This window comes from Molothrus aeneus, chromosome Z (assembly GCF_037042795.1).
Source record: "Molothrus aeneus isolate 106 chromosome Z, BPBGC_Maene_1.0, whole genome shotgun sequence".
Lineage (NCBI taxonomy): Eukaryota > Metazoa > Chordata > Aves > Passeriformes > Icteridae > Molothrus > Molothrus aeneus.
This window is the reverse complement of record NC_089680.1, coordinates 29,072,486-29,311,241: the sequence shown is the minus strand read 5'-3', so window position 1 is coordinate 29,311,241 and position 238,756 is coordinate 29,072,486. Positions and strand designations below refer to the sequence as shown.

The following is a 238,756-nucleotide window of genomic DNA, read 5'->3' as shown; positions in this document are numbered from 1 at the left end:
CAGTTGAGGAGAAAGGTCAAAATATTGTCATCTATCAAACCCACAATTCAACATCACTGTTTACAAGATACTTATCCTTTACAGACTAACTAACAGAAATCTCAGGTAAATAAAACCCCTTACAAGTGTACAATATACTAGATAAAAGTAATGAAGTGGTTCTTTGAACTGAAATAACACTCAGGATAATATGAATACTGACAGACGCTTCACTCCCATTTTACAAGTTGAGCACCTCGCAATCAGATGGCCAGTCTTGCCCACAGTTTGCATTTCATGTTGTCCCTTCTGCAAATGGAACATGGCTTGTATATTTCTTTCAAGAGCTGAACTACGTGAAACAAATTTTCTATCTTACAATATACATTTTGCAATAAAGTGACTGTTACACAGCATATTTAGAAGTTCCTTTGTGTTGCATCTTATCTCTTATCTATTGAGGTATCTTATACCTCAATAGAATGCAGCTGGAAAGAAAATTTCAGTGGGAAGAACATTTTCTTGTAGAAGCATCATTTAGCAAAAATACATTTATTTGGGCAGAGAATGAATTGGTCTGTCTTTAGGATAAATTGTGCCTATTGCAGGGATTACAAGCCAGAAGTTACTTCCCAGCTTCCGTTTTTCATTCAGTGTACGTGAAAAATGTTAGTGGGAAGGTCAGTGACAGTAGTTCCCTCCTTTCTTCCTCTGGTCTGTAGCTGTAGAGCAGAAACATGCCTGATTCCTGAATTCAGCATCTGCACAATTCAAGACTAGGGAGTTTTTTTTCCCAAACTAGGTAAATCCAGGACTAAACTGCTGAGGCTGTCAAAGCAAATAAGAGCTGTACCATCCTAGACATTTAGCTGGGAGTTCACCAGAGCTCACTCACCCCTTGCAAGTACTGCTAGCAAGCACCAGCTTTAAGGAGCACGGTGCTGAATTTGGCACAAGAATCCTCTAGCTCAGTGCCAGCATCTCTCTGTTGACACGTCAGCCATGCCCTGTCCTGTGGCAGCACATGAGTGGCAAAGTCTGTGCACAGCCCCAGGTGTCAGCCCACACTTGCACATCTGGCAGATGTAAGGAGTCCATGCCGGGTATGAGAGGGCCAGCAGTAATGCCCAGAAGTATAAATGTCAGTGCATTTTGAAAACATTTTTGAACAGTCAAGGTAGCTGTGTTTGGTCAGCACAACGAACCCTGCATGGGCAGCCCTAACACTGGATTTCCTGGATTGCAGAACAGTATCTATACAGGGAGCACACCTTTCATGCTACATGAAAGAAACCACAACATCAGGAAGTGATGGACTGAACTGGCATGACCATGAGTAGGAGTAGCCACATTTGTGCTGGGTACAGAGAAAAGCGGTGTTGTCACTTAAAATTGGCAGATGTGGGTTATTTAACCTCTTCTGGGAAGCTGAATGCTTTCTTGTTATGTTTCCCACCAGTTGTGAAGGCTTGGGAAAGTGAAAGCAAGCATTTAAACTCTTTTTTGTTGTCTCTCTTTTTGTCTGTTGGAAGTATCATTGTCTCAAGTACTTCAGAAAGGGCAATTAAAGCTTAGCAGAGAGCCTGACACTGAGCCAGCTGGGACTCTTCTAGGTGTTTCAATCTCTCAAAGCAATGCTTCTTATGAAAATGAAGCACACAATAATGGTGTTTTACTGGGGTTTACTGCACTACACTGCTGATGTCTTCTGATAGAGAGGAACACGTACAAGGAGTGCTCACAGGGTGTTGCCATTAGAAAAAGTCCCTTTTGATTACACGAATAAAGACAATACACTCTCACAGTAGAACTCAGTTTGTGTTTTGGAAAGCTACAGTAAATTCTAGCATTCATTGAGCACTTCACATAGTGACTATGTTCTGTCACTCTTTATGTTCTTACAGAGGGATTAGTTTAAATTTCTCATTTTCATTCAAAACCAGACTGTTTTGCAACTGTTCAAGAATTAAAAAACTAACCTTGAATCACTCAATATTGGTCAGTAAAAGATCCTGAAAACATCAAACAAAGTGTTTAGCTGACGAAACCAAGCAAACTGAACCCATGAAGATGCTCAATAATAACTTTTATAAGAATAATTTAGAAAGCGTTGAAAGTTGTAACATTTTGTTCTTCCCGTCCTAAGCAATTTGATGCTTTGCACCCTTCAAAACAAAATTTTCTCTTTAGAAAAAAAATACAAAGTTGAATTTTACTTTTTTTTAAGTTTCTCTTCATTATTTTAGAAGATACCTAAATCATTAGACACCCTTTTTGCTATCTTCTTTTAGAACTATGTCTTGTTACAGGAATAAGGGTTTTCACTATCAGCCTCTATTCATGGAATATTTCTAAACATGCAGCTACTGGTAGGATGCAAATTACAAAAGTAAATGAAATAACCAAAGGGACAAGGTGTTTCAGCTGGATGGCAAGAGGACTAAGTCTTGTGCATTTAATAAACATGTGTAAAACAACTGGAAGGGAAGATTTCCTAGCACACATTTCTAACTTTCCCAAATGTGAACATCTGTGCAAATTTCTTTTCCCCAAGAAGAGCTCACTGGAAATAAACAAACAAACAAAAGCAAGCTTACCACTACAACATCTAGAATTTGAAAGTGCCAGAAAGCCATCTTAAAACCTTAAGAACCTCAAACAAGCATTTCTGGACTTAACAGATAGTGAAGAAAGGAAGTATGCACAAAACCCTATCCTTTCCTTTATTTGCAGTTGGCTTTTCAAGAGATAAACAGTCCCTTCTCAGGTATCAAAAAAAAGATTGCAAGTGCTCCAAAGTGTGTTCCTTTTTGACTTAAGACATAAAATCCTGGGCTCAAATCCAAACCCTCGAGGAGACATTTTTCCCAGATGAAGAAAGGGAAGGGGAAGGGAGAAGGGGAAGGGGCTGTAAGCAAGAGCAACTTTAGAAAAACTACATTGATAGCACTTGCCTCAGAGGCTGGAGATTTGTTAGCAGCCTGGAAGAACGGCATCTTCACTGTACTTCATACTGCCAGCTTTTAACATTGGGAAAACAATATTAAATCAACACTGTCTAAAATATTTCAAATAAGGTGGTTAATGTAAGAGGCTTCAATCATTGATTAAATTAGGAAGAGCAAAACTCTTGTAATCTGTGGCAGATTAAAGAGCATATGGGATGTGTAAAAAGGATTGCTCAGCTCAGGTTGTAGGGAAGCCCAGTTGCCCCCAAGGCCTGCTGCAGCCTAGGACAAAGGCTGCAGCTGAGTGAAAAAAATACATCAATTAATAAGCAATCAGAAAGGAAAGATCAAAACACCAACACTGCTAGGAACAAAGGGAGCAGTACTTTAAATGGGCAGGGTAAATTGCTGAATGCATCTCACTTTCTAGACCATGTGGGGCACTCAGCACCAAAGTGAGGACTGTTATGCAGTAATGGCAGCTGTCAGGCAAAAAGAAATCGTAAAATATTTAAATGAATAAAATAGAGAAAAATCTATTTTTTCCTAGTAAAAACATTCTTTTTTTTTTTTGTTGGGGCTTCTGTGGATTTGGTGAGCTGTGTTTCTTTGGTTATTAATTTCATGGGTTTTGTTTCATTTTGTCTTAATTTTTTTTTTAATGCTGGCTTCCTGGATTTTGCTAGTTTACACAAAGATCTGGGAAACTGCAAAAGCAACAAACAAAAGGCACACTGCTTTCACATCCCTCCTTTGAAGGAGGCAGAACAAACTTAGGAGCTTAGGATTGCTGCTTTCAGGAGAGAATTCAGGCTGTTTAGGAGGAGTGACACAGCCCTGCACATCTCCTGCAGTAATGGGTGTCAGGAGTGACCATTGGTTGCACATCCTATGCACAAAAGGGGTGCTATGGATGGAAATTACATAGCTTGGAAATAATATCAGACAGGCATAGTTTGAGGAAACAGAGGGCATTGCAGCATGCCCTGTTATTTCCACTGGTTTTGGTTCACTGGTAATTTTCTGTATTGCTAATTGGTGGAGGAGGCACCCAGATGTACCCCCCCAGTGGCTTTGCAGCTCTGGGATCTGGCTCACAAGGCAGGCACCACCACCAGGGCACTGGCCCTGCAGCACCAGCTGCTGTGAGAGCACTCAGTGTTTCCATGGTGAAGAAAATCTTCCTAGAAAGGCTACCTGAGCCTTCCTACAGGGCTGATCATTCCCACCGCCTGGTAAGGAAAAGCATATAATGTAAAGTACTTGTGGTCGCAAAACTGGAGCTTGTTTAATCCTCCTTAACTTCAGCAGCTCTCTTTCAGACAGTTCCCATCCCTGCTCTCCCTGACACTGCTGTAACTCACCGCCTGCCCAAGATCCCTTTGCCTGACTCCCGTGAACCTGTGTGTGGCTTGAGTTGGACACTTCAGCAGAGAAGGGAATGCCCACAAAAGTGGTCGAGTGGCTCACAGCTCCACAGGCACACCTGCAGAAGCACCATGCAGCAGAGTTAGGACACAAAAAACTGGGGCTCTTCATGTGTTTCAGTGTGGTCTGAGACAGAGAGAGGATACCTGTGTCCCCACAACAACTGCCAGGCCCCAGGTGAAGCATCTGGCCACCAAAATAAAGCAACGGCTTAGTTTAATGGATTAATCTGTACTTACTGTCTGTACCAGCTAGTGTTGGCAGTAGGTACATCTGAGGGCTGAAGGCTTACACTGTTAGTCATGAGTTCATTGAAACACAAACACAGTATCTTTACACCAGGCACGTTGTACTCCTGCTGGTGCAAAAGCCAGTGTTGGATGCTTCAGGATGAAAAATCTTTGTGAGTTATGAGAGAGGATCTACACCCACAACCAGTGTTATAAAGCACAGATTAATCAGCATGGCAAGCATTTGAAGAACAAATAAACTGTAGCCAGCCTCTGCAAAGCAGCTTCACGCTGATGTCATCCAAACAGGAGCAAAAGGCCTGTTGTCTTCTTCAGCCTGATGTCTAGTCAAGATGAGACCTTTAGTGTTGAGAGTCATCATTAAATGACCATCAGATGGGCCCTTACTTGTTAAATCAGTCAGCAGGTGAGAAGAACAGAATATGGGTCCACCACCTTTCACAACAAAATGCCCAAGTACATCAAGTTTTTTCTTGTTTTTTTACATTAAGGCCCTTAATAACCTAGTCATATTTCTTTAAAAAAAGATACCGTGCCTCTAATTTAAAATACTCTCATGAACTTGTAACTAGAATGAAGGTTGAAAAACACTGTAGGACAGTTGTCTAATGAATTTGATGAAAGCAAATAATCATTTGTACAAAGTAAACAAATTTGTCTATGCAGGAGAGAATAGGACCTATCTATATCCTACCTATCTCCACAATGAAGGAGAAACTCCTCCAATGAACAACGCATGATGGAAACAAATGCTGGGGTCATTAGCTTCCTCATTCTGCTATTCCTTGGCATAAATTTAGGATTGCATCCAATGAGTCTAACTTTGGGAGTTGATTTTATCAATTTCTTGTTCCAGCAAGAAATTGCTAATGTTTTTTCTGTCCTGAGTTTTCCCTGTAGATGTTGTTTTGCCTATTACTATGGGTCTCAAGTTTGCTTCTGGGGTGCCGTAAAATTTTTTCTCCCTGCCCTGGCATGTAAGACAAGCATCCTGTGCTCTCACGAGCTGTCATGCAGATATGCTCATCTTCCCTAGCACAGGCGTCCAAAGAGACCTTTGGTGATAATTTCAGGTTTCAGCATGATTTTCCAATGTAGTTCAAAACCCCAGCTGCTGTATGCACATATCCCATTAAGGAAATTATTCTATTAATCTCTCAGGTGAATCATGACAGGCATCAAGTCCAAGTAAGGCCTTTTGCAGAGATTGAGCTTGGTTGTACAACTTCATTATACTGATGATAGAACTACATTAAACTGCAGTGGCCTCCTCATCCTGCTCAAAAATAAAGGTCTGGGAGCTCTGGGGAATCAAGCATTCTTTAAAATATTTCAGGGACATAAGTTTGGTGGCAACTTTTTCGTCAGTCATATTAGAATTGCTCAAACCTTGGGGAGCATATTTTGACACTGCTTCTCCAGGCAAGTGCTACATTTCATCTAGTAAATGATTTCTGGAGTTGCATTCTTGTGCATTCATGCACAAATCAAGAACACTGTTCTGCCTTAAATATCCATAGGCCTAATGGTGAAATCCAGGACAATGTGTGGCAAACAGCAACATTTACCCTCCAGCACTGAAAACTGATGATGGAAAATCAGGTGCCCTGCTGCATTCTTTCATCTCACTCTGGACTCAGGAAAGCATATGGTATTTTTTCCCTGCTGCCACTGGTGTGAGCCATGAACCAGGGTGGAAAAAGTACCCCGCCTTCTTTTGTGTTTGTGTAACATCCTTCCTTTGCAGATGGGGCTCTGCAGAAATCAGCCATGCATTGTGAATTGCCTGTGGTGTCCTGTGCTGAGAAAAGAGACACACTGTGCATCTACTGAAACTGCTGCATCCCTAAAAGTAAGTCAGGACAGCAGATGCACAAGAGAGAAAAAGCTGGGCTTTTACAGATTTGCAGTGGAGAGGATTACTCTGCCTCTCAGCTGCCATGCCCACTGTGCGGGGTCATTCACACCAGTGAAACACGTCACCCCTGCTCTCACTGTGGTGTGCAGAATACTCACAACAGCAAACGTTCAGTATTTTTAAAATAGTGTTTTATTTAATTCCTTAGGCTGATATCCAGATTTGGCATTGGCAGCTGCTTGGCAATAATCAGCACTTCACAGTGTCCTTGAGAGGCAGAGGTGCCTTTGATGGGCGATACTCAGCAGCACAGCCCTGCCCTGCTTAGCCCCTCTCTGTTCAACAGACAAAGGCAAGGAGCCAGGGGTGGGAGGGTCACTCTGTTCTGGTCAGTCTTAGGTGGGTGCCTGAACACCACTTCCCATGTGCCAAATCTTCCTTTTGGATAAAAAAGAAATGTGTGTTTTTTTCAGGTAAGTGGTATTTCTAGAATGGACAAAATAAGGCACAGGAAAATATTACCACTTCCTATGGAAAGAACATTTCAACTTTTTGTTTTGTTTGGCAAAATTAGAATTATTCTTCTCATAAAATTTTCATAGGATTGTTTTTTTTTTTTAATACATCAGGACTGTTTCCACTACCCCTACAAATCGGGTGACGTTTGCTGTGGCTTAAGGGGCTTCCCCGAACCTGTGAGCCTTGTGGAACTGCCAGCATCCTATTTTCTGAGGTTAGAGAAATGTGGGAGAAGAGAAAATATGCAATTTATGAGTTAGGGTGCTGGGGAGCTGCTTGCTGTGGAGCCACAGATCTACATTGCAGTTTGACGAAGACCTAAGGCAACTCATCTAAGATAACTATGGCCTCTCATGCTTCTCTACAGTGGCAGCAAAGTAAAAAATACAGCAAAGCCAAATACAGCAGCAGAGGAAATGTCTGATGTCCCTCCTTTCCACACTTTTACAAAAGTGTGCCATAGACGGGAACATGGTTAATGCAACCTGCCTCTAAATTTAGCCCGCAGATCACCTGTACTCAGGTGCACTGGCAGCACAGAGGATGCTGAGGTGACTGACCCAGTGGCTCCTGAGTAAGCTGTGAGGGATGTCCAACAAAAAACAGGTTTCAGGCATGGGAAGTGTTAAAATGCAGAAGGATGTGGCCTGAAAATCCATGAGAGCTCACTCTGCCTGAGCGTCTGCTCAACCCACTGCAGAAGGGCAGGATGATTTCTCTGAAACCTCCTTGTTTTCAACACATGCTCTATGCATGCAGAGGGTTTATCTGTATTGTGAGCAATCTGAAACGTCTGTCAAAGCATACAACAATATTTATTGGACCACATCATGGAAAAATACAATGTGTTATCTCTCTTCAAAGTATTGCTTTTACTTACTTCCAGACATGCCCCTTATGATTTCCTTCTCAGACATGGGCATCTAGCTTTTTGAAGGAAATAGGTGGGTTTAGGATTTTTTGGGGTGGTAGGGACTTTCTCTCTAAATATTTAATAGTCCAGACTTCCTACCTGTCAGAGCAGATTACAAATAAAAAACACCCAAAAAGAGCTAGAAAAGCCCTGCAAAAGCACGTATTCCCAGCCCAGTGTCTCTTGCTGGTGCTTAGGCTGAGCGAGGCAAACACGCACTCCCACAGCCCCAGGTGGGAGCTGCACAGGCATCTCTGAGGTGACAAAGCCAGTGCCAGTGCCCAGCTGAGAAGGAGGAACCTCCTCCTCATGGCTCACACCTGTGAAAGAGTAGCAACGCATTAACATCTTCATCCCCCTTTCTCCTGGAGGCTTTGGCTGGATTAATTAGACAGAGACAAGTTTCTCTCTTTGGTGCTCGACAGGGTGGGGCCTCTGTGCTCTCTCCAAGCCTTCCCTATATGCATGTGCAGGGCAGATGGAGCAGACTGGAGGTGCTTACTGGCTCCCCTCACTTCGAGTTCGCCTGTACACCCCTCTGCCCCATTTGGCAGATCCCCGGGGCTCCCAGTAAGTGCACTCTGCATCTACTCTGCAGGGCCAGACAAGCTCCAAGGAGCTGAAGGGTGAACCAAGACCTTTTAATTGCATCATCAAAGGAAAAAGCCCCATCCACTGCATGACCTTGCTGAAAGAATTCTGTCATTCTTACGTAAGTAATGCAACAATTGACTTCTTTATTTAATTTCACTTATTTTAACTGTCAAGAGCTGGCAGCTCTTGAAAGAAAGGATTAAGTGGGAGAAGTGAAAGAGTACTATCTGCTTGCTCTGTACACTGCCGTAGTCTGAGTGCTTTCATTCTGTTTGCACAGTTTCTGGTACAACATGGTCCTGACCCATCTAATCAGATGAATAAACTGATGGTAAGGAGCTGTTTGCTAGTCTGAATATACTTTCTTTTTGGTTGCTAATATAAAAAATGGTAAGTGGTGCTCACTGTTATCTCGATTACTTCTTTCATCAGTAACCCCTTTTTTTTAGAGTTGGTAATTCAGCCATTAAAAAATAGCCTCTGGATGGGAAGTTAGCAGTCAGGATTAATAACTATTAGCATCTTAAAGAGCTGCAGGGCCTGTTTGCAAATTTGGACTGACACTATATCCAAAAATATGTGGGTTTGAATTAAAATGTGCAAAAATATTTTTTTTTTTTAAATAAAAGCTCTGTGGTTTACGTCAATGTCATAGCAGCTTTACTTAGAAAAATACTAGATGTGATTTAATCTCTAAAATGTTTTAATGGCTTCAGAGATTTCAGAAGAAATACTGGAAATTATTTAGATGGAAATATCACTGAGCCTATTAGCTTTTTATAGAATGAGAAAACCGTAGCATTTTTGCCTAGCATTACTTCATTGTGGTCCATAGGGAAAAAAAAAAAAACCAAAACAACAAACCAGAGATTTTCAAATTTCCTTAATATCCTCCTTCATCTATTCTGGAATCAATATTCATTGAGAGAAACTTTGGTGGTCTCCATTCACGAACTTCAGGTATCATGTAAAAGAAAAAAAAATCGGGAATATGCAGGGCTTTGGGAGAATTAACCAGGGAAAGGCAGAAGAAAAGCAGAGAAATTACACAGAAAGAAGGACATTAAAAGGGATCAGAAGATGCTAGTATTTGATAGCACACTGCATGTAAAACTAGAAAAAGCAAGGAGTGTTGCACCAAAGCTGTGCCCTTTTGCTCTGTAAAGTAACTCACAATAATCACCTTGCAGGATCCTATATTCAGAGCTGGAAAAGAAAGGCATTGTTTTCTGTACACTCCTGACTTAGCTGAGTCTCCTGCATCTTGCTTACTCCTGGCCTGTGGATTCTGATTTTTATTTGGGAGCGACTGTCCCGTGAAGCCCTTCCTGGCATCATCACAAAGCTTCTGAATAATTTGCTCCTGGAGACACTGGAGCCCTGGGGCAATGGAGATAGCTCTTGAGATAAGAGTGGGAGGAACCCATCAATCCCTTCCGAATATTCAAACCCTTAAGCGAAAAAAATTCAAGGCACACAAAAACCGGGACTACTGTATCCTTTCGTAGCTGAAAAGGCTTTAGAGATGGCCTGTTCTGACCAGTAAAAATCAAGGCACGAGTCTAAAAACTTTGTTTCTAAGCTGAGGTCCACAAAACAATGCAGAGGGAGCTGATGCCCATTATGCTCTTTGAAAGCCCTGCCGAGGACCCCATCCAACCCAGTGCAGCCGGAGGGCACATTCTGCCGAGGCTCCAACACGAGGAGAGCCTCCACTGGGGAATCCCAAATCCCTCGGCACTGGACTGTGTACTAGCCTGGGACAGGTATCGGATCTGACCCCATGTATTGGACCTGCTGGGGCCAACACTCCTTTTCTGAACCAGTCTCTCCAACCTGCACACATGGCGTACCCCACTTGGGTTAGACCCCGGCAGATCTTCCCAAGGATGCTGAATTTCCAGGCGCAGCCCCGACGGTAACCTACTCTCCCTGACGAGGAGCTCCCGCACCCCAGCGAGCCGCCGAGCTAGGCTCTCAAGCGGGGGCAAAAAAACTCCCGTCTGCTGCCGCTGCCACCGGCCCTCGCACTCAGCGCACCGCCGGGGCTCCCCCGCCACGCCGTCCACCCAGCGAGGCCGCCCCGAGGCTCCCGGTGCCGCGGCGGGGCAGGAGGGCCGGGTGAAGGTGCAGGAGGGCAGGCGGGCCGGGTGGGGATGCAGGGGGGCCGTGTGGGGGTGCAGGGGTGCAGGCGGGCCGTGTGGGGGTGCAGGGGTGCAGGGGGGCCGTGTGAGGGTGCAGGAGGGCCCTGTGGGGGTGCAGGGGGGCCATGTGGGGGTGCAGGGGGGCCATGTGGGGGTGCAGGGGGGCAGCAGCCCTGCCCGGCGCCGGAGGGTGGCCGGAGGCGCCGCTCTGGTTTTGGGCAGCGCGCAGCCGCAGTGCGGCCGCCGCCGGGTACAAAGCGGGGCCGGAGCGCTCCGTGGACTCGCAGCGCGGCGGGAGGGAAGGAGGGAGGCGGGGACAGAGGCAGGAGCTGAAGTTTTGCGGGGTCACCGGAGCGCACCCCAACCTCCTCGCCGGGACGCGGAGCCCAGAGGTGAGCGGCGGGGGACGCGATTGGGATGGGCTGGACGCGGGCGCTCGGGCGAGGGGCAAGCGGCAAGCGTAGCGGCGGCGAAGCTGCTGCTGCTGTCGCTCTCGTCGAGAGGAGCAGCGCAGCTCTCCCTGGCCCCGGGGGAGCGCCTGGGTCTGTCGGGAGCGGGGAGCGGACGGTCAGCCACGGCGCTGCCCCCCTGGTAGGAAGACGGCGGTCCCGGCGGACCGGTCTGTGAGTGTGTCGCGAAGAGTTGTTGATCTCCCTCCCCGTTTTGATTAAAAATGCTGGATTATACCAAACGAGGCGCGGACGCGCGTATTCCGTGCATCGCCGCATCCCGCCCGCTCTCGAAGCCGCGACCCTGCCCGGCTCCCCCGGCCCCGAGGGAGGCGCTGCCAGGTGCGGTGGGAAGTACCTGGGCACGGGAGAGGAGGGGTGCAATGGGTCACACGTGAGAGCGGTGTTCACCGGTGCTTTGTTTAAATGGACCGTCACTAACTTGTGAGCCGGCACTTCAAAAGAGTAGAGATGTTTTGGGGGGTAGGGGGATGGGAAAAGGGGAAGGTCTTGAGCTTTGATGCTCAGTACATGAAAGTGCCTTAACTTTGGCTGCTCTTCACGAATCTCACGAATGCTCTTCACGAAAAAAGAAAAAACCCAACTCACAAACTCTTATAGACATCTTGAAGTGTTTGAAAACAGTCTTACTTTTTCTGAAACAACGCTGTGGGACCCAATAGCTTGATACACATTTACGTGTAAAAACTGATCCAGATGTAATTACAAGCCTCAGTAATGACAGTGGCTTTTTTGTGACTGCTTTGTTCCCGAGTTACACATAAGACCAAGCTGAGTTTAACTTTTTTGTACCTATGTTAAGGTCAGGTGTAATGTGCTTTTGTTAAATCAAAGCTTTCAAACATTTAAGTAGCAGCTGAGCCCGTCTGACATACCAGTAGCATAGTTGACTGCCTTGTATCTTGGCAAGCCATGAAAGATACCATGACAATTTGCTGATTAAATATATCGGTTGTATCTTACCCTTTTATTTCACCCCTTCTGTCAGAGTGACTAGGTCTTATTAAACGTTGTGTGGGTGTCTGTTGAGAAAGAAGGACAATATCAGAAAAGTGAGAGGAGGCTGATCGGGGTTAATGTGTGAATTTTAGAAAGGCCAAACTAATTTAAAAAGTGTTCATGATGTGCAGAGAAAGCCCTGACATTTTTGTTCAGGTGGTGTGTCAAGTCCTTAGAAGTGCTGCTTTGGTCTTCAAGTCTGTTTTCCAAAGGGAGTGGGTGCCAGTAGGGCAAAGTGGTACTGCCAGACAGGAGTAGGGCTGAGTCCAATCCGTGCTGCAAGCAGTACTTTTGAAGTCTTGTTTCTCTTCTGCCTGGGAACATTTGCCATATATTAGTGATTAGATGAAATAGGATTCTACCCCGAAACTTCTTCCTCAAGAGGAGATGAAATATTGTCATATGACAGGATAGCCTGTGTCCTCCTCTCTTGGGTCTGAGTGAGAGAGGTTGCAGCTCTGGTGTGGGGCAGTGGGGTGGGAAACTTGTTGCATTCCACACAGGGGAATGGGGAGGTCACACCAGTGCCAGGGGCAGTGGCACAACTCCATGTTGTGGCAGAGTATGGGCTTAAGGATAGGTGGATACAGGCTCTTGTGTGCCTCAAAATCTGTAGCTTTGCTGTCCATGTGTTTAATGGAATTTGGTGTTACATTTGACTCTGTTTCATTTGTCTGACATCACAGTGTGGTTTGTCCCTTTGTATTGCTAGCAATCTAACTAGAAGGAAATTCATATTGTGAAGTGTATTTTGGTGACAACTTCTGTAGCACTCCAGCCCATACAGGAGTCCCTAGTGTCTTAATTTTTAAATTTGTGCACACCTGCTTTCTTTTAAGATTGGGCTTTACTTCAAAATTGCACTGGAGAAAGCCTTGATTGAAAACTGAATGTGAACTGGTTTTAGGTGTCTTTATAAATACCACCTCCTTGGGAGAACCTGCTATGGAGATATTTCTTGTAGCACAAATGACTTCACTTTGAGATGAGTTGATCCAGTAGCTCCCCCTCAGTATCTGTTTGCCTTCTCTCACTCTAGCAGTTTTCTTAGGTTTGTAAGCTTCTGGTACAGCTTGTCTCAATTTCTGCAGTGCACTGCATGTCTAAATAATAGATGGTGAAAGTGAAATGAAAACGTCCAAATGAAGAGTCAGTTTTGCAAATGATGCAGAGCTCCTGAAGAGCTGTCGGGAATGGGCATCTGATCATGCTTTTAGTTGCTAAAACATTAGGTGTTAACTGAGGAGAGTTGCAGATTTTCTTGTGGTGTCAGCACCTGTTGAAGTGGTAGGTCATGGAGATGAAGGGCTTTTTCCCTAGTCATTTAGCTAATGGAATTGTCTAATGGGCCAAAGGAGATGTTTCAGGCATCACTGCCTGTACTGTTTATCCATCCAAAAATTCTCATCTGCGCTTTAGAAAGGGAAGAAACATAATACTTGGAAAGTGGCTTGAAAGCTTGTGTGTATGTGCACAAGTATGAATTTTATCTAAAATTTTTGTGAGTTGTGTCAAGATGACGTGTTAAGCTGATGACTAGGTTTTCATGTTGTGATGATGAGGAGTTCATGTGGAATTGCAACAAGAAGTAGCAATGAACTACTTCCAAAAAATTATGATTCCACCTAAGTTCTTAAAGATGCAGTAAATGTAGTTTACAGATGACTTGAAATGCCAGCTGTAACTTTTTATGGAATTTATTTGAGAAGTCTTTTGTTTAAATATAAAAATATCTAAAAATAATGTATGTTTATAAAACTTGTATATTTCACAAGCCTTTATGAAATAACAATATTTATGAATATTATTTAATAAGTTCATCTTGACTAGAGATTGAGATTTATGGTGAGGTTTATAATGTGTTTGAGTCTAGTGGGAAATGATTCATTTTAAGTATCTTAATAGTATCTGCTTGCATGGTTGAATAATTGGCAGTGCTGTAAAAAGGCATTTAGGCATCTCAAGGGAAACTACTTAGGGCTGTCAATTCTGACACTCCACAGTTGTCTCTTGCTCCCGTTATAGAGGCTATATATTGAGGGGAAATAACATGTAAATTATATGACTGTTCCCAGCTATCAAAAGACTGGTACCTGAAGAGAAATAAATACATGTCAGGAATTAACAACTGGCATAATTGATATTTTTTTCAGTTTATATGTTTTCCTGGCAGTGTTGTATTGTGAATTATACTTGTAAGGTCTATCTAGTGTGTTCTCTAATTCTGAATTCTGCCCACATATTTTATTTTGGGAAACTGTATCTGCAGTCATGACAGTAGTGTTGAGACTTGTGGTTAAATCTGAATAGTGATTCAGGCCATGTTTATATTTGTACTTTGCCAAAGGTTCCCTGGCAAACTCCAGAAAGCAGAAAGATGTATGTGGTGATAGTCACTTTTTCACCATTAATGGTGTAGTTGTCCATGATGAAGAAGAAAGGAAATAACTTGTAGTGTGCTGTAGTGAACATGGGAAATGCTTTCTGAGCTTTGATAGTAATGAAAAAAAATCTGTCATTCAGGAGGGGTGGCAAGAGCATCTGATCTCTCTTTTAGGCTGCTGCAGACTCTGGGCTCTTAACCCTGTATTAAGCCCAATGACTAGTCTGGCTAAAGCATAACTTAGGAGGTGACATCCTGTTGGACTTAAAGCACTCCCACAGGTTTCCCTTGTCACTTAATGCCAATTTTTTGTGTTTTTCTGAGCTCAAAAATGTGTTTCTGATTTCTAATTAGAGCTGTACTGAGGAAGGATAGCTGGCAATTAAACATGAGTCATGAATGCATGTTTTCAATGTCCCTTTAATTCTTTGGAGATGTGAGTAGACTGAAGACAGAGGAGTCGGACAAGATCAGTTGGAACTTAATTGTGGATAAGCGTTGTCAAACTGAGTCTGGTCTTTTCAAAAGCCCAGCTACTGTTCACATACTCTTCTGATGTATGGGCTTCCTGTTGCACGCAGGAGCCAAAAGTAGACCCAGATACCTGCCCTGCTGTGTTGGAGGTTGTAACTACCTTTCCCTAAAACAAGCCATCTCCAGAAAATGTTCTGGTGAAGGGGATGGTGGGAGGATGTTGAGCATTGGGGGTGTCCCAGCCTGCTTTGGGGCTCAGGGATAGTGCTGTGTCCCATCCCTCACGCAGAGAGAGATGTCTGTGCCATCCTGGAGCAGTGGGATGTTGCTGTGTCTCACACAGAAATCAAGACTAACAAGTGTCAGTGAGAGAACTCTCCTACATGCATAATACATCTGTTTTTCCATCTTCTCTGCAGCTGTGTATGCCATGAGCTACAGCAGCTTTTTGTGGTTTTGGGGGGTGGTTGGTGTCCAGGAGGGCAGTGGGGACACCTCAGTGGATTTCTGGGACAAATGTTTGTGCCGCCACACTTAGGGGATGGATTGGTGGTCTGTGCTGGCCTGGTGTTGTATTAGGTTGCTAGTGCTCTGAAGTTCCTGACTGTAGATGCCCTAAGCTGCTGATTGTGGAAATCTAGAAGGATTTACTGTTGCGTTCTTCCTTATCTAGATGTACCCTTTCCTCATGCCAAGGACCTTGCTTTTTCTTACTGGTCTGCCATCTTCTGGGCCCAACAAGTTCAGCGCATTTACATGAAACAGTAGTGCCCTGGCAGGAGCCGATTACACTGCTGCTGAGGGTTCCAAGAAGATGCAAACAGTCAAAATATTGGTTATTGAACAAGGCACTAGCCTTAGTAAGGCTGCTTTGGGTTGAGAGGTTCTGTACCAGAGGTTTTTATCCAGTGTGAGGTACCCATACATCTAAGACTGATGAGGCCTAATCAATCCTGTATGTCTTGTATGAGTCTGTAAATAGTTAACATTGACTTTTAAACTCTTAGTCCCTGGACTTTTTTTCCTACTTTTTTTACTTTTACGTTTCAGGTAGTATTCCCAAGTTAGCTTCCATACAGGGCTGTTACCCACACAAGTGTCAGTCCTTCTCTTGGTCTCTCTTTGTGGCTGCTGTGCACTGACAATGAGTTCTGTAGCATGTGAGCACACATTTCAGCCTCCTAATTGTATGGCTTGATCAACACTTCTTGACATAAGGACAAACACTGATTTAGCTTTTATGCACTATCTATTATTTTACATAATTCACCAGCCCCTTCCAAATAATGTAGTTTGGTCTGTTAAAGATTGAACTGTCTTTTTGAAGCCTCTTTCACAATTTGTAAGTATTTCTGATCCCTTCCCAATTTTGTAGTGTCATTATTAAGGGGGAGGATGCTGCCCAGATTGACTCAGATGATTTTGCACCACGAATTGCCGAGTGGTGCCAGAAATGTTTCTGTTTTATTCAGCGCCTGTGCCAGTCTCCACACCTCCTGGCTCTTTCCTGTTGACTCTGCCTGTGCCACAGGGACTTTACAGGGGCTGCAGCCAGGCAGAAAACCTGTGCCTGGCTGAAAGCAGTGAGCTCTTCTCTCACACTTTTGCTGCTACCTTCTTTCTGTTGGTGCTAATATTAATGTGGCTGTGGGACAAAACCGATTGGAACACTGATCTGGCTGGAAACAGATGTGCTGGAATACCTCCCCCTCCCCTTGCCCCCGGCTACTTGATGTGTGCAGAGTGTCCCACGGGCTGTGGCAACATAGCATGAGAGGGTGGGAAGCCTCAGCGGTAGTACAGGGATGCATCAGAAATTAACAGGCATGAAATCATGGTGCTGTGATTGCCTCCCGAGCCTGTGAGTTGGAAACCCATGTGATGTGGATTTGGTCTATTAGAACCTTTTTGGTAGATGAGGATCAGGAGCACTGATCGTCAAAGCCCTGCTTTGTGGGTGGGACTGGGAGAGCTCCTCGCCTTGCACTTTCTACTCATCAGCTACCAGCCTGCAACCTGTTAGTCTCAAAGACTAACATGTTGAGTTTAGTTTAAAACTAAACTAATTATCTATTTAAAACTAAACTAATTATCTCCCCCGAGCTATTCTGATCCCTTTATATTTTTTTAATTTTTTTTTTAACCTCAACTGTTTTCCCAGTTAACAGCTGGAAGTCTTCCCTGAAGTGAGACCATGTCAGAGGTTGAATGTGTTTGTTTAGGTGCATAAACATGGCGTGCGTGGTGGGGCTTCCATCAGAGTGTTTTCATTCACTTCATGGGCGGTTAAATGAGAAAAGGATGGTGCTCATTCTTGAGCTGTTTTGGAACAGCTGTGTCAAAAAGCCCCCAGGGACCTCGGACAATAGTGAAATCTCTGTGAATGATGCTCTTTTCATCACAGCATATGCAGAAGATCTCTGAGGGTTATACTAAATTAATCTAGTTTGGATAGGGAAAGAAAGATACATACATGAGTGTTTTATGTGGGTATTCAGTACTTCTCCAGACGGAATTTGAGAAGAAGTGTAGTGACTGGGGAAAGTAATGTTTAGGTTTAGACTAGAGAATCTTTCTCTTTATTTACGTAGACACTTTTGAGTGTTTTAAAATTAGAATATGAAAAGTAACAAAGGACAGTCAAGATACTGATCGTGAGACAAAAGCAGGGGCACTTGACTGATGCCTAGTTATTAAATGAAGCAATATTGCAGAATTTTTCTCCCAATTTCCAGACTTCCAACAGAAGAGAAAGCAGAATGAAAGAGTTGGTAGGTCTTCTCAGTTTTGCAGCTTGGCAAACGCAATTTAAGGTTGTTGGTATTTTCTGACCAGTGCTTTGTAATTAACCCACCTGTCAGTAGACAGGTTGTTTCAATTCATCAGTGTTCCTTTGCAGTGTTAGTAGACTGATACATTAACATATATTCTACTTCCCGCTGCAGTTCAGTTTTTGGAGGGCTGCACTAGAGCAGAGCTTTGCTTTTTTTTTTTTCCCGAGGTGTACCTACCTCAATAGGCGCAGCAAAATACCTGCTAAGAGATGTTTCCTTTAGCTGGCTGTTTCTTCAGAGTAGAAACTGGTGTTTCTATCAGGGGTGAACCCCACTGTGGGGGGGTTTGTTTGTTTGTTTTGTTTTTAAGGAGAGTCCTTTACTGGGTAATGACTCATGCTGGAATCTGACTTTTCACTCCGATTAGCCACAGATACACCCAGAGGTACCTGCCGTTCTGCAATAGATAACTTTAATGTGCATTGTTTACATTTCAGATACCAAACCAGGGTGAAAATCAGGCTGTTCATTCATTGAGACCTGTCATGTAGCTGAGTGTGAGTGCACGTCCCTTCAGGCTCCATTAGCGTGAGTTAACTTTGTAATTGGGTTTCTGGGGCAAACAGGGACAGGAAGCAGAAGTAATTTGGCAGGCCAGGCTTAGCTTTTTTGTTCTGTGTGTTGTAAGTGCAGAAGAGAGCAGAAGTAAAAGAGTGGTGCAGAATGGCTGGAGAAATCCTAACAAAGCAGAGGACAGTTGTCAAAACTTGATCTGGATGTTGTGGAATATCATGGAACTTAACCAAGGTGGGACTTTACAGCTATATTGAAGCAGAATTTCTATAGCCTCCTGTGACTTTTTAGAGTCCTTCTCTTGCTGTATTCTTCAGCAGTAGCACTTTGCCTTGTAGAGTCTAGCAACAGAAAATTGCTTGCAACAGAAAATTCAGGCTTGCTGAATGAAAAGCAGTTGCCTCTACTCAGTTTTGAAGCTGCTTCACAATGGACTTAATAGAAATGTAAGTTTTGAAGTTGCTCTAAACTCTGCTCATAATACCTAGTTTTGCACAAATAAATCAAAAAAGAGAGTGGGGGGGGAATCCAAACCGAACTGTGAAATGCTAGATTTCCTGAATAGGGGAGACAGGTTTTGGTGTTTTTTCTTCCATTTTTTAAGGCATTGAAAGTCATTTGGCTCTTTTCAGGTGTTCAGTTTGGATTTACAGGAACGTGATTAGAATTAAGCTGCCTTGTGGTATTTTTTTTTAAAACCACACTTCACATTTTTCAATTAATAACTTCACTTTTGAAACAATAGTCTTTTTCCCAGACTAATCTTAAGACTCAGCAAATGCAATATAAGAAGAGATTTTTTTAGCTTAAGTTCCATTCCTTCCTGATATGTGGGGCTGAACTTGTTCTTAAACTTTCAAGTTGCTGCTTTCTTGTTTTTTCTTCCTGCTGATAAGCTCTTGAAGGGTTTTCTTTCCTCAGATGAATGATAGTCTTACTCTGGCATCACTGACCATTTTCTCAACTTAGATTTTACCAGCAGCCTTCTCAGGCAGCTTTCTGTCCATGACAAGTCAGTAACATTCGAAGAATCACCTGCAAGACCAAGGTGAAATCTCTCTGAAACAAAGAGGTGCTTGAAATTACGTAGGCATGGTCAGCTGCAGTGTATGTATCTTGTCAGCATCGTTTAAGTGGGCTGACAAACTTGATGAATGCTTCTTACTTTGTTCTTGTAGTGTTATGGGCTGCTTTATGCATGGGGGTTTTTTGAGTTAACAAGGGTTCTGATGTGTGTAGTGGAAGTTGCCACGATCCTGATTCCATCTGTGATTTAGCACTGAGTCTTAGTCTCCTTAGTGTTTTTCTTGCAGTTTTTCATCCCATAAGTACTGCTGCTTGTGCCCACTGCCGTGTTTTTAAGCAATGTAGCAGGATCACACACACGAAAATACTAGTGGCTGCCGGGAGCCTTCTTACTGAGGAAATTTAAGGAAAACAAACCCCTCTTTGTATCTGTGCACACATCATGACTGTCACGAGTTATGTGGTAGGCGTGCTAAGGAGATGCAGTCGGTGCTCACTCCAGAGACCCAGCGCTGGGAGGTGCACGTCCTGGGAGGCTGCTGCTCCAGCCAGATAGGCAGTGCTCAGTCACCTAGTGGCTGGACCGGGATGTGGGGATCAAGAAAATGTGGTCAAAATAAAATGGAGTTCTTCAAGAATCTTATAAATAAACAACTGACAGAATATTGTTCACATTGTAAGGGGTTGTTGGTTTTGGTTGAAGCAGACTTGAGAGGGTTTCAGGGCTGTTACCTATAGCAATTCCATCTTTTGTTGGCCTGGGGCAGAGAAGGTTTGTGCATTTACAGCTGAATATTAAATCTCTGGCTCAGGAAGTGTTAGGTGCATGGATTTATTAGTCTTAATGCTGGTATATTTTTCATGCCCACAACTAGCCAAAAAACCAGGATGGCCTGCAGTTTGTTTTAAGGGGTAGAGATTAATGACAGTTTTATTGCAAAGCTACATTTGTAGTTTTGTTTCACAAGCACAGGGTGACTGGGACAGGAAGGGACCTTTGTTGGTTCACAGCCTGCAGTTGAGCCTTTTGACCCTTCCACAGACCGCCCCTCCCTTAAAAGGAGCCCTACAGCTCCTCAGCAACCCCAGCTGCCTCTTGGTCTTCATGTGCTGTTCCCCTGGTAGCCCCTCCCATCCCTCTCTCCCGGGCAGCGAAGCCCCCTGGCCCCCAGTCCGCATTGCTCACATTCCCGAGCTCTGCCGTGCACGAAGTGGGATGAGGGAGGTGGCTAAGCTGGTCCTCTGCTCTGGCTTGAAAACCACTGTTGTGAAAGCAGCCTGCCTGCTCCTGTCCTCCCTTTATATCCATCAGAGCCCCCCTGCCCACATAGCTCACATTCCTGAGCCGAATTTCATTTGGGATGGTGTTTTGCTTTGGATGCTGTTCCTGCTTGGTAAAACAAGTTTCCTTGTAGCTAGATCTTCATGGAAGAGCAGCAGTTTATGTCCCCTTGTTTAACACGCTTGGTGGCTATTCTGGATGGTACACCAAGGTCTCTTTGGTGACTGCAAGTGAGTGACATGGCAGATGCAGCAGTGAGGAGCCAGAGGTTTGGCTGTGCACGGGCTGAAGGAGAATGCTGGGCTCCTGGAGGAGACACCACTGGAGCTGGTGTCTGTGACTCTTGTGTAGGGAGGAAGTTTCATTGTAATGTTAATTAAAAGACTTTTCCTCCCCACCTCTTCCTCCAAGCGACTTGCTAATTTGCATCACAAAAGTGAGCCAGGGTTGTCTCCTGACTTTGTTTCAGAAAATAACAATTGTCTTAACTCTGAGTGAAAATGACACGATTTATGGGCTGTTTTATGCATGCTGATGCATTCAAGTATAACTGTTAATTGAACTGCCTAATATTCTTTTACCACAATGTCCAGTTACAGCTAGTCTTTCATCAGTGCTGAGAGAGTCTCATTGCAAGGAGGAGGACTGTCTGGCCTGGGATACTGGTGTTGCCCTGTGGAAGAACCAGCTGGGTATGTAAGGCACTTTCCTGCACATCCTGTCTTCAGAAACAGTGAGCTGTTTGCCATGTTTTACTACTGCTAAGCCAGAGATTCTTTGAGAAATAGAAAATAGTTATAATGTATTTGTACACAGCTAGGAGCACTAACAATTTTCTGTCAGCCAACAGCCGTTTGTACCTATATTAAAGCTTAGTCAAACTGACTTTGTTGGAGCTGGAGCATCTCATCACTTTGATTTCAGTGCAGAAGTTGTCAAGCCACAAGGCTGCCCTGACATTCCTGTATAAAGTTGCTGTAAATATGTGTGTGACCAGTGTAGATGTACCACAGGTCAGAAGCAGTAGTTACTCCATATGTGCTTTTTCTCTTTCCTTTCTATTAATCTCTGGACCTTTGTCTAAAACCTAGAGTATTACAGAGACTGCAGGAGGGGCCGGAGTAAGGCATGGGGTATGTATTCTGTATTGCTCCAAGATTCATGTCTGTGCTGTGTTGCAAAATTGTCCTGTTTATTGCTCTTGCTCTGAATGGAAACACCTTTTGTGGCTGGCTAAACTTTGGAAAAGCATTTGGCCCAAGGAGGAACATTTTCCTTTCTTTGTCAAATAAAATCTTCCCTTGGACCAATGCTTGAATAGTTAGGTTGAGCTGTGTTAGGCCTGTCAAAATCCAGCTATTTTTTTTGCCAAAACTGAGGTAAGCTCCAGATAGAACTTAACATGTGCTCTTTCTCAATGAATTACTCACATAAAAGTACTTGCTAAACCATGTCTAGACTGCAAAGACCTGGATTTGGCTGAATCTAATTAATGCAATGGTGGCTTTCAGGTACAGATTTAACTGAAGTATGTTATCCTGGCTTTTGCTAGAAGGAGGCTGACCATGGCTGAAGTGGTTTTGACTTGAATATGGAGGTAAATTCAAGTCAGATACCTTTGAACTGGTACTTCTGCCCACCTGCTTAGCCTGCCACAAAGAGAACATCATGTGCCTAGAGTAGGATAGCCATGGTGATAAGGGTTTCAGCACAGTCTTCTCAGAAAAATTGAAATCAACTTCCTGCTGGTTTTGGAAAATTAGGTGAATAATTCTGAGAGTTACCAGAAAGTTTCTGACTGCATTGCAGAGATATGAAGAGTCTTAAAATACCCTGCTAGAAATACTGGGTTTGATACTGGAGGTTAAACATGTTAGATGCACAACACTAACTAGTCCGTGCTGGCCAGCCACTCTCATGTCTAAGCTTGTGAGTTCATTGCCCATCTGTGCCCATTGCCTCATCTTAACTCAGGTTGATTACCAGCTGCTTATTGATTAAGAGGGATTAGGGGAGTCCTGGATGTCTAACACAGCTGGTTTCTCCCATCTCTGAGTAAGTCACTGAGTGGAAGTTGTGGTATTGCCTGTGGATCCCTCCCTGGAGCTGTTCAGGGTAGGTTTTACTGGAGTACAAAGAAGCATAATGTAACTCCTGGCTTCTGATAGTTCTACCTCATGGCCTTGAATGTTTGCCCAGACATGTCTGTGAAGCATCTTGGCTGTTCTCATGCTTTTGCTATTCCTCTGTCTCAGCTCTCCGGACTCCTTTTATTTCCTGTAGCTTTTCTATCTAGTGTGCACTTTGTTCAGTGCCCATCAAGTCATGCCTGTTCCTCCTCTTTCACCCTGCCCCTGAATGCTTGCTCTGTTCAAAGTCTCTAAGACAATACAGAAAGTGGGGGGGGGGGGGTCACCATGAAGATAATGTAAGAAATAAAAAGGAGAAGTGAAAGAGCTGTCTCTGACAGAATTCAGGCTCTGCTGTCTAATCTGACAAGTATAACTTTTTCTTGAGAAACTGTCCTTTGCTTCACATTTTCAGCCTGTCACCAAATTTCTGCTAGTTTTGAACTTTGTCTCGTGAGGCTGTTGCAGGAGCAGGAGTAATGAGCCAGCAGTGCAATTCCTTTTCTTGTCCTTAGAAGTGGAGGGGGAAAAAAAAAGATTCAGTTGCCTCTCACTGTAGCAGTGGGTGACTGCATGACTTTTTAGGCTGTTGCAGTCTTACAAAATGTTCTACTTTGGAAATGAAAAAAAGAAGATATACTGGACTATTCTTAGTACCAAGTTCAAGGCTCAGCATTGCAAAGAAAGTTTGTGTAGCTAATTAAAGGTATAGTATACATACTTCTTCTTGGCAGTGTGCAGAGAGAACTTTTTCTGGTAAGGAATGTTGGCATGGCCTTGCCTTGTCCCCGAGTGTCTGAGAACTTGCATTTTTGTCATCTTCTCAGCAGAACACAACCTGGGATAAACCTGGGATAGTGGCTAGGGGTCACAGCACAAATGTGCCATGCTCGCTGTAGTGAGCTCTCCTGTTTGCAGCTGGGTAGTGGAGGCTGTGGATTAGCCACCTCACTGCCTTCTCCTCTGGCCATGGGCTGTGACCCATGCTCTTTTAAGCTCTTCCTGCTTGCTGCAGGAATCTGGTGTTTTCTTAGCTGTGAACACTCTTCTAGGCTGATTTATGTATGATTTTTTTAAACAGATCTCTTGATTTCCTTTCACTGTTAATATGCTAATTCACAGCTGGTTGTAAGAGGACTGAATACATTCTGGGTCAAGAATAGCCCCAGTCCGTGTTGGCAATATTCCTATGTATGAATTACGTTTTGCTGCTGTGAAAAGAAGGCTGTTGTGCTGTATGATTGATTTGCAATTCATCTTGCGTGGCCCACTCGGGACTCAAGTTGGATGGTGCTGATGGATGAGGTGATTAGTGCTGATGTTGAAGATGGAGTTACAGGCAAAGAGGTTCCTGGCTTCATGGCTTCTTACCACGAAAAAAGGGGCAGTATTTGTCTTGCTATACTGATATGCTGAGCTTCTCTCTGATGTCTAGGAAGGATCCATTAGATCCATCCATTTCCTTGATCCCTTCTTGAAAACTTCATTTTACATCATGACTTCTAATTTTTTTTTTCTTCAGAACGAAGGAAGACCCTCCTTACTTTTGTCTTGCTGTCTATTCAAATGACAGAAATTGCATCAAAGCCTGGATGGGTTTTTTGTAGATGAGTTTGTATTCCCTAAGGCTCTGGCTTTTATCAGCCTTTGTTCATGATGGAAGTTGCAGGTCATTGAGATATTTTAACTCCTGACCTAATAGCATGTGAGTGTTTGCTGTTGCCCAGTTTGCTCAATTCCCTGTTTGGTCAGCAGCTGGGGAGCTGCTGGGAGCCTGGCTGGCCTTGGCTCCAGGTCACTCACAGAGCTGGCGTCTGCCGGCGAGCTGAGCCGGAGCTGCTCAGTTAAAATGCTGTCAGTGCGCTCAGCCCACTGAGCAGGCAGGGCTGGAGGGCACACTCTGTCCCCTTTGGGGGAGAAGGGTGATGTGAGTGCCCAGCTCACGCTGTGGAAGCCGAGCCGGCTGAGCCTGCCGTGGAAGCTGCTGCTGCAGAGCACTGCGGTCCCCTACCTGTTTCCTTGTGTTTGCTGAAGGGTAATTGTCAACAGCCGTTTCCCACTTTCTTTGTAGGTCTTTCTTTGGTGTTTCTCTTAACCCAGATTTTTCGTTCAGCTTGCCAGTTACTTATAACTCCTAATTCCGGTTTAATGACTTTTTTGTGTCTGGGGATTGTACTTTATTTGCATCACAACAGAGCCCTATGAAAGGCTTGCAGTAATGTCAGCTCTGGATCTGGTGTTAGGCAGTTCAAAGTGCAAGGCATGAGTTTTATCAAGTTGGTCCCTTTGTGCTTCGAAATTTGAAGATACTGATCTTGTTGGAAGTAGACAGGTGGCAGGTCGAGCAGCACATCTGAGAGTTGACTGCCGAGAAAACTTGTTTAAATGAGAGAATAGAAAAGTAACCAGCCTGTCACAAGGAGAGATTTCAGGAGTTCAGTTGTATGACATCACCAGTAAAACTAAGTTAATAAACACCAACATACTAAGAGCATCTAAAGAGTTAATCAGTCTCTTATTTTGTGTATTATGGCCTATTGATTTAATGAGACCATAGACTCAATTTCTCAAAGCCTGGTAACAAAATACATCAGTTAAAATGAGGCTGAAGTTTGGATGAAATTATTTAGTTTTGTGGACTGTTTCTTTCAACACCTTGGATTAATAATGTTTGGGTTTTGTTTGTTTTTTTTTTTTTTTTTAATTAAGAGTTCATCATACCAGAACTATGTAGCAAAATATGCTTCTAATCTGCAACCCCCCAAGCTGCGTTTCTGTTTAATTGTCAAATGTTCTATTTGCCAGTAGAAGCATGGGAAAATATTAATAACTGAGAGACTATCTGATGAACAATGTTGAAAGAAGTCTGCGAGCATCAGGACTCTTTTTATGGTTAGGAGTACAACAGTCCAGCTTCATTTTAGTAGGAAAAAAGGAGATACTACTAAACCTCAGCTCTGCCCTCACTTTTCCCAGCTGCAGCTCAGATCTTTGTTAAGCTCATTTTTTGTTTTTGTCTCATTCAGCTCAGTCGAATGGGTCATTGCATTTGGAAATTTTTCCATTTCTAAACATCCTCTGGAGAGCAAAGCAAAAAAAGCCAAAACAGAAAACTCCTCTAACACACAACACCCCCAGCTGTAGTACATCCAACAAGTTTTGCAATACTTCAGTACTGCCAGAGTGTCCTGCAGTTGCTTGCTTTCCTTTTGATGAGTTTTAATGGATCCCTGTTCTGTTAGCTTGCTTCAGAAAGGCAGCAAGAAAAGGAATTGCCTTTCCAGAAGGAACTTCTCGCATGCTGTGAATGCAAATAGACCGTTTGTTCCCCTCCCACCACCTAAATCTTTCCTCCCAGGCTTTGTGGGATTTAGTGCCAGCTCACAACACAAGTGTGACAGCTGGTTAGTGTCCAAAGTCCTTTTTGTTGTTTCAGCTTTAATCAGGAAATGATTTGTCAGAGGATCAAAGCACTCTTGGGTGAATTAACTTTTTTTTGCCAAACTGTAGCTTTGATGCATATGTAAATATTGTCTGATAATTATTGGGACAGAGTGATCTTTGCACAGGAGTGATTTTTGGCTCTAACCCGAATAAAACTGGGGTTGACACTGCTAATTTTACAGAGCAGCCTGCATGGACTGTTAGAGATCACATTTGGAAATAGATCAGATGTGCCAGTAAGTTGCATGCAGGTGGCAGAAGGTCTCTTAGCTCATCTCCTGATACAATTCTGAATGCAGCGAACAAACTTCCAGTGTTGACAGTGAACTCCTCCCTTTGCCTCCTCTTCTGCCTTTGTTTCTGAAAGCCAGTTGCATGTCACTTGGCACTATGTTGGCCTTTGGAGGCTTTGTGACACTATGGACATATGACTTCTCCTGTGCACTGCTCTAAGGGCTTCTGGGAATTGCAGGGTTTACAGGTGCTCATTGTGCCACGCAAAAATGCAGTGAAGTAAGAACCGCTGGGAGGGCTTGACAGTGTTCTCAGCTTGTGTGTCTGTGTTTGCAAATATTTTATTGGCAATGCCATGCTGTGAGAGTAGAGTGAGAGAAGGGGTGAGATCCTGTGCCTGGGATTCCTTTGTTCCCTAGAACACAGGTAGGGTGCTGTTGTTGGGACAGGTGTGTGCACGTGTCTGTGCAGGTGCCAGTGCTGGTGGGAGAAGGATGAGCTGCAGGCACAGATGGAGGTGGTCTTCAGCTAGGGAATGTGTTCTGTAAGGAAATAAAGCTGAGTAAAGTTGTGTTGATGCCTGAGGAGAAGGTGGGAGGGGGGAGGTCAGGGTGCAAGGCAGTGAGGTAGTGGCTGGGTAACATCACTCTTCAGAAGCTTTTACAAGAAAGTTTCTTGAGGGTGAGGGGTGGTGATTCCTTTTGTCCATGAGAGCACACAGCTCTAGATGACTATTCAAGATAACAGTCCCATTATGAAGGATGGACGCACTCTCTTCAATATTTGGGAACCAATTGGTTTTTTTTCCTATAAAAATTGTATTTGGGTGAAACATACCCAAAAAGCAAGTTACACATTCTTTTCCTGCTCTCTGATTTGAAGTACCACATTTCTCAGTCACCCGAAAGTAATTTCCCACCTCGAATGTGGGGAACACATACCCTTTCTGGGCAGGAAGGCCAGGCCCTGCTCTCCAGAAACAAATGGATGATGCATTGCATGGTGTCTGAGCTGCCAGTATCTCTCAGGCACCTGACACCTCTCCTTGATTCCATATGGAAGGAAAGGAAGGCACAGAAATCTGGTGTGGCAAACCCTGTTCTGCTGCCTGCAGTGCCTTTGGGGATGTGAATGGCTTGTGCTGCAGCACTGTGTAGCATGAAGAAGGAGGGTTTGTGCTCTGGAGAAGGGAGAAGAAAATTGGTGGTACGTGGTGACTCTGGGCTATTGAGTTCGTGTCTGTCTGGTACACCTGAGGGCGAAATGGAAAGAAATGCATGGTGTCAGGATGCCTGATGGATGTGAGAAGTGCTGGATCGAAGCACACAGAAAAGACATAAGGTGAGATGTTAATCAGTAACAAGCTGAGTCATCTTGCAACAGCTTGCAATGCCAAGTAGAGATGTACACAGCATGAAAGGAAGGAATGTGCACAAGTGTGTTTATTCCAAGTACAGAAGGACTCGCCCTCATTCTTACACTCAAAGCCGGGGCATTTTATTGCTTTTGAGAAGAAGTAACAGTATGTAATAGGAAATGTGTCCCTATGCCTTTTGTTCTCTGTAATGTTCTTCAGATGGAATAGCCTTGGTGTGAAATTGCCTGGTAATCAACCAGAGGGCAGCTGCTCATCCAGCCTATGTTCTGGACATCAGTGTTCTTGATCCAGCCTGCTGCATCTTCAGGGTCTTTTAAATGACCTCTTCCTGATTTCTTGTCCAAAGAAGGGCTTCAAGCCAGTCAGTTTGTCAGAAAAGAGTTTGAAGAGAGGGACTCATTTACCTAGAGTGATGTATCTTCTGGAGAAGGTCTCTCCCTTAAAAGGAAAGAACAAATAGTATTCCTGTTGTTTGCCCAGAACAAAGTCTGTTTTGTTTCAAGGAAGTACCTGGTCCTTGACATTTTCATTTTCTTATTGTTGGCTCTGAATTGCTCACCTGAGACTGAGCTGCAGGTGTCTTCGGGCTCAAATGAAGTAGAGCATTCTTGCTTCTCAAATTTCAATGAAATTTGTGTGCTGTAAGACCAGAAACTGTAATCTTTTTTTTTTTTTCCAAGGAAAAATAGGTGGCTGAAATTGCTGTGTGGGTGGGTATAAAGCAAAGGGTGAGGACAAAGGGATAAAAAATTTGTGTGAGAAAGCACAGCTGGCTAGGCTGCACATCTCCAGTGCATTGAGCTCTGTGTATCTAGAGGGTGATAACACAAAATAAAAAGATTGTTTCCATTGCCTATGTTTGTCCAATTGGCCTGTTGCCCAGTTGTACTCATGCAGTTGTGAAGACGTGGTCTGGGTGCTCCTGCTTCACTCTGGGTAAAGCAAAGATGAAGAGAAGTAGTGCTGGGAGCTACTGATGTGACTGGAAAAGGGCAATGAGATTAGAGGTGCTTTGGGTGTGGCACAAATTTATAGCTTGTCCTTCCTCATTAAAAAAATAAACCAAAAATAATAATTTAAGAAACTCCATGATTTTTGTCCTAGCTAAAATCAGGGACATCTCAGTCATAAACAGAATGAAGAGGAGAAAGATACGGTGGATGAATGAAACATATGTTCAGGCAGGTGGATGTTTTACTTACATTTTTAATGGTTGTGGTGTCCCTTTGCTACTCTAAAATGCTGCAGCTGAGTGCAGATGTTTTAGAGAATACTTGACTTCTGGATGTATCTGCCTAATCACAGCCCAGAGTTTTGACTTTTGCTATTGGTACTTTTGTTATTTGTGTTGTGCTGGTACTAACAGAGCAGTCTTTGCAGAATGCTTGTGATCCATAGTGTGAAAAGTGTGCTTAACTCTTTTTGTGGAATGTTTTTCCATTGTTTCTTCTGTGTGGCTCATGTCTTGTTTTAGTGCTATATCCAAGCAGCATTTTTTTTAGCCTTTGATCCAAGATAACTGACACTTAACAGAGTCTGGCTTCCTTGGTTTAAAAGTATATTAGCTACCCATGTCTTAAACTGGCATGTCACTTGCAACTGCATTCTGGTCCTGCCCTTACAGCAAGGCATCTCTACCCTGTTACAACTTGTTCAGAAATAGTTTATTTCAGGGAAACTTGTTCAGCTAAGAGATATGAGATCTCCTCTCATTATATGTTTGAAAGCATCTATGCCTTTGGCATGCTGACCTCCCACCAAACTCACTGTGCACGGTAAGTTGGTGCCCTGAAAATTAGTCAGGCAACAGCAATGGTGCTTTACTTTCACTCTTTCCCACTGCTGATAGAGAAAAATCTAGAGATGACTGTGTCTTTTTAATGTCATTTTTCAAAACAAATGAAGCCAGTTCTTAAAATGCTATCAAGTGCTCATTCGTAGGTAAGCACGCACTCTGCAGCTAGAAGCTTTGCAATGCCTGGGTGAGGAGGAATTAATTAGCAACCTTCTTGCTAGGTGGTGTCCTCTTTCACTGTTCTCAGATTGCAGAGGGTAAGAATGAGAAAAAAGCCTACCTGATTATCTCTTTTCTTGATTTCATGTTGGCCCACCCCAGACAGTTTATGCCAAGCATTCTGGGTAGAGTTCAGTTAAAGTTTCCACCAGACAGGGCCTTTGCAGAGCTGAGTGTTGCCATTCCCACCGTACACACTCTGCCTGTCCGTGCTGTCCTTTGACTGCTGCAGTCCTTGTCAGTCACTGCTGGGAGGTGTTGGGGACAAAGGGCATGACTGCTGCAGTATGAAGGGTGAGAATCAGCATTGTCACTGCAGGCTGCAGCTTTGCCTGTACCCATGAGGTTTCACCAGGGCTAAAAAACCCAACACTTTCTCCAAACCCTCGCTCTCTGTGTAGAACTTCACTGTTACAGCCAGAAGTCGCCTTTCCCTTGGCTTCGTTTTGTTCACTAAACATTGCTCTAAGAAAGCAAGTCTTTAATTACTGTTTTGATAAGCATGGATATTTGTTGAGAATAAAACATGAAAGTAAATATGTCAGCCTTTTTGCACCTACACAGTAAAAGTGAAATTCTGCAACTACCTTTAGAAAAACAACTTTTCCCTTACACTTGTGGTAGAAGCTGTTTTGTGGCAGTGTGTCTTTGAGTGTATCTACATGTCCCCCCTTTACCTCCCTGAAACTTGTTGGTACTATCGTTGCAAGAGGTTTTTTGTTTATAGTATGGCTGTATTGGCACTGTAGCCGGGTACAGGCTGCTACTCTTGACCCCTGGTGTTTCTGTGAAGGTCACAATGGAGGAGCTGGAATTCCTGCCTTAATTACATTGCAGCAGAATATCCATGCTGGTTTTCCCAAAAGATTAACAGAATGATGCTGCACTGCTTTGAAATGTGATCTCAGAGCATCTAGCTCTCAGGACAGCTTCTTTCATGTTTAACACATGCATGGATTTTGTGTATTTTTAAATGACTAATTACTACTCCGTGGAGTAAAATGTGAATGGTAGTTGATCACACTGGTTGTTTGCTATTGCTTTTGTCTGTCTCACCAGAAGCGTTCAGTGCTCTCCTGTAAAGTAGCAGGGAAGAGTGAGACTTTGTTTCCCTGCTAATATTTTGAGGTAGCTAAACTGCAGCTATTATGCAGATGCTGTAATGTACGGTAAAGTACAGCTCTACAAATTTTAAGAATAAATACACAAAAAATACACAAACAATTGTCCAGTGGTTAGGCTTGATAGGCTGCAGAGATGCCTGCAGAACTGCAGCAAAACTGAAGGCACAGGTGTTGCTGTTCTAGGAAAGCTTGCTAGAGAGAACTCTGTGCCTTTCCCTCCTTATATATAGCTTGGCTCCCAGAGCACGTAGATTCTTTGCTTCAATCCAGCTATGCTGTGAAATGTGGTATCAAAGTATCTGCTCTATTGTGAGCAATTGGTTTATTGATCATTGGCCCTGGCATGGTCAACAAAGCAGGGACATTTTGTAGGTGCCCCTGCTTCATGCAGTGTCTGTGGTTTTCTCTGTGCTTGTGGTCTGGGATCATGCCAGAGTACCTCAGGATGATTTGTATTTGTCTTAACTTCTGTATGCTGAGAGCACTTCCAAACTGGACTGCGCCTCCAGGGAAAATACGAGCATATCTGTTTTCACTGATGTTTCCCCTCAAAGCAGCTTAGTCTTCAATCATTCTGGAAATAGTCTCTCTTTTAATAATGAGAAAAGGCTCTTTCCCTCTTTCTCTCAGAACTTAGGTATTGAGAAGGAAGACTGGAACACTTGTTTATGCGCCTGAATTACCCCTCCTTCCTTTTACCCCAAATCCTCATGTGCCTACAGACAGACTATACATGGCAACATTTTTTTGGATGGAAGCCCACAATAATACTGGGTTTTTTTTCTGTCACTGCTGATGAAAGTGTCACTGCTGATGAAGGCACTTGCTGCAGGGCAGAGCAGGGAGATGTTAATGTTTCTAGTGCGTACTCCAGATGTTTATGCAATGTGTCTAAGCTTGCTGTGGAATACAAAATATTTGTGAAAGGCCCCCAGGTCTATCCATGGATAAGCTATTGGTCCAGGTTTTCTGAACAAAGCAGGAGAGAGAGCTTAACTGACAAGCTCTAATTAGCTCTGTTCTCTAGCAGCTCTTTCCCAGGAGAATGACTTAGGGAAGGTTATCAAATGACTTTGAAACTGGAAAACTGTAATGTTGACTTTTCCCTTTATTTGTGTTTACTGGAATAGCAAATACTGAAACAGACTGGAGAAATTCCTTCTCTTAAACAGTGGCAATTAAATGATTGCAACCAACATTTGATGCAAACTCAGATCTTTGTTCTGTTTCCTCTCTTTACCACAAGCCACTTTTGTTTGATTCAAAGCATTTTTATTGCATACCTCAGACCTTTTGAATAGATATTTTAGGTAATGCTTAAGATGGTCACTTTGTCATCTTTTAATTATTTTGTAGTTTATGTGGAGGAGGGAGAGAATCTTCAAAATAAATCTGTCCACATTTTTCATTGGTGTGTAAGAAAGTACACAGGTGTTACACTTTACATAAACCATTGTTTACAAAAGCATATTTAAAACTTACCCAAAAAATCTCCAGCATGTTCTGGTTATATGGTCAAAACAACTTAACACTGACCAGTTTTCATTATCTTGAGATTTCAAATACATGTGGAAAATACTGTCCTGAAATTTTACTTTCTATTGCTGTGGTTGCTGTGGCAACTTGTATTCCCTGATATGCATGGTTATTTTGCATAAAGGGAAAACACATTGTTGATAGTACAAAATCTGACTTAAAATATCTAGAGGTGCTTCACTGTGTGCATTGCTATGATTTCCAGTGTTTTGGAAGTATAAAATGATGAACAAGAGCAGGATGATGAACAAGATGCAGGGAGCTGGACTGCTTGAAAGACAAAACAGAAGAATGCTTCCAGAATTATTCATGTATAATTGCTGGAACAGTGTTCCAGATGCATGCATTGTCCCTAATGCCTGGGGAATTAGCTGAAATGAACACCTTGTATTCCACGTGTATTTGTGCTAAGTGCCAGGAGTTAAATGGGCTGAATCAAGAACACTGGAAGTTCCATTGTAGGCAAGGAGTTAGTCAGGTCAGTTGCCCAGAGCAGCGACATGTAGATGTTGGTATCAAAATAGGTTCTGGGGCAATTGGGTTCAGAATAGTTATAGGTATTGCTGCATCTCACTTGGTCAGAAGTGCAGCTAGATCTTGATTTTGAGGAGTATGAGAACTTAGCTAGAGAAGACTGCTATTTGACATGTGTGTGCAGTTCTTCTGTCTTGTGAACAGTATTTTCTCCCTCTTCAAAAAAATTGCATTTTGTGTTGCTAGCCTTAAAAAGTACTGAAAACCCTTAAAGTACTGAAAATGTTGTACATTTCACAGCTCCAGCTGTGACTATTAGTTTGTAGTATTTAATTTTTCTTGGCGGTGGCTCTGCCACCCAAAACTTGAAAGGTTTATCCTTGAAGGGAAGACAAGACTATATAGAGGGGACACTCTGTATGCTTGGTGTGAAGGGGGAACTGCCATCAGCATAGGCAGCCATGATGCAAGAAGTGGATGCCTCTGGAGTCAGGAACAAGCATGGTCTCTTTTCTTCATGCTCCATCTGCCTGTTTACCTTCCAGTGGGTTTTTATCCCACCCAGCCCTATGGATTGGTTCTGCCAAAGGTCCTTGGGTTTGCTGAGGAGCAGGCAGGCAATACACAGGTGTGTGAGGCATCACCCTGCAGTGATGGATGGACGATGAATGATGGGATGTGGTTGGTGCTACAGCAGGCATCCTTAGAAGTGCCACATGAATGGATGCAATGGGTTTGTGGGGTTGAAGGAAAACAAAATTACAGTATTATCAGTGGTGGGGTAGAAAGCTCAAAATTCATGGTTTAGCCTGCTGAAGTCTTGGTTTGGATTTGGCAGCACTGACGTTTTATCTTGGTAACATAAGCACAGTTAAGTCCAGAGAAAATTTCTCTGGCCCTAAGAAATTTTGTTCTCCTGAGACCTCATGAAAAATGTTTATAATTGATGGTTGGGATATGATCTAAACCCAGAGTGTCAGTGTGACTTTTCCATTCATATTGGTTTACGGATGAAAGAATGTGTGGCGAATACCCAGAGTAATTATGCATGTTTCTAATGTTTCAGCTTGAATAATACCGCCCACCTTCCCAGAGAGGTCAAGTTACTGTTTCAGGCATTGCAGTTAAATAATGTACCGTGTGCCAGAGAGAAACGGTGGACTAACAGCTCTGTAAGTTTTAATACAGTTTTTTTTTTTTTGCTCTTTCAGGAAATAGTGAAATCAGATCAGGTTTGTGTCACTGGGTAGGTTTTGGATTTACAATCTAATGGACTATTTAAAATATTTCTAAATGGGAGAGTACTTGTGGCTTGAAGTGGTGATTTGTTTTTGAACAGCAGTACTTAATGTCGAAGGAGTATTAAAGTATGTGTGTACGCATGTGTGTGCCTGGTCGGTGTCTCTCTATGGTGCACTAATTGTTTGCAAACTGCTGCAGCAACACAGACAGTCCCACACAAGTAAAATTCTGCCCAGCAGAAACGGTGGTGGGATGACAATTAAATTGCTGGTGATTTTTCATCTGGGGTGACCCAGAATACCTGCAAGTACGCCGAGATGTTAAAATAGCATTGCAAAGCTTGTGCTGACTTTTTCATCTGCATTTCCATTCTGTGCTCTGCCTCCCCTGCCTTTTGCTGGCTGCCCTTGCAAATGGGAGCATACAGCTTTTCAGACAGAATTGGTTGAGGTTCACATTGCTTAGTGACCTTCATGTTTCATGCACTGTGTGGGTAGATGGAACTTTTGCATGTAGTGACATTTTTAGTAGTTTGAGAAACATACAGTGACAATCACACTGTGCATACACATGTTTTCCACAATCTACTTTGAAAGATTGTTGTTAGACTACAACCTTAATGTCTGTGAGCTGGAGAATGAAAATCTAGCATTTAAGGTTTTGGAGAGGGGCAGTGGTGTTCTGTATGTGGAGAGAGAGAGTGTATTAATATTATAAGGAGAGACTCACTGCTTATTTTTTGGCGGAAGGGACAGGAATATTAGTGGATAAGAGGCTGGACATGACCCAGCCATGGGCACTCCCAGCCCAGAGAGCCACACGTGTCCTGGGCTGCATCCAGAGCAGGGTGGGCAGCAGGGCCAGGGAGGGGATTCTGCCCCTCTGCCCTGCCCTGCTGAGACCCCACCTGCAGGGCTGCATCAGCTCTGGGCTCCCAGCACAGGAAGGACATGGAATTGTTGGAGTGAGTCCAGAGGAGGGACACTAAGGTGCTTAGAGGGATGGAGCACCTGTCCTATGAGGAAAAGCTGAAAGAATTGGGATTGTTCAGCCTGGAAAAGAGAAGGCTTTGGGGTGATGTAATTGCTGCCTTTCAGTATCTGAAGGGAGCCTGCAAGAAAGATGGAGGGTGTTTTTTTTTACAAAAGCATGTAGCAACAGGATGGGGCTAATGAATTAAAACTGAAAGAAGGTAGGTTTGCATTAGATATTAGGAAAAAATTCTTTATTGTGGGATGGGGTAAGACACGGGAACAGATTGCCCAGAAAAGTTGTGGATGTCCCATCCCTGGAAATGTTCAAGGCCAGGCTGATTAGAGCTTGGAGCAAGCTGGTCTAGTGAAAGGTGTCCCTGTCCATGACAGGGGGATTGGAACTAGATATCTTTAATGTCCCTTCCAAGCCAAACCATTTTATAATTCCAAAAATACTGCCATTTGTGTATGCTGCCTTTAGTAGAGTTCCTGATCAATGCCATTGCTGAATATGCAAGCCATGGTAAGTTTCAGAAAAGAAGAACATCCTGACCACCGCTACCTGTGTCCTACTTCTCCTCCCCTTGTCTTCCTTATGTTAGGACAAGCTGCTTTGTTTCCTAGGGACACTGACAAATGTCTTACCTTGACTGGGTTTGAAGTATAATTGGGGAAAGCTGTTCTGTTGAGAGCTGGTGGTAGAACTCTGGGGAATAATCTGTCCTTTTCCTTGGAGGCCATATACTTGGTTATTTAATTTTCCTGGTTATTGAATACTTGGAAGTGCTTTTTTTGTCTGCCATCTCTCATGTAAAATGTCTGGTTTACTCTTTTGTCTGGAACACAGTGCTCTTGAAGGCATAGGAACATACAATAGTTATTCTGGATTAGTTTGCTTCACAGGAGGTAAATTCAGAATGATCTTAGTTTTAGCTGTTCTTCAAGCAATTGATTCAGAACATCTGATGAGACAGCTGTCATATCTGCTTTTTTTTCTTTTCTGTACAAGGGAAGCAGTATTGCCATGACAATGGCCCTGAGTGATACATGACTTCTGAGGACCCTTTTTGTTGAAGTCTGCTGCAGTGAGGAGTGTGCCACCCAATAGCACTGTGCAGCCTGGGATTCATAAATTCATTGTGTTTTCCGAGTTTTAGGCTGAAAATATGATGGAGCCTTTTTTTCTCATCTTGGTTCAGTGTCATAACTTCCACAGAGCTATTACCAGGAGTGTGTGGAGAGTGTTGAGGATCATTACCAAACAGTGCTGGATTTTGAACAGTAGTCCACCACAGCCCTTCCAAAATTCCCATCCTTTAGGAATATAAACTTTAGAATATCACTGGGAAGATGGTCATAAGATCCACTTAAAAATCCTGAAATGCAGCTAGGCAACATGCACATGGAAAGCCTAGGCTGCAAAGAAGTGACCTGGTCCAGGGTTTGACTTGGTGCCAGAGGAAGATGTGAGCTCTGTTGTTGATTTTCATTCTGACTCAAAGTCTCAGGATGTTGCCTGTCCCTAATTAAGGGGAGCTTCAGCCTTTAGGCCTAGATATGGAGATGGATATATGAGGGACAGGAATTCCCTAAGATGCAGGTTCTTGGCACGCCTCTAGCTAGCATGACCAGCCTATTGTTAGCTATTGCTGTGTTGCACCCAGGAAGATGTGTAGAGATGACTGACCTTTGGGGAATGTTTTCATATTCTGTGAGGATGGGGAAATAGTACAAAGAAGAGTTTTTACAGATATTTGCTTTTCTCACTTGAAATCTAGCAACTAAACATTTTTGGGAGTCATAAAGGTTATTAGTGTTTCAGATCTGCTGCTTCTGGAGATAATATCTATCAATTCTATATCTTTAACTGAATTTTAAAGGGTAAGATATCTAGTGAAATATCTTCTGCCTTTTAAAAGTTTCCAGGCCGCTTTCCCTTCCTCCATCTCCTTGTCCAGCTGAGAAGGGATCAGAGGAGTAAGCAAGTGACTCTCCTCAGGAGCATCATGTGTCTCACCTGGAACAAGGCAAGCAAGATAGTGTTTTATGATCCCTTTCAGTTTCATTCGCCACCTTTGCAGTTCCTTTTCATTGCAAGACAAAAGAAATACCTTCATGCCCTTTCCTAATATCTGCTTGCCTTCAAGAAGCAAGCACAGATTCATCATGTCTGTTGTTGCTTATCAGCAGTAATTTATGATATGGTGATGTAAAGAAGCAAAGGATACAACTGGGTAAGAGATGCAGTACAGGATATAATTGGTGTATGAAGGAAAGTTAAAAAGAGAATATAGGTAGCTGAGGGTCTTTCCAGTTTTCCTTCTTTCTTGAATCACTTTTTTAGGTAACTTCGCATCAGTGCTTCTGTTGTGACACCCTCTTCTCCCTCCATTCCTTGCCTAATGTCAAGTATCCCATCTAAACTGGCCTTGTTAAACACATCCTGCTTTGCAGCCATAGAAAATTCACTATGTTTTTAATCTGGACTAATTTTGGTAGCTTAGTTTTGCAGTCAGAGAACAAAGAATTATGTCTGCAGGCACATGGGCATGTGTGGGAAAAAAAAATCCTCACAAACAAAACTTGGGTGTGTTAATGACTTTATCTCCTCAGTCACTGGGTGTGAATCCCTATATAAGTGAAGTCCAAGAGTAGCAGTCTCCCTGCAGATGGGAGAAAGGAAAGTCCTGGGTGAATTCTAGCACTGTCAGTGAGGCTACATCTGTGGCAGCAGCCTTGGCTGCTGTTTGTTTTGCTTCTTTGCCCATTTCTGGTTAAGACTCAGATCTCTGAGTCTTAACCAGAGTCTTGCCAGATCAAGCTCTCCATTGCAGTGGTTGTCGTGTCATGGTATTGTTTGTTCTGCTAAGCAAAGGGCTCCTCTCAGAAAGCCCAGCGTGAGCTCAACAGTTTCTGTAGGGAAGGTTCTGGAGGAGGGAGTGGGACATGTATCTGACCTCTGAGTGTCCATGGAATGCTGAGTTAACTTCACCTGATGTGGCAGCTAAAGCTATTAAGATTCAGCACACGTTTGTATGGCTTGCTGGGTTTTGTCACCATCTTGACTAGCCGTTGTTGTTTGGAGACTGAGGTGTTCACCTATATTGCCACTTTTACTGTCTACCATTCACAATCAGCCTGTGCGTAAAAAAAAATATTTTGAAGGAGAGAGCCTTTTTTTAGGCAATGTCAAACTCAGATGTACACTGTATGTTTTGACTACATTTGTGAATATTTTTTAAATGGTTTGGGTAGCAAATACATCTTTTATGGCACCTTTCTATTTTTTCATGAGCTGAAGTATTTGTAAGTGTGAAAACTGCTACTTTAACACCTATTTATCAAATGCAATTTAATTACTCATAAGTGAATTGTTATGGTTTTTGTAGTGTTTTATTCACCTGTGCTGTATTGGGCAGAATTATTTGAGTATTTGTCCTCTCTGCTAGGAGCATGAAAAGCTCAAGGACTCTTGATACTGTTTAATCGATGTGATTTCTCCCTGTCTCAAGGCAGTGCACTCTGTTAGACGGTTGTCCCTATGCTTTTGCTACAAGAAACAGCTTACGTGCTGAAGCCAGTCACCAACTTCTGAACACTATGGTACAAACCCCAGGTAAAGCTGTCTCCTAGAGCTGTGACCTCTGTGCAGAGCTGACAGACATGTGAGAAGCCAGCCTTGCCTGCCAGCTTCTAGGTGAGCTGGTGTATACCATTTACCTGCAACGTGAGCCATCTCACTTAAGTAAATCCTGAACTCATGGGACTGTGTTCTGCAGAAGGTCTGTGTCTGTTGAGAGAAACCATAAGAACAGGATTGTTTCGAAAATTATTCATTTTAAAATAAATATTTGTGGGGAGAAGAAAGAGGGGACAGGACTGGATAGGGGCTCTTCAGTATCTGAAATTATCTGTTGTGCATGGCAGTACTTCTCTGACTATGGTTTGTTTGTGCCACATGGAATGACCCTTCTGTGTCTTTCATTCTTTATTGTGGACAGGAAGGAGGCTGTGTTCTGCTGCAGGTTGTATTGTGTATCAGGTGTTCCCCTTCCCTATTACTCTTTGGTTGTTCAAAAACCAGTTCCTATTGGGACAGGTGCTTTAAGCTACTGCTGGGTACATTATTCGTTATTGAACGTGTTTTAACAATTCAAAAGAAGATCAAAGTCCATTTGAAGTACGTGAAGAGCATGTCTCGGTACCAAGAGGTGGCATCAGGTACAGTAGATAAAGTGTTCTGGCTTTAGCCCAGGACTTGTTTTATCTCCAGAAAGTTGAAGACAAAGTCACTTTGGCAACAATTTAACTTCTACCCTGCTAACAAGCACACTATTACCTGCTACTTGGAGCTTACGAAATGGAGAACATTTGCACTAGTGCTAGAGGGTTTCTCCTTGGTCCGTTTTAAACGTGTCTGTTAAAATGGCGTGAATGCCACAGCTGATTGATTGTCGGACAGTCACCATTATCATTACACATAGCTCCTCTGAGATGCTAACCTGAACCTTTTCTTCTGGAGCCCGGGATACTGTCTGTAGGTATACCCTCTCACATTCCTCCTCCTAGCAGCCGAGGATGCTCAGTAATTGCTTGTCGATTATTTTACTGTTTTTCAAGAATTGGTGTAGTGTACAGCTCAGTATTGTGTGCTGAAGGTGGTAGATTTTAATGAAACACACAGCTTCTGAGAGGAAACACCCCTCTATGGAGGGCTCATCTTTGGTGTAAGACTCTTTCGTGTGAAAGAGACTGCTCGGGGTGGGAGGCGGGTGTCCAAATGGCAATACATCAACATTGTGAGATTCCCAAGGCAGAGCAGTCATGTTACTGTGGTGCCCTGCCCGGATTAATTAGTGTCTCTGAAACGGTAATTAGCATGGTGCTTTGTGCCACCCAGACACAGCCTTAGTTATTTCCTTTAGTAATTATGAGAACTTATGTCAGTGAAATGTACCAAGGCTGAATAGTGCTTTTGACTACTTAAAGGCTTTCCTGTCCCAAAGTGTAGAACATGTTCACCAGGAAATAGTGCCTTCACCACTGAAAATGTTGCATTCAAATTTATTTTTAAAAAATGTCTCCTTCACACCAAGAATGTAACTGCCCCTCTGGTGCTACATAGGACATCTCTAGCTGACTTAGCAGTGCTTGTTGGACACATCATCTGAGGCATATCTCAATAAGCAATCTAGGCATGTCCTTGCAATTGAGGGGGCTGGTGTTTTCTCAGGCCAGCATAAATTCCTCTTTAGATAAGTGAATCAGGCTGCTGTCTGCTGGAGGGAAGTGTGTGTGTTGGAGGAGCGTGTGGGTGGAGGTGTTCAACAGTGCTAGGATGGAAAAGGAGAGAAGATGGAATGCGTGTGTTACCCATCTGGTGACTTGTCAGGCTAGTGAAGTACGCTGTGAGACGTGGAACTTTTGTTAAAAATTGACACCATGTCTTAGGGACCTTAAGGAATATCTGTTGCATAGCAAGTTTAACTTATATCTAAAATGTTATGAAGGTTGAAACTTTATGTAAAAATTACAACTTTATCAGCAAATGGACTCCTGTTGTATATTCAATATGCCCACTTAACTGTTTGACCATGTTTGTTTTCATTTCTGCTTTTCTTTCCTTGTGCTTAATACTCAGTTATGCTAGTCACTGAGTAAATTTGCTGGCTGGAAATAAAATGAGATTGCCATGTGTGAGGCAGTTTAGAAGAACAATTACTTTTTTATGTGAGATACTACATCTATTTTGTACAGATTAAAATTTTGCTTAGTGTTACATATATTATTTTAAATACTCATTGTAACAGAATGTTTTCTGATGTTTGGTGTTTTTATTAATACCTGTTAGGTGTGGTTTGTTCTTCCCTTAAGGGAAAAAATGTACCCATTTTTTCAGTGTACTGTTTTTCGTTTTGGTCATGCTTGGATGTGTAGGAGTCAGATGATTGTGTACACATGCATGCTGTGATTTGTTTGGGGTAAAAAGTAAAACAGAAGCATTCTTTCCATCTGGTGTGGAAAACAGTCAGGTACATGATAAGTCTCAGCTCCCGAAGGATTTCTGACTTTCAATCATACTTCTTTGACAAAAAGGAAAAATTCCCCCAACATTGCTACTAGTTCATCTTGGGGCTCAAGCCCTGTCCTGGTTCTAGCCTTTGGAGTTGAACAGTTTCTGTGTTTTTAGACTGATGTGGAACAGGTGTGGGCATAAACTCTCTTCAGCTAAATTACACAGAGTGTCTGGTAAGGAGTTTATGCTAGCTGTGGGACAATGAGCGGAATGTGACATCTGTTGGAAAAAATAACTCATGAGAAACACCTGGCTGATCTTGACTCCATGGTATAGGGACATATGGCAGCAGGGGTTTGAAAGACAGGGTTTTGTGTCCTTGAACAGGTGTATGACTGGGTATGACTGTATATAGGTGTATGACTGGGTATAACTATAACTTTGCAGACTGAACATTTAGGAAGTGCTGTACTGCTTTATAGAGAAGTGTAGTGGAGGAGGTTATAGAGAAGAGCAGTGATTGTGGTACTTCCTATAATCTGTGAATATAGAGCTCCAAGGATATTATTTGTTTCCTATAATCTCAAATTTCTGTATGCAATTGAAGTCTTTATTATTATGTAAATGGAGATGTTTGTAATCAGCTTAGAATATACCTCCATGATAAGAAAGGCATTTTTAAGGTATCATGAATAGGTAACTTGCTGTATAAAACATTCGTATGTGGTATTCACATTCACAGAGGGAGACAAAATTCTTTCTCCCAGGATTTTTCCTGGGGAAGGCAGTGAGAAGCTCAGAGAAGAAGAGAAAACAAATCTCTACTTGGTGTTCCTGTTGTTTGGCACATGTGGAACGTGTTATGGAGATTGTTTACCAAAAGTGATTTGGTTATTGGACACTGGTGAAGGTTTTGTTTCCTTGGCCAGTTGGGTCAAAGCTGTGTCCTGACTGTCTCCAGATTTTTCTTTAGTATCTTTTTTAGTATAGTATTCTTTAGTATAGTATCTTTTTAGTCTATAGTTTAGTATATTATTAGTGTAATATAGTATACGTTAATAAAGCATTTGCTCAGCCTTCTGAAGTCATTGGAGTCAATGCACATTATTCCCTGGCTGGGGGATCATCTGTTTCTACTATACTCATATTTTACACATATAACTAAAATTAAAAGTCAATGTATTGAGAAAGTGTTAGAAACAGGAGGGGGGAAGAAATTGCTTGGGACTTTTGGATTTCTGTGTTTTTAACAAATGTAGGTGTCCAACTTATTTTCCCCCCCCACTTCTCTGAAAGACGTGGACCCTTGTAGTTTCCCTTCAAATGCTACTTTTTATTGAAGTTTATGAAGATAATTAACCCTTACAAGGCTTTTTTAAGGATTTGTAAACAGTGTAGGATTAGAACAATATATTTGTCTTTATGGCACATTGGCCTATGACGTGCTTTCAATGCTAGATTTTTTTATTAGTTTATAATAAAAACTCTATGATTTGCATGCACTCCATTAAGCCCCCATCTCTATAGCTTTACAAACTGGGACAGAGGTCACTTATGTTCATACCAATGCTTTAGGGAAGTACTTAACAACTTGGATGATAAGAAGTGTCTTTTACCTGAAAATAATCTTTAAAGTTCTCTAGAGTAACCATGCTATAGATAAGTTTTTCTGCTGGCCCATCACTCTGTAGCTGTCAGATATCAAAGTGGCGTCCTTGTGCAACTGTTACACATCAGCACCACATCAGGGTGCAGCTGTTGGACTGTACTCGTGAGTGGCCCTGAGGCAGGATATCTCAGTGCAAGGAGCCCTGTCCTGTCTCTGTGTGTGCCTGTGTGTGTGTGCCTCTAGTTTTGGGAAATTTGCTCATTTGGAGGATTAAACACACCAAATAGGTTGGAGCTGAAAAACAAGTATCTAAACCTTAGTGGTGGAATATCTCTGCTGAATTATTGCGGAGGAAGAGAGCTGCCTTATGTGCTGTAGTGGTGCAGGCATTAACTCTGCTGCAGCTTCACTCAGTATGGGTTGAGTGCTTGCAAGGTGAGAATTCTGCAAAAAGCCTATCCAGGGGAATGAACCAAGTCCATCTGTAAAATGTTTCTCCTTTTCCTGTAGTTTATATAGTACCTCCATGTGTCTTCCACATACGTCAAGATCCTTGCTTATAATGTGCTAATACTTAGCTCACATAGGCTTCTGATGCATTTCCCAGTTCAAACAAATCCAGGTTATAAACATTTACTGCTCTGTTTCTGTAACTGGTGTAGCTGGTGTATCCTGATATGCCTGGAACTTAGTTTCTGTGCATTCACATGGACTGTTGTTTGAACAAAGATTTAAATTGGGAAGGCAGGGCAGGGTGACACAGCTATTGCAATATGCATGCTTTCCCACCATGGTGCTGTAGCCAAAATATGCTTGAGCACTTTACCTTGGAAACAAAAAATAACTTAGCCTTTCATTTTTGTGGTAATTTCTTCATTCTTCAGCAGCATGGCTCTACTAGGCATCAGCAGTTTGAAGCACAAGATATATTGCAGAACATATGGACTAATTGGTGCTTTTAATTTCTCTTCTTGTAGGATAACTCTCAGGTTCCTGAATGTGCTGTCAAATGCTGACACATTGAATTAGCTGAATCTACTGCATTATTTCTGATGTTTAAAAAGGCCTAAAGGAAAGTAGAGACTGGCACTTCTGTTACAGTCTTTTAAGGTAAGATGTTATTTCTTTTGCCAGGGCAGAGGGAAGAAGACAGATTCCACAGGCTGTCCTAGTCCCACCTCTTGGTCTCTAATCAACCTATTGTGGTTTTGTCCAATACAGCCACTTGCTCGCTCACTCACTTGCTCACTCTGATGGGGGAGAGAATCAGAAGAGTAAAAGTGAAAAACTTGTGCACTGAGATAAAGACAGTTTAATATGGAAAGCAAAATCCATGCACAGAAGCAAAGCAAAACAAGGAATTAATTCACCACTTCCCATGAGCAGGCAGGTGTTCAGCCATCCCAGGAAAGCCAGGCCCCTTCACGCATGAAGATGATTTGGGAAGACAAATGTGATCACTACAAATGTTCCCTCTTCCTTCTTCCCTCTTCATATGCTGAGTGCGATGCCACATGGTCTAGAATATCACTTTGGTCAGCTGGGGTTATCTGTCCTGGCTGTGTTCCCTCCCAGTTCCTTGTGCACCCCCAGCCTCCTTTGCTGGTGATGTGGTATGAGGACCAAAAAAGGCCTTGTCACTATGCATGAACTCAGCAATAACTAAAATGTCCATGTGTTATCAATCCTGTTACCAGCACAAATCTAAAGCATAGCTTTTTATCAGCTATTGTGAGGAAAATGAACTCCACCTTAGACAAAGTCAGCACAGAGGTACACGAATCTGAGGTCTTGTATTGGACCCAGCTATCATTATTTGTTGATTATAAGCAAATTCACTGGCTTCAGTAAAAGACAAAATCCATGCAATTTCAAGAAACATCCATGAAGAAACAATTTATTTTCTTTTCCTATATCACTAATTCTATGCAAGTGCTATGCAAGCACTCTTAAGTGCTTGTATATCTTTCCATTCACATGCCTTAGTTCTTCTATCTATGTATTAGAATTATTTAGTAGTAGTGGTCTTCAGTCCCTATAGAATGCCATGCTGAGATCAAGTCACCACCAGGAAAAATAAGGCTATGAAGCTAAACATGACTGTAGCCAGAAAAGTGACCATTCTGCTTTGACTAGGACTGCTTCTGTGATCTGCCACTATGTTTCCTGTGCATCTTTGGGATTCGTGGTTGCATTATCAGCTGCACTGTAGGGCTGCTGTATTTTGTCAGCAGCACAGCAGACCAGCCACAGAGCAGACTGACAGAGTCAGTCAGTACCAGGGTTATGCTGTGCCCAGTGAGCAGTGTGGCCTCTTACCACTGCAGAGTTGTTACGATGACCAGCAGGACAGGGCTATATAGATTTTTTTTTCTCTTTTCTGTGCAAAGATCATGTTAAGAGCAACACCAAAGGGGTGGCCTGAATGAAATCTCTAAGAAAGGAAACCCAGATAAGTAAAGGCTGTGTAAAGGCTCTTTGCTGCTGACTGCTGAATTGCCTCAGGTTTGACAGCTGCTGTTTGAAGTGGCAATTGAATCCTGTTTTTATTTACACTTAGAGTGTCACTGCCTGCCCACCTTATTGCATGCACTACAATATGCTGAAGAGTTGGATGAGAGGTAAGACACACCTAAAACTGAACTTCTCTTTTGAAGAGGAAGGATTTAGTCTCTTGACAGTTGTGACTACCTGGGATGGCTAATTGCTTTTCTTCTGCTGCTTTTGCAGCTTTAATCAGAGTGTAAACAAACAGTGGAGACAGCTTGTTTGGCTTTTGAGTGTGGAGAGCTTGTCTCACTTTTGACTGCGGAGTAAATGTGGTGCTTACATGTGTGGACTTGAATTCCTGCCAGCTTATGGGGCGGGTAAAGGGCTCCTGAATCTAGTGATTCCAAAGACATGAGGACACCAGCTGATTTTCCTCAAATTTTGAAACTGAGTAAGTGTGGAAAAGCAGATCTCCTGCCATTTTTCATTACTCTGTGAACTTCCCATTTAGATGTGGAGGTGCGTGTGTAGCTGGAAACACCCGGACTCCGCTGACTCTCTGGCTCTGCTATGTAAAAGCACTTCAGGAGGCAGAGGGTTCTGCAGTAGACAAGCTGCCATGATTGGGAAGCCTGTGTACACTTCCTCTGCAGGTCTCATACCAGCACATTTTGGATTGGCCCTGGGCTCTTGCTCATGGGGCAGTGTCTGTTCCTCCTGGGAGGATGCTGTTCTTCACTTGGGTGTTCCTGGGCTCTTGCTCTTCTGGAGATTATTCTTTTACTGGAAAAACATTAGCATTTGTGGATTTTATCTTTGCTGGTGGCAAAAAAGTGTTTTGATACAGCAGGAGAAGCTTAGAACAGGCAAAATAAGGAAACTTTACTGTTGCTGTGACTAGGCTGGTTGCAGTTCCTGTGTGGCTGTGTGCTGCAGCCGTGTCCTGGCTGCAGGAAGTGGACACCCTCAGCCAAGCATGGGCTTCTAAATTAAGAAAATGTGTACATATATGCCCAGAGGAGCTCTCAGGTTGCCTTTTTCAGACCCCCAGCCCTACCAGTGCACTGCAGCAGGTGCCAGTAATGTAGTGCAGTTACAGCTTTTGTGTCCAGTGGGGTGCAATGGGTGGCCCTGCAAGGTACAGGGTGTGAATTGAGAGGAGGGTGCTGTAGGGAAACACATGCAGAGAGAGAGGAAGAGATTGCAGAAAGGCTGGAAAATCCAGATCAGACTTGTAGGGGCTCTCAGGGAGCTGACAATAGGGATGATTGCTGACTGCCTCGGAAAGCACAGGAGCACCAGGTACAGTCACTGAGAAGTGGACTCTTCTCAGTGACTTGTCACAAAGCTGTGCGTATGGAGAGGAGGAAGATGAAGATATTCCTTTTCAGGCACTTTGAGTTTAGGTCCCCCCCAAGTTACATACATACATACATTTATATGTATCTTTGCTTGTCCCTACACAGAGTGGCATGGTGAGCTGTCCTGCTGCATCAGTAGCTCTGGGCACGCACAGAGGGCAGGGGAGCACAGGCATTACTGGCAGTAGCCATCAGCACAGAGATGTGCTACCAATTAAATGTTAGTACACAAGGTAGGGTTCGTAATTTAGCAAGTCTTGGGAAAAGTGGGCTTAATTTGTTTCCTCAAAGCAGAGTGTTAGAAAACTGGGTGTGGCATGATGGCATGTAACACAACATTTCATTGTGCTCAAGGCATTTTGCATTTGTACAGATACTGATACCTTGAAATACTAATGTGAACACCTCAGTGATTTTTGTCTGTGTGTTACAAAGCCAGCATCTCGCTGGTGTGATACATTCCATGGAGAGGGCCCAAAAGCATTTTGTCTATTTCTGAACTTCACTGAATATGATCCCTGTGCAGATGATTAAAGCACTGCACTTCTAATTGGATCACAGACTTTGGCAATGTGAGATGAGCAACAGACTTATTAAAATTAATTTCCATTTATAAAACCATGGTTGCTTCATTGGGATTGCCTTGGGTTTCTCAAAGCTGTGTCCTGTAGCCTTAATTAAGCTTTGATTTTAGTAAAAAGAAAGGATTTACTGCAATATCATGACACTTAAAGCATTTTCACTTTTCACAGAAGAAACTCAGCCTATTTAAGAGGGAAAATATTTGGAACAGCAACCAACCTTATGAACAAAGTCTTGCACTTCTGACAGATGAAAATACAGACTGGTTGAAATAAAAATGCTCAACAATCACCTTGCTTAGCTGATCCTTAAACTGTAGCTTTTTTACACTTCTGGTTATCTTCTGTTTATGTTATCTTAGTCTTTTTATCTGGCCTTTCTGAGTTTTCTGTGCTTGTTGGACCAGTTAAATTGGAGTTTTGCACACTGATTAGTTGGCTTCAGAGGTCCCTGATATACTTGCATGTACAAGGAAGATCTGATTTTTGAGAAAATGTGTATTGTAAGTGCAGTTAAGCTTTGCTCAAATCCAAATACCACTGAAAAGAGTTGATTTTCTTCTCTCAACACCTGCACAATTAAATGCAGTCACTTTTTTTATTTGACCAGGTATTTCCACTTGACTAATGTAAAACAGTTGTAGCTTAAGCTCTGGCTGTTTCATCCTTCCTCCCCTTATTTGTGGTTGTGCTTAAATATGCCACAAGGCCATCAAGCTGCCCAGCCATGCTGTGTTACAGCTTCCACCTTCCCATATTGTACAGAGGGATTTTTCCGAGTCTTCTTGTCATGCCACTTGCCAGAGACCTGGAGGTTCCCACCTAGAGTAGTGCTCTGAGTATGAAAAGGTTGTCCCCGTGTCACCTCGTGCTTGCCAGTTTCTAGAGGGAAGCCAGCTGTGCAGCCTGACTGTAAAAGAAACAGCAGTAGAAGTCTGCAGTGTGACCCAAGCCCACCTCCTGGTGGTGCTGCCATCCGTCTTGTGGCTGGTTGCACCTGACTCCATGTCTGCACCCAAGCTGAGGAGGCTCAGGTGGAGGCCCCCCCGGCGCACTGGTCACTGCCAGAGCAGAGTCCAGGTGAAACTGGGATGTGCAGATCGTGTCTGCATCCGACACTGCTGGTGGCCAGCACATGTGCTCCAAGTTGCTTGATGCTTTCTTGCATTTCAGGCATTCGGGTGCTGGGACCACTGGTTGGAAGTGATGCTACTGACCAAGAGCAGCCAACTTGTGCCATACTATATTTTTGTGAATTTGGTCTGTGGAAGGGACCCTACTCTTCAATTTTATGGCCACAATAAATGCTGAGCTATTTAAGTACAGTAACTAATTCTTTATATTGATGAAAGGCTTGTGTCCTTTTCTGATTTATGAGACTTGTGAAGGATTAAAAAAATAAGTCATTTAATCTTTGGAACAACCTAACATTAAAAAAAAATCCCACCAAAACATCTTTGAGTTTTAGTTCTTTTGCTGTCAGAACCTGACACCAATTCAGCAACTCTCAGGGTTTTCTGAGAATGACAATCAGTTGCTAGTATAGAAAGTAAATTCTCTTGTTTCATGTTTTAATCTTAATAAGTTTTGAGCTGTTACCTATATATTTTTATTTACCCTTTTGCTGTTTCTCTACATGTGAAGAGGTACAAGAGTAACTCATCTTTCTTTCTGCTAAAGGTTCTTCTATTTTTTCAAGGGAGATGCTTTGTCCACTAGGAACTGTGTCTCAGCATGCTAATAAAACTCACTTTATGCCTTTAAAATGCTTATTCAAAGTGGCCTGGCTGGCTCACAGTAGCTGTGTGGGTGGACTGTCCTTGAATTTTGTCAACTTAATTTAGTGCTGCACAATACCCAGTGATGGAAAACAGCTATAAATTGTCTGTGCACAGCCATGCATTATTGATAAAGGGTAGAATAAGCTCTACAATTTCTTTATTTGATGTTGTTAGTGCAACAACTGGCTGATTTGTTAAGACTTTCCCCCCTCTTATTGGCAGTAAAATATCTCTTCATTTTGAACTCTGAGTTTTTCTGAATTTTGATTTGTTTGGGGTTGAAAACTTGCTTTGTCTCCAGTGTTACTAAATGTAATGGAAATATTTTCACAGAATAGAAACAAACTTAAGTTCAAGGGGAGCTAAGCAAACTGTAAGTTTGACTCCATGCTGAAGACAGGACTCTCCTAATTATCTCAAATATGTAGAAATAGAAAATGGATCATAAAGTCTCACAGTACATTTAGAAGAAAAAACGCTTTACTATACTTCATTTGGCACATGCTTAGAGAAAATGCTTTACAGTGAGCTCAGTGTGCTTTGTAATTTCAGTGTTCCTTCAAAGTTTATGAAAAAATCTCAAGCCTTAAATCTGTCATGCCTTTTCTCCAGTTGACACTTACGATGAGTAGAGACTCTACTGAATATAATTTGCATATAAAACTGTGCTGTAAACTAAACAGTTCTTTCCCTGTAGTTGAACAAAGGTACAATGAACTGCTGAAAACTGGAAATTAATAAATATGTAAGTAAAAAAAAAAAAAAAAAACAACTCGCCAGCAAAACTATGAGGCACTTAGTCTTTCCAACAGATGTCCAGCATTGAAACTTCTTTTTAAGCTATAATTTTTGGAAGAGTAGCTTCCCAGAGATTGTTATTGTACTACAGCCAAGGGAATTTACAATTTGTGCCAAGGAAACATTGTATTAGAATTATGGAATTTTATTTCCCTCTTTTATGTTTGTAGATAGATATCCTTTGGTAGAAGCATTCCAGACCCCTACAGATTTTTTCTTTTTTTTTTCTTTTTTTTTCTTTTTTTTTCTTTTTTTTTCTCTTTTTTTCTTTTTTTTTTCTTTATAAAAGTGTCAGGGTAAGGAATTTACACGTTATACTGATGTTATAATGGTTTCTTTTATTCTATGGGGAATTGGTGTGTATTAGTTTAACTTTCCATATATTTGCAGTGTTTTAAGGTTAGAAGTCATTAAGTAATGAAGTAATTAAATTTGGTGTCATTGCAGTCAGAAGGCAGGAAAAACCATTGGTAAAAGGACTAACATGACTGACGGAGGCTTGCTAGAGATTTACATTGAGAATGAGTCATTCTTCAAAACTTTTTCATTTTCTGATGGAAATTGTGGAGTAAATCAAATACAGTGGCTATGAGTGATTAAAATGCAAAACTTATGAATTTTTACTGACTTTGTAAATCTGATTACTGCTAATATAAAATAATTTATCTTAAAGCAGTCTTGAGGCTGTGATTTTTTTAAATGAAAGCTTCAACTCTTGAAGAAGGTTATTTTGATATTCAACATCATTAATTATGTGGCTTGCATAGAAAGCTGTCATGGAAGAGACATGGGAGATTTTTTTCCATAGGTCATCTGGTAGAGCTGTGGTAATTCACTTGATAAATCAAAGTGGCAAATCTTACTATAGTTTCAATACTTACACAATTTAGATGTTACACAGTCATCTAAAAATTTCTGTGCTGGTTGAAGAGGATACCTCTGGTTTGATCCTACAGAAAATACAAACAGTGGACATTGACTTGCCTGTGATTTTGACTTTGGAGCAACTGTGCAGCTGTATTTTTTTAGAGAAGGGCAGGCTTCAGCCATGTTACTACAATTCTGTTCATACACTTTGAGAGTGTGAGTGTGTGTGTAATTTCTTCTGGAAACAAGTATACTTTGGTAGTGAAATGCAGTTTTGAAAATCCTTTGTTCCTGTTGTTTGTTTAAAAGAGCATATTTCACTGGCATTGTTAGAAGCCACTGTAATGAAAAACTGTAAGATAAGGAAATACTCCAGAGTACAATAGGATTGGATTCTCCTCCATATCTGCACACTCTCTCCAGGCAGTGCATGGATGGTGTTGTTCAGACCTCTTCATTTGCCCCCTTGGAAGTCAATCAGTAGTCTGACAAAATAAAAGTGCTTTAATGCAATTTGACATTTATTTTCTTCATACTACTAACAAAATATGCCTTGGTCCAGTCAGGTTGAGTGACTTTTGGAAAGTTACCTAGATTAGAAATATACTGTGCAAGTGACCTGAGTGTTGCTTGCCACCATCCAAAATCCTTGACCCTTGGGAGGACCATTGTGGAGGAGGGTGGGATGGATGAGGCTGTAAGAAATCAACTTCACATGACTGATCTCTGCAGACCATGCTAAAAATACAGGGACAGATGATGGAGGAATGGTCTGATGCAAAAGGACCTGAAAGTAGTATAAATATAAAAAGGTCAGTTTTTCTAAGGGAAACCAGAGACTTTTCCTAGCAGTCAGTAGCAACGAAAAGGTGGTAGGGGAAGAGTGAGGCCAGTGACTTGTGAAGAAAAGTTTTCTGAAAAACTCCTGTTACTTTTAATGTGGTATTTCCCATTCCTTTTCAAATGCATTGGAAGAAGATTTTTTTTTTTTTCTTTCCAGTATAGGAATTAACAGGGGTGGGGTGGGATCCTTCACCCTAAAATATTTTTTTTTAAAAGCATAGGGTAGGAGAGTAAAACAAGTTGCTGAATCTCTCCCCACCCAGGAGTAACACCAAATTTTGTCTCTGACAAGTTGCATTATGCCCTACTATAGGGGAAAGAAAACTGCTTTCCTCTCTCTTGGTACAAAAAAATGTATTAAGCTTGTTTTGGGTGGATAAACTTCAGAGGGCTCTTCCAGGTTTGATTAGTGTACAAAACCTGTGTTGGTTCTGACATGGGTACATTGTGCTTCCATTTACCTCAACCAGCCAGGCTGCAGTACACACTTGTTCTGTGAATCACAGAACAGTCATCATTGTGGACAAAATCTCTTTTCTCCTTTTTGTTGTTACACTAATTTTCCTCCATTAATTTGAAAGAGATGGGGAGTACACTGAATTACCCTGATTCTGTCAAGTTACTGTGTCAACAGTGCAGTTATCTTCTCTGAGAGGCTCTGCACTGGCAGAAACTGATTCTTACTGAATTTGCCGTGAACTTTCAGCTGTAAAAGTAATTAATTCTCTGCAAAATATGTTTTAAGTAGAGCTATGTCCTTGCCTAATGTCTGTAACGCTGATAATTAATAACATTTTGTCCTTCTAGAACACTCTATTAATGATCTTTCCACAGTGAACTTGATGAGACCCTCTTTGCAAAATGCAGAGCACTTTTTAACCCTTCTTGTCCCAACAACCATTTTGGCTGGTAATGTTCATGCAATTTCCATTGAATGGGGTGGTCAAGGCATGTTACTCCTCTACTATGTGTACAGAACACAGAGCTGTAGGTTGCTCTTGTGTTTTCCTCCTGTTCCCCTTTTCCTCCTCCCTTTTGTGCTGCTCTTAATAAGCTGCTAGGGGATGGCAGCACAGATTTTCCCAATATACATCAAAACAAACACACCTAAGCTGGATGCAGTAAAAGCAAAACATTGTTAGATACGGTAGAAGAATTGCTAGGTAGGGGAAAACTGAGTTATGTTGTTTGGGAAAATGATTGCACCCCTGGCTAATTACAAAATAATTGAATGAGTGGTTATGTGTTGCCTCACTGCAAGCTTTAAGTATCTGAAACATGATCTGTTTTTTTTTAGTGCTGAAATTTGCTATGAAATAGAAAATTGAGTAAATAAAGTTTGGATCCAGCATGATCCTCAGCTGTTCTTCAAGGTTCCTCACCCTTCCTCCTTCTGGTTTAACCTGGGATATTCTTGTGCACCTGGAAAACTGAGCTATAAAAGCAGTTTTGTTTCTGTTGTTTTATTTATTTTGTGCTAGAAAAATTGCATTCCTGTAAGCTTTCTGTATGCTGCCTATAGCAAAGGCAGTGCTGGCATGTGAGGTTTCAAAATACAGAATAGGCTGAAGAACTCAATTTTAAAGGTACACCATGAATGACTGAGCTTAATGTGTCTTATACCCAAGGAATTTTCCCCCTAACGGTTTTGAGGTACATACCACTTTAAGGATCCTGTGGTTTACTTTGAAGTGAAATCACAAGCGATTTCAGGTTTTATTCCAGCTTTTTCTGTTTTCTTTGCCTTGGTCTTGAATGTTTTGGTATCTTGTGTTCCCTTTCTTCCACAGCAGCCTCTTTAGAGGTGCAACAGCAACTATAAATTATCTTCCATGATAAAGAAGGGTGCAAAGTAAAGATCCAACATTATTGCTTCTTGAAGATCAAAATGAAGTTTCAGATGCTAACAATGTGATCAACACGCAAGACAAATCTGGGCACAGGCACTTAGGAGTTATTTCAGCTGAATGTATTTGGCAGTCCCTGGGCTGTAAAAGGAAAGCTTGTCCTTGAGATTTTTAAAAGACCAATAGTTACAATGCTGACATATTCATTAAAATCTTTAAAGTTTATTCCCTGATAAGTAAACATGTAATGTTGCATTGTTGATTTTTTTGTGAACCAATTTTTAAACTTCAGAATAACTTAAAAAGGGTTGGTGAAAAATACGTTTTCCATTCCATTGCTGGAATGTGTCCATGATTCCCAAAGGGTAAAAGAGTTCCTGTGCCAAATTCAACTGAGTAGCAAGAGATCTTATTTGAAGTCTGTCCTCAGTGAAGAATGGATTAGGGCTTGTTCTGGCCAAATTAGGAAAGAGGGAAGTATTTGTTGCCAGGTTACCCCTCACTTGTGAGAAATGCTACTATCCTAAACTTGTCTCTCTGTCATATCACTTCAGGTTGATGGCTCCCTTCATTTTGCTTCAAATCCTTGCTCCATCTGCTTAAAAAATAATAATAAAAAACGGCATTTCAGATAGATTCACAGTGTTTTAAAGAGAGACCGAGAATCTGGGTGACTGCCTTTCAAAGTCAGTAATTGATGGCATTTCAATTCAGGGAGGAGTTTGGCTTGGTTAATGTAACTTTACAGCAGAAGTATGCATCTCATTATTTTATGTGTCTGTATTTATTTAACTTTTGGCTGCGTGTTTTACCTGTAACATTCCTTTTAGTCGTGACTGGGAGCAGAATTAGCAGGTAATCACAGGTTTAAATGCCCAACAGTGTGCCTTTGTTGAGGATGGTTAGCTGGGCTTCTCTTTTAATTGAAAATAGAAGCAGGAATCAGTAATGTATTTAAAATGGAAATCTCCTTTTGTACAACACAAAATTTTTCTTTACATTAAAAAAAAGGGTGGCTACTAGGGCATTATGTCCTTTGCTAGGTATCTGAAACAATTTACGATATATCAGTGGTCAATGAGTAATTGTTCAAACTGTATTGGAAATAGGTTTTCTTGTAGGCACTTAGTGTCTTGGGTTACAAGATGTGGCCAGGAGTATGTATTCTATTGCCATCTCTTAGAGGTAGGGCAGCTCTTAGAGTTATCTTCTGTTAATTGGGCCACATGTTAACTGCCCCACCTGGTTTTTTCTTTATCTGTTCCACAACCAATCCTACCTCTGGGAATTGTCTTTTGTTAATGGGCCATTGAGTGTCACTGCATGACTGATAAAATTTCATCACCCCATTGGGAGATGCTCTGCCCAGAGGGAAGAGCCAAGCATTCCTACCTGGATATAATCTGAGATTTGGAATGCTACAGCCAGCTTTTTCCCTCTGGATTCCCAGAGGTGCAGCCTTCTTTTTCACTGGATTCCTAGAGGAAGACCAGGTCCATCTACACCACCACGGGACCTTCAGAGGAAAACTACACCCTTCTACAGGATCACTGCTCCAACAGAACCGCACCTGTCTCTGCAGGAGGACTGCAGCCACCACTGAATGGGAGTGCTACCAGCACTCTGACCAAAAGGGTATCAGGTCATCTTCTGACCCTGTCAGTAGGGGTTTTTTTGTACTATTGCATTGTATTTTAGTTTTCCTAGTTAAGAACTGTTATTCCTATTCCCATATCTTTGCCTGAGAGACACTTAATTTTAAAACTATAATAATTCAGGGGGGGAGAGGGAGGTTCATTTTCCATTTTAAAGACGCTCCTGCCTTCCTAAGCAGACACCTGTCTTTTTTCAAACTAAGACACCTAGGGAAAAAACAGATCAGAAGATCATGGAATTTTGAAGGCAAAGGTGCCTTATAAACACAGGAGAACTTAGGGATGTACACTGGCAGTGAACCAGTCTGAAGGAGTTGAGAGAGAAGATGATTCACTCTGTAGCTATGACCATCTCTTCTGTGTCAGGTTTGCTGCTCAGGAGAGTCATTTACTTCAGTTCATGCTAGCTTAGCATTAGCTGTGGTGCTAACCTGCCTTTACAGTGTTTTTTCCAACAAGTGTTTTTGATGTAAGTTATGTAAAGATTTCTGCACGTGCTTTAGAGATGAGCCATTGTTTTGTTTTGGTTTTCTTTTTTTTCAATTTCAAGATTCCTAATGCATTGAGCAACACAAGATCTAATCCTGGATTTTGAAAGCAATTATTTCAGCTGTAAAGAGCTTCAGAGTTTGACTTTCATGCTTCCTCTTGTGTAGGTAATTAAGAGTTGCTTAACACAGTACTACAAAATCTTCTGTTCTTGGGTAGGGCACTTCTGTAAAGCCTCTCTGAGAGTGATGGGCAGAGCGCATTTAAGTCAGATATGAGCTGACCACAGCAGTTGTTAGCCAGAGAACTCTACCCTGAGCCTTGCTCTCCAAATGCATATGCCCTTTTACAGAAGAAATTAATAATGCAGAAGCACATAATGGGACAATGTGAGAGTCTGGAAGAAGGGGATAGGAAGGATGTGTAGGAGATAATAGGACTTAAGAGAGGGCAAGAAGCCCAAATACAGTTTCACTTGTGAAGTCTTTAGACACAGTGTAAAGCTTGTAATGGAGTGTGAATCATAGTGGGAAACCTGAGGATGTTTACATTACCTGATATAAAAGACTGAACACACAAAATATCTCAGAGCTAGTCTGTAAGGAGGCCAAGAAGAAAGAGATGGAGGATGTGAAATTTAACATTCTTCATAATCCAAATCAACAGATTATGACCTATTTCATGTGTGCAGAAAATCACGCTATGAAAAGCCAGTGTCCAAAAAGGAGACAGAGGAGTCCTTCAACTTCATTCAAATAAAGGGGGAGAGTCCTCTGGGGCACACACGCCTGTCGGGATTTCTCTCTCAGGGTTTCAGAGGGCGCAGCCTCCTTTTATCCCAAACTCCGGGCTGCACGTTTCCCTCTTCATTTCCCCACTGGCTGAGGTACTAGGAAGGTACAGCCTTCCCAAACCACCAACCCCATGTGCTCCCTTGAACCTGTCTTTTTACCCCGAAGTTGAGAAGTTCAGGCTATCTGGGTCCTGGAGTAGGCTTCGTTTGCGCCCGTTTGTCTGTTACCCTGAAGTTCATGAGCCAAACTGTCTAGGTTCTGTAACAAACTTGCAGCTTGAGTAGAGGCATTAAGACCCATTTCAAAGATATTACCACCCATTGCTTCTGAAGACCCTCACCCATCAAATTGTTTGTAAAGATGTTAGCACACATCTTTCCTATCACACGTTTATCTCCCATTCTACTTTATCTTTTCTTTAATGGTGAAAAACCAAAGTCGGAAGTACTTCCCAGAGGTACAGTATAATTCTGTGTCTCAGAAATTACTTCTAGCCTTCCTCCAATTTCTGATAAAGATTTATTTAATGGGGTTTTTTCCTGTCTTTTACTGTGTGGAACAATTTTAAGACAAACCTGGAGAAATAGATTGATATTCTACTGATGTAGATGGAGTACATTGTAATTTTGGGGTTTTTTTAAGAAAAAGTGAAGTATATCAGAACAGAGGTGATGCTGCTCATGTTTTGTATGAATTTTTAGCAGTGACTAAGACTCCTCCTCAATCAGGGAATAACTGTCTCTCCTCAGGACAGGGAAGAATAGAAAAAAAGAAAAAAAAGTGCTTAAAATTATGAAAGCTGTTCTGTTTGTCACTAGTTTGTAAATCCCAAATATAAGTTGTGAGAGTTTCTGTTTAGTAATGATGTGGTTGAAATTAGTTGATAGTTGGAAACTATATGTGTTGATTCCAGTTAATCTGTACAACCTACAGCTGTTTTTGTTTGTAAACCTCAATAAATACTGTGGTGGCACTGGAGGAATGAATAACTGGAAAAGCAAAACAAGCTTCAGTAAGAGCACAAGAACTTTTAAGAAGATTTTATATGTTGTTTTGCAGCAGACAGGTCCTCCATCATGAGAGAAAAGAAAAGGGAAAGTAAAATAATTTTTTAGTGTTCCGTAATCTTTTTCTTCTGTTTTCACTGTACATTCTAAAATGTCTTCCTCATTTTTTTTCTTCTCTGTGTTTTAGAACAGCATTCTGATTCAATAACTGTATTTTATCCTTAGCATGGCTGCAGCACATGTTTTGCCAGTGTTCCCATTGAGAAGCAGTGGCATGAAGTGGATTAAGTAAGTCAAGGGAACTGACTTAAGGGAACTGTCACTTAAAGAGCTGTAATAATATTCTCTCCCTCTTAGTACACTGTACCATAAAACATGCACAGGAGAGGAAGAGATGCAGATGTTAGGCAATCTTCTGGCATTAAGCATTTAGTAGATTTTTCCCAAAATTGGTAATGTGTGGAGTTGTCTCTCCCCATTGTCATGCTGAGGTTTATTGAGCTTCCTCAGCACTGTGTGCTGCAGAGACAGGGCAGCACTGATCTTGGTTGTGCACTGCTCACAACCAAGCAGAACAGCCTTGGTTGTGAGCTTCTCATTGAGTAGGGGAGTGAGTGACCTCAGGAGGCAGTACCTCAGCAGATGGTCAATGCTCACAGTTCCTGCAAGGCTGGCTGTGTTCTTCGGATTATCAATGAGCTCTAGCAGTTGTATATCCTACCCTACTGACAGCCTCATAGTTACTGAGATTATGATATGTACACCTTTCTTTAGCACTGGGCTTAAAAACCAGAGTGGCCTTGCTTCCCCCTGCAAATATTTAGCATACGTTTTAGACTAATATTTTTGGACTGAGTAGGTATCACTCTTATTGAGTGCAGGAAGTACATGTTTGTGTTGTACTGTGGTTTTGGAAGGCACAGATTGGGCTGGACAGATGCCACAGGAAAACAGGAATACTAGGACAATATTTTTGTTTAGTGAAAATGGAAAAATAAAGTATGTGGGTGAATTCTGCATAATGAAGACTGTCCTCCAGCAGGTTCTTTAGCTGAAGAGATTTCTTAGTTTGAGTCAAGGTAGGACAGTTCTGCTGTGGAAAGACAGGGAGAGCGAGATAAATGCACAGTTTAGAAAGTGAGCAATGCTAATTCAGCATGCTGTTCAGAAAACTAACCTGACAAAAGAAAGGTTTCTACTGTGTTAGTGAAATGAATCAATTGAGTAAGACTTGGAGGGAGAACCTGGGTAATGAATAGGACAGAACATCATGACAATGCTAATTTACCTTAATTGTTTTCTGTTTTGATGTCCACTGTTAGGTTTTTTTTCCTTCACACAGAGGAATTCAGGAGTGCTGGGTTTCAGTGTGCAATTGCAAAAGTCCATTTGATTTTTAAGCAATGAAGAGTGAAATGCAAAATTACTCAGTGTCATTTCAGGAGACAGTAGCTGTTAATGCTTTGGTCAATAAAAATAATCTCTTAGAGAAAAATAATCCCTTAGAGAAATGACTTTCAGGCATGTCATAGATCATGGGTACAGTCTCTTGTTCATTTACTGTAACCAATAAAAGCTGTTATTCATCAGACTATGGATAATCTTGGGCACCTGTGATCTTGGGTCTTCCTGTGTGTTCAGGAAAACTTAGAATACCTGCACAGGCTTTTCAGGCATCCCTATATGAGATACTGATAGGCATGAATATATTCATATCCTGATTGCTTTCCCTCTTCTTTTGGGAAGGAAGAATTTTTTTTTCTTGAGTATAACACACTGCATATAAAAACGTGCATGTTTAGGAAGAAAATCAACTTCTTTGCAGGAAACTATTGGTGTGCTTTCATCTCTTAATCTGTGTGTGTCTGTTTTTCAAAATGATACATTGTTGTGGAATTCAGGAGATTTTGAGGTGTCACAGTTTCCAAAGTCATTAACCAAGTAACAGCTCTGTAGAAGCAGAGTGCTATCCTATGTGTTCTCTATAAAGATGATTTCCCCTGGAATTGCACTTGGGGCAGATGTGGCAGGCAATGTCCATTAGGTGGCTCTCGGTTATGGAAAATACATTTTCAACTACGTGCAGGCTAATTTTGAAAGGCATTAGCTGTGTTTGTGTCCTGTCAGGCAATTAGAACAAATCAAGAGGCCATAAATTCAGACCTTCTCAAAAGCTGGTACATTTTGGTATCCTGAATAGCTCTGCAAATGCTGTCCTGTCTTTGCTTACTTCTGTTGTTGTAAAATGTTCTCTGTTGCAGGCTCCACAAGTGAGATAAGATGGAGGTAGCATTATTGTCTGTTACAAGGCATTGCAAAATGATTATGCTGTTTCATTACAAAAAAATGTTCTTTTCAGTAGAAACTGAAAAGGTAACAAAAGCTCTTTATGACTCCCTCCCAAGTGGGGCAAGGCTGCTGCAAAATTCTTCAGCAAAGTTCTGCTGCAAAACTAATTGTTTGTTCTTTAAACTAAAATCTGATATAAAAATAAGGGAGCAGATGATACTCACACCTTTGAATATGTAGACAGGCTGGAATAACCACTGAGAGGACTAATCTGTCCCATTTCATTCTTTGGGCAATTGATCCTGGAAAATAAGAATTGCAATTAAAAAAATGTTGGAATTACCACAGGGACAGTTACATGGTTTATGCCTGATGGCTAGACTGATCTTTAGATGCTGTCCTCCATGCAGAGGGAACACTGCTGAAACTGCCTGTCACAGCATTGTGGGTAATGCCACAGGTGCTGCTCTGAAGGTTTGTGAGAGAAGGCAAGTAAGATAATGGCTGTATTTGTATTTGTCCTCTGCTTACTGAGGCTGCAGCAATACAGCCCAGCCACAGACTTTATTTCTTCATCTTCCAGACCCTTCCACAGTTTGGATATCTGTGCAAGCCCAGGGAGAAGCCTTGGAAGCACTGACTTGCCTTGACCCTGAACGGCAAGCAGGGGAAACAGATGTATTGGGGGAACAGTGGAGGGAGGTAGAACACAAATCTCCTGTTGGTTCTTTGCTGTCATCTTAAAGAGTAGGCACAAAGCAGAGGAGGTGGCAGATCTGACTGTTCATATGTTTCCTTAGCTTGTAGAAAGGTGCCCAGGGGGCCACCAGATTCAGGCAGAGTGGCAGGGCTGGAAAGACTTCTCCTTTCCACAGCCAGTGAGGTGAGCTGAGGTGAGTGCAGCACTCTGGAGTTACAGACTGCTGCTGGCTGTCTGTCTGCAAGGGGATGCATTGCTGCCTCCTCTGCTCTCTGCCCTGTCTTGGCAGCTGAGGTGCTGCTTTTCCTAGCACCTGACATGCCAGTGCACAGGCCTCACTTTTTGAAGGAAAGGTTGCAGAGGAAATGGGGCCCTTTTTTCTTTTTGGTCCACTTGTATCAAATAGCTTTCTGAAGGAAAGTAGGGCTGCTGGCTTGGGTTTCTGTAAGGGAGGAGATAAGATTTTAAAAACCTGAGATACCAAGAATCACATATCAGTGGCAAAGTACAGACAAGCTACAAGGAATAATGTTATTTATTGTGGAGTTTGGTGCCTTACCAAGAGATAGTATGGAGATAAATTTAACTGGTGTTTTTATTTCAGCCAACATACACAGTTTCTATCAGATTTGGTATGTACAATGTGTACATACCAAATGTGTCTCCCCCATGGGTCTTCTGGGACAGTACACACACTAGGGAGCACTGTCAAAATGGTTTAATTTCTGTAAGACTGCTTAGGTATTCTTTCTTTATTTGATGCTCTACACAGGATATATGGAAGTATAGTAGAGTTTACTGTACAACTTGAGTCATTGCAGGTTAGTAATCAACAACTGTTCCACTGTTGGAATGTTCTTTTGTTAAGAGAATTTTGTGTTAATCCCAACAGTGCAGTACTTCATGCTTGAAAGCATTTTCATAAATCTCCATTACAAGACTGTCACCAGATGCATGTAACCTAGGAAGGAAACCAAAGACTTTAGGCACACATGGATCATGGGAAAATTAGTCTAAACTGTCTAACCTGGAAAGACAGTTTGGCAGCTCTAATGTGCTTGGGTGATTGAAACTCCTTGTTTCTTCTGTGCTTTCTACAGGCTCTGTCCTTAATAAAGAAAATTATTTTGGCAGAGCTGTTGTAGGTTTTAGATGACAGCAACAACAGATATGAGAAAAACCTCCATGTTGGTTTGCTGTTTTTTTTTATTTTATTAGGTTTTTGCATATGTATTTGCATGTCCAAATTTTGAGTAATGAGAAGGTTAAAAGTTGCATTTAAGCACTGTCTCCATGTGTGTATATTGGCTTCTTGATGAATTCTGTCAGTCTTTCTATTGTTTCCTGGATTTATGCATAAAAGCACAACTTGCTTCCAAAATAATCACAAGTTTTGAAACTTGGCTTTAAGGTTTCCAAATCATGGTTCACTTCACAATGAAAGCATTAAAGGGAGTGATATATAGTGAGACAATTCCCAGGGGATTCTAAGTGATCCATATCAATGCTGCCAAAAATGTTCTTGCTAGGGGGAAGAGGGGAGTGGGTGGACCTTTGCATTATTTATGGGCTACTGAGACTTACAGCCTTGAACTGGAAGGAAATCAGAGGTATGCTGTAGTATTTGCCCTCAGTCTGGGGGCACTGAGCAGCCTGGATCCCATCCCAGGAGTTAGACAAAGCCCTCCCTGGCACATCTGTGCATCAGCAGAGCTGGCACCATCGTGGCACTTCAGTGCCTCTCCTAATTCCTGGTGCCTTCTGTGCTTTGAGCAAAGGCATGTCCCCAGTGAGTGTGGCAGCTGTTCACTGGTGGGCATTTGGAATCCTGTGTCATCCTAGAGTCCCCTTCTGCGCTTGCCTGCACAACAGGTCTGCAGGCCTGACAAGAGTTTTTGTCACTGTGCAGTACTTGCTGTGTCTCTCTGAATGCAGCAGCTCCTGCTCTCTCCATAGGCCTGCTGGCCTCCTTTGGCTGCAGTGGGGCGTTGCTTATGCTGTTACACTCAGCAGCAGTTGTCTCTACGTGATGTTACCCACATGCTTCCTTCTGTCTCTTTAAGGTTTTCCACAACTCACAGCTGTGTCTGTTCTGTAGGATGTTTGTGTCCTAGGTCAGTCTTTCCAAAATGTGCTGAATGAGTCTTCAGATCTCCTAGAAAGATACTGTACATGAGTTGATCTATTAGCTGTCAGATGCCTTGCAAGACTGACAGTTTTGACCAATGTGAAAATAGGATTGTTCTTAATCTAGTCTGCAATGGATTGCTTAAAAAAAAAAGTGTTAATACTGACTGCAGAGTGTTAATATTATACAAATCATTCTGCATTGGCTTCAATATCATATGCAAGAGTGTTAGTCTAAGTGTTTGGATGACTCGTTAATCAGTCTCCTGCTAGCCTCCTTGTCTCCTAGTACAGAAACCACAAGGGGTCAGCTGGGCAGAAAGGTGAGCAGAGATGGAATTCATAGGTCTGTACAGTAAGTGCAATTAACTGAAACCCAGAGATTCATCCACGGTATTTGTGGTGAGGACACAACTGATGCCTGAGTGAGAACCATGCACTCTGTGCCTACAAGTCTGCTGCCCCTCTGCCTGCAGATGGTAGGTGATGCAGTTTGGGAGTCATGCATGTTCATGGTAAACCTGTGTGAACAGTTTTAAAAAGAATACATTAAAGACTTTGCTTTTTAGGTGTTAGTATATTCTGGGCAGAAAACTGTCCAGAGGCTTGGCTTTCCTTAAGGGCTCTGCCCTTCCCTTGCTGAAAATCCTGGTGCTATACAGTAGGTAACTCAGCAGAGTAGAAGTTGCTGCATGAAATAATCATCAAGATACAAAACTTAGAGTGAAGAAAAGCCAAGAATGAACAAAGAAACCTTCAGAAGTTCCCAGGAGCCTATGTAACAATTGTGAGGAGGGTGAGCAGCCTCAGCAGTTTGGCAGCAGGCACCTCTGTTTTTCTCAAGAGCCAGGCTGCTTTAGGACTCAGCTATCAGGTAATATCAGTGTAAATCTGCATGAGTATGCCCTGAAGGATGTTCTCAGTCTCTGTTCAACAGGATGGCCTCCTTTGCGAACACTGTTTTTCATAACATAGTGTGTATATAAATAAATCATTATAATTAGAAAGCTGTGCAGATTTTCCTCTCCATCTCAGAAAAACAAATTTTCAGCACAGCTTGCTGTGGGAGTGAAAAGATCCTTTATTTCCTAGTCTGTGATAACCTGTAGATTTGCCAGGTTTCTCTCAAATGTTTAGTTTAGGTTAGGCATTCCTTAGCAAAATGCCCTATTGGTAGACGTACAGCACCCCCACAAACAAGGTCTGTCTGTGGACACTTGCACAACCTGATGGAGAGCTAGTAAAATATTTCCATGCCTTTGAAATTTAGTTCACAATTATGGATAAGTTTTGGCATGTGTCTGGAGATGGGATGCAGAGCTTTTGCCTTCTTTGAAATGTTGTTCCAAATTGTTTAAAAATGCTAAGTGTTGATTCAAAAACCAAAAAAAAAAACCAAAAAAAAAAACCAAAAAAACCCCAAAAAAACCTCACAAAAAAAAAAACCCAAAAAAACCCACCAAAACCAAAAAAACACAACAACGACAACAACAAAAACCAACAAAAAAACCCCACGAAACCAGAAAGCCAGCTGTCTGGAAAGCAGCTTTCAGAGAAGTGCAGGTATGCTACATTTTCCTTGGACTCATTCTAGAGTTGTACAGTTTAGGATGGATTTGTCCATAAAAGAATGGGGTTGAATAGTTCAAAATTACACAGTCACTTCAAACCACTTCTGTTAAGGCTGCCACCAGTGGAAGTGGTGCTTTCCCTCTGTCACTTTATTCTGTTTTGTTTATACAGGTCTGTCTCTCCTGGATCAGGTCAAGGTCCACAAGGTTCAGTCTGTTCCCTGACAGTGACCAGAGAAAAGTGCCCAGGGAATATAACATAAGAACAGGGTAGGCGCACAGTACATTGTTAGAATATACCACTAATCGCTAGCAATTTGTAGTCCAGCATTGTCTTAAGCCACAAGAAAGGTATTTGTTTCAATAGCCTCTGGTGGACAAATACATTATATTTTTCTTCCAGCTGGGGTTTTTAAGTATGGGTGACTTTTAGCATTGTCAATAATATCCTGTGGCAAGGAGTTTCATTAACTACTTGGGTTTTGTGAATAAACCTCATTTTTAGTTTTTCTTTTTATCCTGCCTGACATCCTCTAGTTTTTGCAAACTTGAGAAACATTTTCTTCCTGTAAATCCGTTCATAGTTTTTAAACCACATATTTAATGTCTTTTTAATTATGGAATTTTTATTTTCCCTCACATCAGTAAAAGTTCATAGAATATCCTGACTTGGGGGGTACCCACAAGGATCATGAAGTCCAACTCCTGGCCATGCACAGGACACCCCAATAATCACACCATGTGAGCAGTGGCCTGATAATGTTGTCCAAAGGCCTTTTGGACTCTGTCAGGCTTGGAGCTGTGACCAGTTCCCTAGGGAGCCTGTTCCAGTGCCTAACCACCATCTGTGTGATAATCCATCTTTTCCTAACACCCAACCTAAACCTCCCCTGACACAACTTCAGCCCATTCCCTCGGGTCTTGTCACTGTCACCACAGAGAAGAGATCAGTGTCTGTCCCTCCTCTTCCCCTCATGACAAAGTTGTAGACTGCAATGAGGTCTTCCCTCAGTCTCCTCTTCTCCAGGGTGAACAGACTGGGTGACCTTAGCCCCTCCTCATAAGGGGTCCCCTCAAGGCTCTTCACCATCCTCATGGCCTTCCTTTGGACACTCTCCGGTAGCTTTATATCTCTTTTATTGTGGCACCCAGAACTGCCCCCAGCACCTGAGGTGAGGCTGCCCCAGAGCACAGCAGGACAATCCCCTCCCTTGCCTGGTTTTCCATGTTGTCCCTGTTGACCCCAGGACACTGCTGACCATTGTTCAACTTGCCACAGACCAGGACTGAATGCTTCCAAGGGGCTGCTTTCCCAGCCTTTTGTGTCCTGGTCTGTCAGTACATCCAGGCTTGCCCTGTCCCAGGTGCTAGGTGTGGCACTTGTCCTTATAATAAACTTCATGTCACTGGTGATTGCCCAGTCCTGCAGTTTGCTTAGGTCTCTCTGCTAGGCCTCTCTGCCTTCAACAGCTCTTTCCAATTGTCAGCAAACTTGCTTAATATCCCTTTAGTTGTGTACCCAAGTAATTTATGAAGAGGTTGAAGAGCACTGCCCTAAGGAGGAGCCCTGTGGAACTGTACTAGTCACAGGTCACCAGCCTGATGCCTCCTCATTCACTGTAGCCCTTTGTGGTTGGCCACTAAGCCAGCTGTTCACCCACTGCATGACATATCCAGAAGGATTCTGTAAGAGACAGTATCAAAAACTTTATTGAATTCCAAATATCACTCATCTTCCCTTGATCAGCTATGTGGATGACCCTGTCATAAAATAAAATTAAGTTTATGACAAAAAGGATTTTTCCCTTATGAACATGTTTTGGCTGTGACTAATGACTGCATTGTCCTTCAGGTGTTTTTCAATATCTCACTGAGTAATCTCCAAAATTTTGTCAGTCACTGAAATGAGACTCTGCAGGCCTGTAGTTTCCAGGCTCATCCTTCTTGCCCTTCTTGGAAACTGGGAGAATGTTACCAGCTTCCAGTCAATTGGGACATTTCCAGATTCCCAAAACCATTCAAAAATCTTTGAGAGAGGCCTTGTAGTTGACATCAGGCAGCTCTTTAAACTCTCAGAATCCCATTAGGCCCCATCAATTTACAGTGGTTCAGCTGGAGCAGCAGATCCTGCAGAAGTTCATGTCTCTGTGATCATATTCATACTATAACAGGCCAATGTTACTTCTGCACTACCTTTTGTTATTAATGGATTTAAAAAACCTTTTTATTATCCCCCACAGTTCTGGCCAGCTTCAACTCCACTTGAGCTTTGGCCACACAAGTTTTCTCCCTACAGTGGCAAGCAGCATCTTTGTATCTCAGATCATAATTTTAAAAAAATACTGAGATGTAAATTAGAGAATACTTAAAATGTAGTGTAGGGGGAGTATATTGGCAACATATATTATTTCTCCTTCCTGCCCAATCTTGTTTAGATGGCTCAGCAATAGGAAAAATACTTGGCTTTCCTTGCTGCTGTCAAAGGCTTCTTGCTAAACTGTAAAAATATGATTGTGTAGATATATTTCTTTTGTCTTCCATTTTGAAGTATTTTGAGTATTTCTAGCACTGAGTAAGGAGGAGGGGGGCAGGAATCAAGGAGATCCTGTTCTGCTTGTGCATACAATAGCAGAGATTAGGGATTTTACATATTTAACAAAGAATCATCTTTTTTCCATAGCATTTGCTAGTCATTGTTTTAGTGTGAGAGAGAAAGAAATTCTCTGACAGTGAAATTCTTCTCCTTCCTTGCAGCTCAGGTGTGATTTCTTAATTGCCATATCATCAGCAGCATCACCACTCATCAGCTCTCCCTGCAGATGGTGATACCTGAGTTGTCAATCTGGTGAGCTGGCCAAGGAGTTGCCAAATCCTCCTCCCTCCCAAACCAAAAGACTGTTTCCCTTCCCACCAGCTTTATGACTGATCAATTTTTTCAGTAGGATTTCTTTGCAGGATAAAGTGTCACTGAGTAGTCTGCTGGGTGCTAGGTGACCTGAGTACTGTCCCTCCAGGTTGTGACCTGGTGGCCACTGATAGGCTGTGCTTAGGCTGGACCCAGGTACAGAGATGCAGGTAAAGTCTCCTAAATTCATTGTACCAGCGCACCACTGTGACTTTGAGAGAGACTGTAGCAGGTAACCACCACGGCCTCTGCAGCTGGCACAGCTAGTGGTGACTGCCTTCAGGACAGCTACTGCTGTCATCTTAGTTACCATTGGGTCATTAAGATATTTTTTGCTAAGTTCACAAAGGTGAGGGTTGATTATTTAAAATTATTTTTGGATGAAGGCTCAACTGTAGGTAATGGGTCTATGCAGTTTTAGACAAAGCTTTTCTGTTGCTGAAGGACAGCAGAAGGGTAGATAGAAGTGACTGGTGCCTTGTCCACACACAGCAAGTTGTGGTCTTTTGGTCACAAAGGTGACAGGATTTACCGGGCAGCTGTCTGTGCCATGGGCTAGATTACTTTTCTCTGCAGTGCAGTCCATGTCTCTGGGAGCAGACTCTGTCCTATTACCAAGAAAAACATCCTTGTAATTCCTCTTGGAAGTAAAGTTCCAGACTGAGGCATGTCTACTGGCTACTGATCTTACCTCTCTGAGCTGTTCAGCCGTGCAAGTGAAGGCAACTGCTTTCCATGGTATACAAATGTTTACGTGCTCCATGGGATCCTCTCCAGTGATTTTTAAGGGACAACAGAGAAACCCTCTAATATCTGATAAAAGTACAGTCTCCTTCAGACTGCAACAGTAAGTTAGCAAAGAATTTGTTCTTTTAAGAAGTTTTAGACTCCACAACTGTGTCATTTTTGTAAACTGGTGGAACTTAATTCTTTGTAACAAAATTGAAATAACTTTCCATTGTTTTCTGGGATGCTGTTGAGAGAGTGAGCATCACTGGGTCACTGGTCTCAACGTCTCCAGTCCCAAGGTGGAAAGTAATCTCATGCAGGAGGCTTGCTCTAAGGAGAGCCATTCTTTCAAAGCAAGAAAAGCACTCTGATCTCACAGCGTTACTAAGCAATGTAACTGTGTTATTGTTCTGCTTGAGAGCCATGCATAGGGAGGCTTATTTAGACACCAGATCTTCTGGTGTCATTTTTTATGACTAATTCAGTGCATAGTAAAATCACAAGTGAGCAGGCTGCTGATCTAAGGACTTTTTTCACTATTACACCTAGGTTTTTTTCTGATGCCATACAGAGAAGGGCATTAATTTGTGCACAAACATTCCTGCTTTTCATATAGAAAAACTCAGAATACTAACAGCTAGATGCATTCAGGATCCTGCAAAGGCATCACTTCACCCCAAGTGAAATGCAAGCATCATAGATTATAAGTGTCACATAAGTTGGGCACATCATCCAGGAGGCAAGTTTCATCATTTTCCTCATCAGCTTTATGAGTTGGTGGAGGAAGCCAGCAGGCTCCTGCAGTGGATAACTACCCCAGTTCTTGGGAGGAGCTCCATCTCTTCCCCTCCTGGACAGAAGATGGCCCTCACTCTTAATATTAAAGGGGGACCTAAACGTTAGAGACACGAAAACTCCTTGGTTAGGAATCAACGTATACTATTAACAGTATGTATCTAGACATATGCTAGATGCTAGACAGTGATGCCTGAAGCAGCCAGACTCTGTGTCTAGTTGGCAATATGATTTCCTTGCTCATCTTGCTGACCAGAAAGGTGGCTAAGTAGCCAGTGTGGCCCCCTCAGCACGCCATGATGACCGGCTGTGGTAGGGTGTACAGCACCGAGTGACCAGGGCCACGTCCCACGTCCCTGCCTTGCCCCCAGCAGGTAGGTGGGCAGAGGCTGACACAAGGTGCTGCTCCCTGCCTTACCCTGCTCGTTCCTGTCCCTCTGTGCCCTCAGCAGCAGTGGCTCACAAGCCTTTGCAGGAAGCAGAGAGCTGTAACCCTTGTCCTGTGCAGTTTGCTTTTGACAGCTGTGACAGCCAGCAGAGCTTTGGCTTCAGAGGTAGCGTAATGATTAGTGTAACACGCAAATAATAATTTTGTTGTAACATCTGCCATTCTCTCAGGGTGAGGCTGTGTGTTTTACCCGTGGGCTGACAGTTGCTAGATGGATTTTGTTAGGTTCCCAGACACACCCTGGTGTGTCTGTATAATTGATGTACTTATTAAAATGGGAACAGAAAAACCTCTTCTGTTCCCAATACCAGATTTAATAATAAACTCTCATTTCAGTCTGTGAACAAGTCTTTTTTTACAATGCTGATCTCACACCTTTAGCTATTCTGGTCTGCAGTTACAAAAGTAGAAGATAATTTTTGTTGGCCATTGAAAATACAGAAGTGTTTTCCAATTTTTTTTCTCTTTTTGCTGCTTTGTATGGCAGAAAAATGCTGAAAATATGCTCCCTTAAAACTTGCAGTTTCACCTTTTTTTTAAAAAAACACTCCAACAACCTAGCTTCTTGCACTAGATGGCAGTGTGGATGGTTCAATGGGAAACTTGTTTTATTTAGAAAAATCATAAGATTGATGATAGAAAGTATTCAACAAAAAAAAAAATCATTTTCTAGTGATGGCAAAATTGCTTTTCATTGTCCATCACACATTTGTGCTGGGGAAAAATGTGTATTCCAGGTCTGAAAAGCTTGTGTAGGAGGTGCCAATTTTCAGAGTTGCAAATTATTGCATTATTTTCCGTTTCATTTCTCCTCTTACATCTCAGAAGAGCTGAGGTCCTACTGAGCTGAGTGTTCATCTACACACTTCTAAAGATGCATTGCTGCTGTCCCTCAGACACAAACCTGGGGGGGTATTCTGCTGAATGAAGAGTGACAATTACTAAATATTGAGAAGTACGCTAAAATGATTGGGTGTAATTACGGATTGTTGGTCAAGGGTTAGCAGTGGATGAATAGGTGTACCAAGTTGCACATATCTTGAAGAAACTTTGTCAAATTATCAAAATCAAGCAATAATTAAGAAAAATACAGCATCCTTCTATACATGTGAAATACTAAACACAGTAGATAAACTTAGTTAAATAAGGATGTGTGTCCCATACCTGAGTGCCAATTGAGAGTAAAATCCTGGTGAATACCAGCAATTTTCTATTGAAATTCAGCAATGCTGCTTTTCACTGAAAGAAACTGAAGAGCAGACCTGAACTGAGACAAGGTATCTGAAGTTCTTCTTTGGCTAGATGGTCATGAACCTGTTGGATGCTGGAAAAAATATTGGTCCCTATTCTGAGCCATTTATGCCAAGGCATAGGTCTTTGAGTTGGTGGGGGTTGTGGTCTCACATTTTCCCTTTAGCAAGACCTGTTTGCCAGAAGACAGAAGGGGTTTCACCTGGAAAGAAAGTCTAGATAATCATTGGCAAATCCACTTGCATTTATTTTGAATTAGGTAAAAAAGTTGCTATCTGGTTCAACTTAGCCCTTAGGTATAATTAGAAAAAGTACCATGCAGGCACCTCTGCAAAAACTTGTCTTAGATGTATAAAAGTGTATTTTCACCAAGTGTTTTGTGGCATATCCTTTTGCTTTCATACATAATGCAAATAAGAAATTAAAATTAGTGATTTGAGACCAGTTATCAGAAAGTTTTTAAGGTAAAGCTAATTATATTGTATGGTGAGAGAACTATGAAACTTTTATTTGCAAATAGGTATCCAATACCCAGATGCTCTTACACTGAAGTGACAGCATCTTCCCATGGCTTGTGCAATCTATGGGAGATAAAAGTATAAAAGGTAAAATAATAATAATAATTGAAAAACCCCAGACAATCAACAGTAGGAATAAATCTTGGCTTGCACACATGCAGTGTTATATGTGTCTATATAACAAAACCTTTCCAATAAAAATGCATGTTGCTTTTTTAAAAATATTGAGAAGACAGCAAGCCTGTTTGGGAAGAGTAAAATTATTTAATTGATGTTCTTAATGTATTAAATATAAAATACATTTTTTGGTTTAAATATGTTTAAATATTTTAAATATATTTAAATATGTTTAAATATTTTATATTTAAATTTTATATTTTACATTTCTATTTAATAAAAAAGATGTTTAGTGGCTAATGTTAACTAGAAATAAAATGGTCAGAATGCTGAACTTAACAAGCTTAATTTTTGTATTTGCAGGATCCGTATTCTTTTCTTGTCTTGTTCAGATGTCTGCTAGTTAACACATTGCATTATTCCTTAATATGAATAGAACTCAGTGTTTGTATAAGTTGTATGCTATTGGAATAAGTAATTATTCTCTATTGTCCATTGCTCTTTGTCTGTTATATATTAAGCTTCTTAATACAAAGTTTCTTAGGCAGAAATTGCTCTGTGGTAGAGGCAATTGGATACTCAGATGCAGATTACATTTCATTCAAGCAGAGAGAACAAATTGAGTGAGATTTACTTGCCCTCTCTAAATGATTGTAAGGGGCACTGCTGAGGATTGGTCTGCATTTCAGTGCCTTGAATGAAAATTTGCAGAATGCTGGTACTCTGTCACAGCTGTGTCCTCCTAGACAGTGATTTAAAATGTATCAGTGGGGAGACGTGGCAGGCAAAGAAGGAGCCCAGATGTTGTAAAGGAATTTCTTCTGCAATTGTTCTGCTTTGCCTGAGTAGCAAAGGCACAATTACTACCTGGACATGGAACTCTTATCTTGCTGCTCCAGGGAATCTTTGTGGTTGAAAAAGGGCCCTCTTCTAAGTACAAGATAACTAAAAACATAGACAAAGATTAGGCTCTTGCTGAAGAAGCACGTCTCATCTAAGCAGAGCTGGTGACTGCAGCCTCAGCTAACCTTTCTGATGGTTCTGCAGGCTGCTGGGCAGAGACTTGGTACTAGTCTGTGTTTCTGCTGGTACCAGCTTGATTTCTCACCCCTGCCTTAGCTCCCCTCTTAAACATGGCTCTGCCACAATTCACAGACATGTTGAAAGTTGCCTTCATTCTACTAATAATATTGGACTTCCAGCCATTTAAATAATGTCACTTTTTGCTTAACTGTTAAACTAATTAATGTTGTGGTTTAAACAAGGGCACAGTTCATTCAGCTGTCATCATGAGAAGATACTGTGTTATTTATTTTAAATGTCTAAGATTTGCTTAAATACAGAATAAACCAATCTCCAGCCTTATCTTGTTTTGGAATAGACAAAGAGGTGAGTACCACAACGTATTGTGAGGTCAGATTAGTATACATATATCTAAGTGTCCAGCTGTCCTTCTGAAATGAACGAGCAGTGACAAGTTTCAGAGCAAAAGTTAGGAAAGATATTCTGGGTAAGAGAATGCAGCTGGTTTGGTACCTGAACTGCACAACCTGTCCAAGTTAAAAAAAAATAAATATGGAGAAAAGATGCTTCAATTTTCATCTCATGGGAACCATCTGCTTTCTCAATCTGTCTTGTATTTAAAAAGGATAACAAAACTAGTGTGTATTACTTTTTCTCCTGTCCTTTTTTTTAAGCAAAAATAAATAAATAAAAATATACATACTTTCTGTTTTGTTTCTCTTTCAAGATCTCCTCTACCAGGAGGAGTTATCGGCACTGTAGGCAGTATGAGGGAATATTTCTGGATGACCATTTCCCCAAACATACTTATTAAGAATTACTGCTTTTTATTTCACACTGTGTTACTAAACAAACAAATAAATAGAAAACTCCACCCCTCCTTCCATCTGGGAGTTACAAATGACCTTAAAAGTGAGCTAGCAGTGCCAGTGAAAAGACTGTGGTCTACCAAAGATAAGTGGAAATGTAGACATGCTATAATATAGAAGTTACAGAAAATTGAGTAATAACTGGTTTTTATTATACTGTAACCACTGGGCCGAATGTGCTTCAAGTCAAGAATATTTCTGTGAGTAAGAGACGAGGAATTTATTGACAGGAACAATTGTTAAATGCCTGTGCATTCACTAGGGGTAAAAGGAAGCTTGATTTGTGCAGCTGCATCATGCTGATAGGACATCTCTTGCAGAAGTGAAGCCTCTGTAGGAAAAGATTGGGTTATTGCAAAGAAAACTCTGCCCAGTACTCTCAGCACAGTTTTTTAGAAAATTATCTTGATTACATACTGGTTTAATTAGTTTGAACTGAGAGGAACATATAGTTTCCTGAAGAAGTAAACATAATGCTGGGAAATTAGATTTGTAGTCCTTTTATCTGTGGATCATTCACCATTTGTCAGTAAATAAGATTGATATTACTGCCAGGTTTTACACTGGCCTTTGCCAGTTCTGCACTCTGTGGTTTAAGTTGTGCTGAAAAACTTTTATTTTCCAGGTAGAGCAAAATAATAGATGTACCTTCTTATTTTATGTACTGAGTCTTGGACTACTTTATGGAAAATGGTCACACCTTGCAAAATGCTACAGGTATCTGCAGCTGAAAGGGTGGGTCATTGCTTTGAATGCTTTGGCCAGAGAGGTTCACCAAGCTTAGGAAGAGAGTAGCAAAATATAGAGTTTACAACTTTGACTTCTCTATCTGGGAGAAATTTTGTCTGAAATTCTGGTTTCACTTAATGAAGTTCAATCATTCCATCAATTTTTTGGAAATTAAACCATTTTCAGAGTGGGTTACGCCCCAAGAAGCAGACCCATATGTATGAGGTCAGCCACAGTGCTCTTGTGTATTTACTGAAACAGCTGCTTATCAGTTGGCATGGGTCACTGCTTTCACATTTTTACCACTGATGCCTGGGAAAGTTGGGTGTTTGTGCATCCTGTGCTTGCCTATTTGTTAATATTCCCTGTGACATTATGCAGAATAGGGGGGAATAATAATACCTTGTGCTTGCAGTTAGTTTTCAGTTTATCAGCTCCCCATATCCCCTGGAATAAAGTTAAAGGAAATGTCTGGGCTGGAGGGCAGGATGGGGCAGCCCAGGCTTTTGTTTGGGGCATATGCACACTGCTTTTCGCAGGTCCCAGCGCTACAGGCTGGTCTGGGAAATAACTTGCTCAATTACTAAATTGGCAGTGCCAATGAAAAGACTGTGGTCTACTGTGGGTGTTTTTGCTGCTGTTTTCACTCCCTGAATGGCCCTGTGGCGAGATCAACCATCTTGCAGGAGCAAAGGCAGGCGCTGCAAATCAGTAGCAGCACAGACCAGAAGCTGTGTAGGAGCAGCCACCATTGCCTGTGAAACTTATTCCCTACATCTTGGGAGGCTTACAGATCTTGGTATGTGGGTCAAAATTCGGAGTCTTTTAGGAGTGTTAAAGTGTAGCAGGCTCACCTACCACGTTACTAGGTGCTTTAGTGGATTCCTGCCTTTTGCAAATCAAACGAGGTCCTTGCTATTCCATTAAATCTTGTTGTCAGCTGACTAGTCTCCATATTCACATAGAAGATGTTCCTGGTAAAAACAGCATGCCTCTTAGCTTGCACCATATTTCCCTATCCTGTTTTTCTTTGACTTGTGTTGGTCAGGAATATTAGGTAGTCTGCTTCAGTGCCTGTGCTATGGGGGCCGGAGCTACAGTTCTGCCAAGAGCAGCAGTTTTTCCCTCTTTACACTTCTGTAGAGACTCAGAAATTTTCTGGCAAAAGTTTGTTAAAACTAGCACTAGGATGCCACAGGTCATTGTGATGCATTTTGATTTTGTAATATACATAAGTAACAGTCATTTAATCAACAGATCAGGCAAGACCAAGAACAGGACTGATTAGGACATAAAGAATAGACAATAAATAAATAAAATTAATAATAATCTCATCTGGGATTAGAGGTTGGTGTGAGAGAGTTGGCAGGAAATAATTAAAACACATTCACTGGGAGATTTGTTTATCTTTTATTCCTGTTACTTATTCCTCCTACTTTTCTCTAATGCAAATTTCCGCCCATGCTGTAACTGGTGCAAAACACAGCTGGCCCTGAGGGATAGTAAGAAGCATGATGTTTATTTCCCCCCACTACTCCCTTTAGTTGTTGCTCTGTAGAGGTATGTGCTGCTATGCCCACTGATGATATTGGCATATTTGGGAATTAACTGTGTAGGTTCCAGGTGATTGGGAGCAGAAACCACATGCCTTGATACCAAAGCTGAAAATTAAAAAAAGGTAATTGCTTTATAGTGTCCCACAAACAGGTTTTAAGTGTTGTGGTTTGAATGTTAGAAGTGAATTTTTACTGTCATTAGTCACTGTTTGGATGCTGAAGGGGGAGATATGGTTAGCTTTTTAATGAAGCCATTTTCTGGAACCATGAAACTTTGTTTAAAAACAAAAAAGCAAATTTGTTGTTTGAAAATGTGATCACCATTGGGGTACACTGGAATAACTTCTGTTCTTATTAAAGCCATCTTTTGTTCTGAAATAATCTGTTTTGGTATTCTGAAACCTGACTCTGGGGTGCTATTTTTCTTTGGGGTCAGGTTTTTCCGAGTTGTTTTATACACAGAACAGAGCTGTGCAGCTGCCACTCGGTGATACCATGCAGGATTGCAGTTGCATTGCAGAGAGTGTGTCCCATTTTTGGAGAGAGGATGGGATTCAGTAGCCCAACTGGATTTTGCTAAGATGAGCTCTATTCAGTATCAGCAGTTGGAATTGGCAAGATCAGTGCTTGTCAGTGCTGCAGAGAAAAGAGCTCAAGTATCTGTCGTGCTCATCATGAGTGATAATGCTTCTGAGCACAGTGGCTCGTCAAACATGCTTTCCTACAGTACTTTGCTCTGCCTGATGGATGAAACTAATAATGTTTCTGAAGGACTGTCCAAGTATCTTCGAGCTGCTTGTTGTCTCTGATTTTACTCTGTCCTCCCTTCAGGAAGGGGCAAATGGAGTAACTTCAAATTTCTAACTACAAAACTCAGTCTGCAATAGTTATTTTTCCAGAACTAATGCCTTTAAAGATGTTCGCAGGTAGAAATTAATTACTTCTTTAGACAGCAGTTGTCTCCTTCATGAGTCAACTGTATCTTGCAGTATTTATCAACACTTTTTAATAAGAGGACATTTATATTTACAGATAATATTCATATGCATAGAGTAGCAGTGATTCCTAAGGGTTTTTTTTTAAAGTGTGTTATCATCATTGTTGCTTTGAATGCTATTTTGTTATTGCAGCAACATAAATACACACTAATCTCATGGGAGGGGCTGACTGGTGTCTTCACAGGTCTAGAGACTGTAGGGAGTGATTTCTGCTGTTCTGTCCCACCTTGCCTCAAAAACCTGTGCGCTGCTGAGAATGAACAAAATGTTCTCTACACACTTGCATTCCTTCTGCCACTGTTCACTGCTGCCAAGTCAATAAAACAAAAGTGGAATTCTTTAAAACTGTCCTTTTTTTCTTCTTTTTTTAAAACCTTTAATACTTCTTTGTTTCTGAGCAAAGAGCTGCTGATGCCAAACATTATACCTGCTCAGGTTTTGCCTTCCACATTGCCTTCCTAATTGGCACTTTTGGCAATGTTTGTTTCTGCAGTTTTTTTTTTTGAGCATAGCAGCTGCCTGTAAAATCTTTCAGGAGGGGAGGAGATGGAGTGGTGTGCACACACAGAGCTGTGTTTATTTCCGTATGAGCTAAAAACTGCCCACTCCAAAATGCACAGCCATAAAGGGAGTACCACCAGAGCAGCAGTAGGTCACCTTATGGATGGAATCAGGGTTTTATGTGCCTCTCCTGCAACAAGGCCAGCTGCCTCGGGCTCTCAGCAGAGAGGTAAACACCATGAAGAGCACTGCATTTGTGGATGTCACTGAGCTGATGATGGTGGGAGGCACCTTGAAAACCTTGATTCATCTCTATAGCTCTTGTGTGAGAGGCAAAAATCTCATTAGTTTTGGACCAAGAAATCTTGCTGTTAAACAGTGATGCTAAGAAATTTGTTTCAACTTTTTTTTTATGCTACTCCTTTCCCTGCAACTGGGAGCAGACTAGATCACAGAGAGGGATGTTCACATATATGGCAGCTCTGGTAGTCTGTGCTGTAATCTGATTATCAGCAGTTCTCCAAGGAAACTTTGAAAGTCCTTTTCTGCTTCTGCAAGTCCTGCAATGAGCTCCCTAAGGAAAATGAAGTATCATTACTGCTGAAAATCTGCAGTCTACTTTTTGTGCTGCAGTGTCTGCCGCTAAGTTAACCCTTCCTATTTCTATCACACTTTTCCAAGAATGTATTCTGGTATCTGAGTTATAAAACAATAAAATAATCTTGATTTTGCTATGTTACTTCACAATATGTTAAGTTTCCATGTATTTATTTACAACAACAACAACCAAAAAAAGGCACCCACCACAAATTTTGGCAGCAATATTTAGCTACCTAGTTATTATTCTAGAGCAACTGTTGATGTGTGATTTATGCACCAAAAAACAAACACCACAATTTTCTTAAAATCAGCTGAGAGTTTGTTCTAGTTAAGCAGAGAGATACATGCAAAGGTTTGAAGTCTTACACTGCTGCTATAAGACTTCAGTTAAGGATAAAATTTGCAGCCATCCCCTTCTTTATTCTCTCTTAAGCTGCAAGCATGGTTCACAGTGTAGAAGTTGGTGTGACTTGACACATCAATTTGTGAGGTGCGTGTTGCCCAGTAAATTATGATCAAGTTTTAGACATGTCCATGTTTAACATTTGCTTTCCTAATTTTGGTGGGAATTGAGACAATGTAAATCGAGTAAGTTTCCATAGGAGTTTTGTTGTTTAAGTGCCATTTAGCTTTCTTAAAACTGGCCCCTAAAGAACATGCCTTACTTGACAGCTGCTGATGAAAATAGTGCTTGTCTATGTGCCCTCAAAGGCTCATGTGCCTGAGCTATCATATGATTAATATAGCTACATTTATAAGGAAACTAACATTGGTTTTCACCCTTTAAGAACTTCATTTTGATGTGTGACCTAGCTAGTATTTTCCTTCTTTCAAATTTTCATAGCAATTATTTTTCAGTGTGATGGCAGCAGGTAAGAAGCATGCCAATGTCCTCAGATAACTCAAAATCATTTTCATTTGGGTTTGTGTTTCTTCCCCCAGTTATGAATGTGCTATAAAATAACTAATATATAGCAAAAATAAAGCATTTGACTTGTAATACTCCATTGCATACATAAATATAGTCTGCTTCTTAAATCATATTTTTGAAATAATAATTCACATAGTGTTTATTTCACTTCTTAATGTTTGTCCTCTGCAAGCTTAGCATCATTTGCCTGTTTCTTCTCTTTTCACTTTACATTTTTCTGGTGAAGCAGATAATACTGTGTTGGAAATATTGTCTGGTTTACAAGCAAGTATTTTGTACTGCCAGTTCTGTTGTGGTGGGGGAAAACTCAAGCAGTTTTTGTGCCTGTACTTATGTAAAATCGGATCACCTTCTCAACAAGGTGTTTCCCCAGCTTAAATGATTGCAGAGAGCTTCCCACCTTGATGGCAGCTTTCCTCCCTGAAAGAGGAAATGCTTTTATGAATAGGGAAATACAGAGTATTTCTAAATACTGTGCAATGTAATATCTTAAATCTATTATTTACCCCATTGCTTAATAGCAAAGGAAAATGCCCTTTGTGTAAGCATGTATATACAAGACATGTGATGGCATTTAGATGTAGTGAATGGAAAATTAACTGTTTATCTAAGGAGAATTTTGCCTGCTTACATGTTTTCAGCTTTTGAAACTTCATTGCAGGCTAACATCAGCACACAGCCTTCATTCTGTACATTTTCTTGGCAACATTTTGATTCTGGATGTACATTATTAGAAACAAGGGGCAAAACATGGATTAATAATTAGCAAAACATATGTCCACAGTCGTTCAGTTGTAATCTCTCTGCTTGCTTTTGCTATTGTTTTGAGGAGAGGGGGGAAGAAGGGTTATTCAGTACAGCTGAGAAGAGTAAAAAGTAAATGCTAGTATTTCCTCATATGGTGACTGAATAGCTTTAGAAATTTAAGAAATTAAAACAAAGAGGAGGACTTGCAAAGGTCTTTAATTGTCTAGTGTGGTGCTGCTTTTTAATGGTTTTGGTTGTATATTGTCTTCCCTTGCAGTAAAAATATACAGAAGTGTAACAATTCCTATTGCTTAGGTAATGGACTGTTGCTCCAAGGAATAGGAGCAGATAAAATTATGTGCTCCAAGGAATGGGAGCAGATAAAATTAGCCCCAAATGAGGTACATAGATCCTTGGTGACAAAACAGTAAAAATAAGCAGCTCCTCCAAATAAGTAAGGTGGGGAAAAGGAACTTCAGCATATCTTAAGAAAAAAGCTAGGGGGGAGAACATCTGTTTTAAGAGTCCTCTTCTATAAGAACTTTCCTCAAGATTTTAAATCAGTAAAAGATTAGTTGTATTGCGGAAAAGGGTTATTTTTAGACTTTGTAAGGAAATTAGAGTGGCTGCAGAAGGGACCCTTAAGTTCTACTCAGACTGAAAAAAACAGAACCTAGATCTTAAAAAAAATTTCCTTTTTATCTGACTGGGACTGCCCTTGTTCAAATTCAGCTGCTGTCTTCTGGAATGAGGGAGAAGGGGGACAAGTATAAATAACTTGTGTTTTTTCTGTTCTGTAGTTCTTGCAAGAAGATAGATGGATGTGCTTTTAAGCTCTGTATTGATTTGTTCGCTGTGGCTGTGTTTTTATCAGAAATTTGTGGGTACTGGGGCTGAGGAGAGCTCAAAGTATGGCCTACCTTTCTGGGGAAGCACCATGTGGATGGGGATAACCTGAACAAGAAAAGTACCTCTCTGCTAGGACCTGTGTGGTATGGTTTCAGGAGGGCATTGATAACTGTGCAGCAGCTTATTCTGTTCTCAAGATAATAATACAAGTGAATATGAAAGCCATTCTTTTGTTATTAATAACATCTCAATTAGTTTTAGTTTTATGTACACCACATAGTTTCCTGCTTAGGACTTTCTGTGGAGAAACACATGAATCACACTGAAGATGCATTGTTTCAGTGACAGTCCTGCTGTGTTGCTTTTCAGAGGCTTAAGTTCTTGCGTTGCTTTTTTACCAGAATTTGGTTTGTTGTGCAAGATGCACTGCCATCTGTCTGTTTGCTCATATGGTGACTGATAAAAACATACCTTATTTTGCTATTTCTTTATTAACGTTCTGCTATCTAACAAAATATAAACTAAAAACACTAAAGGTAACGTATTTATAGATCCCCATAGAAAGGTATCGTTTTTACAGATTATGGTGGACTCCACTGTCCACTGTCTTGGGTTTATTAAGTGGGTGAGTGTTTCAGATCCATACGCCATTTGGGGAATTACAGATTTGATTCTAACTTGGCACATGATGTAAGATATAGATGGCCGCTTGTTATTGTTTCAGTTCATGTCAGCGCTGAGATAGTTTTGGCTGACAGACAATGTGAATGAAGGCTGAGTTTATTTGGATGTGACTGGCAGAAATGAGAGTCAGCACTGCCAGCCTCGATGCTGCACATGGCAGTCATACCACACGTGTCCCAGCAGCGTGTCAGCCCCTCTGCTCCCTGGCACCCCGTGGCACAGCAGTGGTGTGCCTCATGCCACTTGCCAGATGCAGGGCTGTCTATTAGAATTTTCAGGGGAGAGACATAATTCACTGAGTCCTGGCTTCCTAAGGTGAAAAGTTCTTGTGCAGTAAGTTGATCATCACACTTTTGTCTGCACTGGACTCTCTTGCCACTGTACATCTGTTTGAAAAAGATGGGGAGCATGAGTATGAGAGGATGCTGTGAATAATTAATGCAAGTGTTAGTTCATTCTCTGACTGAGAAGGAGGAAGACAGGTTATGTGAACTCTATGCTGATTTCAATTACTTGGATTAAATTACAGAGTCCCAGAGCATTAGGAACAAGTTGTTTTAATGTTGATTTGACTAGGCTGCAGAGAGGAACATCCCCTGTGAGGACAAGTGCATTGCCCCAACTTGTGATCCCCTCCTTTGGGTGGGTAAATTCTCTGCAGGTGTCCACATGTAGCAAAATGTTTTTGGCTGCATGCAGTGCAGAGGCTGAGTGACACTTGCCTGACAAGCTGACCTGTCTTTCTCTATGTGCTGTTGAGCAGCAAGAGTATGGAGATACCCAGCTACACTGGCTCTATCATGCTCTGTTGCAGCTGCTGCCAAATGGTCTCCAGCTGGTTCCCGCCAGCTCCAAATGACAGCGTTAGCATGGTTTGGTGACTCTGCATGCTCAGCAATGAGAGCCCATATGGCATGTGGTGGGTTGATTGGCAGGTCTTTGCTGCTGAGATATCTTGCCTCCCTCCTGCCAAGAGTGCAGGCTTGCAGTCCATAGGCCGTGGTGTGGACATATCGTGGCTTTGGAGGCAGGACCAGAGAAACCTCCTCACCCCTGGAATGAATGTTGAATGCCTCACAAGAGGTGGTTTGTGCCTTAGCGAGGAGATAAAAATAATTGTGCACATGTGCTGGCTGCTTCTGAGGGATGCTGTGTGATGGAGTGGGAAGGGACAGCACCCTGGAGCATGTCTGGAGTGTGCTCCCTGGCCATGCTGAAGCTGGGGGGTTGTGGTCTCTATAGAAAAGTGGTGGTAACTAGGGTCCCCTTGTATTGCTGAAGGGCCACTTCAGTCAGGTTGAAGAGAAATGGGCCCATGGTAGTATTGAGGTTGTAAATACAGTCTAGCACTTGGGGACAGATGTTGGCAGTGTGGGCTGTAGACAGAGTCTAATGGAGAGTGACACCTTAAGTCCTCTCTTGTGAACTGTAGTAGATGAAAAGCAAGAGCCTGGTCCTTGCAATATTGTCTCCTTGCCCCTAAAATTTTCCACTTTCATTGTGGAAAAAGCCTATAATTTCTCTGTTCATGTAAGGTTGATACCACAGTCCACAGTACCTATACTAGTAGTTAAAAAAAGGAAGAGATAGCAGAATTTGGGCATTATTGTGGGGGAAAAGCAGCATTTAGGGCTATTTGGAGACAAAGCTGATCTGCTGGAGCTTTCTCAGGTAAAGATACACCTTCAGCTGAAGTCAGAGCTACATGAGCAAATGCTGCTAGACAAAAGTATTTATCCTTGAACTTACCAACTGTTCCATATCGTTGCCCTTTTGTCATATCAGATTTATGGTTGGTCTGATTATGTATAGCATCTCAGACCTAAAATCAGAGGAAGAGACAGACTGATATTTGACTGTCTGCCTCTAAATATGTTTCTTGCTTGTGCCGTTATATATGCAATCTCACTGAAGACTAAGTACTTGGGTACTTTATAGAAGAGTTAGACTTGTCTATTTATGAAATTTTATGCCTTAAAATCCTCGCAGTTTGTCTTAGATGCAAAGTCTAAACAAGATCACAGTCCATTTCATAAACCGTTTGTAAACATCCTTGGTTGGTTTGTTCATTTCAGCCTTCAAGTTTATCTACCTGTAAATTCTCTTTGAATAAGAGAATTAATTTTAAATTATTTGGATCTGCATATGTGCTGTTCAACTCTTAATCTTTAAATATAGAGTGGAAAGGATGCTGTGTTTTGTCCTGCCCCATTGAGTGAACAGATGTAATGGACAGTTCGTACACATGCTGTGGAGAGGAAGGTAGAACCGCTTCTCGTCCCAGGCAGAGCAGTTCCAGGGTTGTCAGCTCTGGGAGGCCACAGGTGTACCGGTGCTGGGATGCATGTGTCATCCCCGGGATGCATTCTTTTTTCTGCCAACTTTTTGGAAGCCTTTTCATTTGTTATTCATGTTGGATTTCAGTTTTTGTTAGAGCAGATGAAAATGCTGCTCAGCACATGTTTCATTTCCCTCCTGGAGACTGAACTACTTCAAGCCATGGAAGTTTCATCCCTCCTGCTTTTCCACAAGAAAAATATGGATAGCACAGTTGCATCCTTTGGGCTCCCTGTCACAGCTCCCTGTCACAGCATAACCCATAGCAATACCATAATGGTTTGAATTAATGCACTTTTATGTGACTCATTATTCACTGGCATAAAGTGAAGGGAGTGTCCTCCACATCACCCATTAGGAATTTCAGGTATAAAAAAAAAGCTGTTTTTTCTACCATGGATTGCCTTTCTTTTTCTAGTTGATTTTTTTTCTCTCTAACATAAACAGAAATGAGTTTCTGAGTTGCTGCACCATGCAGTCTTCTGAAGGTGTTTTTTTTTTTCTTCTGTAATGTAATGTGATGACAACAATGTTGTCAGGAATGACTTCCAAAAGAGATGGGTGGTCTGAAAATGCTTGCAGGGTGTGGGGGGCCTTGCAGCACTGTGTGATGGGTGTCATCCAGACATACCTGTCTGTGATTAGGCTCACTCATGAGTGAAGATCATGCTCTTGCACATCAGACAAGGACCACCAAGTCATCAGACTGTAGCCTAGTTCTGTATGGATAGGATGTCCTCCTTATTACAAGTGACAAAAGCATCCCAACTATGGTTCAGGTTCACAGAATCCATACAAAGATTTCCTTTTACTAACGAGTGGTGATCCTGTCAGTAAGAACATAGGGCTGCCGAAAGAGCTGCCACTTCTGGCTGGCAGTGAGTCTGCTGGACTTCTGACCACAGGTATGGTTACCAAAAGTCCACTAGGCTGACCTGATGTCTTTTGGGATGCTCTGGAGGGCTGTGTCCAACCTCTGGCCTGTGCTAGAGAAAGCTGCTTGTGCTTGCAGGTAAGTTCTGTTTTGTCTTAACTGCTTGATAAGAATTACTAGAGCTGAGGTTTGCCTTCCCACAAATTACCTAGATGTTAGAGCCAAGCTTGGTTACACTGAAAAATATTGAATGTACCTTACCCCATTTTCTACGATTGCTCTTGCAAACAACTTTTGTGTAAGATGCTGTTCATGACCAGGATCTTCCACATGTTGAGTAAACATGAAAGGGTTAAAAAGGGGCAAAGTAAAATGAGCTGGGGACTGTATTGCCTATGAGCTGGGAGAGAAGACTGTAGTTCATAAAATCACAAAGGGTGTGGTTTGAAGCTGAAAAAGCTAAATCTGAAAAAATCTGCACTGATTTTGACTAAGACCTGCAATACAAGAATTTGGTGACAATAAAATATATGAAACATTAGTATAAAATAAGAAAAAAATGTTGTGGTGGGTATTTACAGTCTGGGACTTCTGTCTCACAAGGCAGCAGAAGCAGGTGGCATCAGCAGGGTCAGAAAGAGGCTAGTTAAATCCAGGCAATTTATGTGAATATTAAAATTACATGGTAAGGATGTACCTTTAAATATTCCCAATCCAATAATTGTTGATGCTGGGAGAATACAGAAGCATGGTTCAATCAGAAGACACTTGAACACTCCTTAAATAATATCTGCTGTTGCTACTATTCAAAACAAGACAGTCTGGATGGATCATTTGTCTGACCCTACAGAATGCTGGTTATGTTTGTTTCTGCTGGGTACTATTCTGAAATCCTTTTGTGTTGGTTTTTTTTTTAGTTTTTATAGAGATGGGGTATCTCTATTCTATAACCTTCTTAAATTAACACACCTTTTCTCAGTGTTTACATACAGATGTACAAAACTATATAAACTTTCTATCAAGTTTTGAAAATTCTTTACAAATCCATTTCCTACTCTTTTGCTGTTTCTTTTTCCCAGCAAGTCACTGATTGGCTTGTGTAGAACAGCTTCTCTTCTGGATCAGATTTCTCTTCTGGATCCTTCAGACACAACTGGGATAACTCCATGTGGAAAGAAAACTGAAACCCAGCAGCTGATGGTAGACCATTTCTGCTATTGCTAGCAAATGTGACAAAGCAGTACTTGCAGAAATTCAGAAAATTTGTGGGATATTTCGAATAGCCAGAAGGACCCAGTATCTTTGAAATATTTTCCCATATATCCATTTTCTGAGGCATTTTCTCTGCTGAAAGCTACCCAGTGAAGCCCCATTCCTGTGCAGTGGGTAGGTGGCTCGGGATAGTGAAGCAGAAGCTTTATAGAAGCTCAGCTCAGGAGATGAGAAGACCATTTTCAAGTATGTAGAAGAAAACCGCTCAGACTCCTACATTACTGAAGGCTGTACATTTATTCTGTGCTTGCAGCAATAACAAGGAGGGCAGACAAGCTTAATGCAAGTCTGCTTAAGGCAGGGGCTGGGGGAGAAGACAATTGAGGGAATCCCCGTGAAACTCACTTACGTTTTTTCCAACGCAGCTTGACAACTGGAGCCTGGCATGGCATTAGCTCAGACTCTGGGGTTCAAAAGCAAGAAAGCTTAGAGTTGGGTCTGATATTTTGTTGTTGTTTTTGTCAGAAGGGAAGCATTAGCCCTGGGTAGGAGCACTCTGACTGTTCTTTTCTTCAGCTTGCTGACTCAGGTCCCAGAATTTCTGAGCCATCACTCTCTCCTTAACAGAGCTTAGTTCAGCTTTTGCCTGGAGCCCTGCTGTAAAGAAAGACCTTTTTTCAGACCACTGCCATAAGTGGAGGGAGTGATGAAGGCAGGCAGGTAAATTCATGCTGACCGTAGCCATATCTTTTTAATTAACTTGCTTGTTGAAAGGATTTACAAGGCTTCTTTTGCTCTCATCATACTGCAGATTCTGCAGAAAAAAAAACCAAACCAAACCAAAAAAACCCCCAACCGCATAGTGAGAGGTGACTTCTTTTGATTGACTGCTTAAATATTCTCCAAAATGAATTACCTGTCATACTGCATATAGTAAGAATAGTTTCTGTCTTGTGATGGAGAGACTGAACCACAACTGACTGCTGCCTGAGAGATGCTGCAGGAAACACTGGTCCCAGGGATTTTTAGTTCTGCATTTTAAGGTGGCCTAGCTACTGATTTATTTTGTTCAGTTAGTGAGACTTGAACAGCAACTTGCATAATTTTCCTTGTGATTTAGATGCAACATTATAAAGACATTGGCTCTAGAAAGTTTATGAATGGCTGAATTGTTACGTGATTAAATAATTAAGTGAAATTTAAAATCATTCACAGTTTACCTTTATCTCAATGTTGATCACTCTGTGTCTCACTTGAAAAAAAATCCTTATATGCCTGCATTCTTACTTGGTTTTTGCTTTTAATTCTAAAGTAGTATATATATTAAAAATATATATTTCTCCCTTAAAAATGTTGCCTTTCAGTTTATTGGCCACTCATTTTGATAAACATAAAGATAAGAAAAACACAACCAAGGTAGGAGTAAGATTGAAAAGAAAGTATCAGTGAGATACAGTCATTATCCCAGGATAGATACCAACCACAGCAACTCCCCACATACTTTCTCTTTTGCTGTTGTTGGCTTCAGACCTTGCTTCATTTAAATTGCACCTGGCATACTTAGTACATGTAGGTTGCAGACATTCCTGTTTGCTGTAGAAAAGCACAAGTTTGAAAAGTGCATGCCACTCTGGCTGAGCAGGAGAGATTCTCAGTGCCAATTTCTTCTTGCAGCTAGAGAAATTACCATCTATGTTTTCAGATAGGTTTTGCATATATCTTGTCTCTTGTTTGCAAATTATATCAATGTCTTGCAGAATGAAACTGGGCAAGTTCTACTGCCAGGACGACCCACATGTGAGAGGGAAGTCTCAGGCAGAAGTCTCGTTGTGCTGATCTACAGCAGGAATGGAGCAGTACCAGTTCTTCTTGAGTATTGCATCTCATGGGTCGACTTGCACTGTCAAACCATTCTACCCTAGACCTATTTAATCACCACTTTGCACTTGCTGGATAGGATTGCAGAGCTGGTTTTTCTCCTGGAACCATTCCCTGACTACATCCATCTGAACAATTGGGAGCCCATACCTTTGGATCCTTCATAGTTCTGACCTACAGTGCTCCCACTTTTAATCCAGGTCTTAAACAACAGAATTGTATTGTCTGAACCACATTCACCCTGTGAGTGGTTCAAAATATGGTGCTGATCTGGACCTTCTTTGGAGTGGTTGATGTGACTGTTTGCTCTTAAGAGTCTGAGTGTGCCATGAGAAAAAAGTTACATATGCATCTATTTAGCCTAAAGCCTCCTTGCCTGGGAAGCCAGAATCTATTTCCTTGAATCCCACAAACCAGTGTGCACCCATCACCCTTTCCACATGTGACCTCAGCCCTGGACAGGAGGACTTTCAGGACTGCTTCTCTGGGTTAAGAGCTGAGTTATATTTCTCTTCTAATTACAGTGTTGCCGACATGCTGTTCTACAGCTGCTCTTAGACCAAATCTCAGCTGTTCTCTATCTTGAGTGTCTCCTGCAAACATCAGACTGAAGTGTGAGTCTGGATTTTCTGCAAGGTCTGTGCCTCTAGAGGCCCCTGCATTTCTGTAGTTCTGCTGTGTGGATGCCAGAACTGATCTATCCATACTCAGATACTTGTGGTGCTGAAACACCAGAATAGGTGTCAGTGACCTAGCAAGATGCAGCACAAAAAAGGAGCAAGGTTCTTTTCCCTTGTGACTCGGACAGGATTAGGACATAGGCTTTATGTTCTGCCTAAAAAATTGCCATTCTGGAAAAACCTGTAAAAGCTGGGGTGTCGCGAATGTTTGTAGAAACTGAGGATCATGTGTGTTTAAGGTTTCTGCTATTGAACCTCAGGGCAGAAGAGAGTTTGAATATCTAATGCAAAACACTTTTAACAACTGCTTCATTGAGCAATAACTCTTCATACAGCTAGTCTCTGCTTGTTTTGCATTTGCCCTAGGATCTGTAAATCACAATATTCACAGGCAAGCACGGGTTGAGCATGTAAAAACACATAGGCAAAGAGTTGAAGACTTGGGAATGGAATATACAAGCTCCTCTACTAATTTTCTTGTGTAAGATGTCTCTGCTGGAGAATATGCTTTGCTGTAGAAGAGACTAAGTTTTCCTCCTCTCTGGGATTTTGCTGTGCCTCGCCCACATGAGAGACTTGTGTCCAAATACAGCTTCTGGGGTGTGTGCAGCTGGGGAATCACATGTGGCACCATTCTAAAAATGATCCATGTATGTGCTGGTGCAATTTCAGGAATTCAGTTCCCGATGTATGGCTCAAAGCACATTTTAGCAAAATTCCCTTCTTCCATGAGTTTGCTGAGCTAGATTAGATTTTTTTCTGTAGTTGAAGAGCTGTTTAATAGACAGAATTTCAAGTCCTGCTACATGTAATATAAAACAAACAAACAAAAAACAAAACAAAAAAATCTAAACCACCCTACTGTACCAAAAAATATAGGAATCAATTATTTTACTTAGCTAACAAATTATTAGATCCTATGTTTTCCTTTTTTTTTCTCATTTTCTTCTATCTGTTGGACTGAATTTGCTTCCTGAATTATTTTATTAATTGTCACTAAAGCTCAGAAGCAGCGAGTGAGTTTGCTCGAGGTACTTGAGCCTACATAGCTTTGAAATTGGCAGAAGCATACTCACAAGGCCGTTTGTACCAGGTCAATTTCATCTCTTCAAGCCACAACAAAATGAAGATCTCAGACCCTGTTTAGATTTTCAGCCCTATTTTTATTAACTTTGTCTCAATTCTCACCTGAATTACATTTGTTTCTTGCTATTGGGAAGCTCTCCTCATTGTGCCTGAGAATAGTGACTGTAACAGATTTTACTTTTAAACCCATGATGAGGCACGCCACAGTCGGGCCTCATTTTTGTGGTTGATCCATTCATACTTGGGACTTCAGTGCACCTAAAAGAGATGTCTCCCCCCACAGGATCCCCTCCCACCCATCTGTCTGTACCCATCCCTGGGTGCATGGTCTGCTCTCAGGTCTCCCCTTGAAAGCAGGGAAGGGTACCTCTTGTTACAGTGCTACTGAGACAGCACAGAGCTATGCTGAACAATTTAGAAGTGGGTAAATAAATTCAGTTTCCTTTACCCTTGGTTGCAGTGATAGAGATTGATACCCTGCTAAGTGCAGCCTGCCCTGAGACAGTGGCTGTCCTGAGCTTCAGGACACATCCTGAACTTCACATGGAGGCTGACAATAATTTTTCAGTAAGCATTCACTGGGACTCAGTAAAAATTGCCTGTCTTCAGCTTAAAGGATAACTTTATATCCTTCAGCAAGCAGTGATGGGAGTGATGCTTTAAAATCTGTTTGAAAGAAAGTAGTTAATATTTTCCTAAAAGCTCACAGGTTTAAAACTTCTGCCCCAGCTGCAAACTCTGCCAGCAACATGTTTTTCTTTTTGTTTTGGTTTGGTTTTTTGTCATGCTTCATTGTTTCAGAAATTTTATAATTATCATTAGGCCAGGAATCTTGTGATGGGCCTCTATGCATCATGGCCTTTGTTGGATTTCTGCCTTATATTGCTGTTCATAGCCTTTCACTTATATCTTTATAGCAGCTTCAGTCTCTGCCCTCCACTGAACAAGAGATGGCAAATGTCAGTGTATAAGGCAGAGCTAGGGGAGGAATGAAGCTCTTCCTGCATGCTTGGAAAATTGATATCAGGACTGTACTAAAAATGAAGGTATTTGTGTTCTTGAAGGAAAAAGCAAAGTGGTATTAGCTTGTATGATGGAGCTCTGTCATAGAAGACAGCCAGTCTTCTCTATCAGTCAGTGTATCTCTGACTCAAATTCACATGGTGCCTGCGCTCATTAATTTCTTGATTTTCTTTTTCTTTGCTAATCTGCTTAGCTTTTAAATACTTTCCTGCACATACTATCAGAGCAAAATCAAATATAATTGGAAAAATGTGACTAGTTTCTTGAGGAGTTGTCAGCCCAAGTCAGATGGGGGTCAGCAAAGCAGTGTGTTCTTCATATGCCTAAGCTCCACCTATCTGAGTCAACAAAATAAAATGCTGTTTGGACTGCAGAAAACTCAAAGCAGACTCAGGAAGAGGCATCTCTGCAGCCCCAGATGAGTCAGATCTTCTGTCCTGAAGTAAGATCTGTGATCAGGCTGCCCCCTGCACTGAAGGTGGGCAGGGAAGAAGGAACAAGAGCCCTACTGCAGAGCCAACAATTCTGGCTTTGCCGAGTCAGCCAGCAAACCACAGAACTGCTGTTGGTTTGGCCTCTGCCTCTCATTTGGCTTCATTCTTGGCAGCCACCCACTCAAGAGGACAGTGCTCTTTTTCTGTACCTGCAGCATGAGCTTCAGGCAAATGCTTATTGGTTCAATCTGCCATGTGTGGATTGGAAGAAAACATAGCACCCAGAGAACCCATTGCTGCTGGAATTTGCAGTGGAGAGGTCTTGTAGCCAGCTGAGCACCATTCCTGACAGTGTCCGTGCCACCTCTGGTCCCCCCACCCTGCTGGCTTCCATACAGTAGCTGTTGGTGTCTAGGTTTGTCAGGCAGAGATGCCTGCTCTGGCTGCATCTCAGGGTTCTACCCTCACCTCCCAAGGGGGACATCTGAACTCAGAAATTGCTCACTGGTACAGTGCTTCTGTAGGTGCTCTTCACCTAAAAAATTCTCTAACCCTGCCTTCACAAGATGTTGGGTAATATAAAATTTTATACACATGCCTGCAAATGAGGAATCTGCGGTGGTACAGGGGAGTTTAGAGACCATCTGCAAAAAAGCTGAGGGCAGGCCAGAAAATCAAAGGCCAATTTTAGATTCAGCTAATTACATCCTCACTGATGACAGATCCGGAGGTTGTCAGAGAGCCACAGTTCAGCTTCAGTCACTTGGACACCCTTGGGGTTTGTGATAAATAAGATGCTGATTTAAGATGAGCATGCTAGTGCTGGGTTGAAGTTTGCATTGAAGAGAGACTTTACTACTGCTTAATGTACCCAACTTCTTAAAACTACCTGTTTTTAACTGCTTTTTACTTGTTTGTTCCAGGTTGCATGTCTGGTTGGACTTGATGCATGGCATTTGCATGACACTAAACAGCCCAGCTGTGGATGTGTCACTGAGCAAACATGGCCTACCCAGCAAATACTAACGGCAGTGCTACAGGTAACCAAACGGGAACGCTTCCCCCTTTGGATTATTAATTAAAAGAATTCTTACATTGTGCGAGCAGGAAAAGGAAGTAATGGCAGTTTAAATACTGAAAAACAGTTTCCTGGTGGATCACAGCCCATCTGTTCGGCCCCCATCCCCCACCTCAATAATCTTTTAAATATTTATAGTGTGCAAAGTAGTTTGGGAAGACTTAAGGGCTGGCACTCAGTCATTCAGCATGCAGTGTCCTCTGCTCTCAAGGACCTACAGGGGCTTACTCTAGGCTCTGGGAGGTCTAAGGCTTTGCTGCAGAATCATGTGGCTGTTACACTGAGTCTGTAATAATTTGTGAGATTAATCAACTCTTAATGCATCAAATCCCCAGCCCTTCCTGGTCACCCTTACTGATCAGTCTAATTTTTGTTGCTTGCTTCTTTGCAAAGCATAAAAACATTTCTCAAGCAATACCCTGAAGAGGTGTTCACTTTTTTGTTATTGTTAAGAACTTCCTGAACTGTCTGTTTTGGTTGTGTGATACTCTGTGATATGGATTGCTTGGCATGTTCAAAGGTTGCTGAGGAGGGCTGGCATGTAAGGAGGGGGCAGAAATTGCAGAACAACTGATAACAACACAGCAGCAGTGTTCCTCCTGCAGTTATGTCAATATTTTCCTCTTCTGATCACTGCACAAACATAGTTTTAGCCCACTAAAGCTGAGGCTGTTACAGTAGGATTACACAGAAAATGCCAAGTACATGGCAGGAGCTTGTGAGTTGCTCACTGTGCTCACCATACAATTATTCTAATTAGAGCATGGGATTAAAACATTTTGTGAGCAGGATGTTAGAAATATGGAGTGTCACTATGTGCAGTTTATGCAAAACAAGAAGTGTTTTTTAAAAGCTAGTGAAAGTTGATTTAAGTCTTTGGAATTACTATTATCTGTTGATGATTTAAGTTTAAATTTACCAATGTTGTTAAATCTTGAGACTGCTGAAATAAGGTATTTCTGTTCCCTTCCCCCACCCCCTTTTTATATAATTGGAAGTATATTCTTTAAGATAGAAACCATATCCTTTTGTAACCTTTAGTAATCCTTTTGAGAAGGTGGACTGCAAAACCTCTGGTGTCTGACTTAACTGTAGCTATTTGCTGCCTAAACCTCCCATGTAACTTGACTTTTGTTTGTAATATGCCTTTAACTTAAGTCATGCAGAAAAATTTCCTCTGCTTACAAGGAAAGAAAAATTGTGCATGGAGTGTTACTGATTGCTTTACTAATCTTTTTTCTCCCTGCAGTAGAATTGTCTATTGAAAAAGTTGGTGGGCTGATGCGTAAGTCTAAAAGAAGCTAAATGCTTGTACTGTTACTGCAAGATGAAGTTTTAGTTTCAGGATTGTTATGCAAACAAGGTTTCTTGCAGGATAAAGCTGTTTGTTCCCTTATTCATAGAAAGACGCTGTAATAAATTACGAGTATTTAATTCAGAACTAAATTGGACAACATTTTGCAGATACTGTCAGGACTTGTTGGCTTTGCAAACCCTTGAGGCCGGTGTTCTAACATGCAGCTATGTACGCCCATGTCTCCAAATCCTCAGCAGTTCACAATAGACAAAATATTGGGTGGCAAATACCTGTGATTTGTTGTGCTGCTGTGCTGCCTGGGAGAGAATGCCTTTGGATGAGCAGGAACTGATCTGGGCGTTGGAGGTACTGAAGCAAATTTCTTAATTGCATGGAGCTCTACGAGTGGAAAGACAAACTTCAGGGGTGGTGTTTTCTGCGCCCTCTGAATCAATCAGCAGCAGGAAAAAGAACTAGAAAGACTTGTTAGGGACTACTAAGCCGCATTTATGTTACTTGAATATTTTGGCAAGTCTGACCACATGTTCAGCTTCATTCAAGTATGAAGTGACTAAGAAGCAAGCAGTGGTTTGCTTTGGTTAACTCGAGAATGTGAGTACTTGCACTATCAAATAATTATGCCTATGTGCCATTTCGGTAATTTTTTTTCAGTGTACAAGCCTATATGGACTACTGCTGCTGCAGATGAAATCTGTAGAGGAATGCTTGAATTTGGAACTTGTTTCCAGGAAAAGATCTAGCTACTTTGCATTTGTATAGAGATTTTTTTTAAAGAGATATTTATGGGAAGTAGATTTGCTGTAAATATTTTAGTGAGTGTGTATAGGAGATAAACTACAAAGCAAGGGATGACTTTATCATGAAAGCACCTATCATAAATTTCTTCGTCTCTTGCCTATCTCAGTAAAGACATTAACCATAAATGTGGTGAATAAATGACAGAGACTGTGATTTATGCTTCAGTACTGTTTGTCAATAGTTTTGTTTGCTGCTGACTTCAAAATTTTATCACTCTGTTCACAGTTTCATTGCACAGAGCTCTTGTAGTGAGCTGTATTTCTTTGGGTTGCAAGCTTATTTGTTCTTATTTATCTAATTTGGAAGTTTTTGTGACTTCTTACTGATTTTGGACTAGGCTGTCAAAGCTGTGCTGTCTGCTCAGAAAAGAGCTGAATAAATTGGTGCTTGCAGAAAAATTTGCTGTATTTTATGAGATGCTGGATAGTGTTTAGTTATATGTTCTGGATAACTGTTTAGAGTTTTCCCTGGTGGCATGCGAGCTCACTGCTCAGTCCAGTATACTCACCAGGGTTAAGGAGTGTAGTGCAAGTCCAGAGCATGCTGTGCAGTCATCCAAGAAGCTGCCTTGGGAGCTGGGAAATACCCTATTGGTAGTCTGCAGTTGGTACACGATACAAATTAATTTCTCTTTGCATAGTACAAGAAAAAAATAAATGAGGTGATTGTTTCTCTAAATAGTATTAGTGTCTCCATTAACTGCTGGGTGAAACTTCCAGTAATTGTTAGCTTCTGTTCTTGCTAGGACTGATGCATAATTCATCTATTTAATGAGGCTCTGCTAACATTTCTCTAGTGATATCTGTAGAAACGTCTCCCAGTCAGCGACAAAAAGCACAATGCACGAGCAGAAAACTTACAGGGCAGTTTGGAAATAGCTCTGGATGGATTTTCACTCCTTTCACTAACAACCTGTTTGTGAAAACATGCTTTTCAAAACACATTTTCTGAAAGGCACCACTAACAACCTGTTTGTGAAAACATGCTTTTCAAAACACATTTTCTGAAAGGCACTGCATGGAATAAACTTCCAGTCTAATTCTATTTATTCTGATGTGGAAAACAAGGAAGCAGCAAAACAAACATAGGATTTAGATTTAGAAAAGATAAAGGATTAAAAACTGGTTTTGTCATTAACCATAATAAAAAACATGTTTTCTAAGGACCTCATTCTCTATATCCAGAGACTGGAGAATTGTTAATTTTTTCTTAACAGACATAAAAAAGCAGTTTTTATGCTTTTTTATGCAATTTCCAGTTTTCTTGAGTAGGATGGGCTGCAGGGGTCAGTATAGCAAGGCTGTTGCACAGACCCTTTCTTTACTTTTGCTGTAAAGCAAATGCATATTATTTTCTGTATGCAGGGTCGGAGTTTCCCTTTTCTCTTTCCTCCCTTTTGTCTCTGCCTTCTCCTCAGTCTAGTGTATGGATTTATGTTTCCATGCCTTCCCACTCCATTTTTAACTTGCTTCTCTACATACAGAAGCACAGCATCCTGCAAACACATTCATTTGAACTGTTGACCTGCATGTTTAACTCTGCTCCATGCTTTAGATTCCTGCACAATTCTTAAAGCAGTAGCCCCTGAACACCATTTTCACTGTTAGTGCACCTGTAAAGCAAGAAACTGCTGCTGTGATAGCCAGTCTGCAGTTGACAAGTGTCTTTGCTTCCAGTGTACTCTTTTCACTCGCAGCTGATCTGGGCATCCACCTCCATTCCTTGCAGCAAGCCAGGGCTAGGGCTATGGGACCACAGGTGCTTTGATGAGAGATACAAATCATATCTGGACCACTGTTTCCTCTGCAGCAGCCTGGCATCCTCTAGTTATTTCATATGTGCACAGTTACACTGGAGCACCCTGTGGGCTTTTGGTCAGATTTTCTTTGTATCTGAGCTGTTTTCTTAACTCCTACATAAAGTTATAACTATACACCAGTTAGTCAGAGAATGAGGCCATTACGAAAAGCTGCTGCCTGAATTAATTTTGTTTGAGATACTAATGTCAGCATGACTCAAAGACCAAATGTTTAATAAATGTGTTTTCCATCTGCTGGTATATAAATGCTTGAGCAACTGTTGAAAAGTATTATGAAAACCCCAGTTAACTTATTAACCCTTTTAATTGAAGCCAGTAAATAGAACATTTACTTAGAGCAAATGTTTTAATCATACACATCCTCTGCATTGATTTGTAACAACTCTTACCAAAGATGTTTAGACATACTTTTCTTTCAGTTACTGTATTATTTGATTTACAGTCTCTCCTTTGATTCCATTTTCTTCATTCATTTTAGGTAATATGCACAGAATTTTGCATTATTTCTAGCCTCATGATGTAAATAAGTCTAAGCAGAAAGCGTGCACCAGAACATTACCACTGTTACTAACTTATGCAGAATATCCACCATTCTTCATTACAGACCATCCATCTGGGAACTTACAGATCTAAATGAGTTTGCAGTTAAAAGTGTTTGATTGCCAGGTAGTAGTCCATCTGCTGGAGCCTTTCCTCCTGAGTACTGCAGGTGCCTGCCCTGGGAGCCAGCTGCCAGCCACTCTCACTGCTTCCTGCATGGTGGCTGTCACTGTGGCATGGCTGCAGTGCTACTGCCACACCAAGCTCTGCACTCAGCAGCCTCTGAGTTTACTTTGTTTAGCAGATGCAAGGGACCAGGATTCAGGACAGTTGGTCTTTTTACCTAATCAGTCATGCAAAGACAATTTGTTTGAGTCAGGACTGTATGATGACAGACTATTTAAACCTATTACTCCCCCTACCATGCTCCCTGCTTCAAGCCTATTTCCAATAATTTTCAGAATTAATGGAGATGGGTGTATGCCCAAGTGCGTGTTTTAGTAGCTGGTGAAAAGCTCTTGCCATCAGGAGAGCCTGCTCCATTGGCCTGCAGTCTTGAGCTTTTGGGATGGGCAGACAGCTGTCACTGGGATCCAGCAGGAGCCTCACCCACAAGTGATCCTGTGAGTCACTCCGGTGGTGCCCAGTATTTAAAAACAAGCTAGGGTGGGACCCTGAAATCTGTGGGGAGAAGGGTGAGTGCGCCTCCAGTGATTTCACATAATCTCTATGACAAATCATATCAAAATTTTCATCAGTGTGCTGTAGTACATTCACTGATGCCAGATTTGCCTTAAGGACAGATGGCTGGAGCTGAAGCACGTGATCGCACAGTGAATGCATCTTTTTACTTGAATTAATAATTGCATCTGCAACTACTAGTTGATGACTGTAATCCAAAGATCCATTTGCCTCTGCAGCAGAAAGCTTAAAAATTCACTGACTTGCATTTGCTCAACTTAAAGGCCTTTATGAGACTGCAGAGGGCCAGTGACCACACATCTTCTTTTACTCAGGAGTTGTTGCCCAAAGAACGTGCTACAGGTCTGATTTTGGATTCTGGTGGAAAGGTAGGCATCAGGAAGAAGTTAGAAAGAATACCTTAAATACAGTGTCATTGGAAGTTGGGGACATAGGAGTCTGCTCTGGATAGCCCAGTCCTTAGAAATGGAGATTGCATGTGGTGGGAAAGAGATGGCCCAACAAAACAATGATAAGCAGATGATGATGCTCTGCAGGAGGACAAAGTGGCCTTGAGAAAAAGAAGAGGTTTAATTGATCTGTCTTTTTGTCAGAGATTACTGCAGTTGTGTCTTGTTCTGGATTACTTTCTGGAGCTGCCCAGATTCTTACACCTCACCTAGGGCAAAGGACTGTGTTCATTCTCTCTGATGAAAGCTTGCTCATGGAGCAATGCAGGCTTTCCTTCTCTGGGATGTTGTGATACACTTGTGTGGGCAGCACCTGGACGTTCTCCTGTGGCCTGCTGCTGCTCCCTGTGGAAATACATATCCTTTACACCCTGGGAGGGAGCTAAGGGTGCTCATCTTGTATTTTAAGGTTTTCTAGGGACTCAACAGGCACATATTGCTGTTTGTGGTACCATGCAGCCTTACTGAACAGGAGATTAACAGTGATAAGACCCCCAAGTTCTCGTGGTGGAAGTCACTGCTTTGCACTGTCTGGTGGCAGCTGGGGTGAGGGTAAGGAGCAAGTACCAGAAACAGGACAGGCACCTGTCACAGGAAAAACACCAAGAATAAACATTTTCCAGACCTGAAAAATTATTCTCTCTTCATTGTCTGTCTTTCCCCACTTACAAGACACACAACTCAGTAAATTTTCCCAAAAACTATTCTACAGTATTCCTCACTTACCAGATTATTCTGCATTTAAAAAGCATTTAATGAATAATGCATATGAATCTCCTCCCTGTGGGAAGGAAAGATACTTTATTCACTTTAAAAGTATATGGTCCCTCAGGAAAATTACTTGGATGAAAATAGCCTGATGACAGTTGCTTGTCCTTCTGTTTGTAAACACGTGAGTGCCTACATTTAGACATGTTCCTTACAAAAGGGTTACTACTGGAGCAGAAGTCCTTGAGAAGCTTCTTATAGTGGCCACCTCTCTCCTTCCTCTCTTTTGAGCCACTTGTAAGGCTTTGTATTAGAGATGACAGAAGGGCAGCCCTTCCTGTATCATGTTTCCACAGCACTTTTAGGGGCTGAGAGGGAGCACTTGGACTTCCCACGTTGGCATTGCTGCTATATCTCCATTTCCTTCCTCTGGTAACATGACTCCCCTTGGTAGCAGAGTACTATTTCTGCCAGGATGTCCCAGTGTAACCAGCTCTGAGCTTTGGGACAGCAGCATGCTTGTGTCTATCCTCCTCTTTTTATTTCTGTCATTCCCTCCTCTGATTTCATCCAGAAATTACACTTACCACATTGGCAGAAAGCAGTGGTTAACCTCTGCTGTGGGATATAGGTTGGGGTGTCTGGGGAGAATTCGCAGATCAACCAGGTCTAAAAAGGGCTCTTTTGCTCCCTATCTCTCTAAAACTCTTTAGAGCATATTCTCAGTCTCTTATTTGTTCTTTTTTATATAATTTGGAAGTTTTTTGTGACTTCTTACTGATTTTGGACTAGGCTGTCAAAGCTCTGCTGTCTGCTCAGAAAAGAACTGAAAACTTTCTTCTTCTGACTCTTCACACAGACTTTGACAAAACTAAATGCTCAGACACTTGGAGAGGTAGGTGAGTGTGCAATCTAGTCATACTCGTTCATGTTTTCTGTCTGTCCTTCCCTACCTTTTGCAAAACCTTCTGACCTGTAGAAGTAGGTAATGTGACCCTTACCCCTTTTCACAGTCCATCCATTTATTTTGCCCAGTGTCTTCTCCCTAGTTATCTTGCACTGTAATTAATGTTTTATAGAACTGTTTCCTCTTTTTTAAATTAACATATTCTTGTATTTTTTTCTTTATAACATTATGTTGATTTCCTTCAACATATAAGGGCCTGTCTGTGATAGTTTTGCCCTTCTGTATTTGTTTGAAAGCTGCGGGGAGGCAGGGGGGGAAGACAGGGGACACAGACTTTTTAATATCTGAGTTCGAAGGTTTGGTCAGATTAGGATGAGGATCAAATTACCTGATAATTGGGAGCAGACTGTATGCCCTATGTAAACCAGACATCCCTTGTCTGGAGCAGTCTCTTACTGCTGAGGGGCATGTTTGGTTGTCCTAGCCCCTTCCCTACCCTTGCTTCACACAACCTTTCTGCCTGGAGCATTGTCATATGGTTTGCAGATCAAGTAATAGAAAGGAAACACTTGTGCAACTCTGCTGCTGTTACTGGAATTTCAGGTCTAATACTAGTAAATAGGTCAATTTTTAACACTTCACATGTACACTTCGTAAATCTAAAATGTGCAGCTTTCAAAAAAAAACCAGTACAGTGCAAGAAAATAAAGGGAAGCGCATGGCCATGGTTGAAAAAAGTGGACTAATATTTGCATATGATACAAGCATAAAGGTAAGATCAGGGCAGTCAGGTTTCAAGGACTTACAAATGTCACCAGGGTTTTTTTACTTCAGTAAGCCCATGGCTAAGTCCTTTCTCCCCCTTTCCTCTTCTCCCCTCCCTCCATCAGATTCTTTAATTTTAGATATCTTTTTCCATATCTTAAGATATAAAGTTAAAAAAAGTATTCATTCTCTGCTCTTCTGCTCCTGTTGTCTGTTTTTTGTATGTGGAGACAGATGGCTGTTAAATAGCATGTAAGATTGTCAGGACCTGAGTGTGCTTACATGGCTGTGCACCCACTGCATCACCCTTTAGACTTTCACCATTCTCCCTCGTCATCATTAGTTACAGCCCTGTTCCCTTCCTCTCTCTCAGACACTCTGTCTGCCAGGATGCTTGTCCTTCCCTTTTTGCTCCCTAACACTCAGTGCCTTTTTCCAGTGCTTGGTTTCTCCCCAGCTCTCCCCAGGGATGCAAAGGGACTTCTCCAAGTCTGTACCCTGAAGAGTGTAGACTGATACCCAACCTTCCTCTGCTTCTTCACAACCCATTTTCAGTGCTCTGGAAAATGCAATGTTGACAATTTTGAGAAAATTACTTACCTGTCCCTTTACAGAGAGAAGTTGTAAGACTACAACTCTGCAAACATAAATGTGGCTCAGCCACCCCATTTCAGCCCACAGAACAAGTCACCACCACAGCAGCAGGAGAGACATCTCTCTGTGAAAATGTATGTAGTATCTCTTCATCCAGTCCAGCTTTACTGTCCATCATCAGTTCTGCTACTGTGTGATGTCCTGGTAAACTGACCTGATCTCCTTCTCTGACAAGTTACTTGCTTAGTGGATGAGGGAAAGGTTGTGGATGTTTCTGCCAGGACTAAGTAAGGCTTTGACACTGTTTCCCACAGCATTCTCCTGGAGAAATAGGCTGCTCATGGCTCAGTGGCTTTACCCACTGCTCACTGGGTAAAAAACCATCTGGATGGCCAGGCCTCAAGCTGGAGGATGCTGATGGATGGAGTTACATCCAGCTGGTGGCCGGTCGCCAGTGGTGTTCCCCAGGGCTCAGTACTGGAGCCAGTTCTGTTTGAGGGTTTTATAGATGATCTGGATGAGGGCATATCAAGGGCACTTTCATGCAGTTTAGAGACAACACCAACTCCAGCAGAAGTGTTGATCTGCTGGAGGGCAGGAAGGCTCTGCAGAGGGATCTGGGCAGGCTGGACCATGGGCCAAGGCCAGTGGTGTGAGGTTCAACAAGGCCCAGTGCTGGGTCCTGCCCTTGGGTCACAGCAAGCCCAGGCGGTGCCACAGGCTGGGGCAGAGTGGCTGCAAAGCTGCCACAGGAAAAGGCCCTGGGGGTGCTGGTGACAGCAGCTGAACATGAGCCAGCAGTGCCCAGGTGGCCAAGAAGGCCAATGGCATCCTGGCCTGTGCCAGCAATGGTGTGGCCAGCAGGAGCAGGGCAGGGATTGTCCCCCTGTACTCAGCACTGGTGAGGCCACACCTCAAATCCTGTGCTCAGTTCTGGGCCACTCACTCCAAGAGGGACATTGAGGTGCTGGAGGGAGACCGGAGAAGGGCAGTGGAGTTGGGGAAGGGTCTGGAACACAAGTTGAGCAGCTAAGGGAGCTGGGGCTGTTTAGCCTGAAGGAAAGGAGGCTCAGGAGGACTGTATCACTCTCTACAACTGCCAGAAAGGAGTGTGTAGCCAGGTGGGGGTCAGCCTCTTCTCCTATGGAACAAGTGACTGATGTGAGGCAAAGGCCTCAAGTTGTGCCGGGGAAGGTTGGATAGAAATTCTTCACCAAAATAGTTGCCAAGTTTGGAACAGGCTTCTCAGGGAAGTGGTGGAAACGCAATCTCTGAAGGTGTTTAAAAGATGTGTATGTGCAGTGCTTGGGAACGGACATGTTCTAGTAGTGAACCTGAAAGTGTTGAGTTAATAGTTGATGATCATAAAGGTCTTTTCCAACCTAAAAATTTCTGTGATTTTATGATTCTAAGAAAAAAAAAATCACCAGATATGAAGGCTTGAATTGTCTACTTGCTCCCACAACAAAACTTCTTACCATAAGCTTTTTCAGGCAATCAGATTGGCATTACTTACCTGAGGATACACAAAATACCAAGTAGTTGAAGTTCGTTCTGTGTGATTCCAAACTAGATGTACACTTAACAGTAATATGGGGAGCATTTATCAGTTGCACCTGAAAACATATATTTGACACTGTGACTTAAAACCCATCCTGGACCACCCCAGCTTGGGAAGTCTCGGAGTTGCAGGTTTCTGTACACCAAGGGAAGAAGTATGTTTGCTTGCTTCTTATGACCTTCCAGAGGCATCTGCTAGAGAGGAGATAGCTGGGCAGATCAGTTTCATGTCTGACCTCAATGGCTAGCAGGTTTTAAATCATTCTCTGGAAACCAGCTGCCAAATTCTGGAAGGCTGTAAAGAAAAAAAACAGAATAGCACGTGCCCATTCTCTCACAAATTAAAATCTAGAAGAACCCCATATCCAATCTGCGTCAAAATGCAGCAGCTGTTTTTGGGGATAGGAACATAAACCTGACAGTAGTGGGTATGGCCAAGCTCTGTTCTCCCCTGAACTGGATCTCTGTAATCAGGCAGATTATTTCATTCTTTCCAAGCAGAGCCACACCATTGCAGAGGAAATGGTCTGTTGGAGGCATGTGTTTTAAAGAGCTGTGTTTCGTCCATCGCCTTTCACAGATCCATTGTGCTCTCTCTGCCTTTTGTTTTCAAAAGGGGTGTGAAATAACCTGCTTTTTAGATAAGAATTTATCAGCTGGATGGCTGCCCATGCACCAAACCTTACATTCCCTCTGCTTCAGACCAAGTCAGGTTTTTTGGTCGCTGGGGAGCTGTGCTCTGACCTCAGTTTTGTTTCTACTGCAAACAGTAGCTGAATGAGTTTATTTGACATTTTAATGGTCTCAAAGGCCAAGAAAATAAATACGTATATGCTCTTTGCCTTTAGGTTTAACTGGTGCCTCCATATTTGAATTGCTGGACAAGGGCTGATGTGCTGATACACGCTTTGGGTTATTGTATGGACTCATGAGGTCTTTTTCAGCCCGCTGAGTAACAGTTTTGAGGACAGTCCACTCAAGGTGCATGACTTGATGAAGTGCCTGTTCAAATGTCAAGCCCTCAAAACCGCAGAGTAATGATAAACAGATGGAGCATGTGTAGACAGCTGCTAAAATCTGTTCTTCTCTAAACAGGATATCATGCTGTCTTTTTTTAGAAAAATGAAACCATTTAATGCTAAGATTTTTTTTTTCTCTGAGCAGAATCCTAACTGGATTCTGGCCATTCTCTTCTCTTCGCCTCCCTATTCCAAGTGTCACGTTTGTTTTCACAACAGAAAACTACATGGCTATTTTAATGATCTCCCCTGCTGATGGAGCTAGAGATGCCCACCACTAACACACAATCCTGCTTTGCACTGCTTATTCTCACCTGGCTGGTTGAAAAATAGGACTTAAAAAGCAGCAAGCACAAAGTGGTGGCTGCAGGCCAGGCAGTGTTTAAAGGGCTGAATTTTTCCTTTTTTTCCTGAATTGAAAACATAGGTTGAGTGTCAGCTGCCCTAGAGTTTTTCTGTCTTCTGGCAGAAGCTTCAAACCATGGTTAGGAACTGTTCCCAAATAATATTTTGTGGAGAGCTGCTTTTCTTCATGCATGGGGTTGTTAGAGCACAGACCAAACCCAGTTAATTTAAAATTCAATACCTTTGTGGTCCATAGATGAAACAAGTTGTGTTCTTCAGACTTATTTTGTGAGCTCATGGTTTATACGGGATACATCAATGACTTGTAATTCAAGGAAATAATTTTAAATTACCTAGAGGGCAGAACCTACTTTAGAGTCCAAAAGCTGATGCCTGGAAGTATTGTATATTACTTAGCTTCATATTAAATACCACTGAAACTATCAAGACATTCAGGAAACACTTTTACTGGAAGTCTGCAATTTTAGCTGAAGGTATTGCAGAGGACTTGGACCTTGCTCCTGCCAATTCAGCACAAGATCCTGCTTCTGTTTGAAGCATAGCTCTTCCAGTCTGCAATGAACTTGGAAATTGTTTTGAGAATTCATGTTCCCCCTCCCTTTTTATTTTTAACTGTTCTTGAGAATCTGCATGGAAAACATGAAAATAAAGTTATTTTCCTTTAGTCCTGTGAAATATTAGGACCTTTGCCCTTGTTAAATGAGTCTGTCACCTTTTAAGAGCAACTGTTGTAAGCAGAGGTGAAGAGAGATGGAGCTGAGGGCTTTGAGGCTCTTTTTATGATCCTGAGAAGTGGGTCTTCTTGCATCTAGAATTCCAGTTATCCTTACTTGAGTTAATACCTGGTGTTACGTGGAAACAAGAAAATTGAATATGGAAAAATGGTGCATTGTTTTCAAAGTGCTACTACTAACATGAAGGATATCTTGCATATTTTGGATGTGTTTTAGAAAAAAAAAGAAAACATATACTAAAAGTTTTATTTTTATCCCTCAAATTATAACCTGCATATGAGAAGCATAAATAAAACAGGATTGAATGTAACACAGACAAAATTGCAAGCAGTGGTGGTTACAACAAGGGTAATTGTTCTGCCCAAATTATATCAATGAACCTTTCTGTGCTCTCAGTCCACATGTAGGAGTGAGAAATGAGAGGTGGGTGGGGGTGAAAGGCTTGGGGAGGAAGGGAGAGCACAGGGTGGAAGAGAAGTGACCTGAAATGAAAATTCCCTTTTGGGAATTACATCTGTCTTCTTCAGGAAAAAAAACCACCAAAACAAAAACAAACAACACCAACCCCTGCCTACCACCCCCCGCGCCCCCCCCCCCCCGAAAAAAAAACCACACCAAAACAAAAAAAAAAAAGCCCAGAAACCCAACATCATTTTAGTGTGTCACTTGGTAGAGTTCCATTTGTCCTGCTACCAATTTCAAGTATTTTAACCCGTGGGGAACCAGAGGCATTGCGCGTGAAGTGCACTGCATGTGAAGTGCTGTGAAGGAAACCGCTGACGCTGGGCTGGGCTGGCTGCCGGGCTGGGACTGTCTCAGGAAATTCCAAATGAGTATAAATAAATGCTCTGTAGCAACCACTGGGCTCCCTGCCTGCTGATGTGTCAGGACTATGCAGTCCCTTTAAGGCAAAGGAAAGTGTGCTTCAGCCTTAATTTGCTGAAAAATGGAACACGTTAACATCCAGAGGTTTGCTTCTCATGGATTGGTGAGTGAGAATGGGCCTGGGTGAGGGGCTGGCTCTGCTAAAACCAGCCCTTGATATTCTGACAGGATATTAAGTTGGGACGGGTAGAGGGGTTTTTTCATGTTTTTAGTGGTGCTGGGTTGGTCGGGTTGTGTCACAAGTGCTGCCATCTGAAGGGAGTTTGCACTTGGGGTTTCAGGCACCTCTGGTAGCCTCTGTGTTTTCGTCCCTATATACGCAGTAGTTAGTTTCCTTCAAAAAGCTCAAGTTTTCTCATGGAAGATCAGCGTTGTGAAAGCTCTAGAGAAGGGAGTGGGACTGTGCACCTATTTGCTGCAAAGCATCACTTCAAAAGCAGAAAGGTAGCTGTTGCCCTCAAAGCTGGTAATTTTGAGTATTTTTCATAGACTTTCAATTATAAAGCACTGGTTTTAGTTATTTTTAAACTGTTTTCAGAAAATCAGTTTGTTGTTCTGAGCTAGTTTAAATGCAGAGGAAAAGCTTCCAATTTTTTTTGGCAAATGCAAATCGCTTAGGCTTTTGAAGCTGGGAAAGCAATACACATCTCATAGAAGGAATCAGTACTAGATTAATATAAAGAAGGGGAGGAGGGAACAATTTCCAGTGTTCGAAATATCATACTGATTATGCAGCATAAACCGTATTTCTTATGGAGGCAAGCATGTGACAAAATAATGTCCTTCCAGGACTCATAAAAACAAATATTTGTTGAACCATTCTTGCAGAAGACAATTCTTCCATTTTTTCCACTCTGTGCACAGCTGTAAGACAAAACTGAAACTGTAAATCAGTTTTAATACTCCACAGCAGGTTTATATCCCAGGAGTCCAGGTTCTTTTCTGGTGGTTATTCCTGTTACAATAGCCCTATGTATCTGTTCTCCACTTCTCACCTCTTCAGAGATTTATAAGCACAGAAGGGTAATGGCATTATAAATCTAAATATTTTGGTTTTGTGATTCAGTTGTTCTTGGATAGAAAGGGAATGCAGCCTTCTTTGCTTGTGCTTCAGCAGGTAACACTGATGCACTTTTGTGTCAAAAGACGTTTTCAGGCAAACACCCTGCTTACATCCATGACTTCTTTGGGGAGATTATTTGGATAAATAAGAAAGGAAGAAAAAAAATTGGGCGCTTTTGCTTTACCAGCCTTTTACCTCAGTATTGTGAAGCCCAACCTACTATGTGGATTCAAGTCCTGGACTTCGTAACTACATTTTTCCTTTGTCACTTTTACTGTGATACTGAAGCAACAGGGGATGGATGATGTACTGTTGGAAGAGTGGGGCAGGTGTGCCACATTTTCAAGGGCTGGCAAGGGAGGTGGGGGAGCTGTGGGGTTTCTCCTGTGTCACAGAGGACAGCAAGGTGCTTCACCAACACTGGGAGTCAACCTCGTGTTCATCACTTGCTTTCAGTAAGATAAGGTGTTTCTTTCTCAGTTACATTGCTTGACATTAATGGGGCATTGGTGGAGGACGATGTGGGAAGCACATCAGTGAAATGCAACTAAGGCTGTTGCTGACTTGCCTGACAGTGGACCTGCTGGTCATGCTCAAAGCCACAGCTCACCCCACAGGTGGAGCTGCAACAGCAATTAGCCAAAGTAGCCACTGTTTCCAGTTGTTTCTGTCCAGAGGTGGCAGTGCATTGGTAACAGGAGCAGTCACCACCACGGTTTCTGCTCTGCTCTTCCTTGCTGCTGATGGGGCATTTAGCAGACAAAGCTGATGACTGTGTCCTTTCCCACCCATGCCCTGCTTCCTGCCACTCACTGCCCTTGGGACCTCTGAGTCAGAAACTGGGATGGAGGCAAAACAGGCAAGCCTCTTAGTTTTTGTGGTTAATGGCCTTGAGGTAGTGCACACACAAGATGTTCCAAGACAAAACTGACAGATATTGAATTATTCCAAGTATATTAAAAAGTAGATTTATTATCAGCCTCAAATAAAGGAGTTGTCAATAATATAAAGCAGATCTTGTGAATTTCAATAGGGGGCGTTTTGCAGTCACTCTTAAGATTATTGTGCTTTTTACTTCCCCAGGAACATATTTCTCTTAAAAAAATATTATCTCTTTATTCAGGATTAATTAATTTGCACAACTTTCTTATAGTATGTATTTTCTAGTTTAAAATAACTTTTGTTTGAGCTGCAAGTTTTCAGTTCACAGATTCTAGAAGTAAAAGTTTTAGACATTAAAAGATCTAGAGAGGGTTAAGAGGTGTGTTTTTGGAAGGTGGTTTTTACTTTCAGCTCACAGAAATAACTTTTAGCTGTGGGTATATGATGTTCAGATATAAATTCTGTAGGTAAGTCTGTTTGTACCATGTGAAAGAAAACACTTAACAGTGTGAAAATGGGTAATGTGACCTTGAAATACCCTGTTCTAACACCAAAAGGGCTATTCACTAGATATAAACTCCTTTGATTAGCTGGCTGGTAAGCATTCTGAGCATTTTCTATGTGACACCAAAATGCTCTGTCGTAGCTGGCAAACATCTACCAAAGAGAAGAATAAAAGCTAGAGTCTCTTCTTAACCTCTTCAAGGTTAAGAAATTGTTCTGTGGTTGAGGAACTGAGCCCTGAGGAGGAGGTGACAGTGGGACATCCAGACTAGTGCATCCATCTGATCACCAGTACCAAAGCAAGAGCTGGCCAGTCAGCCTCACTTCAGTGCCAGGTGAGATCATGGAGGAGATCCTCCTGAAAATTATGTACATGAAAAATAAGGAGGCGTTTGCTGACAGCCAACATGGCTTCACTGAGGGCACACCATGCCCAACAAATGTGGGGGCCTTCCGTGGTGGGGTGACAGTGGATGGTGGGATGAGGAAAGATCGAAGATCCAATATTATCTACCTGGATTTATGCAAAGTATTTGACACTGTCTCACCTCTCTAAACCAGAGACACATGGATTTGATAGATGTATAAAGAATAGACTGGATGCCTGCACTCAAAGAGTTGGACTCAACAACTGAATGTCCAAATGAAGATCAGTGACACCCCCCACCCCAAGGTCAGTAATGGGACTGGCACTGTTTAATGTCTTTATTGGTGACATGATCAGTGGCAGCACCCTCAGCACATTTGCCAGGGATACCAGGTCACATGGTGTGGTCAACACTCCAGGGAGCAGGGATGCCATCCAGAAGGGTTGAGAGGTGGGCCTGTGTCCTCAAGTACAGCAAGGCCAAGTGTAAGGTTCTGGATCAGGGCAATCCTGAGCACAAATAGAGGCTAAGCAGAGAATGGACTGAGAGCAGCCTCAGGGAGAAGGACTTGGAGATGTTGTTTGACAAGAAGCTTTAAATAAGCCAGCAATGTGTATTTGCAGCCCAGAAAGCCAACTGCATCTTGGGCTGCATCCACAGAAGTGTGACCAACAGGTCAAGGGAGGCCATTCTCCACCCTTTCTCCACTCTTGTGAGACCCCACCTGGAATACTGTGTCCAGGTCTGGATCCCCCAGCATAAGAGGCATGTGGACCTGTTGGAATGAGTTCAGAGGAGGGTCATTAAGATGATCAGAGGACTGGATCATCTCTCCTGTGAAGACAGGCTGAGAGAGTGTGAGTTGTTCAGCCTGGAGAAGTGAAGCCTCCAGGGAGACCTTCCAGCAACATTCTGAGCACATACAGGGGGGCCTGCGAGAAAGCTGGAGAGGCACTTTCTATGAGGGCATGTAGTGATGCTTTTAATGTTATTTGTTTGTGGCTGTGATTGTTTATTCTCCTGTTGCTGTAATCATCCTAAAGAGCAGATAAATTCCTTAAATTCCTTCTTTTACCAAAGTTGCCCATGGTAAATGGGCCATCCTAGCCCAGTGCCCTGGTGTTTGTTCCCAGAGCAAGCAAAACACAGCAGCCATCTGAACCATCGCTTTTCAACTGATGCTGCTTATGTTCATTGACTTAAGGTACTACATCTCTGTACCTTAAGAATTGACTGTACTCTTAATTGACTTAATTCACATTTCTGCAGCTTGACCACTGCAAATACCTGAGCTGGAGCATGTACATTGTGAAATAAAACCCATATAAATACTATACAGCTTCACCCCTTCTCTGTTATTATCAGGGAAGTTGCTATCCCCCATTTTCCGATTATAACCCCCACCCTAAGCACTGAGTATTTAGATGTCAGATTTAAAAGTCAGCTCTCCAGCTGGGGTATTGGCACATAAATTTTGAAAAGTAATCTAAAAACTTAAGTGTTTTCCCAGTTTTCTGCTTCTCATTTTTTTTCAAATTAAATTTGCAGCATATGTTTTACACCAGAGATTTATTTGTTTGGTAAAATATGCAGTAAATGCTCCTCTGTAACAGGAGAATCCTCCATCCCTCTAAGTGTGGGTTTGGTAGCAGGGCCTGTTCTGGTTGGGGAGCTCTGGTTTGGACTGTAGTACCCCATACCCAACAGTATCAGGTGCATCAGGAGTTATATCACATGTGCTTAGAGCATGACTGTAGCTGAGTATGAGCAAAACAGCCTACCTTCCTTACAAGGCAGTATTTATTGGTTGGTTTCCATGGCAGAAAAAGAGATGAAGGCGTTATCAGCCACATCCACAGTACAGTGTAGCATTCTGGGCAGTTGTGCAGTTCTGCAGTGTTCTTGTACAAGCAGAGCTGGGCCATCCCAGCACCACAGCCTTGTGCTGCAGGAAGGGTGGCTGAGGCCAGCACCCAGCCCCAGGGTACGATCATGAGCAGCTTGCTGGCTTGTTGTGCCTGCTGGGGCAGTGTGTACTCCACACCTGTGGTGTGCTTCACATTGCCACTTTGTGCTTTAACTGCAAAGAGAAAATCAAACACTTGACGCTCCTGCTGTGTCTGGAAAAGTACAGAAATTATTTGCTGTTTCTGTAAGTTTTTCTCTCTAGGTTCTTGGAATTAAAAAAAAAATCTTTGAGGTCAACTGGTTAGTTTTTGGACTTTTCCACACCAGCACTTTTGAAAACAACAGAACCTAGATTGAACAGTTGGGGAGCAAGTAGTTTCATGGCATCTCCTGTATATTGCTAGCCAAGAGAAAACGGACAAAATGAGTGTGAAAGTCAAGGTCTATTTTCCAAGAGATTTTATTGTGGTTTTGTTTAACTTATATTCAAATGCGAACACTTGAAAAGGAGAATGAAAGAAAAATGGTCAAATATTCAGTTTTGCTTTTAAAAAAAAAAAAGTGCTTGGCCTCTTAAGTTTTGGATCTTTTTGGAAGGTGAGATTGATGTTTATATATATAGTAAAGTGAAGAAAAAAAAAAGAATGAAAGTAGTATTTTGGAGGTGGGGGAGAAGGGGAAAATTCACCAGTTTATTCTCTGTTGTAGTAAGGAATCAAAAAGTCAGAACTTTTCTTTTTTAATTCCTTTTCCTGGCCCAGATAAACTTTCAAATTGAAGTTGAGCATATAAAAATACTGATTGACTCCATTTATGCCAACTATTGCTTCTGCATTTTTTTCCTTTGCAACATTCTTTATGGATTGTCTTAAGCCATAACTCTGGAAGGACTCTGTTGCTCATAACAATATTTCAATGAAAAATACTACTTTAGTAGTAGTCAAATCCATGATAAAAATGCATTAGAGCAGATATCATAACCAGATGGGGATAGCGGGCTCAACATATGATATTTTTCAAGGCACCTCAGACTTTCAGTTGGAAATAACATCTTCTGTTTGCTCTTCTTGGACCCTCCAAGTCAGCTCTACAATAAAGGTTTTCTAGCATGCAGAACCAAAACTCAATATGTGCCCACATTTCCCTTGCTTTTGTCTTCCTGAGAAGTCCTGTGGCACAGAAACTAAATATTCTATTCTTTTTCCAGTTCTCCTGGTCTGAAAGCTGCCATGATTAATGTGGACTCAGGTAGAGCTGACTCAATATTTTAATATACTGATGTTCTTGTGTAGTGCATTGGATAGGATATAATTTAATAGAAGTTGGCAAGAACGGAATGTTTGGACAGAGTCAGTCCCAGTGGTACAGAAAGTGAGGAGTACATTTTTTAAATGCTACTTGTGTCCTGCCCATGGTTATCCTGTAGCAGGGAGAGAGAAATGAAGTCTATGTGTACTTCTGGAGAAATGCATTAATAATGACAGTACCACAATGAGGTCTCTATGTGCTTCACAGAGTGTTCTGCTTCACTGGTACTGGCTTTAAAACATGATGTGTTTGTGTCTCATTGCATTTGGACTTGATGATCTTAAAGATCTTTTCCAACCTTCCTTTTCTACAAAAAGAAGAGTGTCTGCAGCATTTGTACAGACAAAAGTGCATGTGTTTGTGCATCTGCACCTGTGATTAACACTTGCCTGATACACTACAGAGGCTAGGGAATAGTTCTAACTTCACCAGTGTCCATGATCAGCTGGCCAAGGATGAGACAAGGAGCTTAACAAGAGTGTTTGTGTACTGTGTAGTGTTTGCTGCAATATTTCTATGTGTGTGGGCATAGGATCTTTGGTTCACTTGAGGTCTTTGGGCATGAAGGGACACTGAGGTTAATCTGGGGTACCTGCTGACGTAGTGTTTGGTACTCACCCACCACAGCTAGGAAGTGAATGTATCCATGGTTCATCCACAACCTAAGGGCTGAAAAGGCTGCACCCTTACTAGGTGTTTATTAATTTCATTTTTATTAGATTTTTTTCCCCTTTTGGAACCAACAAAACCATTTTTATTGCTTCAAAACAGCCATCCATTTTGTTTTGTTTCATGTTTAGCAGGCACGCCCATTTTGACTTTTCTCTGAGACAACAAAATGCACAAAGGCTTGGCACAGCTCCTGCAAGCTGCATCGGTGTTGTGTTGGTGGTGGTAGTGGATTGCATGCCTGATCCCCTTTTGTCTTAACATTCCAATAAGTTCTCCAGGGGTCAGCTGACAATACTGGGGTCGCATGGGTGGAATGATCACTGTGCTGTTTTAAGGAGAAGCAGCAGGCTCTCAGCTCCAGGCACGTCTTGTGCTTATACCACAAACAAACTCAGTACTAGCAGTGCTGCCAGCTCAAGCTGAGGACCAGAGAGATTTCACTGTGAGACACTGAGCTGTCTGCAAATGTTGTAGAGAAGTTTATTGAGGGATTCAGTGTCAGAGTGGTTGTTTCTCTCTTACTGTATTTTTTATAGGTTTCTGTTTAGCAGTCTTAATTCCATGAAGAACAAAATACATAAGAGATCCCAGTTTGATTCCCATGACTGAACATGAGATTTGCATGTCTTTTTAGAGGATTTATGAATATTTTTTCCAAAGATGCGTTAATTCTTAAGTCCTAGGCCCTTCACAGAGGAAGAGTCTGCTCTTCCTTCCCCCATCCAACACTTACACATTGTGCCCAAGGACAGTTTAGAGAAATTGTTTGACTTCACTGGTGTAGTGATGGGAAAATCAGAGATGTTGCTAGGTAGGAGGACAAGGACCAAGACAAGCAAAGGAAAGGAACTGGGGAAAATGGGACAACAAGTAAAATTGATGGAGCTTGAATTTACATGGGCTGGGTAAAGTGACTAGAACCAAACCTGAGATGAGGGGTGAGAGTATAACCAGATTTTGGTCTGTAATTGGTGGTGCAAGCAAATGGATGTAAGAAATACAGGGAGAAAATGGTTGAGAAATATAAAGTATGAGGAGAAGGCAAAAAGAATCCAGAAGAGTACAGGGAATGAGTGTCAAGGAGAGAGTGGGCACAAACCTAGGGTGCAGGCAGGACCGACCTAGGGTGTGGAGGTGTTGGGGTGTGGAGAGTTTGTCTGCAGGGAACGGAGCCAGCATGAGAATCTGGGAACAGAGTACTGACTTCAGTGAGGAAGAGGAGTAATTTAGAGAATATGCTCTCATTCTCTCCATGGCAGTTGCAGTCCTGGAGATTGTTCCCCTGCCTGACATTGGGACATTGAGACAGTCCTACTGGACAGCACTGAGCTGTGTGTCCTCATGTGTCTGAAGTGGTTTTGTATGCATGTATTTTTGCTTCCAGTGGTATTTAGATGGCTATTTTGGGTGTATCTGTAAGTAAATACCACACCACACTGACACTCTGGTCTTTCAGCAGAAACATGTGGTCGGGGGGGGGTTGTTTGTGTCTGTCGAACCCTCTGTCTACACTGCAGAACAGAGGTACTAAGGTGACCTGGCCAGCCCCAGTGCTGTGTCTCTGACATGTGCGTGCCTGTGTCTGTGCCTCCATGCTATTCTCTTCCCGAACCGTGGATGGTAGGCTCTTCTGAGCAGCGTCCTCCTCTATAGCTCGGGACGTGCTGTGGTAGCCAAAAGCATGCCAGGAAAGCAGTTACACTGTTTGCAGGCAAAGCTTTTCGTAAGTATGCCAAGGAGACTGGAAAAACAGGAGCTTCCCCCCCGCCGAAAACCTTTTCAGTACAACATTAAGTCACTTCCTGTAGTTGCAGTAAGTCTAGAGCTTCTTTTTTCCCCTCCTCTCTGCCCCCTGCCTCCTCCTTCCCTGAGGCTTGTATTCCTTTAGGAAGACGCGGCTCCCGAGCCTCTCCTTTGGGAAGCGGGAGGGAGCAGAGGGGGCAGCGCGGCGGGCGGAGCGCAGCGCAGCGCAGCGCGGGGGAGGAGGACGGCGCTTCCTTATGGGGTGATTGAAGCAGGAGCAAGCCGGAGGGAGGCAGGGCTCCGGCGTGTGACACATGAAGCTGGGACAGCCATACGTGGCTGGAAAATTTGCAGTGTGGGGGCAGAGACATGTGGCTAAGTCAGGTAACCGGAAAGCTGGCTTTTATTATTCCTCCAGCGCATAATTTGCAATAGTTGTTTTTCCGTTGTTTTTTGGTTTGTTGTTTTGTTGTTTTTTTTTTTTCTCTGTATTTGTATGTTTCCTCCTGCCAAGTATGAGGCCAGGAGGAGCAGGTTGTAAGGCAGTGCTGTATATATATACGCAGCCTGAGAAAACCCAGCCGATGTATTGAACTTTTTATTTAGATTGCTTCAGGAACAGGTGAGTCCTGCGGCTGGAGGGCAGGCGGGTGCACCTCTTGTATGACGCTTGTCCCTGAGCAGGGGGGTCGGGACTCTGCTGGAGGGGGATCTTGCTGCCTGTCGTGGTGGTGGAGCTTCACGGAGTTTAAAATTAAAGAGGCAGAGGTGCTGGTGGAAGTAATACGAGCTGAGGTGAGAGCAAATTGGTGGTGCTGCTGTTGCAGCAGCACTTCCCAGAGCCATGAAACAGCGCTGCAGAGCTGTGTAAAGTCCAGTGGCATCAGTTGCATAAGGAGCAGGGTCAGAGTTCCCATTGCCTGCTTGAATGCACCCTCTAGAGAAGTTGGTCTGCGGATGATTCATGTGGTACATTGTAATCCTGTGGTCTTTACATGATAACATGTGGGAAAGCTTGGTGGGGCATAGGAGGACTGGAAGGATTTGAGCAAGGACTGGAAGGATTTGAGATACTTGCTGTGCCCCTTCATTAGCAGACACTATCTCTGTGTATGCATGTGTTCACATTTATGTGGGTATGCACTTCTCAGCATTTGAAAACCCACTGATTAACTTTTAAAAAGTTAATCAGGATTTAGTGTTAAGGGTCAGTCAGCGGAAAGTTGGTCTGTTCGCTGAGCTGCAGCAGCAGTTTCTGCCTCAGGCGTGCAGTAAGCACCCGTCCTTCTATGCTTGTGTGTGAGTACATAGTTTACTAAATGCTGATTCTGTTTCTTCTTTTCCAGAAAAAGAGGAAGTTAATATAAATGGAGAAGATGAAAAAGAACGTAAAGACCCTTACTTTGTGGAAACACCTTATGGCTACCAGCTAGACTTGGATTTTCTGAAGTACGTGGATGATATACAAAAGGGGAATACCATTAAGAAGCTAAATATAAGAAAGAGGAGGAAAGCTGTACCAGCCTCGGTGGGTGCCAAGAATTCTGGTGGCCAGTGCGGTGGCTGGACCTCCACAGAGTCTCTCTCTTCATCGAACAGTGATGAGAACAAGCAGTCTTTGGCAACGAGGTGTCAAGTAACCTTGCCTATCCCTGCCAAACCCTCAGTTTCCTTTGAAGTATCTCCTACCTACTTAACTGTCCCAGAGAATAAACAGCTTCCTCCTCCCTCCCCCCAGCCTCCTCGGCACAACCTCCTTGTAACAAAAACCCTTATGGAAACACGGAGGCGACTGGAGCAGGAGAGGATGATGCAGGTCACGCCTGGAGATGTCCGCAGGCCTCGACTTTCCAGCTTTGGAGGCATGGGCTCCACAAGCTCCCTCCCCTCTTTTGTGGGATCCAGTGGGTACAGTCATGTGTCTCAGCATCTGCAGAATGGGTATCAGGGGAATGGCGACTACGGTGCCTGTTTCAGCTCCTCACTGGGCAGTTCCATACGTCACAGCCCCATGAGCTCGGGAATATGCACACCGGTCACCAACGTGAGCCCGGTGCATCTGCAGCACATCAGGGAGCAAATGGCAGTTGCCCTCAAGCGTCTCAAGGAGCTCGAGGAGCAAGTCAAGACTATTCCTGTGCTGCAGGTCAAAATTTCAGTGTTGCAGGAGGAGAAGAGGCACATGATGGCTGAACTGAAAAACCACAGGAAAGCCACTCAGAATGACACATACGGTTTCAGAAAGCGATCCTATAGTGCAGGAAATGCAGAGCAGTGGGAACACATGTCTCAGGTGAGAAGAGGTGGAGAACTGTATATAGATTGTGAGGAAGAGATGGAGAGTGTGGAGCAGAGCTCTCAGAGGATAGAGGAGTTCAGACAGCTGACTGCTGAAATGCAAGCCCTGGAGAAAAAAATCCAAGATAGCAGCTATGAAAGTCCAGCAAACCTTCGGGTGAACAGAGAAAGTCTGATAAAAGAAGCCCGATCTGTTGCTGTGGGTGCTGATGAGAACATGAACGATGTTGTTATATACAACAGATCTGCAAGGCAACACAAAGAAATAGCTGTGGGAACAGAAAAAGAAGTGAAGGAATGTGGAGTTGGAGTGACAGAGGCCATGCTTGGATTGTCTACAGAGGTTGAGAAGGAGATAGAGCTTCAGCAGCAGACCATCGAAGCCCTTAAGGAGAAGATATATAGATTAGAGGTGCAGTTAAAGGAAACCACCCATGACAGGGAAATGACCAAATTAAAACAGGAGTTGCAGGCAGCTGGGTCTAGAAAGAAGGTGGATAAAGCCATGATGGCTCAGCCTTATGTTGTCAGTAGGATGGTGGAGGCTGTCGTACAAACGAGAGACCAAATGGTGGGAGACCACGTGGACGTTGCTGATTCGTCAGTGGGAAACCATCTGCAGACGAGCAGCATCGGCACCTCCTGCAGACCTGCCATGCGGAGCACGGCTGCGGGCCCCGAGCTCCTGATGAGCCGATGGCTGGTGAGGGAGAGGGCAGACGTGCAAGATCAGGGTACAGGGAGGTCCATGGAGCTGCATGACAAGTCCGTGGGCACAGAGACAAGCATCTGTGAGACAGGTATCAACACGGAGGAGCCATCAGAGGTGCCGAGCCCTTGCCAGATGGCACAGGTGGTTGGAGCAGTAAGGTCTGTGGGCTGCGGGGACTGCTCGGTGAACGTGGTGGTTTGTGTGCCCAAGGAACACGTGTCCCGTGAAACAGCCACAGAGGCTGTACCCAGGGCAGAGGCAACGGTGATGGCTGTGCCTTCCACAGCTAGCCAGCAAACCAGCACTGCTTTGGAGATGGTGAGCCAGTGCACCAGCACGGAGGTGGCCTGCCTGGCAGACTGTGGGACTAACACCACTCTGAGCAGCTGTGATAAGCAGACCGGCACGGACAGCGTGGAGCTGCGGAGTGTGGCAGTAGGGGATGGCCGGGTGAAGGACATACACGCGTCTGCTAAGATGCGTTCAGTTGGAGTGGGCACCATGCTCTCCAGCCACCCTGGCTTTGAAAAGCCTTCTGCAATAAAAACCAAAGACTGTGGCACTGGGCAGATAAGTGTTTATGAGAACTATCTGGTTGGTCTGAAAATGAGGAGCATTGCCTGTGGACCCCCGCCGTTGCCGGTTGTCCCAGCTGGCACCAGGAGCATAGGTGTTGGGGGAGAGTCTGTGTGTGACCCAGTCAGTGGTCAGTCAGAGAGCCCTCTGCCTCCATCTGAGCTGAGGACAGGCTTGGATCACTACATTGAACGTGTGCAGAAGCTGCTGCAGGAACAGCAGATGCTGCTTGCTGAAAATTACAGCGAATTGGCAGAAGCCTTTGGGGAGCCCCACTCCCAGATTGGATCTCTCAATTCACAACTCATCAGCACCCTCACCTCCATCAACTCTGTCATGAAATACGCCAGTACAGAGGAGCTGCGTAGCCTGGACCTTCAGAAGCAGTGCATGGAGAGGAGCACTCCATCAGGTAAGCCCAGCATCGTGGCACACATCTGGTTCATTGTTCGGCTCTTTCCCAGGGCTGCAGATCAGTTGCCTGCTAGGCTCTCAGTCTGGAAGTCACTGTGTAGCCCTCCCCAAAGAAGCGCAGAGCATAGCACTGTTGTAGAATGCCCATTGGGTATTCCATCCAACCCATCGCTGGCAGCTGAAAAAGCAGAGTTTTATCTCTCCCAGTCTAGCAGGCTCTGAAGGTCCTGTTGATGATGGTGCCATGGCTCTGACCATGCAAGAGAGGTGTCAAAAATTTTGAAAGGTTTAACCACTGTGCGACATGCTGACTTCATGTTATAATTTCAGGAGTTTTGAGGTTAATGCCCATGGGTTTGGAATTTTAAATTTGGCATGCATATTTTTAAAAACAACTGTCAGATTTTTCAGAGCCAAAAGTCACTTAGAGTGTTGGTATCAAACTGACTTATTTCCACAGACATCTGCCTGGATTTTGTAGTATTTCTTCCAAAGGCACATTGCCTTTGTTCCTTGTGCTGCTCAGACAGAGAGCTGTGGGGTGCTTTCCCTATTCCAGCAGGGCTGTTTGCTTTATAATAGGCAACTCCAGAGCACTTCACAGAAACCACATCTTGAACTTTCTCTGTTCCAGTAACTGTTTGTTGTAATCCCTAGTTACAGCCTCGTGTCTGAAAGGCATAACTACTGCTGGAGGTTTTGGTGACACTCAGGAAAGGCAAGAATTTTAATTTAAACACTCCTTGCTTTTTATTTATTAATTTTAAAAAAATAGGCAATTATTTTGAGGGATTTTTTTTAATTCCCTGGGGTAGAGTTGAGTACTTTCAATTTTTTTTTAATGTGTCTGATAGTCTAGTTTAAAACTTAGCCATTTTTTAAATATCAGTGAATCCAACCACGTTACTATTAAGTTTATAAATGGTGGCATCCTGGAAACCAATATGTAATGCCTGGTGATGACTGTTAGATACCTTCTTCTTGCTTCTGCCATACAGTGACTGAAACAAGAGGTTAAGAAGGTGGCAAAGACTGGCTCAAATGCATGTCCTGTAGATGCTGAATGTACTGTTTAATGTCAGCATAATGTTATTGGCTAATCCAAATAGTTACATAAAGGTCTTGCAGCTTGCTTACTGTCTTAAAACTTATCTATTTTTGTTAAAACGCAGCTTGGTAAATCTGTTTTTTTAGCACATCTGTTGATGTGCTAAATAGAGCCATCCATGTAATAAGCTGAGTTTAAAAACCTCAAAGGTTTAGGTTCTCATAGTGAAGGAATAAGCAACATTTATGTAGTGGTAAGGAAAACAGATGATATTCTGTCTGCATACATGCAATATGATACTGTATAAGCAATATTATTATCTTTCTGGTATATTCCAGTCTTCTTAGAAGTAATGATATAATAATAATAATAATAATAATAATAATAATAATAATAATAATAATAATAATAATAATAATAGTGGTATCTAGCAGACATCAGAAATGTCTGTAAAACAGCAAACCAGAGTTATCACTAGCTGTAAATCCTTAATTCCTTTCCCAGCTTTTACTGCACAGTATCAAATGTGTGGTCAAGAGGTTTGAAAGCATTTAGACACAGGTGGAACAACAGATCATATTTACTAAAAATGTTAATACGTGGATTCAGATTTCACATTCCTGATAAAATTATTTTGGAATAATTTTATTTTAACTTGTAATGCCATTATCTTTAGCTGTGGATGATGAGTGTAAAATTTCTTTATTTTTAGTCCCCGGTGAGGGATGCCTGGACAGCATACATAAATCAAGCTATGGTCTATAACGGTTTAGACCCATGGAGAATTGGAGTGGAAAAGAGGTCTTAAGCCTGAAATGTTACCCTATCTCTTTCTATTAATTCTGAAAATACTGCCTTTAATACATTTGTATGTTGGTCCTGCTGCCCTTCCTATGGTATTACAGATAATGTGTTACATGTAGAGAGATTATTTGCTGAATGAAGCACTAAATTGACTAATTCTGTAATCATGGGAACTAATAGAGCCTTTCTTTTTCCATGCATCAGTATTTCATGACAGCTTGTGAGCTTTTAATAAGTCTTTTTCCTCACATTTAGATCTCTTGGATGTAGCTTTTCAGGTGTGTGTGTGAACTCAGCCAGTTCCCTTTTCTCTGGGCCTGGCATCTCAGACTGATTTCTGTAAAGCTTGTATAAACACAAAAAGCCTTCAGAGCACTGAGTCTCTATTCAACTTCAGTTCAAATAAGCAACTGAGTTGAAGCTATTTAGAGAAGCGTGACTGCACACACCTCGTTTTTTTTAGAAAAATAGGCTGAAGTGTCAGTTTCCAATTAGCATCAGTAGTGTCATATTTAATGTTTTATTCAAAGAGCATCTTAGGAAGTATCTCTTAGAGACCAGTTTCTTTTAGGGCAAAAATACCTGAGCTAGCTTTGAGGCATGTGCCAGCTGTGGTTTATCTCTTTGTGGGAATCAGTTAGGCTAGCTAGCTCTGGACCCTGGTGAAACCAGCAAGGACAAAAGCAAAACTCAAGATGTGCTCTCTCTTCTCCCGAACACCATTACCTCTCCTGGGCTCCCTCTTTTCCCCTCCTGGACTCTCCTGGACTCTCTTTCCTCTCCTGGAGTTGTTCCACATTAAAGCTGTGGGACTTTGGTCTGGAGAAGAAAGAGCGCCTCTCATCTTCTGCTTTTGTCCTTGTTGGTTTCGCCACATGATTTGGGTACCAGTTTGCCATACTGATGGATCAGTGCTCTGTGCTGCTTCTGAGGTAGCACATCAGTCGAGTTCTCAGCTTTACAGATTTATCTCCCTGTTATTGCTGGGGAGACAGGGTGTGCTGCAGGGGCCTCTGCCGTCTCACCTTCCCAGACACAGTTTGTGGCAGGTGATGGAGACACAGGCAGGAAAGCTGGAGCCTGCTGAGCAGGACACAGGCTGGCAGTTTTCATCTCTATAAACTTTAGACCACTGAGATGGTCTCTGAGCCAAGTCTATTAGCAATTGGTATTTTGCTTGTTGCAAAATAATCACCTTCCCTTCTGTAACTTGGCAACTCCTATTAACATTTACATATGTACTGTCTTTCAGCAGCCCTAGTGACCTTAGGGAATTCAAACCTGCTGGCCAGATGAGCACATTCCCACTCTGCAAAGTCATGTTAGCTGGCCTTGGCAGCCTGTGTGTCCACCTTATCCATATGGATGTGATACAAACACATCCTAGATGTCACAAACCTAGATGCTAACTGATCCATATTCTTAGACTAGACAGCACATAGGGAGGCAAGTGGATTAATCTCCCTAAAGGGAGGCAAGTGGATTAATCTCCTCTGTTTGTTGCACTAGATTTTTAAAGAATTTTCAGGATGTTGTATTTGAATGCTCATATGATGTGTTTTGCGAGATACCAGCCAGAAGCCTAATGTCACTTGTACAGGTTCTAATTACATGGACTTTTCACAAGTCTTTTACAAGTCTAGGTGGCTGTCTTTCACTGGCAGGGAGTTTTCAAGAATGGTATTTAAAAACAACTGATCTGCCATTGCCTTGAAAAATTAGCTGAGCACACTTGACCTGAAAATGCATTGCTATTTTGCCTCACTGGTCTTCAGATATCAGTTTTATTGTCACATTTTTGAACAATCCTGACTGAGTGTCCCAGTAGAAGCATTACACTACTTAGTCATCTTGAGGAAGGAGGCAGCTTCTTGAGTTAAAACTTCAAGGAGTGAAAGAAAATAGGAAGCATGTGGTGTCAGAATGTCTAGAGGGTTTGGAAATCTTGACGTGCCATCTGGTGGAAAATCTTCCAAGGTTTTCAGCTTTTAAGTTTTAACCAGAGCTGGGGAAGCAGGCTGAGGGACAGTGGAAAGACCAAAAGAATGATGGTGATGTGAGAAGGTCCTGGTTCCCCAAAATTGGACTAATGAGGCAGTGTGAACATGGTTGTCTTCTTCTGTGCTGTCAGTTGTAATGCAGGCAGTTGCAGAAAGCTGTTTTTCTTTGCAGCTCTTGTGCTTGAGACACCTTTCTCTTTAAGAGCATGTCATTTGACAGGTTAGTAGCTTCTCTCCTGGGAGCACAGACCATGCTATTGCAGCTGAAGACTTAGGGCTTGCTTGAGGCTCAGAAGCTTGTGCTGATGTGGCACAGGTATGGTGGTGATCCTGTAAAGCTCTGGATTGCTACGAATCAGAGTGGTTGTGCCTATGTCTGGGCAAGTGAAGGAAGTCCTCAGCTCCAGCTGCCAGAGATGCATGCCTTAATCATCAGGTTAAGTTTCTGTACAGATGTTCTTGTTTGTGTAGCAAACAGGATACATCCATCAGCCTGCTGGGAAGATGTGGAGCATTTTCCACATTCCTGGAAGGTTGTGTGTGACACAGAACAGCCACACAGATGGTCCCACCTAAGTGCTACATGAGTTCTGTTTATTTACATGTGTCTGGCTGGTGTCTCAGAGAATGCAGTGCCTCCTCTGCTTGTTTACTGGCAGGTGCTTTTTCTAGTTGTGGCAACACGGGAAGCTCAAATGGGAATGCTGTTCAAAAATGGTGCAAGCCTCCATAAACCTGAGAGGTTTGATGTACCTTCCCATGTCATATGTTAGCACAAGCTCATAACTGTTGTCATTATTAGCACTGTAATATTTGCTTGTTTGACTCAGTGGTAGCACTACTAGTGGTGTTTGAATGTAAAAGCTGCTCTATCTCCTGGCTTCTGCTTCAGTTAGCAGAGAGCATAATTTACCACAGTATAGATTATTTTTCCCTTCAAATTTATTGCTGCTTATAGAGTGGCAATCTGCAGTCTGCTAAGCTGCCTGTTAGATAGAGCCCCAATTCTTTCCCTATGTTGTGGCACAGAGATGTAATGTTCAAGCACTGAGCTCTATTTTGGAGTTCCACTCCCATGGTAACAGACACAGCTATGAATATTTAATAGCAAGAGATTCCCATTTTTCCAAGGAAGTGTTGTCATATTTCTGCAACAATAAAACGTCAGCTGATAAAATCAAATCCACATGAATGAGAGAGAAAGTACTCCAAGCTGACCTTCCTAGTGTGCCCAGAATCATGAGATGCTTTGAACCACCACTCCTCAGGGAGATAAGGATGGCTCTCACCAAGCTTCACACACAATTGTCTTGGAAAAGAATGCCTTTCATAAATAAGATGATAATCGGCTTCAAAGATGTGTGATCTTTTGTGGTCAGTCAATGTTTAATGAAAAGAATTTGGTTTAACTTCCAGTTTCAACAAGCTGGATTCACAATCTAATTTGGGGTTAGAAAACAACTTCTTAGCACAGAGAAAATGGTTAAAGTGAGAGTGAAAATTAGATTGTTCTTGCAGTTCTCTTACTAGAGCCTTCATCCTATTAGAAGGAGTGTTTTCCCTGGAGCTGAATTATAGTTCAACATCTGCCAATGCTCAGGCCCCAAGAGAATCTGCCTTCTGTCAGTTTATTGTATAAAAAGCTCATGTGTTGCAATTTTTGTTTTGAAACTTCGAGTTCACTGACTTTTAACCTGGAATGGCTCAAAAGTACCTTTTATAATGAAACTTCTTTCTAGTCTTGTGAAAGTACTGCATTCATCAGTTGGATGGGTTACTGTCAATCGTTGTAAATGTTTAAACATAACATGTTTGCTCATTACTGCCTTTTTATGTACCTTAGTAGAATGGGTTTTATTCTTTAATAGTTCTGATATGTAGACCAAATTGAAAGTGGATTAAAATAATTTATATTTAAAAAAGCACTTTTTAGGCATGACAATTTAAAAACTTTGGAGGAGAGTAGTTCAGTTAAAGTAATTTTGTAATGAGCTTATTGTTACTGTAAAGAAATCATGCAGTGTGAAAGAGAAGGTTATTTCCTTGCTATATATGCTCCAGACAGTATTTGTGCACTGTCTTTAGTGGGGAATGTGTAGCTTGTATGACTGACCATTATAAATGTATTGTGCAAATAAATGCTTGCACTGACCAAAAGGTTAAGAATAAAATCTTTGTGCAGCTACCACATAAAAAAAGCTTGTGCACTTTTTTAACCTATAAGCCTATGATGTTCCATCCAGAGAGCTGGATTCTCATCCTGATGATATTTAATCCCCCAGCCTTGTTTGCACTTCTCATGATTTCCAGTAGGATAAAAGTATTGTCAAGCTAAATTGGTTTTATGATAATACTTAGGTTTGCTTCCATCAAACTAAATGGAAATTTTCAAAAGCGGGTGAAGGCCTGACTTCTGTTCCCATGAGTTCATCACAAATTCAAAAGAATCTGTTGAGTTCCCTGAACCAGCTAACAGCATGACTGCTTGTGCTGTCATAAATGTGAGGGAAAGTCTGCAATCAGGAAGGAAGATTGCATCCTAATAACATTATATTATAGGTGCCAGAAATGGCATGGGTAGTCTGTTGCTTCTCTGTAGCAGCTTTGCTATCACCCTGGTGTAAATTGGTGAGATTTTCAAAAGAAGCACAAGTGATTTATGAGAGGAGATTCCTTCTAAAAAATTAAAAATATGTGTTCTCATTCCTTCAAACCACTGGAGCTAAATCCCTGAAGATGGTCCAATCACTTGTTTCCCTATGATACTGATGAGAGCAGCTTTCTGCTAAGTGTTTATGTACAGATGCAGTTGTTTTCTGCTTGTTTATGTACAGATGAACCTAGCAAGTTTTTTTGTTTGGTATGTCATACTTTTGCCTCTAAATGACTCCTGAACTTTTCCAAAATCGTCTACTATATTGAAAAATACATAAGAAGTTTTTGACGGGTCCCTTCTGTAGCTTGCTATTCTATATCAATACTTAGAGACTTATGTCAAGTTTGCAGTATTTGCCTGCAACAGTAAGCTAAGGAATATCATCAAGGCAAGTCTCTGTCTGGAGGCAGTGCCTGACTAAGGATTGACCTGTTGGCAGATTTGCTGTCAGTGCTATGCACCACAACCTGGAGAAGGATTCTGCTCAACCATACTTGCGATCTTTCTGAAGTGAGAGGAGCAGTCTATTTTAAGGTCTGTGTAGACCAGTGGCGATCCTCAGCCAGGGTTTCGTTTCCACACTGGAGAGGTGTGCACTACCTCCAGCTGTAAGAGTGGCCCTGCAGTTCTGTTGGAGGAAGAAGGAACTCAGTTCATTTGGCTTTTTGCTTTGTACAGCAGTAGATTAAGCTGTTAAATCATGGACTGTAATGTTGGGTGGTACAGCTCCTTCCTTTGTCTGTTTTTCTCAGTGATTTGACTCAGTGCTATCCAAGTGTCTTTATGTTCGCTGTCTTGAAAAGGGGAAGGCCTGGGAGCTGATATTAAATGATAATTAATGGCTCACAGCATTAATACTGAGTTGGACCCAAAGCTCTCTTTGCCTCATCATTGGGTACTGTGCATGCAGTAAGTGTAGACATCTAAGAGCTTTGCAGGGAGAATCAGTGCACTGACTGGTTCATCTAATGCACATTAATTGTCTCCTTGCCCTCAAGTCTTGATGTCACCCTCTTTTTGTCAGGTGCCAGGAACCAGCTGAGCAGAACCCTTTTCTTCTTCATTGGAAGGCAAGGACATCATGCCCTAGATCCTGAATTCAGTCTGGTGCTTCTCAGCCAATGATGCATGTACCAGAAGAGGGAACCTATTGAAATCATGTTGCATTGTTGGCAGGTTCAGGATAGGCTGTGAGTCAGGGGAGAGAAGTCTACTACTGTCCTTATTTCTATCTGTCCTACCCTGCAGCTCCCTCCCCTACTTGTCTCAGGGCAGGAGGGAGACACCTGAAGAAATTTAGGCTCAGGCTTTGGGGGCATGATAGGGGTCCACCAGGTGCTGCTGTTGGTTCACCTCAAGCTGGAGCCCCACTTTGCCCTGCCAGAGTCCTGCCTTCAGCTCTGGCATGCATAAGCCCAGCTGTGCCTCCAGACACACCATGGTTGTCACAGCTGCTTCTGTAGGAGAACCCTGCTGTCTGGCAGACTATGCAGACAGTTCTGCTGAAAGCAAACCTGGGCATCTTGGGAACTTTGCATGTCTCTGGATGCTTCAGAGCAGGTTTCCTTCACTCTTTTTTTTTGTCCTCAGAGGTCTGTCTGGAGCAGAAGGGGTGACCTGGTAAAACCAGCCCAGGCAGCCACCACCAGCTGCAGCTGGAAGTGGTTACTTGGTACTCTTTAATTGTACCTGTCACAGCTCCAAGCAAGCAAAGAGACAGTTCCCTTGTTTTTCAGCCATGGGAGTTTAAAAATCATTGTTGGCTTGATGTTCTACCTTGGCAGCCCTCTTCTCCACAGCTGTTGGATGAAGGATGATGCTTGCTGTTGGGATGAGACCTGACCAAAGTCAGTCAGTGCTGCAAAGTCAGTAGTGGTGGGGGAGCAAGGGCAGGACTTCCCTCTTGCTTTTCATGGGTGTCCAGGTGCTCAGCCATGTCTCTAGAAGGGTTACTTCTACCTAGGGGGCCCGGGAAGCTGCTGCCTTCTTACACACACACACACACACACACACACACACACACACACACACACACACACACTTTTTACTCTTAAGAAAAAAGCATTATTGCTGTGCTGCTTGTGACATGATGATCAATGCCCTGCTGTGTGCCTTTTCCTGCAGACAGCTTTCCCTGTATGTTGGAGGAGCTGTAATCCATGATGGAACTGGGCAATAGGCCTCTCTGCTGGAGAAGGGTGCTTTAGGAAATGCATGCAGGGTGAGACTTGGTTGGAAGCTCAGAGACTTGGGTGGGAATGGGAGCAAAATGGAGGAAGCTGCTGGGAAGTGACAATGTTTGGAAAAATCAGCTTTGTTATGTCCTGTTGTAGGAAAAATTCACTGAGGTGAAGAAACAAGGGGAAAAGGCAGTCTAACAAGAACAGCTTGCTAGACAGAGATGTAGCTGTGTGTCTAAAAATTAATGTTTGGAATTTACCTTACTACAGTGTATTAGCACCTTGTGCAGTGCCACTTATATTTGAATGAGAAGGCTGTGCCTTAGTTCTTGATAAATACAAAGGCAAAAAAATAATAATATACAGGCACACATCATTGAAAGCAAGAAAAGAGCGGGGGGAAAAAGTAATAGTGTTTAAAGCAAGTTAAACTTCAGCTTTTCTTTTCCTTGAATGCTAACAAGATCACTAGGGAGGCATAGGTGTGTAAAAAACCACTCTGTGTGTTTCACAAACAAAAGCATTTGTGCAGATTTGTAGAGAAGTTGTAATAGCACAGCTGGAGTAACTGCAGGGGGATCTGTAAAAGTCTGTGTGTAATTAGAACTGACTTTTGAATACACAGTGGGAAAAAGCAAGTGAATGCCAAAAAATCAGCGAGGGGAAAAAAGTATAACCCAAAGATTTGGAATTTGGTTTAAATACAGCTACTAGCTCACTACAATCCTGACCAAAAAAAAAGAAAAAAAGAAATTTAGTGTGTGGGAGTTCATTGCAGTTGTCTCAGTAACTGGGCAAAGCATGTAGCCTTCAGAATTAGTTTGAGTACTGGAAGAAAAAGGAAAATTTCCTGAAAAATTTATGCTTTCATGGAAAATGACATTTCTTAAACAAGTACAATGAAAAGGTTACTGTTCTTGCAGAAAGAACCTTCAGAGCCTGTGAACATGCTGTGCTCCTCAGGCATGTTATCAAGGAGCAGCTCAGTGAGCCCACCCTGACCATGGTGCCAGGAGCTGAGGTCACTGCTCATACTGAAAGAGAAGGAAAAAGAAGGACGTTCCTTTCATGCATTTTAAAGCCATTATCTTTATAGCTTGTCCTTGTATTATATATCTTTATCAAAAGAAAAACTCACAGCCATTTTTTTGCATTTTCTGAAAATGATCACAGTCTTTTTAGGTCCTCAGAAAACAGTATTTTAAAGGACAAGCTTTTTTTTTTCTAGTTTGTGGAGCTTTTTTTCCTGTGGATCACAATATTGATGGAAATATTATTGTTTGACTCGTCCGTGATGCCTACTGTCTTCTTTGGCAGGTGCTACTTTGGAGTACATCCCTCATGGCCAACTTGCAAACACACACTTAACTTCAAATTTGCGAACGCTGAAATTGGAGCAGGACACTGTGCCCACTCAGGAGGAGAGGAAGACTCCCCTGGTGGAAGCTGCTCGGGGAAGGAAGTCTTTTTCCTCTCAGGATAAAGCTCTCACTCCAATTAATCTGACAGATGATCAGCTTGCCGCAGGTCTCTATGGTAATAACTGGCTCACATTCACCTTTCATCATGCTGGTGGAGTCTGAATATGAAATACAGTTAAAGAAGGTTTTTAATATTCTCAAAAATGCAAAAAACAGGAAAAGATGCAGCTGAGGGGAAATTCACAGTGTGACACCATGTGTCTGCAGGTAGTGGTTAGGTTTTAAATGGCAGATTGGTAGCGCATCAGTGAAATGCCATTTAGTGTTTTGCTAAGAAAAATCTAATGAAAGATAAAGGGTTAATAATTAACTTAAATTTGTATGCATCTTTTACCTGTCCTTTGTATAGAGACTGGTTTAAAAGTTTTTTCAATGAGTACTAAATCTAAAAGACCATCTTTGATTGAACCTACCTGTTGAATAGTTTTCTAAAGCGTCATGAAGATCAGCAGCATGTTGTAAGGTGGAAAAGTTAGGCTTAACTAGTTTCCACAGCTGATTTTGAAGCTGTTCTTCTGTATTTCCAATGTGCATGTCAAACCATGACTGTATCTATATTAGAAAACCCAGCTTCAGATGGTAAATTACAGAGAGAGCTGTTAAAAAATACAGTTATTTTGCAAAATCAGCTATAATGCTGCTGCATTCAAAGCTGGCTACAGATTTATACTGATATGTATGCTTCATCTGCCTTTCTAACAGTATGTACTAATAATGAGAACACACTCAAATCTATCATGAAGAAAAGAGATGGGAAGAAGGATTTGAGCAACACCAAGAAGAACCTGCAGTTTGTTGGCATTAATGGGGGGTAAGAAACCTGTCTCCAAAACATCTGTTACTGTAGCACTTTTCACAGCGGGAAGAAGAGAAGGAACCCAGGAATACATGCATACGTTTGGGCTGTCCTTCAGGCTGAGGTGCAACCACTGAGTGTAAGGATCAGAAGGAAGAATTGAACAGCTGAGCTCCTCTTAATCCTCTTGTGCTTGCAAGTCATATATGGCATCAGTCTCAAATACCTGTACATTAGATTGCTGCCAGATTTACCACAGGAAAGAGAAACAATCTCAGACAGCCATGAGGACATTTCTCAGTCAACACTGTAGTAACCAAAATTTATACATAACTTTGGTAGCGGACAAGCACAACATTATACTATTAAACAATACAGCAAGAGATGCCATAGCTGTAGAATTAATTTTTCTGGCTTTGTATTCCTATACAAGTACAGAGGACAGTATGGAAAATTGTCTTTTTTAAAATATTACTTGCCCTCCCAGAATGTTTTGAAGAAATTTTTTAAGTGGTTTTAAAATGGTTTCATCCAATTGTTTTTATATAGCTTTTCTAGCCCTTTCCTCAGATTAGTTTTTCTTTAGTACAAATGTTTTGTGTGTTATATAGCCTAAATATCTCACTTACCTAATTTCCTACATATTAGCTAAAAGTATCATTACATATATTGAGGGGCAGTTATCATAGGTTTGTTAGCTTCCCTGCTTATATCTGCCTAGTAAGGCAGTACAATTTACTCTGAGCAAAGTAATTTCCTTTTGGGGATAAGGCAAGGTCTGATAAAATGTTAAGACTTACATTTAAAAGAGATTGTTCTTCTTTCATTACACTCTGTGTACATAATACTGACAGTGTCATTTGCCAGTAACACTGAGTTCAGTGAGTAGAAGAGGTCTCCAAGGAAAAAACAGGAAGACAAAGCTTTTGCAGGACATTTTTCCACTTGTGCCAGTGCAAGCAGGTACTGACTGCTGCTGAATGGCATGGAGCAAGCACCTCTGCCCATTCTCCCCGTAGGTATGAGACCACATCCAGCGATGACTCCAGCTCTGAGGAGAGCTCCTCCTCAGATTCGGAGGAGGAGTGTGAGAGCCATGAGTACTCCTGTGACCAGCACCCAGAAGAGAAGCAGCCCACCCCCCATGCTGCCGAGGTCTGCGCCGTGGGGGCAGAGGAGGACAGTCCCCTCCCAGAGTGTGAGGCCGAGGAGGTGGAAATCAGAGAGAGGTAGGTGCCCACCCTCTCCAGAGTGTGCCTCTGAGGCATGCATCTCTGCCTCCTGTCATGGAGCAAGCTGTGTGGGCTGTGCTTGTGGAGAAAGCATCAGCCCCAGCACTGGCTGACTGCTGCCCACTTCCCTCCTCCTCAAGTGGGTAGCCAGAGGCAGCTTCATGGCAAAATGACTCTGTTTGAGCAGGCAGAAGGTGTCAGAGGGTATCCTTTCCAGCAGCTGACCCCATTGACTTTAAATGATTCATTAGCAGAAGACCCTGGTGCCTCCCCTAGCAGAGGCTCTCCCAGGTCACAGCTGGCACTTGCCTGGGAGCAGGCAATGCCTTGTTAATGTCCTGGCATGTAAGCAAACAAATTAATCTTGAGCCATGCACACCAGGTCAGCTGGCTGCTGGGAGTGCACCTTGCATTTGCACCTTCCACAGCATCTTGGGCATGGCACAGAGAGATGATGGGGTACAGCACTGAGGACACTGGGATCATGTGCTTCGTATGGTAGGAGATTGTATACTGTAATACACTTTCAAGGCTGCCATCACACACTTGTTCAACATGTCATGTCTTAGGGTACTTTTCAAATTGCTGTGTAAGGTAGAATTTGACAGACAAGGCTGTGCTTTTTAGGCATATGGAAAGAATAAAGTGGTGAGTGTTTACTGATTCTCGGTTAGCAAACAGCAAAAGGAAGTATGAACTGAGACAGTGAAAGGATCTCTTACAGATAATGGGTTTGCCAGTGTGCTAATTTGGAAAATTAGGTAGGTAGAATAACAACAGTAAAAGCTAAAACGAAATTAATGTCATGTTTCACTGGAGATGTAGCTTAGCATCAAGTTATCTGTAATTGTCAGCTGTTAAATAAAGGAGATGCAGAAATTAATAATTAAGACCTTGGTGGTCCTGGAGCTGTGTGTTTTTTGAAGAGCCCTGAGCTTACTTTATACAGTACTGTAGGATAGCCTGTTGTTTTACAGGTGGCATAAAAAGATAGGCAGCCTGTCAAAAGACCTCTCTAATTTTTATTTACAGTAGCAAGAGGTGATTGGGAAGAAGAGCAGCAGAACAGCTTAGATAGCCATCGTGCTTAAGGAGCACGTTCCTTGCAAGCTGAGTGCTCTGGCGGTGCCCTCTGAGGGGAAGAGTCAGGGCATGTGGCCATGTATGGCAATGGTGGACAATTTCACTGCTCTGTTAGCACTAGCAGCTGGCTTCTAATCCATGAGGACTAAAATGCCCATCTTACACACATGAGTGTGTTAGCTTCTCTGCTTTTTGGGAGAATTTTCCAGAAAAATTGCCATTATCCTCTGGGCAGGTTTTAGGCAAAGATGGTTGGCCACAGCCTGGTACAGGCCTTCTTGACCTTTTTTTTTGGCCCACCATGAGTTTAGAAATTTGTAATGACAAGGGAGTAAAAATTAAGAGGGCTGGAGAAAGAGAGTAAATTTCCAGAGTGGGTGGGATGAGAAAGGCTAGTTCCAGTGAATGGAAGCTGGCAGGGAGGCACCTCTTGAGCTGTTTTCCACTGCTTAATTCTGTTTCCATCACAACTACTGGCATTTCTCCTTGTCAATCAAGTAATCAAAGCACACAGCATATGAAGTGTGCTCTGCAGTCACACAGCAGTAGGTGAGAATTTCCACTAGAAGGGTTGCCAAGTCTTAGAGCACGAAAGTGATGTGTTTCCCACTCTCCATTCCTGTTGCCCTTCCCACACTAATCTCCATTCAGTGTGGAGCGAGTATCTCTGTGAGAAGAGCTGCCGGAGCAGCTTCTGCATGGTAGGAGCAGATGGCTTGCCTGGAAACTTTCATTCCCAGAGAACTTTCAGAAAAACAAATGTTTCTATACTGAAACGCTAATATAAAAATTGAAACATGCCATGTATTTTGCTGTCTCCCTCAGGTATGAGCTAAGTGAAAAGATGCTTTCTGCCTGTAACCTGCTGAGAAACAACATTGATGACCCCAAGGCCTTGACCAACAAAGATGTGGTAAGCAATACAGGTGAAAATTTTCTCTTGAGATGCAATAGCAAAACTTTAGGGAGAGGTAACTTCTGGTTTTACAGGACCAGCACTGCAGTGGCTAGGCAGAAGAGGATCTCATCTTTGCTGCAAGAGTCACAAAGCTCTTTCTACCAGGACACTTTCATCCAGAGAGTATACTTGTGTTTTGTGTGCTTAAGTGTTGTTGTCCCAAGGCACACACATAAAAACAGTAACATGAAAATACAGTTTCAACACATCTGTGCATTCCTTTGTTATTCCTGTGGTTTTTTTGGTTTAGCACTGGTATGGGTAGCTCTCAGGCCTCACATTAGGAGGCTGCAGTGGATGAAGACTCTGTTGCATCCTATGAAAGAACCTCAGAGTCTGTTCTGAAACACTAGGTGATGTGCCTTCTTGTGCCTTCTGAGTGCAGGGATGCTATTTGTCTTGTTTACTGCATTGGTGGTTTTTGTATTAGTGCTGCAGAGAGTAAGGAGGATTTATTGTTAAAACTTAACAAATACTCAAGTCTCAGGACATAAAATTGTATTTGCCTTATTGGAAATTCCTCAGATAGGGATTGCCTGCTCTACTCTATGAGGGCAATCTGAAAGCAAAGGAACACTGCTTAATGATATGAAATTGAATTTTGCATTTGTTACACTTGTGCATATAAATGGCAACAATTTAGTGTCATTCTCTTCTACAGTAGAGCATCTGCAGCTTCTTAAAGTGTTGTGTTATTAGTGTTGTCTGTATGATACACTAATACTGTCTGTGTCCAGTGCTGACATCTGTGGTCCAGGGAATGTTTTGAAAGGGTGTTTCATAGAGTTGTGACACATAGTTTTTAATTGTGTTTGTCCTTCACAAGTAGTTTAGGCATTCAAACAACAAATGCTTTAGTCCCTCTTGGAGTTGAAAGTGTCAAAAATGGCAAAACCAGATTATGATCTCTGCCTTGGAAGTGTAATTTGAATTTACATTTTACTTTCTTGTGCCTAAAGTGTTTTCCAGTACAAGCAGTGCTTTGTAGATGGAAGCTGCAGACTGATCAGCTCTTGTCCTCTGTCTGCTGATAAAGAAGTCTTGTCCAAACAGCTCAAATGCTGATCCTTTATAGCTAAGGATCTGTATGAATTGTCCCAACCTCTTCCAGCATACTCAGCTCTTGTAGCTGCTGTTTACACCAGAAAGAGCTGTGGACTGCATCTTTTTGAATGTGATGGATTAATTGAATTTTAAAAGTGTATTGTGTATTTAATAATGTGTGTGATACTGACTAAAAATAGTTTCTTAGCGGTATTCTGCACTCAGTAGTGCCTGAAATAAATAAAAAATTCTGTTGTGTCAGTTTACGGCCACCTTTGCATTTCAACTCTATGTTCACAGAATACATACATCACATTATAGTAGCACTGATGTAAAATATTCTGTTAATGTGTTTATGTAGTACAGATACATAGGTAGCACTGGTCTGTGTAGAATATTTTCTCTTTACCAGAACAGACCACCTCTAGAGATACTGGTGTGCTTTCACAAGAGGCTATATAAACTTTCTGAATGTCTTCTCTGCAAAATTGCCCTTGAATTTACTGGCCGCCTTGCAGGTCAGGGTTAATGAGGAAGATATGGTGGTCCTTCCAGGTCAGAGAAAGTGTCTCAAAGTCAGAGCTGGTGGTGAATGTGGAAGCCTTCTTGGCTTACAGTGAGATCTGCTCTTCCTACATTGTCACAACAGACAAGTCACCTGGCCTAAGAGGCTCCTACTCCCCCACTCGCAGTCCATACCCATGAGAAAGTTTATCCTGAATGTGTAGCCTGCATCTTCTCACTGCAACTAAAATCTCTTATTATTAAAGCCAGCCAGACGTCAGGTGAAGAACAGGTTCTTCCTTTTTTCCTCTTTTCTGCAACAAAAGTTGCACAGTTTCTTTCCCCAGCGGTGCTTTTCAGCGGAGCATCTCCAGTCCTTCCTGTCTGTCCAGTAAGTCAGATTTCCTTGACTTTTGTTCATTCTTGCTGCTTATCTTTGAAACTGTTTCAACCAAATATTTTGTGCCATTCAGTGGTCAGACCAGACAAGATAGTCCAGGCGTTGTCTTCACAGTACTCGGCAGAAAGAAGGGACTTCATCACGTGCCATGCAAGCTATAAATCTGTCTATTCACCCCAAAACAGTATTTACCTTTTACATTACGATGGGATGTTGGGTTCAGTTTGTAATTGTCTGTAATGACCAGTTCTTCTTCTTCAGAACTGCTGTGCAGCCAGTTCTCATATACTTTGTGCATTTGATAATTTGTGCCTCAGTATTGGGCCTGTCTGACTTAGCATGGTGTTAAGTCCAGTGAGAAAGTCTTGAGTTCATCAGTGATTTATAAACGTAGTTAAGTATTTGATGGAAATAGTTACGCAGGTCTTTTTTTTCCATTCATCAGTATTTGATAACTGTTAATTCTGGGAGTATTCTCACCCTGAAATTCTGTGCTGTCAGAGATGAAAATCAGATGAAGTGAGAGGAAGTAAACGGTGGTTTAAAGCGGACTTTAGTCAGGGGGCACGCTTCAGTCTCTACATGTTGTTTGTGAGCTGAATACTTTCTTCCCACATTGGACTAAAAAAGACTTGACCTGCATTGCTGACTTACAGGATGAAAAATCTTTTAAATAGATTGTCCATATGTAAATTTTTCTGTCTTGGTTTTGGCAGAGGTTTTGTTTAAATACTATCCAGCATGAGTGGTTTCGTGTCTCAAGTCAGAAGTCAGCTCTCCCTGAAATGGTTGGAGACTACATAACTGCTTTTGAAGAGATTTCTCCTGCTGTCCTCAGACATATCATCAACATGGCAGATGGAAATGGAAACACAGCTCTGCATTACAGTGTCTCACATTCTAACTTTGAAATTGTAAAGCTTCTTCTGGATGCAAGTAAGTTTGCTTTATGTTTTTTTTAATTATTCTTGGTTTTGCAATTCTCATGGATGAAATTCTTGATGGACTACAGGCCAAGTTCCATCTTCTTCCAGCAGATGTTTTAACTGTTACCAGTTATATGGTGGCTCACCTAGGTAGTCTAGAATCTTTGTTTCTAGTACTAGCTTTGGAGGTTCTTGAAGAAGGTAAAAATCCACCTAAGTAAATTATATACAGAGTTGAGATAGATAGCTGGACTCTTGCACTGTAGTCCCAAGGTCAGGAGCACCAGTCTCCAGCAGTTTTCTCTGGAGGCAGCACAGCTGCTGCTCAGCACTCTAGGGTGCTGATGGAGGAGGATGCATTGAGGTATAAATACCATCTTAAACATGCAAGCTAGTCTAGCTTTGTCTAGAGCAGTGCAGAAGTTTTTTCTGGCCACCACATTGACTCATCTATGCTACTTTCCTGAGAAACTGGGGCAATATGGCATTCTGTCACAGAGACCATTTTCCTAGTCCGTAAGCAGTCTGATTCTGCTTCATGTGTTTGCTTTTGTTGCCTCATTTTCTTGATCCTCTTGCAACACACGTGCAGAAAGGGTAGTGGCAAAGGGGAGACTGGAGTATCTGCTCCCCACATTCAGTGTGCCAGATGGCATCCAGCAGAAGGTATCACACACTGGAATTGGTCTCAGGCTGGATGTTTAATCTGTTTAATCCTAGTTTTGCTCTCTGAGTGAAGTTTGTTTCTCTAAACTAGTTAAAAAACCTGTCACAGTTGATTGTGAAAGCTTAACTAGGCCAATGACATGTCTGGAGTGTAAGCCAAGCAGTATTCAAAAGTCCAGAAGGGTAGCATCAGATAAACAAGGATATGAATGATACAAATCTCAGCTTTGATAACCTAGCACATGTGTCACACATGCAGAGACTTCCTCAAGAAGAAAGGGAGCACTTTGAAATCTCTGGTCCTTTTGAAGGCAGTCTCTGTTTGAGAAGAGTGAGTCACAGCAGGGGAATGCAGGGAATGTCAGGAGCGTGGTGAAACGGGGCAGGCTGGCTCTGCAACACACTGTGGTAGGAGGAAGTTGCCCCTCTGCTTCCCTAAGTGTCTCAGAGGAGCAGGAACTTGCTCATCTCTTGCTGGAAATCAGGACTTCTGTAGGTTATGGCAGCTATTGTATGCCCATGAACACCAGGGGTGTTATATGTAAAATGTAATAATCATGACTAGTCCCACATAGTTCTTTCTGAAAGAGAGAACTGCTCATGCCAGCAATTGGAAAATGTTTGCAAATAGGCAGATTCCTTCAGGTTTCAACAATCTTTCTCTGGACTGTGTCTGAATGGTCACTGTGATCAGCTCTGCAGTGTGGTGATATCACAGGTAGATTCTTAGACAGAGAACTCTGTGTCTGTGTTTGGTGAGAAGAGTGGACAAGATGAGATGAGAGAATCCTCCAATAGCATGAAGCAGAGTCACCAAGAGGACAAATAGGAGAATAATTTCCCTCAGCCATATGGAAAAGGAGCTAAATGGGACCTCAGAAAACACACTCTGCTGAAGTAGTCTAGTCAGAGTAGGAGCACACCACTTCTAAGTTATTCATTACTCAGGTTGTAATGCATTTAGCAGATTGTCATGTTCTCTGGCTTCAGTGGCTTCACAGAAGTGATGTCTGAAAGAAGTATTGGTCTACTGGTTATAAGGTATCATCACCAATGTCTATTTAATAGGAAAAAAATTTGCAATTTTTTTTTACTGAAAAGATCCTTTGCCCATAAACCTGAAGAATTTCCTGAGCCATTTTTGCTTGTTAAGATATCTGTGGTGCAATTTAACCTCTAGTCTGCAGATAATGTTTATGTAAAGCTGAGTCCCTGCTTTCCAATATGATGAACACACTGAAAACCATGCTGCCCAATAAACCAATAAGCACTGCTGAATTTCTGCTGAATTTTAGGAGCAGAGACAGACTGGAGGCAAGGTTTGAACAAAAAGGAGAACTCTTGTCGGTTGCTAGCACTGGTGAGAGGATTTGCCTGTATTTGTTCCCAGAGCAGTTTTGTTCATTGTCAAATACACTGTAGAACTGGCAGCAGTCTTTAATTTAAAGGGGTGGGTTTTTTGGCAGCTCCAAAATATGCTGAAGTACACTTGCAGACTTTTAAAGTAACACCAATTGCAGGAAAATTGTGCTGAAGACACAGTCTTTGTGCTGAAGAGAAATATCTTTTCCATTGACCACATTGCTGGACCACTTTTATTCTGCAGTATGGATGTCCTTGGGAGAAGAGCTTAAGGACTATCCTGGTAGTGTTACTGAGTATCATGCTAAATTTCAGACCATTTGCTTTCACAAAAGGAAAAAATAATGCACAAATAAAGCCCTAAATGATAACATATAAAATGTCTTTGTGCTCTCTCTTGTGTTGTACACATAGTACAAAAGAATTCTCTTCTTTGTCTGGCTCAAGAGCTCCTCTGTTAATTTTTTTCTTCTCCACCTTCCCTTGAATTGCATCCATTATGAAAGCAGTTGCTACTTTTTCTTTTTATAGGCTGCTCTACTGACAGTTTATTCAGTTGATTAGCACAATTACTGCTTTTTGGGTTCTTGCTTTCTGAAGAAATTATGTCATCCCGCTGCAGATGTCTGTAATGTAAATCATCAGAACAAGGCTGGTTACACCCCCATCATGCTTGCTGCGCTTGCAGCTGTGGAAGCGGAGAAGGACATGAGGATAGTGGAGGAACTGTTCAGCTGTGGGGACGTGAATGCTAAAGCCAGCCAGGTCAGTCAAACAGTTCGTGAGGCACAGTTCTTACTGCTGTACTCCTGTGCCTTTTTATTGTTCCTTCCATGCTCCCATCCCTGCTCTTATCAGTTTAAATTTTGCTCTCATTTGCTTTCACCATTTGTGGGTTTTTTATGTGTGTTTTTGATTGCCATATACAAAATGGAGTTGTGGAACAACAGTTGAGCCTCAGGTCTGGATGTCTCCTAAAAATGAAGGTTAATCATTGTGTGAAAGAACTGTTACTGAATTTTGGGTGGCATTTACAAAGTCTGCAGTATTTAGCTTCTTTAAATAAACTACAGGTGTCTGAAAATATTAATTCCATTAATTCAATAAATACCTATGTGAATGTGGGATATATAATACATAAAAAGTATTTAAATAATGGCAATCAAAGCCTTGAGAGTACCATTTAAAATAACAATTCCCCCCCCCCCAGAAGAAACACAGTGTCTCAAAAAAGTAGAAGTGTTTGTACTTTGTCACTGATTTCCTCGGTAGTTATTTGGGTTTTTCTCTTCTCTCCATGCAGGCTGGTCAGACTGCACTGATGCTAGCTGTGAGTCATGGCCGGATAGACATGGTTAAAGCTTTACTGGCCTGTGGTGCAGATGTCAATATCCAGGATGATGAGGGCTCCACAGCTCTGATGTGCGCTAGTGAGCATGGACATGTGGAGATTGTTAAGCTTCTGCTGGCTCAGCCTGGGTGTAACAGCACCCTGGAGGACAATGTGAGCTGCCTTTCAATGCTTCTGAAATCTGCTTGGGCAAATGTCTGACTCAGAGTGCCAGAGTACCAACCACAATGAATCTTCTGCTTAATTGGTAGCAAGTGCTGTGATTATTTGGCTAGTATTTTTACTTTTCTAACAGACACACCTGGTAGCAATTTCTGTGGTTAGCTGTAGGTGTTTAGTGGCCACAACAGAAAAAAACATTTGTTAGCTCATAGTTAGCTCAACACCTTTCCCTCTCACATTCCTTCCCCCTTTCAAAGGAGTTTTCTAGTTGTCAGATAGGACCTTATCTGGTGACTTAGGGCCTCACTGTCTTGCTTTTCTGTGCCCATGGCAAACATCAGCCCTACAATTATCTTGAAACGATGTTCACACTGCTCCTACACCATGACTTTTGAGACTGTAGGTTCAGTCTTAGTCATGAAGCTACACCGTCCTGACAATAAACAGATACAGACTGTGACTTCAGTGCCAAGTGAGACACATGCATATTTCTTGTCTGCAGGGACCATTGCAGCCTACACTGTCAGCAGACAATTTGATCTATAGATTTCTCAAGCTTGAAAACAATGACTTAGCTCCTTTCTTGTTATGTTCTTGTTAACAATATTTCTTGCATACTTTTCCTTTCTTCCTATTGCTTTACCCACTGAACACTGAAATGGAGCCTGGGTTTGGGATTTGGGAGGGCAGTGGGAGGTTATTTGTTGAAGCTGTTGCAGAGAGGCAAGGACATAATTTCTCTTCATTCACCCAACTGCTGCAGGAGGCAGCTCAGTTGCTTGTGCTAGCAATGTGGAACTTCTGGCCAGAGAGGAAAATGTAAGAAGACCTCAGTCTAGCAAAAACTTTCAGGAGCAGTCTAGATTATTGCTGCTTGGATGCTGTTAGCACTATCAGATACAAAATCAATAATTACAGTCTTTATGGGGACATGATAACTTAACTACTCCTGTGGCCAGTTTGATAGTTTCCCAAGCACAGTTTGCTGCTTATTCACAGATTTGTCTGTGCTGTGGGATTGAGATTTTTAGCATTCCCCAAGCTATTCTGAGTATCACAGTGATGCTTTTCCAGTCTGCGTGATCAGTAGTAAGCTGAGCACCATCCTACTAATGTTTGCCACAGTGATTCAGCACCTCTCTTTAAGATCTTCTGTTGACTGGAAAGTGTTAGCTTTGCATTTGTCATGCATTATATTGCACTGTAGTAGACAGCTCTTCTAGCTCCCTGTCTGTTCAGGACAATTAGAAATTGCTGCCTTTAGTCTCATAAGACTTTCCATGTGGATGCTGTCCATTGTGTCCCATGTGGCCATTTAAAAACTGGTGCTAACCATTCCAATACCAGTGCTACAGCAGTGGCTGGAGTGTGTGCTCCGTCCCTGTGAGACACTTCAAATGCTGGCATTATTGTAGAGTCTTCTGTGTGCAAGAGCCAAAAGCCAGGCAGTGAACCAAGCACCAAGTTCATATCACAGGTTGTCTGACATCCATGTCTTCCTGGACTAAACATGGTCCAAAGAAAAATTAATAAAATACTCTTATTAGTAAGTAAAAACAGATTAGTAAAATATTCTTTCAGCTATTTGTTTTTGTTCAGCTTTTTTGTTTCTATCTTCAACAGCTGTGGTTTATGAAAGCAATGGTATCTTCTGAGAAACTAAGGTGGCAGTATTTGACTAGGAAAATCCATTTGTTTGTATTTAGACTTCCATCAAGGACCATTTGGAATAATGAGTGCAATTTCTCTTAGTGTTGATGGGAGCTATACCACAACAACTATCATTTTAACACAGCAATTATCATTATATCTGACCACCATTTTCCCCTCCCTTATCATCTCTTCTACTTGTTACTGATGTTGTAGTTTCTCTGAGACACCCCAATCTTCTGGTCTTGCACAGCACTACATGTAACATTACTGTGATAATAGTGTGCTCATTCTTCCACAGCAATAATTGAGACTCCTTGTTTAGAGAAATTATGAGGCTTTGACAATTGGACTGCCTCATAAAACAGCAGTGCAAGGCTTAAAACAAAAGAAATTAAACAAGACTCTAAATTAACCTGTCTGTTTGAGCAGTAGGGCCTCCACTTCATAACTGCGCTTCTCTGTGGACTGATGGGGCTTTTAAGAGATCTGTTAAAGCATACAAGCACTAATTCTCTTGTTTCTTCCTTTCTTCTCTCAGGATGGCAGCACAGCACTGTCAATAGCCCTGGAAGCTGGACATAAGGACATAGCAGTTCTCCTCTATGCCCATGTCAACTTTTCCAAAACCCAGTCACCGGTTAGTACACAACCTCCTGTAGGCTATGTTTTAACTTGCTGCTGTTGAACATAATAGTGAAATGTAAACAAGAAATTTACTCCCTGACAGCTGTACAGCAGTATAGCACATGAAATTTTGACTTTTATTCGTAAAGACAATTTCTGTGCTGGTAAGTGGAATGTACTTTTTAAAGTACATACTGACTGCAGAAGGTTGAAGCCTGGCTGAGGGATAGTTCCTGCTTCTCCTCCTAATTACCATGGGGTACAGATAGCTCACTAGCAAGGTTCACTGATTCTGGCTAGTGTACAGAGGTGCTGTTGTATTACTTTAATGGCAATTATTGACCTGGAAACTGAAACATAGCTGTTCTAGGTGTTTTGGCAGCTATCCACCTCTCCTCTAGCCTTGACTCACTCTCCTGATAAACTGCTGCTAAACACCTCACTGTTGAAACAATATGCACTTGCAGTTAGTAGGCTGTATGATAGCTGGCACTTTTCTTCCTAAAATAAAAAAAAAAAATCTGTACAATTAAAGGTAAGGAATTGAACAGAGTAATTCTGAGTGTTGTGTTTTCCATCCACTGGCTGGAATAATTTCTCTTTGATTAACTGTTCTTTATTCTCTTTTAGGGCACTCCCAGGCTTAGCAGAAGGACATCTCCTGGTCCCACCCACAGAGCCACATTTGAGTAGTAGTGTATAAATATCTGTAAAAAATCTCTATGCCATCTTTAAGCTGCTAAATGTTACTGTTTTACTGAGACAGATACTGAATGTAATTGTCTTGTGCCTGAACTCACCAGCAAAGTGAAAGCAGAGATCTAGTGCTAAAGGTAGAAAACTGTAAACTTGAAGCAAGCATATAGTTAAGTAGTGCTCTGTGGAGAACCTTAACCAGAACTGTTCTTTTGCTCACATACTCATCTTTCTGTACACTGGCATAAATCCTCTTTTTCTTTGTTGTAGATTGTCCTTCCTTATGTTATGTGCAGATTAAGACTTCTAAAGCCATCCATGCAGGGGTGTCCCAGTGGCTTATTTTTAGTCATTCTAAAATATATTTACTGTGCTTAGACTACATCACAGTAAAATTTTCATAAATTTCATTCCAACATGATTTTCATGTTTTTAATTACTTTGAAATTCAGAAGTTGCAGTTGCTTATGTAGTCAGTTCCATGGATCTTGAGCTGGTGGGTGAGTGGGTAGGTATTGGGGATAAAGCCTCTTGTCAGGTCTGAAGTTCACTAAATAAGTTGTTGCTAATTGGGGATAATGTATAACTTTTTATATAAAAGATACTAGTATCTATAAAATTAACTCACACAGTATTTTCAACATTTTATATTCCATAATAATTAAAACCTACATGAAGAATTACATGTCCTGTAACCATATTTTTATTAACTGTTTCAGTCTATAAGCTCCATACATGTTTATTGGAGAATAAAATTAGAGGTACCAGCTGTATATTCCCCTTGAGTGTAATTGAGTGTACATCTTGGTGCATATTTATGGAGTGCTATTACCTTGTCACATTCACTTTAGTCAAGTGCATTGAAATGTTTGAAGTGCCTTAGACTCTTGCCATATTTTCAGAATAAAACTTCATTATGCTGTTTTACTCCTCTCCTGTTTTACTTGTGATTTGCCATCATCCAGAAAGGCTGCACATTACAACTGCAGCAGGAAAACGAGCTAAATTGGAAAATCAAGGCAGGGAGGACTGGACAGTCCCCACATGAGGTTTTTCCTTTGCCCAAGATGATCTGCCTTTGCTTGTCTTGCACAGGGTGCACCCTTTGCTTAAGGGTGACCTTTGGTTAAGAAGTGACCTCTCTCAGCCATGTGAAGGATCTTGGGGAGGTGTTGAAGGACTGTGTTCAAGCAGTTCACTTGAACTGAAAAGTAATTAACTGAAATAAAAGCCTTTGAGCTTTACCTTACAAGCAACCCTGGCTACTTGGTGAAGGGGATGCTTTTTAGATGGCATGGAACCAAGTGCTAAGCTAGTGCCTGTGTATCCCTGTCAGTTCTGACATACCTGATTGGGCAGAAATACACCTCAGTGCCTTCCTTCAAGGGATCTGAACAGTTCCGTCACTCTCCGTCCTTTGTCCTTCTCTCCCTAAGTCCTTATCAAACAGCCTTTCCTGCACAGTCCCTTTGAAATAGGAACTCACTGAAGCCATTCTCACTTGGCCTACATCGACTTGGTGACTTGGCATGCCAAGAAGTCTCTGTGGGCTGGACGTGGTTTGGCCCAGCACTGCAGGTATGGTGTGATAACCTATGCCAGACTAGTACCCCAGTGCTTGGGCTGTCTCGTGAGCAAAGGGCAGCTGAAGTACCTCTGACAGGGGGAGACACAGCATAGCTGTCCCAAATAAGCCCCCCCGCCCCTTGATGTCAGTCAGTTTTTACTCTTGCACCTCTCTGGCCAACTTTTCTTCTCACGCTTCACTTAGCATCTGTTAACGTGTGGATGCTCTCCCACCTGGATCCTACGTGCTAGGTAGGCACATCACCCAGCAAGCCAAATTACTGTGGAAATAAGGTCTTTCCTCTGACACAAGACTGACAGCAAAGAGAAGCAGCAGCTGCCAAAAATAACAAACAAACAACAACAGCAGCAAAAAATAAAAAACAACTAAACAAAAAAAAATCAACAACACAAAAAACTACACACCACCAGAAAAATGCCCCTCACTTTGCCATCTGTCAAGAGTCAGTGGGTGCAGGCTGTCCTGCATAGCAAGGTGCTGCACCCAATAACCTGAGGTTGTGTCAGACATACTACACAACAGCAGTGCAAGCTTCCCAATGAATTCCTCATTCACTTAAGATCTGGGCGATTTTATAATTAAACAGAATTAGTGCAAGTTGGATCTCCCTGGCTTGGCCATGGCAAGAGTTTATTTTGAGTCTTTTTCAGATCTGTTGAACATGTTTGCCCCAGTTTGAACAACTGTCTGGAAAGCAAAGTCAAGATAATTTGTTCTTGTCTTCACGAGTTTAAAATACACACAGGGCTAGAGATAAACAAATCAAGCTGAAGAAGTGAAGAAAATGGATGACTGCTTTAATCTTTCTGTAGAACTTCATCTAATTTTACAGAAAATCCAGTTCGCTTACTTAATACATGCTTGCCTGTATCTCATGGATTAAATTCCTGTCTAGCAGAGAGACGTGCTGCCAGAACAGAATTTGGAGAGCAAAGAGGTTTCTAATTTCAGTTTTACCAAGAATATAATTTTTATTTAGCACTGGGTTGACCAAAACTAGACTACTGGTGCTTTTTTAAGGGAGTTAGTGATCATACATGACAGTAGTTTTAGGTAATCTTTAGAGGAGCAGGGAGTGTCTGGACTTATGTGTCTGTTCTAACTTGAGATATGCTGTGATTCTGTGATGGCAGTTTTAAAGCATGTAGATTATGCTCCAAAGTCTGACTTTGATAAAGAGTATGCTGAGCCACCCAATAATGTCCTCTTCAGTAGTGCCTCTGTATTGCTCTTGGAAATAGGTTAATTAGTAACATGTCTAATAGGTCTTTGCCCCAAAAATAGTTTTTAAACTATGATCTCTGTTGCTGTGCTACTGAGCTTCAATTACACAGGATATTTGTACATACTGTAGCCTATCCCCCTCTTTGTACATAATGGAGCTAAAAAAAGAATGTGAAATGCCCATGAATAATGGTTTTCCACAGCAGAGGGCCATGACTGTTATTTTCCATGTCGGAACAGATTTCTGTCTCTCCCTCCATAAATCAGTGGGAGTCCTGGGCATGATGGGATTCCTGGATGTGCAGGGTTTAAAACAATTAGTCCAGTAGTTTAGGTGACTAATGCCACAGGGAGAATCACTAAATGTACTTAAATACTTTTTTTTTACCTGCAACAAAAACATAAGAATAATGTGGAATAAACATTCTTTCCTTTTTTTCTTTTGTTTTCTTCCCCCAATCCTGAATACAATTGGTATATCAGAAATTAAAACATTTTTTAACTGACAGAAATGTATGGAGGAATCTGAGCACCGTAACACCATACAAGTGTCAAACTATGTAACTTGGAGTGCCTGGATTTATTTAGGTGCCATTTTCCTGGTAAGCAAAAGAAACTAACTGTCTAGAGCTTCAGATAATGTTAGGTGAAGCTGTGGGCTCTGCATTTCTGTGAAATTTTCAGTTTCACCACAAAACTTCATTTTCCTGGGCTAAAATGCCTTGCTAAAGAAAAGTGACCCCAGTTTTAGTTGTATGGTGAAATAGGCTATTGTGGTATGATATCAGGAAGATTGCCAAAAGGAACCAAAATCTTGGACATGTTAGTGAATATAGGTGAAAAGTACAAAATTACTTGACTATTTTACTAAAGTCAGTGAATGTCATTTCTGTTATTTAAAATCCTATTAGGCTAGACTTAATGAATTAAGCACTTAAAAAAAAAAGAAGTACAAAATAAGAATAATTACTTCCTTTCAACTTTTGTTCTCTTAAATGGTTCTGCCAGCTCCAAGAGGTGACACCTGAAGCAGTTCATACTGTGGAGGTTGGGCCCTTCCCCAGGAAATAGTTAAGAGGTTCCCAAAAGTGTTTGTGTCCACTGATGCCCTCTGCAAGCCAAGTTTAATTCCACCCACTAATGCTGGATGGCATTTATCACCAGTGCTGGGATTAAGGGGTTTACCATGCATACCAGCTCTGACCTGAGCTCCCCCTACACACTCTCACTGGCATTTGTTTTTCAGGTTAGATGATGATTGACTTTCAGTATATGCAAGCATGATGTTGTCATCACCTTTGAACTCTGATTGTCAGTGAATATAAAAGAGATTGGCACTTTTTCAAGACTGTAAAATATGTCACTGTCTTTTTCCAGTTACATTGTCATACATTAAGTGAGTCTGTCACTTGAAAGGTGAGAGTTACTGGTATGGAGTTTTACATTATGGAAATTAGCCAACAAAATATTAATCTAAAATCAACAACTGAGGAAAACATTTTTTGCAAGACATACTTCCAGAGGTTTTATCTTCTTGATAAGGCTGGAAGCACTCAAATTATTCTAGAAATAGCTTTTTAGTCCATTTCTCCTGGTGTTTCATACTTTTGGCTGAGACATTTGTCTGTTAGAAGTCCAGTTCAACCATGGTGTGAATTAATGCAAGCCTTGGCATCAATCCCTGACACACAAGACTAGCTGTTTCCTGGAATGGAAGCAGCCCAAACATTACAGGCATCTTCCTGCCTTTGAAAGGCACCAGCAATGCTGGCCAAAACAGCATTCATGCTCTTACTGCAGCTGCAAACAACTCTCCTCAGTGGACTCAGTCCCTGCATACAGGCCTGTAAACTTCATCCCTTCCTGCTCTTCTGTGGGCACCCAGGTGTGTTAACTACAAACATTTCCTCAGTAAAAAGAGATGCTTTCAGTTGTTCAGTTCATATGGTATCTTTGGGCCTGTCTCTGAAGGCCTGATGTGAGACAAGGGAGCAGTGTTGGAAGACCTGCAAGGAGGATTTTGCATTAAATGTTTTTAGAAATGGCTACAGTGTGATTAGAAGAAAGGGGTACCCAGTTTCAGGTTTGTTTTGTATTTCAGTTTGGAATTGTGGAGGTATTAGCCGTTACTACTCACAGCTTAATGCAATGCCTGGGGAAGTCAATTTAAAAATTCCTGCCTTACTTCACTTTGGCTGTAGGATCTTTGTGCATACATACGCTGAACAAAGTGCCTGGTTAAAGCTGAGCCACCTGGTTGGTTTTAGTTCCTGTAACATCATCCAGTGTACCAGTACCTTGAGTACCACTGGACAGTTCAAGTGCTGTTGAAGGAGCTGAAGAATTGCATGCTACCTGCACAAATATTTGGGAGCCTCTCTCTAAGAAACTAATCAGGAAATGCTAAGAAGATTTTGTTGGTGTTTTTTTTGTTTTTCAAAGACGATTCTAACAACTTCTTAAAGTTGTTTGTAAGAGAGTACATCTGTTTTCCTGCCAGGTTGTTCAGCAATGAAAACAAGGCACATAAATAAGTTATGCTCAAAGTGGTATTGTCTTACAGCTGTATACATCTGTGGTGGGTTGGTCCTGACTGAACACCAGATGCCCACCAAAACAACTCAGTCAATCCCCTCCTCTGATGGTCAGGGAGAGAGAGAAAAGTCTGGTGGGTTGAGATAAGGACAGGGAGAGATCACTCACCAGTTACTGTCACAGGCAAAACAGACTCAAGAGAGATTAGTTTAATTTACTGCCAATCAAATCAGAGTGGAATGACAAGGAAATAACCCCCAAATCTTTAAACACCTTCCCTCTCCCCTCCCTTCTTCCCAGGCCAAAGTTTACTACTGAATTCTCTGCCTCCTCCCCACCAGTGGCACAGGAGGACTGGAATGAGGGTTGTAGTTATTCCACTAAGTTATTCCATGCTTACCTTGCTCCAGCATGGGATCTGTCCCATGGGAGACAGTCCTCCACAAATTCTCCACCATTAATCCTTCCAATAGGCTGCAGTTCTTCACTCGAGTGTGGGTTTCTCAAGTTCTGCCAACAAACCTGCTCCAGCATGGGCTTTTCTCTCCATGATAACACAGGTCCTGCCAAGAGACTGCTCCATAGTGGGCTCCTAACAGGGTCCACAGCTTCCACTATGTATCCACCTGCTCTGCCATGGGGTCCTGCACAGGCTGGAGGTGGCTCCACTGTAGACCTCCATGGGCTGCAGGGGCACAGCTGCCTCACCATGGTCTGCACCAGGGGCTGCAGGGGGATCTCAGCTCCAGTTCCTTGAGCACCTCCTCCCTGTCCTTCTCCACTGACTTTGGTGTTTGCAGAGCTGTTTCTCTCAAATGTTCTCACTCATATCTTCCAGTTGCTGTTGCTGAGCAGCTTTTACCCTTTCTTATACACATTATGCTCAAACAGCTATCACTGTTGCTGATGGGCTCAGCCTTGGCCAGCAGTGGGTCCATCTTAGAGCCAGCTGGCACTGACTCAGTCAGATGCGGGGGAAGAGTCCGGCATCTTTTCACAGAAGCACCCTGCTAGCAGCCTGCTACCAAAACCTGGCAATATAAACCCAGTACAACAAACCTTTGTCAATGTATCAGATGGTTCCTTGCTATAGGTGATTAATTAATTCTCAAAAATTCTGTTGTAAGTGTTCTATTTCCTTAACTATTTTAAATTCTTCCTGTTGGAAAAAAAAGCATGTTTCCACACACCAAAACCCCCACCCTATGCATCATCCCTGAAGAGATCTCAGGAATGAGAGGGTCATTAGGGAAAACAGGAGTCTTTAGGTAGTTGGTACCTGCTGTGAGAACTTCACAGCATGTAGATATGACTTAAAGCAAATGGGGCACTGCAGGCAAGCTTGATTCATGTTTTATTATCATTTCATCCACCGGTGCTTTGCTGCTTCACCCTGTGCCACTGGGCGAGTGGTAGCCATTCCTCTTGAGAACCATGTCTGTGCGTGTTTGTTTAGCCAACACCAGAAAAAATAAAGTGCCTTTTAAAATATATATTGCAATACAAAACTGCCCTTCAAGGACTTCTATGCAGAAGTAAATAAGGGCCTCATTATATTTAAGCAGAGTATGATTAAATACATTCAGCTATAAATGACAAATCTCAATGTCCATGTACTCCAAACAACATTACACTCATTTGCAGTATTATTATTTAGATAACAGGAGGGGTAACATTTTTTTCAAAGCTGTGTATGTGCTTAGAAATCTCTAAGAGCTGATCTGAAAGTGAGTAGCAAAGAGGTATTTCTAAGAGATGTACTGGTAATTTTCTTTTTTAGCCTTTCACTTAATGGTTTTAGCACTGCTGCAGAAACAGGCCTTGCTGTGTTCTCTGGAGCTTTGTCCAGCTGCAGAGCTGGAAGGGTAGCTCATGTCCCCCAGTAATGCTGTCCTTCATCACTGAGCCACATTATCTTCACCAAGATGAAGACATGAGATTTCATTTGCATGAGATTTCATTTGTCATGGTGGAACAGGCAGATAGGAAAGATCCTCCTCTACTTCCTGGCTATGGTATTACACCTTTCTTTGAGGCATGAAAAGCCACCTGCTGTGTCTGCAGGCATCCCGCAGCATCCCTGCATTGCTCTTGGGCATTTTCTGGGGCTGGAAAGGCAACTTTTCTCCAGTCCCAAGTGTGAGTGAGACTTGGAGTCAGACAGTAACAATTCCTTGATACTGAGCAGGTAGGGGCTCGCCCTGGAAATGGCTTGCCCTCACTCCACCACCATACACCCATTCTTGCAAATTTATCATGAGAATTTTCCAGTCCAACCAGATACATCTGTTCAGAGGCCCTTTATTGTGGTGGCTTAATCTGCATCACCAGTCTAGCAGGAGGAGCAAGAAGCATGTAATGCCTTCTGCAGTGGAAGCTGATTTGGGAGATTTGTGAGCAGAACAGCTGTACAAAGAGATTGGGAGAGATTAGAAACAAGGCATGACAAAATGAGGCTCATTTTAGCAAAACCAGGTTGAAGCAACTAGGGAAAAAGATTATGAATTTGTGGGCACAACAGAAAATTGGAAGTCTGTAATGCTGAAAGAGAACTTGCCAGAGAGTTGCTTAAACAAGAACTGGCAGTGTGATGAGAATAAAAAATGGTCTGTGCATTTTTGTCCATTTCAGATGGAGCAGAGGCACCTGACACTGGAAGATGTAATGCAACTTGACACCATTTACAGTCACAGTGTTCCAGCAAACAGGTCCAAAATCTGCCACCCTCAACAGAACAAACAACAGCTGCTAAAAAGTTGGAAGCTGAAAAAAAAAGGAAGAAGTTTAAAATGGTAGTTTTCTTTTGGCAATAGTTAAATCCTATGAATAAGGAATTTAGAACATCTCACATTATATGAGTGCTGAAGTAATAAGCCATGTGGATGGTTTGCAAAGAGACAGGCAAGAAATACAGAAAGTTCTCTAGATTAGTTCTGTAAAAACAGGTTTTAGTTCTTGGTAAATTTGGGTGAGTGTTTAAATAAATATTGAGTTTGTTTCCATTTTTGTCTCATATAGTAACTGCCTTTTCTGGCCTTCACACAACTCATATTTGGTCAGAATATGGTCAAGGATTGAAAACAGACACATAGAAGAAACAAAGAAGAAACATATTCATATGAAAATGGGTATGCGTGTGAGTTTCTGCAAACGTGCTGCAGATATGACTGTGAATGCCTCCTTTAAACTGGGTGGACAAAATCCAGTGCCTTCCCACTGTGCCCGGTAGATCTGATGGGACAGCCCAGCTGCAACCTATCAGATGCTGGCTCCCTCCCTCGTCTGCCACAGCCTCCCCCGTGACTTTTCTGTGGAGTGGGGAGACCTCTGCAGACAGGATAAATCCAACATTGCTGCAGGCGTGCAGAAGGAGACAACTAGATTCTCTGACAGAGCAGTTAGTTACAGAGGCTTGTTGGGGTTTGGGGTTTTGTTTATGTGTGTCTGTTTGGGGTGGGGTTGGGATTTTCTGATTGCTTGAATTGGGGTTTTGTTTGTTTGTTTTAGTATTGTGGTATTATTTAATTCATTCTTTCTCTTTTAAAAATCGCCTTTCAACTGCTGATATCAGGGCTGCATGCATGACCTGACATATGCAAATCTTGGTCTCAACTATTTTCTAATTTAACACTGAATTAGTAACCCACTGTTTTCTACCCAAATTTTGTGCAAAGAGACCAAGCAGTATTCTCCTAAGATCTGGTGTCAGGAGATGGAAAAATGCTGTGTGCCCTGTAGCCCAGAACAACCTTTGGAAGGAGGGATGAGCATTGTAAAACAACTGCTAACAGAAATGTAAGCTCCATAGACAGAGAAAGAAACCTTGCCATACAACCCTTGCTAAACCACAAGACTTCTACTGCTCTTCTCCCAAATCAGTATGGAAGAAGTTCAGGAAGGAGCCTGACTTTACCTTGAGAAATCTCTGGTTTCTCTTGTACGGAGCTGGTCTACCCAAGAGGTATAGGATGGCTACGCAGGCTCTATCTCTGCTCTAGAAATTAAAGTTCTCTTCAAATTAGGGGATGATTTTCTTGAGGATGCTAACAAAATCACCTGCCATGGAATCTGGTGCAGGAGACATATTTCACACAAACAGGTCATCCCCTACCCCCACCCTCACCAGAGCGCAGATCAAAAGGGCCCAACTTACAGCAGTGAAGATGGTGGCTGAAACTCTTTTCCAACTGCAGAAAGGTTTGTGTATTATTTTCCTCAAGCCTACAAGAAAATGAGTTTTTCAAAGGCAGGAACAGACCTGAAAAACAGGCTATAATCTACCATGGACCTGAACAGGGCTTCCAACGGTCTGCTGCTGACATGCACTCTTACTGAGAAACATGAAAACAAGCTGAGCTGGTACACTTCTCCAACACATAAATACTGGAGCTGAGGAACTAGCTATTCCAAACAATTCATCCTGAAATATAATACAGACTGTGTGAAAGTACCTGAAGTAAGGAAACTAATAAGTCTCACATCATAATGAGGTTGTGTTTCCTACTACTTCAATAGCATCCAAACATAACTAAGCGTGCAGAAGTCGTTCCTTCTGTCCCCTACTAAGAAAAGGGCTGCATTAACCAGTATTTTAAGGCCACTCCTGAATTTCAGTGTTCTGCTGTCACCCTTTACCACCATCACTGGTCCACTTCTAAAGTATGATTAACAGTGCAATCTCACATGTCTTGGTTTGGGACATCAGTTATTTTGACCATCTTAGGAAGTTTATCGGTGCTCCCTAGAAGTTAATATTGATAATAACAATTATTTTAGATATCTTTTTGAATAGGAATAAAAGATAAGTACAAGATACTCTTTGTTAATAACATTGCCACCCTTGATAACAGCTCCTACTTTAATAATATCATTATTATAACCAAGTGAGTATTCTTTCCAAAAAAAAAGTTTAAAAAGTACATGTGTGTCTGTATGTGTAATTTTCACTTTATTCCTCAAATTTATTTTGAAAAAAGACAGGAGGGTCTCACTGCAGCACATAAGAATAAACAGCTACTCAAAGTTGGCATGTGTTCTTCACCCAGAGGGAAAAAACATCGGCAGGCTTAGGGCCCACAGAGCAAACTGAGTATCCAGGCAGGTTTTTAAGGTATGTATGATTCAGAAGTAGAACACAGTGAGTCCTGCAGAGAGGAATTATGGCCTATTATGTTTATAATAGAGACTCAGGCAATAGTAAAGTTGTACCCTACTTATGTTAGGTGCCTAATGAACAATCTTCTTAGATGTCATTATTGTGAATTCAGAGAAGCTGCCTTCCAGGGAAAAGGCAATCTCCATGATTGATAGCTTGGTTTCTTGAAAACAGGTAAGAGAAAATAATGAGTTAAACAACCATGCAGAGAAGATACTCTTTGTTCTCAGCCTCATCACATGCTATATGTTACAATTTCAAACTCTGAGGATATTTAACAATATTTTACTCAGACAATGTGACTATTTTCATGCAATTGGCTGGATGACTGAGCTGGGCTCAGAATACCTTTATTCTGGTATCTCCAAATGGCCCTGTTTGCATATGAATAACAGAAAATTAAGGCCTCTCATTAGTTTTTAGGCAATATTTCCTTCACTTTTCAAGGTATCTCAGTGTCAAGACAAAGCCAGCCTAATTAAAATTGACAGCTGGACAGTTGAAATAATTTGTAATAATTATTTTATTATTGTAATTATTATGACAGTTGTAATAATTTGATAAATGTGTCATCTTCTTTACCAACTTCTCACCTACAGTATAAGAGGAACTCAATTACTCTTAATTACCAAATGTGCATATATGATGTGCACTGCTGACTGACACACAAGTGGTAGAAGAAAACTGTTGCCTAAGGAAGCCAACTAAGTGCTCTGATTATCTGTACCTTGATAGCACTAAGGAAAGCTTTACTTGATGGGCATATGTTTCCTGAGACCCAGATCTCCCAGGTCCTTTCTCTGAACTGATTCCTAGCATGGAGGTGGAATGGACACACAAACCTTTGAAGGAGGAAAGACCCAATGCACTGCATTAGCATTTGGGCACCACCTCTGAACTGCCCAATTGCTCTGAGGGCTCTGGGCATGGAGGCTGGAATGGGAGAGGCTCTAGGGGAAGAGAGGCTGGCTGACAGCAAAGAAGAAAGCCTCTTTCTCATGCTAGGAGACACAAAAGGTCAGCAGCTCACATCAAATCATTCCACAGCATGGCTGATTAAGTAACAGTCATTTGACTTTGATTAAAATATTTGGAAGAGCTCAGCTGTTTCTGAAGGCAATTCTGACACCCCTACCCCACTCAGTGGATCTGAAAGGCTTCCTACAGGAAACAGCAAGAAATGGGGGAAGAGCAGCACAATATTTTGCTCTCATGCATGTGTGCTACACAGACTGATTTTAATGGGAAGTCTTATAGAATGCTCCCCTGAGAGCAGTATATCATGTGAAAAATATATTTGTTTAAGCTTAAAGAAAAAAGATGAAAATAAATCAGACAGAGATATTGTAACAATAACTTTGCTTCTACTGAGCATCAGAATTAGGAGCAACAAATAATAATAACAAATAAAAAACCGGATGGATGGTAAATTGACATAGCAAAAACCTAGCCCTTCCTTTACCTCAGCTGTAACCATCTGTCATAAACATCTTTTTGTGAAAACCCTTTCTTGGGATTTTTTTCCCTTCTGAGAAGCTGAGGCCTCAGAAACAAAATGTAAGCAATAGTTATCTTCTGCTGTGGAATGCAACAGGTAGATTTTTGATTGGCCCATCTTAGATGTTTATAATTAATGGCCAATCAAGGCCGAGCTATCTCAGACAGAGTCTGCGAGAGCTGCCTTTTCTTATCATTCTTTTCTATTCTTAGCTAGCCTTCTGAGAGGAACCTTTTCCTTCTATTTCTTTTCAGTATAGTTATAATGTAATATATATATAAAATAAAATAATAAATCAAGCCTTCTGAACATAGAGTCAACATTTTCGTCCCCTCCCTCATCCAAGAACCTGTGTGACCACTGTCACAACCATCCTTCAGAATTACAGAGTTTCAACAGTTTCAAGTTTCTGAAGATCAAGAATGCAAAATAATAACTTGCGAGAGAAGATTTAGAGAAGGCATAGATAATAAACCAAGTGCTTTATAATTTGCAATGATCTATTTCTTCCTTTACATAGCAAATTAGTTTGCTCAGTGAAGTGGAAATTTAACTGTATCCATTAAAACATTAAAGACCATAAATTAAAAAATAGCAATTAATTGTGTTGCCTATTTTTAAGACGTTGGAGTTTAGTTTTTCATATTCTGGCAGTCTATCAAACTCAGCTCCATTACAGATGTCTTAGAGCTGAATTGATGATGATATTCAGAAGTAAGGGCATTCTCTTCAGTAGTCCTACACTGATGAAGGAGCTCAAATGTATAGATGGCTTATGCAACTCTATCATTCTTACTGTGTGAATTAGGAATGTTAGAAATGTCAGCTTAATGAGTCATGCAACAGTCTTCAATGTTCTAAGTCACTGGATCCAATTAATTTTCAAGTCTGCCTAAAATGAACAATGAATACTGAGAAGAAGCAGATCAGTGGTTTTCTCCACAGTCACTTTTTAACTTCTATTTTATATGTTGGACCTAATAATGCTTTCAAATAGCTATCCAAGTCAATTATTAACAATGATTGAAATTTCCAAGGAGCTGACAGTGTTTTTTCTTCAGCCTTTACGTCTGCAATGAAATTACTCCAATTTGCATGAATAAATGAGGAAAAGAAGAATGTAGGTGTTAGTGTAAAAAACACTAATTTTTCTCCCTTCTTTATGCATATTATTAGTAAAACTAGTCAGAGTGGAAACATGATAAACATATACATTTTTAAAATATCTCCATTGTATCTGCTTCACTGAACTTGAAAACTGCTTTAGTTTTGTATTATATTTGGCATAATGTAACAACATGAATTTTGTTTCCAACGAATCCTGTTTTTATTGAGCAGTGTGGGCCAATCTCATTGGCTGGGTTCCCAGCCATGAAAGGGAAGAGCTATTTGTTGTAACAGGCAGGGTTTTCTTTATTTTTACCTAAGTAATTTTTACAATAGCTCTGACATATGGACCATTAAACTCTAGATTCTGATCAGTGTGTATCTTGCAAACAAACATTTCTGCTTAGGCACCTGTTGCTGGTGGCTCTTCTCAGTTGTGGCTCATCTGAAGTTATTGATGTGAAGGTTCTCTTTTCCTGTGCTTATTGGGAGAATACCAATAAGGGGACTGTGAATACACAAGCAGCTTCAGAGGCCATTAAGGCATGTCACCTGCTATGGCAGGCCTGTTCTCCACCTTGGGATACACATGATGCTGTTCCCTGCCGCCTGACAACATTCCTTCTTGCAGAAGATTCTTTGTACAAGGGTCCCCTTCTACACCTTATCTTCCCAGTGGGTATGGATTTGTACCAGAGGAAAGAATGTGAACCGAGGATGCTGAAGAGTGTACACAATTTGTCCTGCCTTGCTAACAACCAGTGGTCTTTGTAAGCGGAGACAGGCACAGCAGCTTTTTCACTGTTGGCAAGCTGTGGACCACCCCCCCAACTACTCTCCTTACTCTCACTGAGGAAAGGCAGCAAATAGCCAAATGGTGGCAGCATGATAAATTGCTTTAGTTGTTCACCCAGTGACAGCAGAGTCCTGGGCACCAGAGGGAAAAAAACAATGCCAAAAAAACCAAAAAAAACCCACCCAAAACAAAAAAACCAAACCAAACCAAACAAACAAAAAAACCCACCAAAAAACGAAACAAAAAAAACCCCAAAAAACCAAAAAACCCAAAAAAACCCCAAACCAAAAAACCAAATCAAACCAAACCAAAAAAAACCCACAACAACATAAAACAAAACAAAACAAAAAACCAAACAACCAGACAAAAAAACAAACGAAAAAGGAGTTTGAGGAAAAGAGAAAAAAGCAGCATATTGAAACTCCACTGGAAGTCCTAAATGCCCATGGCATAGAAATATTTTTGGACCATGGAAGACTGAGGTACTTAAAATCTTAAGTCTGAATGAAAGATTCAGCTTGCCTGAAATTACTTTTAATAAAAGCCATCAGATCTCACAGATCTGAAGTCATGTTCCTGGTGCCAATACTCTGTATATCATCAGAGGAGTGTCTGAGAGCAGCTGTAAGGCCATCTTTAAAATCTTGTAAATACTGAGCATTTCAAGGCAAGGTTTGGGTTCAGATATATGTCCAATAAGAAAACCTTTCCTTTTGTTGTGCTGCTGGCAGTTCGAGACCTGCAGGTAGTATAACCTGCAAATAGAAACTGTTAGAAACATAAATATAGATGTGGGGGGATAAAACAACCCAAAAATCTATATGCTGCCAGAAAGTATCAAGAAAATCCTCTGCTTCAAATACAAAACTTTGTCTGGGGGATTGTGTTTTAAGATCCAAGTGACAAAACTTCAGCTTCTCTGTAAGTTAAAGGAGGATTAAAATAAAGAATGAATGAAAGAGAACGGCACACATATACAAATGAAAGGAAAAAAAAAAGGCACGGCTTATTTATGCCACCTACTGGATTTTTCTTGAAGTATCTTTTCGAGTGATTCAGTTGCGATGATGTCTGTCACTCCAGCAAATGCACTTGCATGGGAGACTACTCACGCAAGTAAACCAGCAGAAATCCAGCTGATGAGACATGAGTAAATGCATGTGCAGACTGAGAAGGCTGGAGGAGTAGAGAGGAGGGTAGCTCTACACTTGTTTACTCTGCTAAGCTGATGGCTTTAGGGCAGCCCAGACACCCAAAGCTGCAGGCAAGCACTAAAGTTCAACACTGAGGAGCTTCCCAGCTCCTATCAGTGTCAGGGAATGTGCTGGCATGGTTTCCCTCCTTTGCTTGACTCCCTCTGGCTGTCTTTGATATTTTGTTCAGAATGTCCAGAGTGTGTTTATGGACATGTTGATGTTTTCAGCCAATGCAGACTGCCAGTGTGCATGCTTTATCTTCTGTCCCTCACCACTCCTGCAGCTGAGGCTCTTTGGGGAATCCACAAGCAGCCCTGGCGATACAGTCTATAAAATGATCTGTCAGAGTCAAAAATATCTCAAAATCTCTCTGATTTGACCCACTGACAGAAAAAAAAAAAAAAAAAATTCCACCACAAAACAAAAATTAAACAGAATCAGGTCTAGCAGATCTCTAAAATGAAATGCACTCAACTGCACTGACTTCTGAGAAACTGAAGGTCTTCACTTTCCAGGCAACAGTGCTAGAATTAAACTGTTTTTAATTTGTCATCTCTCCACTGGCTTGCTGAGTCATACCAAATGTGGTGATAGGATCAGGTCTTGCTCATATCTGTCCATCAAAATTATAATCTTGTTAGCAAATAAAATATTTTTGTCAGGTTCAAGGGATCAGCAAAAGGCATACAAAGGACAGATCATCACTAACAGATGACATTAGGGACTTTAAAGAAAAAGGTCCTTTAAAGGACAACTATCATATATCAATTAAGGCAAAAGAAAAAAAGAAAGGCAAAAATGTCTTTTGACTGTTATTTTTGTCATCATAAATATTAATTACAGTTATTTGCAAAGGTGATGGCAAACTGCAGTAATCTTAAGTCACTGACATCATCACTAGACAGACTTGAACCAGAGATGCCCAGACATTAATTAAATGAATGACAATATTTCCTGAAGACTTGCAGTGAAGTTATTATGATTTGTCTTAGGACTAATGGCAGTTTATGACCATCTCCTATTGCTTCATTACTCCACAGAGGACAAATCCAGCAGTGTGTTGTCAACCTCACCATACAGCCATTAAAAAATTGGAGAAAAACATTGCACTCTAAACCATACTCAAAGTGTGACTTGAGCTAGCAAAACTAAAGCAATTAATTTGTAAATGTTTGATCATGTACTTGTATTCATCAGGCATCTAGATATTTTGGTGATATTCATCCAGAACACAAAATACCAGATAGGTACTAACAACATTAATATTTTGTTCTGTATGGTAGGTTCTGTAACATGGATAATACATATCTGTGCAGTTAGCCTGAAAGGCAGTAGTAGAAAATACTAATTATGTGAAAGAGTGATGATGAATGCTCTTCTTGGAACTGTTGCATTTTTTGCATCCTGTACTTCATCTCTGAGGCTGGCTGGCCCACTTAGTTTCTAGTGAAAAGTCAGATATGTAAGCACATGGAGACTGCTCTTATTTTTCTTTTGTCTGTTTCTGCCTGCTTTATGCACTGTTCTTCTCTTATCTTCTCCTTTTCCACGCCTGCTGTTATTTCTGATTTTCTTCTCCTACCTCTGTTGGGTTTATTTTATTTTGCCTTTCTTGGTCTTTTGATTTAGCCTCCTTTCATCAACTTTTTAATCTGCATTTTCAATTGGCTTAAGATAATTTGTAGGGGAGCACCTGAAAACATTTCTCTGTGTGTGCTCCACCATGCAATGTACTTCACAAACTGGATATTGAAGGCCTGCTCCTAGACAAAATGTTGGAAACTGATCAATGCCCATATGACTTGTGAGGGTTTCAACTGGTTTCATTCAGGGAGGAATTTTATATTTTGATATCCAAAGCTAAGTATGCTTACATTTTTCACCTCCTTAAATATTAGTGATATGTAGCTCTACATGTAAAGGCAAATCCTAATTTTGTTTCTCTAAAGATCATGTTCATCTTCTTCTGTCTTGTGGGAAAATGTGCAGATACTGACATCAGAAATGTCAATCCCAGAAAAGTGATGCAAGGGAAAAATTTCGGTTTCTGTGAGCTGAATGATGGTCACACCAAGCTCACAGAGCTTGTGCTCAGCCTTCACTTGTGGACCATCTGACTGGCTGCGACTGGGGCTTAACAGGAGTGTTCAAATGAGTTTTCTCTCTGGAGGATGAAAAGTGCCATAAATGTCTCCAATGTTGTGCCATGAAGAAACAAGTTCTTTAAATGTAATTTATTAAAAGCTAATGCAAAGCATCAAGCAGCAAGGATCTGGGGCTTTCTTCAGGTTAAGATAGGCACTCACTGTTTCCAGCATGGAAGCTCAGTCTGAGCAGAATTAGCTCGGAGTTAGCTGATCACAAAGAGAGAGATGCCTTTCTTGGCTTCTTCTAGTAGAAATAAATTTCTACCTACTGTAACTTACTGCCATCTGATATGCTGAGTCATGAAGCTGGGGTTATAGAAATCTTTATGCAATCTTTATAAATCAGCCTCACATAATCTCAGGTGCTTTCTGCTTCATCTCTGTTGAGTCACTCATTTGACAGTTGTCATTCATCTTAGATTGAGATGTAATTTAATAGTTTCATTTCAGCATGAAGATAGCGTCATCTAAAGTTGAGCCCAGAAAGATTTAAAGGTGTAACAGAGGAAATATTAATACTGTAAATAATATCTGTAGAGCTGCATGTGTTTATAAATCACATAGTGCCAAGTTGGAAGGGCGGCCTATGTAAAGAAGAAAAAAAGCATCTTTGCTTGTCTTCCCCTGCAGAGTTCAGCCACTCTGTCACCCACATCAGCTCCGGAGGTGATGGCTACCGAGTTATCACCGTGCTCTCACTCGCCCTTATACCTGCCGGTATCACCTGCCCACACAGATATTGATCAAGGTGTCTTTAAACACATTGCACGACACGAGTGCGAGGTAACGCGCTAAGGGAAGCTGGAGTCCAGCAAGACGCCAGCAGCCCCACGACAGAGCAGCTGAGCTGCGGCAGCTGGGGTGTTTTATTCGGGCGTCACACCTCTCCTGGGCCAGGCCATGCCCAAACCTGACCTACCCAACCCAGGGGACCCCTGGGCTTAAACATGGCCTCTCCGGATCGGTTCCGCCTTGCTGCCGCAGACCTCGTCCAGCATCACCAGCATGGACACGGCCTGCGCTGGCCGCTGCGGGGCACAGAGGGCGGGCAGAGGCCGCAGGACAGCCGCGGAGCAGCCTCCGACCGGGGGCCTGGGCATCCTGTCGTGCGGGACCTGCGGGCAGCGCGACTGAGCCGAGCCCCGCAGAACCTCCGGCCGTCAGGCCGCCCCGGGCCCGCGCCCTGCATCCGACGGGGACCGGCCTGGACGGGGCCCGCCTTTCCCGCCGCAGGCCGGCCCGGTGGGGGAGGGAGGAGCGCGAAGGGAAGGGTGGCCGCTCCCTCGGGGTAGCGAGGATTTAGCGGCCACGGACCCCCCGGAGCAGGAGTGGGGGAGGCGCGGCAGGAGGGGCGACGCCCGCCTGGTGCTGCCCGCCAAAACGCGCGGGGTGGCGGGACGGGACGGGGCAGAAGCGCGCAGACTGATCTCCCAGCTGCCCCCCGCCTGCCACGATGCCCAGTGACACCCCGGCCTTCAGCAAGCCCCCGGACGTCGCGGGCCCGGGGGACAAGGCGAACAGCTTCGGGAAGGCAGCGGCCCCCATGGCGGCCGCCCCGGCGGACAGGGGAGCCGCTGCAGCGGGGAAGAAGCGGCCGCGACTGCCCAAGTGTGCCCGCTGCCGCAACCACGGCTACTCCTCGCCGCTGAAGGGGCACAAGCGCTTCTGCATGTGGCGGGACTGCCAGTGCAACAAGTGCAGCCTAATCGCCGAGCGGCAGCGCGTCATGGCAGCGCAGGTGAGCTGTGTCCGAGCGGGGTGTGCTCCGCGCCCGTGGGGGGTCGGGCCCGTCGGGGCCGAGCGCGCCGGGATGCGGTGCGCTGCGAGACCGCAGCCGCGGGTAGCCAGGAGTTACACCGCTGTTAGTGAGACTTGTCGCTGTATTTCTCGCAAGTTATTTAAATTTTGTTTTTTCATAAGAAATGGGAGATGCCCCAGAGGGGCGGAGGATTGCAGCCGGGGCGAGCGGCGGTGAGCGGTTAGCTGCACCTGCCGGGCACGGCCGAGCGCCGCGCCCCCGGGCCGGGTGCAGTCCGGCCCTATGGACAGCTCCTGGGGGGCCGTAGAACCTGCACGGAGCAGCACCTAACTTACCGTCAGTAGCCGTTTTCCCGCTTGCTTTTAACTAGAAAATGAATAATCTAGCCAACAAATTGCTTATCGAGAATATTTTGTGCTGACGGTTTCAGACTCGGTGTAAACTGCGTTTCCTGATGCTGGTGGCTTCAGTTGAGCGCATTTCTAACTTTTTTTGGGATTTTTTTAATGGTTGTTCGAAATTTGGTGTGTAGCAGTTCTTCACATAGCTGTGTAGGTGGGTCATCATTTATCTCAACGCGGGCTCAGTATTCTGAGGTCTAAGAAAACAAACAGTATCCAGTTCGGGGTGGGAATAACGTTTTCGTTGGGTCGTCTCCCTTCTGCGTCACAATTCTGGCGGTGTAAGTATAGGGCTCTATTAACCCTTGTGATCTTTATCTTGCAAACTTTAATAAGGGGGTCCTGGGCGTGTACTGGAGCGGCTGCTGGAGTAGTTGAGCTCTGCGAGGGGCATTTTACGCCCTCGTTAGAGCAAACGATCGCCTGCCAGCACATAATTGACAAAGCTTTAGGGCTCCTGGTGCGACTGAAGGTACATTATGGTGATACCAGACCCACCCATCAGTTTGCAATTGCTGTCTGCTCAGAGCTTCATGATCCCGGATAAAATGTGTGTCGGACTGACAGGTTTTAAAAACCTAAGCAGCTCTAGATTAAATCCTCGTTTTTGTTTTTGGTTTTTTTTTTTTTTTTTAATTTTGTTATTCAGTGCATAAAACGTCCTCAGAACTCAATGGGAGCTCATTTAAACAATTCCTCCTATTGGTAGTATGGCAGTCCAGAAATTGTTGTTATGCCCAAGTTACATGCACTTTCTCTGCCTGGTGTGAACCTTGGAAAAATAAATGTGAATCGCTTTGCTGTCTGCCTCGGGGAAGGGAGCACGAAGTGTCCCCGTCGGCACAGAATCTTGCTGCTCAGCTGCTTCTGTCAGGCAGTGGGTGCCTCCTGCTAGCAAGCTCCGGTGATGGTCCTCCTGGGGGTATTCTCTTCCCTACCTAGTATTTGAAAGTAGCTTTGAAAGCCTCCCTAGCTAAACCTTATCTGTGCAGGAGTTACACATTGAAAGTTTGTCTTTCCCCCTTTTGATATATTTCTCCAGTAAGCCCCTTGATGCTGGTGGAATTTTACAGGTCAAGGTTACTGGCTTGTGAAGTTGAAGTGGTGTTTGCAAGTCTGCGCTTTCTGTACGGGATGTTTCTTATTGCAAGGGCTAATACTATCTAACAGAATTATAAATCTGTATTAGAAAAAAGCATGGCTGTTGAACATGAAAATGTAGGGAAGTCCTGTCCCAGATACCCAGGAGAATTTCCAGCAAGAAACGCCCATGATCCCAGTCTGTAAACTGGAACAAATTTCTGAGGTTCAAGTAAAGATGCAAATCAGTCACCTCATAAGTAGCAGGGTATGTAGCTGTAGCAGTGTCATATATACTTCCCAGACAGATATGGCATGGATATTAAATTGATCTACTAGTTCAGATGAAGCAGAAGAGGCTGTCTGCAAGCAGTGAATATGGTTTATCTGCACCCATGTCCAGACTGTGTAGTGCCTATAGGCTTGGCCAGTACCAGTTAGGCTTTGGAACATTGTCAGTATTAGGAAAGAAATGGGAAGCTCCAGCTTCTCCAGACTTGCCCAGCACTCTTCAATGTGTGTGATGCTGTCTGAGATGCTTGCAGGATGGTACCCTACATTTGCTGTGCTTCTTCCATAATGGTTCTCTCTGTACAGTGTACTGTATGCTGAAATTTCCTTGAAGGACAACACTTCCAACAAAGAGCCATCAGGGAACCTAGCAGGCCTGGATAGAGCAGCAGATTACAGGTACAAGCCCTCATGAAAAGCTGCTTTATATTGATAAGAGGCACAGCAGAACCCTGCAAGCAGACTAACTTCTTAACCCCAGCAGCTGTGTATCAGCAGAGAGGAGGGTAGTGACTACACTTTCCAGTGTGCCTGTCACAAGAGCAGCTGTGTTGGGGGAGTTTAGTCAGCTGCAGCAAGTGTTAATCTGGCCTCAGTGGAGGAAGATGTGTATGTCATCAGCATTTCATAGGTTTGTTCATTTGTGCTTGTATACAAAATAGGGTTGGTTTTTGCTTACATACGTCTCTGCCCATTGGCTGGATTGTGTGAAGGGCCTAGAAAGTAAGCCAAGTGAGGAGTGGCTGAGAGAGCTGCCTTTGTCTAACCTGAAGAAAAGGAGGCTCAGGAGGGACCTTCTGCAACTGTCTGAAAGGAGGTTGTGGGTTGGCCTCTTCTTCCAGGCAGCGAGTGGTGACAGGATGAGAGGAAATGGGCTCAAGCTGGGCCAGGGGAGGTTCGAGTTGACATCAGGAAGAATAGAAAGAATTGTCAAGTACTGAAACCAGGAACCATCCCTGGAGGTGTTCAAGAAACAACTGGACCTGGCATTTAGTGCTGTAGTTTAGTTGACATGGTGTTTGGTTGAAAACTGGACTCAGTGGTCTTGGAGGTCTTTTCCAGCCTTAGTGAGTCTACGATCAGCACTACTCTACAGTATGAATAGTGAAAAACCATCTTTGAATCTGAGTCGTTCATTGCTGCCAGTATAAATTGTGCTCAAAATCACAGAGCATGTCTTCTCTTTTGTTCCTAGGTTGCCCTAAGAAGACAGCAAGCTCAGGAAGAGGAACTGGGAATCAGCCACCCAGTGCCCCTGCCCAGTGTCCCTGAGACGTTTGTTAAGAAGAACAGTGGTGGCAGTTCTTGCCTCTCACTGGAAAGCAGCAGCCCAATGCACTCGACAAGTACAGCCATGACAGCAGCTAGTACACCACCAGGTAAGGTACTGGGAGAGTGGTGCTCATGTCTGAGGGCCATGGCCAACACTGCTGGTGCTCACTGTTCACACCTGTCCCTCTTTGCAGTGACAAGGTTACAGTACAGTACAACATTGTACTTTTGGTACAGTTAGTGGAAGGGAATAATCCACTATCAGTCTTTAATATTTTATTTGATTATTTTTACTTGAAAATCAAAATTTCTTTTACACACACTGGTGCTGTAATAAAATTCGATAGGGTGTGTGATTGCAAGTAGAGAATTATGGGAAGCTTTTGTCCTTTTTCCCAAACATGTACTCCCACTACAGTCATAGCAAGGTGGGTTTTGGCTGCCTGTGTAGCTTCTTCAAAATTCAAGAGTTTCCAGAACTGTAGAGAAGCCAAGTACATAGGTTATGTTATTGACCCCAGCAGCAAAGATCTTCCAGCCTTACAAAACTCAGTGTGGTGGCACATTGGTTCTGTGTGGCATGCTGTGATGAACTATGAAAGAGTGATGTCCTTCTCTTTTACTACAATTACTGTATTTCATTTAACACTTGTAAAACAAAACCCCAAAAAAACCAAACAACAAGAAACAGATGTTTAGATGTTTCAGTATTTGTCTGTATATTCAGTGAAAGCATAGCTAAGCAAAGATGGGATTTGAATATGCTAGGCAAGTGAAGACTCTAGGCAAAATGTTTTTTCCTATGCAAATTGCTTTCTCCATTTTCTAACTATGCCTGACAGATACAGTGATTGAACATACAGAAGAAAGAAGAAAGGAGCTGGTGTAATTGATTTCTTGTGTATAGACAGAAAAACAAATACACATAAAAGGAAAAGGAAGTTTCATTCATTTTTAATAATCTATGCATATGCCAGTAATACAGGTGAATATACTTGCCAGATAGAAAGGTGATTCTAAAGTGGGCAATGCTTTGCTTTAGTTAATAAAAGGACAATGCATGTGTGTGTCTGTCAAGTGATGCTATTCTGTTTTGCAGGCCATTAAAAGTATGTCAGATGGATTTGTTGGATCTAGTGCAGACAGGCAGTTTCAGACCACTGTAGAGGAATTTTGTTGGGAAGCTTTTAAAAGAACTGCTTAATAAAGCAATAAATAGCTTTTTATTAGCTTTTTTTGTTTTCATTATGTTAGTGTCACCTTTGAATTGATGCAGTTACTCCTTTCATATTTGCATTACTGCATGCTTTGTCTATAGACATGGAAAAAGCTGCCTAAAGATTAAAGTAGTATATTCAGTGATATATAGAGATTGTGTGTAACTCAGGAGAACAAGAAGATCCTTGCTTGTACAGAAAGGCCAAAGAATGAAATCGTTTTATTGTTGACAAAACTGGCTTAAGCTTTGATCTTAATGTTTTTAAAATGACAGTATTTAGTTTATTAATTCCATTTTAATAATTGCTAGTTAATTAATTAAATTCTTTTAATGGAAAGCATTGACCAAACAGGCTTAAGGCAATTCACATGCTTGAAAAAGTACTTGAAAACATAAAAATGCCTAATTTTAAAGTATTTTGAATTGTTTCACTGTTTTTGGTTAGAGCAGTCATCTTTCTTACAACAGAATTTGAGCAATTTAAATACATTGTTTCTCAAGCATTTTACTAAATAACTAACTGTTATTATTTGTGTCCAAATAAATAACTGTTTGTGAGTGACAATATTTGAAATACACAGCTTCATCTCCAGAAGGAAGATGTGATTCAAGTCAAGAATCAAGAGACAATCAACCTTGTTCATCAGAAATGGAAGCATCTGCGAATGAATAGGACATCAGGTCCATAGTTTTGCTTTTGGGCACCTAAGTAGCAACAGACATTGCACTTAGCTCAGAGGTGACTACGCTGTATAAAGGAAGTTACGTCCTTAATAGTTTTGGTATGTTCATCTGCTGAAAGCAGTGTAAGTACTCATGGGATTTGACTTTATACCAGTGACTCTGTGCTGGCTCTGAAGCTGGAGAAGGTGCTCTGTGCATTTATCCAGATCTGTAGGGTAGCTTTGTCAGGAGTCTGAGTACAGGCTTTGGTGTCGAACATAGCCTAAATATCCCCATGTTTTTCTTTTTAGCATATAATGATATTTTTTTCAGATGAAAAATTGCCATTGGCGTAAGTTCTGGCTTTAGATGTTGTGTTGTTTCAGGACCAGGTACTTGATGGATTCTTGTATTGCTATTTTATGATTTTTTTACTATCCTAAACTGCAAGCAAAATGAGAGACCCCATTGGAGCAAGTGTCATTGTCTGAGGTTGGTAGTCTGAGGCGCTGATTTTTCAAGAACTTACAGTAATTATTAAAGGAAGCAGGGAAAGTGAAACCTTTCATGGCAAGGGGAGCCAGCAGTTCCCTGCAAGCCCCAGGGGAAGCAGTAGTTTCTGGGACTACAGTGTGTCCTGTATGATTCGCATTAGATGGGGCAAGAGGTGATTTTGACAGTGGTAATTCTGTTCCTCCTCTAAGGTTTTTGGCTTATAAGGGCAGTTCTTCTTTTGGACTCCTATCACATGGAACATTGTTTTCCAGCAGAGGAGTGATGTGTGAAGGAGTCACACAAATCAGACATAGTGCCAGAAAAAGAGTCATTGCTGGCTGTATCCATTTTTTTAGAAGATCAGAAATAGTATGACACCTGGATACCAGAGGCACTTTTTCAGATCCCATTGTGACACGCTGTTTTTGAAGAGGGGAAAAAATGAATTATCATGATCATAACATAGGTGTTCGAACATTAACCATGTCAGAAATGTTTACTTTGGATGAACTGTATGTTCCCCTCAAAAGCAAACTGGGAATTTGCAGGGTAGTTGGAAGAGAACAGACCATGATCTCATGAATTTGTAGTTCCTGTGCATTTCCCCTTAAAAAGTTGTAGATTGCTGAAAGAAAAGGCCCTTTTAATTGTACAGAGCAACAAAAGTCATTTTCCCATGGCATTTGATGTAATTGTCCTTCCTTCTGTAGGATAGGTATATTGTGTTAGGATCTGCACAATATAGGAAAGATTATGGTGAAGCATGTAGAATGTGCTTTTCATACATTCTCATTTTATAATATCTGTGTTCCTCACTGGTTTGTGTCAATTTAGAGCCTCTGCCATTTTGATATTTAGCAGTCATGGGGGTCAGAGAGGGGAGGCAGATGAGGTCACTAACTAAACACTGTAGAATTTACTGAAAAAAAGAAAGGTGCTCATACTGAATGAAGGAGAATGCATTTCACCTTCGCTTCATTATATTTGATCCTTGCCACAGACTAAGGGTCATGTTTGGCTATTGGCCATCGGAGTGGCTGCAAGATACACCACCAGATGACTGGAAGGTGCTGGAAAGCACCCCTTCTTTCTGCTGCTCTGCACTCTTGTTGGCCCAGTTTAGAAACATCCAGTATAGATGGGGCTACTCTGTGATGCAAAATGCCAGCTCCTGGTCCTATTTCCCTGTTGTATTTGCAATGTCATCAGTGTTCAGGTGCCTCCCTAGTATCACAGGTTGACAAATATAATTTTGAACAATTGTGAATAGTAAGCTTGTATTTGTTATTTCCCTTTGTTACATTTATTATGTTTGACAGAAACAAAATAGTATTCTTTTTTTCTCTAAGTAGCTGCTGTCTTCAGTTTGAAACTCTTTGACAAATACAAGGGGTTTTACTCATAAATACAGACCATAGTGGGATCAGCAGTAATAGAATGCCTGATGTTTGATGGTACTGAGATCCCTTTGAACTTGCAGTGCCCTAGCTGTCTGCAAAAACCCTACCATGCCTCCTTTACTATTCCTTTACTTTCTTGATCAGTGTATTGTGATTTCAAAAATTGATGCCAGATCTTGCAGCTGTTGTGCTGCATAGGTGATGAGTTTAAAAAAAAACCTAGTTGTTACAATGGAAAAATATCATAGCCTGGTTTAAAAAAGTGACAAATTTTCTTTTAGAAAGAAAGCTCTTTTACAGTATTTATAGTATAGTGTCAGGTGCTGTAAAAATTTCAGTTTCATCAAAGAAGCCTCATTTTAGTCAACTGATCATGTGGAAGCTTCTTTTCACTGTGAGAGTGCTTGAGGGTTGAAACAGGTTGTCCAGAGAGGTTCTGGAGTCTCCATGTTTGGGGAGGCTCAGAGCTTGGGTGGATGGTGTATAAGCAACATGATCCAACTAAAAGCTGGTTCTGGTTTGAGTTAAGTTTGAGCCAGCTGGTCTCCCAAGATCCTTTCCAAACTAGACTGTTCTGTGAATCTCTGAAATTTCTACTTGCTTGCCCTGACATTAAGTCAGCATACTTAAATTTGAAGTTCAGTCAGCCTCAATACTGATAAACACTTGCAAGCCTGTGAAAGAAATCTTAACTCTTTTGACCTAGTAAAACTCAAGGGTAGATTTTTTTTTAAACAAAGAGTTAGAATTGTGGGGATTGACAAATGGTGGAGGGGATTGATAGTTCAGGTGGCAGCAGCCTCAACAAGGCTGGCAGTAAGAAGGCAGCATTAGCTGCTTTGCCTGCCTGTGCCAGGACTAACATAGTGGCTGCATGCCCTCAGAGATCTTGGTGGGTCTGCAGTGCTTAGCTGTCCATCCTCCTGCTCTTCCCTTTTCCCTTGGTTTCCTCACTACTTTCTAAGGATGATTTTCTCCTGCTGCAGTCATGGCTGCTTCTTTACCAGTTTTAGTTGCTGGCTGCCTCCTGGTCCTGCCGACCCTCTTCCATCGCTTTCTGGTGCTTTGCCCTGGCTTCTCCCACAGTCAACAAATCTCTCTTAAAAAGTGAGGAGTACAGTTAAACATTACCTGTCTTTAGTGGATTGTAACAGCAAACAAAGAGAGAAGTTTTGTGTCCTTCACCTGTGAATAACTAATCCATCATCATCATCATCATCATCTGGTTTTCTCCAGTTCATTGCAGTTAAGATGAGAGAAAAAGAATTACATTTGCACGTGTCTCTTGTAAGAGTTTGTGAACTTCTTAGCCCTCTTGGATTGATGTGATTTCCACAGCACAAGTTAGATATTGTCTTGGGAAGTAGTTGCTGGAAGTGGTCTGCCTGTGTAGTAGTTTGCTTAGTTACTAAATCTCTTTTCAAGCTGGACTTCATAAATATTATAGGAGCTTTGAACAATCTTCCCTTGATTTAGGATGAAATTTATCCTGAATAGGCTTTTAAAATCCTGGACTGATACAAGTATGCATTAAACAATGCCTTCCACAGTGGGGTGGCCATGGCTTTGTAATTTTCAATTCCTATCAAAATAATGTGCTTCACTCAGAGTTATGTAAGAAGGAGTTGGTTGTGAAACAAGAAGGGGTGGGCATTTCAGCTTCTCTCTGCTGCTTTGGGTTCACTGTACTTGGGAAAATGGTAGAGGAGTTCTGAGCATCTCATTATAAAAGGACATAGATAAATCTGAAAGGATAGAGGGAAGGGTGACAAAAATGATGTATTGCTTGTAGAAAAGGAGACTAAGGGTGGATATAAACAGTCTATAAATATTTGAGAGGTAATAATATGGAGGAGGGGGAGGGATTATTTACAGTGCTTGAGACAGCATAACAAGGAGCAACGGCTTGAAACTAAAAAAGGCAAAATTAAATTAGACACTAGACACTTTTTTTCCTAACGAGTAGTGCAATTAGCAACAGAGTGACCTGCATAAGGACAAGGGGGTAAGTGAAGCGTAATCAGGAGAGGTGTTTAAGAGTGTGTTAGATTATGATCTCTAGTGATTAATATGGGGGTGAACTCTGATCAATGTGCAGGTTAAAGTAGATGACGGAAATCTCCTACAGCTTTGTCATCTCTTACATGATTCATTGCCTCTAGCCATTCCTTGACTGTGTTAAATAAATCATAATGTTACAGGGTTCTGCATCCCTGATTAGATGTTTCCAGTCAATTCTCCAGTTCTCTTGCAAAGCTTGCAGTTTTCCTGCTCCTCTTTTCAAGCAGTATTGGTTACTGCAGCTTTGCGTGCATGCGTGTGTGTAGGTGCCTCTGTTTTAACTGAGCTAACGTTTGAAGTGCTGTACGTATCCATTCAGTGAGGCACTGACTCTTGTCAAAAGGCTGGTATTTCTGTTGTATTGGTGAAACAAGGTAGAACTAACAGCAGTTCTCAAAGTGTCTGAATTAAGAAGTTTTTTATTTTCCTTTCAGACTTTCAGTCCTGTGTGATGCTTCACTGGAAGTGTAAAAACAAATAGAATTATAAACATATTTGGAAAATTCTCACAGAAGATTGCTTTTCTTTTTCTGTGCAAGTGGTATCCTGAATGTTGCCTAGGGCTGTCTTCACCAGAGGCAGGGGCTGGGGAGAGGTTTCTGCATGTGCCAGGGAAGCAAGAGTACCAGGGACCAGTCATGACCTACCCCTACTCCCTTACTTTGAGAGAGAAAGGCTGCTCAGCCCTGAGATGGAGGCAAAGCACAGGAAGCTCAGCAGTTACTTCTGTCCTTTCACATTTCAGAAGAGATTTTTTTCCCCAAAAGGACTTTCAGACCTTTTTTTTTTTAGGGTTTTTTTTTTTTCATTTTCAAAAATACTTCACCGTAGGGCTTTCTGTGTTTTCAGCATCTTGCTGTCCAAATTTTTTCATACCACATGAAGATTAAAGACATATATCTATGGTTAGAGCAAGATAGCTGCTGAGTGATGTTTTCTGTGTGCTGGACAGACTTTGCCATGTACAGTGTCCTAGCACCAGATTTTCTTCCCACCTAAGGTAACAGGGCTGGTCAGCACATCCGATTGTTCTTTTTTCCCTTGGAAGCTCTTCCTCTGTAACACTGGCATTTGCATATGTGCATTCAGATTTAGAGAGTTATCTGTGCCAGATTGTGCTTTCCATTTGTTATTATGCACACTGAGATAAGGAATGGAGCAGAAGCAGAAACTGTACTAGGAATTTCTAAGAATGTACTATCCATGGGCACATTATTCACTATCTGCAGCTAACCTCTTGTTCCTTTCTGTGTCCTTGAAACAGTTATTACATCTTCTCTGAATGTGTGGGGCTCTTTGTTTTAAAGAAAAGATGTAAGTGAGGAGTGAAGGAGTACTGCACGCTTCCCTAACTGAGCACTGATTTGATTTCTTGCTTCTCCTTTTGTTTCACATGCTTTCTTGTACCTTGAAGACTTCTTTCATTTGCTTAATTTATCAAATAACTTCCTATTTCAGCCTGTTCAACCATTTTCCATTTACAGTAGATTTGTCCCTTAATAACATGACATGTATAATGCAGTTTTGAAGGTTTCTTTTGTAGGAATGCCTTCTCGTATGCTTCTTCTCATTCCTCTGTTTTATTGAACTTTACTAAACTTTCTTCTGAGTTTGAGTACCTGATAGTATTAATCAGGATTGTGAACAGTTCCTTTACTTAAATAACAAACATGCACATCTTTCCTGTGTTTTCTTGAAGAGCTCGCAGTTAGTTAAAAACTGAGTTTGACTTCCTTTGCAGTGAGACTGGATGTCTGTTTTTTTGTTTTTTAATTCCTGTCTCCAGTCTTTATTCGTACTACTTTATTGCGTACAGGATAAGCCACTATTTGGTTATTTGGATGTCTGTAGTAATGAACACAGCTGCACCTCAGCAGATGCTAAGCCACTGTACTTCCAGTCACTGTGCATTTCTGTCAGTTATGCATGAACACCATTCATTAGTGATCAGTTTGCATTTGCATTGAAGCCAGTTTTGTGAGTGCAAATGTTGTTGCACCCATGCGACACTGGCAATCATACACAAAAGTTACGCACATCTGTGTGATTCTTGTTCTCTCAGTCAGGTCTGCTAGATGTCTGCAGTGTTTTTTCACTACTCCCACTTTTAGTTTTTTGCATCACATATAAAGTAGAGTTAAAAAGCCCTCCTGTTATTTCCAGTTGGTCTGTTGTAGAAACTTATGGGTTTCTGTCATGATAATAGCTTATAACCAAGCATGGGCTCCAGCTAATTCCAACCATCGTCCTACTCCCTTTATTATTTTTAGTGTGAGGCATAGTGGTTTTAACCTAGTCATATTTCTCCAAGGTCTCCTATCTCAGACACTTGTGAAGCTTTCCCTCCCTTCTAATGTTTTCTTTGATCTCTCATTAATGACTTAAATCCCTTTAGATTTAATCCACACCGTGTTTCTTTCTCCTCCTCTGAATTTGCTTCTTTGCCCCTGCAGGTGTCTGGGCTGTTTTCCATCATTGTCCATAAATCTGTTTTTCTTCCCTAACCTTCCTATAATTTTTAATTTCTTTTTCTGTTTTTTTAAAAATTGTGGTTTTACTTTTGTCTCCATTACTCACTCCAGTGGCATGTTGGATTTGGTAGCATGAACACAAAGAGTTAACTCTTTGTAAATTTCCTTCTCAAATCGGATATCTCAGGGTGAATAATAACATGTGTACATAGATATGCACACACAGTAATCATACTCCCAGCTTTTATACTGAGGATTGAAAATGGTCCTTGTTTCTCATGCCCTTAATTTTCTGAAGCACTGATTTTATTGGTCCTGATCCCGCTAGCTGTCACACATGCTAATAACTTCAGATATGTAAATAATGCTGTTGTTTCAGTTCAGTGTGGATAAACATATGCAGGAGCATTAAAATAGTGCCTACCACCTTCACGGAGTTGAAGCCATACTCAAAGATTTAGAAGGTGTTTTCTTTACCAAAGCCATTCATATTTTTTTCCACTTAAGATTTGAATATGATCACTATAGCTGTGTTATAATGACCAAAAGTGCACGAAAAGAAAGACTAAGCATTACCCCTCAGCTCACATAAAAAGATTGACCACTCTGCTATAGTCAGTGACAGAGACATTGAAAGTTGAATTTGCTGCCATAGATATCTTAGTGAAGGCCTGGAGCTGAAATTAATTGTGGAAATAAAATATTATTTTCCATAGGTTTTAGTTCTACTGCTGTATTAGGAGGATTGTTAAGTTGCATGGTAAATGTTTGCAGCAGATCATTTTTATTAAGTGTACACTAAATGTGAACAAAATGTTCCTTCTCCAGTTCTTCTGAAATCAGGCATATTTCAGCTTCTCTTAGCTGGATCTGGACTGGGCCTCTCTGTGGGACTGAGAAATTTACTATGCCAGGCCTGCAGTCTTCTGGATGAAATTGCTCTCTCCTTGTTGTTTTGGTTTTTTTTCTTTGCACAAATCACTTTTTCTTTTAAAAAATACAGATTTGTGTGAAGATTAAAATTAAACAAAAATCTTGAAATTGAAAGGGTTTTTGAACTTTGTTAGAAACACACATACAGAGGTAGCAGTAATTTCACCCATTATGGAATAATAACTGTACAATGGAAGATGGGAATAAATGCTCAGTAATTTTTTTCTGGTCCTTGCTTTACAAAAAGATATGTAGTATTATAGCTGTATATGGAGATGGTGACATTCCAGTTCCAACAGGAACTGAAATCAGCAGGACTAGATGACTAATATGCAATATTAGGAAGAAAAAAGAAAAAAACCCAACAACTTGGCTGAGGATATGGGAAGTGTCCCTTCTTGTAAATACTCCAGAACTGCCTGGACACAGTGCTGTACAATATCTTGTAGGATGACCCTGCTTGAGCAGGGTGGGTGGGCCAGATGACCCCCTGCCATCCCTTTCAACCTGACCCACTCTCTGATTTCCAGCAGGTCTTCTAACACTGAGGAAGTTCCTAAATCTTGAAAGAAAGATGATGTCGTGCCAGTGTTTCAAGAAAAGTGGGTGTGGTGAGGTACATGGCTGCAAATCTGTCAGCTTGACATCACTTTTTTGAAAATAGTGGAACAATCCACAGCAAAATGAAATATGCAAGAAGGGGAGAAATGCATCTGTCGAATGATGTTCACACAACATGAATTAACAGAAGTTTATGGGTAAAAATTCTGTCAAGTTGGTAATCTTATATTGTTACAAAATTGTTTGGTGAAGTACCATACTGATGTGATCACAAATCCTGCAAGGCATTTGATTTTTGTATCCCCTGACATCTTGATTAGCAACCTGAACTGACAGAAAATCAGTATTGTATGTGTTACCCGGTTTTAAGGAAAATGATCCTATTCATTTGTAGGTCTGAGTGGGGAATTTTAACACAGTAGTGTTTCTGGAGGCATCTCACAGGGATGTGCTCTTTGCTGTAATCATCCCATTGGTATTTTGGAAAGAAATCTGGCATTATCACAGGTTGTGCTGGTACGTGATGGAAAGATGTACTGGCAAGTACTGCAGAAGACAAAAGTGCACTGCAGGGAGGCTTGGTTAGATGATGGTCACATGAAAGCAAAAGCTGTTTTAACCCATACGAGAAGTGAAAAATTAAGAAGTCCATCCCAAACAAACACTTGCTGCACAGCTGGTGATCCTGGAGGATACTGTGCTGAATGTTAGTGGTTCCTGGTAAAAGAGGATGAGCTGGCACAGTCCTTCTAGGCAGTTATGTGGTTTGGGAAGCTGGTGGGGTGGTCATGGAACTAATGCTAGTGGGACTTCTGCCCTGGGAGCATGGTACATGCCCCAGAAAGTGGGCTGAAAATGAATGTTGGAAGGAAGGGCATCACTGAACCAAAACCAGTGTAAGGTTAGGAAAGGGGACAAGGGCAGTAGATCTGTTTCCCTGTTCATACTGTTCCCTAGGTTTCTCTTTGTAGGTAGTGGTGGGGATGTAGCAATGGTCTGGACCCACACATCTGGACTTCTAAGTTGGAAGAGCTCAGGCAGGAGACAAATTGTTAAAAGACCAGAGAATGGTACTGGAGTGAAAGTCAGTTTATTTTACACTTTGGTGATCTCCTTAGCTAACCTTTATTTGATCTCCAGTATGATTGTTCTGATTGCTTATGCCTTTGCCAGACTGTGCCAGCTCCAGTAAAGTTTTCTGTGTTATTTCATGGGGTAAGTTTGGTGTTGTGAACAGCAGCAGCAAAATCCTGTGAATTCACCATAAGGCTCAAGAAGGCCTATAGGAAATAACCTTAGTTCTGGGGTCTCCCAACTTTCCCTGAAATGTATTGTCCCCTTTGCATAACATTTATCCTAGAGTGTTTCTTTCTGGCAAGTTCTGTTCTTGTTAAAATCTGTTGTCCCGCTTAGAACTGGTTTAGCCCTTCAGAAGTAGAACTAGGTAAATGCCATTTTGCTCAAAGACCACTCTGGAGTTATTCCTAGAGGGGAGGAAAAATAATACTGATTCCTTCCAGGTGAAATTGAATTCTTCCAGTCAAGTAGCCCTTGAGAAGCATGCCTTGTACCCACAGACATTGCTGCCATTATGCTAGCTCCTCACTAGTAATGCTGGCTGAACTCAACGGTCCAGCAGCTACACCTAGCAAGGAATTTTTCATGACACCCATACAGCCCTAGTTTTCAGACCCACTGCAGGAAAGCTGCAATGACTGGTTGTTTTGTCTTGATGTGGTGGGAGGAGGTGAAAAGCAAATGGTAGGAGTTGGCAGCTGATAAGGCATAGCTGCGATAAAGAGGTAGAATAGATTGGTCCTTGTGCACTTCAATTTCAGGGAAGAGGCCAGAGGCCTACAAGAAGCTCAGAATTGTTACACCACACACTTTGGGGTTGGTTTGTTTGTTTGTTTTAAATGTGTATTCCCGCTTTGAGAAGAATTATGTGTATTTCTAGGCTGGGTTGGAGAGGTACTGTGGTGTCAGTAAGGTGTTTTGGCTATTCCTAACCGGACACATAGCTGCTGTTAGCCCTCATGTCTGATATGGCTGGTACTTGATATTTTTCTGTCTCTAACAGGTGTTAGAGCACAGCTCCATACCCAGGGCTGTCTGGGAAGGTAATCTGAACAGAAAGGAAGAAGAACCACGAGATTTCATGTTTGAGCTCAACATAGCCATAACAATTGCCATAACATTGGCAATTGATGGAGGGAGAAAGAGACACAGTTTTCTTAAAAGCTTTCCGGTGAAAATAATTGGGAGTGCTGCAGATCTGGCTTTCAGTAGGAGAATGAGAGCAAAAGAGCCCATACATCTCAGAAATCAGGTTCCAGGACACAGGAACAAGCACCATGTCCTCTTCTGCTCTGTGGACCCTGCTTGTTTCTTGTGTTTGCTGGCTCATCTTGGTTGCAGAGTGGTTTCCACCTCCCCACTGCCTGAGAGGCAGCACAGAGTGAAGGGCCAGAGATCTGCAAACTGCAGAGAAGGGTTTTATCTTCACAGCAGCGGCTTGAGTAGCTACCTCTTAGCATTTGAATTCAGGGTTACTTTAAGGAAACCAGGGTCTCCTGGTTCAGTCTTCTTTTAAAGGGGAGAAGGCTTTTACTGACAGATTTGAAAGGCATGATTCTGGATACCTTGTGCTACAGCAATTCATAGTGTTCACTTTTAGTCCAAACTAAATACCTGATCCTTGATGTTTCCTTCTGTTTGTCATGAATCAGATTTTCTGATTCCTGGGAAGTTTGTTTATTTAACAATGTAGTTCAAAAGCACCAAAATCTCTTTTTTGTACTAGTTTCCTAAGTCATAATTTCGTCAATATGTCGTTGCAGTTAGGGATATGAGTTGAGAGTTTCATGCATACAAGCACCTAAACAAGAGGTTTTAAGATAAAGCACTCTCTGGAGACTATTGATAAATAGGGGACTAAGGGGAAAACAAAAGTTAGGATAACAGGGAATTGTCTCTCTTGTTTTCTTGAGTGCCCTGCTTCTCTGTCACCTTCAGTTCTAGTGCCGTTAGGAAGAAGAGGGGTGTAGTACATGGACTTAGAGTGCAGTGAAGCTCTTAGCCAAAGCAGGTAGTGCTGGGATGTTGATCACTGCCTGGTCCTTTTCTGGGAGCTTTGAGAGTAATGAACACAAAATCCTGGTTATTGCACATTCACATCAGTATACATAAAGGACAATCCCTGTGAATGTCATACTGGCCCAAATTTGTCTGTCAAGAACCTATACTGCATTAACCAAAGCTGTGAGTGGGGGGTGGTTTGTATTCTGCATAGTGAAGGAGCAGTAAATGGACTTTGTGTGAAAGAGCAGGGATCAGCAGGTTACAAAGCTGTGAAAACAAGATGAGATAGACTCTGTGGAGAAAGAGGAGAAAGAAAAAAGGTGGCACTGGAGAAGAGAGCAGCTGGGGTTGTCTGCAGAGTTCGATGTTCTGGTTTAGCTGCTTGTTGCTGTCATGCTTCTTAAATTCCCACTGAGAGACTCCAGCCTTTTCCTGTTCCCTTCCTTCTGTTACTGGAGCGGTTTCCTTTCCTTTTCTTACTTGATCTAAATCAGGGAGTGGAAATAGGGAAGGTGTTCATGTGTAGTATTTTGTACGGTATCACTATGCAAGGTACAAATAATAAATCAAATAGTACATGCTTCAACAATTTACTGCCGGCTTTTGTATACGCTGTGACAAGTGCTCAAAAGGTCAAAAAAGCTTCCTTAACAAATTTGATAAGATAATGCAGTGAGCTGTAACATCATGAAGTCCTGGGGGCCATAGACCAGAATAGAAGAAATAATTATGCATGGTAATGGGTAATTACAGATAATGGCCTTTTTTGGGGGTGGCAGAAAATTACACAGCCCCATAGCCTTGCCTGAAATGAACATTGTCTAGCACATTAACTTTATATCAAGTTAAAAGTTCAGTGCTGGAACCAAAGATAATCCACAACTTCTAATAGGAAGAGAGTAGAAATACTCCTCTCAAAGACAGAGCAAGCGTGTGCATTTTGTTCTCTGGGAGGCAGCGTTTCTCAGCAGAAAGTAATAGTGCCAGCTTTCTTTGACATCTGAAATAGCTCTGTCATGATTGTCTGGTGGGAGAAACACATTGTACCAGAGTTTCTGATTATGATGTTAGGGAGTGATTTCACACTGGCCTTGTTCAAGGCTACTGTCCAACCTCAAAGCCAGATACGAATTGAACTAAACTAATGCATTGCAAGACTTAATATTGCTAAACCAGCTAATAGGAGTGTGTCAATGCTTTATGTACTGAGCAGGGAGAAGTTGTCAGATACAAGATTCTTTTGAGGTATGAAGGCAGGTGTTTCCTGACTGAGTAATTTTTTGTGTGTGTTTTAATGGTGTAGCTGTCCCTGTGCAGAAGCTGGGTTGCAGGAAGTATTAAAACTGGTGAAAAGTGTCACTCTAAATTGAAAACTGCAGGAAACGTAAACTTACCAGTGGTTGAGCTTACTTACTGGGCAGTGCTTACCTGCTTGTTGAGTCATTGTGTTACTTGAGTAGTCACAGTTCTGTATTTTCAACAGCAGAGCTGTCTATGTGCAGAGTCTCTGTAGGCAAAGAAAAAAACCAAAACTGTGAACCATTGGTTTATATGAGAACACATGCCAGTAAATGGGAGCAGTGACATTCTGAATTCAGAATAATTGCCACAATGCATATACCAGTCCCTTTTCTGAAGTGCTCAATCAGTTGGAGACTAATCCAGTCTAATGCCACATGACTAAATTGAACCATGCTACGGCATGCTCCCAGACATGGAAATGTGGCTCTGCTATCCTGATTTATAAAACAGTTACTGGTGTGCATCTGTCACAAGTAGGATGACTGATAATCTCCCCCAGATTTCTGTGTGGTTCAGTAACCATTCCCAGTAGGCACTTTGGTGCTACCACCCTGTTTTACATGCTAAGAAAGTCTAATAGTATAGACTCTATGTCATTTGACCTCATATCAGAGGCTTACCCACACATACTTAAATTACCGTTGCCAGCACATAATAAGATGTAAAACTGGCCCTTAACAGTACCAGTTGGAATAGAAAATACTCCATGCTTTTATGCAGCCTTCAAATTTCAGTGTTTTTACTTCTCAGCATATACCTTAAAAACACATTTGCATCTGTGAGAAGGAGATGATGATGGAAATTCCTGTAAATTACCTGGCCTTTCTCCTTTCTTCTCCCAAATGATCTATATACTGGCTTCTGCGTTGATTTTGCCATGCATATCTGTAATTTGTGTAAATCACCGTAGCTTTATTGAAGTAAATGGTCTGAGACTGGTTTACATTACCGAAGGACTGGACCAGTGTTTTTCACTGTGCTCTGCTAAGCAAAGGCAGGAGCCCATCACAGGTTACTGAATGTAAAAGACATATATGTGTAACTGACCCCTAGTACTCACCTTCTTTAAAAGAAAATACCAGCCACCCTGAAATGAATTACTGGTTAACTACTATTAATATGCCATAGAGTCAGAGAGTCGTCTACAACACTGAAAGATCAATACCAGTATTTATTGTGCATCATATTGATCTTCTATGAAAGAGTGGGCCATATTTCACACTGTGTACATAGTGCAAAAAAAGTAGCATCGGTTCTCTACGGGACTTAGTAAAGATGTAGAAAAGAACTTAAGAGATCCAAGGGCACAGCTGCATGAAGAGGTACTGTTGTCTTTGCTGTAAAAGTGTTGCTCAGGGGTGAAGAGCCTGTGGTGGCCCTATGTAGTAGACTTGGCATTCCAAAATCTGAGTGCGAATTTAAACTGCTTTCTTTTTTTGTTACTGTTACTCTATTTTCTGTACCTCCTTGTACTGGCTCAGCCCCATTTTTGATCATGTTGTATAGGCAACTTCCAGAATATTAAATGTGTGTGTAATAGCAAGGGAAAGGCCCAGGTGCCCTTCCTACTCTTTCCATCTAGAGAGTGAAGACAGCCAAGTCATAAGCCCAGCTCCTGCAACAGATCTCATCTTTTTAAGTGCAGGTGGAGGGACAGAGTGGAAGCTTGACAGTGCAGTAGGGGTTACCTTCTTGAGAACTTAATTCCTCTCAAAAATTTCACCCTGATATGCAGGTGTTGTAATGCTGCAAGCTCTAAGGCAGAGGAGGACCCTCTTCTTGCCAGGAGAGCCATTCAGCTGTGTTGAATTTGGAAGAAAGAAAGAAATCAGCTGAAAGCTGCTTCCTTAACCTTGGTGTTCTCTACTTGCTGGCAGAAAACAGTCACAGTGACAGGCTGACAGCCTCTCTTGAGGAGAACACTTTGTTGAGTGGCTGGAGGCATGGCTGTAGGAAGGTTCAGCCAGTAGGTAGGAGTCTACCCTTACAGGTATGGGCCAAGGACCAACCAGAGGAACCCCAGCTAGATAGTTACAGATGTTGATTCCTACAGATGTGTCCTTTCCACATTTAGAAGCATGGTGTCTTGTGGGATTTAGGGAAAACTAACTCTTCTGGCGGTATTTCCTGCAGTGTCACAGGAGTCCTAGTTCTTCAAGGAGCTGGATGTGTCTTTCCCTTCATTTGAACTTTTGCCTTTCCCTTTGCTCATATTTTTTGTTGTTAATCTCCTGGGGCATATCTCTGTGGTGTGGCACAGTGGCTCAGAATGGTTGTGTGCTGGAGATGTTACAAGGAGCATGGGTTTCATAACTCTGAGTTTATAAGGGAAAAATGCCCCAGGCTGCTGATGCTTGGGGATTTATGCATATGGGTGCCTGAGTGGCTGAATGAGCAATCTCTGCAGACCAGCTTTGGAGATAGCAGCTGATAGTAGTGTAAAGACTTGGAGCATGGAGTGACGGCCAAAGAAAGCAGAGAACACTTCTGGTGGGTTTTAACAGCCCTGAACTCTGAACCACTGGTGGGTGTTCTGCAGCTACATAAAAGAAAATGTGGGACAAGTCAAACCTTTTGTGCTGCTGGTGCCAAATGGTGGTAGCCCAAACCACAGATAGAAGATAAAAAGGGAAAAGAAGGATCCAAAAGCTTTTATTTTTTTTCCTCCTCTGTAATGCAACAGAATACTGCCACTGCTGCTCTTCAGGAGGGAGCTGTAGCACAGCTGCCTGTAACAGCGCTGGAATGTCACAGAAGCATCAGGAATATCAGGAATGGTTGTGTGATTTGGTGGATAGCTATGGGTAGGTTTCTGTTCTAGCCTAGCCCATCTTGTCCCATGTTAGGAAGTGTACTGCATAAGAGCTTTCCAAAAGTTGCAACAAAAGCTGTTACTTTCTCCCCCTCTCTTCCTTTTAGCTGCTGGCACCCACGGTGACTGATCTCTCCTGTGTATTAGAGAATCAGAATCACAGAACCATTTAGATTGGAAAAGACTTATTAAGGTCATTGAGTCCAGCCTTTGACCCATCACCACCTTGTCAACTTGACTATAGCACCTAGTGTCACATCCAGTCATTCCTTGATACCCTCCAGGAATGGTGATTCTACCACTTCCCTGGGCAGCCCATTCCAATGCTTAACAACCTTTTCTGTAAAGTTCTTTCTGATGTCCAGCCTGAACCTTCACTGGCACAGATTGAGGGTGTCTCCTGTCATTCTGCCACTTTGTACCTGGGAAAAGAGTCCAAACCCCACCTGGGTACAACCTACTTCCAGACGGTTGTAGAGAGCGATAAGGAAGCCTCCTTTACTCCAGCCTGAACAACCCCAGTCACTCCTCCTAGGGCAGGTGTTCTAGAACCTTCCCGCTCCATTGCCCTTCTCTGGACATGCTGCAGTACCTCAATGTCTTTCTTGGAGTGAGGGGCCCAGCTGAATACAGTACTCAAGGTGTGGCCTCACCAGTGCTGAGTACAGAGGGACAATTCCTGCCCTGCTCCTGCTGGCCACACCATTTCTGGCACAGGCCAGGATGCCATTGGCCTTCTTGGCCACCTGAGCACTGCTGGCTCACGTTCAGCTGCTGTCACCAGCACCCCCAGGGCCTTTTCCTGTGGCAGCTTTGCAGCCACTCTGCCCCAGCCTGTGGCACTGCCTGGGCTTGCTGTGACCCAAGGGCAGGACCCAGCACTGGGCCTTGTTGAGCCTCACACCACTGGCCTTGGCCCATGGTCCAGCCTGCCCAGATCCCTCTGCAGAGCCTTCCTGCCCTCCAGCAGATCAGCACTCCTGCCTGATGTAGTGTTGTCTGTGAACTGACTGAGGATAATCTCGATCCCCTCATCCAGATCATGCAGGTGTAAAAAGACCTTATCTTCCTGGTGCTAGTATTTTTAATGGGGAGTAGTAGCCCTTCTGATGATGCATTGTAAATTGAAAGACACTGCAGAGATTTTAGAAGAAATCACACATTTGTTCAATAATATAGCCTTGTGAGAAGTTCAGCAGGTGATTGCCTTGCATGTCTCTGTCATGTGAAATCTGTATCCCAGCAAGGAATGTGTTGGAGGATTTTACTTTTGGCTTCTATTTTGCAACATTTAAAGCAGAGCAACTGGAATGCAGCTTTATTTGAGAGGTAAATTTAGGGAGGGGAGTCAAGCTTGTGCTGTGTCTGTGGTCTAAGTTCTGATTTTATCAGATGCAGACAAAAGGATCTAAGAGTCTTGCCTAAAAGCAGGATAATAATTTTAAAAATTACAAAAATGAAAGTGCAGAAACTCTGAAAAGTCTTCTGTGGTATTGCAGGCACTTCTGTTTTGCATGCAAATTTGAGAAATACTTCAGATAAACAAGGCCAGCTGACATGGTTCTGCAGAAAAATCAGATGCGGGAAGCATAAAACAGTCTTTGCTAATAAATAGTTCATTGATGGCAACAGAATGGCAGCAAGAACTGAATGGGGGCACTGTGTAATTTAGTGACCTGGAAGGAGATGATCCATGATTGCAGAAAGCTTTCATTATAGCTGAAGAAGTGAAACAAGATTGCATTGTAAATAGCAATAATGGGTAAAACTGATTATTTGATCTAATATGCAGCTAATACACAGGACTGTAGATGATGTTATCATGACTCTGAGAGGCTGGTATGCCACTATATTCCTTTCACGGGTAAGTAACCAAGATACAGGTACACCAAGAGAAAGATCCAGAACAAACTAGAGCTGCCTGAAATGTCTTCTCTTAGGGCTGTTATTTCCTATGTGCCTGCTGCCCATGCTGCTTCTTGTCCATACCAATAGCTCTTGGGAGCTCATCCATATGTTTTAAACCACATTGTTTTCTTCTCTACAAAACAATTGGACAACATCAGGGGGAGAAGAGGAGCTCCTTACAGAGAACTGGTACAAGGCAGGGTCACAGGCATGCAGACTAGAGCCAGAACTACAGATATGGAGGGATCTGGATGTTTGATTTTTTTTCCCCTGTAAATGTATATATAAGATTGTGGCAGTTTTTTGTTATGTCTGGCTTGGCAATGTAACTGATGCCATGTATGAGAGAGAGCTTAGGTGTGCAATAGTACCAACAAGCACCTTCTGTTTTTCATGCTTGCAAATTTTGCAGGGCCCTGGTTGACAGTGAAGTGGGGAAATCGTGGCTTCCCATTGTCTGAGAAGCATCCCCATCTTAGGGAATGACAGGGAGGCAGACCTTGCCTGTGGGGAGCGCAGCCAGCTAACCTCCAGATCTAGAGGCAGTCCAGAGTGGATGCAGCAAGTCACAAGCAGTACCTTTCTCCTCATCCTCTTTTGCTAGTGGTGGGGGATCTTGTTGTGCTTGGTGATTTTCTAGGTACGGGAGCTAAATTTGGGCTTGAATGCTCAGCAAGGATTGAGGACTGTACTGCTCATAGGTAGTGTGTGGGTTTCTGGGACACCTTGGCTGTTCCTGTGGTATTTTGCCCACTGCAGCTTCTCTTGCCTTGTGGCTGTTTGCCCCTCATAGAGGCATGTTCAGAAGGTGTCCTCTCACCTTCAGGACGCTGGCTGGGAGGAGTCATTCTGTAGCTAGATCCTTTCTGCTTCTAGAGAGTTACAAGAGACTTGGCACACTGTTACAGATTAAAAAGTAGTAGGGGACTGCAAAGTTAGGCGATGTAAATCATTGTCCCCATCAGTTGATACTGACTGAGGATTCAGAGCATTGTTTTAACCTGCAGTTGGTTTTGTCTGCTGTTTCGCAGACTGTGGTGTGTGTAGGTGGCAGTCTTGGACTGTGAGTAGTTCTTGATCCACTTGAGTTTCCACCGAACATTCAGCCATGTTTAGCTTTCAGCTCCTACTTCTTATTTACCACTCTCTGTCCAGCCTTTGGGAGGAGTAGTAGCTCATTAGAAGATGAAAGATAATGGTCTTTTTTTTCTTTTCCAGAGGGACGGATGCTCATTCAGGACATCCCTTCCATCCCCAGCAGAGGGCACTTGGAGAGCACATCTGAGTTGGTTGTGGACTCCGCCTACTACAGCAGTTTTTACCAGCCATCTCTGTATCCTTGTTACAACAACCTGTACAACTACTCCCAGTACCAGATGGCAGTGGCGAGTGAGCCTTCCTCAAGTGAGACAGGGGGTACAATTGTAGGGTCGGCCATGAAGAACAGCCTTCGAAGTCTCCCAGCAACATACATGCCAAGCCAGTCAGGAAAACAGTGGCAGGTATGATCTCCTCTTTGCTGGTTTCGTGGCAATGCAAAACCAGAACCATATTCCAGGGTGGCATTAGGACCCATTTTGAGAAAGTTAGACAAAATGTTGCAATGCAGCAGAACAAAAGTAATTACATAGTCGGACAGTGATAATGGTATGGATAAATTGCCACAACAACAAAGGGCACTAACTTGATTTTATCTTCTGTATTATGTGACAGTAGATTATTAATTGTTTTCCAGAAAAAAAGAGTCCAATTCAATTGCCCAGTATAACATCCTGAGAGCCTAAGGTGTAATTCCTGGGAGGCTTTGCTCTTCAGAAGCATGGGTTTTTTCCATGTTTCACATCCAATATGCTGAGGTGACCTGGGAGACCATGCTGTTGTGCAGCAGTTTGGTTGCAGTCAGTTGAATGTGACGTGGCATCATGCTAGTTGTGTGTTCTGGCAGCTCCAGAGCTCGTGACTTTTATTCATGTAGTTCAGGTTACAGGTGGTACCTGTGAGTTTCAAACCAGAGCTCTATGTACTTCGTTAGGATACAAAGCGCATCAAGCCCTCGCACTCTAGGACATGATAATTGTAGCGTCCAACTCAGTCAGAAACTGGAAAAAGGGAAAATCTGCCAGTATGGGGGATTCTTGGCAAAGTGGAAACATTTCAGTAACTCTGGGACTATGTGGTTTTGGACTGCAGAGATGCTTTTCCTGTTTGAGACTGAACTGGTAAGGCTGTACCCTCTGAGTCTGTGTATGCCTGTGTCCCTTGTGTAAGGACAGGAGAGGGCAGACCTCTTCTGTAGAGCATCAAGACAGGGCAGGCTGCTTCTGCAAAGGCTGTGTTGTGAAACCACTCAACAGTGAAATGTCCACCAAAGCCTCCTTGTGTAAGTGAACAGATAGGTCATCCTGTTTGCTGACAGAGAGTTTCTCTAGCCAGGTTTCTCTGGCAGAGGGACCAGCTCTGAAAGGGTGTTTTAATTTTTGATACCGAGGAGCTGAAACTAATGCCAGGGTGATTGCAATTACTGTAGCACTTATCACTATTCCACATGCCTTTTTCTGCCATGAGTACAGCTGTATGGGATCAAGAGCTATCTCTCTTCCTTCTGCAGTGCAAGCCCATCCCATGAGAGCTTTCTTCTCTCAGTGTGTTGATACATGAAGGTACACCTTTCCAGGTGATGGTGTCCTCTCCAGCTGATGAGTTCAACCACCAGGCCAAGGGTAAAATTAGTCAAGGCGAGTTACAGGATTTTGTGCATGGTAGTGATGTGAGGTGCCAAGTGTTTTTTCAACTTTTTTATTTTGGTTGATTGCGTTAGCTTGGTATAGCAGAATGTTTCAGATAGAAGGTTACTTCTCAAGCATCTGCAGCACTTAGCTTGCTGATGCATGGAGACACCATCACAAGACAAATGAAGAGTGGCAACATTTGCCTTGAGAAAATAATGTTCTTGCAGGCTGCTAGTCCCACATTTCACCTAGCACATAGCGTTTGAGGAAGAGTTGTGTGAGTATGTTAAACCTTAGAATGACAATGTGGTGTCCTCACTCACAGTTCTGTTGTCATGTACTGTAATGTATATAGAAAGGCTTGGCTTAGAGAATCTGTGTCTCACTTGTGAGATTGCCAGTTGCTGTGGAACCTTTGACACCCCTTAAAGAAATAAAAACAACTCTGTGATTTCCATAATTCTTCTCTTCAGGCCCTGCAGAAACTAACTTCTGCTTAAGTGCCATTCAAATTAGTGAGATCTTTACGGGGTAAGTAAGGAAAAAAACTACATGAGTGTTGTCAAAAAGGACAGTTTTCTTTCCCCCAACAGGCTCAAAGCTGTGGATGTCTCTTGTGGGATATACCACATTATTCCATTCACCTTTATGTGAATTTAATTGTCTACCACATCTAAGATTTTAATTTCTCCATAGCAGACCTTTTGGGATTCCTCAGTGCTGTTTTGATGTTTTGGATGTCCAAGCAGAGAGAATAAAGGTGCTGCTTTTGGCCTGCAGAATTGATGCAGCTTCTAAATGTCATGAAACCAGGATCAACTTCTCCTCTGACACAGGGTAGGGTGTCGTTCAGGGTCAGTGTTTTGAACTTACAAACTGTTTCTCAGACTGATGTACATGTAGGATAGTTTTTGATCGAAGAGTTCTGAGTCACAGGGTTTGCATCCTCTTAACAACAGCGTAAGATTGCACAAATAATAATAAAAAGTTTTAGTGAGAGGCTAGAAAACATTTGATGGCAGTGGGTACAGTGATGCTGAGGTTGTAAAACCCTGTGTGGCACTGAAGATGGTTTATTGTAAGGGAACAAAGTCTCAGTTGCTGCACATGGTTTTACATCAATTCTGCACATGCGGGTTACCAGCAAGGGAAGATCACAGAAATAGCAATAAATGGAGGATGAATAACTAATGAGCCTTTCTGTCAAGCACAGTAAGGAATTAAAGGAGAGTTTAATTCAAAGCATGATCCTCAAAGAGGAATCAGACCTTGCTTACACTCAGGAGGTTTTGCTGGCAAACCTGTGCATGCTTATCCTCCTCAGAGGAAACACGTAGCTGTTACCTATACTGGGCAGCTTGTACTGACTGAATTTATTTTTTACATGTACAGGCTTTATTAAACCAGTCTCCAATAGAAGCACATTTTCTTTTCTAACATGTATCGCTCTTAACTTTTTTATCAAAGTTTTTGATCTTTGTTTCTTTGCCAGAGTCATAGCTGGGCAGTGCTTGCTGTAACCAAATTAGGGCAGCTTGCTAAGGTGTGAGCCCACAGGAGGTATTTTATGGTAGAAGTCACCACTGTGCTCACTGGAAGATATTCCAGTTTAAGCTGGGTAGACAAGACACCTGGCTTTTTCAGACTCAGTTGGTGAAGGCTCACAGATCCTATATTAACTTGAACCACACAGGGAAAATTGCATATTTAACTTCTGGATGCAGACAAGGCCTTGAGCAGCCCAGCTGTCTGCTGTTTCAGAATTTAGGGAGCAAGAGAGAAAAGCCAGGGAGGAAACATGTGAGTGTGTGTGGGATGAGATGAGGATTAATGCATCATTGAGCATTGGCAAATAAACTGAATCACTGAATCTTTAATGTAGATTAATGTCAGATTTCATTAGTCTTTGTTCTTTGCAGGGGCTGGTATGCTCGAGTGGATTCATAAAGGTGCAAATATTTTATGTATTTCTCTGTAGGTTTTCCTCGTCTATATACAGTCACAGCTGAAGTTGTATCTATCATGATTTGATAAGTGTAATGAACATTATTGTTTTGGTTGAGGCTCCTTTGGTCATTTATATTCTGCTGCTCCTTCCAGCTCTAAGGCAGATAATCACCTATGTCTGTTGTTGCACCTGAGGAAGAGACAAGCCTAGGTTGGTAGGAAATGTAGCAGATTTGGTGGTTACTGTACCTCTCCTTTCCCTGTCCTGTGTGGGCATCTAGAGTTTCCCTTGAAGCTCTTGTAATTGCTCGTTACAATGGGAATTTGTGTGCATTCCATCCACTTCCATCCAGTTAACAGCAAAATCAGTTTGCCAGCATAAGTACCGCGTGTCAGAGTGAGTTGGTGTACTTGAAAGTTGGTGCTTCTGAAACTGGTCTCACTGCAGTGGGAGAATATGGGGTGATTGAAGCCTTTTCTATCTCAGCAAAAGTAAAGCCTTGTTGGACACGTCTGAATCTAATCAGACTTGATTTTCAAAGCTGACAAACTGCTGGCACGTGTTCCAAGCACAAGTCTAATCTGGACTCATTGTGAGTCAGCATCATGCCCCAGAAATGTTAAAACTTCTGGTACATGCAGCTAAACCATTAAAAATTGGCAAGAATGCAGAATGTGCCCCCACACCTCGGGACCGGTGGCTGCTTTTTCTTTGGTATTCTGGTAACTCCAGGTATCCTGCTCCTGGGAAAGGTTAAGGCTGGTGTGGATGTTTTAGACACATTTCAGAACTTCAGCTTTCCTTTTCCTCTTCCCTTCCCTTTCCTGGAACTTCCCATTCTTGGCAAACCAGTGTTCTCACTTTCAGAACCTCATCTTTTTTGTTCTTTCCTTACCCCAGTTTAGAGCAAAAATAACTTGTGAGAAATTTTGACTGGCTTTCTAGTGTGGGGTTTACATTTACCATCTCTAAAGTATTTAGTATTGCTGATGTAGGAAACTGCTTTTTAAGGATTTCTTAGAAGCACCAAAGATTTCTTAGAAGTACCAAACTTGGAAAAATTATCTTACTAAATCCAGAAGAGTGTGGCTGTGACAGGACAGCTAGGAGGTTGAAGAATAGCCACTTGCTAATAAAAAAAGATGTCTCTTTTCAACTTCTTCCACCTGCTTCTGCTTTCTGGCACAGTTTTTCCTCCAAAAAGCCTGTCTCTCTTATAGAAATTGCAGTCTTACTCTCCAAAAGTCAGTGTAGAATGTGTGCATGTGTGTGTAAATATATACACATTGTGCAAGTCACCCAAGACAGTCCCAATTTTATGTGTAAGCAGTGAATTATATACTGTATTCATAACATACCCTTCACACTACAGATTTATGCTAAAAGTATCCTAATGTTTCTGACAGCTCATGTGTGACATGAATGCAATCCATATTTCTTGGAGGAGCTAATCTAAGTGGTTTATTTTCCAATACTGCTGATAGGGCTATATCTCTAGGTGTCACTGCAGTTGAGATTCTGATGGTAACATATTGTTTATGGGTCACTGCCTTTGTCTAAAAGAATAGGTTGGAACAGAATAGCAAAGGTTAATTAAGTTTGTCTATCAAGGAGGGACAGATATAGATGTGTCTTGTATTTTCTGTGCTAGAATCAAAGTAAGTAAAGGCAGGGAATCATAGACTCATTTTTTCTTTTTTCTGAAAAACATGCTTAGCTGGTTTTAGGAATGAAGCACCTTGGGCAGTATGAGTGCAAGAGAAGTTGTGAGTGGTCAGCACAAAAGCAGTAATATTGCAAGATGGGACAGAAGCAGCAAACCTGGTTTATAACTGCAGAAGCTGAGGCAGGGAAGTGTCAAATAACTTGTCACAGTCACACAGCTCACAAATGACAGAGGGGAGGTTACTGATGCCTGAACTTCCATTTCATTGCCCAGTGGCTGCCTTCTTGCCCATGCCAAAAACCAACCTGTGAATTCTGTTGTTTGCAAGCAATGACACGAATGCAATTTTATGCCCACTAAAATTGACTTGAAAATCAAGACAGAAGCAGGAGGCTGTGTTAAACTTTCCAGTTTCTCTGGTGTTTCCATAATTACTGAGCTTGGTATATTTGTTGCTGAGTCATGGGTGAAATAAAAGGATGGAAATCCTGGGTAAAGTGACTTTGCCAAGATCATATGGCACACCAGTGGCAGAGCCGAAGGATTGCACTTTGATCTCCTGTGTTGTTTATAAATTTTTGCAGCCCTTGTCACCCAGGAATAGCATTCATGACGTCCTCCTGTTTGTGTTTCTTGGAAACAAGTCCTGTAGTTGGGATCAGCTGGAAAGTGTGAAGATAACACTGGCAGGCTCACATAGAGATTGTGCCTGGCAGATTCTGCAAATAAAAGAAGTACACAGGTGATGTTTTGGCTAAACAAATATCTGGGAAGGACAGGATCATTTTCTAATCTCTGAGGCTAGAGAGGTGAATCACCACTTGGTGCCTGCTTTGACACCTTTCTGTTTCTGGTTTGGCCACTTTCTCTCCTTGGCTCTTTTTCCATGAAGAAGATATGTGGAGTTATGCTGCCAGCTTGGGAAGGGGTGCTGGGCTTTATATGGTCTTCCACCAGCTGTTGAGAAAGGCTTTTTACAGGAATGGTCTGATGCAAAAACATTTTCCTCATGTTTTCCCTGGATTTTGCTATGTATGCTGCCACTTGGACATAGCTGGAGGGCTACACTGACCATTTCGCTCAGTGATTAACAAGTCCTGTTTCCAGCTTATCTGTGCAAGGGCAAACTGCAGCTGCCTCTCAGTTCCTCACAGTGGCTTTTCAAGGCACAGGGAAAGAATTTCCTATGCACTCGTGGCCTTCCAATCAGGCCATATTTATTTGTTCATGAATTTTAAGCATCTCACCATTGCTTGCAGTACATCTTTTAAAACATTACTGAGTGTATGCTGTGTTGTACAATTTAGGCGAACCTGTAAATGTTGCATAGGCCAGCTGCTGCTCTGATGATATGTGTCTCCCACTAAAGTCTGTACTTGGTGAATCCTGCAGCTGGAGCAGGGCACAAGCACTGTGTGGCTGGAAGGGAAGCAACTTAGGAATTCAGGATGCCCTCTGCAAAGACTAATGCATGCCTTACCTTTCCTTTATTTTAGGTGAGCTCTTGCTCACCTAAAATATGCTTTGTTCTTTTGGCATGTATTCTGCAGTGATACAAACCAGAGTGGTTTGTGGGACTGTCCCAGCTCATGCCTGTCTCAGCTTTGTTGTAAGGGTGGAAGGGGCGAGGGAGGCAGGAGACACCAGAAGGCCGGGCATTCTCCTTCTATGGTCTATGCATGACCCCAGCATTCCCCCTAGACAGACCTAGCACAGGATCCCAAACCTGATACCTTACTGGAGCATTTGGAAAGCTGAACTGCCCCAGGCTGAAAATAATCTGAATATTCGAGCTTCCCCAAGGCTGTCTTGATCTCCCTTTTTGGCACCCAGAAACCTGCAAGGATTCCACAGAGCTGCAGGAGTTAATACAGACCAAATGTCCTTTCTCATGAGGTAGTGGTCTCCCAAGCCGCTTTTTTAATGCAGCACTAAGGTCAAGAATTTTTACAACTGGTTGGTTTTTTTATTGTTACTGTAAAATAGGATTGCTAAGCACTATAAAAAGGAAACCTTATGGTTCAGATTTACTGTGGTGTAGATTCTAAATAGTTTAATAAAAGAAAACCAAAAGGTTTTGGATTTTCTTCAGTGGTTAATACACAGCATATTCTTTGCAGAGCCAAGCCTCTGGGTGTCGGTCGAACTGTGGTTCAGAGACTTGGTGTGGGTAATAAGATTATAAAACATGTCTCTTGCTAGTCAGCTACCACACACTAATAATAATAGTAGTAATAATTCATTGCATCTAGGGATTTTAGGTGAGTTGATTTTTTAGAAATGGAGAAAACCCCTAAAAAAAGCGTTGAAAGGAGGTGTATCACTGCATCCACTTTAGGGGGGGGAGATGTGCGCATGATTGAGTTCGTGCCAGGCAGTGATCCTTCCATTTTGCTACAGCTGAAATAATCTATCTCCTGCAGGCAGCCTTTTCTTGGTTGTATGTGTGCACACATGGCCTTACACAAGGGAGAGGTGGAGATGTGAGGTCTGGGGATGCTGCCCTGCCCCACCAAGGGAAGGAAAACTACACGCAACACACAGGCAACAACTGGCTAACTTTTTTTTCCCCTGGTACTTCCAGAGCTGTTGAGCTTTGCAGCTGTGCAGATTCAAAATGCCCTTTAGACTGAGCCTTTGGGCGATGTTTTGTTGAGGGATTCTTGTTTCCAAAAAGGAGAGTGCCCTTTGTCAGAAGAGAAGAAGCAATGTCAGTGGTTGAGTTCAGACTTCCTCAGGATGACTCATTAAGTTTTTGAAGAGCAATTTACTATTTACTCTGGATGAAACTTCAGTGCGTGTTGAGCTTTTTCTGCATGTGAAAGTAGAAAAACAAAAATTTTAAGTATTGCTTTAATTTATAGGAGAAAAACTTTTAACTTTTCACAGGCTAAAAGCAAGTCCCTCAGTACATGTGCAAGTATATGCAAGGATGCTGCTGTCAGAAATCAGACAGAAGTGCACTTGCTTCCTGTAAACAGCCACCATTCTCTCTCTGTGCACCTAATCTCACTGAAAACATTCCTCAGAGAGAACCAACAGGATTTTATGTGGCTTGGGCCACATTATTTGCAGCTAGGCACATGAAAATGAATATGGAATTCTTACAGGGAATTCTCCTTGGAAAACAAGGTGTGACTGCATTGTGGAGTGGTTCTGAGAGGTGGTGTGGCTCCTACTGCCAGGAGCAGACCCTGTAGGTATGCTGGCATGGGGCAGCCGTCTGGGACAGCAGGTGCATGCCCAGCCTCCCCTGCTCCCTGGCTCTGAGCTTTGCAGCCTGGGAAAGGCTGAGGGGCAGGGCACAGTGGACCCGGCAGACCTGAGGTGGGACCTAGCTGAAAAGGCTGCCTGGCATGTCTGCTTGCAGACACTGTGTAATGGCATAGCTGGATGTGCATTATTGTTGGCACTGCTACTATCATAACCGGTACAAAACTCTGACAGTTTGTCTCTGCCTTAGAAGCTTTCCGTCTTTCAGTCATTCACTTCCCAGCATACTTAGAGAAACCAACTAGTCTTATCTTTCCTGTTGAGAATGTTAATCTTGTTTTGGCTGCATTTTTGGAGAATGGAGGCCATGTTGCATTGTAGGGCTTTGTAACAAATAATAGGAAGTTGTTAGTTCTTTCCTAAAACACAAATTTAAGAAAGCATTTCCACTCCTCTGAGGAGATCAGTTTGGATGGTATCAGTGCACTGGAGTAGAAAAAACTTTGATTTCTGAGTGTTGCCACTTTGCTGCAATCTGTGGAAGGGAAAAGGGATATCTGATGGATGCTGAGCTGACATGGCAGATCTGCTGGCTGGTGTCCAGTTGTGGCTTCACAACCAGCTTCTTGTCTAGTCTAAACACAACTTGCTTTTTTTCAAGAAAATATTTTTCCCATCTTACGGTATTCTAAGAAAAACGGTGTACTTGTGTTTGGGTGTGTCACTGCTCAACGCCATAGAGCAGATCCTGTGAGAGTTGGTCCATAGGACTGTCCTCCTTAGCCACACAGTAGGTCCCTGGCAGAGCAGTTACCAGCAGTCTGAGATGGGTTAGTCTTTGGGGACATGTAGAAGCTGGAGGGACACTTCACCTCTGAAACTGGCCAGGTGTATACACTTGAATGTGCCATAATCTGGGGACCTGGCAGGAAGCTGCTTGCAGTGAAGGGTACTTGATTGTGTGCCAGATGCATCTCTATCTGCAGTGAGGTAAAACAGCCATAGATGTGCTGCTGCTGCTGCTGCTGCTGGGTCACATCTCACACCACACCTCCTGTAACTGGTCAGTGTGGGCAGACTGTGAAGCCACCAAATCAAGAACCCAAGGCTAGCATGTCAGAATGTTACTTCCCATGCACCCACTGTGACCTCCTTCAAAGCCATGGAGGGGTGGGGGCGAGGGATAGCAGGGTGCCCCCATGGCACTGGGGCTTTGCTTTCACAGGCTGCTGTTGCATTTTTCTCTCCTGACAGGTGAAGGGCATGGAGAGACACCACGCCGTCAGCTCCCAGTACCGCATGTGTTCCTACTACCCACCTGCTTCCTACCTGGGACAGGGGGTTGGCGCTCCCATGTGCCTCCCCCAAATCCTGACCTCTGAGGACATCCCCTCCTCCTCAGAGTCAAAAGCCAGAGGTAAGTGCACCCACTGGGCACATGTCACCACCTTGCCTTGGACCTACACCAGCAGGCATGGGTTGCTGCTGGCAAGGAAGCTAAGCATCATCAAGCAGCTGTTTTAAAGGTAGTGGCTGGTTTCTGGAAGGCTTGTAGTGATGGTGTACAGTCACGTAGTCTTGCACTTTAGAAGCCTCATGATTCAGGAGTCAAATTAGTTGTACCTTCTGCATTTAGGTATGTCTCTTAAAATTGTACAGTACTTGAGGTGCTGTCTTTGGTGCTTACTACCTGGCTCCCTCACAGAAGTAAATAACAATTTGTGCTCCAACCTCAGAATTACTTTTCTTCTCAGAAATGCTGTCATTTTTTTCACTGGCCTCCTATTGAGCCTTTGCCATCCTTTCTGAACCACATGTGGGAACTACTGCATCCCAACCATATAATGACGCCCCTTGTAGACTTGCTTCTGGCTTTTTTTCAAACTCATCATACCATCTTACTTAATTTAAAACTACTGCAGAAAAATCTTTCTTTCCATATTGTGTTTCAGGCTCTCCTAAGGATTACTGTAATCCGCAGTAACTTCCAGCGCTGGTGAATTTACCCTGTGGTTTTGACAGTGTTTCTTGCACTTCCTTGTTCCCTTACTCCCACAGCAGACAGTGCTAACACAGGTGTTAACATGGCTCTGCTGGAGTAATCCAACTCCACTGAGCTGCCTCTCCATCACTGAATCAGGTCAGTAACTGATGCTGGAGAAATAAGAGAAACAGAGAACAAAATCTTGACACTCTCCATCATTCAAAGGTGTCCTGAGCTAGGACAATAAGCTTTTCACACATTTTGTTTCTCTGTACCAATCAGTGAACTTGTCAGTTTCATTTTATATGCTCTGTGGGAAGTATTTTTTTTCATTCACTTTACACCTGCCAAGTTTTTTTTTTGTTCAGTTTTTTTATTTCACTGAGTTACAGCACTGATAACAGCATCCATCCTCATTTCCTTCTCTTTCCCTCTACATTGAAATTAGTCTTCTCTTTCTGTGTGTTGGAAGGATGTATGTTGTGTAGGTTCCATAATTGTACTCAGTCATGGTCTTTCTGTGGTTGAAGTCCTTTCAGTTGTGTCATGTGGCTGTGTCATGACAGGACCTTAGGGATCCAAGTGATGTTTTGGAAGGTGAAGTGTGCATAAAGTCATACTTGTGGCTTGTGTAAATCAGCACTGAGCCCTTGTATTCACTAACTCCAGAATAATTTCTGTTGAGGAGGCGGCTGTTCTTTCATAGTGGCTGTTTCTCAAAGTCTTCCAACTAACTGTGGCATGTTAGATAGATGAAGAAACAACATATGGTGTGATGAAACCTTAGACTTTTCTTCCTTCTCCAGTAGTTTTAAATGGCTTAGAGAAATCAGTGATCCTTGGTTCATTTTCCTTCTCTTTTTTTCAATTTTATTTTATTCCCTCTTTTCTAACCACCAGTGAACAGTGACGTCTTCCTTTCTGCCCATTGGTTGGAGAAGCAGTTGGTTTTATGCTCAACTGCGGTTGACACTTTTTCTTGCATCCATCACTACTAACTCACTAAGAGGTCTTACCAGCCAAGTGTTTTTAAAAATAGACAAAAGACCTTATACCCTTTGTTCCCAAATGCACTTCAGTAATTTTTCATCACTCTAGAAAAAAATTATACGTAATGTTCCACTGATTTTTAAACTGCATAAATACTGTATTTTCAATAATCCCTGACTGCTTCTCCAGACACTATTCCACACACAGATATTGTTCCCTAAGTTACACCATCAATCAGAAACCGACAAGCAGTGAGATGTAATTTACTGAGATCAAACAGCATTTTCCAGACTCTGAAGAAGTGTTTTTCCATAGCAGGGAGCTAGTGGGTGAAAGAGGCACCAATGTTTTTGGAAGAAATTTGAACCCATGAGCAGGATCATAGCCAACAGGCTTCTTAGAAGCATCTTCTTTTTTCTTAGGCATGTTCTTGGAGGAGATGTTTTTACTTCTTCTGTCTACAGACAAAAGAATATCCTTAGGAAATATATTATTTACTCTTCCATGACATTTTTCTTCTGGTGCTTTTCACAGACCTGAGAGGGTTAGAGGTTTGTTGCCTCTTTATTGTCACCTGTATGAGTGTTGGGTGGATTGTGTGTATTACAGAGGATGGGTCATTTCCCCAAAGTATTGACCTGCACTTGTTGCAGTTGCTGTCTCCTACAAAAGATACGTTCTTAAGTATTTCTCTGTTGATCATTAGGCTGAGCTTTCTGTCCTGACTCCTTTGTTATGAAGCCCAAATGACATGGTTCTGCAGGGTTAGTGATTGCTACTTGCTGAAAACAACTCTAGTGCTTTTTTAAAAAAGCAAATCATACTTCATTTATTTCTTTTATATGTTTGAAGTGGTAATCATGCTCAGAGTCTTCTTTTCTTTTTAAAAAAATGTATTGATGGATTTTAGATCCAGAAGGGAACATTAGGATCATCTAATTTAATTTGTTATATAATGTAGACTGTAAAATTTCACCTAAACTCTTGCAGCAAACCTGTGACTGTATTTTTGAGACCACTGTGAAGACTTATGTGAAGCCAGAAATTTTGCAGAAAGGTGACAGTGTGCTTAGAAGAGCTTCAGGTCAAAATAAAAAACTGAGGATTTAGCCACATTTTCAAAACATCCAAAGTGTGCATCATTAGCAAAAATGGTTGTTAATTCCCAGGCACAAATCTGCAGTGGTCTTACTACACACACATATTCAGTCTGTTACCTGCACTTTAGCTGCACCGTCAGTATTATAGAGGCTTTGACAGTTCAAGTGTTGTCGTGGCATTTGATGAGACCACAAACTAATTTTGTTCTGGTAAGTTAACTGCCTGCTTAGACCAGTTACAGTAAAAGGGATAAGAAATGAACTAGCTATGCTTTCTTTCTTTCAATGAAGTGAAGATCTCTGGAAGCTTCTAGCACTTGTACAGGACCATCATGGCATGTTACCATGTCTTGCATATAGTAATGGGCTGATGTTTTCTGAGTGTCAAAATACCATCAAGTCAATCTCCTTGCAGTCTGAAGTGTTTCCAAGTAACATGTTTTGCTTCCAGCTAAGCACAGCTGCTGCCATTTCAACAGAAACTGGGAAAAAAGGGGAGAAGTTGATAAACCAGTGACAAACAGCAAAAGGATGGTTTTAGAGGGCTTCCTTAGGTCAACAAGTTTTAGGTTTTAGGCAGTAATTTCTAGGTGGAAGGGGGGTTTTCATACTTAGTACTGCAAAATACTTCCTTCTTTTTTTCTACAACAGGAGTGGGAGGAAAATACATATTAGAAGGTTGTCAAATCTTGTGCATGTACATGGAAAAGCATAGTTTTGGAAGACAAGTTGAGAAGTGGGGAAGTGAGAGTGGGACACAACAAGATATTTAATCTCCAAAACTCAAATACTTTGTTCCCATTAATTCCTGTAGGACAGCTGCATGCTTTTTGTTTGTTTGTTTTGGTTGGGGTTTTTTTGGGGGGGGGGGTTGTTTGTTTTTTTAATAAGGCTTTTTAGGTTTGGCACACTACCCAGAATAGTCTAACTCCTTCCACTCATTTTCAGTAAGCCTCTCTAGCATCTATTAAATAACTGTGCAAAACCTTGGTTTGAGAAAGCAAGAAAGCACATGCAAGGCATGTGCCTCACTCTTGGTCCTGTTTGCACTGCATGAAGATGCAGCATTTACTTATCTGTATGAAAGTGTTTACCAGGTTTGGGAAAGTGGCAGAAAAATTTAACATTCAAATAGAAAGATGCAAAGGATAAACATCCCTGTATCTGCAGACACTTCAGATTTTAAAGCAGTTACCTGGTCTTAAAGTTGGCATGGAATGAAACCTCCTCTATGTCATCATTGTGTGAAATGTTGAGATAATTACACCATAATTATGATGTAATTATCTATGGTGAAAAAAAGTCTTGCATTTAAAATTATGTTCCAGCTGCTGGACAGTTTTGAATTTTTTATTTTCATGTCCTAAGTGTTGTGAGTGTTGGAAGTACAAGGAATGAAGTCCTGGAGCAGTGCTGTGTTTGCATCTTAAACATTAAGCAGGAGTCTGAAAGTTTTCCTAAAGGCATGTAAGAAAATACTATTTTGATGCAAAAAAAACATCAGCAGTTTTGTGTAAATAAGCAAACATAATTTTCTGAAGAAGAACATTTCTAGTAACAGGTTTTCTGTGTCAGCATAACTACTTCCAGCACTAAAACATCTTCTCACAGTCCTTTCTAGAATTCAGATAGCAGGTATGCCCAGTTTTACGGTTGTGGAAATGAAACTCACACAGACATTTCCGGAATCTGCATTTAGAGACTCAGCCTTCCTTCTGTGCTTGGATGCTGTATCAACAACAGTACTGAGCCATGGGAGAAGCTGGGCCAAACTGGAGCAGCTCTGTAAAGAGCCTCTTCCAGTAGTTCTGCAAGAAAGGGCATGTTGGAAGCAGTCTCCCTGGTTAAGATAAAAAGTTTCACTTTGTCAATAGCATTGCTGGAATGTAAGGAATGCTATGTGCCCCAGAAGCATGTTTGAGAGATACAAAGATTGGATGTTTTCTTCCCAGCTGGGTTTTTGTGTACCAAAACTTTTTGCAGCTTCCTATATATCTTAATTTTGCATGAATATATGTCCTAGAAGTGAATGCCATGACAAACAAGTAACGCTTCACCGCCACAGGTGGCACCTGGCTGTAGGTTCAGGGAGGTCAAGAAGTCCTGGTAAGCAAAAGGTCACTGAGACCATTTCCCTGAATGTGAGCTGCTTTCTGCAAGAATTGAAGTTACAAAGATGGAACTGCAAACAAAGCAGGCTGGTTTGATATGGCTGAGAAATTACCCCAAAGAACAGCAAAAAGCGTTACCTCTCTCTGCTCTTAATTTGCAGCCAGCTGGGAAGATGCACTGACAAAGCTGTACCAATAAAGTGCTTAGGAAGTGGGAGACATCTATAGCAAATAGCCCAAATTATCTTCTGTCAGTCAGCTAGCTGCATTCTCTGTAAGTTAAGGAGTAGCTCTTTCAGTCCCAGGCAGTCCCAGTGTTGTCAGGTGTGAGACATACTTCTACTCCTTTTCTGTGCACTTCTTCGGAGAGCATCACCAGAAATCATCTTGAGTTTGGAACGGTTTCAGCAGCAGAGTGTATGGGGAGGATAAAATTTTGCACCCAGAAATTCATCAGTATTTAGCTTGTTTGTTATGTATGTGTGTCTATCTGTGCATCTTTTGCTTAAAAAGTGACCTCTACTCAAGAATATCTGTCCTTAATGATGAAGAAGCAAGCAGTGTTTGCTGAAAACTCAAGACTCTAGTTTCCACTATCATTTTACATCAAACTCTTAGCAATAGATTTTGAGATAACACCAAAGAAGAGAAAAGGGGTAAGGATCTAAGCCTGTAGATCTTCAACAGTTTGTTCAAGTTAGTCACTTGAACTTGGGGCAGCTGTTTATTTTTTTGTGCATTCTTATTTCTGCTTCTTACAGTCCTCAGTGGCTATGCTGCTTGCAGCTTCCCTTTGGCACTGATTACAGTGACAGTGAGCAGATTTTCTATTGTATTTCTGCATGCCTTAATTATGTTGCATGCACATTGCAATGTTTTATAAATCTCTTTTGGCAGATGACTTTTTAACATGTCATTTTCATTAAAAACTGGAATTTTGGGTGTAGCCGAACAGACAGTTGTTGAGCATGGCCTTTTTTTATCTTTTAAACTAATGAGGTTGCTAACCCTGATTCATGATGGTATTAATCATACTTGATAATTTCAGTAATTGTAACAGCAGCTGTCAAAATATATTTGATAATGTAAGACATCTCATTTTTCTGTGTGTGGAGGTCTTTTTATAAATTACTGGTCTGTGTTATAAATGAAGTTGTATTAGTGAAGATTTGAGCAATATTAAAATAAGTTTATAATGTCTGATGGGAACTCCTAGAAATAAAGTAATATGAGCATTTTTTTGCATTCTTCTTTAATTCAGTCCTGATTAAAAGGCTCATTTTAGTAGTTTCTTCTCTAAATGCAACATTTATATTATGCTCACTCAAAAGTACACAGAGCAGCTTTGCATTGGATGGCTGCAGAATTATAGGCTTATTTCGTGACTTTTTCTGATTTTTGTCAGGCTGACTGACAAACCCTTACTGTTTGATCTGGGAGCAGCCACTGGTCCTGCCTCCAAGAGTAGTAGGAAAAAACTATGTTTTAAGGCTTTTCACCTGTTTTTGTGGGAACATAGGTATTTCTGGACTGAGGCTTTAGCATCCCCTAGCAGGAATTTTAAGCTCTCGTGGAAACTATGTGGGAATGCCTTCATTTTTTCATCATCCTAGCAAGAGAGAATGGGACAGCTTGAACCCTCAGCAGTTGCCAGTGGTACCCTGTCCCCCCACACCTGCAAAACCACATGTGCATGCATAGTTGTCAGAGAAACTGAGTTTTTCTTCATTGGATTTATTTGTCCATTGCTTATTATGTTGTGTGGATCAAAGGATGCAGTGTTTTTGAAATTGAAGCCTGCATCTTGTTATGAGTTTCAGGCTTTGAGTTGGTAAAACAAGGGTTTGAACAAAGTCTGTCTATTCTGAAGAAACTTAAATGGGTGGTACACTTGGCCCAGGCAGGTGCCAGATGCAAATCAATACATTTATGTGTACTGCCAAAATCTCTACTTCTTCAGTTTCCTTCTATGAAAAGAAGTTTACAGTGTCCCATCAATCCCAGTAGGGAAAGCCTTGCTGAGCGGGCAGCAGAGAGCCAGGAGTGGGAGAGAGGTGCCACCCTGGTAGCACTGGATCCTGCACAGCATGTCAGCCTCTCTCTGTGCACCTGCCAGGTGCTATCCTGGAATACATAATGGCTCTGTTAGCTTTCCTTGGACACCTTCCCTCTTCTGCTTCACATTCTCTTAGCAGAGGAAGGTTTCTCAGTGCCTTCTGCAGTTACAAGCATTTTAGAGCCATATGTTGAGAGATGAGTGGCTTATACCCACTGCGCTCTTGGACTTAACTTTGTGCATATATGAGCTGCTCTTTATGTCAGATGGTGGATGTTACTATAGCTGATGAGACTGTGTGGGATTTTTCTTTATGCTTTAAAGGATGTTGGGTCCTTCATTGAAAAAAATCAACAAATCAACACTGTCAGTTGAGCTGCTCTCTTTTAGAGCTGGTATGGCTTTGATGCTCTAAATTTATTATCTCTTGATACAGAATTTTTCCCACAGCGACAGAAATTGGTAGAAATCAACTATCAGGCTTTTCCATAAAGTGATAGAACAAATGAAGACACCTTTTCAGGACAGTAGTGATTATCTAGGCATGATTTATAATTGTAACAGTGATACCGCTCACCTCTTTGTTTTGCTTTAATGTGCAGTCACATCCTTTTAACTTGTTTGGTTAAGAGAAGAGAGAACTCCATATTTAGCTATAATTTTTCAGTCTCGGAGAACCTCTCTAGACCACCTTGCAGTTGATGGCTGTTTTGCAGCTCGGGTGAGAGTCTCCATCTGAGCTAGTTCTTCTGCAGCTTCTTCTGCTTATAAAGTATCCCTGTGCAGATTGTGAGACACTCTAGCAGAAGAAGTGTTTGTTACTGAGCTCTAAAGGAAAAGGGAAAAGGAGTTACTAAGGCTCTGTAGTGTAGACTGGCCTTTCCTCTTGCAGGGAGCTGAACTGTGACTCTTGGCGAGCGGCTGTTGCAATCCATGGTGCTGATCCCTGAATGATCTCAGGGGAACAAAGAAGGGTTGCATCTGTTCCCATTGCCATGCTGGCATGCTATGAGTAGTTTTCTGTCTTTTCCTTTCCCCTGTCACTTCTGACAGAGGAGAATTAGTTTTCCTACAAGCGGTGGGCAAATTTGCTGGGGGATGTTGCAGTGCTGTGTGTAACTGCACAGGATAGCAGGGAATTGTCATGTGGGAGGAGGACCAGACAGCGCATAATTAATTCTGCCTGTTTATAAATATACATATTTATATTGCATGTGTAAATAATACTGATGTATGTTCCCTGCACTTGATGCATGTAATCCTGTGGGGCAGGGTAGGGACAGATACCAAGGCTATTTAACGGGCTTTCTTAATTTGGCAACCATCAGTGTGCCTGCTCATCAGACGTTTTTAATTCTATGATTCAGTGTAGCAAACGAGTTTATTTCCAGTGTTCCTCACAGGCATAGCTCAGGCCAAGTACAAGTTGAATAACCTTCAGGAAAGCTGTGCTGTCCTTCTGTTGGCCGCTGTCTTTGAAAATTGCCTGCAGAGTTAGTGAGCAGGAACAGTTAAGATTTACAAACAATGATGAAGCTTGTCATGCATCTTTCACCATTCATCATCTGGGTGCTGTGGCTGGGCGGTGAAGTGTTCTTCATAAAAACCAGCTCAGTGTGAAATACACCTCGCAGCAATGTTTACTGCTCTGAAACTCGTCAGCAGCCCTTTATAGTAAATCCAGATTGCGATGTGACATTACAGTATATCATTGCAGAGCGCGCTGGGGTTTACACTAGGAATGAGTGCAGTTCACACCAGATGAGATGTCGAAATTGAGTTATGTAGGAATTTGGCTGTTATATGGGGATAGCTTTTGTTTTCTGAGGACTGAAAGTTAGCTTTATATATATAATATATATAATCTACACATACCTGCACTTGTGTGTGGGTGCCTAGATCGATATACATGGATATGTAGATACACGTATGCTATGTGCACATTCTCTATACAAAGACTGGATACGCTCACAGATTTGTCTGACAGGACCCTGTCTTATGTTCATGCTGTTTCTTACTAAGTATTTCAGTATTTTGTTAAAGTGCTGCATTTTAGTGTTACCTCTTCAGCGAAGTAGCCATTTCTTTTTAAAAAATTCTTTTTTCAAAAAGTTTTCTATCTACAGTAGAGATGATGCGGTTGGCTGGTAACCACTGAACAGAGCTGAAGAGGTTTGGGTTTTGTGGAATTTTTATTTGTGAATGTCTCCTAGAGCTTGGAAGGTGAAGCTTTGAGCAGAAGATTTGGAGAACACTTAGGCAGAAGCTTTAAAATACAAAAACTACAGAAGTTACTGTAGACCTGGCCGTGTGCTGGGATTGGTCACGTTCTCCTTGCTTGTGTTAGTTCTTTCAGTTGCAGTGTGGACACAAGGTCATTGAGGGTAGGATAAAATAGTAGGTGCCTTTGTCTAATTATGTAAGTGGTAAGTCAGTGCAAAATACAACCAAGACGTTTTATGTATCAGTAAGTTGAGACTGAGTCTTTGGAGATAAATGTGCTGTCTTGGGCAGCTGGTGGTCTGAGAAACACCTCTGGAGTTAAGCAGTAATAGCTGTATTAAGTGGAACGCACACTGTGCTGGTTGTCCTTACAGACATGAATAACTTGCTTCAGTAAAAGTTAGGTACTTTTGTAGTAGTTAATGGATTAAAAGGAACGAAAATACTTGAGACAGACAGTGAATTTTTAGATGCTTCCTGTGATTTTTTGTTGCTTTATTTCAGTGCTGTTCTGCAAAGCCTGTGAATTAAGTTATATTTCACCATCTTCAGTGCTGTGACTGCTTTATCTTCTAAGGTTGAAACAAAGCTGTCATTTTCTGGAATCTTCACTGAAGTCTTTTGGTTTTATTATTGCCTGATTTTTCAACCAGAGAGGGAGATATATTTGAAATACTGTTATATTTAATTTTAGATTTGTGAGACCTGTGCTCAGGTATTAAATATAGTTCAGAAGTGGAAAAAGGGGTGAGACTGCAGTTGTTACTACCAGACAGATGTCTACACTTAATTTGTCCTCCTCACCTATTTTCAGTTCCTACATTTGTTTTTAAGTACTAATACTGCAGTGAAGCTGTACTTTTCTAGCTCAGAACCGTTTTCACAAATGTGTTTATTAGTTCTAATTTTATTTGGTTGATTTGTTAAATTTATCTGAAAGAGCCAACACTGTGAAATTGCTCTTCTAGTCTGCTACAGCCAAAATAAAGGTAAAGCTTCAGATTCACTAATCATGTAAGTATAGAAGCTTCCAGGTTTACCAGTAGCATTCTAGTCTTACTTGTATTCATAATTCTTGTAATGATGCAGTATTAATCCCAACCACTTCTTTACCAGAGGCTTTAACAAATCTGGTGAGGTTTTTTAGGGAGGAGGGAGTGTAGAGAATGGGCAGGAGGTGACAGCAGTGGTGGTAAAAGTGTTAAGTATTATTTATGTAGTTTTTTTTACTCCTTTTATTTTGGGAGGGGAAAGTTTGGACACCATTACTTTTGTGGCTTGAATTAGTGGGATAGATAGTAAAGCTGTCATTTATATCATAGTGGTTTCAGGCAGCACAGTGTTGCATATAAAATCAAAGGGATGTGTATTTCTTCACAACCTTGACTGCTTTATGTATCTGCTCAATTTCTAGTAACTTTACTACGCTGCAGCCTTCAGATATTAGTAAGTAGTGCCCTGTCGTAGGGGTGTTGTAATGGCCTCAGGAAGCTTGAGGTCTCAGAACACTTCTTTAGAGCCTTTAATTTAATTTCCCTTTCTGCCAGGTGATGCCTTCCTCTTGCAGTGTCTGTTTACATAGACCAAAGAGATCTCCATGACTTAGGGTAGAAATTAGAAAAACTATTCTAGATGCCACATTAACAATATTTACTGCAGTGTTAGCATCCAATTGTTGCTGTCCAGACATCTCCAAATTTGAGTTAAATGGGTAAGTGTGGGCCAGGACTAAGAGAAAAAATGTTACTTTGTAGACTAGGTCAATCACTTAATTGTATATTATTTTGTCACACGAAGGTGACAAGAGGTCACCTTTTGTCATGAAGTTCTCATGGTGGCGATGACCTCTTATTATGGTGACCCTGCAAAAAGCCAAAGCAGATGTTAGCTACAGGGCACTGTAAAAATAGTCCAAGAGAAATGGCTCAGAATAGGGGAAAAAACCTGTGCCACAAATTAGCTAACTGTACGCATGGTGACTACCTTATAGCATCCAAGAATTGTCAATCATACCTTAATGTTTATAGAAGTGAAAAGTCAATGTGTAGTTGTTTAATTTGACATGACTCTCAGTCTGAGAAAGTGTAATCGCTGGAGGGGACAGTTAAGTAGCTGTGCTCCTGTCAGCCTGTCTCGCTCCGACTACTGCACTAAACGCTTTCCTGATGAGCGATAGATTTGTTTAAATACCAGGATAATTGCTAGCTACAGCATCCAACACTCTTAATGCCTTGTACTACATCTGTATTGGCTCTTGCCTGAGGCTGTTTGAGGTTTCTGCAGGGAAGAAGGCATGTACCTTCAATTACATTGTTCTCCTTCGGGTTTTGAAGGGTAATTGTTGCAGACATAAATAGGCTATAATATATTACATTTCGTTTCTTCCAAACTTGTTGAAGTAGATCAGACATGCCAGTTTACAGCTGCTTCTGCTTGTGACATTTTGGTAGTCTGCAGTACTGAGAACAAACAAAGAACAAGACAAAATGTTCCTACACTGGAAAAATGGAGAAATACCAGTCTTGTAATGCTATACTGCTGCAAAGCCCGTGAACTTGTTTTGTGTGCATAAAAGTATTTGCTTCCCTTTGCTGCTTCCACATGTGTAAATTATGATCCTTTATAAATATTAATGCTGATTGTGAATAATCAGAATAGGAGAGAGGCTCAGCTCTACTCTCTGTAATTAGGAGAGTGTCCATGTTCTACCTGTTTAGTGCTGTTGGTGTTTTAAGGAGAAGACCGAAGCGACCTGGTGGTTTCCACTAGGGTGGTTATCCACTGATTGCCTTTTGCTGAGCACATTCCTGTTGTGTCACAGCACACACACAGTGGTGCAGCAGCAGCAAATGCCAGCAGCCCCCTACCGTTCCCTACAGTGTGCCCCCACCTCTACTACTAAAGGTTCTGCACTTGGTACCCACAGGCTGATGAAGAAAAGCAGAAGGCCTCTGTGTGTGGATTACAGCTCCCTTAAAAATGGTTGACAGGACTGGGGGGAGTGCTTATTTCTGAAATAAGTTTTTCTTTAAAGTCTGACAAAATCTTGAGATTAGTTTTGAATTATGTTGGGAATTGAAGACTTTATTCTTGGGGATTCATTTTATTAAGTGGTGAGGAAAAAATGGGAGCCAGGTTATAGAGTATTCACTGTAGCTCATATTGAAATAAACCAAACAATTTTAATTTAGTTTCTTCTTTAACATTGGCATTTACATATTTGCATTTATTCCTTGCTTTTTCATAATTTTACAGTGTCAGTTTCAAAGCTCTATGCCTGATGTTTATCTCACAGTATCTGTTAAATCAATTAGATTTCTCAAGTTGAAGATTTGTCTGAGGTCTAAGTCACACCCTCTATGCTATGTGTAGGTTGGTTATTTATTCCAAGCATAGTATTAATCATGTATTAGACTGCTGAAAGTAAAAGAATGTTCCAAGTCCAGTTGGCCAGTAGTTTTTGTTTCCTTTCTGGACATAAAAGGAAAAGAAAAATCAATGAGAGCTCTCTCCCATTTGTTTATAAATAATTTTGCCTTTCAAGTTCTGTCTCTGAGCAATTGCAGTCACTGCAAGGAGGGTTCCATTTTCCCACCCTGGAACAACTGCTTTTACACTGTTTCAGTGACTTTTTGTATTGGCTTTTGGGTTTATGAAACACATTTTGATTAAATTCAGTTTTGAGGCAGATTTGAGATATCTGTGTATCCATAACTCTAGTATAAATTTTTCTGATTACTCTAAATCAAGACTTCACTCATGTTAGTTTTTGCTGTTTCCTCCCTTGGATAAATACGAACTTCTAATTTGTAAAGCTGTGTCTGCCAACACATCTTGCTCCAGTGCTTCCCTGAATCACAAGTGCTTTCAGGATCTTTAATTTTGTGAATTGAGTCTCTTAAGTTTTCCAAAGGCATAAACACTTGCACGCAGGTTTGTGCCAACAGAGTCTGCATCGGAGTGAAATAACACTGGCTTGTTAAGAGGAGTCTGGTGTGTTCCTGTTAGGTGGGTACATTAGTTCCCTGGGACTACCCAAAATGAATATGCAACTGCCTAATTGTAGTTAAAAAGGCTCACGAGAGGGTTGGTTTGTAGTTTGAAAACAAACTGTCCCTTCTCAGCTGTGGAGCTGACCTCTATAACTGTGACTCTTAACTTTCCAACTTGGACCATTTATCTGCTTTTCCTTCTGCCTTCAACTGCTGTGTGTGTGTGTGGAGTAGGACTGCCTTCCCTGTCTTTCAAGAGAGGGAAAAACCCCTGCTTTGACCCTGAACAGCACAACTACAGAGTTACTGTGTTGTGCAAGCTGCTTGCAGCCTGTGCTCTTGACTCCCTTCACTGCCCCATGTCCGTGGTGGGTTGCAGCAGGGCTGTATGATGCAGGGGAGGATGAGCTCCAGTTTTCACTTACCTTCATCCTGCCTTGCCCTTAGAGTGTCAGACTACCTTCTTACTGACCAGAGCTGCCTTCAGCGCTATTGAAATCAACTGAGATGGAGTGTTGGAGTGATTTCCTTGGAGGTGGGCAGTCTTTGATACAGCCACCAGGGTCTGGATTGGGCCCAGAGATCTGCCTTAAAATTTTCTCTACAGCAGATGACAACAATGAATTTCTGTTTAAGTATTTTAGAACTTTCCTGCCACTATTGCTATCTGGACTTCAGAGAGTGCCAGACAAGGGCAGGGAAGTGCATGTTGAAACTTAAACTTGCTGGCTAGACTTGCTCCCATTCCAATGTTAGTAAGGAAAGATGGCACAGAGGACCTAGTACCCTTGAAGGAAACTAACACAACCAAGGCTTTTGGGCTCTACTGGCAGGCTCTGCAGCATGTAGACTATAGCCAGTGTGATCTCAGAGGAGTTTTGATCCTTCCTAGCAAGGCTGCTGCCATCATGATCCAGAAGAAAATGCTGGCTACTGGTGGATTGACATTCCCACCAGGTGGGCATCACCAGGTGAGCTGTAGGACATCATTGGGCCTGTGGAGATGCAGCTGGCAGCACCAGCAGCATCATTAGACATGGCTCATGCCCTCCAGCTGATGGCACACAACTCAGCATTACTTGTATTGTGTTCATGGAAATGAATATAAATACAACACAACAGATCTGTCTTAAGCCTAATGTTGTGTGAAACTTCATTTAACTTACTTGACTACCTCAAAAATGTTTTGTGTTCTGTTTTTGTCCCTATTTACTCAAGTATTGTGACTTACTGCAGCAAGGTTCCTAAACTTTGGGGGGAATAAATCTCACTTTAAAACAAGTAGCAACATTTTTACTCTGCACATACCCATCTTGTGCTGTGTATTTCATCAATACTCGTTGAACCATTTCATTGCAGATCTGCTGAACTTGCATCCAGATGAAAGCTAATATTAAAAATGGTAATGCCATGGTAATACTAGGTCACTTTAAAGCCTTCTGGGCTTTTTAAATTGCAGATTCATTTAAATTGTAAGATGTAAGTGATAAGGCTTTTTCTTTCTTTTCACTTACTCAATTTTGGGCACAGTCAAAGGTGACTGTGATATAGTGTTGCTCATGCTGAAGTCCCTGACAAACCTCTCCTGTTCCTTTTGCAAGTGTGGTACAAGGTACTCTTCTCCCTTCCCAGCAGAGACAGTTGAATTATAAGAGAATTTTAAAAGTAAATTAAACTGTTTGCAAGTTGAAAATATATTGTATTTACCATAGCAGATCACTTGCATTAGACCTAGTGTTTTTGACAGATAGTTTAATAACCTCTTGACTTCCAAATGCTTGCAAATTATGTCCAAAAAAAAATTTAAGCTGTATAATATAGCACTCTTGCACTGAGACAGTGCTCTTTAAAATTAAATTGTTAAACCTGAAAGAGCTGAGTATATGATTATTAACTATGTTATTATGCTTTGAGCATTAGGAGTGATGATCCCGGGTATGGATTTCATCCTTGTTTTATAAATTCACATTGGCAATGATGATATATGAAGAGAAGTGACCAGAATTAACATTTTCATTTACATGGCTAGTCTTGATGTGGTGCAAACTATTTTTTTGTTCCTGATACACTAGTGAAGATTAACAGCCTTTCTGACCCAAGAGTGGAGAGACATTCAGCCAAAATAATGTTGTATTTGGATTTCTGTGCTGAATACTGAAAGGTTTTATGTGATTATTAAGCTCTTGGAATCCTGTTTCTTTGGTTTAGCTCAGCTACACAAAGGAGAAACTTTGTGCCTTTTGTGTCTCCACATACTCTGCTACTTGGTAACATTATCCTGAGCCTCGAATGTTCTCTTTCCTTTAAAATTAACCATTAAAGTTTTTCAAAAAACTTTTTGTTGCCTCAGCTGTTGCAAACGGCAGTGCATTTTTAGGTAGGACAATTGATGCTTCTAAGGAAGGATCCTTCCACTCACAAGGAACTTCTTGTGTGGACAGGTTTGAAATACGTATATATTAAAAAAGAAAGGGAGCTATATGCCCCAGGAGATGGGATTCCCTAGCTGTCTCTGGTTGGTCCAGGAGACAGATGTAGCCTGTGAGGTCTTCCCTTGAAACAGGAAGCAGTTCCTATCTCCATCTGCACCCTCAGTGTCAGCAGTCATCCCACAAAAAAGCCTTTTGCCTGTTCAGTCACCTCGGTGTGGCATTATTTGCTGGTTAGGTGGTGTTTGGGATAAATGGAAAAACCTCTGTCATCAGCATAGGAGAAGATGCAGAACTCAGAGGAGATGGAGTAATCAGTCTCCACAAAATTAGCATGAAGTGACCTAACTGTGCCTGAGGGAACTCAAGGGTGCCAAGAGAAAAATACCATGTTCTCTTCTTTAGAGCTGGCCAGAAATTGTTCTGATAGAAACTTTTGCTTTGGAAAAATCTAACCCGCTTACTGTTTTTGCTGAGATCAAGTATTTCTGCAAACTTAGAACAAACAGAGGAGTCAGCTGGCTTTCTTTCCTCAACCGTCTCACAAGGATGGTGAGTCCATTTTGAGCCTGGAGAAGAGACTCCAGGGAGACATTACTGGGGCCTTTCAGTAGTTAGAGGGGGCTGATAAGGGCATGATTAGCTTTTTAGTAGATAGGAGAAGGAATGATGATTTTAAACTAAAGGAGGGTAAGTTCAGACTAGATATTGGGAGAAAATTTTTACAATGATGGTGGTAAAATACTGGCACAGGTTGTCCAGAAAGTTCACAAGTGGGAACATTCAAGGTCAGGTTGAATGGACTCTGAGCTACATGATGTAGTTTGAGATGTCTCTTCTCACTGCAAGGGAGTTGAACTGGATAGCATAAAGATCCCCTCCAACCAAACTATTTTATGATTCCTGTCTAAGATTTGGAGTTGTAGGCAGTCCATTGCTGTATTTGCCTTGCTTTCAAGGCCATTGATGGCCATTGCTTGATGGCCATTCACATGGTTGTGTGGCCTCTTGTGACTCTGATTTGTGGAATGATTTGTTCTCTTTTCATGGGGAAAAAAACAACCAAACAAACCTCTGTAAAAACAGATCACTTCATGGATCTGGCTTCAGAAAGTTGTCACACAGGAGAGGCATGTGGGGTGCCAAGACCTGCCTTGGTACTGTGCCCAGTAGTGGGACAGTCTAGGGATTTCCAAAACTCTGGCCCCCATAGCACAGCAATTTCATGCAAAACCAGTCCTGGCAGGATAAAATGCTCAAAATAGAAACTTAGATCTGTGCACCAGCAGCTGATAAGATAGTTATATATTTCTCATGAGAAATTATTGATATGTTTGCATTTTAATCTTGTCAGAATTTGATTACTGTAAGAGTAAGAAAAACAATCTGAAGAGTGGATTTGAAGTTCATTTTTTTCTCAGTGCTACCTGTCTTTTGTCAGTCTTCTGAGTATAACACACCAGGGACATCTTTTTTTGATGGAGAATCAGTCTCCAGTGTTGTGTGTGGAATAGAGAAGCAGTATCTGACTTCCAGGAAGAGAGAGATGGAAGGTCCCAGCTTTGTCACAGTCTTGTTACATGATGAAGCAAATAACTTCATTCCTCTGAGATTCCTTGCTGCTCCTCAGTTAGTGACAGATGTCCAAATACCCCCTATACTTCAAAGCAACTTTTTAAATCTTCCTTTGCTGGAAATCAGGGCTGACTCCTATGTTTCTGTGGCTGTTCTTTTATCTTGAATCTTTTAATGGTTTGTTGGTGGCCTGGTTTCTGTTTTTCAAAAATTCCCGTTGGACTCTGATGCAGAGTACAGCAGTGCAAACTGTTGGACTCTGGTGGACCCTGAATACCTGAGGGAAGTAAGGATCTCCAAAAGTAGATCTGCTAGTCAAGAGTTACAGCCTGAACGAGAAGTATCTCTGCAGTACTGGCAATACAACACCTATTCTTCATTATAATTCCCCATGCTGCTGTGCAACTGTGTGCCCAGGATAACACAGGGGATTAAATAAAGGGCTGGAGAAGGCTAGGGAAGGAAAAGGGAGATACTTTCTGCACTAAATCACAACACCTTTCTTTGTAGTTCTAGTACCAGGTTGAAAATAGGTCAAGTCTGTGACTTCATCCCAGCTCTTCTGTGGCTGAGGTTGTCATGCTTTATGTGTAATCTTACAGAATGTTTTCACCTATAGATGAGTCAAAAACGATCTACAGAAATGTCTGGTTTACCTTGTTACCCAACAGTGGGAGATGCCCGCTTTATGTTGAGATGCTGGAGAACATTTTGCTTCATGTCTTCCAGCACAAAATCTTTCTGAAATTATTAAAATAATGCTTTCTTTTTGAGAGGACTAGCCATTAAGGTTCCTGGCAGTGGAATATAAACTGGGGAGGTTTCTGTGGAGGTGTGCCTGGCTGGGACCTGACTCGGTAGAGTGAGCACTTGGTGTGGGTACATCCACAAGAGGCAAGTAACAATTCATGTCTGCCAAACAAAGAGAGCTTCTATCAGCTGAATTCTGCATGCTGCCTTTCAGTCACTCAAAGCAAGGTTACTCACCTCAGCACACCTGAAGTTTTCTGAGATTGTTCGTCCTATGCCTTTCCTAGCCTGCTGCAGTGGCTTAATGATACCAAGTTAGCCACAGAATGTAAAGCTGATAAGAGAGAGCATTGGTCCATCAGCACTGCTCTGCTCCAGTTTGTGCATGCAAGCATGAAGGGCAGTTGCTTTGTAGAAGATTGGTATAGTTTCAGGCTATGTTTTGGAGTCTGAGTAAAAAGCCTAAGCTTCTCAAGTACCATTTTAGCAACCTGTTTGTCTAGCTGGTAGTGGGTGAGAAGTGGAAATTCCTATTTGATTGTTTCACATATTACTGTAAGAGAATTTGAAACCAGAGGTGAGGAAGTCAACAGGAGAATATTTTCTCTTGCTTCTGGTTTCTAATTACATCAGTTATAGCCCTACCTTCTTAGTTGCTAAAACTGCAAGCATGAACTGGAAAAGAATTGAGATAATCCATGGTAAAGTATACTGAATAAAGATCTCTATTCAGATCTTTACCTTTTATCCTGAGTTCCTAATGCCAAAAATTAATGCTAAATGAAAATACACAATAAATGTGTCCTACTGTGGGCATCCAGGATAATCCTAATTGCCTTAAATGTTAGTGACAAGAGTAGGTGTTTAAGAAGGGGAGAAGGGCAGTGCAGTGAAATACTACACCTGTGTTAAGAGACACAGATGGAGTGTGTGTTTGTTTCAGGATCCTTAGGCTTGTTTTTATTTTTGCATCAAAAAGCAGCTCTGTTTGTTGCTCTTGTAACTTCTTTTCAGCAGGAAAATATCCACAGACATATATTTCTAGAACTGGACAAGTTTCGGTTGTGGTAATAGTTTGCAAAGCAGAAAAGGATCATCACTCCTTGCAAGTCAATTTGCATTGTGGTCAGCACAGAAGAGTCCATTACAGATTGGTCGCAGGAACAGTCATAAAGACATTTCAGCTGATCAGAGTAATATGTGAAGTTTATTTTTAAGAAAACCATTAGGGTTCTCATAAGCTGAGTTTTCTTTTTCCCCTTGTAAACTGCTTAGTATCAGCCTTCTCATCTTACACATTGGTGCACATCATACTGCTGTGAAGAAGTCTGCACTCACACTATGTTGTGGTGACCAGCTGCAGCAAGCAGACACCCTTGGCTTCAAGTGGGCTTCTGGGATTTATCCCTGTGAAAGCTATTCCCTAGTCCCCATCTGTAGTGAGGCCCAAAGGACAGAGGAGAAGGACAATCAAACACATTAATGCATAGCGCATTTATGCACTTGTGGATGTTGGCAGGAATTTTCAGTAAGAACCATTTCATCCAGTCATCCTGAGCAAGAGAGATGTAATGGAGAAGATAGCAATTTGGAGTTTTTTTTTACTTCAATTCATACAGAGTAGGAACAAAAGAAATAATATATATTTGGATTCACCAAGAGCAAATGTCCTTCAGGAACATGCATTGCTGAGGCTTTACAAAATCGGAATCATTGTGTTAAAGAAGATTTTGAAAACAGAGCTGATTCAAGTTTGTCTCTTCTTGAAGCTTCTCTGGGGCCTAATAGGAACCCACAGACCCATAGGCTCTTGTCTGTTGGTGTCTTAGATCTGCACAGGGCCAAATACCAGGATATGAGACTGAGCACATTGCACTGCTGGCTTATGAGCAGTTTGCACCCTGGTGTAAGTCAATAGTCCTCCGTCTTTTTAAATGGAGCATTCGCACAGGAATGGACCACATGAGCGGTATCACAGAGGTAGGTTTTCTTTTTGACCATTTGTTAGTTAACTCTGCTTAAGGAGTTGAGCCCTTGTTCAAGAACATAGGGTTAAGTACTCCCCAAGGTGAGAGGCAGCTGTTAGGAGAATTTACTTGACCTTCCTGCATGTGTTGACTTGGAGGCCGCATCTTGCCCATCTTATCATCTACAGTGACATCAGGACAGACCTTGACACTCTTGCTGCCATTCTAATGTTTTCTCCATAACAGGAAAATTTGCTTTCTCCCATTCTCTTTTTTTTTTTATGTCTTCTCAGTTGCTGAGACAGCAGCTGAGGATTCTGATAGTTCTCTGGTTCCTAGTGGCTTATTTTGCAGCACTGACTGTTCTGGGGGTTTGTTTGGTTGATTTGGGGCTTTTGACCTGATGCTGGGAGGTAGAGTCAGCCCTTTTGGCAGCAATCTGAGCAGGAGAGTAACAGGGTACCGTTGACTTGAGTGGAAACAGGACAGTGTTTTCAAACTGAATTTGACCTGTGGTTATTTCCAAGCCACCAAGTCAGCCAGCATGGCCAGCCACCCTTTATGTCTTCTAGTGGTTTGAATTGGCATCCTGAGGAGATGGCAACTTTCTCTTATTCTGCCAGTGCTATTTTCTTTTATTCTGCCCTTTCTGCAGGTATCATGACTTGCTTCTTGGCTTGACTTCCAGTGGTTTCCCAGGCCAGTCTGGTTTTCAGGAGCCTTTATGTGGGATCTCTGTAGCCTGGACTGGAAGTTGCTGCTTGCAGCAGCAGTAGTATTTGCAGAAGGAAAGTGTTTTGGAGGAGAAGGTACTACGAAGAGCATTTCCTGTCCACCCTCATGCCAAAAGCTTTAGGCATGCTTTAGTGATGTTCCCATGCCATCAAACTGCCAGTGGCATCTAGTTCTCCATCCTACATGTGTAGCTGTGCTGTGCACAAGTATGCACACCAAGAGGAAGTGAATGACCCTTGGCAGTGTGTGGGCCTGACATGCTTGCTTACTTTCCTTTCCCTAAGAAAGGTGAAAGAGATTAAAAAAATTAATTGTACCACTCAGTTTTAAATCCTTACAAATTATTCCTTATTTAGAGTTTGATCATTTTTTTAAATGTATATTCAAGAAAATACATACTTTCCAAGCATGAATGTCCTTCTGATTTCTCACATCACTGAAAGTGTATTAGACTTTTCAGTCCATTGAATTTTGGGGATCACTCAAGGTAAAAGTCAGTGCAGTTACCAGTGTCAGAAGATATAAGGTTTTGTGTCTGTGGTTGAGATCCCTTCTCACTACTTTTCCTGTGTGATATTAGCAGATTTTTTTTTCAGATTCATATGGCTCAAAAGTATTCAGGTGCTTTCCCAAGGGTAAAAGTTAATTAGATTAAGGAATGGTCTTTAAAAACTGTCATAGACCCAATTCTGGTGCTGTTATTTACACAGATAAGGGCTTTGTAACAACTGTGGGAGGATCAGCCAGAAGCCTCAAACAGATGAAACTCATATACTTAAGTCAAAAAGAACATGGGTTTTGTTTCTTTGAACTTGGAATTTCTACATTTTATTGCTGTATGATTAAAACACTGGAACAGAATGGCTTATTTCCTTTTTGCTGCCTTTTTATAGCTACAAGTCCCAATCTGAGTATCTTGTACTTCTTATCAGCATTGCACCTACTCACTGCACCTTGTTTGACTTCAGTGACTGTTGACTGCAGTGGAGGTCTGTTCAATAAAGCAGTCCAGGTCTGGATACAGAAGTAGCAGTCTTACCTGCTCAAGGTAAATCTTGGTAGTGCCAGATGGTTTTTAAAACCTTTGTGGCTCTTATTACATACACTTCCATATATTCAGAGAGCAGGGTATACAGCCCAAAGTGTCTAATAAGCAAAATTTTGATTAATTTGGAAGTCAGTGCAAAAATTGGTGGAGCTTCACTTGCCCAGGAGACTTAGGAGCCACCACTTGAGATGCTAAGAAACAGATTTGGTTGTCTGTCTACCAAAAGAAGTTGTCCTCTGTGTCATTCCACAGGTCTATACTAAACTAACATAGATTTGCTCAAAAAGTAGACCACAAAAACAAAGTGGCAGTTGTGCTGTGGTAGGGTTTTAACATCTGTACTGTAGCATGTTGAATCTGTTGGATTCTTTGTGTTTGGAAAATAAATTTTAAAAAAACAGCCCAATACCCCAAAAAACCCAACACTTTCTGAAACTTTGTCACAAAGATCAGAGATTTATAGATGTCAGTATTTGAAAGTGGACCTTTACATCACTTCAGGCACATCCATGCTTAGAAGTATTAACAAATCCTTTAAAACAAATAAACCTCTTGCCCGTTGGCTACTTGGGATTAAACAAAAAGTTATCCCCTTTTAACCTCAGTCACTTCCCTTATACTTTTGTCCTGGAGTCTAGGAACACACAAAATCCTTACAACATGTCCTAATCCTTCACACACCTTGGGCTTTGCTAAATCAGAGCAGAATGAGGTTCTGAGAGTTGGAGAGCTGAGCCCTTGAGCCAGCAGCGATGTTGAGGTGATGCCAGCTCTAGTACTACATATTGCAAGGCACCTTATGGAGAAGGAGATGATTCCTGGTGCTAGACCTGGCCATATCCTACCAAAGCTGCAATTATTGGCAGGCACAACCTAAAGCTGTGAATTACCATTGAGGAGCTAGTCTGTAGGACACATCAGGAAAGGTGATAATTCTGCATTTTCTGTTAAGTGATTAGACCTTGGCATGTGGACCTACAGAGCATCTCTGCTCTGCCATTATATAATAGTCAGAGCATGAACCACTCCAACAAGATACGCACCTGAAGTAGTGCATGATGTGTGTTTCAGATCAGGGGAGTGTGGTGCAGACTGGGCTATACAGTGAGGATGTTTGTGTTGCTTCCATTGCAGAGGAACAAGAAATGTTTCTCTGTTCTGCTTGCTTCCTGTAATCTGCATGTTTACACTTTTTTCAAGTCCTTGGAGCTCTTAGGCCATGATGAAATTATTTAATAGAGGAAGTGAAGTGGAAAGACTTCAGTGAAAGTAGTATCCTCATCCAGACACTGAGGAGATGTGATTTCTCCTTGGACTCTGACACCAGCCCTGCTTAAACACTAAAAAGGAGGGGTAGGAAACACACCATTAGGAATCTCCTGGTGTGTTCTTATGACAGAAGAGAGTTTCATTCTTGGAAACCATAAGGATCGTTTCTGATTCTGCAGCACTTACTGGCTTCAAGATTGGTGGGCTAGAAAAATTTAAAATCTAAACAGTTGCTCCCAACTGCAGGTTATGTGTGTGCAGTTCCAGCCTGTTCTAAGTGCAAATCAGTGCACTGGTTGTTTGACTCCTGGAGGAGATGGGGACCTGTTTGGCAGTTCTGTGCATTTGACCACATAGCAAAGGAGTACATGATGCTGCAGACCAAATTCCTCTTTCTGTGTTATTAAACAATTAGCATTTGCAGAATATATAAAAACTATTGGAAGTTGCCTTGACTACCTTGTCACTCCCTCATGTCTAAGCACTGTGTTCTTTTCTTTGCATTTTAGCTGGGAAAAAATGTAATCTAGGGTTAATATCCCATTCCCTGGAGTTAAAAAATTTATGTCGGCTCTAAAAGACAATAATAGGGTCTGCTTTGGCAGAGTGATGTTAGAGCCTTAGTCATCCCTTATATGCATCAAAGGAGACACTTGCCTTAAATCAAGGAGTCAGGTTCTGCAATATCAAAAATGGTCAAAACTCCCTGAAAGGAATGGAAATGGCTATTTTGTCTGCTCATGGGTTAAGTAGGTGAAAATGGTGTGTGATGTCAACTTCATAATGTCTTTTCCATCTCTTCGTAACCAGTGTTGTGTTTAAAAACAGGACAAATTTGGAAGCTGAGCTGCAAATGGAAGTTACTGCAGAAACACAGGATACTACAGAAATGGAATGTTCGTGGTTTTTTAGGAGTGTATTTCTAATTTTCTCATGAAAAAGTGGGCTAAACCCAGATGGTGCAGTTTACTTTTCTTGAATCCTGTTGAACTTGACTGGCTATCAAACTCAAGCCTGACTTAATCTTTTTCAATGAACTTCAGGACTTCTAGAAGTCCCCAGTCTGAAAGCATCCAGGGTTCAAGTGTGGAGGAGCGGCTCACTTAGGCACAGCGGTGTGATTTCAGGGACAGAGTTTAAGCCTTAGCTCCATATTCCTTGTTTTTGTGCAGTTGTACTAGATTCATCATGGCTTCTAAGAAACAAGCAATGGCTGTAAACAATATTCTCTTTTAAAAGACCACAGGCTGGTAATACTTTCCACTGAACAGTAAAATCCAGAGCATAGTATTGATGATAAAGGTGTCAGGGGCTCATGGAGCTCCTTCTGTGATTTAGTTCCCTCCAACTGCCTCAGCTACCGATGCATTTTGCTAATTACATCATAGATTTTCCTATTGATGAACAGAATCTGAATTAACACAGGAAGCTCTAATGTTACCCTTTCACTATTATTGTTGTACAAGAAGCCGTGGCAGATGCTGGCAGTTAGCTACACAAACATTAGTATTAACGATTGGCCATTTGGAATTGGTGACAAACTGCCTGCTGCTGGAATCCTGAGCCTGAAACCAATCAGGAAGTTAATGAGGAGAGAAATTACCACTGCAGCTTCCCCTTAATTATATTCATGGTAGGCAGGAAGGGAGTGTAGGGGGTGGATCTCAACTCGTATAAGGTTAGGAAGGTCAGAGACCCTTTTACTTGGTTTTTGTATCTACTGCAAATTGCAATGTTACAACCGTTCCTAGCACTGCATTAGTTTTAAATTTCGTAATATTTGGCCTCAGCCTTGGGCAGCCCGAGGCAAGGCCTTAGGTCTGTAGGCAGGTAGCTTCCTTGTTGGGTAGAGGGATACAGCCCCCAGACCTGAAGTTGTTTTCCTCCCATCGTTTCTCCCGCTGTTCCCCTTGCCGGGGGGAGGGAGACCAGCACCTCAGCATGCACGAGGGAACAGCTCGCCCCTCTTCCCGGAGAGGGGAAATCTGTGTGAGTCTCCTCTGGTCGGGGCCAGGGGATGTCTCAGGCACTGTGGTTTTTTTCTCTCTTCCCCTCACTCGCAGTGTTTTCGCCGCCCAGCAGCCAGGACTCCGGCCTGGGGTGCCTGTCGAGCAGCAGCGAGAGCACCAAGGGGGACCTGGAGTGCGAGCCCCCCGCGCAGCCCGGCAACTTCGCGATGAGCCCGGTGCAGGAGGGCGGCGAGTAGCGGCGGCGCGGCGGCCTTCGCCCGGGGCAGGGCGGTACAGCAGCAGCGTTCTCGGTTTGCTTGTTCTCTTTGGGGGTTGCGGGGGACGGGCGGGGGGTGTTCGGTTTCTTCTTCCCAGGTGCGGGGCGGGACGCCAGCTTCCCCTGGGGCCGCCCCGCTGCCGCCGGGGCCGGCTGACGCATCGTGCTGCCGCAGAGCCAGCGCGGTGCCTCCGCCGCCCGAGCCAGGGCCGGGGGGGCCGCCGTCGGGGCAGAGGCGGAGAGAGCGTCGCCGAAATGCGGGCAGGGGCTCCGGGTAGCGGGAGCCGAGATAATCGGGAGTCAGTCCTGTGCCGGCCCCTCCCCGTGCAGGGGCCCATAACTCATCTGTGGGAAACATCATCCTGTTATGTCTTCCTGACGGTTCCTTACAGGCTATCGCTGCTGCTTGGTCTGGGAGTTTTCTTCTCATGTCGCCAAATTAACATATTTTGCATATTACAGTTGAGTGCCTTGCCTTAGATTGCAGTCTAAACTGCAAGTAAGTCAGTCCCTTAAGAGTTGCCATGAGTTTTGGCATTTGTTATTTTGTTAAAAATGGGCTATGGTGTTCTTTCCTCGTGTTACCAAAGCCAATCTGAAATGAAACTAGTCTAGAAAAATTCATTGTTCTCTGTAGTTGCAGCTGTACCTGAAATAAAAATGTTATTGATGACTGAATTTTCTTGTGTGTATATTTGGTGAGCTGTATTAAAACAGAAAAAAAAAAGAAATTACTTGTATTTTCTTCGCTCTCTGCTTTGAAAACATCTATTTGATTTCACCCCCATCTGTTGTAATCAATAACCTGACCATCTTGTTTTTTATTAAATGCACTTACTCTTAATTTCATCCACCAGTGGTTTTAGAGAGAATAATGTGGAGTTACCTATATAGGTTTGACATTATAAATCACTTCTTGAGGCTGAATCGTATAGTGGTATCGATTGATCCTGATATATCACAGAAATTTACTGTCACTTCTGTTTTCAATTAAAGATACAATCAGTCAGATAATGACTTAATTGGATTTTACAGAAGATTGAGTTTTATTGCCCAGTGCTTTACGAGTTTAGTTAAGGAAGATCATTTTATCACACTTGTCAGCCTGCTCCCGCGGCTCCGTGCCCTTCTGCCGCTGCCACCACCGTGTCGGCGGCGCGGCTCCCCGGAGGGCACGGCAGGCGGCACCCGGACGGATGCGGGTGCTCGCTTCCTCCCCTGCTCTGTCAGTCCCCAGGCCTTGCTGAAATACAGCTTCTTAATTCCTGGAGAACGTTTCACGGCTCCCTTCCTCGGGCGCACAGCATGCCGAGGGTGCAGCGCCGCGGCGGGGACCCGCCAGCCCCGGGCGGTGCCTCCATCCCGTTCTCGGCGGGGACCGCGGCTGTCCCGTGTTCGGCACCCTCCAGGAGCGAGGGCACCCGCGGGAGCCGGCAGCGGCAGGCAGGATGGCCCGGCCCGGGCGGCGCTGGGGCTGCATGCCCCTCTTGGCAGACCCTCTGGTGGCCTGGGCCTGTTTCTGGTTGCCCGCCTGAGTGGGGAGCAGCTCTGGGGACAAACGAAGCGGGATGTGCCCCACTGTGGCACACGGGGGGGAATCTCCAGTGGGAAAAAAACCACTGTGTTCTTTATATAGACCAATATGGGACCTGGTTGGTGACAAGGGTGTTGAGAGTAAGTTACGGGGGAAAACAAGCAGCATCTTTCACAAGACGGGCAATCCGGCCTGGAGCTCCAAGTTTTGGAGAGTAATTCACATTCAGCACGGAGGGAACTTCGGTGGAAAAGATCGCCGATGAAGGATGGCCGAGGAGCTCAGCCCCGCCGCACCCAGAGTGGGATGATGCGGGGTGATCTCCCGGGAAAGCTTGGGCCCCCTCCTGTAGGAATGCAGTGGCTCTAGCTGGGAGCGCCAGCCCAACGTGGATGCTGGGCCGGGTCGGTGCCCTGGGGCAGGACGTGGCCGTGCCGGAGCGGCTGCTCGCCGCTGGCACTTCTCCCTGGCCTGTCCGTGGATGCTCTCTGTTTGCACGGCCCGCGACGTTCCGCCTTTAGATCTCTGGGACTCCCCCGAGCAGAGCTGACGGGGCTGTTGCATGGAGCACGGAGACTTTTCACGGGCTTTTAGGAGTTTGGGGCTGTTTGGGGTTTGGTTGGATTTTGTTTGATTTGTCTGTTTCTGTGGTTGGTTTCTTTGTGGACACTGTTTTGTTTATGTTCTCTTTTTTGTTTAGGGGCTTTGTGGTTGGGGGTGTTGTTTTGTTTGTTCTTTTGTTGTTTTTATTTTGCTTTTCCACCGCACCGCAAGTTGCCCTCTTCCGACGTATCTCTAGCTGGTTGGTAAGCAGTGACCTTTATTAATGCTACTCCTCTCAAAAAGCGCGTTCCTCGCCCCTCGCCAGGCAGCTTTGACTGCAAGTTCGCTTGACCCTATGCGGAATTCACATTTCCCTCGAAGTCTTCCATTAAAGTTTCGCCCCGCTCTAGCGTGACGTCCCATCACGCAGCCCAGCAGAGCTGGCATTTTGCTCCTCCACCTCCTTACTGTGTGCCCTCACAGACGGTCAGAGACACCCAGAGTCGCTCTCCGAGCGGGAATTCATGCCTAATTTATTCCCGTCTTCTCCCCGTAATGCCAGTAATGTCTTAAAGCAGTTCGGGCGAGGCGAACTAATCCTGCCGTTCGCACTCGCTCAAGTGGCCACCAGCATCCCGCGAACGCCCCCTCCCAAAAGCTTATTTTACAGCAGTGCCAGCACTGCCGAGCACTCCCTCGGGCCCGACCCCCTCCTCCGCCCGTGGGGAACGGCGGGGCTCCCGGGGCAGCAGACCCCGCGGCAGGGATGCTGCTCACGGCGGGTTCCAGCGGCTGGGCAGCAGCGCCGAGTCTTCGGGATGGCCCTACATCGAAAAGTCGCGAAATGCCAGCGGATTCGGGCCGGTTTCCAGCCCGTCTCCCGTCCTGCCCGGTCGGCAGGGGTTCTTTGGCCCTTTGGCTGAGCCGGTCTTTTCCGCTAAATGTTATTTGCAGCATACGTTTCGCACATTCATTCTCTTTCGGTCTATTATTCTGGGCGCTAAATGCTACCTCATTGTCACCTTGAAATTTCCTCTGCTATTTTGCAATTAAAAGCTTAATAGCCCTGGAAACGGAGTTCATGTGGCGCAGTTTACCATCGCCACTTCGTCTGAAAAGCTTTCTGCTGGGATCCCATTATGTGCTTGAATAAACCTTTTCGGCCAGCAGAAATGGGAACCGGGGTTGTCAGGTGTTGGGTTACAATGGACTTTCAGGCAGGGGACGTTTTGCTAACACAAATACGAATCTGGCCCTATGGGTAGATGTTGTCAAATACTAGGACATGGAAACCATTCCCATCAAATATGAGAAAAGGATTACAGTATTATATCAAACGGGTATTTCAGCCTAAACGCCCGATGTGCAGCCAAGCGAGAGAGGGGCCCCCGGTCCTCCGCCAACCTACCGCCGCGCTGGGCACCTCGGCTCGGCATCTGGCAGCGCCCGGCCGGCTGCGGTGGCGGAGGCGCCCCGCAGGACCCTCTCCAGCTAGAGGGGAAGTAGAGTCCACCATGATCCCCACCGCCGCAGACAGCTGCACTCCGTTTCTTCGTTTAGAGGAAACGGATTTCCAAGGGTGGATGCTCATCATCTTACGTAATTTTGTGATAGTTGAATGGGTGGTCCGCTTCTTTCTTTTTCTCCCCTCGATGGGGACTCCCGAGTGTGCGAGAGGCCCCGCGGGGGAGGCCAGTTGCGAGCTGCAGGGTTCAGTGCATGCACTCCGGCAGCAAAAAAATTATGTTCTACTAGCACTGACAGAAAATGCACTGTTCCCCTTATCTGATCCGATTCACTTCCCTGGCTCGGTGCGATTTACAGGTGGAGTGCTCATCCTCCTCACACCCCGCGCACAGCCCGGGGGAGAAAGATCACGCGGAATCACTCTTCCTCTAGAAGTAGAAAAGTAACGAGGAAAGAGCCTAGTAATGAAATACCACGCAAATACTTTCGTAGCATACACTGTGCCTTTTATTCTCTCCAGCGAAATACTTCCCGAGTTTTAAATCTGATTTCGTTATTACGTAGCCTCGCTAAAACCTTTATTTCGTGTAGCGGTTATGGTGGAAAGATGCCTGGGAAGAGCAGGGGAGGTCTTGAGGCAACGAAATGGGTCCAGGTCCAAGCAGCAGCCCCTGCCCGCCCGCGGATGCTACGCCGCGGGCAGATGAACGCTTGTAATTTGTTTCTCCCCAGCCAAAATGCATATAACTTTCTTGGTTTTTTCCACCAATATATTAAATTTTGATTCAAGGTCCTCGCTGCCACACGGGAAATACCCGTGTTTCAGCGAGAAACTCCTCCGCGTACGGAAATGCAGAACACTACAAGGCTGCCGCATCAGACATTATCGTTTATGTTTCAAGCAACCTGACTTGCCGTGAATTTCTCATTCCTTTCTATAGCCACCGCTTGGTTTGGGTAGCTGTCTTGCCGCGGGATGCAGGAGAGGCAGCGGAGCCCACGGGGGCAGGTGCCTACGGCGGCTCTCCAGCTCTGCGGCGCGATCCCGCGGGGACGCGGCCGCACCCCGATTCCGCCCAGCTGTTGTGGGCAGCTCCTGGTCCCGGACAGCTCCTGCTCCGAGCACCTCTTTGCGGCTGCAAAACTTTGGCAAAACTTTGGCAGAACTTTGATCTCGACCCCCCGCCACTACCTCTCGCCGCCGGGCCACAGGCGGCAGCAGCCATACACCGTGCCGCCGAACCCAGCGGGCTTTCGAGGCGGGGCCGACACAGAGCCCGGAGAAACCTCCTAGAGCCCGCTCATCTCTCAGCCCCGGGTGCCTTCGGGGCGTGAGCCGTGCGGGGGCAGGGCGTGGGTGGCAGCAGCCGGGGATCCGGTCCGCTCAGGGACGAACCCCTTCTGCACGGCACGGGCATCGCCGCCGCCCCGACGGCGGGGCAGAGATCCCCCCCGCCGCCGCTTCCCTCCCTTCCTCCCTCCCTCCCTCTCTCCCTCTCTTCCTCTATCTTTCTCTCCCTCCATTCCCCAGTCGGCGCCGGGGAAGGAGGCTGGCGGGGGGGCGGGCGGGGGGCGGGGGCGGTCTGAGGGGCTCTGGGCTCAGCGGGGCGGCGCGGGCAGCGGCAGTGTCGCTCCGGCCGGCGGCCGCGCTCTGCCCGCCGGTGCCACCGCGGCGGGCGGTGCCTCTCCCCGCCGGCCTGGGGTTGAGCCGCGCCCCCCGCAGAGCCCGCGGGCAGAGCCACCCGCCTCCATCGCCCCGGCCTCCGCCCGCCCTCGCTGAGGCCTTCTCCACCCCGGAGCCGGCCGGGCTCCTCCCGCGGGCATGAACGGCTATGGCTCCCCGTACCTCTACATGGGCGGCCCGGTGTCGCAGCCACCGCGGGCTCCGCTGCAGCGGACGCCGAAGTGCGCCCGGTGCCGCAACCACGGCGTGCTGTCCTGGCTGAAGGGCCACAAGCGCTATTGCCGCTTCAAGGACTGCACCTGCGAGAAGTGCATCCTCATCATCGAGAGGCAGCGGGTGATGGCCGCGCAGGTGGCGCTCCGCCGGCAGCAGGCCAACGAAAGCCTGGAGAGCCTCCTCCCGGACTCCCTGCGCTCCCTCCCCGGGCCGCCGGGCAGCACCGAGCCCCCCACGCCGCCGCCGGGGCCGTCGCCCTGCGCCGCGCCGCCGCGGACCCCCGCCGAGCTGGCCGCCGCCGCCGCCCTTCGCTGGGCCGCCGAGCCGCCCCCCGCGCTCCCGGGGCCGCTCCCCAAGGCAGGTGAGGCCGGGCCGGGCACGGCGGTACCGGGGCAGGAGGGAAAGGGAGGGCTGGGATCCCGGCTGTCAGTTCTGGGGGACGGGGCCGGAACGAGTAAAAAGCTTTCCCTTTCACCCAGCGGGCTCCGTGGGAAGGGAACGGAGAGGAATTCAGTCGGGTACACTTTATCGCTTTTAAAAAGCATGGAGCCGCAAAGTGACCGGCCCACTCCTCAGCCAGAATCGCGTCCACCGAGACAAGTAGAGGGAACCCGCAAAGGTCGCGGCTGCCGACCAGCTCCCCGACGTGCTGCTTCTGGGCCCGTTCCTCAGGTCCGCCGGGAAGGGGCCGCATCCCGCGTGGATCACAGCAGCATGTCTTTCTGCTTCTCCCGGTCTCTCTCCCGGAGTCGCTGTCCGGCTCCCCGCACCCCGGGCATGGGGCTGCGGGACCTCGTCCGGGACAAGACCTGCACAGAGAGCCTCAGACCAAAAGCGGCGCCAGGAGCAGGGAGGCTTCTGCGAAGCTATGACGACCGGGGAAAGGGGAGTGTTGGCAGGGGATGAGCGGGGCAACCCCGCCCTCCTGCGCAGGCCTGTCCCTGCGGGTCGCGTCCGGGGCGTCTTGTGAGAGAGAGGTCGGGGGTGCCGAAAGTGCCGCCTGCAATGGGCACCTTGTGAGCGCGACCTGTCGGTAATGCACCTTGCCGGAGGCAAAACTAACACTCCGGAGCCGCAGTCGCGTTCCGTCCGTTGTCTGAGCGGGAGCTGACAGTCTTTCACGATAGGGATGTTCGGCAGGCAGGCCGCTGCCAGCCCAGGGCGCTCCGCTGACAAGTTGTGACAAAATTTTACGCGGTGCTCCGGGACGAGAGTGGCGAGCCCGGTGCTGCCGCCGCGCGGGCCCGTGTGCGCTGTGGGACCAGTCCGGACACGGAGGCGTCCACCAGGGCCCCAGCATGGGGCTCTGCTCCTCCAGCACCGCAGCGGACGCACACCGGGCCCGAGGCGGCGGTACGGCTGAGTCCGACGCTCTGGCGAGGATGCCGGTGGTTTGGGACCCGCTTCCCATTTTCCGGCCCTTGGTACCACCTGCCTGCCCTCCGGCAGCCCCCTCCCCCACATATCGCCCCAGGGCCGGGCATGGGGGTCTCTCCCCAAATTTCCCACTGGTCCTAGCCTCCCGCCGGCGCGGACGCTCTCCGCACAGGCGGCGGCGCCTGGCCGGGGCCCCCTCCCTGCGCGGAGGTGGCGGGGCATAAGGCCGAGGTGGGAGAGGAGGGGAAAAACCTGCCTTGCTTCTTCGAGAAAATGAAAGTTCCCATCCGCCAGCACGATATAAATCTGCCGGATAGGAGCGATATTAACTTGCACGCTCAACTTTCCTTCACCCTGATGTATGAACTTCCCGGTTTAAAAGATTACAGTAATCACGGGAGGAGAGTGTAAATCGAATCTGATAGCAATAACTTTTGGGGAAGGTCAGGCTCAAGTGAAATGTTACCAAGCAACAGGCATTTTGTTTGCAAAATACAATCAAAGTGTATTGATGAGAAATCCTTCCTTGCCAGCCAGTCAGCACTTTTTGATAATAGCTTTACGGAGCGAAAAAACAAACAAACAAACTGCAGGACATAACGGAGATCTCCATAAATCGAGGCCCTCGGCGCTGCGCCTGTCCCCGTCCCCACCCGCAGTGAGGCCAGGCTGGGGGGACCGGGGCACCCCGGGACCACTGGGGAGCCTTTCTGGTCACTCAGACCTCACCTGCATGTCCCCGGTCCCTGATTGTCACAGACGGTTTTTTCCCCCCACTTTTTATGAACATGGAAATGCATGAGAGCAAAGTGGAAGACGGTCTCCTTAGAGGTTCCTGCTGCCACCTTCCACCAGACACTGTTTAACCACATGACTTGCTTATTCCCAATTATCCTGTGTTCTCTGAGAGGCAGGCTTTTCTCTTTCCTCTCTTTCCATTAACTGTATTAAAATCGCCGTAAAAACAGAGGAAAAACCTCCTGTCCACCCGGTTTCTAAAACACACACACAACCCCTTCCTCCCCGAGGACGTTATTCTCGTGAAAAGTTTTTTCACTGCCGAAGGGATATTTCCCGATATATGGTAAAATCAGATCCATCAGCTTCTGTTCCTGCTACAATTGGCCATTTCAGTGGGACAGTTGTGAAGTTCTGAAATTACCCTTGTTGCATCTGCCTCTGCTAACCTGGAATGATTCCTCCTTCTGATACCATGCACATGAACTTTTCTTGCCCACAGGAGTGCATGTTATATTTGTCTTAGTAGTAGTTACCAAGCCTGATACTTTCAGAGCCAGCTTCTAAATGCAGTGCATCTGTCTCTGTGTTAATTTGAGAACAGCGATTAGTCTCCTACATAGTATTTAGATCTTCGAATATAGGGAAGAAAGTCTGAAGTGAAAGTAATTAAAACCAAAACGTAAACAAAGCCCCAACAACAAAATCAAGCTAACAAGCACCCCACTTTCCAAACAGACAGCAAGAGTAAAAAAAACAAACCCAAAGAAAACGAAAAAACCCCCACCAAAAACATAGCCTTAGCTTTATGTGCAGTTACGCTAGTTCTGTATCAGCATGTCCTAATAATATGACTAAGGAAAAGAGCAGGTACTTTCAAGATACAAGAAAATCTGTTGAGAAAATAACTGCCCTAAAAATCGAAGAACAAACTGTTTTAACAGGGACTCAGCAGTGGGATATTGAAGAAGCAAATTTGGTTTCAAAATATTAGAACAAGTTTTCCAGATAAGTAATTAACTTAAACAGCTTTTCCCTCTCATCTATTTTACTTGTATTTGGCCCCTTTACATTTGACCCATGATTATTAATGTATAGATAGTCAAGAAGAATTGGGGTAAATATTGTGCTGAATATGTATTGTATTTTACTGTAAATGCATTTACGGTTCTCCCAGTTCTGTTTCATGCGTATCTGTATTTGCCCTGCATCTCTGATCCGGGCTGGTATCTCTCCCTGCATGTGTATTATTTGATGAGTACTCCCCATCTTTTATATCAGTAGGAAAATAGTTTCCTTAGTTTTCCCAGGAATCACAAACTGGATACTTAAATGCAGGAAATTTGAAATAGAAGGTGTTGGGGGGGAAAAAAGCCTCAAAACACACACACACACACACACACACACACACACACACACACACGGACGCACAACAAAATAACCTCCTCCTAAAAAACAAAACATAAAAATCCAACCCCAGAGCCACACAAAGAAACAACCCTCCCAAAACCAAAAACCAACAGAAAGACAAAACAAACACTGCCGCCCCTCCCCCTGCCCCCCCCCCCAAAAAAAAAAAGCAAACCAAACAAACACCACCACCACCAGAAATACAGTAAAAATCCTCAGAGCTCACACAGGACAAAATATAACAACCAAACCCCCAAAACGTAAAAAATATCTGAGGACGAGATTTCTTTCTTGAAACCGAGAATATTCTCATGTAAAAGTTATGAATTATGAAAAGGAAAAAAGCTTTGGTAGAGAATCAGTAGGCTGTATGTTCTAAATACAAAATTATTTTTATACCTGAAAATACAAGCATTTGTAATTAATACATGCATATAATATTCCTAAAATTCAGTGTTCACATAGGGATATTTACAATGTATCTTCACAATTTTTTGTTTATTTGACGATGACTATTTTGCATCTTCACAATTTTTTGTTTATTTGACGATGCCTATTTTTGTGCCAATTTTAAACAAACGAAAATCCCGGTGGTGGTGGTTCCCATGAAGGGTTGGGGACAGTCCCCGGAGTACGCCTGATCCTCCCCGAGCCTTCAGCGTAGCGGGAAGGGGGTGTTTAAAGCAGTTAAAGCACAGCCTACAGCGAGGGAAGCCCCAGGGCCGGCCAGGTGAGCAGCCAGCTGCCGTGCGACAGCCTCGGGCCCCGGGTGACACCCGCGCACTGCCCAGCCCGGGCATGGAGCTGCCTGACTGACACCGGCAGCCAGAAATGCTCTCAAAAAGACAGAGGGGGAAACACAGCAGCCTCCACGCTCAGTGGTAGCCAGCACAGGGTAATCCCCTGTGTGTCAATAGCACCACTTTGATTTAAAATCAACGAAATCTCGTTTTCCGGGTCTGTCCCCGGGAGTAAAACAGCCCAGTGAGATGCGCCACTGTGACCTGTGCTGTATGAGGAGACTGCCCCTGTGCTAAAGCTCAGAGCCAGCATCTGCGTGGTCTACTGATGGTAAAGAGGCAAACAAAATTCAGTGGGATGAGTTTTCAGAATTTGATGAAAATTTTTTAGGCAAGCCTCACAAGGATATGTTTAAGGGTACAGAAAATTAATCTGAAATATCCTGAAAATAACATTTTGTAAGGATCGGGGAATATATTTGAGGTATCTCACCTGATCTGAGGGTGTTTGTTTTTTTGTTGGTTGTTTTTTTTAAAATAAACATATATTTTCTCCACAGTGGTACTTGTTCTCATCCCGTAAAGGTACACTGTAAATGTGAGCATGAGGTAATTCTGAAATTTGTTCTCCTTGCTTTCAGTCCATTTGGTAATATTAGTCACCACAGTACAATTTATTTATGTGAAAATTAGGGCTATCATCTGCCTTAAACAGCCTCTCTAACTCTGTCAAGATAGGGACAAGGTATTTTAATGTCCTCAGACTGCCCACTAAGCCTTGAACATATAAATATTCACCAAGATTTGTAAATAAATGCATAGTGAAGGGATTAGAAGGGAAAGGTAGTGTGAGTCTCACACTATTTTCTCAATAAAGGATGAGCTATGCCAGTATCTTAGCACCTCCTCAGATGGATGCACGTGCCAGTTTGCTATCGGCAAGCAATTCCTGCATTCTGCTTTGGCTGCTAATGCTGATTGATGCGCTGAACATATGAGAAAGAGGAAATGTACATGGCCTCCTCACTGATATAGAACATGCAGAGTTACTGCTTCCCTGTTTGCACTCAACAGGCAGCATAACCAGTGTAAAAAACAGTTCCCAAAATGGGTTATCCTGCTGAAAGGAGTGAGGTTTTTGTAAGAGCATCTGTACTCCTCGGCTACACACTTATCTTCCACAGCCCAAATTAGCAGCATCCCAAATCTCTTAGGATGGCCCATCGTTTCTGCCAGGTACAGCCATCCTCATGAGGAGAATCTTCCTTTGCCATGCTCACACAGTGTCAGGCTGTGCTCTGCCAGGATCTCTTCTTTATTTATAACCCCCACTGTGGTGAGCATAGTGGCTTCTTGCTCAGCTTAGGCTGGTTCACACCCTGACTTCTTTCTCTCTATTGGATAAATTCCATTAATAGTCTTTTTTTCATGCTGATCTGTTAAATGTTAAACTTAAGCCCACTAACTGATGAGAAGATGCCCTGCCTGCTCCTGCAGTGAGAGGAATGTCGGAGATGGTGAGCAGTGAGGCTCAGGTGCTTGCACACCTCTAACTGGTTCCATCTCAGTTGGGCAGGTGGGATCATCAGAACATTTTAGGAACCTTTGCTTGCTTCTTACAGTAACTTTATCTAGCTGGGGTATTTGTCAGGGGCTTGGAAAAATAGCTGTATTGTTTTTTGTGGATAGTCCTCATTTGTGCATTCAAAAGCACTTCCCTGTGTGGTTAAAGTAGACTGTCAGCCACAGCTTAGACAACAATCCTCTCCCCATGTATTGATGCTTCCCAAGAATGTAAACATCGTGCTCAATGAGGAAAGCCAGCAGAACTGTGTTCTTGGGAAATAACAATGTACAATCTCAAGCAAATACCTTGATCCTCTTTTGCATGAGCAAGCATCCGTTCCTTCTGCTTGCTGACAAGCAGTCTTATTTCAAAGGGTTCCATACTCTGGTCAGGCATTACCAAAGAGTTTTGAGTGTCGATCTGGAGACAGCATGGTCAATGGGCTTGTTTTCAGCTCTCATCCTTCTTAGTTTAGTACACAGAAAGCAAGATACCTGGAACAATTGCCTAGAGAGGTTGTGAGGAATAATTCCTACTCCTTGGAATTATTTAAAACTCAGCTAAGCAGCCACATGAGCAACCTGCTCTTTGTCTAAGGCTGCTCCCAGTTTGAGGAGGATGTTGAACCAAATGTCTTCCAGATGTCTTCTCCAAGCCAGAATTTTCTAGAATATCTGCCTGGATGGAACAAGGCATCAGACATACTTAATGGTTTAGAAGTTGCAATTCTTGCTGTGGGAGGAACTGATTTCTGTGGGAGAGACCAGTTTCTTCAGAACTGGAATATATTTATTTATTTATTTGAAGACTTTTAAAACCTTCGGACTGTAGTCATAATGGAGTGGTTCTGTCAATGCTGTTGGAGCTACAGGGGAATTTTCATTTCCTAAGTGCCCTCTTCAGCTCACAGACAATGAGATGGTACTAGTGAGGAATTATGATGTGAAAGTGCTGAAGTTCCTCTGAGAAATCTTGCAGTTGGGTGGTGTGTTACTGCCTTGGAACCAGTGAGATTTAGCACTTTTGATGCAGCAGAAAAATGATCACATTCTTTGCTTGCACATGGGAGAATGAGACAGAGTATGTCTAGATCAGATCACATTATCATTTTCCAGATTTATTCTCATGACATGTTGCAAAGATACCTTAATTTTTGCAGGGTCTCTGAGAAAAAAAGCACTTTTTCCCCCTTAGAGTCCTAGTCCATTCAGTTTAAGAAGACAGCATCCTCAAATCTCTGTTAAAGCTTTTGGCCTCAGTTTTCTGTTAACTTCTCTGACTTCTCTTTGCAGACGTGAATGAGGAGCGGCTGGGTGATGCAAGTGGAGCAGACAATGCCGAGACCTACAGTGACAAAGACACAGACCAAAGGAGTTCCCCAGACATGACTAAAGCCAAAAGTTGTTTCAACCCTGAAAGCCCTGAAATTGTTTCAGTGGATGAGGTTGGTTTTGCAGTTCAGAAAAATGGTGGGAGCGCAGAGAACCGTCCAGACAGCCCCAAGTACCACCCAGAGCAGAACCACCTCCTGATAGAAGGTCCTTCTGGGACAGTTTCTTTACCATTCAGTTTGAAAGCAAACAGACCCCCACTTGAAGTCTTGAAAAAGATTTTCCCTAACCAAAAGCCAGCTGTGCTAGAGTTGATCCTGAAGGGGTGTGGTGGTGACCTGGTGAGTGCTGTAGAGGTTCTCCTGTCCAGCCGGTCTTCAGTGGCCAGTGGAGAGAGAACTTCTGCAGAATCGGATGGTCTTGTTTTGCCTTCCAATGGCCATATTTTTGAACACACACTGAGTTCTTATCCTATTTCATCTTCCAAGTGGTCTGTGGGCTCAGCATTTAGGGTTCCCGACACTCTGAGGTTCTCTGCTGATTCCAGTAATGTTGTGCCAAATCCTCTAGCCGTACCTTTGCAGCACCCCTTCCCTCAGCCACCACGCTACCCGCTGATGCTGAGGAACACTTTGGCAAGAAACCAGTCCAGCCCATTCCTGCCCAACGATGTCACCCTGTGGAACACCATGACATTGCAGCAGCAGTACCAGCTGCGATCCCAGTATGTCAGTCCTTTCTCTGGCAACTCAGCCACTGTTTTCCGAAGCTCGCCTGTCCTTCCTTCCCGCTCGTCAGAAGATCCTAGGATTTCAATTCCTGATGATGGATGCCCAATTGTGTCTAAGCAACCAATTTACACAGAAGATGAATATGAGGACAGGTCTGATTCTTCAGACTCAAGAATACTCAACACATCTTCTTAGACTGACGTTTGACATGTGACAGCTAAGCGATACTCACAGTGCAGCTGAACTACTGGCCCCTAAGAGGAGGGACATGTGCTCTACAAAACTCTTGCAATTGTATTAAAAAGTTGCTTGGTATTGTACTATAGCAATAAAGACATAACTTATTTAATTTCTTGCACTTCACTGGATAATGCCAAATAGCAATACTCTGGCTTTAGTGCTGAGTGTGTGTTGCAAAGGAAGACTTTATGGCTACCAGTTATGGGACTCTAGAAGACTCATAATGGAAACAGAAGCCCAAGGTCTACTTTGTTTCTTAACTCAGAAAAATGGGGATGTTAAACTAGAATACTTGAATGCTGTTTTATAATTGAGAACTCCTCAGGACATAAGAAATCAAGCAAACATATTTCAATTGCAAATGGACTAAAACAAGGACCTTATAGTCTTATGCCAGTGATCATCCTTGCAGTGAAAGAAAAGGCAGAAGAAGGAAATACACACATGCAACTAATGTGAGCTGCTTCTGTGCCGTTTGAGCTTGGACACTTTTCAGAGAAATATTATTAAGAGTTATTCTTTTCCCATGGCTAGGTCGAAATGTGTAATGTCAGTGTAAAACCAATTACAGCTGTGAATTGCATGAAGTGTATTGTGAAATGAACACCAGATTAAGCATTGTCAGGTTAATGTAGCATGCTAAGGACTCTAGAAAAATAAACTAAGATGATGATCTTGGTTTATGTCATTTATACTGGGCAAATAACATTCTGAAGATAGAGAGCTGATTAGTTCTCAGCCGGGGTTAAAATGTCCAGCTCCAGCAGCTGCAGTCAAGGGGAACCTCTTTTTCCAAGTCTAGGTTTTGCTTCCCTGACTTGTAACTTGCAACTGAGATTAGGCAAAAGCTGTCATCAGGGAAGCTGAGGTCTCTTGTATTTGTACTGCAGATATTTCCAAGCTCAGCTGAGTAAAGCAGAGCTTGCTACAATCACAGAAAGCAGAAAACAAAAGGCTCTCCCAATGCTTCAGAAGCATCTTTTTTTTCCCTATTCTGTAGAAGTAGAAAAGAACCAGAAATAGGATGTAATAATGGGCATTTCTTTAAAATAATTTTTAGCCAAATGGCAACTCCCCTTTTCCCTTAGAAAAGTAATGGTTTGAACAATTTATTGCATGATTGCATGCATTGATTACACTGCATATCTTATGTGTGTCTGAGTAACATTAGGAATTGCTTCTGATGAGGAATGCCTCTAAGCTTAATGTCCACTTAGAAGATTGTTAAGCTCTTAGTGTCATTTTTTCAACTGTTCACAAGTGACTATGTACGCTTGACAATTGACTTTTTACAAAACACACCTCTGAATGCAGATGAAATGTCTCTTTGGTCTTTCAGGTCTGGGGATTAGTCCCACACCTCAAAAAAAGGTGATACCACCCTGAAGTTGGACTCTGAAGCAGATGGGCTTTAAAACTGTTATATAAGTGTATCAGGCATGTTATCTGGTGTCACTGTTGATACAAATGCCTGTGTTCTCATTTGGCATTTCATGTTCTGTAAATCTTGTGCACATGATGAATCTTTCATTTTATAAAGGTACTGAATATGCACAAAAAGGAGAATAAAATAATGACTTTATTTTCCTTCGGGGATAAATTAACTGAAAGATACTTTATCTTGCATAACTTTCCAACCTGTTCAAAAAAGCATTTTATTGATTTTGCTACATAAAAGCAGGGGAAGGGAGGAAAAAAAATGAATTCACTTACAGAAACATAAATGTGCAAGCATCTGGAGTTTCCCTAAATGCAGGGTTTCAGTTGTGTACTGACAGATTTGCCTGCATTCACATGGCATTTGTGAACAAATTCATCTTACAGCCACCCCAGAGAGAAAAGTAATATGTAAAATAGGTCTTGCAAGGAGAAAGGCAGGTGGCAGTGAAATGCTGTGCTCTGACACATTTCTGAGAAGTTGTCAAAGGCTAGGTAAGAGCAGATAGGTCCTGGAGCTCCAGTTTTGGGCAGATTTCCTGCCTGCAGAAATCTTAGGCATCCCCTATACTTTAAATTAAATCTCAATTCAATCTAATTTTTGTTTGTTTTGCTTGTTTGTTTGTCTGCTTGTTTTGCTACAGATATTGAATCATCTTCAGCAGAAAGATCAAACTGTGATACCTGCAAAAGCTCATACCCTCTGTGGTCAGTGGGTTTTCAGAGAACTGAATTTTGGCATCCTCGCATTGGGACACATCTTTTAAAGAAAGATGACCCTTGGCTAACATGGAAAGAACTATTATCACACTTGTGGTGAAAAATGCAAATTTGACGGTATGATTTTTAAAATTCTGTCTCTTTTGACAAGCTATTTTCTGAAAAAAGAGACAAGTTAAAATAATCCTTGCCTCTTGTGTTATAAAATAACTCTTAACTCAATTGACAAATACTTTTTTTCCCCTTAAATTAAGCAAATATATCTCTGTTCAAAATAAGAAGTGCAAATTTTCATGTTGAACACTAATTTTTGTTTGACCACACAATATTTTAGTGATGCAGAGGATTAATTAAATATATATATATATATTTTCCTGCAGTGATACCGTTGAGAAATTGCTTTGTTCATCCAGCTGTATTGTCCAGGCTGCCACTACAGGCAGATGAAATTTTAAGGATCCCTTGGCATTTGGCAGGAGTCTTGTTCTGCCCAGACAATGCCGGGACCCGTTGCTCAGAGCTTTGCTGCGCTGGTGGGGGCTGCCCCCACCCCACCCTCCCAGCAAGGGCAGCCGGAGCCCCGTTTCTGCCGGAGCCGCATCTGCCGCACCCAGCGCGGGCCCGCAGAGCCCTCCCCAGGGGTGGCGGTGCCCAGCCTGGCTTTGGCGGTGACAGCCGTGCCACCGCGCTGGCGGCAGCGGGACTGCTCCTGAGCCTGCGGAGCGCCCGCGCCCGCGCAGCATCCTGCGGTTCCCACCGACGGCTCCTGAACCTTGCGTTTCCCTGCTCCATCTTGTGGCAAACAAGGGTATCTGCCCGTCCGAGCAAGTACTTCATGCCGAGGAAGAGAGCACATCGGGATGGGGAGGGTTGAGGCTGGAAGCATTGATGCTCAGAAACACCCCGAGTAAAGGAAAAAAAAAATTCAAACATCAATAAGGATGCTTTGAGCCTGGTGAGGTCTCTGTAGGATCTCAGAGTCCAACGGGTTGTTGGGTTTTTTTAAGGGTTTTTTAAAGTCTTTTTTTGGGCACTAGTGCAGCTGTGGCTTTCTTGGAGCAAGAGACCTTCAGCATCGAGCCTTCTGCACAGCTCCTGCCCCTGTCTGAACAGCCCCTCAGGAGCCTCTTTTGGGTGCCCCAGGACCGCTTTTGCTCCTGTCAAACAGGTGATTTCACTGTCAGCTCTCTGGGAAATGCCACAGAAAGCTCTCTCTGCTCACAGGTTGGCTTGTCCAGGTCTGAGGCCCACCAGACACCAGTGCAGTGGGCTCTGCAGAGGCTGGCAGCTGCTCCAGAGGCACATTGCCAAATCCTCACTAGCTGACCTCTAGCAGTGGCAAGGTGATAAGGCCAACAATGATGTAAACAGTAACAATAATAATTTCTCCCTCAAAGGAATGACGTGGAGAGCCCTAGTGTGATGCTCACATTCTCCAGTATCTCTCATACCTGTAGATAAGGGAATAGTCGGAGGGACAGCAGGGGTAATCACAGCACAGTGGGGATGTCCTGTGCCAAACTACCCCTTGCCTTGTCCTTGCTGGTGTTGTGCTGCTTTTCTGGGGGTCCCTGACTTATCCTGCCTGTGGGTCTGAAGGGCCCCCTTTGCAATATTTGTTGTATGCTTGGTGAACAGGTTTACCTCACATTTGTGCTGACATCTTCAAAAAATGACTCTGATTCCCTCAATATACTGTTTCAGTGATTCATTCTTTATGTGCATTTACTCAGCAGACGTGAGTGGGGAAATAAGATTTATGCTAAATTTATATGTTAATTTTAATATTGAAGCTATCCTGTATTTGAAGAATAAGATCAATTCTTCAATTTCATTTCTTACGTGATATTGCATATTGTCATTACTGGAAAATAAAATTATTTCTGAATGCATACTATCTAAACTTCAATTTTAGTGGACATTTAATTTTGACGCATCATTCTTCTCCCTTCACTATAAAAGCTAACTTAATACAATATTTAACATTTTCACACTTGTCTGCCACTGGAAGGTAACAAAGACGAGACTTTTTACCCTAAATGATGTTTCGTTAGTGTTGCTCCCTGCAACATTTCTGCACTGTCACAGACTTCGCACCTGACTCAGTGTTGCATGCATGCTACAATCGGAATCTTGGTTAATGGTTGTGCTCCTCACTGGAGATTAATTTCATTAATTTCCACGTTAGCAGCAGTTCTTGAGAGCCATGGCCACAGCTGTTCACTAAACATGCCTGTACACAGGCCAAATCCTAACCTTAAGTGCAGAATCCAGCCCTTAGATCATGTAGAGGATGGATACAGAGAATCGCGTGTACAGAAAGATTTAGCCTCTACAGAGGGAGATATATTTTAAAGAGGCCTCCTGCCAGAGACTGTGCTCTCCTGAACCTGCAACAGAAAGAAAATATTTACAACACCTTAGGAGTGTGGTTTGCCACTTTATCTCTTTGCAAGCTGTGCAGGAGATTAAGCTGAGAGATAGATAGGAGAAACCTTTGCAAGGTTACCTCCTTGCTCTGCCCTACACCTTGAGGAAGAATTTTCCCTCCCTGTGAGACAAAGATAACTGCTACAACAATTTAATTGTTTTCATCTGAAAATTTGCAAAGAGTTTAAGTGTTCTGTAAGTAAGACAGGAGACATAGTGTTTACCAGATGATGTATGGTAAGATTCTCTTTCTGATTTTTTCTCTGTGAGAGTCTATAACTTTTCCATGTCTGACCTGTGACTACATTCAGCAAGAATTGTCCTGAAAACCTCAGGATTATCCTTAGATAGTCCTGAGCAAACAACTGTCACAAAATGCCTAAAAGTTGTGAGACCTAAGGTAAACACTTACCTAAGGTAAACGTTTGGGTTCTTCCTCCATCTTCTGAGTTTATAGACTTTATACATTCCAACTTTCTTCTCTGTAACACCTAGATAAAACCAGAAATCTTGTGACAAAATTGTACTAATTGCCTTTCCCCCCCCCGAGAATACATGAATCAGCAAAAGGTTGAGGAAAAGTGAGAAAGCAGAATTCAAGACACAAAGAAATCTATTTATTCTTCCAGGACTCATGTGTCTTGGGGAGGTGTGCAGGCTCAGGAGGAGCTGGTTTCCCTCCTCTCTCTGGAGGCTGAAAACACCCTGGCACTTAGGCCAGCAGTTCTGATCTCAGCTTGGGGGCTGCAGCCCCCCAGGAGTGGGCACGCACCTACAGGAGGAAAGCAGTGAGGAGGAGTGTGGCAGCAGCGTGACTGTGAAGGTGCTTGTGGTCATTCATAGAAGCTTTCCTGCTTTGCTGCATGCAGCAAAGCTCAAACCCAGTTTTGGAAACATCTTTCTTTGCAGCCTAGTCCCTCTGCACATTGCTGACATTCCTTCTTGCCATGGTGAGTATAAACTGGGAAGAGTGAGAGATAAAATTCAGAGAAAAATATAAAGGAGACATTGAAATACTCAGAAACACTTCTGTGCTACTCGTCAAATCTGAATTTTTTTATCACTTTATCACTGATAAGAGCTAAACGACTCATGTGACGAGAGATGCAGAAGCAATCCTCACAGGCCTTTGTACCTGAGGGAGAACTGTCCTAAAATTTTAAGTTTCTCTGCCTCTGCACATTAATATCTTGGGAACAGGTCCCTGAAGGGTGCTTGCAGCTGTTCACATTGCACAGATAGCAACTTTCCTGGGAACCAAAATCAGTTGGTTCTCACCTTGAACATGCCTTTTTCTCTCATAAAGTAAGGATAATGCTCAATGGCTGGTATGGCTACATATTCTATGAGTGAAAAAAACCCCACATTCTCAAGATAAACATTCCTAAACTACAGAAAAATATTCTATATGGCTCCATCCTTACTCCAAACCCTCTTCAGGAGACTTTAATACCCTTCACAGATTTAACCCAACTCACAGCCCAGTTATTACATTTTAGACCATATGACTTAATCACTAGTAGAGTTATGGTCATCTATGTGTAAGTTATGAATTTTCTTCCTTGCTCTTTCTCCTGTAATTTCTTTTTTTCTAATGATCTGCAGAGATATAAACAAAAAGAACATTTGGCTACATATATTTTTCTTCTTTATCTCCATTGCCAAATAATCGATTTTCAGGAAGAAGATGGTATGACGGAAAACTTCATATATTTTTAATTTTTCTCAAAAATTTTACAAAACAAAAGTGGTAAGTTTTCTAAGGCTCCAAAGGGGAGAGACCATTAGTTTAACTTACCCACACACATTTCCTTTGCCAATTCTCACCTATGTTGGTGAGACCACCCTACAGGCAACAACAGCTACAGCCCTTGCACACAAGTGGGAATTAGGCTGGACTTGGGGTTGCTTTGCAGAACTTTGAAACACATCAGGAGGGAGGGAGGGAGGGAGGGGGAGGGGGGGGGAAGGAAAGGATAATTTCTGACCTTCAATAGCTTCTGGGGAGGGGGTCTTTCCCAGGCCCAAGCCTGAGCTATCAGAGTTTATGCCCACATTGCTGTTGCCTTGAAAAGGGAACAGAGTGATCTATACCAGAGCAAGGGGATGAAAGGAGCTGGTCTCCCTGTGCTGTGCTCAAGCCTCCCTCCTCTCCCAGAAAGTTCACTGCATGAGGTTTTAGCAGACTTGCTGGTGTTTGTATATGAAAAGCTATGACCAATTCCCAGGTGAACGGCTTATTTTCTGACATAGAAAAACTCATGCAAACACCCTCTTGTTGAAATAATTTTTGGCATTCCTACATTTCCTGATTTGGTCATCACTGCTCTCCACTGTTTTAACAGTTTATATTTTTTTTTCTGCTGTTCTCTTGTTCTGGCAGTAGAAGTAACTGTGGTAGTGGGTGTGGTGAGAGGCAGTACAATCACCACCGTCCTGCTCGTAGTGGCTCTTCTCTGACCTCTCAGTTCCTTTGCAGCACCATTCCTCCAGTGTTTTTCACACTTTCTGAGGCCTGAAAATGCAGGTCAGCTAGTTACTGTGACCTGGTTTTAATTCACCTGCAGAAGCTTAAAATTGCTGCCTGAAAGGACTCAAATTGCTTTTTTTTATTTCACCAGTACCCTAAATAATCCCTGGTGGTGAAGAACTGGTGACTGCAGCCATTCAGCCACAGGAGAAGTTATCTTCTCCTCCTTAAACTGGGAAAGCACAAGTTCAGGCAAAATTGTGAACTGTGCGCACAAGATATTTGAGAGCTCCTCGGGAAATAGGTTATATTTTTCCCTTCCAAATGTCTAGAATTGCGACTGTGTTTGAATTCATCCCTGAGTTGAGATTAGAGGTGGAAAAAGTCAGTTGCAAATGACTGTAACGTATATTACTCAGACTACATAATATACATTACTCAGACCACATAACATATATTATTAAAAAAAAATACCCAAAGTAAATGCTGTTGAGCACTACTTGACCTGGACATAAAAAACATGGCCTTGTCTTCACACAGAAAAAGGCAATCTGGCTGTATTTCAGCCAAGTACTGGGGGGATTTGCAAGGGCTGAGGAGCGGCGATGAGTTAGGACCGGGAAGAGAAGAGAGCTCGGCTTTGTCACCAGCCCTGTGCCTCGAGCCGATGGCCCCACCTAGTGACAGAGCGGGCACAGAGCGGGCACAGAGCGGGCACGGAGCGGGCACGGGGCGGGCACAGAGCGGGCACAGAGCAGGCACGGAGCGGGTACGGAGCGGGCACGGAGCGGGCACAGAGCGGGCACAGAGCGGGCACGGAGCGGGCACGGAGCAGGCACAGCGCGGGCACAGAGCGGGCACAGAACAGGCACGGAGCGGGCACGGAGCGGGCACGGAGCGGGCACAGAGCGGGCACAGAGCGGGCACGGAGCGGGCACGGAGCGGGCACGGAGCAGGCACAGAGCGGGCACAGAGCGGGCACAGAGCGGGCACAGAACAGGCACGGAGCGGGCACGGAGCAGGCACAGAGCGGGCACAGAGCGGGCACAGAGCGGGCACAGAACAGGCACGGAGCG

The 238,756-nt window shown here is 42.6% G+C and overlaps 3 protein-coding genes across 4 annotated transcripts; all 3 read left to right on the top strand.

Annotated features, from left to right (window-relative positions):
• The first annotated feature begins 21,217 nt into the window (after nt 1-21,217).
• KANK1 (KN motif and ankyrin repeat domains 1) lies at nt 21,218-141,006 on the top strand. 2 transcript variants are annotated; one of them, XM_066569340.1, is made up of 13 exons: nt 21,218-21,307; nt 43,767-43,899; nt 90,687-90,803; nt 113,800-116,451; nt 126,459-126,677; nt 127,325-127,433; nt 128,438-128,647; nt 130,559-130,646; nt 133,356-133,575; nt 136,216-136,358; nt 136,897-137,097; nt 139,298-139,396; nt 140,014-141,006. In XM_066569340.1, exons 3-13 carry the CDS (start codon nt 90,767-90,769, stop codon nt 140,074-140,076), a joined length of 4,041 nt encoding a protein of 1,346 aa, XP_066425437.1. In that variant the 5' UTR covers nt 21,218-21,307; nt 43,767-43,899; nt 90,687-90,766; the 3' UTR covers nt 140,077-141,006. The 2 variants fall into 2 exon arrangements, with proteins under 2 accessions (XP_066425437.1, XP_066425436.1); XM_066569339.1 differs by lacking the exons at nt 21,218-21,307; nt 43,767-43,899; nt 90,687-90,803 and adding an exon at nt 112,734-112,837.
• A 17,772-nt stretch (nt 141,007-158,778) lies between these two features.
• On the top strand, nt 158,779-217,025 carry DMRT1 (doublesex and mab-3 related transcription factor 1). Its single transcript, XM_066569477.1, has 5 exons — nt 158,779-159,063; nt 162,052-162,235; nt 182,253-182,536; nt 191,845-192,007; nt 216,883-217,025. The coding sequence occupies exons 1-5, from the start codon at nt 158,779-158,781 to the stop codon at nt 217,023-217,025; spliced, it is 1,059 nt and encodes a 352-aa protein (XP_066425574.1).
• A 5,386-nt stretch (nt 217,026-222,411) lies between these two features.
• On the top strand, nt 222,412-230,578 carry DMRT3 (doublesex and mab-3 related transcription factor 3). Its single transcript, XM_066569692.1, has 2 exons — nt 222,412-222,850; nt 229,614-230,578. Exons 1-2 carry the CDS (start codon nt 222,412-222,414, stop codon nt 230,576-230,578), a joined length of 1,404 nt encoding a protein of 467 aa, XP_066425789.1.
• The last annotated feature ends 8,178 nt before the right edge of the window (nt 230,579-238,756 follow it).

Excerpts from the sequence above, each read along its gene's own strand:
- DMRT1 (XM_066569477.1), top strand. The coding sequence starts at position 158,779 with ATGCCCAGTGACACCCCGGCCTTCAGCAAGCCCCCGGACGTCGCGGGC. Across the intron at positions 162,236-182,252 it reads AGCAGCTAGTACACCACCAG|AGGGACGGATGCTCATTCAG; the intron begins GTAAGGTACTGG and ends TTTCTTTTCCAG. Across the intron at positions 182,537-191,844 it reads AGTCAGGAAAACAGTGGCAG|GTGAAGGGCATGGAGAGACA; the intron begins GTATGATCTCCT and ends CTCTCCTGACAG.
- DMRT3 (XM_066569692.1), top strand. The coding sequence starts at position 222,412 with ATGAACGGCTATGGCTCCCCGTACCTCTACATGGGCGGCCCGGTGTCG. Across the intron at positions 222,851-229,613 it reads GGGGCCGCTCCCCAAGGCAG|ACGTGAATGAGGAGCGGCTG; the intron begins GTGAGGCCGGGC and ends TTCTCTTTGCAG.
- KANK1 (XM_066569339.1), top strand. The coding sequence starts at position 112,768 with ATGAAGCTGGGACAGCCATACGTGGCTGGAAAATTTGCAGTGTGGGGG. Across the intron at positions 128,648-130,558 it reads GAGGTGGAAATCAGAGAGAG|GTATGAGCTAAGTGAAAAGA; the intron begins GTAGGTGCCCAC and ends TGTCTCCCTCAG. Across the intron at positions 139,397-140,013 it reads TTTCCAAAACCCAGTCACCG|GGCACTCCCAGGCTTAGCAG; the intron begins GTTAGTACACAA and ends ATTCTCTTTTAG.